The following is a 288,358-nucleotide window of genomic DNA, read 5'->3' as shown; positions in this document are numbered from 1 at the left end:
TGGGGTGTTATCAGGATGGGTAGCACACGACTGGGTGGTGGGAGGGGACTGCAATGCGGTACTAGATATTACACTTGATAGGTCTCACCCCCCACTGCGTCCAACAGAAAGTAGAAGGCAAGCTGAAGCGCAGGCGTCCTGGGCAGACGGTTGGGAACTTGTTGACACGTGGAGGATAATGAACATGGCTAATAGAGAGTACTCGTTCTATTCTCCACCTCACAAATGACACACTAGAATTGACCGTATATTCTGTTCTCACCCGTTGACTGGGTCCATCGCGTCGGTAATGCATATGGGTAAGACACTACCGGACCATAATCCAGTGGAACTAACAATACAGTGGGGGAGGCTCCCTACCCCAATACCAACGTGGCGGCTATCGCCAGGTTTGTTGGAAGACTCGGTCTTTAGATCCGCTTTACTAGATGCCAGCACCAAGTACTTTGACGAAAATGAGAACACAGCCAGTTCCAGACAAATTGAATGGGACGCGTTTAAGGCGACTGTGCGCGGGGTAGCGATGGGCACAAAAGTGGATGTCAAGCATACAGTGTTGGAGAAACTTAAGACAGTGGAGGGTAGCCTGGCGATGCTCGAGAATGAGGCTGCGTGCACGGATGACGCCCCCACCCAACTCCAAGATGCACATATTCAACATGCGGAACTGTTAGAGGAATTACGGGTGATAGATTACAGGGAATATACAAACAGACAACACACACAGGCCGATAGGGCGGGCCCTCTCCTGGCGCGCTTAACACACAATGCTCAAGAGAGCGCTGCCATAAAGGAGGTGAAAGACCAAAGCGGGACGATAATATGAACTCAAATAGATATAAATAATAGGCTCAGAACTTATTACACTGAGCTATACAGCCCACACATCCCGCTCTCGGAACAGGACTTAGAATACTTCCTTTCGGATATACGCATTCCACAATTAACACCTACACAACAGACTGAGCTCTCGAAGCCCATAACGTTGGAGGAAATCAGACAGGCCATCAAAGCGCTCCCACGCAACAAAGCTCCTGGGTCGGACGATCTACCGGCTGAATTTTACCTGAAGTATATTGACACTCTAGCCCCCAGATTACATACACTTTACAGGGAAGCCCTGGAAGGTAATGTCCTGCCAGATACGACGCTGCAGGCACTGATAGTTTCCCTGCTGAAGCCGGGTAGGGACGCCCTGCAGCTGGAGAACTATAGGCCACTGTCCTTATTAAACACGGACTACAAAATCCTCAGTAGACTACTGGCGAGCCGACTCTCCCAATGCGTCGCGGACATAATACACCCAGACCAGTGTGGATTTGTACCGGGTAGGAGCACAGCACTGAATCTAAGGAGACTGAGTCAGTTGATGACACAGGATGGTGGGGATGGCGACACTGAGGGTTGTGTCTCCCTGGACCTCAGACAGGCCTTTGACTCCCTGAGATGGGCTTACATGTTCGCAGTAATGGGCAAATTCGGCATACCGCCAGAATACATTGCATGGGTGAAATTACTATATCACAGACCCACGCGCGTGTCTGAACCAATAAATGTATTTCTGGGCAGTTTGAAATAGCGAAGGGTACTCGGCAAAGCTGCCCACTATCGCCCTTGCTCTTTATAATCGCCTTAGAGCCCCTATTAATAAAGGTACGAACCATGGCAGTTAACACGGGGATAACTAGACTCAACACCCATCATGTCATCTCCGCCTATGCGGATGACATATTGTTGTTTCCTCAAAGATATAACCAGCCCACTAACACCACTGCCTGAGATATTTAATGATTTCCGGGGTCGATCGGGCCTGATGATAAATGAAACCAAATCCTATGGGTACTGTTTTCATAGGTCTCTAGAGGACTCGCACTTACAGTTTATACCGTACAGCTTCCAGGTGGCGCCCGAGACTTTCAAATACTTGGGTATACAGATTTACAGACGACCACAGGATCTACTGGAGGGTAATGTAGGTAAAGCCCTTGGCACCCTGAAGACGCAAGTTCGCTTCTGGAGCACACTACCGCTCTCAGTGGCGGGTAGAGTAACGATCTCGAAAATTGTGGTACTACCAAGACTGATATATTATTTCACAAACATACCGATACTGATACCCATGCCCTTTTTTAAAGCTCTAAACACGGTCCTAACGGAACTGATATGGGGCTCAGGCAGGAGACGCATCAGTCTAGTAAAATTACAACTACCGAAGGACAGGGGCGGTATTGGGGTGCCAGACCTGATTGCATATAGCTATGCGTGCCAGCTCCAGTGGCTGGCCTACTGGCTAGCGGGACGCAACCTCCATGAACTGAATATATCTGAGGCCGACAGGCAAAGGGGAGATATACACCGCTTGCTGCTCCCACACGCTGGGATACCGGACTCCGCCCCACCTTTGCTCCGGCTAGAGATTAAACACTGGAAGGCGGCGGTCAAATACACTAATAAACTTTCAACATATGCGCCCACAATACCATTACTGGAAATCCCCCTAGGGACTGGCACACTCACGGAGCACAGGCTGAGACCATGGCACGACGCAGGAGTTATGCATGTAGGGGATTTTTTCTCTGAGGGAAGCCTTTTGACGTACGAAGACTTTACCAGGTTGCACCAGACCCCGAGGGCGTTGTTCCTCACACACGCGCAGCTAACACATTACATAACCACACACTGGGCACGAGACAGAGCGGAACCGGTTACGAACACGTTGCTCACAATGCAATACCTAATGGGGACGGGTAGTCACCTGACGAAATGGCTGACCAACGGTATCAGAACAGACTGAGCAGTGTCACTGCAGCCCCTCCGGACACGCTGGGAAGTGGACGCAGGCAGAGCTCTCAGGGACAAGGAATGGGAGAAGGTGCTGAAATACCCCAAAAAAGTGGCGCGCAATCCGAAGTTCAGGTTCATCCAGTTAATGATAGTCCATAGGGCCTACCTAACCCCCCACAGACTGCATGCAATGTTCCCAGACGCAGCGGATAAATGCCCCAGATGTAGCGCAGATGACGCAGGCCTATTGAATCTGTTCTGGGATTGCCCCAAGCTTGGGTATTACTGGGTAACGATCCATGAGATTCTAACGGTGGTAGCCCCGGGTAGACCTTATACGTCCCTACTGTACGGCATCCTGGGCCTGGGCCACAAAGAAAAGAAAAGGAGTGTTGCTACTAGATTTGTAGACTTAGCTCTGCTGTTGGCAAAAAGGGCGATAGCGATGAGATGGAAATCAGCCAGACCGCCAGACATCGAGACCTGGTACGGGGAGGTAATGAGGTGGGGGAAGGTGGAAGGACTGGAACTGCAAAGGGAGGAAGGTAGGGGCCTCAGAAAAACGCACATATCGTTGGATTGGAACTCGATACAAGCGGAGTTCAAAACATGCACCAAAGCGCACTTTGGGTGAGTGCCCGCAGTAGAAAACCATACAAAGAGATCTATATCTGGGTTAAATTTCCCATGACACATTTGTTTTGCTCACGGCGCAGCACCTCTAATGCACTTGCAGGCCAGGATGCGGAACCTGCTGTCATGATACGCAACATACACGACGGAGGGGGAGGAGCGACGACAGTTCAGATAATCACAATGTTTTAAGGACATGAGACAATACCAGAAAGTGAACAAATTGTGTGATTTGTAAGTGCTAAGGGAGGGGGCAGGGGGGAGTTAGAATAAGTTATGTTAAAAAAAAGGATGGACGGCTAACAAGAAAATTGCACTGTTTGATATTTATGTACACACCAATGGACAAATACATTGTAATACTAATAATATGCCGAATGCATGTCTGTAATTGGAACATCAATGCAACAATAAAAACTATTTACAAAAAAAAGATATCTCAAGAAATTCTGGCATGTCCTGAGTACAGATGAAACTAAAGGAGATGCCAGTGGCTCTCTGACTGCTAGATACAGTGAACGTTCATTCCAGAACTGAAAGCCCTGTGTTCCTCTAGAAAGTTGAAGACAGGGAAAGGAGCCAACACTCAATGCCTCCTAGAGGTGTTACTGTTAGAAGACCTAAGGAAAGCCAGTGGGTCAGATGAACAGGACAGAGTGGGTGGGCGGGGACAAGAGGATAGGCCAGCAGGGGAAGCCCCCTATGACCTTGAATCTAACCCATACCAGGAGGAGCTTGATTGCTGCCACCTGGAGAACTTAGATCTCCAAGAGGATACAGCAGGTGGCCTTGAGGAAGCCCCCTTTGTCCTTCTTGGGAAAGTGCAGAGCAGACCAAGGAGGTCTAGATCTTCCTCTGTAGATTCCAATGCCTCAGGACAGTCTATAGGGACCTCCATATCTAGGAAGAGGGAGAACTATTTGGATAGGGAATACCAACTTCTTGAACTTGAGAAAGCTAGGCTTAGGCTCAGGCAAGAGCAGTTGGCACTTGACAAAGAGGCCCTAGAAGTCCAGAGAGCTAGGAAGAAATTGAGACTAGAGTCCCATGGTGGCAGCAACAAGGTCCCTAGAGTTCGAGAAACTTCTTTTGACCACAGGAACCTGAGCAAGATAGTCCCTCCCTACCATGTTGGGGATGACATCCACAAATGGATAACAGCTTTGGAACTGCCCGGTAAAGTTCAGAAGGTCCCTCAAGAGCAGTGGGCATCTATCTTGTGACTCTCCTTTGCTGACAAAGGTAGAGATAAGCTCCTCACTGTAAGAGAAGAGCATGCTAATAATTACTCAGTTTTGAATAGTGCTCTCATTGATGGGTGTGCCTTAACCACTGAGCAATACAGGATTAAGATCAGAGACACCCAGAAAGCACACACCCAGGACTGGGTAGATTTTGTGGATAGTGCAACAAAGACTCTTAAAGGCTGGCTACTTGGCAGCAAAGTGCATGACTACCAAGGATTGTATAATTTGATTATGAGGGAGCAGATCCTTAATAATTGTCAAACCCAGCTTTTGCACCAGTATCTGGTGGACTCAGATCTGACTTCTCCGCAAGAACTGAGAAAGAAGGCAGATAAATGGGTCAGCACCAAAGCTAAACAGAAACACCAGGGTGGTGGTGGTGACCAGAAGAAATACACTTCCAAACCCAAAGAGAAAGGTGGGTGTAAATCTAAAGAGACAGGGTTGGGGGGGTGGCCCTAAACTCCTTCTTCCCCTGGAAAGAAACCTTATTGCTTTGTTTGTAAAAAGCAAGGCCACAGGAAAAATGATTCTGATTGCCCCAAGGCCAGCAATAAGGAAAACATTCCTCCTACTACTACAACACCCCCTAGTGCACCAAGTAGTAATCCCCCAGGTGGTAGTAGTGCAACCAACATGTTGTTGGGTTCTCATGGGGAACTGATGTGGATACCAGCTTAGCCAGATCCCCCACACAGGCCCCCTTACCCTTTGATGGTGGCATGGGGTTTGCCACTTTTACTGTGAGTCCCAATACTTTGGACAAGTACAGACAGGAGCCTCTGATAAATGGTCAGAAATCTGTAGCCTATAGGGACACATGGGCTAGTGTCGCCATGGTGACAGGAAATCTAGTGCCCCCCCCCACTTTAGCTTTTACCTGAGTACAAGTACCAGGTGACCAACACTGATGGTGTAAGAACAGATCCATGGCCATAGTTCTCAGCTGGGGAGGGGGTCACTGGTCCCTGAAGAGTTGCAGTGTCCTCAAACTTGCCTGTAGATTGCCTCTTGGGCAATGATTTGGAAACTTCAGCCTGGGCTGAAGTAGAATTGAAGACCCATCTAGAGATGTTAGACCTCTCTTAGACAGTTGGTGTGACCCTTAGGGCCCCAGTCCAGCCACAGGGAAGTTCAGGAGCAGTGGGGGGTGAAATAATGGCCCACTATGCTCCACCAGAGAGTAAAGGGGATGAAGAAAAGTCGTTCTCCCCCACACTATAGGTAAGGGTCAGCTTCCTCGGGGAACTGATCCTACCCCTTGTGAAGGAACTGCCACAGAGGTGGTCAGGCCTGTCCTGGCAGATCCACTGAGGGCAGGGGAACCTTCCAAGGAGGTACCCAGTCTGGAGCAGGTATCCTGCCCCTCTCTACCCAGTCGCAGTCAACCGAGGATGCAGAGGTCAGGTATGTCAGTGGACCCCTAGGGGCCCACTGCCAGGAGGAATACCCTCATCCACAGATTAGGGACCCCCAGCTTAGTAGTACTAGCCAGGTGGATAATCCTCAGCAATCTGAGGGATCCCTCCTACCCTTAGGCAGTGACATCCCCAGATGAACTTGGCGGGGCAAAGGAAAACCTGGGACAAGGCTGTCCCAAATCTTCACTGACCCCCCCATTGTTCCAACCAGAAGGGATCCACCAAAAGCTGTAGGCATCCAGAGGTTGACCCCTAGGGATAGATATAAGTCAGTAATTGAGAGAAAGGCGTGAATGGTGGCCAGTGCTCTGAAGAAGCTGAGACAAACCATGTAAGGGCCTCACTTTCCTAATCAGACACCCCAACAGCCTCTTTCTTGGCTCAAACAGATTACAGGTAGTCACCTCAAATTTCTGAGAGGCTCCAAGACTCTTCAGGGGAGGTACTACTTAGTGGACCATAAGATAGGGGGTATCCATGCAAGTGCAGGACCTTCCTTATTTGGCCACGTAGGACATACAGACTCAACTGGGCAAGGTTAGCCTTATCTCCTTTCATTAGGGAGTGTTATGTAGGAAGGTAGGATCCTTTAGCATGGTTGCCCCAATTATTTTGCCTGGTGCTAAGCTGTTATTAACTAGTCTGACTCGGATCGTGCTAATCAGGACCCCAGTCTATCTGTTTTCTCCCAGATTGGATACTGGAGTACCCTTATAAGTCCCTAGTATATGGTACTGGGGTACCCAGGGCATAGATACCCCAGAGGTCCCCCATGGGCTGAAGCATTCAATATGCCACCCATGGGAGACCAGTCAAAATGGAACTACAGTCCTGCCGTTGCAGCCTGTGTAAGCTGGTGCTAGCACCACTTACTAAAGGTATAGGTTTCCTATATCCAGGTTCACTGCACTTAAAACCCATAGCTGGCCTTTACAATCCTGAAGGTAGGGTGCTTGGTTCTAATTTAGAGGGTTCCCCTGCATGAGCAGGACAGCCCTACAGCCTACGGAGTCCATTCTCCTGGGTTGTCAGTGAAGTAGCCATATACTATATAGAGGGGCACCGCGTAATTACGTGATAACCATCTTGAAACTAGCTGCAAAAAATCCTATCATGTTTGGTGTGGGGGGTATGATTCCAAGCACTGGAAAAGCACTCCGTTAGGCTCTCCACATCCCTGGTACCAGTCTTCCAGACCCAGACAGCGCAAAATGGTTGCTACCGACCAGAGACACGATTCTGCCCTTCTGCTGCTGACAGAGTAGCCTTACTTTGTCGACGAATTTCAAATATTCTGTGAAAATAGCGTCGTCTATTTCACGCGAAAAGAATACTTGAACGACTGGGAAAGCTATCACTTTATTAAGCGAAACAGACAAATGGTTTGTTTATTTGTGGAGTTACTAACTGTATTCAGTTGAAGGATTTGTAAATATGGCGCTTTGAGAAATTTTGTAAAAGGAGGTGTCAGTTTAAGGAGCGGAGCGAGAGACGGAGAAGCTGCAGCGGCAGCATACGTCACAAGAGTCGCGCTGTGATTGGCTAACATACGTCACAGTGTTTGCGCTGATTGGTTCACGTGACTAAGGCAAGGTTACAGCTGATTGGCTCTTCTGAAAAGCAGTAATTCTATTGGTTGAGCAAAATACTGACATAGCTTAACCTGATTGGCTTGTTGGTGTGTTTCGCGCACGGATTGGTTGGTGTTGCGGAATAACACGGAAGTGGTTACGATCTTTTCCGAAGTAAGGGAAATAGTTTTAAAACATGGATTATTATTCCGGAAAGAGAAAAAGAAGCTTCCATGGTTTCAGAAATTGAAAAATAAACTTAAACGTGACAAGAAAATTGTAACGTGAGGTGGAAGATTAATTCATAAGTACAAAACACCTGCAGCGTATATGTTGGGTGAATATGGTTATCCTACTTGTCTTTGGATTGAGAATTGGATGAAATATACCGAAAATGATGGTGTGTTAGCATGGCCAGAAGATGGATCTTTTAATTTGGCAGTTTTGAAAAATTTAAGAGAAAAAATGATTAAACTTGTACCAACGCCTACACCTACTCAATTTGAAGCTCTAGTTGAATGAGAGGATGAGATGTTTGAGTTACAACGAGAAAGTAGAGGAATATCAAGGAGTGGAGGACTAGATCTAAATAGAGAAACACATCAGGATAGAATGCGTCGATGGAGAAGTGCAGATATGTGTGATGGTTTATACCCAGTGAGACTAATTGATGAGGTAACTGGACAAAAGTGTACACAAAAGAAAAATCATATTGGTGAAGAAAATGAGTTAGAAGATGCAGTATTAGAAGAAATTTATACCAGAAAACCGCCACCTTATCAACCGGTTTGTACATGGACTTCTTCTAGTGCCCCTCCAAGAGAAATTATTGATGAGTCGTCTCCTAAAACAAATTCAAATAATGGAAAAACACCTGAAAGAGTAGAAACAAGATGTAGTTCAAATATATCAGGAGAAAATAGAAATTATGCTGAAACCCCAGTCCATAGAAATGAAACACCAGTGCATGAAACCCCAGTCCAGAGAAATGTAACCCTAAATAGAAAAAGAACAGAAAGGTATGAGGAATTACTGAGTACCTCAGAAAACATTCGTTCTACAAATGAATTAATACAGCAGTTAACTAAAAACATGGAAGCAGTAACAGTACCAGTAACGATTGGGCCTGTTCTTCCAGTATTTGATCAAAAAAAAATTAGACATTCAGCTTTGACTGTTCCACTAAATTCAGAAATACAGAAAGTGACTGAAAATTTTTATTCAGATTTGTCTGAAATTCATCAAGAAAAATTAATGATGCCTGATTTAACTTTTAATAAAAGTTTGACAATTAAAACTCCATCTGGTGCAGAATCAGACTCTGGAACTCCGGAAAAGAGTCCGAATAAAATAGATTTGACACAAACCCCAGAATGTAAATTACTTGATTTTGCAAAATTGAAAGCAGATATTGAGGAATTAATAATTGGAACAATAGGAACCAACAGTTTAAAGCTATATCAGGATGATGAATTATTGTTTATTTGCAAAAGCATAACTTGGAAAACGAAAAACAAATATGATCAGCTAGAGGAGATGGCTGCTGAATTAGAAGTAGATTTGAGTAGGCAAAAGATTATGCAAAAACATTACAGGGTGGATTTCTCTGAAAAAGATATTGAAAACATGAATACCACAGGAAGAATGATTCACATAAAAGAGTTAATTGTGGTTTTGAGAAAATTGGGTGATTTAGCTAAATGGAGAGTAAAATGGACAAAGAAAAGAGATGAAGACAGAACAAGCTTAGCTTTTCCGGTCAGAGAAAAGGAAATGGAAGTGGTAAATGAATTACCAATGAGAGAAATACCAGGAGGTGGGTATGTGCATGTCCCATGGACAAGGCAGGACATTTTAATGTTCACAAACGATTTTCCCCGGTTAAGAGAAAAACCTGTAGAATGGTATCGACAAGTAGACAGATTTGTGAAAGTTTCAAAAGTTTTATGGGTTGATCTTGATGGATTCTTTGACATAGTTGTCCCATCAGATCTTTGGGCAGAATGTAAAATCACTATAAATTGGTCTAAAGAAGAATACCCTCGACATTTGGTGACAGGTGCTCCTTCGCCAGAGGTAATGAGAAAGTACAAACAGGTAATTACACTCTTGAAAAATAAGATTCCCCCAAAAGAAATAGATTGGGTTAAAATAGATAGAACAACCCAGGAGCCAAAAGAATCAGTTCATTCATTCTATGAGAGACAACTGCTGGTATTCAAACAATACAGTGGTTATGAGAATTTAAGTGAGAAGGATATGAGCCATTTTATAAACAGATTTGTATATGGCTTGAGACCTGAAATTGGTGAAATGATAAGAACTGGAATAGTTGGTTGGCAATCAAACACAGTAGATGATATCTTGATAAAGGCAAAATACTGTAGTGATGAAATAGATGCTAAACAAAAGAAGTTAAAAGAAAAAGCTATGTGGGCATAGGTAAAAGTGGCTGAACAACATTTGGCAAATTTGGGAAATAAAAATGTTGACCAGAATCAAGGAAAATTTAAGGGTAATTATAATAAGCCAACATTGATTGGTAATATAGAAGAGTAAAAACAGAAACTCCCATGTTTTAATTGTGGCGAAATTGGACACTGGAAGCGTGAGTGTAAGAATCCGCCCAGAAATTTTACAAATGCATCATTAAATCCACAGATGCAGAATGAGATAAATCTGCAGCAACAGCTACAGCGACAGGTAGTGAATCAGCAAAGTCAGATACCACAACCGCAACTTCCAAACTGTGTAAATGTGCAGAGATACAGTGCAGAAACAGGATTCAGCGGAGGTGAACAGGTAAACAGACCACCAAGAGTGAATGTGTTGAATGTGTCACAACAATATTGGTTGAGAGAAGATGGTGGGAGTGAATCTGATGATTACTTCTGACGGTGCCTGAGAGAGGAGGAAGAGTGTGTGCTTGGAGCCACTCTTGAGGTAGATCAGACTGGTCCATTTGTAAATGGTAAAGTAAATGATGTAGAAATTACTTTCCTAGTGGATACATGTGCTACCCATTCTACTGTTAGATCAGTGGAAATAGAAAACCTACCTCTCTCTGGTGAAAAGATCCAAGTAGTTGGTGTAGCTAATCAGCAAATTAAAACAGATCTAACTGAACCAGTTGAAGTTGAAATAGGCAAATTTAAAGACATGCATACATTTATAGTTTGTAATAGCAGTCCTGTAAATCTTTTAGGTATGGATATTCTTTGTAAGATGAACTGTAAAATATTTTTCTCACCGGATGGTATTGAGCTACAAATTCCAGAAGAAGATGGGCTTTACAGATTAACAATGTCAATGGTTGAGGCAAAAGAGAGTAAATTATTTCCTGTATTTGATAAGAATAATCTACCTGAAGAATTAAAAGACACAGTGAATGTTAAAATTTGGGATTTCACTGGAGATGAAATAGGTCTGATGAAAAATGTAGAGCCAGTAAAAATATCAGTAAAACAAGGAGCAGATTATCCAAACATTCCACAGTATAAAATGAAAGCAGAAGTGATTGAAGGAGTAATTCCTGTAATAGATAAATTCATAAAACAAGGTGTTCTAAAAGAAATTGAGAGCAGCCCATGTAATTCACCGATTATGGGAATTAAAAAGCCAAACGGTACTTTCAGGATTGTTCAAGACCTGAGAAAGGTTAACAAAATTGTTGTTCCATGTTGCCCAATTGTACCAAACCCAGCGGTAATTTTATATCAGATTCCGCATGATGCAGAATGGTATACGGTTATAGATTTGTGTAATGCATTCTTTACTGTTCCATTGCATCCACAAAGCCAACAAATGTTTGCGTTCAGGTTCAAAGAGCGTATCTTAGCATGGTGTTGTATCCCTCAAGGATATACCGAGAGTCCATCTATTTTTAATCAGTTGCTAAAGAAATCCTTGGAAAATCTAGATTTACCTGGAAAATCTATGTTGGTGCAATATATTGATGATCTCCTTGTGGCTGCTAAAACAAGAGATAATTGTGTAACAGATACTATTACTCTTTTAAATCATCTGGCAGATGAGGGACATAAAGTATTACCTGCAAAATTACAGTTTTGCAAACAAGAAGTAAAATATCTTGGTCACAGAATTGCAAAAGGAGTCAGACAAGTGACAACAGAGAGAATAAAAATGATTCAAGCAATGCAACCTCCAAAAACACAGAGACAGGTTAGAATGTTTCTGGGAATGGTTGGTTATTGTCGCCTATGGATTAGTGGATTTTCAGTAATTGCAAAACCACTCCAGAGACTGACAAAAGCAGACATAAAAGACCCAATTAGCCTAACAGATACTGAGTTAGAAGCTTTCGAACAGCTAAAAATAAGTTTGTGTGAAGCTCCAGCATTGGGTATGCCGGACTACGAGAAAGAGTTTGATCTGTATTGCAGTGAAAGAGAAGGATGTGCATTATCAGTTCTGATTCAGAGACATGGAAGACTGAGAAAGCCAATAGCATATTTCTCAGCTGTTCTTGACCCAGTTGCAAAAGCATTACCAGGTTGCTTAAAAGCAGTAGCTGCAACCAGTGTGAGTCTGGAACAAAGTGAAGGAATAATAATGGGATTTCCTGTAAAAGTATATGTACCACACTCAGTTGATATTCTCCTCACAAGAAGCAGAACACAACATTTGACAAACAGCAGGTTGACAAAATATGAAAAGGTTATCCTTGGTTCAGATGTCTCAATTGCGAGATGTGTGAATTTGAATCCTTCTACATTATTACCTGACACTTCTGAAACAGAAATCAGAGATGAGGCTGTTGATCATGAAGGCCTGGATGTATTAGAATATTGCACACAACCCAGACAGGACATAAAAGATGTCCCATTAGCTGAATCAGATTTTGTTTATTTTGTTGATGGTTCATGCTTGAGAACAGATGAAGGTGTTTTGAATGCAGCATATTCAGTGTGCACAGTTGCAGATGTAATTGAAGCCTCTTGTCTCAAAGGAATTCGTTCAGCTCAAGTAGCAGAATTGATTGCTTTGATTCGTGCATGTGAATTGGGTAAAGAGCAAAAAATAACTGTAGTGACTGATAGTCAGTATGGATATGGCGTAGTCCATGACTATGGCCAGCTCTGGTCTCAAAGAGGTTATTTAACTTCTGCAGGATCACCAATTAGAAATGCACAGTTGATTAAGAGATTGATCGATGGAATTCAGTTGCCAGAAAAGCTTGCAGTTGTAAAATGCACAGCACATAAAAAAGGAGAGGATTACATAACAAAAGGAAATTCATACGCTGATGAAGTGGCAAATTCTGTGCGAAAAATAATGTGTCAATCAATCGGAAAAAAGCAAATGAACATGTTTTGAACTCACTTGCCAACATCTGTAGTTGAGACTTGGCAGGGAGTGAAACAGTTACAAGATGAGGCAGATGAAGAGGAGAAAAACACATGGCTAAAAGCAGGATGCAGACAGAGAGAAGAAGATGAGGTTTGGGTCTATAAGGATGACAGAGTAGTAATGCCAGACAGCATGATATCTGACATGGCACGCATGTATCATGGAACAGGACATATTGGCAGAGGCTCTATGATCAGAATATTTAGACAAACATGGTACAATCCAAAATTCAGGATAATTGCAGAATCTCTTTGTCAGAGGTGCCGTACCTGTCAGCAGATTAACCCAAACAGAAAAACTGTTGTGAGCATGGGAACCATAGGACGGGGGGGGTCCTTTTACCAGATTACAGATGGACTTCATTGACATGCCACCTCATAACAAACTTAGATATGTTTTGGTGATAGTTTGTTTGTTTTCAAGATGGGTGGAAGCATTTCCAACACGCCGCAATGATTCAATTACTGTGGCAAAATTACTTTTGAGAGAAATCATACCAAGGTACGGATTTCCTGTAACGGTCGAGACAGATCGTGGTACACATTTTGAAAACAGATTGCTACAATTGGTTTATGAAGATCTAGACTTAAAGCAAAAGCTACACTGTGCTTACAGACCAGAAGCATCAGGTGTTGTTGAGCAAGTGAATGGTACAATAAAAAACAAAATAGCAAAAATTTGTTTAGCAACAGGAATGAAGTGGACAGACGCACTTCCACTTGTTTTGATGTCTTTGAAAAGCATTCCAGATAGAAAGACAGGTTTGAGCCCTCATGAAATTTTAATGGGCAGGGTCATGAGGCAAGCATTTGTTCCAGTTGATAAACTGTTGACCATTAATGATAGCATCATAATGGATTACTGTACAAATCTATCTGATGTGGTGACTTCTGTGTTCCATCAGGTGGGAACTGAAGTAATTACAAAAGAGAAAGAACAAGCACATGATCTGTTACCTGGAGACTGGGTGAGGACAAAAGTTCACCGAAGAAGAAACTGCTTAGTACCAAGGTGGCGGAAGGCAAGACAGGTGATATTAGTCACAACAAATGCAGTTAAGTGTAGGGGATTGAAGAGATGGATTCATGCTAGCCATACCATACGAGTCCCTACACCTGAGAATCCTGACGAAGGTGATACAACTGCTGATTCAGATTCAGAAGAAGACCCCGAAAGAAATCAAAATACAGATTCTGAAGATCGACATGAAAGTCGACATCTGGAAGATTCAAATGCGAATGAGGCATTGAATGAAGAGATTTTGATAAAAGATTCTGAAGAAAATGAAAATGATCAAGATCTGCTAGATCAAGTAGCAGAAGAAGAAGCTGAAGAGGTAGTAATTCAAGATCAGGAGAGTATTGAAAAGCAGATTGGAAGCTCTGAAAGCAGGAACGAAAATTCTGAAACTGGGAAGTTGGAAGTAATTGAAGAAGAAGAAGAAGAAGTTCCTAGTACCAGTTATAAGGATGATGTTCCTAACAGAGTGAAGCTGCCGAGTAAAGAAGTTCCTGAAACTGAAAAAGAATATGACAAAGTAAAATTGATTATCGATGAATCAGCCAATAACACAGAAAGTGAAACGGATGAAAGTGAAGATGAATCAAAAGTGAAAAGTTCAAGAAAAAGAACTTGGAGTGGAACAAAATTCAGCGGAACCAAAAAAGAAATTATCAAGAAAGGGAGATAATTGGCCAAATGAAAACAGAGGCCTAAAGTTTAAATTAGCAAAAGAGCAGGTTAACGAGATTTCAAGTTAAAAAGAAGTCTCAAATAAGAAAATTCAAGCAGGCAAAAGAATAGAAGTGATAAAAAGCAGAGTAAAAAGAGTAATAAAGCCAAATCAGAAGTATAAGTCCCCTGAGTGGACTTATATTATCATCCCTCCAGTAGTTGAAGTAAATAGTAGTCAAAGTAATTTTGATATGCAAGTGATAATGATTGATTTCATTTATTAGGTGACACAAGGTTGAAGAAATTGTGTTAGGTGACACAAGGTCGAAGAAATTGTGTTAGCTGGAAAACACATTGATATATGACATAAGGTCGAAGAAAAGCTGTTAGAGAATAAAATTACTTGTTAAAATAAAAAAATTAAAAGAGGGGTGTATATTTAGTAATTATTTTAAAACATTTCTTTTAATTTTATTTTTAGGGTTCTTGCTTGTTAGTGAAAATGCCTTCTTATAATAATAATTTGAGATGCTCTAAATTCAGAAGATGCTGCAAATTGTCTTCAATTTCTGTAATCTTGTTAATTTTAGTTTGGTTAATTCTAGCTGTAATTTTTCCTTTTGGAATTGATAAGGAAATGCATAAAACTAATATGACTAGTAAAGTTGTGGTTGATCATGTTAAAGCTGAAAAATCTGATAAAATCATTGTACACCGTCCAGAAATTCATCAATATAGATCTGTAGGAGATTTTTCTAGTAATACTTTTTCTAGACTTTTATCTGAATATGTTAAGGTGATGGATGCTAAAGATTGCTACATTTGTGTAAAATTACCTACTTCTGTGTCTGAAGGGTGACTTACAATATGCTTCCTCTTACTTATGGCATTACTTGTAGTGTAATAGCTAGCTTGTTTTATCAAACTGGTCGTTTGGAATATTATTATTCAGATTTTGATGACATTTTTGCAAACTTAAAAGTTGTAGATAGCTTGAATAAAGTAAAACATGCTAAACAGATGAGGGAATTTTTCCTAGTAACTAATGAACTCACCTATGAGTATGCTTTTAGAAATAAGTTAACATGTAAATTGAGAGCAGAAGAAAAGTCGTTTTTAAATTTGGTGGAAGAGAGAAGGGCAATTTATAAGCGAAATGAAATGTTGAAACATACTAAGTCTAAATTTTGGCAAATGGAAGATGAAAAACTCAATGGTAGAATTGAGAATGATGCAATTAACATAGATACACCTGTTAGTGGAAAATTCTGTATTAGAAGAGATAATACTTTGTTTGATAATTATTTTGTTGGTGCAAGTCAATGTGAAGACACTTATCGTATAACACGGGGTTGGGGATTCAAAGGGGGCAAAGATCCAATTTTTCCTGGAATATATTTTGTGTGTGGGAACAAAGCTTATTATAATCTTCCTGATCACTGGTATGGCACATGTTATATAGGTTTAGTTTTTCCCAAAATGTTTCATGTAGATAGAAATGCAAAAGTTTCATTTGAAATTGGCAAACATCTGAATAGATTCAAAAGGGAAAGTTTCTCAGAAATATTGGGAGACATATTTGGTGCAGTAATACCTATGGTGGGTATAACCCTGAATGTAGTTAAGATCAGAAAAATGTCTACAATTGTTGATAGATTGTCAACTGATACTGCAAATGGTTTTCAATTAGTGAATACAGAGCTTATTGCCATGAGAACTATGGTAATGCAAAATCGTCATGCTTTAGACATTTTGCTAGCAAAAGAAGGTGGAGTCTGTGGAATTTTGCATGTCCAGCACTGTTGTACATATATCCCAGACAAGAGTCAAAATATAGAAATGTATTTTAGAAATATAACCGAATTACACGAAGAAATAGAGCCTTTATAAGATGATAGTTTTTCAGAACGCTGAAGTAAAAGATTTTCAGGAATAAGATACTGGTTTCAAGAGATTGGTAGTTCAATTATAGGCAAAATAGTTTTTCCTTTAATAGTCATAGCTATAGTGATACTTTTGTTAAAAATTAGTTGTATGATACACAAGAGAAGAAAACATGTAATGGAAAAGAAAAGAATTTACAAACTGAGAAAGGAGAAAGAAAAAGAAATAGAATTAGAAGAGTTTCAGAGAACTCAATATGAAAGTTGCAGAAAAGTAAATGAATCTAAACTTTAGAAATACTAATATTAAGAAAGTCCAAAACATGTTCAGGGGTTGAAAATTCATAAATTTTTGGGTATAGTTTGGTGATTTTAAAATCACCAGATGAGGGAGTTGATAAAGCAAGCTAAAGAATAATATTTTGTTCAAACTTGCGAAGTTAATCTCCCATAATTATAATTAGACTAATATGATTGTGGTGAAAATACTAATCAACATAGTATAAGGTTTTTGCATCAAATACACTTGGGTTAACTAATGTGCTTTTATGTCGCAAATGTGAAGTAGAAATAATAAACTAACCTTGTCTATTGTCTTTGTCAGTATTAAATGCGGCTGTTTAACTAATGGCATGTGCTTATTTTGTGTGCTTATGTTATGTCTTTTCTGTGACAAAAAAACGCATAAAAGAGTTCCTGCAATCCTAAGGATTGGTAGATATAATGCTGCCTATTTGTGCTTCAGCTAGGTAACATAATTAACAGGATTAATAAGTAAAGGGGGTGGGTAACAGAATGGGTTTCAATTCTTTTATTAATTGATGTCTTGTTTTTGTTTAATAATAGTTTCCGAGTGAGGCCTAGAGGTGGTTCTGAAAAATGGTTGCAGACGCTCAGCTTGTCCAGAGTGGAGCCCTGCACATGCGCAGCTGTGAAGATTTTTTACTGCATCGACATTTATTTTGAAAAAGCAGTTCTCCGGCTGTGATGAACGTGCACTCGAAGAAAGGCTCAAGGACAGGAACTTGTTATGTCTGCCAAGGCTAGGAAGCACAAGTTATAATTCATGGAAGAAAGTATCATTTCTGAGGAAGTCGAAGATGTTGTAATGAAAGACAATAAGGCTTATGTATAGGCCCGGGCCTGGTCAAGTAACGGACGTGAATAAACATTTTATCGTGGACTGACATGGCTCAGCCAATGAGAGGATCGGATTTTTATGGAAAAAAATGCAGAAGTTGTTAGTTTAGCTAGAAAGAAAGGTATAAAACCTGACCTTTGGAGTGGAGCAAAAAAACTCTTGCTGTATTTCCATTCCTGATTGACGTGAGATGCTGTCGGACTTTTGGCGCACGTAAGGACAGCAGACTTTAAATGATTTTTCCTTTCTAGGTGAAGTGAGAATCAGACAGGGAAATAGATTTAGGGAATGGAAACTGTTATTTTGCTAATAAGTCATGATTTTGAGCTTGCTTTAAAAATGTCAGTTTATTAATTCATTTCCTTACTAAAATGCTGCTTTCTTGATTGCTTAATAAATAAAGATTCAAAACGTAAATGCTTCTTCCTTATGAAAATAAAGTAAATAAAATTTAGATTTGAAATGACAAGCTGGTCTTGTTTATTCATGATCTAGTTACCATCAGTTGATTCAATCGCCTTAGTGACTTGATTAAAGATATGTGATGTTTAAAACCATGGTGAAAATAGACAAACTGCAGTTGTATATAATTTTGTAGATAATATGTCAATAGATTTAATTAATCAAGCCACTTAATTCATTTGCTCAAAAATTGTCTCATTGGTGTTATGGGCCGTTATTAGTGATTCATGATTAATGGTGAGTATTGAGGTGATAGGTAGCGTTATTAAGACAGTTTTTCAATAGGAGCGCTGGATCAGTAGGAAACTGAGCGTTTGACAGATCGCTTGGTAGTTGTTGATGGTCGGGTGTGTAATTCTTAGTTTGGGTAGGATTTAGGTGGGAGGGAGATATGCTAAGCAGGAGGGGGCAGTGACGTATGATTGGGTGTTCATTGGGAGAATGGGATGTGTATGGGCTTAGAAGTGGAGGTTTGGAAAACTAGAGGAGGAGTGTGTGTGGTAAAGTGCATTTGTGTAGAAGGCTGGTATTAGAAAATGGAAAGAACATGTGATCAGGGACAACTGTACCCAGAAGTGGGTGCAGAAGAGTCATGTTTGTGCCTGGCATCTGGTGCTCCCGTAAATGGTGGAAGCCGCCACAACTTAGAGTGCATGCTGATATATGATCCAGTCAGTAGCATTGGTATGATTTGTTCTCAGTGATTCGTTGATGGGCATGCTTATCGGTTGTAATTGCTTTCAAACTGCTGTGTATGTTATGCATTTGTAAAGTTCCAGTCTCTGTGCTTTGTCTCCATTTGCTTGACGGGTGTCATCACCATTTCTTGGTAGTTCGTTTTGACATTTCCTTGGTTAGTTATCTAGTATAAGAGTGAGCCATTAGCATTCATTTGAATAGAAGAGCATTAATTAAATGATGCTCGTCAGCCAGCATATTTTCTTATGGCAGTAATTTATGAACTTGTCGAAAAACAAGAGTTCACAATTACAACACTGCTTACTCATGGCTGAATGTATTCTCTTCAAGTTGGTGAACAATCACCATTTCTGCGGATGGTAAAGAAACAAGCATTATTTGCAATTTTAGGTTCATACCTTCAGAATTCCTGCTAATGATGACAAGCTCTTGCTATGCTGTGAAGAAATTTGTATTGTGGTATTGCTGACCCGTTGCTGATGGACTGGACTACTGTCTATACTCAGGGAAGCAACGGTGCCCCCTTCCAGTCACAAAATAACCGAAAGGCTCCAACCACATAAGGCCTGGCCCAAGGATTTTGTTTACCTTACCAGCGGCAAGCTAAAGTGAATTTGTAGGAGGCCCTGCCCAAAGCCTGTTCGAGGAAGTAATTTTGCATTTCACTACTGTATCTACTGTACCTTCTGACCAAAATGTAGATACTCCTCACAAGTTTCTCCATCCAAAAAACGACCCAGCCCAACTCAATTAAGGCAGAATGGCAGAAGGCTTTGCATCTGGCCCTAATAATATTTGTGAGGAAAGCTGTCAAAGGTGCCATTCTCGAACTATGTGACTAATGCTGTCGCACATTGCGGAGGCTAATTCTTAACCGTCAATTAGTTAACTGGCTAACAAAGCTGAACTAGCTGATAGGATTTCACCAATGAATAAAGTGCTTTGTTACCATGCGAAACATATGCTTTGGATATATAATTGGAGGAGAAAAAAAAAACCTTCGCTCTTCCATTGAGCAGGGAACATGTGCAGCTGAATAAAAGAGCGTATTATACCTGCAAGGGGTCAAAGTCTATGGATCTGTAGCTTATGGTATTACGACAGATTACAAAATCACTCTAATATGTTAGTCAATCTGTTTCCAAGCAGAAAGTAGCAGGGAGCCCTCTCGACGGAGGCTCACAAAGGAGGCAGCCACTGGCGACCTTCCCGGGGTCTTGTGATAGGTCAGCTGCTCGTGACATCAGCCCTGTCAGATCACATGTCAGCTCGCTCTGGCGGATGACTTCTGCCTTTGTTATTGCAGAGCCTCTTCACCGGCAATCAGCCCCGGCTTTATTCCGCAAAGAGCTCGCAGCCAGAATTGAAACAAATTTGAAATCCATGGGTAGCCATCACTTGTGCTAATGAAAGGGAGAAGCGGAGCACTTATGTTCCATCTGACCTCTCGCTCTCCGGCTCGGTCTGTTTTTTTTTTTCTTCTCTGGCCTGATTTAGGTGAGGAGGCAGGGCAGCTGAGCAGGAACAGCTGGAAAAGAGAGCTTTCAACTCACCACGAGTGTCTCTCGGCTTTGAAGGAAGAGGTAACGGGGGGAGGGCCGTGAGAAGGGTTCAGTCATCGCACAGAGGCCTTTGCGTGATATTTGACTTTGCACGACCTTGCAGAGAGAGAGAAAATCAATGTGGAAAAAAAGCGCGGCTTTTCTTCAAGTGCGCCACAGAACGCAAAACGATGCGCGCGAGAGGTTCTGAGCTGTCCTCGCGCTGTAACAAACAATTAGCCGCAACAATGCGTCGGCGGCATTCACGTGGAAAGGGGACTTTCCATAGCAGCGCGCGGCCACGTTAATTCTCACCGCCCTGTGAGTCCTCCCTTTTCCTCTTCAGAACAGTGACTTTATTGTTCCAATGATGCCTCGCCGGCTGACTTGTCAGCTGCATCGAATTATTTCTGAATGATGGGTTTTCTTATTCAAAATTAATAATCCTAATATCTTAACAACCAGAACGAGAAGGGAAAACGGGTGCCAAGAGCTGTTTGTCAGTTTCTCTGGCCATTTCGAGGCACTCCACTCGCAGATGTTCCAGACACTAGTTAGAGACGAATCTCACTGGGCCCAAGTGTTTTTAAGACGTCTATACATGTCTAAAAATCACATTTCTAGTTATCAGGCTCTAATGGGGGTTATCAGGCTTTTCTGCAAGTCTGCGACAAGTCGGGGCAGTGCTTAATTTGCAAATAAATAATAAAAAATAAAAAAACAATGAATACCGAGGCCCAAACTTTTTTTCTTAGGAGCCCACAGCCGGAGATGCCAAAATTCTAGGGTTACCAATTATTAAGGCAGTCTAGTTTTGAATCCACCGTATGCCACTTTCTTCTACCACCCTACACTTCCTCTCTATCTGAGTTTTGCTGGTTCTTTGTCTTTTTCGGCCCTTTTTTCTTCGTTTGTCAGTATTTTCATAACTTTCTGTTCTTCCTCCTCTCTCGCTTTTTCTACCTTTGCCTCTCTTGCTCTGGATCAGAGTCCCATTGATGAAAAATAAGTCTAGGCCCCCAACAGTGAGTGTCAGTGTCCACTACCTGCAACCACAGGTCACGTCATGGAGCACAATCCTTTATGGATGTTGCCATTTACCCCTAGTGCTCGAGGGCCCTGAGTGCAACAGCATCGAAAGGGTAGCCTAGTGTCCCTTTGAGTATTTGGCCCCAGTGGTAGCTTAGGCGCACAGTAAAAGATTATTTTAGAACAATGGTCATCAAACCTCTTAATGCCATAATCGCCTTGTGTAAGCAAAAGTAATTGGTGTCCCCCTGGAATGGCAAACATGCTTTTTCACGGATATTCTATGGGCTTTGCAGCTATGAACTTATTTAATAAGTCACACATTGGAGTTATGGAAAGTTCACTTATACTTTTTTTTAAATGTAGCCAAATGTATGGTCTCCAAAATTCCCATTGCAGTGAAAGGGCCAGGCCCATAAGTTCTAGATCTGTTCTAGAGTCACAGGTCGATTGTTCTTTTTCTCAGCATGAAACCGTGGAAGGGAGAGAAATCGTTAACAATGTCAATCAATTCAAACGCACTTCCGCTAGACACATAGTAACCACAGACCACTAAGTAACGTTAGTTCAATCAATCAATCAATCAATCATAGCTTTTGTAAAGCGCACTACATACCCGTGAGAGTCTCAAGGCGGGGGGTGGGGGGTGCTGCTACTGTTCGAAGAGCCAGGTCTTGAGGAGTCTCCTGAAGGTTAGAAGGTCTTCGGTCTGCCGTAGGCGGATGGGGAGGGTGTTCCACGACTTGGCGGCGAGGTGGGAGAATGATCTGCCGACGGCGGTCAGTCTTCGGATGTGGGGGACGGTGGCGAGGGCGTGGTGTGCGGAGCGGAGCTGGCGGGCGGGGGTGTAGATGCTGAGTCGTCTGTTGAGGTACGCTGGTCCGGTGTTGTGGAGTGCCTTGTTTGCGTGGGTGAGGAGCTTGAAGGTTATCCTCTTGTTGATGGGGAGCCAGTGCAGGTCTTTCAGGTGGGGTGTGATGTGGATGCGGCGGGAGATGTCGAGGATCAGGCGTGCTGAGGCGTTCTGGATGCGCTGGAGTCGTTTCAGGAGTTTGGCCAGGGCTCCTGCGTAGAGTGCGTTGCCTTAGTCCAGTCTGCTGCTGATGAGGGCCTGGGTGACCGTCCTTCTAGTTTCGTTGGGGATCCACTAGAAGATCCTGCGAAGCATGCGGAGGGTGTTGAAGCAGGAGGAGGAGACTGCGTTGACCTGCTTTGTCATGGAGAGTGTGGAGTCCAGGATGACCCCTAGGTTTCGTGCGTGGTTGGTGGGTGTAGGGGGTGCTCCTAGTGCCGTCTGCCACCATGAGTCGTACCAGGCCGAGGGGGTGGAGCCGAGGATGAGGACCTCTGTCTTGTCCGAGTTCAGCTTCAGTCGGCTGTTCCTCATCCAGTCGGCGATGGCTTCATTCCTTCGTGGAGGTTGGTTTTGGCGGTGTTGGGATCCATGGTGAGCGAGAGGATCAGCTGGGTGTTGTCGGCGTAGGAGATGATGTTTAGGTCGTTCTGTCGGGCGACGTGAGCGAGTCGTGCCATGTAGACGTTGAACAACGTTGGGCTGAGAGATGAGCCTTGGGGTACGCCGCAGATGATCTCGGTGGCTTCGGAGCTGAAGGGGGGAGGCGGACGCTCTGGGTTGTTCCAGAGAGGAAGGAGGTGGTCCAGTCCAGGGCCTTCTCTTGGATTCCGGCATTGTGGAGGCGTGCTCTTAGTGTGCGGTGGCAGACTGTTTCGAAAGTGGCTGACAGGTCCAGGAGGATGAGAGCCGCGGTTTCTCCATTGTCGAGCATGTTCCTGATGTCGTCGGTGGCGGCGATGAGGGCAGTTTCGGTGCTATGGTTGCTGCGGAACCCTGACTGGGATGGGTCCAAGATGTTGTTCTCTTCGAGGAAGCTGGTCAGTTGTATGTTGACAGCCTTTTTGATGACCTTCGTCGGGAACGGGAGCAGGGAGATGGGTCGGAAGTTCTTGAGGTCCTTGGGGTCCGTCTTGGGTTTCTTTAGTAGGGCGTTAATCTCTGCGTGCTTCCAGCTCTCCGGGAAGGTCGCTGTCTCGAAGGAGATGTTGATGGTTTTCCGGAGGTGGGGTGCAATGGTGCTGCTGGCTTTGTTGTAGATGTGGTGTGGGCAGGGGTCTTCCGGGGTTCCGGAGTGGACGGTGTTCATGATCTTGATGGTGTCGTTGTCAATAATGTTGGTCGAGGCACGCAGGCGGTTGGTGCGGGTGGTGGTCGTGGGAGCGGGGGTGTGGGCTGTTGCCGGGGTGGTGACGGCGTCGAAGGTGTCATGGATGTCTGTGATCTTGCGATGGAAGAAGGTGGCCAGCGAGTCACACAGGTCTTGTGACGGTGGGATTTCGTTGGTGTTGGAGCTCGGGTTGGAGAGTTCCTTCACGATGCTGAAGAGCTCTTTGCTGTTGTGTGCGCTGTTGTCTAGGCGGTCACTGAAGGCGGTCCTTTTGGCAGATCTGATGAGTTGGTGGTGTCGACGGGTGGCGTTCCTGTGGGCTGTGTAGCTTTCCGGTGTTCTTTTGCGGGTCCAGTTTTTTCTAGTTTTTGGCAGGTTCGCTTGGAGGCCTGGAGGTCTTTGGTGAACCAGCTGGCTCTCTTGCTGGTGTAGGTGTTCGGGGGTTTCTTGAGCAGGGCGAGGGTGTTTGCGCAGTCGTTGATCCATTGTCTGAGGCTGTGGGCTGCAGCGTCTTGGTCGGTTGGGTCTCTAGGTGTGTTCTGGGGGAGGGTGGCGGTTAGCTGGTCCTTGGTGATCTTGCCCCAGTTGCGGCGAGGCATCTGCTGGGTGCGGTGGTGTGTGCTGGGTTTCCGGAAGGTGAAGTGGATGCAGCGGTGGTCGGTCCAGCTGAGTTTGGTGGTGCGGTCGAAGGAGACGTGGCTGCTCGCTGAGAAGATGGGGTCAAGCGTGTGGCCAGCAGAGTGTGTGGGTGCTGTGACGAGTTGTCTGAGTCCGAGGTTGTCGATCAGGGTGGAGGAGTTGGCGTCGTTGTTGTTCTCGAGGTGGAAGTTCAGGTCCCCGAGGAGGATATAGTCCGTGGAGGCGAGGGCGTGTGTGCTGACGAGGTCGGTGATGGGGTCGCAGAACTGCGGTTGGGTTCCTGGGGGTCTGTAGATAAGGGTGCCTCTGAGAGTAGTGTTGGGGTTGGTGTGGATCTGGAAGTGCAGGTGTTCGGCGGTGCTGAGGGTGTCGTTGGCGTGTGAAGAGATTTTGAGAGCATTCCTGTGGACGATGGCAATTCCTCCTCCTATTCCATTGGTGCGGTCCTTGCGGGTGATCTTATAGCCTTCCGGGATGGCTACGGCGATGTCAGGTGCTGAGGAGGGGGTCAGCCAGGTCTCAGTCAGGAAGGCGACGACTGGGGTGTTGGTGTCGAGTAGATCCCAGAGTTCGACGGCGTGTTTGCGGGCGGAGCAGGTGTTGAACAGGATACATCTGAGGAAGTTGGTTTTGATGTTGGGTGGGTTGGCGGGCCGGATGCTGGTGAAGCTGCAGTTCCGGCAGGAGAAGGGTTCTTGGGTGTGTTTCGGGGCGGCCAGGCAGCAGGTACAAGATCCACCGGCGTTGAGTGCGTGGAGAGTGCTGGAGTCGTAGCGGAGGCGGGTGTCGTGGTGTGTGCGGGGTCCAGGGTTCCTGGCGCTGGGCGCGGTCCAGGCGCAGACGAGCGCAGACGGGCTTGCCTTAGGCGTGTCATCAGCGCGCCCGCTGCGCGTGTCCGCTGCTCGGCCCAGCATATATGGGGAGGTGGGAGGGAGGAGCAGCTGGGAGGCGGGAGAAGCTAATGGGCAGTGGTCAGTCAGAGGGGTGGGGCCGCAGGGGACACAGCGGCGGGGGAGACGAGTGGCACGGAAGGCAAAAATGGGGCACAGGAGGGGGGCAAACAGTGGCACAGAAGGCAAAAATGGGGCACAGGGGGGGAAACAGTGGCACAGAAGGCAAAAAACGGGGCACAAGGAGGGGGGAAACAGTGGCACAGAAGGCAAAAAACGGGACACAAGAGGGGGAAAACATTGGCACAGAAGGCAAAACATGGGGCACAACGAGGGGGTAAACAGTGGCACAGAAGGCAAAAAAACGGGGCACAAGGAGGAGGAAAACAGTGGCACATAAGGCAATAAAAACGGGGCACCAAAACAGAAGAAACACACCAGCGAGACCTCAGCAGCGGCAGGGGCACACAGGCAGTGCTGTGCGGAGGGGGAACGACCTACCTGGAAGAGTCAAAGGTCGCTCTCCTCACCGCACTGCGTCTGGCCTATATGGGGAGGTGGGAGGGAGGAGCAGCTGGGAGGTGGGAGAAGGGAGCACCGGGCAGTCAAGGGGGCGGGGCCGCAGGGGACACAGTGGCTGGGGAAACGAGTGGCACAGAAGGCAAACACTGGGCACAAGGAGGGGGAAAACAGTGGCACAGAAGGCAAAACACGGGGCACAAGAGGGGGCAAAACAGTGGCACAGAAGGCAAAAAACGGGGCACAAGAGGGGGCAAAACAGTGGCACAGAAGGCAAAAAACGGGGCACAAGTGGGGGCAAAACAATGGCACAGAAGGCAAAACACGGGGCACAAGAGGGCAAAACAGTGGCACAGAAGGCAAAAAAACAGGGCACAAGGAGGGAGAAAACAGTGGCACAGAAAGCAATAAAAACGGGGCACCAAAACGGAAGAAACACACTTACCAGCGAGACCTCAGCAGCGGCAGGGGCACACAGGCAGTGCTGTGCGGAGGGGGAGCGACCTACCTGGAAGGGTCAAGGGTCGCTAGTTAATTTATTACAAAGCCAAAAGCAACTGGACATTAAGACACTTTAAGACGAGGGTGTAGAAATACATTGGAATTAACATAAAGCCAAACCTGCGAATTCAGTTGAGTTGGTGAAACATGCACAAGACAATTAACTGAAGAAAGAGAATGCAGAGGATCAAAAAGCATGAGTCCAAATTTCCCTGCATAAAGGGTAGCTGAAAATAAAACATTAATTTCTCCCTACACAAACGCTTACGTGAAATCCCTACTTAAGCATTCTTCGGGCAGGATATAGAAATGTGTCAGCATGTGGAGGCTTACGTCTCTCCACACCAATGGGTCAGGTAGCTTGAAGTTACTGAGACAGAGATCATTCTGAGATGCTCTCTCTCTAAAAAGCAGAGTATAAGTGGGGCTCTTTCCCTATTTGCAACATTCCAATATCACAGGTATCTTCCCAAGATTCTTTTCAGGTCACGCTATCCTCTCGGCCTGCGTTCTCATAGGTACTTTTGCACAGGACAGCGATGTTCCTGACCAGCAACATGATTACCTTGATTCCCAGGCCTTCTCCGGTGTGAAAATACAACAGTCCTCCTTATCGGCCTTAAATCTCAATGTATCCTCTTCTCTCCTTGCCTAACTCCTAAAAAAAAGACATTATTCCAACTAACAAAGGCGCTTCTTCCACCTGCAACAAAAACGTGCGAAAGAACAACATCTACAGCGTACATGAAATTCAAACTGTTAATTCTGAAGTGATAGCTGCCAGGGAAATGCATTTCAGACCTACAAGATTCATCTAACCTAAGAGAAATGGAGCATGACCTTTATAGAATTGCATAGAAAATAAGGCACATTCAGGTAATATTCCTACCTACTTATAAAATGGCACGATTAATAAACACATTTAATAATGAATGGTCATCAACTGCACAATATGAATTCTTCACATTTGTGTTTTCTGCTAGTTACATTTGGTTAACACATTAATTCTTCACGTTTTCTACCCACAACCTAAATACATCACATTTGTGTTATTACATTTGAAAGCCCTAACACCTTATGTTAACATGACAAAAGGGTAAGATGGGGATGCACTCAACACATGTGATTATAATGCACCCCTACAAATGAAAATTAATTTTGTGCTAAATCAGTCTCCAGGACTCATTAAAAGTGTAAAAATACCCAGTGTGATAATTTATAAGAAATATGGGGGGACGGGCAGGTTATTTTGAGGGTTATTTGGAGCCTCCTTCCACCATTTTGACACCTACTTCAATGGACAAGAGTGACAAAATACATTGCTGATGGCCCCTAACAGAGTATCTCCTTCTGTTTTCATTCACTAAACACACAGCACTGTTTACAGCATGGAATTTGTCCCTGTTCCCCTAGAGCCAAATAAATGCTCCTTGGGGCCAGAGCCTGGCGCCTCCCCTGAGGTAAAGTAGATGCTGAGTGGGGCCCACTCTACAGTTTGAAGACCTGTGTTCTAGGAATTGGCATTAGACTGGGTTCAGAAACAGTGTTATATTCCATATAGGTACCCTATATAGGCGCAGGTAACACTGCAACCTTTCACCTATATTCTTCCCTACATTACATACATAACGGTTTTTAGGGACTGACCTTTTACCTAGATACGACACTGCATTCAGAACACAGGTTTTTTCCTAGTTTGAATCTCATACATTATGCATGAGGTTTCTTGGAAGCACAGCAGGACTACCATCTCCTGTATAAAGTTCAGGCCCAATTTCATCCTTTAAGCCGACACAGTAACACAGCAACGTAGGACCCCTGAGGTGACCTATGGGTATATATACACCACAGCTGCTTAGAAGGACAGAAGAGACCAAGACTTCCAGGCTGACACACTAACTAGAGACGCTGAGGTTCCTGCATGCCGACACTCCAGCTCGCAGTGGTCTAATATCCTTTGCGGGGTGTCCAACTCGAGACTAGGACGGGGTCCCATATTCTGTCATTCTCAGGTAATGGGGTTGACTAGATCCTAGAGGGATTCTTGGCATAACACCTACACAGATGCTAGGTACATTTAGGTACATCTAGTTAGGGAGGCATCGTAGGAGTACACACTTTTTATCATGTATTTTATGTACTTGTATGTAATCATGCTTACTGCAAAATGGTAGAACTGTACCATCCTTTTACTTTCATAGTACTTCTAAGCATATATCTCTGCTACTGTCTAATGGTTGTTACAGCTCATCTATTCTACACTAGCATAACAACTGTTCAATACATTCTTATTGAAAACGCTCAGCCTAGTTATTCTGTGTACCTCTGAGACAAACGAAGTGAGCACGAGTGACTGAGCGAAAGGTAGTATATTGTTCCACGATTCTGAGGGATCAGGGTTGTCATGTTCTGAGGTTGCCAATAACTATTCTCTCCCCGATAAGAGGAGATTCTAGTGGCACTGTGAGCTAGCTGATACAGACAAGCTGACATACCCGGTGAGGGTACACAGACTCAGTCTGCCACCAATCCCACAGTTTATGTTTTCCAAACGCGCAGATCCTATATAGGAACTACACGACATGGCGCCGCCAACCTTGGTTGGGTACTTATTCAACAGTAGAATCTGAGTAGTTCAGTCGTGCTATTTCAGAGACCCTTACTCACAAAACCAGAGACGCCTGGAGTGGGTGGGCACAAACTCCGCCACAGCTGAATGGGCATAAAAATTAACCCTGGATGTAGGACTACGCTACGCTCGCGTAGTTTGCGCAACTACGCGTTACACAAATTGCACATAAGCACTGTGCAAAAATGAGTAGCATAGCGTAGCAGGCATTTTTTGCTTGCTCGTGGTCCTCAACGTCAAGTTGGCGACCGCGAGCGAGCAAAATGACATCCCGGCGAGACTTTTTCCTCGTTCGCGATCAGCAACATCAAGTTGCCAATCGCGAGCGTGGAAAATAAACCTCCCGGCGAGATTTTCAACGTGGGGAGGTCAGGTTCTCATTGCGAGTGGTCGCGTATGCTCACGGCCGCTCGCGATGAGAAACTACCAGTCCGCGTGAGGAAACTGCCGCTCGAGTACAAATCTACTAGAGCAGCAAAAAACTACCGCTTGCACTGTGCAAGTTGCCGTTTGCAATGATTGCATAGTGCGGACAAGCATTCGGCACTGTGCAATCAGTGCGAACAGCATTTTCACTACCGCACTACGCAGTTCACGTAGCTTCCATAGTGCAAAGTTCACTTCGCGTAGCTACGCGTAGTGCGACTACAAGAACTACGCCAGGGTTAGAAAAAATCCTATTTATTGGCTGTTGGTTGATCAAGCTTGAAGGACACATTGTTCCTAAATTGTGCATAAATGCCTTATCTTAGTTCCTTTGAAAAGCTCTTCTTTACAAAATGACTGAGGACAGAGATAACGTAATACAAGATCTACACCTCTCAGCCGGAGAAGAAGATGCAGACGCAATACACATTGCAGAACATTTTAGAAATACAGTCACCCTGAAACTGCTAGAGCATGGTTTAACACCTAGGGGTGGTATAGTAGTATTCGTGACCAAGGCACACAAATCATACAGAACTGAGGTATTCTACTTGTGGATTACATTCCCAGCAGCAAATGCAAGGACAAAAACATTTCATTCCTACACAGAAGGATATGCACCAGCAGAATACTGTCCGTTTCAGGACATTGAGGTTCCACGCACATACCATGAACACTTATACTGGTTTAAAGGCGCCCTACCCCACATAAGAAGAAGAGTGAGATCCAGCCTGCTCAGAAGAGAAGGGGCAACATAGCCGATATTAGTGGCCTACACACCACATCCTGACATTGGAACAATGCCACCAGGAGACTTACTCACACAACACAAAGAAGTGATAAAAATATATATAAACTTGACACAATTCGTCATGAGGACACTTGTAGTCCAACCAGCAATAGTTGCAACAAATGGGACTCAAGCTCAGAGTACAGCAACTAAAATCACACCACAAACATTACACGCAGTGATGGGCAAAATGCCCACAAAACGTGAACAAATGCCATTCTGGGTAGCTCAGAAAATAACACAGCTAGAGGCAGTATTCTCAAATACTACCCCGTACGAACAACACAGAATGCTATCAATCTGCTTGCCCATGGGGATAACACAATAAATAGAAGATTGCACCACAAGGGGTACAGTCTTTGCTATTATTTATACCAGAACTAACGTTATTCCATCAATAGCAGTGATACCAGATGTATTGAGACAAATATAAAACGAGTACGGAGCAGAGCCTGCTCTGAACTTAGGGATGAAGTTACTAGGTAACTATGCCCAGGTATCAGCCATATTATTAGCTAGGATTAAAGGGCAAGTAGCTTCAGTGGCTATCCGCCAATGCCTAAGGGAGTTCAGTCCTTTAGAACAAGAACACGAACTACTAAAAATAAATTAAACTGCATATGCAGAATTAGGCAGAGGCAGTTTGGGTGGGAAAGCTTTAAAACCACAACTGATGGGCAGTCCTGAAAAGGACACTTCCAAGCAGATACCTGCTTCAACAAAAAAGAAGTGGGACAATAAAAAACAACAAAACTTTAAAGGAAACAGATCTCAATCCAGAGGTAGATCTCCTCCACAGGAGCCTTCCGAAAAGAGGTATAACCTTAGGAATAGGGATAATATTAGGAAACCTGACTGGTATCAGGATACTGATACACATTCCTCTTGTTACTTCCAGGGTTCATCATACAACTCCAAGATGGAAGGATGGTCAGACAGACAAGAAGAGCGTACAAAGTCCAGAGACAAGCAGCACTCTCAAGATTACACTTCTAAACAAGAAGGGAAACCAAAGCAAAAGTCACAGGTCAAAAAGAAGAAGGTTGCAGGTCTAAAGCTCAGACATGCCCAGAACTCTGAGGACTCGCCTACTGAACTGGGAATGGGCTCTGACGATGCTAGACAGTGCGGCAGATGTAACAATAGCTCGCCTGAACCTGATGGAATTTCTGGTGATAGCGGACTTGAATGATTATATAACAATAGAAACACCCGATACTAGGGTAAGTGTCCCACATAAAGTATATGAATTAACGCTCCAGATGGAGGGGGACAAATGTAGAACAGTGAAAAGTCTCTTTTGGGAGAGCCTGACGTTTGGCTATGACATTTGGTTAGCTAAACAAGATTGTCCGCCAGCATGTGTCATGGATTGCCCTAGAGGGGAAACTGCAATTTTACGGCATTCTCAGGCCGTATTCCCAGGCACTTAAAACACACATATGCGCAGGAGTGGGCAGTAGCCCAAGCACCAGCATTTTACAAAAATCACATTGGATGGGATGAGGATTCAACCCACCACATAATTCCTTTAAAAAATACTCCAAAAAAACAAGAAGCTAAAAAACAGGTCAGGGAGATTTTAGATCAACTTGAATACCAAGGGGTGATTGAAAATTGCACCTCATCGATGAATAATCCTTTATTTCCTGTCATGAAATATGACAATTCATATTGTTTAGTTTTAGATTATAGGCATCTAAACACTTGCACTAAGACATTTGCAGTCCAAAATGGACACAGTACCGCATTAATGAATAACATTATGCGGAAAAAATATAAAAACAACACTTGACATCTCAAATGGATTTTTCTGCCAAAATATTGTGCCTGAAAGCAGGTAACTAACAGCATTTTCAGAGCTAGGGTCACAGTGGCAATTTGGTCAACTCCCCCAAGGGTATAAGAACAGCCCGGGGTTGTTTTCGGCTAGAGTAACTGAGTTACTTCAAAATTTAGATGTAGAAGCATTGTCCTATGTGGATGATATTCTGACGGACGATGACTTAGAGGAGCACTTGAACAGAGTGAACACCATCATTTTGGGATTTGCATTGGAGGGCTACAAATTCAACTTTAAAAAATCTAAAATTGCTCACCTCAGTGTCCTGTTTTTAGGATATGAGCTTTCAAGTGAAAGAAAAAACCTGGGAGCCAATTTTTGGGAAAAATGCACTCTGCTCCAACCTCCAAAATCATTGAAAAATTTACAACCAGTACTGGGATTCTTACATTTTGGTAGAACATATATTCTAGATTACGCAGAAGGAGTAAAACCTTTCAACAATTAAATAAAACCTGATTTTTCAGTAAGACAATGGACACAGGAACACACAGATACACTTCATTCCTTACAAGCTGACATGATAGCTTCCAAACACTTACAGACACGCGTAAACGTATACAACCTGGTGATCCGTATAATTGCGGGTCAATCTGGGTACACCTATCTGACATATAATGAAGGCGAAACAGTACCAATTGCATACAAATCATATTTGTACACAAATGCTGAGATGCGCTTCGCATCTACATAAAAAATTCTAACAGCAGTACAGACTGCTGTACTGAGAAAGAGAGCACTGGATCAGGGGAAACGTATAACAGTAGTGACTCCGGTTCCAGCCTTTGAGCCTGCGACAAAGGCAAGCAATCCTAACGCTAAAGCCCTATATCCGAGTTGGATACAATGGGCTAATTCTCTCACTGCAACAGATATAGAATACATGTACGACCCAAATCTAAAGACACAAGCATTTCTGCAATACGAACAAGAATATCCTCTATCAAACTAAATAAGGCCTCTAGATCAGTATGAATATATAATTTACACTGACGGATCTGCTCAACCAGCCATAGGAAGCAAGCAACGAAAATGTTGCATTTACCAGCCAGGACACATAAACAATTGACTCATTTGACTCATCGTGCGCTGGAAGAAATTCGCCCTTTTTAAAACAAGCTCAAATTTGGAACTCAAAAACAAAATTGACATTCTTTTCATTTATTGGGCATACATGGCTTTCTAAGGCTTAAAGTGATTCAGACTATAACTATGGACACTTTAGAGCTATGGCTTTGAAAACATTTTATTTAAACATTCTTATTTAGAATTATTTTTGAAATGTTAAACATTTCAGCAAAACAAATGTTTTATGAACTTTGTGCGCACCTATATCTAGTTAGGCAAGTAGTACTGTAATAAGTTACATATGTCGTCCAGTTAGAAGAGGAGTGGGTGTTATATTCTATATAGGGACCCCATATAGGCTCAGGTAACACTGCAACCTTTAACCAATATTCTTCCCTACATTACATACATAACGGTTCTTAGGGACTGACCTTTTACCTAGATACAACACTACATTCAGAATGCATGTTTTTTCCTAGTTCGAATCTCATACATTATGCATGAGCTTTCTGGGAAGCACAGCATGACTACCATCTCCTGTATAGGGTCTCTGTATAAAGCTCAGGCCCGAGGTCATCCTTTGGGCCGACACAGTAATACAGCAAGGTAGGGCCCCTGGGGAGACCTATGGGTGTATATATACACCGCATCTTATAAGGACAGAGGAGACCGAGACTTCCCAGCTTACACACTGACCAGAGACGCTTAGGTTCCTGCATGCAGACACTCCAGCTCACAGTGGTCCTGCATGCAGACACTCCAGCTCGCAGTGGTCTAACATCCCTCGCGAGGTGTCCAACTCGAGACCAGGACGGGGTCCCATATTCCCTTATTTTTAGGTAATGGGCTGACTAGATCCTCAAGGGATTCTTGGCATAACACCTACACAGATGCTAGGTACATTTAGGTACATCTAGTTAGCCATACAGACAGGCTAACATACCCGGTGCGGGAGCATGGAATCAGTCTGTCACCAATCCCACAGTTTATGTTATCCAAACTTGCAGATCCTGTATAGGGTATATAGGAACTACACGACTATAGTATTGCGTACTGTTTTGACCCCAGTCAAAACAGTATGCAACCTGGGTGTCCTGGTTGATGAAAATCTTCAAATGTTGTCACAGGCTAACAAAATCAGTGTGTGCTTTGCCTTGCTCCGCCAGATTCTTCCTCTTCTACCTAATGAGGCTAGACCCCTGGTGGTGAGGAGCATAATTCTGTGTAGGCTGGACTACTGCAACTCCCTGTATCTGGGAGCTCAAGAAAACATCTTGCAGGGGTTGAAAAGAGTCCAGTTTATAGCAGCAAAGCTGGCACTTAACAGGCAACGTAGCTCACCTACCACAATGGCTCTGAGAGATCTCCACTGGCTGCCCATTAGAGATAGAGTTAGCTTCAAATCTCTATGCATTGTATAGAGAGCAGTGCACAGTAGTGGCCCTCTATCCATGCAAGAGAGATTTACCTGGTACAGGTCTACCAGACACCTTTGCTCTTCCAGTGCAAATCTGGTAATAACTACCAGATTTAAGAAATCTCGGATGGGAGGCAGGGCCTTTGGCACAGTAGCATCACACCTCTGGAATGAGCTACCTCAGAGCATCAGACAAGCTAACTCTCTGCTATGCTTTAAAAAGAGCCTGAAGACCTGGCTATTTCCCAGCAATTAGAGCAACGCCCCCCACTAACAATCAGGTCCGTCTCTGTTGAATCCATCTGTCTAGGTTACAGCGCCAGGATACACGTAGGGTGACAGTTCGCGCTATATAAGAACGAATTACAATACAATACAATACACTGTGTTCTACCACAGTAAAGGTAAACCCAGTCAGAGCTTCAGATAATGAATAGGTATTTATTTACACATCTTAAATATTTCCAGGTGATGCTTCCTATATATTTTTCTTTCAATTCTTCTATAATCAGGAGACACAAAACAAACTTGGTGGTTCTAGCACCTTCAGAAGCCAGTATGTAACCTCAAATGTGTAAAAGTGCTCACTTGTAATGAATCATTAAGTAAAATATTCAGTCAGTAGACGCAATCTTGTAATATGGGGCAGTCATTCTTTAGACTGAAATCTCCAGAATGCTCTTGGGCACTGAGAAGCCTGTTAAGTTTCAGAGAGTAATGTATCCATCAGTTAATCTAAGCGCCAGATAGGATGACAACAAATGCATGGGCCTGCCTGACCTTTCTCCAAGTTCAGACAATATTTTTGGCCCACGGATAAGATACATCAGTGGGCTCTGTCAAAACTGCCAGAACCAGCTCCAGTCAAATTTGTACATTTTTACATCTGAAGCGATTACTGTCAAAGATGCTTCTGGCTGATGGGGGCTGTGGTAAATGTGCTGGAAAGGTGGATGCCTGGTAGTGTGGAGCCTCCAGATTTCTGGTAGTTGATGAGAGGCATCCAACACAGCTCGAAAAAGACAGATTAGCACTTTGTGATGTGGCATCCCGGGGTGAAGTTCAACTTCAGTAACTAGACTCTCAGTTTGCACCATCACCGTTATGATGTTCCTGTGTGACGGCACTCAGGAGTGTGGGGTATCCAGTGGGATAGAGTGCCCTTTACTGGAGATGAAGGAGACCCTTGTTTAGGGACAGATTGGCACAAAGCCATGTAGTATGATAGTTCGAACATCTAACAGCTCAGCTCGACAAGGACTACATGCAAGATGGCACACTACGTAGTACCAATGGATGACATATAGTGTTCTTAAGGGTGGGAAAAAATAGATAGCGGCAGCAAAGGTTGTGACATAGAACTCACTCAACACAAGGGATGACATGGTGGAGATACATGTTCAGCACATGCTTGATCAGGTAGTGCAGTGTGACGAAGATCAGGCAAATACAACAAAGGTGAACGCGCATGAAAGCAGACTCCCTGCTGCAACACATTTGTGGGCCTTTCGACTTTAGGCATGTAAGTAGTTTTGTGGGTGTGTGTGGCTCCTGGCTGAGTTTCCTCCATGCAGCCAGCATTCTCCGATGTACCTCCAGTCAAAGGCGGCTCCAGTCAGAGCAGACCAACTCCTCTTCTTTCTCGAGGGTGCAGCAGCAACACTTGGTCACTTGGATCCTCAGACTTGGCTTCATCCTTGGGTTTAAGCAATAATCACGAACTTCCCGTTAGGTCTGTTTTGAGGCGGGATAGGAAGGAGACATTATGGCACAGGCCCTGCGCTGTTCAGGGTCCGCCTCTCCTTCATTTTTTGTTGTGGGTACATCTTGCAAGTAGGTTTCCTTTCTCAGAACTGGAGCTGGAATGGGAATCAAAAAATAGGCCTGTTAAAAACAGTCAATCTGGCCTGATTAATTGTGTGGACTGTTACAGATTAAATTTCACTATTATATCAGAACCAGTGAATCGGCCTATAACCAGCAGAAGGCCACTTGCAAAGCTTTTTAGTAAGCGTTACTATAATATTTCAAGCACAAGGTTTAAATAGGTTGGAAGTAGGACTGTCTGTTTCCATCTTTCCTGCACTTTATTCTACACTAAGCTAACTGCTTTACCCTTTATACTCTATTTTGATAGTTTCTCTGTTATTATGAAGACATAAAGTTGATCCACTGTGTAAAAAAAAAAAGTGTTTCTCAGTGTAATTTGCAATTATTGTTTTTAGTTAATTCTGTGGCATTCCCGATGAAGGCGCAAATTGCGCCGAAACGCACGTTGAAGATTTATCCTCTGCCAATCTTTGTTTTAATTGTAATTTATGCATGTTGTTTTTATATATTGAGGAAATGATTTATTGGTGACGTAACTATTGCACTTGGTAACTTCATGAATATTGTCATTAACATGATGTCTTTTTAGGTAGAAATTGTTTTTATTTTGTTATTGAATTGACTGATGGAAATTAAAGATTTATATGTAAAAACATTTTCACAATTGGTCTTTAAACTGAGTTTTTTATTATTATAATTTTTAAGTTACGTTGAAATAATTGAGAAATTGTTTATGGCCTAGGAATTTATTGTCAATTGTGAATTGTATCTGATCTCTACTGATGAAGGATACTATCCAGAAACACGAGCCATGTCTCGTGTCTAGAGACACCTTTTACTAAGCACCTGCTTGCACCAACCTTGGTGTAATACTTACGAACTTTGTCCTGAATCGTGTGAACTGCATTTACCAGAATGTGAAGGGGCGACCCAGCTGAGAGGTCAGGAGTGTGCTCCCTCCCTGTTTCCTGTTTAGGGCTCCCGTGAGCCTCCATAGCTGACGAGCTATAGGTGAAGCACCTCCGCGCCCGAGAGGCAACGAACCCTGGATTGTATGGCAGCCTCTTAGCCACCCCAGATTGACCTCTACTGATGAAGGATACTATCCAGAAACACAAGCCATGTCTCGTGTCTAGAGACACCTTATACTAAGCACCTGCTTGCACCAACCTTGGTGTAATACTTACGAACTTTGTCCTGAATCTTATGAACTGCATTTACCAGAATGCGAAGGGACCACCCTGCTGAGAGGTCAGGAGTGTGCTCCCACCTGTGTCCTGTTTAGGGCTCCCGTGAGCCTCCATAGCTGACGAGCTATAGGTGAAGCACCTCCGCGCCCGAGAGGCAACGAAGCCTGGATTGTATGGCAGCCTCTTAGCCACCCCAGATTGATCTCTACTGATGAAGGATACTATCCAGAAACACGAGCCATGTCTCGTGTCTAGAGACACCTTATACTAAGCACCTGCTTGCACCAACCTTGGTGTAATACTTACAAACTTTGTCCTGAATCCTATGAACTGCATTTACCAGAATGCGAAGGGGTGACCCGGCTGAGAGGTCAGGAGTGTGCTCCCTCCCTGTTTCCTGTTTAGGGCTCCCGTGAGCCTCCGTAGCTGATGAGCTATAGGTGAAGCACCTTCGCGCCCGAGTGGCAACGAAGCCTGGATTGTTTGGCAGCCTCTTAGCCACCCCAGATTGATCTCTACTGATGAAGGATACTATCCAAAAACACGAGCCATGTCTCGTGTTTAGAGACACCTTATACTAAGCACCTGTTTACACCAACCTTGGTGTAATACTTACAAACTTTGTCCTGAATCTTATGAACTGCATTTACCAGAATGCGAAGGGGCGATCCGGCTGAGAGGTCAGGAGTGTGCTCCCTCCCTGTTTCTTGTTTAGGGCTCCCGTGAGCCTCCGTAGCTGACGAGCTATAGGTGAAGCACCTCCGCGCCCTAGAGGCAACGAAGCCTGGATTGTTTGGCAGCCTCTTAGCCACCCCAGATTGATGTCTACTGATGAAGGATACTATCCAGAAACACGAGCCATGTCTCGTGTCTAGAGACACCTTATACTAAGCACCTGCTTGCACCAACCTTGGTGTAATACTTACGAACTTTGTCCTGAATCTTATGAACTGCATTTACCAGAATGCGAAGGGGCGATTCAGCTGAGAGGTCAGGAGTGTTCTCCATCCCTGTTTCCTGTTTAGGGCTCCCGTGAGCCTCCGTAGATGACGAGCTATAGTTGAAGCACCTCTGTGCCCGAGAGGCAACGAAGCCTGGATTGTTTGGCAGCCTCTTAGCCACCCCAGATTGATCTCTACTGATGAAGGATACTATCCAGAAACACGAGCCATGTCTCCTGTCTAGAGACACCTTATACTAAGCACCTGCTTGCACCAACCTTGGTGTAATACTTACGAACTTTGTCCTGAATATTATGAACTGCATTTACCAGAATGCGAAGGGGCGACCCGGCTGAGAGGTCAGGAGTGTGCTCCCTCCCTGTTTCCTGTTTAGGGCTCCCGTGAGCCTCCGTAGCTGACGAGCTATAGGTGAAGCATCTCCGCGCCCGAGAGGCAATGAAGCCTGGATTGTTTGGCAGCCTCGTAGCCACCCCAGATTGATCTCTACTGATAAAGGATACTATCCAGAAACACGATCCATGTCTCGTGTCTAGAGACACCTTATACTAAGCACCTGCTTGCATCAACCTTGGTGTAATACTTACGAACTTTGTCCTGAATCTTATGAACTGTATTTACCAGAATGCGAAGGGGCGACCCGGCTGAGAGGTCAGGAGTGTGCTCCCTCCCTGTTTCCTGTTTCGTGAATTGTATCTTTGGTAAACATTATTTAAAATATCACTCCTCCACCATTTTCCCTAGCTGCTCCAGATACTCCTCCAATTAGATGCCAAAAATTGAAGAAAGTCTTTGAACGGTATGCTAAGGTGTGTGGAGCAACCCATTGCTACTGCATTGTTTTGGGCTGGAAGGGCAAGAAATTCTTGATCATCTACCCTCACTGTTGCAATCTGACTTAGAAGATCTAAATGAATATGAGTTATGTCTTAAAAAACTTGATAATCATTTTCTACCGAAAGTTAGTCTCCTTCTTGAATGTTACCACTTTGCCAGGAGATTCCAAAAGCCTGGGGAATCTGTTGAAGAGTAGGTTACTAATTTACGCAAACTAGCTTCAACTTGCAAATTAGGCGATTTATCTGATGAACGAGTCAGGGATCAGTTTATGGTGGGTTGTGGCATAGAAAAGGTGAGAGAAGAGCTGTGGTTAAAGGATGACCCCATTTTGGATGAGGTACTCGTCGTTGCCAAACGTATTGAACACACCATTGAGTGCATTGGGGTGATAAGGAAAGAAAAAGAAAAGGATCAGTCTGTCAATTTAGTCAAGGGAAAGAAGATTATTGTGAAAACTGATGCAGGGGTATACAAAATCATCACTCCGCCAGGGCGCAAATGTTACCGGTGCAACTCATATAACCATCTCACCAATGACAAAAAGTGTCCTGCACTTAAATTAACTTGCTCTAAATGTAATAAGAAAGGTAATTTAGTGTCTGTTTGTAAAGCGAAGGGGGTAACTATTAAAGAGATATGTGTCAGTGATGATTCTGGGCCAGAGGGCAACAATTTCATGTGTGGTCAAATTGTGCTCCAAGTGGGTGATTATAGCAATTACAAACACAGCCCTGTTGATGCCATTTGTGTAGAAGGGGACACTACTGATTTTTTTCTAACAAGTTGGCTCACAAAGTCAGGTTACTTCAACCTGACATTAGTCCATGTGCTTACGGTGGGGAGTCCATAAAATTATGTGGCTATTTCACTGGGATCATAGATTACGTACAACATCTAACTTGCAGCAAAGTGTATGTTTCTCAAAAGGGTGATAGTATAATCAGTTGCTTGATCCTAGTAGCATCACACCCATTAAGCTTATAGATTATCCCAGCTTGGATGTTAATTCTGTTTCGGAGGCTCTGTTGTTGTCACGGCTCAAAGCAGATTTTCCAAATGTGTTCAAGGATAGCTTAGGATGCTTGAAATCCTATATAATTGGTCGATCAAGCAAGACCTGGGTGTTGTGAGATAAGAAAAATTCATAGTCATTCGTGAGGAAGTGAAGAATGAATTAATGAAACTCAAAGCTGAAGGTATAATTGTGGAAGTTGAGGGTATCCAGTGGCTTGCTCCCAGTCGCTGCAAGGAAGTCCAATGGCAAATTACGCCTCTGTGTGAACCGTAGGCATCTAAACAAGTGCGTTGTGGTGGATAGGTATTACGTCCCTAATATCTCTGAATTGATTATATTGTTGGGTGGTGCCACTGTTTTCATTACCATTGACCTAACTAGTGCATATCATCAGATTGAACTGACGAAATCTTCAAGGGATCTTGTTGCGTTCATAATGCCCTTTGGTACCTTTTGTTTTGTTCACCTGCCTTTTGGACTGTTATCTGCCTCGTCTGTCTTTCAGCGTACCATGGAAAGGGTTCTTGATGGCACTATTGGTGTTTGTGTTTATCAAGACGATATCTTGATTTTTGGGAACGATTCTGTGGAGCATGATTAAGGGAGGTGTTGAGTAGGTTATCTGATTGGAATCTCACTGTGAAAGCTGAAAAATGCTTTGGTACCAAATCCGTAACATATTTTGGTCACATTGTGTCATGTGAGGGCGTTGTTCCCAAAGATGAGTTAGTCAACACTATTGTGCACATGAGTCCTCCCAGTTCCCAAGAGGAGTTAATTAAATGTTTATGAATTATTGAGTTTTATTCAAAAATCATTCAAGTATTTGCTGAACTCAGTGCCAACATGAGATCACACTTGAGGAAGAGTGTTGTGTTTTCATGGCATTCTCTCTGTGAAGAGGAATTCCAGTCCAGTCTCTCAAGCTTCATCTCACAATGGCTCCCAAGCTTAAGAATTTTGATCCTTAGAGGAGAGCAATTGTAACCACTGACGCTAGTCTCAAATGCTTGGGTGCTGTTCTTCAACAGGTAGGACAGTTTGGAAAGGAGACCATCATGTTTCTCTCCATAGCTTTAAAGGACACAGAGGCCAACTACTCTGTTATTGAAAGGGAGGCTGTGAGGAAACTCAAAAAGTTCTTGTGGGGGTCTCCATTTGTCATACGGACTGATCACAAACCCCTTGTGCAGACTTTCACAAATAAGGTTGTGGACTTAATTTTGAGTCATATAACCAAATGGGTCATTGCTTTACAAGAGTATGACTTTGTTGTTGAGAACCTACCTTGTGTTTGTAACACAGTTGCTGATACTCTTTCTAGGTTGGTTCCCAGTGTTGAGTGTGGTCTGATACAGATGAACTTGCAGATGATGACTGTCTGCGTGTGTGCGGTTTGCACGTTTCTGAAGAAAGATGGTGTGAGGAGTTGGCTAAGGATGAGGCACTGGTTGAAGTAATAAGATGCACAACTGAGGGTTGGAGTAAGAAGAAGCAAGCCACTGTCAAAATTACTAGGTTGTGGGTGATGAGTTGTCTATCAATAATGGTCTGTTGTTCAGGGGAACTAAGCTTATTCCTCCATCCAATCTCAGGAGTGAAATATTGGATCTTACTCATGAGACGACTCAAGGCATGACCAAATGTAAAGAGCTTGTGTGAATGTCTTCTTGATGGCCTGGCACGGACAAGTACATCATCGTTAGTGCATGATTGTTCCATATGTTCTTGGAGTGACCAGACTAAGCAACCAAGGGTTCAGCCCTTGGTGCGAGGGATTTGCCTTCCAGTTCTTGGTAGGAGATTCCATTAGATATTGTGGTCCCCATTCATGATCAAGGTAGGCCATCGTACCCGATTGTGGTGCTTGATATATTTTCAAGATGGTCAGACATTTTCTTCACAAACGCCATAGAAAGCAGAGACGTAATGAAAGTTCACAACTGTTTATTTGCTAGAGAAAGATTATCACATTCTGTTCTCACAGACAATGTGGTGCAATTAACATCTAGAGAGATGGTGGATTGTCTTCAAGCAAGGGGAATAACTCCCAAAAAGTGTGCATTGTACCATTCAGAAACTAATGGAATGATTGAATGACTCAACAGAGTCATAAAAGAGACTGTCTCTCTGGCAAAGTCTAATGCTATGGATTGGAGGGCTGAGATTTGCAAAATTATAGAAATGTACAGGGTAACTCCTCATTGTACTACAGGGAAAACCCTGTTTGAGCTGTTTCGAGGAAGGCTTCCCAATACTTTCATTGAACCTTCCTCTGTGAATGTGTATACATTGCAATCTGGTCATTGTGTGGGTGCTCTAGATTGGCACGATCGTGAGTTACGTAAGATTTGTTCAAGAAAGGTTGGTTTTGATTCCAGAAAAGCTGAAAGGTAATAAAGGTGCATGTGGGGGATCTTGTTATGATTAGGAATCCAAAAAAGAGGAGTAGCTCTAAATTTAAAAAAACAATTCATGTCATCTAAACCTTTACAAATGCAGTGAAAACCCAAGACCACGGAATATGGAATCTTATTCATGTGGTGGTTTGTAATGACAACATGGGTGGATGTGACACGGAACAGCTGGCACCCACCATAGCTTCTGGCGACAATGTTGGTGATGAAGGCTGCATCAGTCCTTCTGGTGTATCACGCAGTACGGTTAAAAGACCAACTTACTTGAAGGATTATGCTGAACTTTAGTTGTTTTTTTTGTTTGTTTTATTTTCTGTTAGTATTAACCCCTGGAGTGCTGGCCACGTTCAGCGGACATCACGTGCACTACCTTGGTAGTGCTGTGCACGTCCGTTGAACGTCGCGGCCCCGCGCGTGCAATAGAACGTTCCGCACCAGTGCGGAACGTTCAGTAGAGGGATTCAGGGAGGGAGGTGTGTGGTACCCCCTGCTGTTGTCATTGTTACCTTGCCTGAGCCTGGCAGCCGTGATGTCACGCACCACGGTGAACTAGCTCAGGTGATGGATGTTATGTTTTGAAGGCGGTGGTCACAGTGGCAGCTGTGTCCTGCCTGGATGGGATTCTCTCCTGTGAAGAAAGGATCTTACTTTGACACCTGATTGTCATCATCTCTTCATTTCACTGTATACTTTGAGTGTCACAACTGCCTGCCTGAAGTGCGAGTGATGCAGTTCTCCCTCAAAAAATGTTTTCTTTGTTTTGCAAAACATGGCTCCAAACGGTGTATTTTACTGTACATTGTCTGAAAAGCAATAGGTTTTACAAGCAATTTTTAGGGTGAACTAGTGACATATTCCAAAACTTCACGGTCTGTCATGTTATCATAGCCAATATTTCTCAGAAAGAGGTTAACTTGTTCTTACCCTCTCTTCTATTGTCTTTCTCTCTCTATATGTATTTTCCATCTTCGATGCCTTTGCTTATATTCTCCCCTCCTTGATTCTGATTTTTCTTACTTTCTCCTATCTCCACTTTCCTTCCTTATCTATTTCCCCTTGCCTCTCTCAAAAGTAAGTTTGGGGTTCTCTTGCTCCTTTACTGTGGCCATGTTATGGCTATACATGCATAAATAAAGTTGTTAAAAACAGAGGGGCAGATTTACAAGCCCCTTGCACCTCTTTTACGCCACCGTTGTGTCACTTTTGTGACGCAGTGGCAGCGCAAAAGAGGCGCCATGGTTCTGGGTATTTACAATGTTACGCATCTGGGAGATGCGTTACGTTGTAAAGTCCTTCACCAGAAGTAGGCATTCCAGCTCAGTCACTTTTGAGCCCATGCTGCGTCAAAACCCTGCGCCTGCTTGAAGCAGGCATAAGGATTGACGCAGCATTGCAAATATAGGGCCCCCCAGAGCAATGCTGGAGCTGTGTCGCGCTTGAGACGCAACTCCAGCAATGCGCCGCCTTTACGGGGTCTCACGACGCCAGCTTGCAACTTGGTCCCTACTGCTGGCCCCACTGACCCCCTCCCGAACTATTATTGTTCTTCTCTCCTCCCCACGGACATTCACATTGTATTAAAATTGTTATTGATACTTCTGCTCCCCTCATTCTCTCATGTTATGTCCCCCCCCACCCGGTTATTTGCATGTTTTAATACTATGGTTCGTATTGTACTGCACTACTTCTTTCCTTTACTCTCTCTGTTTAATTGTGTCTCTTACCATTACCCTTGCTTGCACACTGACTCCTCCAGGTTTTTTGCCAGCTCCGATGACTGTTCCCTGTTGAGCCTGCTTGTACCGGCCGGTCCTTACTATGACAGCTGAATCTCTCTCTCCAGGCCACATCTTCCCTTTCCCTCCGCATTCATTTTTCCCAAGGTGCCCACGTTTTCCTTCTCTGCCCACCCTCTTTTTCTGCTAGCCCCTTCATTTTAGACCTTGAGGGTGAACGGATTTTGATCTAATTCCCCTCTACCTTCTAGGTTAGCTGCTCTAGGGATGTAGTCGCCTTATGGCCTGCTTCAATGTGCCCTTTGCCAAAGCGCTCCCTCTCCCCTTGTTGGGGAGGTATCCAGCATTCTTGCCCCGGAGTCTCAGACTCCCCTCTGAGAGAGTCCACAGTGCTTGGGACTCACATATTATTGGAAAAGGCCTTAATTGGCCTCCTTTAAATGTACACCTTGCCAAAGTACTCCTTCTCTCCCTTGTTGGGGAGAGATCCTGCATTTCTGCCCTGGAGTCTCGGGTAACCTTCTGGGAGAGTCCACAGTGTTTAGGGAATCTCACATTATTGGAGGTTCAGGAATGTTCCCATTATCGCTGGGAACCCATTAACCTTGCTACGTGATAGGCAGCCACCCTGTAACTTTTGACGATCCATCTACCTCGGCTGTCACCTACCCAGCCGGACTTTGGGCAGATGTTACTTTGTCTCTCTATCGTACCTAACTCCTACCCCTTCACCCTACCCCTTACCCCCTCTGCGCTCCCTTCTTCTTGCCTTCTATCCCTTTAATGTTTTTCTGTTGAGACCTAGCAATTTGACCGATGCCCGGTGGAGCTACCTGATAGCTGTAGAGGAGATAGGCTACGGATTCCCCCTCGGCCGTCACCTTCCCAGCCGGATCTTGGGCAGACTTTCCCTTTGCTCTCCATTATATCTATACCCTACCCCTCTCTCCTCTCTCCTCTACCCCCTTACCCTTCTCACTCCAGTTTCCTTTTCTTCTATGCTCCTTAAATGTTTTTACTGATATCAGTAACTTGTAACTGATGTAATTTTGCAACCATGTGGAACCTTATATAAAGCGCTCTGATACCTTCGGGTCTAGACAGCGCTATATAAAACTCTTTAAATAAATAAATAAAAATAAATTACTTGCATTGGTAATGCACTATTGACGTCACCTCGACTGCTTTCACAGGAAATGATGTTACAATGGTATCACACATTTTACTTTGATGGGAACGAGCCAATTGACTTTACCGGTCAAAACTGAAAGGTGCTGCATTTATTGGATGGACAGCACTACCAGGTCTGAAAGCATCCTCTGACCACACAGCCTCTACATTTCAGCAAGCCCAGATGGCCACTCTTATCCTGCTTGAAACACACAAATATGAGACTTCTCTGATAAAAGCAGGAGGCAGTGCCATCTCAGAGTGGGACATGGAAGGGAACTACCCATTCCTTCATGGGGGTTTAGAGAAGATGTTTCTTCACACAGAAGAAAAGTAATTTTCATGTAGAAAAGAACATCCTTTGGGCCCAAATTTACTAATTGCACCACTTCAAGGTGACACAAAGGAACTAAAAGCGACATATTGATATTTACTTTCCATGTATTTTGACTGTAAAGGTGCCCTTTTCTCAGTGTGAAAAGCAATTTGCAATAACCAGACCAGGGTGTGAGTGAAAAACGAATGCCCAGCTTAAGCAGGCACTAACAAGGGGACATATTTTCATTGCTCAACGAAAAAAATGCATTGGTGGGTGCTGATACACATCACCACATCTGGCCCAAAACGGCTGCAGCGCATTTTGGCGCCATAAGCGACACCCCAATTACCACTGTGACCTCTATACTAGCTGATATGTGGAAAACTTGCTGTGCGAAGTCACTGAAAAAACGGATTACAGTTTAATTCTCTTCTGCCAGGTAGGCGGCCTTCTTCCCGAAAGGGCCTTCTGAAGAGACTGCGGCATTTATTCTTTCCGATTTCTGCACACAACATTGGTCAAGTGCTGCGCCTCTTGAAACAGAGGGCACATTTCTTCATGGCATCTGTATACACATCCAGCCTCATTGTGTTTGGTTTTCATGGTGTACTTGAGGTTTACCATGGACACACCTAACTGCTTCAAAAGCCCTCACAAATGGAAAAGCTCTGAAGTGCGCCATGCTCCGTGCACGAAGAATGGGACTGAATCACGCAGTTTGGCTACCGAGGCTTAATTGCGTCATTGCTAATGCTGCGGTTTTAGAAGCTAATCTGGTTTGAGCTGAATGGCATGTTCATTATGGCGAAAATCGCTAATGTTTGGGATTAAGAGGCAAGGCATATTAAACCGAAATCATCTCGATTTTTTTTATTGTTTGGAATTTCTCCACAGTCATTTTCTCAGTCACCCTTGTTTGTGGGAAGAGTAATCGGATGGGACTGTTGCCCAGAAAGAGCATTATGAATAACTTGAAGGGCGTATTTAATTGCTGTCATACTTGATACCTAGCGCTGACAATTGTCTGAAGTGTTCGTATTTCAGTTAATATTTTCCCGAGAGCGAAAAGCCGCCTGTAGTCGTAGCTGCCAACTTTTCATTTGGCTGATGTGTGCTATTTTGATATTTTCATTGTGTTTATATGTGACATTGGAATTCTTTATTGTAGGGTTGATGGTTGGAATGTGGAATACACTAGCGTCACAGACCTGTTGCGCTCTTGTATTCTCATTCCGAGTGTCATTAAGAACGTTATTATTATTATTATTATTTTTTAAAAACACTGATTTGAAGTGGCAGTGACGTCGGACTATAGTGGAAGTCTGACGTATGCAGGGTCGAGGAATAAACTTGGTTTGCATACCTTCTTATGTGACGTGACAATTATGTGTGACATTTTGAGTGACACTGTATCATGAGTGGAACACATAGGAGTTGTTTGTGTAATGTAGAGCTTCATTTGGGCCAGTGGTTGTCTGGAGGGGCCATCGTCACTTATTTTTGAGACCTGGCACTTAGTAGCCCTGTTGGTGATAAAATAGTTGCACAGTGACAACTCAGCAGAGCTAGCTTCTGAATGAGTCTGATAGAGCGCGCAGGTCACCCGACTATAAATTTACCAATTACTCACCTAGGCCCATATTCAAATTAACCACAATTTCTTAGATCAGATAACCTGGGCACTAACTATCAGATATTTGTACTTCCTAGGTCCTATACCTGTGACTTACATTCCTGGTCATCGGTATCTGTGAACCTATGGGATCAGGGAGTCTAGCATAATAAATATGGTAGCAAGACAAAAATATGCACTCATATAATAACCACAGTCTCGAGAAGTTTTGAAAACCTTTATCTAATCTTCATCAAAAGTCATAAGCCAAAGATTAACAGCAAGCAAGCTATCAATAATCAGAATCACAAACAGCGTAGAACTACGCAAAAGATATATTATGCCTACCATTTAGAATTCTAAAGGGAAGGTAAGAACAAGGATCATACTGAAAATGAACTTCTATTTTAAATGATATTTTCTAAAGGAGGGGAAAAATAAGGGACATGCTATAAGTCACAGTTTAATCGCTTTAAAGGGGGGGGGGGAAAGGAGAGAACACCAATTGTTATGACAAAACTGAATTGACCATGTAGCTATAGGGAAGGTAAGAAAATGGAACACGCTAATATTTCAGAATAATCACTTCAGCTTCTTTAAAAGGTGGGTAAAGACAGGAAACATCTATACATTCATGGATAGCATTTAACATTCAACTCTAAGGAGGAGGGAAAAAATGGAACATGCTAATAACTGCAAGATTTACGATTTTATTAATTGTCACAAAGGAAGGGTAAGAAAAAGGAACATATGCAATTAAGACTTTAGCAAAATTCAGGGAGGGTAAGAAAAGGATGCAATTGATACTATTTGTTACCCACCCAGATTTAAATTTACCTAAACGGAGTGAAGACCAACCCTGGCCATGGGTCAGTTAAGGACAGAAACCCCAAAGGTTGCAAACGCCAGTAGGCCAGCAAGTGCAGGTCAGAAACAGGACAGGAAAGCCAGATTTGGATCAGAACCGGACCACCGAAAGTTGAGATAAGCACCCGCAGTTCAGTTGCAACGCCTGCACTACTCCGTCTCTGCAGCTATCAGTCAAAACCCCGATTGGGTTATCGAATTTCCCAGCAAAGTGCTTCACCAGCACTTCAGGTCCCAGAACCCCCGATTGGGTCCGCGAGTCTTCTGACAGAGTGCTTCGCAGCACCTCTGTTCTCGATCAGCTATTGAGTGCGTTGGGTCAGTGACAGGTCAGCTATTTGGACAAGTCAGACAACTTCACTATCTAAACCTGGCTAGTTATACTATTTTCCAGGTCAGTGTACAACCCCCCAAACGTTGCAAGTGTAAGGATCCCCGATTTCGATTGGACAAAAGAAGAGGACAGGTCATCACCCCGTCTAATATTTCGAATGTTGCCGCCTCATATTCAAATTTATGTCCACGCCCATTAAATTCAGGTTCTCATGAAGTCTTCCACTCGCAAAACAATGGATGTTCTATTCACAATTACAATGTATTTTTCCAAAGTTCACTAGGTGAGGTTCCCAGGAGCATCTTCTCAGTCAGTCAGCTCCTTGGCCGGAATTCAAAGGTCACTGCTCTGGAGACTCGCGGATCTCGCGCAGACGCAGTTTCAATCAAGATGGAGTACAGCATAATACAACAGGTCAAGTTTTGAAGTATAACATGAAATGGAAAAGAAACAGTTTTAGAACACGGAATAAATGAATACACTGTATACCATGAATCTCTACACTATACCCATTACTTTATAATAAACTATAGCATTAGGATTAAGCTGAACGAACAGCTTAGCTAAAGCAGCAGTTCAAGCTTCTCGCATGTGAGAACATAGAGCAGCCATATTAGCTCTAGTGCGCAGAAGCAACAGATTCCCTCCAAAGCTGGGAGTACGTCATGTTACGTGGGTATGACAGACGCATGCGCAGTAGAAATTCCCACGTCGCAGCAGCCATTTTATTTGCAAGCGTATTAGGATTAGAAAACACATAAGGAAGCTTCTCTTGGATACCCAGTAATGAACAGAAAAGGGCCAATTAGTAAGACAAACATATTGATTAGTTCGTTAAAGTTATTCGAGGTTCTTGAGTACAAGCAAGTCGCCTTTTGTGTGAATCCTTGCTCCATCAATCCCCTCTTTGATGATATTTTATATCATCACAATTAATGGAACCAGATGCCAACTTCTCACATTTCACCCATTTCTCTCAGCATTATTATGAGAATTTTTCATCTTCTTATAGATTTGGCTATTCAGCTCTTCCAATTCGAGCTCTTCAATATTCCTTTTCAATGAGCCATCTCAAGATCTTTGTAACGCGGTAGCAACTTTCTTTTCCACCAAGGTAACTAATATTTACTCATCTTTTTCCTCCCTTAAACGCTCAGAATGCCCTGACCCCCTTCCTTTGTTCTCTTCACCTACATCTACCTTTTCTAACTTTCATATGGTCTCGACTGAACAGATCAGCAAGCTTATTACTTCTATTAAATCCGGGTCTCCTTTAGACCCTTGCCCCCCTTCCATACTGAGTGCTCTCACGGAGGTTATTACGTCCCCGCTCACCGACTTATGTAATTCCATCTTCCAGACAGGCATTTATCCGGAAATGTGGAAAAAGGCAGTTATCAAGCCCCTGTTAAAAAAAAACGTCCCTGGACCCCTCTGACGCAGCTAGCTATAGACCCATTGCCTGCCTCCCATTCCCGGCCAAAATATTTGAAGCAGTCATGAACCAACAGCTTTCGGGGTTCATCGATTACCACCAACTTTTAGATGATACCCAGTTCGGGTTTAGGAAGGGCCATGGCACAGAAACTGCTTTGATAAAGGCCTCTGACGAGATTAGGACTATCATGGACCAGGGTGGAGCGGCGGTCCTTGTACTCCTAGATCTGTCCGCTGCCTTTGACACGGTCAATCACTCCATCTTGATCGACCGTGTCACATCCTGGGGGGTGACCCATCTTGCCAGGGACCTCATTGCTTCGTTTCTGGCCAACCGTACGCAGGCGGTGAAACTGGGCACTTTCTACTCGCCCACCTTCACCCTTCCGTGTGGGGTGCCCCAGGTCTCCTTGCTGCAAGATTCCAGGAGGGGATGTTGGCCATTAGCTCATGGATGTCCAGTAACTGCTTGAAATTAAACTCGGACAAGACCGAGGTGATGACCTTTGGCAACCTTTCGCCGGAATGGTCTTCCACCTGGTGGCCCAGTGAAATGGGCGCACCTCCCACTCCGGTTGCCAAAGTCAGAAACCTCGGTGTCATGTTCGATCACAAGCTGCTATTCAAGCACCATGTGAATGCAGTGGTCGCATCCTCCTTCTATATGCTGAGGAAGATTAAGAAGCTGTTGCCATATCTCCCTCCAGCTGCAGGAAAAACACTGATCACCACCCTAGTTTTTTCTAAGATGGACTATGGCAATGCTCTCTTCCTCAGCACGCAAGAACAGGTTTTAACCAAACTGCAATCAGTTCAAAATGCGGCAGCCAGAATCCTGCTTGGCATCCCCAGTCACCGCCCCACCTCCTCGGCCATATGTCACCTGCATTGGCTAAGAGTCAAGAGTCGGATTAAGTTTAAAGCACTCTGTATCGCCTACAAGGCCATCCATGACTCAGGACCCAGGTTCCTTAAGGATGCTTTTCGGATCTATGCCCCTAAAAGATCACTTCGCTCATCCTGCACCTACCTCCTCCCTGTCCCACGTACCAGAACCACTACCTGGGGAGATAGACGTTTCTTAGTAGCAACCCCCAGGCTGTGGAACTCTCTCCCTTTGTCCGTCAAAACCAGTCCCACTCTCATCATCTTCCGTAAACTTCTGAAAACCTGGTTATTCAATCAATGATTCATTTGGCTGCTCTCTGTCCCAGGAAGTTCAATATGCGCAGAGACACCCCAGGGTAGTTGTGCGCAATAAAAATCCCAAAAACATAAACATAAACTCCTCGCCTATTCATAGAATATTTCTTTTTGTGTTTTCGACATTTGCAACATATTATTATTCCGAATACTAATAAACCTATTCCCGCTATTGGCATCAGTATTTTGCTCACAAGACTTTTACCTAAATTAGAAAACCATCTACCTACAGCAGAGAGACCATCAGTAAGCCTCTTCCATGCACTATCAACCTCCAGTGGTTTAAGCTCTTTTTCCAGATTTGTAATATTTCTCACATACCCTTTAATTTCAACACTGTTGTCTGGTATGTAAGTGCAACAATGTTGCGCTTTCAACATTCTGCAGACTCCGCCCTCTTTTGCCAATAACGTGTCAAGAGCAAGTCGATTTTGTAAAACCATAGATCTGATCGCAACCAATTCTGTATTGACCATTAAGAACCCTCCAGCAGTGTCAGTTGATAACCGATCCACTACTGTTGACAATTTGCAGATTCTGTGTGTATTCAGAGCCACTCCCACTGTAGGTATCAATGCGCTAAAAATATCAGCTACTATTTCACCAACACTTTCTCTTTTACTACGTACTAATTCATTAGTTCTTTCATTGTTTCCAGTGATTTTACCCACATGGTATATCTTTGGGAAAACAATACCAAAATAACAGCTCCCGTACCAATAGTCGGGCAATTTGAAATAAGCATTGTTCCCACATATATAATAAATTGCTGGAAACACGGGTTCTGACCCATCTTTAAAACCAAAACCCCCAATTACCTTGTAATTGTGTTCGCATTCACTGGAACCAATAAATATATTGCTATAATAACTGGTTCTTTCTCTGTGAAGACAAAGTTTCCCCTTCTTTTCGAAATCCAGCAACATAGCAGCATTAGCCCCACCATTTGAGGTGCTCCCTATGCTTTCAGCCCATTTAGGAATTTTCTGATTCTTGTCATTCGCTTTCTTTTGGAAACTCTCTTCTTTTCTCTACCATATTCAAAAATATTTTTTCTTTTTCTTGTAATAAACATGTTAAATTATTCTTGTGTGCGTCATCTATATTTATTTTACCTACAGTTAGAAAATATTCACTCATGTAACGTGCCACATCTCTAGTGGTATGTACAGGGTTTAGGTTTCTACGTACAGGGAGTACAGAAAATATCACATCTAAGTTAGAATAATAATACTACTGTAAAGGTCCTCTTTTGTAAAATAAACTGGTTAAAACACTACAGGAAATTCTATAGGTTAGTGGCAAATGGTGGTACGCCACACCCTCAGCTACCGAGGTAGGTAGCTTCATGCAGACATAGCAGTCTTCTATTTCCATTGCTTCTACATAATGTACTAGCAGGTTTGCAAATACATTTAAATGAGTTCTGTTTTTAATTCTATTATAGTGCAGTCCTTCCTCATCTGGTGTTTGTAAGTCTACTTTTGTTTGTCTAAGGCAGGGGTACTCATAGTACGGCCCGCGGGCCGCTGGCGGCCTTCCAGCCTTAATTGGCGGCCCGCGGACCCTAGTTCCGTACATGTCCTTCATGGGTAAAGTTTAAAGTTAAACAGAGAAGATGGCCGCAGGCGCATACGTTGTGAATACGTATTGAATACGTATTCACAACGTTTGCTCCTGCGGCCATCTTCTTTGCTTATGCTTGCCTTTGATTGGACTGAGCCCCTGTGACGTCACCCCCGGCACCCGGCGCGAAGCACAGGCCCTTTAAAAGTCAGCTGTAACTAGCGCTGTTACAGCTGACTTTTAAAGGACCTGTTAAGGAGCTTCCTGTGTCTGGGGGGGCGACGTCGACGTCCCTCTCTGCAGCAGCCCCGGAGAATCGTCATTGCATTCCTTGCAGCAGCCCAGGAGAATCGTCATCCTTCATCGCATTCCTTGCAGCAGCCCCGGAGAATCTTCACTGACGTCCTCGCAGCCCCCAACCCCAGAGAATCTTCACTGCAGCCGTAAAGCCTTCAACCTCACTAGTTTAGCTGCAGGTAAGACAGTGAACCATGGGCATATGTCACATTTTGCTTTTGTAATGTATCGTTGGCTACATTTGCCTTGCCTTTTGTTATCTACATGCCCTGGTCCTGGCTGGCCTCTGGTGTCAAATGGAGCACCGATCGTACATTCGAGCGCCCAACTCTGAATAATATTTTCCAAGCGCTATAACAGGAAAGATTTGGTTGGGTGGTTCCTGTAATTACATTTTTTGTATTGTTTGCATTGACAGCCAGGCAGTGTGAGGAGTGGGGCTCGGGTGAGGGGCACCTCAAGATGCGAGGCCCGTGCATGAAGGAGTGTGTTGTCGAGGGTGGGGCACTCCTCAGCTTGTCAGTGGGGCTCTGGGGGGAGACGTGCCTTTCACAAGCATCCTTTGTCCTGTGACCTACAGTTTAGCTACTGGGGGGTGGGCGTGGGTTACACCTGAGCTCGGGGGACTGAAAGCAAACAGAGCAGGGCATTAGCATGCGAGGCATTGATGGGGTCAACCCCAGGGTGCGGCCTTAATGGGGAACTCATTTATTAAAAAGAAGTTCAGAGCATGTGGGAATCTGGTTACAAACTCTGACACAAACAGGCAAAAACGGTTGGCTACGAGAGCAGAAGGTAGCAGATATGCCAGCTACAGAGTAGCATAATCATTTTTACCACTCTAAACTTTGGAAAAATAAGAGTGAGTTTGTCCTTAACATAGGTGGAGCGCACAGTGGTAAGAAACTAAAAACACCACTCTAAGGCAGGAGAAGACACTGGGTCCAGTTGAAAAAAATCACATGACTATTTGTCGTCTTCTTTGTGGTGAATGTTATTGCTGCACACAAACATGATTGCACCCACCTCTACATTGACCTCTACACCAGTACGGAGGGGACGGTGCAGCCTCGAATTGGGATGTGAGAGTCACAAATCATGTAGTCAGAAACTGACTTTTATTTGACTGTTGATTGGGGGGGGGATGTTACCTATAAACAGTGGAGACAAAATTGCTGAACTGTTAAGCCAGGGCCCAGCATCATGCACATAGCACCACAATATACAATAGTAGGTCACCATAGTCAAAATAGATGCTGTTTTCCATGGTGACTAAGATATCTACAGAAAGGTGACAAAAAGTAGTAAATGCAGATTTCACATTGTGAAATATGCTATAGCATCTATGTGCCTTTATTGCGCTACTAGACAGATTACTGTGCACATAAATTTGTAATGCAGCAAATTACTTCTGTGGCAAAGGCAGAGTCAATAATGGATGAACAACAAAGGCAGCTGACGTCTAATAAAAGCACACCAGATTTCGGAGGTCAAATACATTGGTAACCTTAATTATTTTTAATAAAAATGTAAAGCATACCTTGAAAACTATCTGCAGAGAATTTTTTTCCATGTATAATTATTTTATCTGTGTAGACTTATGATTTATAATCGAAAGAAAAAGCAAAAAGGAACTAAAATTCAGAATTGATCTTTTCAGTTATCCTGGTACAAATAGTTTAGTTACATTCTATTTGAGGCATCACAAAAAATAGGAAACTACTAACCTTATATTAAAGAGGTGTGAACAATAAATATTCTAAATCAAGCAACCAAGTCTGTCCTAGTGAGGAAGGCTGCTATCCTAGCGTCTCCCAATTCAGATTGCGTAATGCAATTTTATCATCTTGTATGCTAGGCTTTAAAAGTGCTCCAAAGAGATGATTTCTATACGGCACTCCCTCAGAGCACACCCTCGATAGTGTGAGGTTAAATCTGGTAGAGGTATTGCTGTTAACACTGAGCCTCACCTCTCAGTTCTGATCTCTGAGGGAGCAGCAACAGAAGAGTCCTAGGATCAATACTGTCCCCTTTTGAACATCTGTCCAGTGCATTTACAAGTAGCACTTAGGTGGTGACAATGGCCACTCATTGCCCCTATGGTGATATAGTCCCACAGCATTAGTGATGTGAAAATACTATAAACATGTGCTGCATGTAGTTACATCTGCTTTGGAAATACAGCACTGTCTAGTAATGTTTTGAAACGGCAGTGATTTTTTTTACCCCCTCTAGCCCCGCCCTCAAATGACCCCACCCCCAAATGACCCTGCCCCAAATGACCCCGCCCCCACCGGTGCGGCCCTCGGCCACAAACCACACTGTAAATTCGCCCCCGAGAGAAAGTTTGTGAGTACCCATGGTCTAAGGCTAAGTGCCCTCTCTTGTGCATCTACTCTGTGTGGTGTATCTCTAGTTTGTAGCTCTTCAGTGTCTTTTGGCAACTGACTAGTAGGGTACAGGTTTGTGTCTTTACTCATCATGTAAGGAATACCTATTGTTAGTCCTATCCAAAGTATAAGTACTATTGCTACACTCCATAAACATATTCTACAACATGTTTTTAAACAACTTCGTTTCGGTCTTCCATCAACAGAAGGATCAGCCATGTATTTTTATTTTTTTGACTTAAAGGAGATTCAACCCCTCTTTGTAACTTTACACAGCCTTTTTACCCTGTGTGGATTTCATGTCGGTCTCACTTCTTCGTCAGTCTGGTCAGTAATCAGTTCTTCATCACTTTCATCACTTATTTCCAGGTTTTCAAAGTCTTCAAATACAAGATAAGTCCATTTAGGGCTTCGATATTTATTATTCAGTCTTTTTATTCTGGGACTCCTTCTTCTGGTTTGTATCACAGACGGGTCAGCTTGACTTGAGACTTCATTCACCTGCTCAGGTTCTTCGTTGATTGTCTTTAGTCGCAGTCTCAGTCTTTTGACAAATCTAGGCAACCTGTCTCCTTTTCTGAGTCTTTTAACTGGCACTGTGTCTTGGCCCTCTTCGAATGCTCTTTTATTTTCATTCAGTTGTGGCACATTTGTTTCAAGATCTTCTGCTGTGTTTCTCCCTAACTGACTAGGCCCAGGTCTTATGTCAGTTTCTTCCACCTGGTCACTAAACTGGCCTTGTTCAGGTATATGCTGGATTGGGCTTTGCGTTGTTTCGTCTTCCTGAACACAATTGTCTATTCTTGTCTGGTCCTGTTCAAGCTCTTCGAACTTTTGATTTTCTTCCGCTTGAACCTCTGCCCTAATCTCTACCTTTCCCTCTTCAGGAGTTCTTGGAGGAGTGTCGATTACCTGGTCTTTCCCTATCTGGTCCTCCTCAGTATCAGTTTTGATTTGAATTTCGATAATCTGAGTATCTCCCTCTACACCGGTCTCGTCCTCACTTTCCCACTGTCTGTCTAAATAGGTTTGTCTTCTTGTTCTCACAGGGTCTACAGTCAGGTCGATTACTGGGACCCAATCATCTTGACTGGAGCTCGGTTGTTCCTCTTCAGCTACTTCTGGATCAAGTTCTCGAGACCCTTCAGCTGCACAACCTTCAGCCTCAGTTTCATCAGGTTCAGTCACTTTCTTCGTTTGACTGGCATGGATCCAATGTGGCACTCCTGCACATCTCACAGCTGTGGTGGTAACCAGGATTACTTGTTGTGGTTTACCCCACCTTGGTGCAAGGCAAGTTTTCTGAGTATGTTTCTTTATCACTGCCCAATCACCTGGTTTCAGGTCATGTGCTTAAGTTGCTGGTCTGGCGACAGCGTCTTCCCCAACCTGGTGAGAGATAGAACGCACTTGGTCAGCCAGTTCTTTGCAGTATTCTAGTACCAAATCATCAGATATGCTTATCAGTTTGTATCCTGGCACCCATGCTTGCCGCATTGCTCTTCCCATCAGTATCTCATGGGGACTCAAGCCTGTGTTCCGGTCTGGAATACTTCTAAGTCCCATCAGAACAAGGGGCAAAGCATCTGGCCATTCCATTTGAGTTGATTCACACATTTTCCCCAATCTTGCTTTGATAGTGCCATTCGATTGTTCCACCACTCCAGAAGCCTCTGGGCGATATGCACAGTGCAGTTTTTGTGTAATTTTGAATGCTTCGCAAATTTGATTTATTATTTCACTATGGAAATGTTTTCCTCTGTCTGATTCAATTGTAACTGGAAAACCGTAACGAGGTATAAGTTCTCTTAGTAACAATTTAGCTACAGTGATGCTATCATTCCTGCGTGTGGGGTAGGCTTCCACCCATTTTGAAAACAGGCAGACAATGACAAGTATGTACTTCATTCCTCGACAAGGGGGTAACTGAATGAAATCAAGTTGTAATTGTATAAAAGGGCCCTCTGCCTTTCCAATTTTCCCTGGCAACACTACTGTTTTCTCTCCTGGGTTAAATTGTTGACAAACCAGACACCTCTGGCAGAGTGCCTCTGCTATGTTTCTGAATTTCGAGTTGAACCATGCCTGTCTAAATATGCGTATCATAGCATCTCTTCCCAAATGTGTGTCTCCACGTATCAACCTAGCCATAGGAGCAAGCAGACAGTCTGGTAACACAGGCATCAAGGTAAACAACAACACCATCTTCAACCCTTCTCCGACAACCAAATTTCCTCCAATTTTCCTTCTCTATTGGCTCTGCTGCGTCCTGTAAGTCTCTCACTTCTTCCCATGTATTTACTCCTTCTAGCATCATAAGTTGGCAGCGGTTTCCGTTCACCTCAACCTTTTTATTAACAGCCATTTTGTACCTTGCACAATGTTGGGCTAACTGGTCAGCATATCGATTACCCGCTGTCACTTTGTCGTTGCCAGATTTGTGAGCAGCGCACTAGACCACAGCCAATTCTTTTGGTAACTGGATGGCTTCCAGTAAATCTTGTACACATTTTCCATTTCTGATGGGAGTACCCGAAGAAGTCAGAAACTCCCTTTGCATCCACAATTGGCCAAAATCATGCACAACCCCGTAACCATACTGGCTGTCAGTATATATTGTTACTTTCCAGTTCTTTACAAATTTACAGGCTTTTGCCAATGCAACCAATTCAGCTACCTGTGCAGACTTGACTCGAGGTAAATAGGATGCTTCAACTCGACCTCCCAAAGTACACACCGCGTAAGCAGCGCTTAGGCCTCCTTCCTCATGTCTCATACAAGAGCCATCTACAAACAGCTCATATTCTGCATTAGTTAAGGGCTCTTCTCTTATGTCTGGTCGTGGTTTTGTACTATATTCGGTCAGATCAATGCAATCATGTTCAACTTCTCCCTTTACTTCTGCTGAGAGTGAATTTGGTAGTAGTGTAGCTGGATTCAAGATATTACATCTGGCAATGGTTACGTTTCCTGCACCTACATGGATTCTCTCGTACTTAGTCAGCTGACTAGGAGTGAGATACTGGGTTTTTGTTCTTGTTAGCAAAATTACAACTGCATGTGGAACATACACAGTTACAGGATGTCCCATAGTGATGGATTCACTCTGCTCAAGACTCATGCATGTTGAAGCTACTGCTTTCAGGCATCCAGGTAATGCAGCTGCCACTGGGCCCAAGGTGGAAGAAAAATATGCCACCGGACGTGTCTTTAAGCCAAGAATTTGGGTCAGGACTGAAAGTGCACAATTATCTCGTGTGTCACAAAACAGTGCAAACTCTTTTGAATAGTCAGGCATTCCTAATGCAGGAGCTGTACACAAACACTCTCGTAATTTTACAAAAGCAGTCATGCTTTCGTCATCCCACTCCACTGGGTCCTTAGCTCCTTTCTTTGTCATCTTTATCAATGGTCTTGCAAGGACTGCAAATCCCACAATACACTGCCTGCAGTATCCTACAACTCCAAGAAACATTCTGATTTATTTCTGGGTGTTTGGCAGCTCCATGTTTCGAAATATTCTAAGTCTCTCTGTGGTAACTTTTCTGACACCCCTTTCTATCTGGTGCCCCAGATATTTTACTGATGAGGTACAGAACTGTAATTTCTCTGGAGACACTTTATGTCCTCCTTCACCTAAATGGTTCAGTAATGCAATGGTGTCAACATAGTCTTTCCGGCTTTTAGACGCCACCAAGAGGTCGTCTATGTATTGCACCAGAACTGACTTTACAGGCAATATAAGAGATTCAAAGCATTTTTTCAGTATTTGATTAAAAATCGAGGGACTCTCTGTGTACCCCTGAGGAACACGATTCCAGACGTAGACATGACTGTCGAATTCAAATGAGAAAAGAAATTTGCTGTCTGGATGTAATGGAATCGAAAAAAATGCATGACACAGGTCAATGACAGTAAACCATCCAGCATTCCACGGTATTTGGTATAAAATCACTGCAGGATTTGGCACAACTGGACAGCAAGGAACAACAATTTTATTAACCTTGCGGAGGTCTTGTACGACCCTGTACTTACCACTCGGTTTCTTTATGCCAATTATGGGAGAGTTACAAGGACTGCTCAACACTTCCTGCAAAATGCCTGCTTCTAGCAACCGTTTTATTTCCATAGCAACCCCTGCTTTTACTTCTGCATTCATTTTGTACTGTCGAGTATTTGGGTAAACTGCATCTTCTTTTATTGCTATTTTAATTGGGTCAACATTTGCCATTAATCCTACGTCTTTTCCAGTAAAATCCCATACCTCCGGTTTTACTGTATGTTGGAGTTCTTCTGGTAAGTCTTGTATTGTCAGCCTTTTAATATCTGTCTCCTGTTTTGCTAACATTAATTTATACATTCCGTCTTCGTCTGGGGTTTGAATTTCAACGCCATTTGGAGTGCAAAAGATGGTACAATTCATTTTGCACAACAAATCTCGTCCCAACAAGTTCACCGGACTTGAATCACAGACAACAAATCTATGCATTTCCTTAAAATTACCTATTCGGACTTCCATGGGTTCTGTAACTGGGGTACTAATTTATTTCCGGGACTAAGGGCGGGATCAGCAGTTCCCCAAGGTGAGTTAAGATCTAACTTGCTAGTTTTTATTTCAGAGCCTATAGAACAATCTACTGGAGCCACTGCATCATGGATCTATGCTTCCTTTAAAATATATTATTATTATTAACATCAGGACATTTATAAGGAGTTTATCACTAGAATATTTCTACATATCAGTGACTGCACCGTTGCCATAAAAGGAAGCAGCCTAAAACATATATATTTTTATAACTAAAATTTTGGAAATCATTTAAATAGTTGATCGAGAGAAAATATAATTTCCCCTCGAGTCGTATCAGTGTTAGTGACTCTTCCCATTGCATCTCAATAGGTGTGAATCATTAACAATATCCATCATGTGAAAGACATAATGATTCACTATAAATTGAGCAGGCACGATGTTAGGAAGAGTCGAATTTTGCTGTGTTCAGTGGATAAAGCATATCAGAAACATTAACAGACATAACCATGAAATGAAATTTTTATTTATAACATGCACTGATACTCGAAGATATCCTTAGCTTAGATGATAATAATAATAATAATAATAAAAACATTTATTAAGCGCCTGAATACACTAAAACAGTGCGTCTCCGCGCTAGGATGCCCACCCACCTAAAATCAAACAGAGATCACCTCATACTAAAGGGAGAGGACAGGGAGACAGGGCGAAGGAATGAGACTAAACTACGGGAAACAAATAAGTCTTAAGTTTCTGACGGAACCTCGTTTCCGACGGTTCCATACGGAGCTCCACTGGGAGATCGTTCCATTGCTTACTTGCCAAGAACCTAAAAGAACTCCCACCCATCCGTGATTTGTAGATGCGGGGAACCGAGAACTGCATACTACCTATAGATCTCAGAAGGCGTTTGGGACGGTATATGGTTAGTAACCTATGGAGATGTGCAATCCGATGGCTTATGCACATGGTCTTAAACCGGATGCGTTCCCTCATGGGGAGCCAGTGCAAGGTCTGTAACGCACATTTCCCCGAAGACTTCCTAGGCAACTTTAACACCAGCCTAGCCGCCGCGTTCTGAACATATTGCAACTGGTTCAGGCCCTTATTGCTAAGGCCACAAAGCAGGGAATTCCCATAGTCAAGATGGGACGTGACCAAGGCATGTACTAATATTTTCCTAGCTGTAATAGGCAGGAGGTCCAAGATTTTACGCAGGACCTTCAATATGCCATAACACTTCCCTGCTATCTTGGCAATATGTTGGGAGTGTGAAAGATTGGTATCCAAGAGAACACCCAAGTTCTTCACTGTATTTGAGGGGACGGGTGTCGGGCCCAATTCGATGGGCCACCATGCAGATGTCCAAATAGATGGAAACGAACCAATCACCAAGAGTTCGGTCTTATTGCCATTAAGGCGGAGGCAATTGCTCTTCATCCATGCTGCAGATACACCTTTAATAAGTTCATTGGAAGTAGTGTAGGATATAGGATTTTAGACATTTTTAGGGAAGATCGCGAGAACTTACACGTCAGCTATACTCATTCTCAACTGCTGTTTCTTTGCTTTTAGTGACCGAAGCCTCTTCTCTTAGTAGCTTAGAAATAAGTCCAGTCACATACAGGGAAGTTAATTGCCCCGATTTAAATTAACTCCACAGTCACGGGTATAGCTTGGTCATTAAGATATAGGGGTGTTAACTTCAGATTTCACAACAATCACGCTGGCATATCTTGTTAAAATACATTATATGAGAAGCAGGGCATGAGGGTAGCTTAGGGGGCAGTGCGTATGGTTAGCCGTTCTTAATACAATATTTTTCAAACTAACCAATATTTTTTAAGAACTTCAATACAGATATGAGAGAACGAGTGTGTGTGTTTTGTCTGTGTGTATGTACAAATCCAAGGTTAAATCCGACAGACACCTCACCATGTTATACTGAAAGCACTTACACCCAACCGTTTAATGTAGAATACATTTTTTAGGGGGGCGTAACACTCCAAACAACTATGCCTCTGTTCTGCAACATTTGACAAGCTCACGCCCTCTGGCAAAACGGTAACATGCTTGGTGTGCACTGCTATTCCGCCACTGACAGGTGCTTTCAGCGCATCAGAACTTCTAAATATCCTTCCAGCAGGACATGCAAGGAATTCTGCAATAAGGAGGTCCCTCTGGCCTCAGATCCACATTCTACTGAGAAACAAAGAGGACAGGTCCACACTCTCCTGTGGGCACAAGCAGGCATAGGGATTTTTACATGGGCACTCGTTTGGTCATAGTCAGGTTAGAATAATCCCAGCTGCTAAGCATGCTGTCAATGAGTCTGAGTTTTCAAATACCACTAGCAACCAGTAAGAACCGAGGTATTATCCATGAAGAGAACCCCTTGCCTCTATACCGCAATTCCTCGCACAGCAAAGCATGGTCGTCAACAACAATGGAGGGTGCCACTGCCTTGCAGGACTCCTTTGTCAAGTAGACTTAGGACTCAGAAATTCTAAAGATGGCGGCACCTGTGGTGGGCACTTGATAGTTCACTCTTTGAAGATCATGTATATATCATTGGGTATTGCTGTTCCTGCTTACTCCCATGCCACCATTTGAGAACCACAAATCCAACTCTATGTTAAACGCTGAAAATCTTCCAGCCTAGAAAAGAGGCAGACAAAATAGTTTCCTTCTCTAACTTAAAACAACTAATGCAGCTAACCAGGAACATATTTACAGCCGAGTCATTGTATTTCAGTAAAGGAATAACACAGAGACCCTCTTTGTTCAGAATGCTTACGGAGGAATAAAGTAGATTTAATGAGTTGATTTCTAGCTTTTACAGAGAACAATTTACTCATCTTTGTGAATGCTACAATCTCCTAAAATAAATTTTGAATAACACAAGTCAAAACAAATTACCTGTGCCTATAATATTTTAAGAGAAAAATGTATAGTTTAATCGTTTACAGTGCTCTCCAAGTAGATATTTTTTGGATTTCAGAAAGCAGAAACGCACCTCAGAAAGATGCAGTGGCATCCGTGTCTTAGAATGGGGTTCATTAAAATGCACACTAACTATATTCAATTCCATTGAGTGAAACTGTTTAAATTCTGTTCAACTGGTTCAGGTATGTACTGGGGGTATATCCGCTGACAAATGTATATCTACATACGTCACAATGGACAGTGTCCCTCATGCACAGGCTTTAATCTCAATACCCGTTTTCTATACTAATTTGCATTTCTAACAGTAAAACCCATGTTTAATCAAACATCTTAAATCGGGAATGTATCTATTCTGTGTTCACGTAATGTTTATTTGATACGATTGTTAATCCTTTACATGAAAAACACATCTGGATCAATTGTCCAATAATACTTTTCTAGAAACCGTGTGTAATCTCAGACCAATTCTCCGAAACACTGTGCAAGTTACCCCTTATGTGTATGTCATGTACACAGATGGGTGTCAACCCTCGCATTAGCGACGAGAGAGGGGAAAGTCCTCCCAGTACCTCATTACACTCTTCTTGCTGCTTAAGAGCCAGTTCAGGGGCAAGATGTACTCCTTCTAAAGAGATAATTTAACAGCGTTCCGAGTGTACAATACAGTGAAATGTAGAAAAATAAATGATTACTATTGCGTCCCCCCTTGTTGTGTGCAGGGCTTAGGTTAGATGGTATTTGCAGGTGGGCAGAATTTTTGTTCTACTCCTCCAATAAGTGGTGGCAATGCCACAATGGGATTTTCAACAGATACTTTCGATACAGAAGTGAGGAGTGTTGGAGAGATACATTGGAAAAGGCTATTTCCAATTGTTTCCAAAGCAAAAAGAGGGCCCCTGATATTAAAATAGTGAGGTAAGAAACAGGCGTAATAAAGTCAAATTCATACACAAAAAACAACCTGACTGTCATGGATCAATGGTTACGGAATATTATATCCCATGTTTAAAAGCGCTAATAGGTTGCAATCGAGTCTTGAGATTCAATAAAATGAAAATGCAATTCAAAATCATTTATGTCAAGAAAAGTTCCAATTTATTCCAATTGCTCTTTGTTCACATAAACAAACAACATAATAACATATAAAGCCAATTCCAATAGTGCCCTTTGGGATCACTACATTGTACAGGGAAAGCAAACGGAATACCACAGTAAATGTTACCCAATAATAAACGCACCAAATCACTCTGGAAAGCATCTCCACTCACACCCCAAAACCATTCATATCGTCAGTCAGACCCACATTTCACATTCAGACTGCATTTATGCATCATCTCAACAACTAACAAACAACACAGCAATGTAAAATCAACAACACAGCTTTAGACGTAACAGGACCAAAGTCATAATCCAATTTGTCATTCAATGATTTATGAATAGCCAGTTTATGTACAAAAAAATTAAATATTGTGTTTCAATCAATGATTGTCTATTTCGGTGATCACGGCATTCAGTTTTAACAGTCCTTGTATTCAAAAGGAGGTAAGCACCTACCTCCTTTTGAATACAAGGACCGTTAAGACTGAATGCCATGATTATAGACGGAGACCATCATTGATTGAAACGCAGTATTAGAATTACTTGCAAGGCTGTTTATTTCTTTCTCCTCTGGTTTCTCCCCTTTGGGTGATCAACGATACCAAAAGGATGCTTGTATAATTGTCATTTTTTGTATATAAACTGGATATTCATAAATCATTGAATGATAAATGGGATTATGACTTTGGTCCTAATTTCAATTGTTAGTTGGCTATTTTATTACTCTCTGTTTGTTCTACATAGTAGTGGTCCAGCTATATTCCACACACCATTTTCCCCATTGCTGAAGACAGAGATACTGGGCTATTCTGGTGCTTTAAGTTAGTATCCTGGAATGGAAATGGCGTAAACACCAAATTGAACTGAGGGGTTGCGCTAAAATCAAGTAAACGATGGTCTGGATATCTTACTTTTATAGGAGATTAATCTAATGGGCAATAACTGTATTTTTGAGTCAGTATGGCTTTGGCACGGTTTTTGGCAAAGGGCTTAACAGAAGATACAAAGGTAGGCTTTCTCCTAAAAAGAAATCCCCTTACCCAATAAAAAAATGTGGCAGGATGGATTGGCGAAATACTGATGACTGCTGGTAAATGGCATGGCATATCACTCACCATGCTAAATATATGCACACCACCCCCACTTAGTGCTCCTTTATGAAATTGCCTTGATCTGTAATAAACATAAGCACCCTTTGATTGACCATCATAGGCGGCTCTTCTAATGAAGTGGCAGTGGGGCCCCGCCTCAATAGATTTAGCCCTTGACAAAACACAGGATTGATACCGCAAATCTTTTTCCCACTCTTTTGGGCTCTGAAAGTTTTGGTGCGATGGACATCCAACAACACACAGTGTATACATTTTTCTCAAATAATCAATGTGATTAATACATGGGTCTTCCCATTGGGATAATTAGATAATTCACCAGAACTAAGTATAAGGCGTCTAGGTCCATGGTGGCTCACGAAGAGCTGATGCCCTCAAACAAGAAACAGCATTACATCTGACTAAACACAGGATCATTGGACTCTTGCTAGCGTTATGAGCGGCATTTAAGCTGCAGTTAAGGGGCAGAGCAATGGCCCTTCTCGACGAACACCAACTGCTGAACAAGAGGAGGCCTGCTATCGTGAGACCCATATTCTAGAACTTGACTGTGGAGTCCAGGTTGCAGCGAGAACCAAATTCTTCAAGAACTATAACGTGACACGCTAAATCTCTGTCCGATTTCGAAGGAGCACACTATGAGTATCTGATGGGACCTCAATCCGGGGGCTACAAACTCAAAGAAAAGCAGGCAACCTTATACATTAGCTGAGTAGTACGGAAGACGCTAGTAGGCATATAGGTAGGATACGTTATACACGGGGACATTGATTGCTTGCGGTAGCTCTGGGCCGGTACACACCTGGCGCAGGTGAGCACCAAGATAGACTTTGGGGGCTGGGACACTCTGGGGGTTTCTATGTTAGGTGCAGTAATGAGTCAAACACATTTGCACTTTTTCAGGTTGTTACTCTTGGAGGTGGGCGAGCCAACAGAATTACAGAAAGAGCAGGGCCAAGGGTCTGGCTCGGATCTTAGGGCCTGTGCACGTGCCGCGCCCTGAAAATGTTTGCTGTGTAAATCAAACAACAACGATCACGTAAAATGTGATAAAGCAGCTTCAAAATTCAAGAAAGTGTATTTCCTTAACATGTGAAACTTTGACATTAATAAACCACATTACAGCACTGCACTTTTTAAGTACTTGTTAACAGTGACAGTTTTTAAGCAGGAAACATTAGTGCACTAAGAGGCAAATCAGTGGTCATGTAAACACTGTAGGTGACCCAAAAGTATTATAAAGCACCAAATAAAGCCCAATATGTTTTTGAACAACTGGTATTCAGAATTCACATATTTGAAAGGGTTTTCATACAGGATAATGAAGAAAAAAAGTTTTGGTGAAATAAAATATTTGATTAAGATCACACACTTTCAGCAGGGAAGTCGCAATTCATCCAGGTTTTCTGTTTTCAATGTGTACAAATCAGCCAGGAAATGGGTATCTATTGATCTTTCTTTATGTTAAGGCTTTATTTTTACACCTCTGTGCATTTTTCTACATTTGTTATGTAGCGTATCTCGACCGGTAGATATTGGAGCGCTTTACATGAGCGTTAGTTACATTACACTTTCACATTAATTGTTTATAGGCAGGGGGTGGGGGGGGGGGGGGCGAAGGGAGGTGGCTCAATGATTTGCCCATCACCACAGGATGCTGAGCTGACGCCAAGACTCGAACCTGGTCAGCAGCTCTGGCAGTATCGCCACATCCTGAGTTGAGGTAGAGTGGCAGGCAGATGCCACATGACGGCTCGGCTTAGTAGGGCCCCGAGATTCCGACAGGACCTCGAGCTGAGCCACAGGCAGGGTTCAGGCTCGAGCCTGGCTCGAGCTTTCAGTGTCTCGCCCACCTCCGGATACTAGAGCTCATGGATCAATAATAAAGTTTCAAGCATAGTGTGATCACTTTTTTCAGACCCTGTACACTACAACCACCATTGAATTGATATATAGGCCAAAAAATCTCGACAGTTCGTCCCAAAATAAACACATACATTATTAACAATTTGTAACGTTATTTAGACCTTCCAACTCTATTCTGATATATATATCTATAGATCGGATACCAATGTGTTTCTGCTGACAAGGTGGCATCCAATAAAATAAAAATCAGTAATAAATGTACACGTTTTCTTATTGGAATATCTTAGAAACAGACTTAAACATGTCCAGGTAACCAAGGAAAGAAAAAAATACGAGGTTAACTGGGAAACTTGACAACATTGTTATATTTCGACAATCCTCGCACGCATCGGAAAGAACATAAAACATTGGATTGATGTTAAAAACATTTTATTTACACAAAAGCAAAAAACAGACAGTATAGGAAGCAAAAAAGTAGAATATATTTGCTATATTATTCAGTTACATCAACGTAATTGCAAGTAGACGTGCAATTACAGAGAGATTTCAGAGACATATTTTTGGTTTTCATTACTTGTTAGCATGTTAGTAATCAGTGGTCTATCTCTAAACTGTATCACAATATCAAAATAAATAGTTTACAAGGGACAAAATGAAACTATCTTTTTAGAAAATGGGGCGATGTGGTGAAGAAGGAAATAAAGCTAATGGTCCAGTGATATGACATTAATGTAATCTGAAGGATGGGGAAACTGCTCTGTTACTGCTGCTTTTAAACCTTGCCACCGCTGCTGCTTTTCATAAAAAACAAGTCACGAGTACTTATTTTTAGCCGAACAGTCAGCAAAGCACTGAAAGCAGCTTTTTTTCTTTCTAAAGTGCTTAACCACCCTATTCCGGGGTAATGACTTGGAGACCTACTTAACATGAATGTGCTCTGAAAACCACTGATTAGGTATCAAAGCTGTCATTCTCCGAGCCTGCACGTAGAAACGAGAGCTTTATCGGCATAACTGAAAGATTGCTTTAAACACCACTCAATCATATGATTCACTGAATCAAGGTACTGCGTCGGCGGATGAATGAACCCCAACGAGCTGTCGCTGCAGCACAATAGACCTTAAAACAATAACTCGCCAGCCAATATACATCATCTGTCAAACCCTGGGCAGACAGATTAGCTGGTTCCCTAAACCACCCAGCCCCCATATTACAGAAAACAGTGTTTTGTTCTTTTCTCTCAAGTTACACCCAATTTGGAAAGCTCTATAATCAATCCAGATATCTGGTTCTCTACCGACAGAAACTACTACTCATGTAGGCAAGCGCTTCAGCACCCACATAGGGGTAGTACGCGCTATATATAAATGATGCAGTGCACTGCAATACAAAATGTGGCAAAACATCTCTCTGTAGGTGCTGTTTCTTCGCTGTGCCTTATTTTCTTTTATTCTTTGGGGGAGGAACGAAGTAAGTACCAGGCTTGGGAGATGGACTGACCCAGAGGTCAAACGTTCCAACAGTGTGGTGCGCACAACACGTCATTAATGAATTCATGTACAAGCCAGCGTTCAATATATGTTGAAGGTATCCGCCTTTCCAACACCTGCCACATTTACTGAGCATGCAAACTTGTACCAAGTATGCGCACAGACCTGGCTGTATTTTTACTCTCCATGCTAGCCAAAACTACAAGACATCTCAAAATACGTTTTCATCAAATATACTGGAGTCAGAATATTAAATCATCATGTCGGCGAACATTTGGGTGTTTCTAATGTCATTCCTTCGATTTTCAGGGAAAACATAGACTTAGGACTTCTTCTCGGAGTCATGGGTTTCAGGAGGGAATACAACAAGGAGAGTTTAATGGAGGTTTCATTGAGACAAGTCAAACCTCTGACATCATTACAACTCGTCTAAAATAACATTACTCCTTCAAACATCGCACCCTACCAACAATGCATTTCTGTCCTGAAGTCAAGCCTGTTACAGAGTTTAAACGACTGAATGCAGCACTCCAGTGATCTTCCATTTAGTTTCTCGTGATCACGCCTTGCATTTTCCAAGGTCAGTCTGTCAGTTTCCAACTTAGTCACGCTGTCACAACGAATAAGGGAACCGGCACAGACTCGATTCAAGAGGACAGACATTTCTGGGAATCTCGACACTTAACATTTCCAACAAAGTTTCAGAAATGCAGTTTCACTTAATTGTATGCATCTTTTCGGTCAAATTCTAGAATCATTTAAGCTGCCTGTGCCTTGAGTATTAACAATTCTGCGAGATTCAGCCACTCAGATTATTACAGAGAAAATTAAAAAGCTTCAGTCATAGGAAAATACCAGACTAACATGAGATGGAGCAGAGAGTTTAATGTGCTAAGAGCAGGAACACAACTACCATTTGTTACCACTTACCTCTACCCAGCACATAAAGCATCTACAGTGAAATAATGAACCTAAAAACAGGACGCCTGAAAAAGGCATATCAAAGTTATACAACAGATAAATAAATTCACTTCAAAATGTAATTTAGGAATGCTTTAACTTTTTGATACTATCAATGCAAAAAATATATTTACAAGACTGACCGTGAGAAAGCAGAAAAAAAGATGTACAGAAAAAATTACTGTAAACTGTATCAACTGAGCTGGCACTTGTAACCCCCACCATCAGAAAAAACACACACATGCAGATCACATTTTCAATTAGTTTTTCATTTGCTGACACACAGAGAGTGCTAAATAAGCATTCATTTGCTATGCAACACTGCCAAAATTTGCAGATTGTTGGCAAAACCAACTGTGCTGAATTTCAGTCTACCTAAGGCAGGTCGAATTTTCCACTGCACCACAACAAAGTATCTCATTTTCTTACAAGTTAAATCACTTAAATTCCAGAAGGAGATCGATAATTTTGTAAATTCATGTGAACCTAAATTTTATTGGTCGATGATAGCCCCACAAGTGGTCACAACCCTTCTCTGTCTTGTGTTGACTACATTACATGTTTTGTTCAAACAGGAAAACCTACAGGATATACTGGCTCAAAAAGAAGGCAACTCCTCCAATACAGGACCGTCAACTCTGTGCCTAGGACTAGCCGATGCCGCATTTTCAGAAAGTGAACCACAGTGCTCTTCTTCTTGTGCTGAACTTCTCTTCATGAGTAGCTCAAATGCATTTTTCAGGAGCTCTTTCTTCAGTTTTCTTTGTTCCTCAGCTTGATTTATCTTCAAAGTTCAACAAGTTGGTGGCCGATCTCATGCGCTTAGCTAGAGAATGGAATACAAATGTGTTTTATACATTTAGCAGTGGCTCACACCTTCGCATCTGTAGAACATACATGACCAACAGTGAGTGGTTAACATCTAATTGGTAATCAATCATCAAGGGATAAAGAGAAACACAGCAAAAGATGCGCATACGTTCAAGTTAAACACAATGATTTAAGTCCATCAACCACGCGACCTCAGAATAAATACAGCTATGTGCATAAAGGTATTGAGCTTTGCAAGTGCGGCCCAATGTCATTTTGCTTCTGAGATATTACATTAAAAAAATATTTTTTTATTGCTGGTTGGTGTAGACTATTTGCAAGCATTGCTCCCACCACCTTTTCCCTAAGTGGCAAAGCATATGCGAGACGTCGGTCCCTTGCTCGCTCTGTCACGGACTTCAAGGAGGCCTACTAAGGCCGAAACGGGTCTGGGGTTGCTTGTGAACATCGCCTGGCAGTTTGGGATGGACTGTTCCCATAAGAAGCAGGGTCAATACTGATTCGCATAAGGCGAGCCTCGTTCAAGGACCGCACAGTGGAGGAAAAGAAAAGTTTGGAATGCTGTAGGCTAGTTACTAGAAATCCCACCCCATCACCTTTTGTATGTTTGACATTTTTATAAGGAACTTCCTCTCAACTTTATAGCTTGGATACTTTTCCCATGTAAACAAGCTGCTGTTCTCAAATCCCTACTGCTTTGACTGCTCGCTTTACTCATCAACTTACAAATGGACATGAGGGCTACGGAGAGTTATACATCTACTCATTGAAGGCGAAAAAACGTATAGCAAATATGCACAAAACAATATATTACACTACTAAACGGCTGGGTGCGATATGGGGCAAACCTTCAGTGGGAGCAGTTGCGGTCAATGCAATATAATGCCTTTCTGTATTGCATGGTAGATGTTTTCCTACAGTAAAAGAGAAGAGGAGGCAGAAATATGGTATTCAAGAATTAGATGAAGGAAAAAAATTCAATATATGGTTGTATGGTAACATGAACACACTGGAGAGTGTACATGTAATAAGCTTACAGGCATACATTTGTTGCCTAGAAGTTTAATAGTTTGGGCTGGTAGCACTAAAATATGTGTTCTCGACTGCCTTATTTTTTTAGCACTGCATTTAAAACCAGTCACTTAAATAGAACAGATACTTGTATAATTTCATAAAAGTCAGAAATGGCAAGGGCACCCCCCTCGCTCGGATTTCTCTTTCCTTTCTTACACTTCTGCAAAGGGACATTGCCAGTTTTGCAAAACGTGGCACTGCCACTGCATAGGAGTACCACCTTCCCTTGCCATGTGGGATCATTGGAGGCAAAGGTATAAAGGATGCCAGGATTAGGGAGGTGTTGGGCACACAGGTGCTTGTTGTTGAGGGTACAGAGAATCTGAAGAGACCAGATCAGACTGCAGAAACATTGGTTTAATATAGTATGTGGGGAAAATTGGCATGGCATACCCAAGATTTGCTGCCATTCATTAAAACATAGCTAACTAACACACACACACAACACATCGTACACGATATGTAGAGACATAATGTATAATAAATAACCAATAGTAGTAAAATACCATTTGTTGTGTGTGTCTACTGTTTTGGGGATCCAGGGTCGAGCTGTTCTGTATAAATAATTCCTGCAAATAAGAAGTGCTCTGACAGGGTTGTCTGACTACTACCACACTCTGTCTAAAGGAGCATAACTTGTTAGAGAGAATAGCGAGAGGTACCTGCCAGTTCTCCTTTTCTCAGACGAGGGCATGATACTTATATTTCCTTTTGGGGCTGAGGAGACCTACCTGGGTGTGCCTTCATAACAGCAGTGGGTGAGAACAGAAACAATGCATGTGATTTAAATTGCTGGCCTGAAGCATCTGGTTGACCATCTGACAAGAATGTTTCTAATCCTGTATCTACAGAACCTGTTGATGGCTTACTCACCTGGACCTTCACTACACAATCAGACACTCGGTGAGATAGAGGCAGAATTCCACAGAAAAGATGAGCCACTGTCCAAAGCCCCGGAAGACATTGGGAGACTTAGTGCCACAACTGCGCCTCCAGAAGTCCATACACAAAGAGAATCCAGCCATTACTGATGCCGAGATAGCCTCCCAGTAAAGAATAGATCATATTGGGTCTTCATTTGCGTACTTTGAAATAAATCCCAAAGTTTGTTTTCTCAGCAAACACCATCTATGAATTAAAAAAAAACTGTGCAAAAAAAAACCTGCTTTAAAGACCCATTATCTTTTGCAAACGGCATACGTAGAATCTTAAGAAACTAGAACAAAGACAAATGTAATTAGGATCTTAAACACCCACCTAATCTTTTTAGGAGAAAAAAGGGCTTTTACAAGGCATGGAAGGTCAGAAATCTTTGATCCATCCAGCACAGCTTCAATATATGTATTGCCAAACTTGAATTCTTTTGGCCCAACTACTAAGGAGGGTTAGTTTCAGCAGGTTAATATGCCCTTGTAGAAGTTTGCCTTTTCTGCTTGGTCACTCTCATTTTTCAACTTTCTCCGGGCCCTATATTTTTAATGGCTATAGAACTCTGTGAAATTTTCCTCACCTGCGGAAGATTAGAAGAGAATGGACCTGCTATCTGTGACCTTAGAGGAGCCCTGTAGTACTGGACCTGCAAACCTCTTCTTCCCAGGAAAAATAAGTGGGTTTCAAGGGGCAGTCGGCTGACCTCCTGTGTGGCTACAGGGAAACATGTTGCAAGAGGCCTTTTCCTTGAAGTAACCAAGAGAAGAATGCCTGTTCTTCCCCTTTAACCCGTTGTGTGCTGCCGTCGCGAGCACTACTTTCGTAGTGCTGCGCACGTCCAACGGCCGACGCGGCCCTGCCCGTGCAAGAAAACGCCCGCACCGGGGCAGAATTACCGCCACGGTTAATGGGTTAAACATGGTTGAATTTACTTTTTCCTAATTAGCATATTTGACTTGCCTATTAGTCCCTAGTATATGGTGTAGAAAGTGCACCCTGGCCCTGAAAGTTAAATGCCAAAAGTGGACTGCAGCACTAATTGTGCCATCCACTACAGTGCCAGGACAAACATTACTTCAGGCCAACCAAGTGTAGCCTGACTGCTGCAGTGTAATCCCTGCAGAACAAGCGTTCAAAATAACGCTTTTTTAGCAGGGGAAACCCTTCCTTTTAAATACAAAAAAGTCACCCCTATGTACGCCTTTCAACCCACAAGGTAAGTATGTGTGATATTTAAAAGTGGGACATTTAGAAAATTAATGCTACCATGTCACTACAGTGCCAAGCAAAACACGATTTTTACTGTTGCAGGCCTAGCTGTGTTAAGTGAAAAAACAGAGTACAGATTTCATTACTAATACCATAGCTTGAGTATGGGATTATCTCGAACATTAATTTTTTTTAAAAATAGTTATTAAAAATTCAATAGTGAAGACGGATTTTTAACAAACATTAAGGAAAATTAACTTTTAGAGAGTTACTCTTTACCTGCCTGAACTGTCAGAAGTATAATATGCACAAACTTCTGCCACTTCCCAGCCTTTGCTCAGGCTTAAAAAGGTGTGAAACAAGTGTGAAATGCCTACCAGGAGCAAACAATAGGGTGACCTGAATAGGCAGAGATGACTCCTCCGAGCTCAACGGAATATGCAGTGTGGAGGTTGTGTGCCCCCTTCTGACAGCACAGTGTCAAATCCCTTGACAGATCTGTTGAGTCACATGTAAAGCTTGGGGCGCACCTTAAAGGGAGAGAAGGACAATTTTTGTAGATACCTTGTCTGGTTGCTGAAGGATCCCGATTTTGTCCTACCAGACTTCTGTATCTGTGTTTGTTGTGGGTACAGTGCCAGCCTCAAACTGGATTTTAGAGTTAGACCTGGGAGGACACTAGGATTACCTGAGTACACTTTCCTTGTACATCCCCAGCCCTCAGAGCCCAAGTTTTTAAAAAAATCTTTATTTTTCACTTTATTAACACGTAATGGTGTAGGCTTTACCTGTTGGAATATAGCAGAATGATACAGTCTATACATGAGATGGTCAAATAAATGGTATTGGATAACCTGGTACATACAAATCTGTGTCCCTGGGCTCCAGAAGACGGACACAGGGTCTCCCCTTCCTGTTAGAGATGATAACACACAACAGCTATGCAGAATTATTGCTCTCCCCTTCCTCAACATTCCAGTGGTCTGAGTCCCCAGAGTCAGAGCTTGTGCCCTAGAGTCTGGATCTAACAGCTTATCTGTAAGGCCCCCCCCATGTGTGTAGTGCATCTTCAAGTTTATCATCCCTTCTACTATGCCACATTTGTATCTTCTCAGCTCTCAGAGCCCAGGATCAGTGTGGCTGAAGACTTTCACCTTCATAAAAGAACCCGAACACATGGCATTTTGGTCCTGTTTGCAGTAAGGCAAACATGAACTACTGAAAAAGTGGGTAGGGATAGCCCTGGGAACTTTTACACCCTTGTGTATGGTGTGTCCAAGAGTCACCCTCACCCATTAGCTGGTGACAGGCATACATTTGGCACCAACTTCAGAAAATGTTCTGGACCTGTGGAAGATCAGAAGAGGACTGGAAGTGCAGTCTGTGACCTTAGAGGAGCCCTGAAGTACTGGACCTGCTACCTCTTGCACCCAGGACAAATAAGTAGATTGCAAGGGTCAGTCAGCTGACCTCCTGTGTGGTTACTTGGAGACAAGTTGCAAGAGGCCTTTTTCTGGAAGTTCAAAGCTGACAAGTGGCAACTGGCCATGAACTGGATCCTGTTGTTGGCCTCTCCATAACTCCCGGTGCATCTCCAATTGCCTCCCATGAGGTCAGGGAGCCTTAGAAGTGTACTTCTTTGATTGGTTGGGACTTAAGAAACTAAGTCAGAGGGTAACATCTTTCACCAGGATGAACCTAGTTAGTGCATCCAATCTGCATTCAATTGCGGTCGGTCTAAAACTGCATCTAGGACTAAGGCTATTGCAACCACTGACTATCATTGCCACTTTATGCTTTTTGGCGCTATTTCTACTTAAAAGTCTAAAAACTCATATCTCCAGTTATCCTTATGTATTTTTGTCACTTTGGTGTTATTTGTTATTAAATGTTACTCTAGTTTGCTAATTCCGTTTGGGATATTTATTTTTTTGCATTTTGACTCTATTACTGTGCTGATACTGCATTAATACTTTACACACTGCCCTAAGTGAAGCCTTTCTGCTCTGTGTCACAGCTACCATGAGGTTGCGCTCAGGTTCAATTAGTGACTTGGTGTGTGATTATTCCTTGAAGTGGGCACTTGATCACTCCCTCCCTCAAATTATAATACAATTCATTACAGGCCTTTTAGAAGGGCCATTCAACATCATCAAATTAGAATACCATTTTTCCCAATTTAAGTGAGGATGTTTAACTTGCCAATAGGAATTTTGCAATCACACCTTCAACCAGAAGAATGACTTAAGTTACACCAAAAAAAACATATTTTCTTAACTATGCATAGCCATTAATATTAATATTTTTTACCACTTTTAACAATTTCAGAGTCATTGCCATTCACATATAAATCACATCTAAATGAACATACATCTCAGAAGGGTGTCAAACCATTACCAGTAATTTGAGCGCAACTCAATGCCATAAAAGCTTGGACAGCAACTCATTTACTCATTCTAACCAAAACCAAAACTAAACTGACCTAAACTAAAGTACTGATACAGATTTCAGACAGACTAACTGCCTTTTTTACAGAAGGATGGTAACATACTTAGGGTTTTAATACATCCTTCTGAGTAAAGTTGTCAAATCCTGAGGAGATCTTGAGAAATCCCCCCAAAAAGGGCAACTGGCAGGACCAACAAATTAAATGTGTTTCCAACTCAATGTCACTGGAAAAAAAAAAAAGTACTGGTTCTTCGATTTGCCGGTCCGAGAAAATAGAATGTTTGGCATTAAGAAGAACCTCGAGGTTAACATAATCAATGTAATCGACAGCACTGAACATTTTGCTCCTTTTCACATGAAAGCCATGATAGTAAAATCTGAAAGTGGTTTCCAAAGCTTTGCTCTGGTGCCCCAATACAAGTCTTAACACATGAACTGGAATTGATAGGTCTTTGGTATAAAGTACCGGTATGCTCCTGAGAAAGCTCAGAAAGGTAAAATAACAGTCCTCTTACAATAATTCAGCAAGAGCCACTTCTACTTTCAAAGACGATCAACTGAGTTTAAATTTCAAAATGGAAAAATGTTTAGAAATTAACAGAAGAGTCAAAAGACTATAACAATGAAAGTTATGCTGTAGACCTAAAATACTGCTTGAACTATCCCATATTGTCTCCTGGGAGTATTGCAGCAAAGTCCTCTCAAATGAAATTATATTTAGTAGCTGTTTCAGATCCCGAATTTCAAGGCAAATGTGTATTTGTTTTAAAACTTGAGGCACACCAATACGTTACAATATCATAACATGGACAAAATCTTGGAATGAAAAAAATCTGTAATCCGTCTAATGAATTCAAGATATATTAAACATGGTTTTAGTTCGTACAGCCTTAATGTTGTTTAGAAGGTTTCTAAAAGCATTTTTTTTGTTTGAAATCTCTTTTATTAATTTTCAATCAAACAATATTATAGAACGTCTACAATGTTAATATAAGCGTCAAGCAAGGAGACTGCAAACATTTCAGTCTAAGTCGCTTCAGAAATGCTTATCCATCAGCTTTAAGAACCGCTGAGCTCTGTCCAGGCTCGTTGGCTAACAGGTATGGACATTATCTATGAAAAGGGAGCTAAGCTAGTGATGGTGTAGTAACACAGATAATATCACATTTTCTTCTCCTTGTACGGCAGCTCTATAAAAAGAAACGTATAACCACAAAAAGAGGGAAAGAACAAAAGAGAAAAGAATCAAGAACTGAAGAGGAGGGGACATAAAAGGGAAGGGGGAGTCCCGGATGGGAGGGGTGATTGGGAGGGAACAATTCTCACGATGCTGTGTTTGGAGATGTTCCCCAACTCTGGCCCCAGGAGATATCCCACCCCGTATGGATGCAGAGAAGAGGAGGGAGGGTAGCGAAAGTTTATTGAATCTTCTATCTGTTCTTCCTCATTTTGAGAGGCCCTCCCCTCTTGGGAGCAAAGCATCTTAAAACAGCTGAAGAGCCCAAAGACGGGGGGAACAGAGCGAGCGTGTTCTAATTTAGATAGATATTGTACCAGGGGTTGCCAGATACGTGTGAATTTGGCATCCGCATGCACAAGGCAGCAGGAAAGAAGCTCAATCGCCATTACATGCCCGAGGCGGGTGAGCCACACTGAAGACAGGGGTTAAGGCCTTTTTCCAGTGGAGTGCGATTCTCTATTTTGCTGCTCCTAACATGTGAAGTATCAAACGCCATTCTGTGTGAGTCATGGCATTAAGAGACTGAGGTTGAAGTCCCAGACCACCACCCCAGGAGTGCTTGGAATGGGAAACCCCATTACATGCTTGATGTGGCTCAGCACCTCTTTCCAAAAGATCATCAGGAGTCAGCAAGACCACCATATGCAGAGGGCGAGAGCGTTGCAGGACCTTGTAGGTTCGGGAGATCAGGCCCCGCGAACCATCGAATGATCGTACTAACAGTTCAAAAGGCATCAATGGGCGAGTGGCTCCCAGTGTATTTTCAATAGTATGTAACCAGTGTCTAATTTGATAATACTGATAGTGTGCCCCGGGGGAAAGAGGATAGTCCTGTCTACATTGGTCAAATGTTTTAAAATAGCGAAATAGGCACTGCGAGGATGCACTTTTTTTGGTAGCCAGGCCAGATCCCTTAGGGGGCGATAAGTCACCGCCCTGTCCATATGAAACCAATGCTGCTCGCTTTCGCAAACTACCCACTCCGAGATACAGCGCAAGTGCGACGCTCAATAATAGACGAGGAGATTGGGGCATGCAAGACCCCCCCTTGGTCTTTTGGCGACATTATGAGTTTGTTGGAAAATCTCTGTCTTCCAATTGCCCCAAATAAAGGAATTGACTCAGACTGAAGGCTTAGAATGTCCCGTTAGGGGATAGAGGTCGGGAGTGCGTGGAAGAGGTACAATAGTTTGGGCAGAATAGACATCTTCACAACATTAAGACGGGCCAACCACGATATTAGGAGCGATTTCCATCTTGAAAAGTCCTCTCGAACAGAGCGTCTGTACTCTGGCCAGTTAGCCTGAGTCTAAGAGTTCAGCATGGCTGTGAGGTTAAGCCTCAAGTATCAAATAGAATGAGGGGCCCACTGGAATGGGGAGTGCATACTTAACTCGGCAATCTCCTGAGGGAAAGGGTGAGGTTCAATGCCTGCGATTTGTTAATATAAATTTTAAGCCCCAAGACGTTTTCAAATTGAGAAAGTATGAGAAGCAAAGCAGGAAAAGAGCTCTAAGGGTCAGAAGCAGGTCATCCTTGAAGAGAGCAGCCTTCTGTTCAATTCTCGCAAATGGAATGCCCCTAACCGCCACTGACTGGGGTATTGTAATTGCCAGGGGTTCTATGGCCTGGGCAAAGAGCAGGGGCGACAAAGGACACCCCGGCGCCTTTCCCTGTGGATCAGAATCAGAGGGGCGAGTACGTCATTAATTCTAATTTGTACAGAGGGCGGCATATAAGGGGCCATTATACGAGATGTCATGAGTGGTCCCAGTCCTATCCACCGTAGTACTGTTCTGAGAAAGGTCCACTCTACCCTGTCGAAAGCTTTCTCAGCGTCAAGGGAGAGCAAAAATGCAGGAATATTACGCCGATGGGCTTTCTCCACCAGGTGGGCTATCCGCCTGATGTTGTCTGCCCCCTGTCTTTGGTGAATGAAACCTGCCTGGTCCGGATCAACCAAGCCAGGAAGGAATGGTGCCAGACGATGTGCCAACATTTTTGTAAATATTTTGGCATAAACGTTAAGGAGAGAGATGGGGCGGTAGGAGGCACAGGATGCCAGATCTTTCCCTGGTTTAGGGATGAGAGCTATTTCCACCTCGGCCATAGTAGGGGGTCACACTAGCAGTGTTTGCAAAAGAGTTAAATAACTGAAGCATTGGAACCTACAGCTGGTGGAGGAAAAGACGGTAGAAGGAGACCATAAGGCCATCGGGCTCTGGAGATTTCCCCAGCGGCATGCTTTTTAAGGCTGTTAGAAGTTCTTCTGGGTTAATCGGATTCTCTAGTTGCTGAGCATGAGATGGATTTAGCGGTTCCCAAGTGCGCGAGGAATGGCTCAATCTCCTCCTGGGCGAATTCGCCCTGGTCATAAAGGGACAGGATAAAGGTACAGAAAGCCTGTTTATCCGCTTCCGATGTGGCCATTGATTCTTGCCGATCTCAATCTTGGAGATATGGTTCCGAGAGATGTGCATACCGTGCCGATGAGCCAATGAGGAGCCCACCTTGTTCCCACCTTCATAAAACTTTTGTTTCAGCGCGGGGAGCGAGTGTTCCGCTTTATTTACCCGGAGTGCTTTTTTTTGGGAAAAAATATTTTTATTAGAATATGTAGGAGCATACAGTGCACAGGCATTCACAGCTAGAGCAAATTGTCCCACGCAGGGGATTATACAAACATGATGAAAGCTTGGCATACAAAGAAAGTAAAAACAAGAAGAGAAAAACGAGAGGGCAGGGGAGGGAAGCTCCTCTTCAAAGTCCATTAGCTAATTGAGAGTCACCGTTGCTAAAGTATCGGAGCAAGTCCCCCTATCACAATAAAGTTGCCGAGCATCAAAGAGCAGGTGCCTGAATAGACAGTTGACCTCGTATAGCCAGATAAGTGTCCGCATTATCATGTTGTCTAAAACATGCGTCCCTAATGCAGCCGAGTGGCGAAGGAGGCAGCTGTAGCTCAACAAGCCCGCCCCAACATGGGGCAAGCAATAAAACAACTAATAAGAGAACAGGCCCCCCCCCCCACCCTATCCCACCCCCTCCCGCGGTGGCGGCAATATTCCTAAAAGAAAGGATGAAGAAGTGAAAAGAGCACTAGACACCAGTACAGTGGTTAGAATTGAAAGAGGTGTAGAGCCCTGATGGTAGAGGGGCAAACAGCAGAGGGGAGGCCCCGAGAGAGGAAAGCGACCAGCGGTCCCCATTTAAATTCAAAGTAGGAGAGTAGGGTCTGCTATCCTATGGTCACCCCAAATTTTTGCTTTTTGCTTCACTGGTTTTCGACTACTGAGGCTGTGGGCCTGCTAATCAGACCCCCAGCCTGCTGTTCTCTCACTAAATTAATGACACATGTGCTATAGGCACATACCAATTGGAAATGGACTCCTTGTCAGCCCCTGTAGAATGCACTATAGGTGCACAGGGCATAGGAGCCACTAAGGCCTACCAGGGGCTGCAGCATATCTTTTGCCACCCCTGGCTGGTTCTTAAATTGACACAACTGGCTGATCACTCAGCTGGGGTAAGGTGGTGTGCACACCCCTTGCTTAGATATAGTATACCTATGTCTAAACCTATATCTGGACACATGTAAATCTGTGAGCCACTCCTATAGTCAGGCCTCACCAATCCTGGAGGCTGGGTGCGTGGTTTTATGTGAGATGGAGCTCTAGCATGAGCTGAGCCTGTCTGCAGCCGTCGGGAACAAATCCCTAAGCTGTTTCAGGATAATGCCATACCATATACTATTAAGTGCCTTATAATCCTCGCGGTTATTTAGCAACTTTGGTTTGGCTTTATCAAAACATGTCGTGTAAGGTGTCATACGCTTTGGAATACCATCCCCTCGCCAGTTCTGGCGACGGGGATGGCATTCCACCCCTCTAGAGGGGTAAGACATGTTCCTTTACTAAATGCGGTTAATTTCTCCAAAGACCTTAAGATCCACAAAATGGATGCCTCTGCCACAGACAAATGTCTGGACCCCTGCAGTTGACCGAAACTCGACCAAATGGGTCCTGGACAAAGGGTTTCCTGTCACAGGAGGGTGTCACCGCCCTCCAGACAGGAGATAGTGTATTGTAGCAGGGAGGTTTGAAAGAAACCAGACACTGCCTGGGGCGCACAAGGCTGCCCCTTGCATAATCCGGCCAAACCGGTTCTGGGGCACTCCAGCCCTCGTGCCAGGGCGGCCTGGATCAAAGGAAGGGGGTGTATCCACCCACTTCCTGGGTCCCACCCATAGGAGGGGACCTAGCAGGTTATCACGCCCCCCAGATTGGAATAAGAGTGGGAGCAGTGCCAATGCACATCAGATTTCCTGGAAGAAACATTTGAAACGCAATTCTGGACCCTTCGCCCTCCATCTCATCGTGGAAGCCCGAAGAATCTCCCTTGTGGTCAAGGAGTGACCACCCTGCAGCAGCAGGCACCATCCAGCCCTCGACGTCTACTTAGTTGCAGTTCCCGCCGGAACTCGAGCGACTGAGATCGACGAGATCAAGCTTGCCTGCCTTCCAACAGCCCGATCCACAGTCCCTGCAGAGCTGAGACCCGTGGAGGCGACCGGAAGCGTGGGGCACGCCATCTTGAATTGACCACGAGACGCTGACGGTGCAGCCCACGAGTGACCCTCGAAGCTGTGCACCGGGGTTTGAGAAGCCCCCACCCGGAGCTGCTCCTGAGCCGAAGTTCAGCCCTCCACACTCGACGAGTGCTGCGTGGGGCCCTTTGGCTCTATTTGGCTCAACACGTTGGCCCGGTCACTTGCCAGCTGGCTAGTGGTCCCTGTGCCGACGAACTACCTAAGAAGACTCGTGAATCTGGTTGCTCCAGATCCACACCAGCTCCCCTGAAAAGGAGCCCCGACTCTGACCTTCCTGGTCCGAGTGAGAAGCAATCTTCCGATCCCGCGTGGATTGCTCTTACCAAGGCTTGTTTGCTCCAAACTTGAAGCCGACTGCACCGACGGTAAGAGCCTGCGTGGGACAGATCGTGACCTGCTCCTGGACGTCGCAGATGCCCCAGAGCCCACGTGACAGCGGAGAGAAGCTCCTCGACGACCACCTGATTGCGCCCGACATTGCCTGGTTCCGTCCTGGTTCCACCCTGGTCACTGCTGAGTGACCCAGACTCTGTCCCCTCTGCTTTCAGATATTCTACAACTTAAGTCCACCCTTGGACTCCACCGGACACTTCATCTTCAACCTGCCTGCAGCCCTTTCAGCTCCAAGCACCAAGAGCCTGCGTGTCAAAACCCGACGCCACTTCGACCCTGTGCACCCACTTCCTGTGGGTGAGGTAACTTTGCTCCGCCGGTGTTCCCACACTGGTGCACACCTCTAGGGTCTGTGTGTTAAGTTTTGTTCCTCTAGGTTCAGCGGAAGTGTCCTTAAACTTTAACTCTACGACTTTTACGCACCATTGGTTAACATTGGTGCATGCGTGCGCTTTCCGCACATCTCCCGAATCCCGAGGGCCATTCCCGACTTCAGCATTGCTTGTCCTGACTGCTCCCAGCGATTCCCTAGGCCCTAGGCCTAACCACTGTTCGAGTGGCCTCTCTTATACCACTTGTTTAGTATATGGTTTGAGTGGCCACCCGCCCTCATCCATAATTGTGCAACTTGTATGTTTAAACAGTGCTTTTGATTTAACGCTTGTGCCCCTTTATTCATAAAGAATACTGGGGATTGTTTTTAGTAATAAACACATATATTTTTATAATATATACTTGTGTGGTGTCCTTTCATTTGGTATTACAGGATTGTATGTGGTAAAACAGCTCGCTTAACACGACCTCTTAAGTTAAGCCTTTAGGCTGCTTAGTCCATGCTACCCCTAGGATAGCTTGTCTAATAAGGTTGACTTACAACCAGACACCATAAGGGATTGTTTGGTCAGGTAGTAGGTGGTTCCAGAATTGGAAACATCCCCTACCAGGCCAACTTCTCACATTGGTGAGCAGCGGTGCGGATTTGAGCTTGCTGTTGTTTTACCACTGCAATCTTTATATCAAATTGAAAGATCACATCAAGTACCTCTAGGTACATATAAAATCAAAAGCTTAGCATATTAAGTTCTACTGAACTTAGTAGTTGTAGGTTGAAGGGATTAGCACACCCTGACTACAACTAACTAGCAAGGTACAGTAGGAAAACACTTAGTGTAGGTAAGTGCACCACTTACACCTCACTAGTAACCATGTCTGACACAGGAAAAGCCTCAGGGTCTGCTCCTGTGACAGTTGACCCTACCCAGGCAACTTTTGGATATGACAAACTAACCCGCAGAGACTTGATTGCCTTGTGCAAAGCAAGAGGGTTAAAAAGGGGCAGAAGCCCCACCTGCCTAATCCTGGTAGAAATCCTAGAACAGGATGACTTAGAGAAGGCAAAAGCAGCTTCCCTAGACACAGGAAATGGAGGGAACCCCCCTGTAGTTGATCCCCCTGAAGAGGAGGATGATGATGACTTGGATGAGGACTCAGATGTTGAGGACTTAGAAGTACAGGATCAGGGTAGCCAGGTTCCAGTTGGTAGGCTTAGCCAGGCCAACTTGGACCTACTGGGGAATGGAGAGGGCCAGCACCTCCCCAGAACCCAACATGTTATTCTCCCAGGCAACAGAAGAGTGAGATCTCCCTCAGGGGACTCTCATATTTCTAGTGCCTCCAGAGAATCAGAGAGAGGCATGAGTGCTTCTCAGAAAGCTGAGCATAGGGCTAGAATGAGGGCTGTCAGACTCCAGATAGAGAGAGAGGAGGTAGCCCTGAGTCAAGCTAAGCTTACCTTAGCTCAAGCTAAACTTGCCTTGGCAAGAGAGCAGAAATTAAGTGGCTTAGATGTCACTGGTGGCAGCAATTTTCCAAGAGAAAAAGACAGGGCCTATGACAATAGAAACCTGACTAAAATTGTGGCCCCCTTCAAAGAAGGGGATGACATCCACAAATGGATGACTGCTCTTGAGAGAGCCTGCATGGTACAGCAGGTTCCTGAGGAACAGTGGGCTGCAATTTTGTGGTACTCCTTTTCTGAGAAAGGGAGGGACAGGCTCCTCACAGTTAGACCTGAGGATGCCAAAAACTACTCTGTTTTGAAGAGTGCTCTCATTGAAGGGTATGGCCTAACCACTGAGCAATACAGGTTGTTGTTCAGAGACACCCAGAAAGCACAGACTCAAGACTGGACTGATTTCGTTGAGTGTGCCACTAAGGCTTTGGAGGGTTGGTTGCAGGGAAGTAAAGTTTCAGACTATACAGGATTGTACAATCTTATGATGAGAGAACAGATCCTTAATAACTGTACAAACCAGCTGTTGCATCAATACCTTATTGACTCTGATCTGACCTCTCCCCAAGAATTGGGAAAGAAGGCAGACAAATGGGTCAGAACAAGGATTAAGCAGAAACCCCAGAACCAAGGTGGTGACCAGAAGAAAACAGACCAGAAGGGTGGTAATCAGAATCAGAAAGATAAAGAAAAAGACCAGAAGTCTTCAGGCCCCCAAACTAATAGTAAGGAGGGTGGTTCCCAAAATGGTAACAAGAAGAAGAAGAACAAAGGTCCAAAGACACCTTGGTGTAATACCTGCAAATCAGTTTCCCACTGGGGCAGTGAGTGCACCAAGGCAAATCCAGTTCCCACCACTACAGCTCCTAAAGCAACTGCAACCCCAAGTACAGTAAGCAGTGGTGGAACACAGTCCAAGGGTGTAGCTGGGTTGACCCTGGGTATTGAAGTAGGATCTGGCCTAGTCAGAGTCCCTACACAGGCAGTTCTCCTGTATGATGTGGACATTGAGTTGCCCACTGCAGTAAGCCCCACTAACCTGGGCAAATACAGGCAGACTCCCTTAATTAATGAGAAACTGGCTCAAGCATACAGGGACACATGTGCCAGTGTCACCATGGTGACACCTGACTTTGTGGACCCTGGACAGATTGTACTAGGAGAGAGCTACCTAGTAACCAACGCCAGCAACTCCACTACCTCCCATAGTGTGGCAGTTGTGAACTTCTCCTGGGGAGGGGTTGATGGCCTAAAGAAAGTTGTGGTGAGTGCAGACCTACCAGTAGACTGTCTGTTAGGCAATGACCTTGAAAGCTCAGCATGGTCAGAAGTGGAGTACAGGACTCATGCAGAAATGCTAGGGATTTCAGAGCATGTCCTTGCCATGACAAGGGCTCAGGCTAAGAAGTGCCTTCCTGAACCAGTGGTGGATCTTGAAACAATAGACCAGCCACAACCAAAGAGAAGGAGCAAGAGAGGAAAGGCCCGGCCTTCCACCTTGCCCCAGGTTGAGGATCAAGTTTCAGAGGAAACTGATTCTGCAGTCCAAGAGGAGACTGTCTCAGAGGAGCTTGAACCTGACCAGGTTGAGTTTCTGGGGACAGGGGGATCCTCAAGGGCAGACCTGAGGCAGGCTCAATTAGATTGCCCTTCCCTTGAACCCCTCAGACAGCAGGCTGCTGCTGAGGCTGCTGGGGATGCCAAAGGTACCCATACTGTGTATTGGGATGAGGGACTGCTTTACTCAGAGGCTAGAGACCCCAAGCCTGGCATGACCAGGAGGTTGGTCATACCTCTGCAGTTTAGGGGGTTCCTTCTTACCTTGGCCCATGATATTCCCCTTGCAGGACACTTAGGCCAGAACAAGACGTGGGACAGGCTTGTTCCACACTTTCACTGGCCTCACATGTCAGAGGATGTCAAGGAGTTTTGTCGCTCCTGTGTCACTTGCCAAGCCAGTGGTAAGTCAGGTGGCACAACAAAGGCCCCCCTTATACCACTACCTGTGGTGGGGGTCCCCTTTGAGAGAGTTGGAATTGATATTGTGGGTCCAATGGACCCCCAAACAGCATCTGGGAACAGATTCATACTGGTGGTAGTGGATCATGCCACCAGGTATCCAGAGGCTATTCCCCTAAGGACCACCACAGCACCTGTGGTGGCAAAAGCCCTCATTGCAGTTTTCTCAAGAGTGGGCTTTCCTAAGGAGGTACTATCAGATAGAGGGACGAATTTTATGTCCAGCTATCTGAAAGCAATGTGGAAGGAATGTGGAGTAAACTATAAGTTTACCACCCCATATCATCCACAATGCAATGGGCTTGTGGAGAGATTTAACAAGACCCTTAAAGGCATGATAAAAGGATTACCAGAGAAGCTCAGGCGGAAATGGGACATTCTTTTACCCTGCCTGCTCTTTGCTTACAGAGAGGTCCCACAGAAGGGGGTTGGCTACAGCCCTTTTGAACTTTTGTTTGGCCACCCTGTGAGAGGTCCATTGTGTTTGGTGAAGGAAGGATGGGAGTTACCTCTCAAAAAGTCCAAACTAGACATAGTGGACTATGTACTTGGTCTCCGCTCCAGGATGGCTGAGTACATGGAAAGAGCATCCAAAAACCTGGAGGCCAGCCAAGAATTACAGAAAGCTTGGCATGACCAAAAGGCTGTGCTGGTAGAGTTCCAACCAGGACAGAAGGTATGGGTACTGGAGCCAGTAGCTCCAGCAGCACTCCAAGACAAATGGAGTGGACCCTATCCTATTATTGAGAAGAAGGGGGAAGTCACCTACTTGGTAGACTTTGGAACACCCAGGAGCCCTCACAGGGTAATCCATGTGAATCGCTTGAAAGCATTTGTGGACAGGGAGGACATGAGCTTGCTCATGGCCACAGATGGGGAACAGGAGGAAGAGAGTGACCCTCTCCCAGACCTGCTTTCTCAGAACCCTGATAATGGTTCAGTTGATGGAGTAGCCTTGGCAGGCAGCCTCACTGACCAGCAACAGAGGGACTGCAGACAAGTTTTGCAGGCTCACAGGCAAATGTTTTCACTCACACCCAGCCAGACTGACTGGTGTACCCATGTTGTGGACACTGGTGACAGTCTGCCTGTCAAGAATAAGATCTACAGGCAACCTGATCATGTCAGGGATTGCATCAAGGCTGAGGTGCAAAAGATGTTGGAGCTTGGAGTGATTGAGCCATCAGAGAGCCCATGGGCCAGCCCAGTAGTCCTGGTGCCAAAACCTCATACCCAAGATGGAAAGAGAGAAATGAGGTTTTGCGTGGATTACAGGGGTCTCAATGCTGTCACTAGGACAGATGCTCACCCCATTCCAAGAGCAGATGAGCTCATTGACAGATTGGCTTCTGCCAAGTTTCTGAGCACATTTGATCTGACAGCTGGCTACTGGCAAATCAGACTAGCTGAGGAGTCAAAAGCCAAAACAGCATTCTCTACCCCTAGTGGACATTATCAGTTTGTGGTAATGCCCTTTGGTTTGAAGAATGCACCTGCCACTTTCCAAAGGTTGGTGAACCAAGTCCTTACTGGGTTGGATGACTTTTGTGCAGCTTATCTAGATGATATTGCTGTCTTTAGCTCCACCTGGGAGGATCACCTGATCCACCTGAAGAAAGTTTTGGAGGCCCTGCAGAAGGCAGGCCTAACTATCAAGGCCACAAAGTGCCAGATAGGGCAGAGTAAGGTTGTATACCTGGGCCACCTAGTAGGTGGAGGCCAGGTTCAGCCACTGGAAAGCAAAATCCAGGCCATACAGGACTGGGCTCCTCCAGTTACCCAGACACAAGTCAGAGCCTTCTTAGGCCTGACTGGGTATTACAGAAAGTTTGTGAAAAACTATGGGTCTATAGTGACACCATTAAATGACTTGACATCCAAGAAGATGCCAAAAAAGGTTCAGTGGACAGTTAGCTGTCAGAAGGCATTTGAAGACCTGAAGAAGGCCATGTGCTCTGCACCTATCCTAAAGAGTCCTGACTACTCCAAACAGTTCATTGTTCAGACAGATGCTTCTGAGTTGGGGGTGGGAGCTGTGCTCTCACAACTTAATCAAGATGGTCAAGACCAGCCTATTGCTTTCATTAGCAGGAGGCTGACTCCCAGAGAGAAACGTTGGTCAGCCATTGAGAGGGAGGCCTTTGCTGTGGTTTGGGCATTAAAGAAGTTGAGGTCCTACTTGTTTGGAACTCACTTCCTGGTGCAGACAGACCATAAGCCCCTCTTATGGCTTAATCAGATGAAGGGTGAAAATCCCAAACTGCTCAGGTGGTCCATTTCCCTACAGGGGATGGACTTTACAGTGGAGCACCGCCCAGGGACTGACCATGGTAATGCAGATGGTCTCTCCAGGTACTTCCACTTAGAACATGAAGACTTATCTGGTCAAGGTTAGTTTAATGTCCCTGCGTTTGGGGGGGGGTTGTGTAGGAGAGTAGGGTCTGCTATCCTATGGTCACCCCAAATTTTTGCTTTTTGCTTCACTGGTTTTCGACTACTGAGGCTGTGGGCCTGCTAATCAGACCCCCAGCCTGCTGTTCTCTCACTAAATTAATGACACATGTGCTATAGGCACATACCAATTGGAAATGGACTCCTTGTCAGCCCCTGTAGAATGCACTATAGGTGCACATGGCATAGGAGCCACTAAGGCCTACCAGGGGCTGCAGCATATCTTTTGCCACCCCTGGCTGGTTCTTAAATTGACACAACTGGCTGATCACTCAGCTGGGGTAAGGTGGTGTGCACACCCCTTGCTTAGATATAGTATACCTATGTCTAAACCTATATCTGGACACATGTAAACCTGTGAGCCACTCCTATAGTCAGGCCTCACCAATCCTGGAGGCTGGGTGCGTGGTTTTATGTGAGATGGAGCTCTAGCATGAGCTGAGCCTGTCTGCAGCCGTCGGGAACAAATCCCTAAGCTGTTTCAGGATAATGCCATACCATATACTATTAAGTGCCTTATAATCCTCGCGGTTATTTAGCAACTTTGGTTTGGCTTTATCAAAACATGTCGTGTAAGGTGTCATACGCTTTGGAATACCATCCCCTCGCCAGTTCTGGCGACGGGGATGGCATTCCACCCCTCTAGAGGGGTAAGACATGTTCCTTTACTAAATGCGGTTAATTTCTCCAAAGACCTTAAGATCCACAAAATGGATGCCTCTGCCACAGACAAATGTCTGGACCCCTGCAGTTGACCGAAACTCGACCAAATGGGTCCTGGACAAAGGGTTTCCTGTCACAGGAGGGTGTCACCGCCCTCCAGACAGGAGATAGTGTATTGTAGCAGGGAGGTTTGAAAGAAACCAGACACTGCCTGGGGCGCACAAGGCTGCCCCTTGCATAATCCGGCCAAACCGGTTCTGGGGCACTCCAGCCCTCGTGCCAGGGCGGCCTGGATCAAAGGAAGGGGGTGTATCCACCCACTTCCTGGGTCCCACCCATAGGAGGGGACCTAGCAGGTTATCACGCCCCCCAGATTGGAATAAGAGTGGGAGCAGTGCTAATGCACATCAGATTTCCTGGAAGAAACATTTGAAACGCAATTCTGGACCCTTCGCCCTCCATCTCATCGTGGAAGCCCGAAGAATCTCCCTTGTGGTCAAGGAGTGACCACCCTGCAGCAGCAGGCACCATCCAGCCCTCGACGTCTACTTAGTTGCAGTTCCCGCCGGAACTCGAGCGACTGAGATCGACGAGATCAAGCTTGCCTGCCTTCCAACAGCCCGATCCACAGTCCCTGCAGAGCTGAGACCCGTGGAGGCGACCGGAAGCGTGGGGCACGCCATCTTGAATTGACCACGAGACGCTGACCGTGCAGCCCACGAGTGACCCTCGAAGCTGTGCACCGGGGTTTGAGAAGCCCCCACCCTGAGCTGCTCCTGAGCCGAAGTTCAGCCCTCCACACTCGACGAGTGCTGCGTGGGGCCCTTTGGCTCTATTTGGCTCAACGCGTTGGCCCGGTCACTTGCCAGCTGGCTAGTGGTCCCTGTGCCGACGAACTACCTAAGAAGACTCGTGAATCTGGTTGCTCCAGATCCACACCAGCTCCCCTGAAAAGGAGCACCGACTCTGACCTTCCTGGTCCGAGTGAGAAGCAATCTTCCGATCCCGCGTGGATTGCTCTTACCAAGGCTTGTTTGCTCCAAACTTGAAGCCGACTGCACCGACGGTAAGAGCCTGCGTGGGACAGATCGTGACCTGCTCCTGGACGTCGCAGATGCCCCAGAGCCCACGTGACAGCGGAGAGAAGCTCCTCGACGACCACCTGATTGCGCCCGACATTGCCTGGTTCCGTCCTGGTTCCACCCTGGTCACTGCTGAGTGACCCAGACTCTGTCCCCTCTGCTTTCAGGTATTCTACAACTTGAGTCCACCCTTGGACTCCACCGGACACTTCATCTTCAACCTGCCTGCAGCCCTTTCAGCTCCAAGCACCAAGAGCCTGCGTGTCAAAACCCGACGCCACTTCGACCCTGTGCACCCACTTCCTGTGGGTGAGGTAACTTTGCTCCGCCGGTGTTCCCACACTGGTGCACACCTCTAGGGTCTGTGTGTTAAGTTTTGTTCCTCTAGGTTCAGCGGAAGTGTCCTTAAACTTTAACTCTACGACTTTTACGCACCATTGGTTAACATTGGTGCATGCGTGCGCTTTCCGCACATCTCCCGAATCCCGAGGGCCATTCCCGACTTCAGCATTGCTTGTCCTGACTGCTCCCAGCGATTCCCTAGGCCCTAGGCCTAACCACTGTTCGAGTGGCCTCTCTTATACCACTTGTTTAGTATATGGTTTGAGTGGCCACCCGCCCTCATCCATAATTGTGCAACTTGTATGTTTAAACAGTGCTTTTGATTTAACGCTTGTGCCCCTTTATTCATAAAGAATACTGGGGATTGTTTTTAGTAATAAACACATATATTTTTATAATATATACTTGTGTGGTGTCCTTTCATTTGGTATTACAGGATTGTATGTGGTAAAACAGCTCGCTTAACACGACCTCTTAAGTTAAGCCTTTAGGCTGCTTAGTCCATGCTACCCCTAGGATAGCTTGTCTAATAAGGTTGACTTACAACCAGACACCATAAGGGATTGTTTGGTCAGGTAGTAGGTGGTTCCAGAATTGGAAACATCCCCTACCAGGCCAACTTCTCACATTGTAGTCGTCTCTGAAGAGGTCAGCCATACGTTCAAGGCTCAATAGCCTCCAGAGGTGGGCATGCCACTGGGATATATCCGGAGCTTCCTTCTTCTTCCAGGCAGCCGCCAGAGTGACCTTAGCCGCCCCAATGCACAGCCACAAGATCTTTTCCGCACGGGTCTGATGTTCTAGGGAAGGGTCACGCAGCCCCAAGAGAACCCCCGCCATAGTAGTAGGCATAGGGTAGCCCAGCATTTCTTTTATGTGTGCTAAAATTTCATCCCAGAAGGGCCGGATAGACGGGCAATCGCACAATATATGCCGAAAGTCGCCCAGGAGCTCACACCCCCTCCAGCATCTGTCTGAAGTAATAGGAAATATACGCCGGAGCTTGGAGGGATGCAGGTACCAGTACATCATAGTTTTAAGGTGCGCCTCTCTGAGATCTATGGAGTGGTTGAATCAGATAGTATCAGACCAAAGGTGGGCCCATTCCTCATCTAAAATAGAGCGTTGGGTCAGGTCTTCCCACATACTCATGTACCTGGGCCAAGGTGAGGGAGTGGTTTTGAGCAGAAAGGCTTAAATAAAGGAGATCACCCCTTTCATTGAAGATGACTTGGAGAGGAAGGCTTCAAATTTTGTAAGGGGTCGAGTAGCAGCTTTCCTAACCTGAGGATTGCAGGCCCAGTGCATTAGCTGCGTGTAGTGGTAAAATTCTGTACCCTCCAGGTCGAACTCCCGCTTGCACTCCTCAAAGGTTTGAGGCTCACCGTCTCGAAATAGATGGATCAAGGCTAAGCAACCACCCTGCTTCCAGGAATCAAAGGGGCCCTCATGAAGAGCCGGAGGGAAAAGGGAGGTGTGGTGAATCGGGGTAAAGGGTGATGGGAAGAAAGTCTACCTATCGTCACCCAAAACTGTGTCCCATACCCTAAGAGTGGTGTGTGTAGGTGTGCTAAGGTAAGTGTTTGGAGGTCTATCTCTACGAAGGCGCCACACCAGATCCCATATAGTCCGACCCGTCACACTGCGATCCATATGAAGCCAGTGTTTTTCAGAGTCTTTCTGGGACCATTCGACCAGTACCTGCAACTGAGCGGCCTTATAGTACATCTGGATGGATTCACGGCAGGCGGCGAGGCCAATAACTTAGCTCCTGGGCCCCAGGGAGGGCGGATAGGCAGGGCATGTCTGAGGTGTAGACCATATAGAGTGCACGCACCGTATGCCTCAAATATTCCTAAATACATTCACTGACGACTCTAAAAGTTGCGCAGGGCCTAGTTTAACATATCTGAAACCCTGTGCTGCCTTCAATAGCATGCTGAGTTACTGCAAGTGTCTGGGAATGCACCCTGCATTCAGACAACTTGCTCCTCATTCTCGCCCTTCACTTTCATGCTCACCCTGCACTCACAGCGATCACAATTCCCTCTCACTGACCCCCATGCACTCACACCATTCACCCTGGACTCAGTGATCACTCTGATCTCACAATGCACTTGCGCTGTTTTCCCTGAACCTCAACCTGCAACCACACAAGCACACTACCAACCCTGAACTCATGTGACACTTCACTCACCTGTCCCCCTCACTGCTCAATCTGCAATCTCACTTAAACAAGCCCATCACTAACCTTACATTCATCAGTCCCACTCTGCACTAACATGCACACCCAAATTCATATGGTCACCTCACTCTCCCTGAAGTCACTCCACTTACCCTACTCTCACACTGTCGCATACCTCACTGTGCACTCACATGAGCACTCCTGCCACCCTCACAGCACAGAGGGTTAATGTGCCTGCTACAAAGAAGGTGTACCATGCAGATCAAAGAACTGAGGTGATATGTTCAAGGAAGTTGCGGAGTGAGGCGTTAGCAGTCATGGGTTAAGGCCTCTCTCCGCCACTTCAGAAAAAGAAGGCTGCACCATATTTACAACAATATGCTGCAGCCTTGCGTTTCCCCTGCGCTGGCGCTACACTTAGCAGTGTAGTGCCAACGCAGACACCATTGCACCATACTGCAAGGGCATCTGGGTACAGGGAAAAGATTTTTTATGTACAGGAGGGGGACCTTCCTGTACATAAACAATCTTTAAATGTCATTTGTCCCACTTCCATGTGTGCTGCTTAATGCAGCACACACAGAAATCACAAAATTGTTTTTTTTTTAAACATTACAAATACAAGGCATTTTGCTTTTTCCATGTGTGCTGCACAAGGCAGCCAACATGGATAAAGCAAAAATGAGGAGAAATAATGCATTTCTCCTAGTTTCGCCAGCTTTAGACCAGGTTTTCCCTGTTCTTAATTTTAACACTGCCTCACTTTTACGCTGCATTTGTAAATAGGGCGCAACATCAAAATCAGTGCCTGTTGCAGTGGAACGCCCACGGCAACACCCACTGCCCACCGTTTCACGCTAAGCATAGCATGAAAGGGCGCCTTATTTACAAGGCAGCGTTAAGCCAAGTTAAGTGGCTTAACTCTGACTTGTAAATACGGCAATGCCCCTATCGCCACAACAACGTCGTAAAAAGTGACGGTGTTGTGTCTATAGGGGCTTGTACATATGCCCCTAAGTATGATGAAACTATGAGTAGCACTATAAAAAAAATTATATGTTTGCCAGAAAGGTGCTATAGAGAGATGAGGTGCATTGTTGGTGGGTGGTAGTGAGGGTGTTCATGGAGGAGGAAACACTCATTGTTTTGAACATTATTTGCCGGATATGGCCCGGGATATGAGGGTGGCGGTCGATTATGTAGTGTACCAGATTCCAGAAATTTCTGTCAGATGGTGGGGGGGCCCGACATTAAAAAAAATTCAGCTGGGGGGGCTCAACCTTCAAAAGTTTGAAGACCTCTGCTTTAGAGTAATTATCCAATAGTTTGTTTTTTAGAATACCTAAGAGACTGTACCTTTAGTTCCACAATTCACAAGATACTTACGCAAAATGAGTTTACGCTTCTTTTGTTCAGAATGTAAGTAACTGCTTAGGTAGAAGATGACTGGCAGAAAAAGTATAAAGGAAGAAACTGCTACCACCGGTACCACATCATAGAAAGGAATATTGCATTTGAATATCTGACTCCACAAGATACGAGTACTGTTCATCTACAAGTAAAAAGAAAAAGATAAAAAGTGAAATTAATTTAGATTAAGCAAAACTTTTTAACAGAATATCATATTTCCTAGAGTTCGGCAAAGCAATTTTTTTTACAGTTTAAAAAAATGTAATAAATGTTTACTTTACATTGCGCCGAAGATGCCCAGTTAGGCCCAGGAGTCCTTTAAGAAATAAAAAAATGACAACCGAGAAGAGAGGGAAGAAACTTATTAATACATTGCTAACAAGGCTTTGTCAAGGCTGTTGCTTTGCCATCAACGAATGCCAAATGGCTGCGGTTACATCATGCACATGCATCGGGATGCATGAATGTACAAGAAGTCATTTTAAGATGCCTATTGATGCATACACGTGTGTAGGTGTTGTGACACACTGGTGGATATTTTGCCATTTTTAATTGACAATTTTAACACAAAGTTAAAATTTTAAAAAACAGCAACACAAAAATGGAAGCAAGCAGCCCAGTAATAATTTGCTTTTGTAAAATAAATTCATTAAAAAAATTTGAAAGTGGTAAGTGCAGGAATAAATGTAGGGTGTGCAAGGTGAGTGAGAGGGGAAGAAACCAACGGAAGACATGCACTCTCAAGGAGGGCTGAAAGGCAAAGCAAAAAATAAAAGCATTGGCAAATCTAATAGGTCAGGCCTTTCATATAGCTGCAGTACCGCACGTCATTACTAGATGTCCCTCTAGAATCAGAAGCAACTCATTTACAAGTCTATCACAAAGCTGAAGTACTTCAAATGGTTACTAGATGTCTCTCTCGAGTAAGAAGCTCCAAGTAAGGAAGTACGAGCTTCAAATGACCTTCGAAAAGTTGAGTGAGTGTGGTTTCAACATACAATTAATTTTGCATGTACACTTGCTATTTTAAAGATTTGTGCTTATATTTCATAGGAGAAACACATATGCCAAAGTAGTTTATGATAGTAAGCTAATATTATAGATCGCAAAACATTTCTTGGTTTTTATATAAATAAGCGAGGAAACCCTACTAAACATAGGTACAAGCAGTCACTGACAGATACAAGTTCCTTCAAGTGTCTAAGATTGGGGGACTCATTTTAGGTGGCTGTATACATGTGCACAAGCACAAAGCAGTGACTCAAAGTGAAGTTAGCCGATGGCGACGTTGGCTGACCCGGTGCCCTATACAGTATGTGCCGTGGGGGGAGGGAGCATATTTTGATAGACATTTGAGCCGAGCATTGGATAAAGAGAGTTGTGTAAAAGCCCCTAAATGCATGTATTTTTATTATGAGCTTTGTAGAAAACATAAGGCTGGCAAGACGGCTAAATCTCTTTAGACCGGACCTAAATATAATAATATTAATGATTCCCCTCTAGCCAGCAGTGAAGTCAAAAATGCTCCTAGGTGGGACAAAAACAAGAATCTGGAAGAAAGCCTTTGAATTCAGAGCAGAGGCTTGAGATTGCCAAATAAGTCATCAATGGGCTGACCCAAAACTCACTCTATATATGCAATTTAGTAGAAACAGATCTGCAACAGGGTGCTAAAGTTGTCCGCAGGAGAGGTGCAAGAACACAAATACAAGTATATATATGGGTTGGAACATAGGGAACCTGGATCGGTACCTCAGTGCCAGAAAACGTGAATAAAAACCCAATTTGATGAGCTTCTGAAAGCACAAGCTTACAAGTCACCTAGTGTCAATTCCCCCTTCCCTAGTCCACCGCTAAATTAACAAGATGCAAAAAAACAAAACCTTAGCATAAAAAATAAGAAAGAAGTTCCTTACCTGTAAATGCAGTTATCCAGTTTTGGTATCTTTCATAGATCCACATGCTTGAATCATTCTCCGTCGTCGAAGGGAGAGTCCCACGGTAATATAAATAAAGCAGTAATTAAAGAACTTTCATAGGCTATCATTGAGGCAGCCATTCATTTGATAGCCTATCTATTTACCTCATTTTATAAAAAAGGACCAAACGTAAATGCAACTAAACTGTAACCAGCACCCTCTAGAACCTTCCCAAAGAGAGGCTGAGTTCTTCATATTTTCCAGCACAAGTGTGGATAGTAATACTGGATTGTAAGGGGAGCCTGTTCGGGGAGGAGGGTGGGTTGTATGTGAATCTATGAAAGATACCAATACTGGATCACTGCAGTTACAGGTAAGTAACTTATTTCTTACCCAGTACTGTGGTATCTTTCATAGATTCACATGCTTGAATCAGAATAGCAAGCAGTAATGTAAAATAAGTAAGCACCCTTAGTGGATGGTGGGTACTGCCAATAATATTTCAAAATATATTAAGAAAAGGAATGTCTTGTGAACTTGTTGGTGTAAAAATAAATGAAAATGCATATAAAGGCGTTGCCATGTGAAATAAACATCTCCATTATCAACTTTAAAAAGTATACCAACTTTTAAAACCAATAAAGATACATTTTCAAATGCATATCAATATTCACAACAGAAAAGAAATCCTCCAATTAAAGAGACTCCCCTTACTGAAATAAATGATGTAGAACTGCCTGCCCCGCGGCTGAATCAGCACGCTGTGTTGACTCCAGGCGGTAGCGCTACGTGAACATATGCATCGTTGTCCAGGTCACAGCTTTGCAGATTTTTTCCAGTGGACCCCAGTGAACATGGCAGCCGATGTAGAGAGTGCTCTCGTGGAGTGCGCTTTCACTGTTCTTGCCAAAGTTTTGCCTGCTTTATCGTGGCAAAACTGAATTGTGGCTGCTATCCATCTTGCGATGGTAGCTTTAGAAACCGCAGTGCCCTGACGACCTTGTCCATAGGCTACGAACAATTGATCGGTCTTGCGGATAGACTGGGACTTTTGCAGGTAGAATTTAAGACACCTCTTGATGTCTAGAGTGTGTAATGTTCATTCTGCAGGTGTAGAAGGATGCAGGAAGAAAGTCCTGAGAATGACAGGTTTATTTAGATGAAACTGCGAAGGAACCTTAGGGATGAATTTGGGATTTGTCCTGAGGATAACCATTTCATATCTGTAAAACGAAGGAAAGGATGTTTTGTGGTGAAAGCTTGTATTTCGCAACACTTTTAGTTGATGTTAAGGGGAGAAAGAGTTACTTTCCTTGTTAGATACTTAATATCTGCCCTATGAATGGGCTCAAAGGGTTGCTTCATCAATTGTGATAGGACTACGTTTAAGTGCCACTCGGGTTACGAGGCTTGAACAGGTGGATAAGTACGAAATAGGACTTTCATGAACTGCTTTACAACTCTATCAGAGCAGAAAGATAGATGTTTTGGGGAGCGTCTATATCGAGAGATAGCTGGGAAGTGAACCTTAATTGAGGAGTATACCAATCCAGTTTCAGCCAAAGACAGTAAATACGGATGTACTTTGCTTTGCAGACACCAAAGACAGAACCATTTCCATTTCAGTTTGAACGTCTTGTTGGCGCTCTCCACGCGAGATATGGCGAGAAGGTCTTTACACTCTTGTGCAAATGTCAAATCCTTAAATTCAAAGAATTCAGGGGCCACGCATGAAATCAAAGAGATGCTGGCTCCGGGTGACACATCTGACCTTGGTTCTTTGTCAACGTGGTTGGTGTTGATAGCAGAGGGATGGGCTGGGCTTCCGAGAGGAGTAGAAGCTTCGTGAACGAGTGCTGCCTGGGCCATCTGGGGGCTATCAGTAGAAGGTGGCAGTGTTCTATTTTCATTTTCGTCAGGACCTAGGGTATCAGTGGAATGGGAGGAAAGGCGTAAGCATATTTTCTTGACCAACGCATTGACAGGGCATTCCCCCAGGAGTTTGGGAGAGGGAATCTGCTTGAGAAGAACCGTCATTTGAAGTTCGTGTGTGTCGTAAACAGGTCCAGCGCTGGTTTCCCCCAATGTGAAAAAATCCTGTTCAGTAGGTCTTGTTCGAGCTCCCACTTGTGACAGTTGTCTATGGTCCTGGTGAGGGTGTCTGCAAGAGTATTCCGAAGCCCTGGAACATGCTCCACTTTTAGGGATATCCTGTGAAATGCAAACCAGTTCCAGAGCTGCTGGGCGTCCTGAGAGAGAGTCAGAGATTTGGTTCCTCCTCGTTTATTGCTATGAAACATGCTTGTGGTGTTGTCCGTACAGACCAACACCGATGAACCTTTTATCCGAGGGAGGAAAGCTTGCACGGAGAGAAAAACGGCCTTCAACTCTAGCCGGTTGATATGCATTTGACGCTGGGATGAGGACCATTTTCCCTGAATCTGAAGGTCCTGGAGATGACCTCCCCAACCTTCCATGGACACATAAGTGGTTACTATGAATTTCGGGATCAAAGACAGAAAGGAGAGGCCAAGTGAGAGATGAGACTTCAAAGTCAACCTTTCGAACGCCTCTCTCATGCGTAGAGTGATAGTTATCATGTCGAAGGATCCCGTAGTTTGAATCCATTGACATTGGAATTCCACTTGCAAAGGCCTCAAGTGAAGATGAGCCAGTGGCACTAGATTGATTGCTGAGGAGAGCATGCCCAGTAGAGATTTATATGTCCTCACAGAAGTGCACTTTCTTTTTGCAAGTTTGAGAGCCAAGTTTTGCAAGCTTTCCTGCCTTTCTTGCGAATGGAAAGCTTTGTTCTGAATGGTATCCAAGTCGCCCCTAGGAACATCATTGTCTGACTTGGAAAACTGATGATTTCTGTTGGTTTATAGAAAGGTCTAATTTTCGGAACAGATCTATGCAATCTTTTGTAGCTGCAGTCGCTAGACGAGCCGATGGAGCTTTCAGGAGCCAATCATCCAAATATGGAAATACTTGGTGACTCTGGTTTCGCAAGGCGGTGGCTACTGGTGCCAAAAACTTGGTGAAAATCTGCAGAGCAGATTTGATGCCAAAAGGTAGGACTCTGAACTGATAGTGGGTACCAGCCACTGTGAATCAGAGGTTTGGGTTGTATAGGAACATGGAAATAAGCATCTTCTAAATCCAGCGATGTCATGTAATCCAAGCTGTTGAGGCAGCGAAGGATGTCGGAGAGTGTGACCATTATGAAAGGTCTGATTTTTGAGGAATTTGTTCAGCCATCTAAGGTCTAAAATAGGTCTCCACTCTCCCGATTTCTTGCGTATCAGAAAGAAGCTGGAGTAAAAGCCTTTTCCTCTTTGTGCTACTGGAACCCTCTCTATTGCCCCTTTCAGTAGCATAAGCTTCACTTCTTGTTTGAGTAAGTGAAGACGAGGGGGGTGCGATCCTTTGGGCGGAGTGTTGGTGAGCGCAGGATGAATTCTAGAGTGTGTCCATAAGATATGAGATCCAATACCCATCTGTCCATTGTAATATTGCGCCATTGATGGATATGACTGGAAACATTCACAACGGTTGGGAGGGGGGAAGTAGTAACTGGTACCCTGATGTGGTCACTACTTGCGACCCGAGTTGCGTACTTGTGATGTTGGTTTCCTACGTGAGCCTTACCTGGAGAAACCAGCTGTTGGCTGTCGGTAGGATTGCTGCTGGTAACCCTGATGATATTGAGGCTGAAAAGATTGATAGTTTAAGGTATGCTGGAAAGTACCTCTATAGATTCAAAATCCACATCCTTGTGCACCCCGAAAGGGCACTTTGCGATACTGCAGGGTACCTAATGCTTTGGCTGTGTCTGTATCCGTTTTGATGGCTAGTTGAGCCTCGTCTATATGTTTTCCAAATAGACTGTCCCTATTGTACGCTATGTCCAATATTTTTTATTGCACATCTGGACTGAAGAACGTTGCCCTAAGCCATCCTTGGTGTCTTAAAACAGCTGCACCAGCAAGTTGACGAAAACCTGTTATGGCTATGTCCATGGCAGCTGTGCGCTCTACCTCAGCCAGTACCTTGGGAAATACCTGTTTATTTTCCTCCGGTATAAACTCCAGCATGGCTCCGATATCAGACCACATTTGCTGGTTGCAGAGGCCCAGAATGGCTAGTGCATTAGCCGCCCTGACCGAGATCGTGGACATGAACGAAAAGCTCTTCCCAATGGAATCCAAATGGCGCCTTTTCTTGTCCGGTGGAGACGTGATGGAGGTGGAAGAGTTTTTTTATCTTCTCTGAGCCGCTTGGGAAATCACAGATTCTGGTTTGGGATGTCCAGTAAGGTATGCATGGGAATCCTCGGGCCCCTGTATTTTTTATCTAGTCTTAGCAGTACCAGCGCTACAGTGTCAGGTGACTTCATTTCTTTAAGTCCTTCCAGACAGATATGGTCTATAATGGGTATAGATCTTAGTGATTTCCTTGATGGTTCTTTAAAGTCATAAAGGAAACAATCTGATTGCTTGACTATTGTGGGCTTATGAAATCTGGACATAGCAAAATTATGAAAACCTCCAATGTCCTCTGGAGGGGAGTCAGGAGGATGACACGGAGGATGAGATGGTGTAGGTATAATATAGTTCTCCTCTTTCATCTGTGGGTGGAGGAGGGTCGTGTATTTCTCCCTCTTCAGGCGAGGATGGATCCTTTCTAGGATTAACAGGAATGATGGTTTGTGGCGTCATCCTAGGAGCAGCAAGAGGAGGCAGTATTGGTGTAAGCGGTGCTACAGAAAGTGGTAATGGAGGCGGTGGTGGCACAGTCATGTGTTCCTCTTGTGGCGGGAACCTTTATCTGTAGTCCATGAGCATGGCCTGTAAGCCTTGTATTAAAGAAGAGGGTAAATGAGCAGGTTCTTGCCTTGGTGGATCAACATAATATCTAAATTGCTGATACTGTGTAGGAGGAACTGGATAGTGTTGGTAGTACGGTTCCTCGTCATAATAATCCTCATCCTCCTCTTGGCACTTCACATTAAGTTCAGAAGGACTATGAGCAGTCCCAAAGGGACCATCATTATCAATTTCCGCTGTGTCTAGAAGGTGACTTAGAAGTAAAGGCAAAATCTTGCTTGGCAGGTCGCAGCGATGTTCTGGACACTCTGGATGGTGTGGACTGCATTTGAAGTGACTTCGTTGATGGGACCATCGGTGACCCTTATTTTCTTGTTGAAGGCAAAATCGTCGACGGTGGAGCTGTCATCCACGGTGGTGGTGTTATCAACGATAGCAACCCCGACGCGGAGGTCTTCGTCGACGATAAAGATAGAGTTGACGATATCGGGGGTCAATGCTCGCTGTCGCTGTCCTAGGCGCAATCGAGGGTTTTGATGAAGAGAGAGTAGTCATTGTACAAGTTGCTGAAGGGACGGGCATCACAGATCTGTTTCTGGATTTATGCCTGGAAAGTCCTAAAGATTCCAATTTTGCCTTAGAAGTCCCAGAATGATGAGGCAAGACTAGCTACGAGGGGACTTAGATTCTTTCTTCTTTTTCAAGCTTCTTTGGTCAGATGAGAGGTTTTAGGGTGTTTCTTGACCTTGTCCAGCTGATGCTCAGGTGACCTGGGCCTCTCATGGGATTTAGAAGAAGTGTCACTCTCCTCCTCAAAAGATGCTCCTTGTGTCTTCTTTAGCCACAACAAAAGTATGTCTGCCCTCTCTTTCTCGAAGAGTCTTAGATGAAAAGGTGCAGCAGGCTTTACATTGCTTTGCCTCATGATAAGTATAGAGGCAATAGATGCAATCCTTATGGGAATAAATATGAACCCTTTTTATTTTCTCACAGGATTTACAAGGGTGAAATAGTCCTTTCCTGTCAGACATTGTTCAGTAAGAAAAATAAGACTTATCTGAGAGAAATACTGAAGAACTGAGCAGAACTCAGGGAGACTCCCTTCACACACGACGTGCGGTGGAAATCTGAGTGACTCAGCCTCTCTATGGGAAGGTTCTAGAGGGTGCTGGTTACTGATTGGTTGTATTTAAGTTTATTCCTTTTTTAGAAAAGGAGATAGAGAGGCTAATAAATGCATGGTTGCCTCCACAATAGCCTATGAAAGTTATTTAATTACTGCTTTATTTATATTACCCTGGGACTCCCACTTCGACGACGGGGAATGATTCAAGCATGTGAATCTATGAAAGACACCCCAATACTGGATAAGTGGGCAAAAATGCTAGCTTTTAGAAAAATGTGTTATCTGGTTCGAAATTCGACAGGCTAAAGGCGATAAATAAATGCTTTTTAAATTATTTTCTAAACAGACGGATGGTTTGGCAAGCGAAATCAGAAATAAAACAATTTGCTTTTGACACATGAGCTCTGAATGAAGGCTAAGCCACAGATTTTGTGAAAGGAAATACTTACAGCATCTTCTATGTCAATGCACAGGGTGTTTCCCTCTTGCATGTGGGCGTATAATTCAGTCAAATCTTTATACATCTTACTGCAGTTGGTGCACACTTTGGAATAGTTCCCTTCTTGGAAGGGGATATGTGTCACTACCTAAAAATTAAAACAGATCCACTTAAAATGTTAGAAGACAGAGCATGTCACTTTCAACAAGTTCTTTCATTATTTGATAACATTTTCAAACAAACGTTTCACCACCAAAAATCAAACTACCATACCCCCTAAACTATGACACGGGATCCCAACTGAGTCGTATAGAGTACTGTGCGCACTGAAGAGGCTACACTCATACAAATAGTCATTATTTATATAACACAGTGGCATCAAAAAGTCAGACTTCTGGTTTCTTCGGTCATTACGCTGACTAAACAGCTTGGTGGTTTATGCAATTGTCGCGGTGGTCTGTGTTTAATTTGCATGGCGCCTGTCTGTATGCTAGCAAACCCAACTCAGCTTGATGCAGTCTCACCCCTCCCAGTATCATACTGCCTCTACAAACGAGACCTATTGTAATACAATCTTTATTTGGATATAAAAGTAACATCCTTAAAAGAGACACCAACAACGATACACAATGTAAAAAAGAAACTTAAAAACTAGCAGCACATGAGCAGCGACAGGTAGGTACTGGTCAGAAACATTATACAACTCCCCTTTGTAGGCAATCCAAATAGTATTAAACTAACTTTAGTAGGAAAGAAAGTTGTTGTACCCGTAATTGGCAGTAATGAGCTTGTGAACCAACAACTGCTAGCAAATAGTTACAAATATTACAAATAAATACGAATAGAAGTAGCAGCAACATTTCAATAGCAACAGGTTGTAGGAAAGTCCAAAGATAAAAAGGGTTTTTAACAGTTTAAAAATCTTGCAATTTGATTTAGGTTGTTATCGACAGGAGGCGGTATACAAGGCGAATGTAGGTTGTGAGGCCTATGTTTAAGACTGTGTTTTCTGGGCTTAAGGCCGCGATAATTGCTTGCCTGCAAGACCGAATTCCCAGCCTGTTCCACTCCGCTTTCAGTTTGAGTCTGCGCAGTGACGTAAATGCTGGGCAGAGACAGATCACATGCTCCATTGTTTCAACCGTTCTTCCGCACCCTCTGCACCATAGTACGTCGGACGTACGGGGCCAGCCTGGCAGATCTTTTAAAAATTGCAAGTCACAGAGTCTGATGGCCAAAAAACTAAGTTTTAGGTGCAGAGAATACGTGCATGACAGATAGGATGCGGGAGCTATACGCCCGTACGAGTTCATGATAGCCCAGGCGTGTCTACGTTTGGCAAGGAGATTTTTATCAGTAATGAGAGAACTCATTCTAACACTTTTCTTAATAGTGCTTTTAAATACTGACACGCTGGGGTTGAGGTCCCATAGGTCACCCGCAGAGAGTTCTAGAATGGAGTCTTTAAAAAGGCGACCATACGAGCCCCCTGGGTTTTTCTCGATGATGTCCAGCCAAACTAGTGACTCCAGTGAGCCTACATCTGCTTGTCTCAGTTTATGGCAAAAATTTAAAAACGTGCCAGTGCTAGAGACTTCATAGTTTAGTAAGCCAAGTTCTAGCCTAATCTGAGCGGCAGAGGCACTTTTGGGCAAGCGGAGGACCTTTTTATAGATTTTAGTGACATGTTGGTTTAAAATCTTATTTAGTTTGCCCTTAAAGGTTTCAATGCCGTATGCCAGTGTCGGGCCAATTTTTGCTCTCATTACCTCAAGTAAAGGTGTTAGGCTTGGGCCGGCCAATTTTTTTGAGAGCTTTGAGAGGGTCACCTGAAGGGTCACAGCTTTAACTAATATTTCCTTACGTTGTTTAGCAAGGTTGCCCCTTGAGTCGAGGTTAACCCCTAAGTATTTATAAGTGCTTCCTACTGCAATACTCATGTTGTTGTAAATCCATCCTCCCCCTGCTTTTCTTTTTTTACCGAAGGTAACCACTTGTGTTTTCTTTAGGTTAACCTCTAGTTGATTTGCAGTAGTATAATTGTATAATTTTGCTAGAAGCCTTTGTAACCCCACTCGTGTGAGACTAAAAAGCACTAGATCGTCAGCGTAGAGCAGGTTGCTTATGGGAGCTCCACCCATCTTTGGTGGGTGACTGTTGGTTTCTTCCAAGGCTGTCGGCAAATCAGCTATAAACAGATTAAAGAGAAGCGGGGCCAGCACACAACCCTGCTTGACACCCCTGCTTGACACCCCTGGTTGTCATGATTTTCCGGGAGAGATGTGTGCCGGACCCCAGCTTCACCTGAACCCATGTATCAGAGTGTAACTGGATGATTGCCTCCAGGAGTTTTTGTGGGATTCCCCATTTCTTTAACTTTTCCCATAGTGCTGCCCTGGGGACTCGGTCGAAGGCGGCTTTAAAATCAACGAAACAACAAAAAAACGCCCTGGATGTAGCGCAGACTTTATCGACGATTATGGCTAATGTTAATAAGTTGGTCATGGTCCCGGATTTGGCAGTGAAGCCTGTTTGAGTCATTGGGATCAGATTATTCACGTCCACCCATGCTCTCAACTCACTCAGGAGAATGCCGGCGTAGTGCTTGGCCTCAATGTCCAAGAGAGCTATTAGTCTGTAGTTATTTGGGGACGAGTGGGAGCCTGATTTATAAATTGGGTGGATTATTGCCCCACACCAGGAGTCTGGTATAATTGAGGTTCTGAGAGAGTAGTTAAAAAGGTTGGTTAGATGACCCGACCAAAATGGTACATTTGATTTAAATAAATTCTGTAGAAGGCCATTGGGGCCCGGGGCTCCGTCCGATCTTGCTTTCAACAATGCTGTAGTGACTCTTTCTTGGGAGATCTGGAGGACATCGGTGCATGAGTCCCAGCAACCGGTGGACCTACTCCAGCTGTTGCTAAAACCTGTTTGCTTCAGCCTGAGAGCACATGTGTCTATAAGCGCTGTTCCTTCTGGGGACTTAAAGTGCCCTGCCAGAAAAGTAAACCAACTGGCTTCTTGAATGTTAGCTGACCCAAAGCTGCAGTTGCTGGAGTTTTGACGATTAATTAAGGCCCAGAATTTTCTTGCGTTGCAGTTTTTGCTTTCCCAAAGTAATTTGCACCAGAATTCATTTTCTTGAAGTTGCTTTTCTTTCTTTACCGTCTGCCTGAACATTTTTTGTGCAGATTTATATGCCTTAAGGTGCTCGGCATCTCCCGGAGATTTCATTAAAGACCGCAGTGCGCAATTCCTAGCTGTCTTTAGCGCCCTTGTTTCTTCTACAAACGAGACCTACATTATTGACAATCTGTACAATCCCAGGCTTTGGGCCACATGACAAAATAAACAATATTAGTGGCTGCTCCTCCGCTAAGGAGTAGAAGTGCCACCCCACTGCTCTTTGAGCACTAGAAAAAAATAAAATGATAATAACATAACGTTATTATCAATTTATTTTTCAGTGTGGACTCGGAACCAGGTTAGGGCGGGGAGGGTCTGGGCTGGCCAGAACAGAGGGAGGCGTGGTATGTACTCTCTAAGTGCGCATGATAGTTTGGCGACCGTCTTAGGCCGACCAAACCGTCATGCGCACTTCCCATGTCACCGCGCTGAAATGCAGCCTGGGTGGAGAACATGCACAGGCTGCAAGCCCCTGTCTAAGAGCTGAACCACGAAGCTCAGACCAATCATAACGCTGCTGTCATGGTGACAGCAGGGTTGCTATTGGCTGGGAGAGTCAGGGAGCCTGGGTGCTTCCATTCCATGCTGACAGTGCCGAAAGAAGAGGATGGAGGAGAGGCGGTTGCGTTAACAGGTACGTTTTATTATTTTCTTCTTTCACTACCCCGGTTCCAAGGCAGCTGCCACTGACCAATATTAATAATATTTAAAGGATCATCTACACCCTCACAATAAAATCGGTCAAAAAATCTTGGCCACACAGCTGGATCGTGTGCCATGTCCTGGACTAATTTACGCACCCCATTTAGAGCCTGGTGCAAAAAAGGGGGAATGCCTCACGCAAGCGGAATTCACATCTATCCTGCACACATTATGGGTTAATGTTTTGCATTGTTTGCTCGCTTTTAACACCAGTAACCACTCCAGAGGTCCCAAGAGAGGAACCCAGAATCAAAGTCCGGCAACCAAAACACAGAAAAAAACTGGAGCCTAGTACTGCACTGGCACGAGAATAAATTAATGTTGTGAGTTTTTTGCTGACAATTATATTAAAAACTAAATCCAAAATCGAGCTTAACAAAAGAGCAATTCAGCAAGCCAAGACCAGAACAGAGGAACTGTGTTGAATATACTCAGCAGCTGTCCAGGCGCAAGACTTCCCCAGCACTCACAAAAAAGCTAACCGGGCAAGATGGCCACACCAATATGAGGACCTTACATACTGCTTCTGCTTGGGTAGGGCTTTCCCTTATTGGAGCATTCGTTTTACCCCCAATTTCTCCTCGGTGAGCATCCTCTGAGTGGACCGGAGGCCATGGAACTCCTGGGAACATCTAACATGTAATCCCACAAAATTATTTTGCTCATAAAATCTAACTAGAATTAAATCGAAAGACATCATTTCACCTACTATACCATGATCCAGTCTCTGCAGTGTCATTTCTTAACTCAATCTGTGCATTTCATCAAGACTGCATCACCAACAATTTCTACTGAGCTCATCAAAGTTCATGGAACCTACTTTGAGCAATCTGCCAATAGCTCCTGTTCAACTTAACACAGCTACGTTATGTATGCCAAGTCCAAGTTTAAGATTCTGCAGTGCACCAAACTTTCACCATTAATTACCAATATCTCATCAGGGTTTATAATAAACCATTAACATAGGACACTGGACAGCAACATGTTATCATGTTTGCTTGCATTTTCACCCTTGATCTTGAACTTGTTGATACAGGTTTACAGTTTTTTTACATATACTTTTATCTTGACCATAGGATATTTATTTACCTCTTAACGGCTTTGTGCTATGCTTTCATCTCCTAATGTCTCATACAGGTTAACCCTTGAGTTTTGCCAATATACCAGAAGGAGAGCCAGGGCAAGTTTATGGCTATCCTTGGCAAACAGGTGGATGTAGGTGATGTAAGCGAGTGATAGATTGGATTAAGTCTCGAGTTTCTATTCCACATGTGGCTGCATGTGATTTTATCAGAATGTGGATTCATTTTTCAAAAAAACTGGCGAAGTTTCCAAGATATAACAAGGATACTGTCAACGGCTTGATGAAAGGTTCGGCTGTAATACGGTGAACATCTAATAAAATAACTTATTTTGGGGGAGTTATAACTACATTATTCAATTACCAAACCACAGCAAATATGTGGTGTATCCTTAACAAATAGGCATAGAACATGCAAAGATGATATCACACAAGGTTTGGGAAAGCATTTAAATAGTTTTAGAAGAGGATGTCTCCAACCTTTTCTGTAATAAGAGGTACTTATATTCAATTGAAATCCTCTTGAGCTACTAATATTACTAGAGATTTAAGGGTAACTACATAAGACAAGGTTACTTTAGTGGCCGCTGTGAGAAGCTGGTCTGGTATAGGATGTCCACTTATGTAGGTGGGCACCTTGCACCAGTCCAGAAAACCCTTATGGTGATTTAAGAGGTCTTAGACAACCTTCGAAACTCTATGTGGTAGCTGTGGAGAGCAGCCTTCAGGTTTAGTCCAGAAGGAGTGTAAAGCAGCTTGTTTTACCAGATTACAATCATAGTACAGATTAAGTGAAAAAGAACCACACAATTTATTTATTAAAATATGTATTTATTATATAATACTCTCTAACACGTTTAGGTATCTCCTACCCGAATATAAATACAATGAACACAATACATTGCAAAGAAACACAGTAAATAGCACAGAATACACAGTGGATCCCGGGGGGGGGGGGGGAGGGGACGACGACGACCATATATTAATAAAGTGGTATAAGAACCACGACTCAGGTCAAGACAGTGTCAAGAGGATGTAGAAGTGCAGGGGACCCAAGGACACACCCAAGGTGAGGAGATAGGGACCCCACGGAGAGCGTGTGCAGTGTGGGAGCATGACCGGGTGCTCCGTACAACTCTACGGGTAAGTCATGGTTGGATTTTTTCGAGATGAGAGGTACCTGCAAGCAGAGGGGACAGAGCCCATGTCATTCAGGAATGACTAGGAGACTTAAGAAGACGAATGCCCTCTGATGTCGTGTGTTGCAGGATGGATGACGATGACCTCAACTCTGCAGCTGTGAGGACCAGGCAACGCTGAGGAAGACCAGGAGCAGTGTATGAGCTGTCCTACGTCGGCTGTCGATTGCTGAGGGGTCGGTGCCCGGCGGGAGCACCAACAAGCCATGGCAACTCACACTGAAGTCAAAGAAGGTGCAATATCTGGACCAGCAAGGTCCAGGGGACTCACCAAAAGCAGGGGAGTCAGGGCAGGCCCTGAGCAATCTTGTGAGCCCAAAAGAAACAACGGTGACCCTCAAATGGACCCAGGAGTGGTGAGAGGACCTCAAGCAGCTCACCACAAGATGCAGGCCACAATGCACATGGATGCGCAGCATTCTGGTCTCTGGAGATGCTCGAGGTGGGGGCTACTTGGAGCCCAAAGATCTTCTTGGAAAGAAGCCAACAAGCCTTTGCAACTTCAAGTTGATGCGGTGCACAGGGGTTCAGTTCAGTCAACCCCCACGAGGAATACTGGCCTCAAACTTAGTGAGAGGGTAGGGCAGGCCTCTGGAGCTGTGGAAAACCACCACCTGTGTTGCAGAACCTTATGGAGTCTGAAGGAGCTCTGGATCAGCAGACCGGTCGGCTTAGTTGCAATGGCTGTGAATGCAGGGGAGTGACTCCTTCACTCCAAGGGTAATTCCTTCAAGGGGCTTTAATGCCCACAGGCCTTGGGAGGTTGCAGTATGGTGCACGGGCACAGACAATGCAGCAGACTGGAAGGGAGATGAAGTTGAGTCCAAACGAAGTCCAGAGTGCCCAGACGGTAGAAGAAGAAGTGGTGTCTGATCTGAATCTTGTCCCACGATGAATCTAGGGACCCACCCACAGGTAAGCCCTTAAGTACCCCAAGGAAAGGATTCGTGGGACCCTCCTAGGGTCCGGACAGGGGGAGGTTACTCCCATGTTCTTTGTCCAGTTTTGCGCCAGAGGAGGAGCCAACGGCTCCCAGAGCTGGAAATGGGGACACCAAATGTGCCCCTCATGCAGACTGAGTGGCGCTGGCAGGCGCACCCACCCTTACCCAATACACTAAATCCTGTCGAGGAGGGGGTCACACCTCCCTGTGACAGGATGCTATTGTTCTGCCTTCCCCTGCTCGAGCTTGGCTCAGAAGAAGGAGGGCAGAATTGTGTCTCTCGTCAGCAGCAATCATTTTGTGCAGTCCGGGTCAAGAAGGATGGTACCGGGAGCACTGAGAGCCTAACAGAAGGCTCTTACAGTGCTTGGAATCGTATGATTCCAAAATCTTTGACACCAAACATGATACGTTGCTGCTGTTTTCGATAGGATCATCGTGAAAGTACGCAGTGCCCCTCTATATAGTATATGACTGCTTCACGGACAACCCGGGAAAATGGACTACACAGGCTGTAGGGGTGTCCTGCTCATGCAGGGACACCCTCACACCTAGAACCAAGCACCCTGCCTTCAGGATTGCAAAAACCTGCTATAGGGGTGACTTATAGGTTTTAAGTGCAGTGACCCTAGATATAGGAAACCTATATCTTTAGTAAGTGGTGCTAGCACCAGCATACACAAGCTGCAATGGCAGGCCTGTAGTTTCATTTTGAATGGTCTCCCATTGGTGGCATAATGCATGCATGCATAAAGCCTATGGGGGACCTCTGGAGTACCTATGCCCTGGGTACCATATACTAGGGACTTATAAGGGTGCCCCAGTATCCAATCTGGTATGTACCCAAGTACTTGTCATTTAAGGGAGAAAGCAGATAGACTGGGTCCTGATTAGCATGCTCCCAGGCAGACTAGTCAAAAGCAGCTTAGCACCAGGCAAAAAGTGTGGGTAACAATAAAGCAGATCCTACTTTCCTACAGCCACCACAGGCAAGATTATCCAGTAGTGATAACCTCAATGTATTTGGCACGGTTGCCAGCAGTAATGTAAAAAATGATTTGTCATGCTTCTACATGGATATCACATAATAGCCATCGCTGCAATGCCACAAGTTGCAAGTTAATATTAGTTATAAGTGCTCCCCAATACGGTTTGATTTTTATTACTCAAATATAAGCTTTAAATAAATATTGGAAATTCAACCATTTTTCTCCAAGCATCAGCTTACCAGTTCTGAAAATATACACATTTGCATCTCAAATACTCAATTTTCAGTTTTAACATACATATATTAATTCAACCAAGCAAAAGCTTCTAAATTAGTTCAATGTGCTGCACACAGGAGAGCTACTTACAGGTAGCTGGAGAGCTACCGGTAGCTCACAAGCTACTCATGGAGAAGCCTGAATGATCAGCAGAATCAGCAGCCCAGAAAGGATGCTGGCAATATGCGGATTCCAATATGCTTGTGGCATCATGTTAAAGTTGTGCTTGAAATAAGGAACCGGACTGGAAATAACATGAGGAACATGTATGGTGCTCAGTCACCACTTGTAATCATACGTCCTCCAATCCTGACATTATGCGAAAAACGTTTTAACAACTAATGACACTATTCTTTCAAAAGATGAGTGTCCAGATTAAAATTATATAACTAGTTAACTGGCTATATTAAAACAATAAAAGAAACAAAGCCAGGACAATACTTACTAGTTTGTTTTGTTCAAAGCACTGCATAGTTGCATTAAACTTCTCCATGAACTCTATGGAGTCATTTCGTAAACCTTCTCCTTCGTTCCGTAAGCACTCTAGGAGAAAATAAAACTCTTCAAAACAAAGGCAGATGCTGTATACCCAAACCTATTCAATTACGTAGTAAGCAAGCAGATAATCTTGCAACTCATCAACTTTACATGGAGCTGGCATTCAATGCACCCAACACCAAGCACTATGTCAAATTAGTGAACATATGGGAGATCACAGAGAATGGAGAACAAGGATGCACTACTTAATGGCACACTACATAAAATGCACATTGATATTTAAATGGACAAATGTACCTTTTGGGGAAGTAGCTTATCTTAATTAGATTGCCTCTTTCTGAATTACAATTTGATTGTGAGTTGGTGTGTACCACATGTGGGTGGGACTTAAGACTGAGTGCCCAGCACAACAGAGCTCTGAAGTTAGTTGTATAGTTGAAATGCCCAATTTAAATAAAGGAGCATTTGTCATTCAGCTCAGTTTCAAATCTAAAGTTAACCACGAAACACAGTTGTAGAGCATCGCTGAGGAAAGACTGTGCCGAAGGTTTGTGAGTAGAGGCTATTGCATCAATAAAACGTTTATGTCACCAAGAAGTATGAAGATGGTTCTTCTAGACATAAATTTCTAATTCTTAACTTGGTATGATCAGTATACATAGAAAGAAAAGGTTAGAAGGAGCAAACAGTAAATATTTAAAGGGAATCTGGTTATCCTAACCAAAGAGGCACTGGTTTTGAAACCAGAATTCGAATGACCATCAGTAGCAAGTGCTCATTCAAAGTTTCTGCACAGAAACAGGTCTAAGGAAAGTCAGATACCACATTAAGTACAGTGAAAAGTACAGCTGGAAGACATTGGTTTATTAATTGTGGTGGGTGACTACCCACCTCAAAGAATAATCAAAACCCTTGTCAGGATGAACCCTTAAAGTCACTAAATTAACCTGAGCTCAACCTTCTGGTTGCAACTTGCAAAAAGCGGACAGGCTTAACTTAGGGCAATGTGTGTAGTATTCATGCAGTACCAAAACAGTAATAAATGTTGAAATGCAAACCAACAAAAATCCGAAACCGAATTAAAAAAATAGAATACAATTTAAGAAACAAAATGAAAACAATCTAATAAGTGGAACAGGAGATATGATTTTTAAAAAAAGTTTTAAGTAGGAATAACGCCAAGAAGCACAAAGTGACAATGATAGTTAATGTTCACGGGAGACCGCGACTTAGGTGCAATTTGACGCTGACAGCAATGGAGCGCAAGTCAGATACACCAACCAGGTATGTGATGGTTAAAGACTTTACCTCTGACTTAGTCCTTTAAGTCCCAATCCACTACAGGAGTACCCATCTAAAGCACCCCAGGACCACACAGTAGGTAAAAAGAGACCACAGGATGTCAGAGGCCAAAAGCAGGGTCAGGTCCAGGTACCGTTGCCACTGATCAGCTGAGCAGTTGCAGAAAAGGCCTCTTGTAGCTGGTTGTCTCCTTTTAGCCACACAGGGGGTCAGCCAAATGACCTCTGAAATCCACTTTTATCCCTGGGTAAAAAAGGGAGCAGGTGCAGTCCTTCGGGGCTCCTCTCAGGTCACATGCATCTTGTCCAGACCTCTTCGATTCTTCCTCATAACCAGCAGTGTTCTGAAGTTGGTCCCTGACGATACCACATGTAGGTCTGGCACAAGCTAGTTGGTGGGAATGACTTATTAAGTACGCCTAGCCAATGGGGTAAAAGTTCCGGGGCTATCCCTATCCGCTTTGGGCATTTTCAAGATGGTAAAATAATTCAGCCACACTCAACTTGGCCTTTAAGGGCTGAGGGTTTGTGTAGGGAGTGTAACATGATAATACTTGTGGCCTCCCAGTACTAACAAAATGCAATTTGAGGAAGCCACTGTATTCACAAATCAACCCAGAGACAGAAGTCAGGTAGAACAAAAGAAGGGTTTTCCAGCAACTAGACAGTAAATGCACAAGAATTATCCTAGCATCCTGATCTCTGCCTTTCAAGTGTGCCCCAAAGTGTTATATGTAAACCCAGCAGATCTGTGAAGCAGGCTTAGACACTCAACAGGATTTGACACTAATGTCATAAAGGATGCTCACCGACCCCACCCTGCATATACAGTGAGGTTCAGAGGATTCACTTGTGCCCATTCAGGTTAGCCTATTGTTTACAAATAGGAAGCAATTCACACCTTTTGAAATGCTAATCCTTGGCTGGGAAAAGTTTGAGAGCACATGCAAATTAGGTACAGAAACTTCATACAAAGTAAAGGTAACTTTCTCAAAGTTACCTTTCCCTTAATATTTATTAAAAATAAGATTTCATCATTAAATTGGATTATTAATAACTATTAATAATAGTGGTTTAATTATTTTTCTATATAGTCCCACTCTAGAGGTGCAGTATTAGGATTTGAATATGTACTATGGCTTTCTACAAGGGACAGTTAGGCCTGCCACAGTGAAAATAGCTTTTGAGTGCTTGTCACTGTAAGGACATGTAAACATTAAATTCCTACATGTCCTGATTTTAAATAGAATGCACACTGCCTTGTGGGCGGTAAGGCCTTCGTAGGGGTGACATTTTAATACTTAAAAGGGAGGTTTTGACCTGTCAAAAGGGTTTGTTTGGCCAGATCGAAGCGCAGTGTTTAAACTGTCACAGTTAGGCTACAATGATAGACCAGAAGCCAAGTTTTACACTATCACTGTAGTGGATGGCACAGGAGATGACATAGTTCACCTGTGACATTTAACTTACAGGCCCGGGTATATTTTGTACCATATACTAGGGACATGCAAGTTAAATATACCAATTAAGAGTATAACAATTTCATCAAGTTTAAAGATGGAGCACAGGCCCATTACTAATGGCAAGCAGTGGTAAAGTGCACAGAGTTCTACAACCAGCAAACACATAGGGTCCAGCAAAATACAAAAAGTAAGGAGTGACCACGCAGACAAGGCGGAATTCCTACAACAGTAAAATGTTTTTGTTGCAACTCTTAGCAACAAGGGAGGTAAGCATTCAAAGCGTAAGAGCCCGGAACAAAGTCTCCAAAGATGTTGACTTTAAGGAGAATTGCAGATCTAGAAGTTTAGGGTACTCTTCACATGCAGAATACATCACATTCTCGATATAGCTAGTCTGAAACCAAATTAAGAACAAACTCATGAGACTAATGTGGAAATCCATGAAAGTGTAGGCAAAATTACGGAAGCAGTGTTTAACAATAACTTGGCTTTATGTGGATATTATGAAGCAGACATGCTCACTAACTCTGCTGACTGAAGACATACCAAACATCCAGGAGAACCACCAAAAAGCACAAAAAGAAGGCTTCTCCCAAAAGCAACAGTTATAGTGATAATTCGCAAGAATCCAAGGTAATGATTTGATATTTAAATTTGCAAAGTGCATGTATGCCTGGAGGCGTCTTAGCACTTCAACTGTATGAAGGTACAACTGATAGGTTAATGAATGAAGAGCCATGTTTTTAAGTAACTCCTGATGGAGAGGAGGTTTGGACTATCCCTCTGTTTCAGAGGAAGGGAGTTCCACAGTTTAGCAATGCTAGTTATGAAGCTTCTCCTACCCCAAGAGGCTAATTTAAATTTGGGAACAACCATCACTCTGTCTGTGGGTGGAGGAGTGAAGCATTTTGGAAAGAGTGCATCAGACAATTTTTTGGCTCAGATTTTTAGGGCCAGAGTTATATAATGCTTAAAGGACATACAAAGTGCTTTTAATTCAATCTGCTTCTTTATAGGCAGCCAGTAAAGCTTGACTAATGCCTTGGATGCAGACTGGTGTTTAGGGATCCCATGAAGTATCTGTAGTTTGCAGTGGAATGTTGTACATTCAGAAAGAGGGTGTTGCAATAATCCAGTTTGGATACGGCAAGTGCAGTCACTACAGTTTTCTGAAGGCCCCCGGGGATAAAGAGACAGACTTTCCTGATGACCTTTACAGTGAAGATGACTGAGGAAGTTAGGGCATTACCCTGATGTCCAAAAGCCAACTTGTTGTCAAATATTATTACTAGATTTCTGACTGTCTTCACTGGAGTTGGGAGAGGGCCCAATTCTTGAGGCCACCAACTGGGTGTCCAGAAGCAAATATCATTGCCCAGGAGAAGAACCTCAGTTTTTCTGGAGTTCAGTTTGAGACAATTGATTTGTTTAATGCAGCTGTTAAATCGAAATTGCGATGTCTTCTAGGTTGCTGAATAATGATACCACAAGTTGTGTATCGTCGGACAAAGGACATTAGTAAGAAACCTAAGGATTTGTTAAGGTTGGCCAGTGGGGTGACACATAGTTTAAAAATAGTAGTACTCAAGGAAGAACCTGGGGCACCCCATAGGGCAAATGGAAAACACCTGAAACAAATTTGCTCATGGCGACTAATTGTTCCGACTCAGAAAGGAGAGATTTCAGGAGAGCGAGAACGATTCCCCTGATGCCTAGTTTGAAATGACAGTTAATCCATAAATCATGATTGACCTTATTGAAGGCTGCAGAGAGATCTAACAAGGGCAGCATTTCCTCCCTTATCCAGTGAGGCCTTAATTCATCTGAGGCTACATTTAGTGCTGATACGGTGCTAGGAGCACCTCTAAAACCAAATTGTGTGGAGTACAAATTAAGTTAGTTCAAGATATATTGCCTTTTCCATATTTTTGGCTGGAAAGGGCAAACCGGAGATTGGTGTATAACTGCTACGATCTTGTGGATTAAGGCTCGTTTCTTTAAGAGTGGAAGTATGGAAGCTCTTTTTCACCCCAAAGGAAAGTAGCCTGGGTTGATTATCTCATTAAGGATTTCAACAAGCCTATTATCTCCGGGGAGAGATGTATGATCTTTGGTGGACACGGCTCCAGAGGAGAACCTGACTTAGTAGATTTGGTTAGGTTTATTACTTGCTGAATGCGGAGTGTTGGAAAAGGATTTAATATTTCCGGGCTGCAGGGGACACCCTTCTAACCATGAAAAGCCAGCGTTAGATGTTTGTTAGTCGCAAATGTGTAGAAAGCGTCCCTCACTTTAGCCTGGAAGAATCCATCCAGAGTGTTGCAAAAGGCTTGCCTACATTCCTTATTACTTTTCTCAGGCACATTTTTTTTACTGTGCTAAAAAGCTCTTTAGAAGAGTCTTTTGAATTTTGTATTTTATTAGTGAAGTATTGTTTTTTTTCCCTCTAAGATCGGTGCTTTATATTCAGCAATCAGCCGTTTGTAGGTATGTGTTATGTGGTCTAAATTTGTCAGAAAACCAGGGTTTTGATGTTGTGAGTCTCTAAATGCAAGTGAATCTATCCCCGAGCCTACCCATACGGGGGTAGGTCGCACCTTTAAAATGTAAGTGAGGTATCTTGATGTCAAATATAACTGCTTTGTCATCCAACCACGTTAGTGGTAGTGAAATGCAAGAAGGGACTGTCTAACATATGGCTGGCAAAATGGGTAGGCACATTCCCCAGCTGGTGAAGATCTAAGCTGGCCATGGTCTCAACTACGAGATCTGTGTCTTTATCATCCGTGTTTTCAAAATAAAAATTTAAGTCTCCTAGGATGGTGAAGTTTGAAGAAATAGGACTTGAATCAAGCAGTGGACTGAGGGCCTGCACGAAGGCTAACCTAGGGCCTGGAGGATGATATAACAGTAGTCCTTTAGATGTAACATTTTTGTAAGTTCTAATTGAAACAAAAGTACTTTACACTCAGGGTTGGTAGAAACTATTGAAAAAGATGCAGGATGTTGATTTCGATATATAATCGCAAGGCCGCCACGCCACTTGCCAACTCTATCTGCTATAAAGATGGAAAATCTTGGAGGAACAGGCTGAACCATGTTGGGGTCAGAAGTAGAATCAGCCCAGGTTTCTGTCACAAACAATATGTCAGGCTTATGTGTATCTATAAATTTGGCCAATTCAATTTTGTGCTTTGTTAGTGATCTGGCGTTAAGCAGAGTGCAACCATATCTGTCAAAGGAAGACTCTAAATTGCTTGGACCTGGCCAGATTGGACAGTTTGAGTGAATGGTGTGATTTACAAGTGTAGGGTTACATACCATTCATCTTAGAGCGTCAGTAATGACATGTGGCTCAAGAGTATCAATGAAGGATTCTTACCTGTTGAATTATATTTCAAGAGTTCGTCCCCAGTTTATTTGAGCAACAGGCAGGGGTTCCAGCGCTCGGTGTGATCAGTGTGCATGAACTAAGAGTATTGCAAGCTGCAATTTTAAAGAACGTTATTGTGTTGTTAGCTGTGCACAAAGACTTTTTACATTTAAAATACTCACCGTGCAGGCTGGGATATTCATGTACATTACGTTTATTAAGACGGGCCAGTCTGCGAATGAAAGTACGAGGAGTATATCCTTCATGTTGATGGAGGGCCAATTTGCATTAATTAAACAAGCAGCACGTGACTGCAGATTGAAAAAGGCAGAAATTTCTGAAACGCGTCTCTGGTAAAGGCAAGCAGCTCTAACTAAAGTTAAGTAGCACACTCTCCCTGGAGTGAAAGGACTTTTTTGTACCATAAGGAGATAGACAGACAAACAAAAGCACATGTCCATTCTTTGCACAATAACTCCACCACAACAAGCATCTTCTACATGTCTAATTCTTTAGATCTTAAACCACATTAAATTAATACAGTATATGTAACTGATATTGAGAAAAGGAAAAGTAATCTGGTTGGTACAGTCAATAAACTGCGCTTTCAGACTAAAAGTAAAAAGGTAACCACAATTTTTTTTTTTCCACAACAAATTTTATTGATTGATCAGGGCAAGGCATATACGCAGCTCTCCACAGTCAGGAGATCACTGCCAAATATCAACACATGTCTCAGTATTTTTGTAAACCCAAGCTATAAAAAGAACAACCCCCCCCTATTTCCCCCCACCTCCCACAGCCCCCCAACAACCCCTCTACCCACCCCTTATCCCTCCCTAACCCAGTGCACGTTATCACAGTAAGCCTCCAGTAACTGTTTATATCATGCCAGGCACCACGCGCCTCCCTAGGCCTGAAGTCCATCGTCTGGGTCCGGACCATCATCAGGTTCTGCTGGAGACTCCAGAGTTAAATCCCTATAGTCGGCCCACCTTTTCCAAATTTTGTAGTGTTTTCGGTGGCATCCTCTGGCCTCAAACACTGGGCGCTCCAGCCCCATAAAATAGTCTAGTCCAGCCTTCCATGCGCTCAGTGGGGGGGCTCGCTCATTCTTCCATGCTCGTGCCAAGTCCCGCTTGGCTAGTAACCACAAATTTTAATATTATTTTATTACTTCTTACTCCAGCTATGGGAGTTTTCAGCAGGAAAAAAAAATCTGAGTGGGTGCATGAAACAGGGTATTTGTTATGCAAAGGATTGGTGCCTTCACCTAAGCCACCAAAGTGGCGGCTTCACTAAAAGCGCAGGGAAGGCAGGATGTATGTAAAGGAGAGCCTTAATTTTTAGCTTACAGCTTTGGATGCTGTGCCGCTAGGTCACACAACAATGAAAAGTTTTGCATATCAGAGAAACAGTGACGGTTGGTGAAATTTAAAACTGTGGTGGGGTATATTGCCTGCCCTGAATTGCAGCAAGCAACGTGAGAAAGCCATATTTCCTGAATGGGAGTTCTTTGGTTTTCCAACGGTTTTCTTAAATTGGGTCAAATAGTACATTTTACAGTCAACCATGCATCCAGGATACCGCTCCCCCCACCTCCTCCCCATATGTCAATCTGTTATGTGTATTTGTAAAGTACACTATCACTCTCAAGGGTAGCCTGACATTCAGCAAGTGTGTGTGCCTAGCCCTGCCTACGGTAGGCTGGTTAACTGAATAGCAAGGTCTTCTTGCAGAATTCAAGAAGAGAGGAGGAGGCTCTGATGTACAGGGGAAGGCAGTTCCATGCTTGACTGATGTAAGAGAATGTCCGTTCTCCTGATCTGGTACTGTGTATGTGAGGATTGAGTAGGAGCCCTGTGGAGCAGAAGTGTCTGGGTGGCTGGAGATGCAACTGTTCAGGTAGGTGGGGTGTAAGTTATGTACTGCCTTGAACATGTACGTGAGGAGTTTGAAATTAGCACTTTTATGTATCAGGAACCAGTGGAGCTCCCAGAGGAGTGGTGTGATGTGAGTTGAGGCTGAGTCTGCTGCTGGGTTCTAAATGGCTTGTATTCTTCAAGTGAGCATCTTGGTGATCCCAGCGTAGAGGGTGTCCCATAGAACAACTTGCTGGTGACTAACTGAACAATAATTATCAATGAGGAGGCCAGTCTGGAGCTGATGGCATGAGTTGTGCTCAGCGCTAGCTCCAGTGGTGGCAGGCCAACATCCAGCAGAATTCTACAGCTAAACTAAACTCAATAGCCTCTTGCAACAAGAACTACTGCTGCCGGAAATGTGGAAGAGCAGTGGCCGCCATTGAAAGACTGCTGCGGTGCATGGGAGGGTCATGAAAAACAAGATGGTATCCTGCCATGAAAAGCTCCTTATACCAGTACTCAGAGCAGTGTGCAGTGCCCAGAGCAATTTAATACAGGGCATGTGGTCTGCTCATGGAGGACAACATCTTGCTTGGCCCTAGGGCAGAGGTACAATTGTGATGTAAGGAGTCCATCTAGAGGCCTGAGACTGAGCAGAGCACTGACCAAGGGGAAGAGGCTGGGTCGCTGTGCACTACAGATGACCACAGAATCTAAGTTGTTGCTGCTGCCAGAGGGACCCAATTGGCACATGGTTTTTGAGCATTTTTTAAGCTACTACACAATAGTTTTACTGACTGTTGCTTATCTTGAGAACCAGGGTAATGGGTATCAGCTAATCTCCGTAATGAAAAGGGTGTGGAGGGACATTTCAAACCTGATGAACTGATGTGGTAAGGACCCGTCAGAAGCACTACAAGTGGGTATCTTCATATGGAGAGTGGGTAACAGCACATTTACTAGCTACTATCCCATTAAAAGTCCTGGGCAATGGATGCGGTCCAATCTGCAGGCTGTGTTGGATTGACTAAAAGTTTGACGAGATCTCAGAGAAGGCCTGTGACATAAAAACCTGGGAGTGAAGGCCCGGACACGCTGCCATAGGCCATGCCAAGGAGCTGGAGGCAGGAAGAAGCATTGTATAGGGTATCTTTGTGCTGAAGTGGGCTACTCCTGTGGTATGAGGAAGTGATTGGTATAAATGGCAAGGCAGTGGGCAGTGCAGGCCATGGTATAGGTCGAATCGGAAACGTGCATTGTCACTATTTTGTTAGACAAGGAGCGGATGCTGGACTCTAGAGGCGGGTTATCCCTGAGCACCCTACGCAATCAAGGGGAACCAGCACTGCAATGCACTTTATACATTCACTGTACAATAAAACAATTAGCAAATCATGTGGAGGAAAAGGGGGCATCGACCTAACTTAACCAGAGCCCCATACAACACAGCTGCAATGTGGTTCAAATGCTGAGCAGATGGAGACTGCGGCTGGAAAGCCCTACTACTCTAGACTTTATAATAAAGGCCATAATTGAGTTGAAAAGATGGACTGGAAATGAAAATAGGCTTGGTGGTGCTGGGCCTTACTTTGTTGAGAACAGATCAAATTAAACTGGCTGAAAGAATGACCAACATGGAGAACTGTGTAGTGGAACTCACTCCAGAAGTTGCTCAAAGCGAACAAGCAGATATGCTGAATGGTTTGGTTCCTTGAGTACTGGGCTGAAGATGCCCAAGGTAGATGCAGATGCAGCAATCAGACGTTTATGGGTTTCCATGAGGGCAAAGAAGTAAAAGACCCAGAGGCTTTCCTGGAGAAATGGATCAAAAGGACCCTGTACCCAAATGGATTGACCAACTTCTTTACATTTGAGAGAGCACAGAATTTTGACACGGTCTGCCAAACAAGGAGAACAACCTAGAGCAATCACAGCCAAGTTATTATATGTCCGAGACAGGGATGTGATCCCTGAGGAGGGCCATGTCCAAGGACCCATGGTGATGGATAACTCAAAAGTGCTTATCTTCCCAACTACATGTCAGCAACACATCAACAGAGAAACTCCTTTTGCACAGTAAAGGTGAAACTGAGGAAAATGGTGGCTGCAAAATCTGTTCTTTTTCCCCACAAAGTTGAAAATTAAGGTGGATGACCAGACCTTGTTCTTTATGGACCTAAACGAGGTGTGAGCTTGAGGCAAGAGAAGCAGAATCATGATCACCTGGTTGCCTGGACCCGAGACCACAGCGACCCTAGCGACGGAACTGGCAAGCACGAAGAATACAGAGTGTGCCTACTCTTTGCCAGACAGCAACTGAGTGCAAAGAGGTTTTCATAACGGCTGCCGAACGATGAAAACTATCAGTATCATCAAGACCGGAAGACACACAATAAGAGAGGTGGACTTAAGAGGCCCCCACAGCTGTGCCCATAAATATAGTGGTTCACCATGCTTAGGCAGAGGGACTGGCAGAGCTTTGGGGCCCACAGTGCAAAGACATGGGAGTCTACATTGCAACAAATAGTCAATGATAGCGCATGATGCTTAGAGAAGACCAACCTGAAGCATCAGGGGATTAGGTAACCCTACGAACAGACATCAAAAACACTCCTTTTTGAAACATACATAGCAATTCTATAATTAACACATCTCACAGAGCACAAGAGTGCATAGTTAGAGGACAGTTGGAAGGCACAGCTTTATAGTACAGATTTGTCAACATATGCATGTGATGTTCTAATATGGATATGCCTGGGGGTTGCCATATAAGGTGATTGATTGTAAGGTGGACAATGAAGGGCGTGTTGTGTGCATGTATGGTCAGTTAGATGCCACGGCGCTGCATCAATCTGACTTAAAAGAAACCATTGTTTTCAATACCTTTTAGTTGGCCATAGCATGATGTGACAAGCAACACATGTCCAGTCATGCAAGGCAACAGCCATTTTGAAGTGTAGAAAACATTATTTGTTGTACATTCTAGGTGGCCATATCATTGTCTAACGTGATGTAACATGACGTTATGATACAACGCATGTTGTGTCATGCAACGCAACGGCCATCTTGAAAGGATAAAAAACACGGTTTTATTTTCTATACCTTTTAACATGACCTGTCAACTCTATTGGCCTTGCCAATTACAATAGCTTTCAGCATTGGCAAAGTCAACAGTGACAGATTAAGTACCTTGTAGTCACGAAATGACCTAATAGTTACTTGCGACTGTCACTTTTATGAAGTCAAAATGGAGTCAACATTGAAGCTTTACAATTATTTTGTGCGCTTTCTCACAAAACTGAAGAAAAAACCAATACATAAAATCAATGAAGTTAACTTACGTGCACAATTAGAATCCTCCCAAATCTGATTAAAGGAATTATTGAGACGGGCGACTATCTGCATCCGATCACATTGCAGAAGGTTCCTTGCACACCGGGAAATCTCGGTTGTATTCTACAATCCAGAAAAGAAGAAGCATGTAAGAAGCATTGTGTAAGACACTTTCAGAAGTTTCAAATTTGCTCACAAAGGGAAACATTTTAATTCACCGAATTAGACAGATGACTGGCTCACAAACCTAGCTCATGACTAAGACAGCCAGAGTCTTCTGCTTCAATAAGTTTATTAGAATGACACAAGTGATAAACTTTACAGCGTATGCAATGAAGCTGGCAGACCCAGTTTCGGGGGAAGGCGACCACAGGGTTACTAGGCTTTAAATGTGGTGGATGAGGTCGTCTGCCACTGGTGTAGCCGGGTTCCTCCTACTATGGTTCTGCACACTGGGCGAGGTACATCCTTTTCTGCACTTGACTCTCAGGGTACCAATGGCGAGCAGTCACTAGCTTCTCAGGGAGGCACGTAGAGAGGCAAGAGTTCAGAACTCAACAATCAACCACCAAACTCAAAAACGTAATGCCCAACCCTTGGCTTTTCATGTATATATATTTACTATGCTTAAATACTTTCACAGATCAAATGTGCAACTGAGTTCAAAGTATTTTTACCCCTTCAGCAAACAGTATTAAGGTTAGGTGTTGGTCTCATCTGTGTACATTTAGTCTCTTGTCCCCAATGTAGGCTAAGCCCTGCATTTTACTTGCTGGTTATCGTAGCAGTGGAGTTGACGCAATCCAGGTTCCTGACTTCATGGCAGCATCCTGTCTTCGATGGAGGCCACACTGGCAGCCATGCATCGAATTAAGGAAGCTGGGGTGATCGGCCCACTCCAGGCTGGCTGCAGAGAGTTGTTCTGGTGTGGCAGTTGCAGCCTCTGATCCGATCAGGGCTTCACACTTTGGCAGGGGCATGCCTTTCACTCACAGGGTCAGCAGCAACGATACCAGTCTCTGAAGCCCATGGCAAACTGCGAGGGGACGTGATATTTGTTCTAGTACAGTCTTATGAAGCTCCTTGAAAAACTGCATACAGCGTCCAGGGGGATCCCTCCAAAACACAGGAGTCTCCTGCCTTTGATCTTTGGATGGATACGCTTGCTCTGGTACTTGGCATCATGGGATTTTGCTGGGCTTCTCCACCTGGATAGTTTTCCTCCTGCAGGGCCAGACACATTACTTGCCTCTCTCAGGGGGCAGGCAGGCATCTAGTCACTTAAGGCTGACCCTCAGCTCCTCCAGAACAAAGTGCAGACTTCAGGTGATATTTATTTATTTATTTAATTTATTTATGAGATTTATAGAGCGCGCTGTTACCCATGGGTGTCCTGGCGCTATGTGAAATCTCCCCAGAGGAACCGAGCCAGGCAGATACCTGGTTAACTATTCTGAAAACCGCCAGGTTTTTAGGTTCTTTCGAAAGATGAAACGTTTTGAAATAGCTCTGAGCTGAAGGGGAAGCTTGTTCCATGCTTTGGCTGCATTTGCCACAAAGCTTTTACCACCCCAGGTGGCCTTTCTGACAAATGGGACATGCACCAATTTGGCATCTGATGAGTGTAATAATCTGCTTGGCGTGTACCAATAAAGGCGTTCTTTTAGATAAGCCGGCCCTACTCCATAGAGGGCCTTGTGTACTAAACACATCGCCTTGAACATGGTTCGCTTCCTAAGTGGCAGCCAGTGTAATTTTCGAATCTCATCTGCTATTGGAGCATATTTAGGAATGCCCAACAGCAGTCTGGCAGCTGCATTTTGTAAGAGTTGTAACTTCTGCATTGAACCTTCCTGAATGGTAAAATACAGACTGTTGCAGTAATCCAGCCTCGACATGGTGAGAGCTGTAATCACTGTTTTACGACAATCGGACGGGAGCAGAGGCAGAATTTTCTTACAAGACCTCAGGGCATAGGACGTGGCAGAAGCCACAGAATTGACCTGGTCTTTAAAATTGAGCTTCTGATCTATCCAGACCCCTAGATTTTTTACCTTCTTAATAGGTACGGGAAGAGGACCCAGAGTATCAGGCCACCATTCTGGCGTCCAGAAGTTGGCATCATTCCCAAAACATACCACCTCCGTCTTGTTAGACTTTAACTTGAGGCAGTTCTGGGCTATCCAAGTCCCCACTGCGTTTATGCTGTTGTTGAATCGGATTGCTGTGCTTTTATACTCCGCAGGAAGGAGAGACACCACTATTTGGGTATCCTCAGCGTAGCTAGTAAGGCTAAACCTAAAGGACTGAATAAGGGGTGCGAGGGAGGACACATAAATATTGAAAAGTGTCGGACTCAGTGAGGACCCTTGAGGGACCCCACATGGTAATGAAAACGGAGAAGATACAAATTCTTCCATCGCCACCTGCTGGGTCCAATTAGACAGAAATGATTTTAAGAGTCTCCAGGCCGTGCTCTGAACCCCGATCTCCTGCAGCCGATCCATCAACAATACGTGATGGACCGTGTCGAAAGCTGCAGAAAGATCTAACAGGATCAGGGCCGCTTTACCGCCTAGATCCAGAATAGTCCTAATTTCTTCTGTTGATTTCAAGAGGGCAACTTCCGTGCTATGGCCCCCTCGAAAGCCGTATTGTATGTGGTCCAATGCTTGAGAGGGCTCGAGAAATAGGCTCAACTGCATGTTTACATTTTTTTCAATCATTTTCGCAGGAACCGGGAGTCTAGATATAGGTTTGTAATTGTTTGGGTCTTTAGAGTCCAGATTTGGTTTCTTCAGGAGGGGCAGAATAGAAGCTTTTTTCCAATCTAACGGGAAATGTCCCTCTGAATACATTGAATTAAAAATAGGTGCAAGAACTTGTGCTACTGGCTCAGCCGCTAACTTTAATACAGCAATCGGGCAAGGATCCGAGGGGGAGCCGGATTTCACCAGACTAAGAAGGCTGCGAGTTTCAATGGCCGTTGGAGGAGCAAACGTGTCCAGTATCACCTTCAACTCTGTTGATCGATCATCAGTTCGATTTGCAGTGTTCTTAACCGTAGCGTTAGAAAAAGTGGAAAAAATAGCATCCCCTTTATCAAAAAAAGAATGTAGCCAGTTTATCACATAACTCCTGACTAGGCATAGCTGTGAATGTCACTGGATTAGCCAGGCTGGTAACAGAGTTAAACAATTTTCTCTCGCTGAGTTTTTTGATTTATTAATCTTCATAGAGAAGAATTGAATTTTGGCCTGGTTAATCTGCTGTTTGTATGTAAAAAGAGCGCCTTTGTACTTCTTCTTGTGGGACTCCTTATAATCTGTTCTCCATTTTTTCTCCAGGTGTTTACATATCAGTTTTTGTTCCCTGAGTGCTTGTGAGTACCAAGGGGCGGAAGGCAGCATTCTGGTGGGATAAGTCATTTTTATTGGGGCCAACACATTCCCAGCTGTTTTCAACCAGCTGGAGAAGCGGCGAGTGGCATCTTCTAAATTGTGGGGATGCCTTCACCTTCCCAGAGCCAGTCTCCCTGGCTGTTAGGAAGACATCATTCCTGGTTGCATAGGAGCTCTTGAGGTACTCTGTAGAGCACACCCTTCCTTGGTCAAGAAGAACTTGGGACTAGAACAAAGAGGGTTGGTGTGGATTCCACCTGAATATACATCTCACAAGAAAAATAACACTGTAATGGATAACTATTAATCTGCCTTCTGTTATATGGTCTTTTCCTTGAATTGCAAATACTGTCCTACAGCTACTTTGCCTTAAGTGATTAACTTTTTTCATTTTACCTGCTAGCTCTTTAACTGCTCTCATGCCTATCCTTCTCACTCCTCACCTTACTGTGCCTAGAAAATAGATTTGCCTGGTAGAAGTTGCATATAATAAATAAATACAAATGCATTCGCCTGCAGGGATGTGGCTCCACTGACTAATGCTTCAGAACCAGTTTGAATTGGTTTTCTTTCAAATGCAATTTACGGGCTGCTCTCAAAGCACAGCATGTTTGCAAAGTGATAGATCTCGCCACTGGTAGCAATGGGACTGGCTCCAAGCAGGATAATCCTAAACAAGGGCACAGTAAAGAGTGATGTCTCCACACATGGCTGTCACCAGCGTTCTTGAAGCAGTAATCAAAGACAGACAAAAGGGCATACTCTGCCTAAAAACTTCATCACCTTCAAAAACCCGACAGAAACTGCTGTCCCACCTTTAACCTCTACCATCTACCAAATGGTAGTAATCACAAACAACTAATGAGGTGCCCTTTGCTAAAGTGATCTTCATTGAATTGTAACCAACCAGCCCTCCCCACCTCCCCCTCCTCTTCGGTACCTCAGTCTCCACCCTCAGGCTACAGGCATGCAGGCAATACACCTCCATTGTCTGGTAGAAGCTGGCTTCTTTCTCCATTTTGCTACATTCTAAAACCAGGGGCGATTGGACCACGCTTACTTTGGCTTCTGCAACACGCAGAATCCTATTACCACACGTGCTACATACTCACTGCACATACACGCATTCGACATGAACACAGGATGTTAATGCAAGGTTCAGGTTTCACAACACGGTAGAACTTTTCCCGAGAGGAGTCAAAAAACTTGCTTCTCCTTAACACAGAGAAAAAGGTCTGGTCAGACAATGTATTCAAAGAACACAGTATGCTGCCACCACTGCTTCATGTCATCTATGCATTTATACTAAAGGCAATTGTCACTGAGGAAGTTATATTGTTTTTAAAAGTTTTTGTAAAGAAGGAAGTCCGCTGTCAATTAATATTGATTGGTGTACAATTCACAACTAGTAATATACATGAATTTTTGCAATACAGTGTCATTATTCACAAATGTATGCCTTTTAATCCCCTACTAAATTTTGGTTGATAGAAAGGATTACTAGACTTATTGTTGAGGTCATTCAAATGGATGTTGCAAGAGAAATGTCTGCTGTGGTATTTTTGCAAGAAAAAAAATGTGGGGTCATCATGGGATACCTCATTCTCTGGCTAGAATTTCTAGTTTTTATTACTGAGAAATTGTATGCCATAGACAGAGTTACGTCCATGTTGGCTGCCCCTTGCAAATCATCTTCAATGTACTTCTAAAATATTTCATGCTACGAAGAAGAATATATTGGACAAACAAAAAAAATGTAAATACGACATGAGCTGAAAAATTCTGCCAAAGAAATTAAAGCAGTGAACGGGGGGGGGGGGGTTATTAAGTTCAAACAAACCAGACATTCGCAAGATAATTTATGTATGCTGTCAAATTTAGTTATGGTAAATGGTGGAATATTAAGAGAGTGATCAACGTATACAGAAACTGGGGATCCAAGAGGTGCCATCTGCGGTACAAGAAGTAGGGATTTGAGAGTGGCAACAGAATACGGGAGATAAAAATCCCATTTCTTCCTATATCGAACATGATATGAGAAACGAAGTTGCTGTTGACAGGAATGACTTTACTTTGTCCAGTAAAACAAGATTCTGCGCTTCTGCCTTGCGGTGTGCTTTAAACCATGCATGCCCAAAATCTTCAAAGCGGTTTCGTGATTAATGCTTTTATTGCAAGATTGTTTTACTGCAGATTTATTGCGAGGGGAGAGTGGGTAGTAATCCATATATTTTTATTACAAGATTGCTGTGCTGTCATTTCATGGGGGCAATGTGTATTAATCAATATGTTTTTATTCTGTTTATTCCCTTCCCAGAGATTGCGTCCTCTTATGTCACGGGTCCGGTTTGTTTATTTTCTTCCTTCTCCATTTCCTCATGTGGTATTGTGTCTCGAGTTCATCTTACCGTGTGGGATCCCGTGCTGTTTTCCACTTTCCATACTTGCCTTGTGCTGTGATTCTTTTAGACTGTTGAGCAGTCCAGTTTTGTCAGATGGTTGTGAACAGCCCTAGCTTAAGGCCATGTGTCAGGTGCTTTGTGTTAATAAAATTACTTTCAAGTTTCTGTGCCTGCTCTCTTCACTAGAGCTAACATTAATACAACTCCTAAGCCCTGAACTCTATCAGCTTAACAGAAGTCCCTTTTGTGTGTTCTACGTTTTCTGCCAAATTGCATTATTTGCATCTCTATTTAATTCTATTTTCCACTAAATGTACTTCTTCCCATCCTCATCTATCGCCAGTGTACCCAACAAACTCTCAGAATTGCATGCCACACTTGTGAAGTCTCGCCAAATAATAAAATGGCCTTGAAACATTCAAACTATTCAAAATCCTCAGTTCAACTTCCTTTCTATTGCTTTAAACCATAAGTGATCATAAGTTATCATGAACGCTAAACACGTCCTGTTGAGATTGCTAAAAATCTGTCCAGTCACTGTCTCCATTAACAGATTCTTTGTCAAAAAGAATCGTGCCAAAATCATTGGAACATGCAGACCATCACTCCCTCTTACAAAATGCTAAAATCTCCCCTGCAAGATCCTTCCAAAACATTTCCAAACTTGCTTTCCTCGCCAGAATGATGAAAGAAGATGCTGCGAATCAACTATCGCATCTGAGATTCCCCTAACCCCCAGGACTCCAATCAACCCAGTTCCATCCAGGCTGTCAGGCAGATGCAGCGGTTCTCCTACTGAACATCTCAATTGCTTACTATACTACTTTATGTTGAACCAAACATCCATTTGATCTCCATGCAAAATTCCTCTTAGTAGATTATGGGATAATCAATAAAGGGACAGTAACCAAGGTGATAAATACCTCTAAGTCAAACTGAGCTCTGGCCTCAAACGCAGTGTCTTCTGCTCTTTTCAAGAAGAATACTGAACATGCTAATTTCTTTTTTTAACTATTGTATTTAGTTGACATTATCTTCATGTACATCTCAACACCATCAGACAGAGGAAATTATGTTGTGACTTCATCAATACAGCTTGTGGCCACTGAACCAGTTTGACACACTTTTAGATTAAAACCGTAAAATAAGATCACTAGATGTCCATGTAGAATTCTCAAAAACGTTTTTCTTTTTGTAAATCATTCAAAAAAATTAAATTACACAACACCCAGCGTCTTCTATCAGCCAATCACAGTACTCCATGAAAAACAATCAAACAATAATGTCCCCACAAATTTGAAACTTCCTTTGCACTTTTTTGACGCATTTTTAAAAAAATTACCCAAGAGCAAACACTGACAAGTTTAGTCCACAACTGAATTCATAACATGCTTCAATCCTTTAGACTTCTTTTCAGCAATTAGGAACTAAGCCAGTTCTCGAAACACACCCACATAACAAAGTAAGAGGAGAAAAACGTTTGGTTGAATGTGGACTATTACGATATGTCCATACTTTCCTCCTAACAAATTTCTCAACATCATCTCCACACAGGACTGCTGTCTTTATTCTTTCTTTCAAAAGTTTAAATATTCCCTTTCTCCACAGCACCATTACCTTGAGGACTATTAATAGGCAACCTAATATGACTAATACACCAACTCTTAACCCCTTCGACGCTCATGACGAGCTGGGCTCGTCATGAGGTAGCCTCCTCGCACGCTCATGACGAGCCCAGCTCGTCATGTAAAGTGCGAATCCCTAAAACCCAGCGTACGGGCGGAAATCCTACCGCACGCATGCGGTTAAGGAAAGTTTCCATTTAACCAGATAGCAATTGAACTCCGTTATTTGTTCTTATCTCTTTAGGAACACCTTCTAAATCAAATATTTTCCCAAAAATGCAAGATCAACTTCTGTATTGAACGACTACACAAAAGAATAATACATCAATTACAAAACAATATTCAACCAAAACTGAATATCCTAAAGCAAAGCACACAATGAACCTGCAATATCTAAAGCTACTTTATCCCAGGCGTACTCTATAAATGTAATAGAAAATAGAGGAGAATCAATCATCTTCCAATATTAATTGAATTACAAACTCTTCCCTACAAACTTATTCACCATCACCACAACTTGCCTGTCCACTAGATGCACCAAAACGACTCAATTAACCGTTTTTCTTTTTTTTAAGCAATGCAACCCATGATTCCTGTGTGTGCAAAATCAATTAACCTAATGCATAACCCTTCAGGTGGAACAAACTTGCTACATCTCAGTAAACTCCACGATTCAATACTTAAACCTGAAGCATCGTGGCCAAATCTGTGCAGTTGCCCCTGTAAGTGATGTACATTGTGCCAACCATCGACTACATATTCAACAACTTTCTTAAGTGTCATGACACAATCACAAAAGTTTTTCCACTCAACTCCACCGACTATTTCCTGACAAGTAACAATGTCTACCAAAGCCACCAGATATTCTTCGCATCTTTCATCCAATCCTTGATCAGCACACTATACAGGGAAACATGACGTTCAATATGAACTTTTGTGCCACCTGATGTAAGCTGCACTTGAAAACTATATTCATGCAACCCAGAAATACTTATGATAAGCCTAGAGGAGGCATTTTCAGTACCCTTTTACCCCAACAAATACACTAGAGATTTTGTGGTCAGTGCGAAAAGTGAAATGCGTACCCTACACATAGGTTTTAAACTTTTGAATTGCCTATGCACTTAACATACCATCACCAGAACATAACAGATTCACGCTCAATAATACTGCATTTATGTTCAGTGTCTGTGAGTGTGAGAGAAGCAAAAGCAGTTGTGCTCACAATATTTTGAACACTGACATAGGGCTACACCAAGGCCAACTGAACATGCATCAACAGAAATGATGCATTCCTACCGAGACAATGAATGCAACATTAGACAATAATCCTTTGATTTAATCAAAAATAAAAAGTAGTGTGTTGTTATGGGGCGTGGCGTCCACCAGGATCTCCCTTGCAAAGTGCGGACACCCTGTGTTGAGGGTAGGAAAGCTACCCCCGATATGCTCCCATACTACAGAGCAGTGGATCTCCTGGTCTTAAACAATTGGTAGCTTGAAGACCCGGCTTATGTGACAGAGGAATGGGGCATAGGCCGCAGTAGTCTTCCGCATTTGCCTCTGTAGGGGCAACGTGTTGGCTCCTCTGCCTGCCACCACGAAAGTTGTGCTGTCGGTGTGGTCAGACATGCTGAAATCTACAGGTTGAGAGGGTAAGCTTACATTGAAGATGCCACTGTGGAGGGGGAACCGACTCCGACAGGTTATGGCTCTCCATGAATCTTCTGTGTGGGATACTATATTAGTATCCCACACAGAAGATTCATTGCTGGGAGCCATGCTTAGAATTGGGTTACTGAAGTTGTTCCAAGACCTGCAGAAGGAATGCTATCAGTACCTCCAGTTCAAAAATATACTCACCAGTGCTTAATTTGTAAAATAAAACGAAGTGCCAGGGCTCTAGTCAGGAGGCTGCTGCAGCTGGCAACACATATTGTCCCTGCTATGCTATACTAAAATACTTTAACTGAAATTTAGCTACAAGAAGAGGAGATTCTCTTACCGCCTTGACAAGATTGTTCTGTATAATGCCTTCAACAGTTATTCTGTGACCAGGACATTCCACTGAATATAAAACAAAATTACATTTGTCATAACGGACAGTCAAGCTACGCTCCTTTAGAATGAACACAACTTTATCCAAAATCAAATTATGTTCTTGTACATCTTTTGCATTGATCACAATGTCATCCTCAAAGGCCTGTACCCCTTATATGTCTTCTTCGAGCTTCAACAGTCATTTATACCTCTGTGGTAGATTGTCTGCATGAATAAAAATCAATCTTTCCACAAAAATGTTTGGCCCATCAGGAAAGTGTTTTGAAAGTCTACAAATGACCTCTGTATATTCATTCCAATGTCCAAAACCTTGTCTGGTAGGTTCTTCTAGGTGTAAAGGATAAAAAATATTTAGGGCCTGAAAGTCGAGACAATTAAATAGAGGAGCCAAATTCCTTGTTGGTGAACAAACAATAGCTTCTATGGCTACTAAGTAATTTCCAAACACACATAAATAGTGTTGGCACTCTTGATTGGGCATCCCAGAATCTTGCAAAACAATTAAGGAGGTTGCCGTGTGAGTAGATGCCTCTTTTGACATGGTTAGCCCCCACTTTGTGCCTGGTTAATGATGTGGTTTCAATTGTAGTGCACATGGTCCCTGCCTACTAGGTTCCCTGTGCCTAGTAAATGGTGCCCATGGTACCTAGAGCATGGGAACTGAAGAGAGTTCCCTAGGGACCCTTCACCAAGGTCATGTTACTGCAGCTTGCATGCCTTGGTGCGGCGAAAATGACAAAGTGGAGATGGCACACTGCCTGTGTGCCATGCCAACCAGCACAGTCTAAGGTATAGGTAAGTCTCCCCTCCAGCAGGCTTTACAAGCCCTAAGGCAGGGTGCACTATATCTCAGGTGTGGGGAAATCTGCATGAGCAGATATGCCCCTGCAATATTTAAGTCTATTCTTTATTATAGTAAGTGCCAGGGAAACCATAGAGAGTACAGGAGATGGAAACTCGACAACTCAAGATCCCCAGCACCATGATAGCTTCACTGAACCCCGGAGTGTTTGGTACTAAACAACTCCTCTTAATAAACATTAAAACATGTACTCAGAGGGCACCTCAGAGGTGCCCCCTGAAAACGTACCAACCGAGGCGTGGCCTCTGACTGGTTGATAGCAGCCTGGCACAACCAGACATGTTTCTGGACTCCTGGGTCTTGAGCCTCTGCTCTCTGTGGCCAGAAACAAAGCACATCCTGGGCGGAGGTGTCATACCTTCTCCCCCGGATGGGCACAGTGCTTGAAAGGGAAGCTTCAAAGGTCTGCCACCTTTGTAACACAACCCCAGCCTCTGCTGCTAGAAGCAGGTGGCAGCCCCTGGTACAAACCCCCACTTTTGGCTGGAGAACTGGTGGGAAAACGTAGGAAGCAGAAGAGGTGTGCCCCTCTTCGTCAACTCCACCCCGTCAGGTGCTGGAGGTGCACACTATCTTGAAGATGGTGGGACTTATCCAATCCGGGGTAAGGTTATGGCCCCCTCCCACAGGAGAGTGGCATAATAGTGGATGTAGACACCCCAATTAAGGAACACATTGGTCCCTACCTGTCACTACCCTATAAAGCTCCATTAACTAGCATTTAGGTGGCTCACCCAGACGCTGATATCTGATCTATGATGACCTAAGAATTCCGGACACCGAAAAGCCGCACCAGCACAAGAGAAGAAGGACCAGTGATTGACTCTGCATCAGACCTGCTGGCCTGTCTGCTGCCTTTCGCCTCTGCTCCAAAATGACAACTCGTCCTGCAGGCCTGCAACCTCCAAGGCCCTGGGAGGACTGCCTTCCTTTAATAAACACTCCAAATCTCCAGTGGACAGTGGACCTGCCCAGAAGCAACCAGCTACAAAGAAAAGAACTCTGCCCTGAGGAACCATGAACTCATCTAAGGATCAAACTCTGTACCCGACACCGACAGCCCGAGTCCAAGTGGCCCACCGGTCCTGTGAAGGTTCCCCAGCACTTCTAAGCATGAGTCCACTGTGTGCTGACCCCTGCTGGACTCAACTTCCATGCCTGCAGCTTCAACGTGAAGACTCCCCCTCACCGCAACCTGCCCGGTGAGCTGTTTTCTGATGCCTAAGGACACCCCTGCAACCAAAGCCCCTGGGTCTTTGGGATCCTGACTGATGGTGTCTCTACATCTCCTAGCATCTCTACTTACCCGGGCGGCTGTGGGTTTTCTCCGTCCAACCTCCTGGCCTGAGCCTGCGGTCTTTCTTCAAACTCGATCTCCCCCATTGAATTGCACTGGGTGCTTGATGTTGTATTGGCACTCAGCACCAGCACCCAGCTGCCTCTGGGCTCCTGAGGGTGTAAGTTTGGTGCTGCCTTGTGCCCCCACCCGCCTTGTACTTAACTCCAGGAGATCAACCAGACATGCTTCACTCACCTGTGAGCAGTGCATCTTCGAGAACCCCCAGTCTCCATTGGTTAACATTGTGCACCGACCCCGAATCGGACCCCTGCACCCGGCCACCTATGTTGCTGGTGGTGCAGTTTTTGGGTCAATCAGAACCTTGCCTGGTGTTAACCTGAAATCCTGAGGACTGGAACTGCAAGTTGCGTACTTACCTGTAAAACCGCCTTCTTGCTTTCCTCCATGGATTAACATTGCAAAGCTTTAAAATTGCACTGTCCACTTTCGAAAGTATTAAGTATTTTTCCTGAAAATGTTACTTTCCTTTTTGAGAACATCTTGGTCTTTAAATAAACCCTGAAAGCAGCTTCTTTTTCTAAAATTGGTGGGGGATCTCCTTTTTGAGTTGTGTGTTATTTATTAGTCACAGTGTGCAGGACAAATGTCTTACACTCTAACATTTTTGCCAGATAACTGATGCAATTTGACTGAGTGTGCCCTGGGTCCCTGCCAATCGAGTTCCCAGGGCCTGTGTTCTTTCCCTAAACCGAACCATTGTCTCCACAACCCTGGCACACCTATAAGTCCTGTGTAAGAGGTACCTGGTACCAAGGGCATGGTAGTCGGGGAAAGACCTCGGATGGCTGCAGCATGTATTGTGCCACCTTCAAGGCCTCTCACCACAAACATGCACCACTGCCATTGCCATTGCAGCCTACGTGCTTTGGTGCAGCTAAAAGGGAAGAGTCGACATGGCACACATCCCTGTGTGCCATGCCTGCCTAGCAATGCAGGAGGCCTAGGTAAGACACCTTAAGGCGGGGTGCACTATCCCTCTTGTGAGGACTTATCTGCATGGCCAGACAGGCCCCCATAACATCTAAGGCCATTCTTAGATATTTAGAAGTGCTCAGTAAAGCCATCCAGAGTATATGGTGTGCCCACCTCTGTTAACCCCACTCCTCAGGTGGGGGAGGCAAGGTGAAGCCCCCTCTTTAGTGCCCGCCATCTTGCAGATGGCAGGCACTCTCCAATCAGGAATAGGGATGGTGCCCACCCCCCCACGTGGGGTGAGCACCCCAAGGGTGTAATTACCCTAAGGTCAGTAGCCCATTGGCTACTACCTCGAGATCCCTAAAATGTCCCCGAAATACAGTGTTTAGGGGGCAGTACTGAACCGAGAATTCAGATTTGAAGTGCCAAGAAGAAGGACCGAAGAGCCGTGCTGCAGAAGAGGAGGATGACGGCAACTGCTTTGCATGCACTGGATATCCCTCTCGAGAATTAGCCTCCTAACAACCTCAATGGTTGACTCAGTATTCACATTCCTCGCAAATGCCACTTCAAATCAGTGTGAAAAGACATCCACTGCAAACCACTCATGCTCATCTTAGTAATCCATTGGTCTCATGGCACAAGCTACAGCTCTCCGCCCAGTCTTTCACATCTTCATCGAATCCTGGACACCAACTATTTCCTCCAAGTGCCTCTTTGTTAGCATCTGCCCAAAATGTCTTTCATAGGCCAACATTATTGATTTTCTCCTAACACCCTTTTGGAAACAAACCTTTTCACCCTCTTTGTCAACTCTCCTGTCATGTACATGCTCAACTTTCTCAAACTGCTCAAACTAGAAACCAGGTCAACCTCCCCTTTCCACAGAGCCTCTATACACATCACCTCCTCTGGCAACCTCTCCCCATCCTCGTGAACAGCTTTCTACCACTCTTCATGCATTACAACCGCTCTTTCTGCTTTCAATGCATCCTCAACACTTGCTACTATGCCTTTCGTTAAATCACCTTTCATTGAATTCATATCCACTTCTCGCCTCCTCAAGGTCATTCTTGAGAATCATCCTGCATTTTTTTCATTCTATGTAATCTATAATGTATGTGAATTGTTGAAAGCTGGGAGTACAACTTGTGTCCCTGTGTTGCAATGTCAACCATAATATGTCTCAAAACTTTTTTTTAACTTTATTATATACATTCACAGTCGCCACATTGTTGGGACCCACTGCTATTGGAAAGAATTCAAATACATGCTGAGACATGGGGCGTGAACAGCCTAAGATGGCAGATGCATAAATGAAGAGCTCCAAGGCCAAACCACTTAATCCTGACTTATCCTCGAGTACTGGCTGACATCTGCCACTACATAAATGTGCCAGACCCATTACCTGTCTCTGGGAGTGTCGGGCTGGGATTTCAGGTGAGCAGGCTGGAGGGCAGACCTGAGACTGCATGCCCCGACGACCTATGTGGGCGCGGTATGGGCCCTTTGGAACGGTTGCGCTGTGAAAGACGCATTTGCTCCGGAAGTAAGCGGTGCCAGACAGATCTACACATGCTGCTGCAGTGATAAACCTGCTCCTACACTTACTGTCCCAATCGGAGGTGCTGTGCAGAAGACCGGTTGGAGGAGACATTAAAGGAGGGGCTGGCCTGCAACTGGGCCTTCTCTCGGCGCTGCCCAGACCTGTGGCTGCTGGAGGCGACTGGCATCCCCAGAGGTTGAGGCCGCGCGGTAGGGCTCGCTCCAATTTTTAATTTTTTTTTAATTTTATTTTTGTGTTTTGATGCGCTGCTGGGAAGGTCTCTGGGACCAGAGCTACAACTGCCTAGTCCTGAGGGCAGCTGGGCCTGGAGCAGGTGTGGATTGCAGCGTCCCTGGCCCTGTTGAAATGGTGGGTGTTCCTCAGCTAAATGCTGGTGCATTGGCTGAACTGCTTGGTTCAGCGTGGAACAGCCCTGTTCCACGCGGGATTACTAGAAGCGGGCCCCTGCAACCGGATGCTACAGATGCAAATCCTTCCTACTCCTCTGAGCAAAGACTGCCCCTCGCTGCCCTAAAACAACAGAAAAACGGTGGGTGAGGGGGATCCATGTGGAGGGTCTCCTCCTCCTGACCACACCAGCGTATTCATATTAGGAGGCCTGAGGTGACGACACATTACGCCACGGAGCCTCCTCATGCTCATGGTGACTGGCACCACACTGGCTACTTGTGCAGTACATGTGCCCTCCCCTCGCTCTTGACTACCAGTCTGCATGCCCTATTCTTGGGGCTCAACCCCAGGACAACATTGCTACTCTCAGAACATGAGTTCATGAAAAAAGAGATGCGCACCTTGTCATCCATAATTAATCAATATTCTTTGGCCGTAGTGATTTATCGGCGTGCAAAAACCAGCGTCACGCTTCGTCTCAGTGCGCTTTGACGTTAACAATTTTACCACAAGAAACCCCTTTTCTGATTCCACCAGGCTGCACTGCCACACTTATGGTTTGAGTCCATTGTATCAATTTCTTGAAATTTACTCTTAATGTAATCCTTGTTTCATCATGCTTTACATTGGACTCAAACCATGAGTGTGGCAGTGCAGCTTGGTGGAATCAGAAAAGGGGTTCCTTGTAGTAAAATACTCTGAGAACTATACCATTACAGGTAAAGACAAAATTACAATGCGACGGAAAATAGCTACAGCACTGTGATCACCTGTTCCTCCTCCCTGTGACCTGAATTGGGATGCTCAAGGGGACAGACTATCCCAGAGTACCCACGATTGTGCGAGTCCCAGTAACTGATCGGGATTCCCCCCTGGGGATGTGATGAGACACCATGGGCCGCACGAGGGGGAAGGCAATGGACCCAATAGAACACGGTCACCTGCAGACTGAGGAGGCTGACGGCTCCTCCACTGAACACACAGAAGAGTGCATGCCCTCCACAGCTAGGGTGACCAGGCATCCCGGATTTTCCAGGACGGTCCCCGGTTTTCACCAGCTGTCCGGGAAGATTTTGAGAAATTTAGCTTATGTCCCGGTTTTTGGAGAGGGTCGACTAAAAACGGGGGGAGGTGTTTTTTATGTTTTACAAAGCGGGGATAGTTAGCAGTTGTTCCAAGAAAGCAATTTAATTCACATGCAAGGTAGTGGGTTTGAAAATAGCATCTTATATATATGGAAGAGGTGTGCCACTGCGGCCAGGGCGACTGACACCAGACGCTGGGGCTCACGGTTCGATCCCCAGCACCGACGGCAGTACAGCCCAGCACCATGTGACTCTGGGCAATAGCTCGCTTAATCTTCCCGACGGCCCCCAGAGCCGGGATGCTTCCGGGTAGCTGTGCGCTTTACAAATACTGGATTTACATTTGTACATATATATGTTCTTACTGCCTGTTTTGTAATTCTGTGCTGAGGAGCGCTGTCATTCTGTGCGCTCGCTTGACGTAAAATTATAGTCCTTCTTCTATTTTTGTGAAATGTCCCGTTTATTTGCTTTAAAATTCTGGTCACCCTATTCACAGCATTAAATCCACCAGTTGACAAACTAAATGTCATTTTGAAGGAGATCTGAGACTCCAGAATGGCAACTGCACAGCACCTGGGTACGCCGAGTACAGATTTTGGCCTTTTCAAAGCAGATCACAATAAACTTGCAGATACTGTAAAAAATCAAGACAACAGCGATGGCTACGGTGGTCCCACAACAGAAAGAACATGCTAGCAAATCCGCACAACTCCAACGGCAGGTGGCCACACAACAGGGTCATGTGGAGGATGCTGAAGGGCACGCATGTCGCAACAATGTGCAAATTATTGCTCTACCGGAAAATTGTGGGCCCACACCACTCTCTTTATAGGAAAATGATTGTGGGACCGGGCAGCTCCGGGGGGGTTCACAGAGAAATTTTGTGTGGAGAGGGCGCACAGAGTCCCCTCGAGGACGCCGATCCTGTGGGCACCAACTTGCCCCATAGTGGCTCGCGTTCTCCATTACAAAGACCGAGACACTGTCCTCAGATGTGCATGAGAGAAAGCACCCCTACTCTATGATAATGCACGCATCTCTCTGTTCCTGGACTATAAATTGTTGGTTCAACGTCAAGAACTGAAAATGCATCTTGGAACTCTAAACTTCAAGTACGCTTTGCTATACCCGGCCAAGCTGAAGATTCATTATGGTCAGCGGAGTCAATTCTTTGAAACCCCCCAGAGGCTGCCTGGGCATGGATTGAGGATACATTACCGGGACAGACCCCCAATAGGACGCAGGGCAGCTCCTCCTCCCAATCCCAGCAGCCGACTGGGAAGAAAAGACGATTAAAGACACCTCATAAGAAACCAGAAAAGACCCCGTCCCAAGAACAAGTGCTGGAGGGAAGATGGATAGCGATACAGACACTGCGCTTCGAGAAGCTGGGCTGGCGTCTGCTGAGGAGTCACTGGTAGACACCACAGTGTATTCAAACTCTGAGAACCGTCTAATGCTTTTCCCTATTAGAACTCCAGAGATGTTGAATAATCTACTGGGCTGCTGAATTATTTACTGGATTTTATGAGGTGTATGCGGGACGGTAAGATCTACTTTGATTACATGGCCTGTACTTTTATCAATCACACACATGGAACGCAAGTAAGCTAATGAATGTGACTGGACAGGTGATGTCTTGTGCACGGACACTTCCTTCTTTCATTACGACACTGTCGCTGACCACTAAGACTACACTCCTTTAATCATGGCTAATCCCTAGGTTCCAGAAGCTGCTCCGTGGCAGCTACAAGCTCATATAACATAATGACATGGAATATCCGGGGTATGGGCTCTATACATAAGCATCACAGGCTCTATATAAAACTATGCAGACATAACGCACATATAGTATTCCTGCAGGAGACACATATTACTGACTCAGAAGCATCCAAACTTTAAATAAGTGAAGAGGACAGATATTTAACACGGTTGTATGACAATACAACGTGGTGTTTACACCGCACTACCATTACAACGATGGTTTTACAACGCAAGTCGTTACCACGACTTGCGCTATAGGGTGCTGGACTTAGGAATAGTAAGATTTACTATTCCAACACCAGCATACGTACAGTAGGGAAGGTGTTGGAATAGTAAATCTACTATTCCTTAGCCTAGAGCGCCGTCCAGCGCAAGTCCTGGTAACGACTTGCGTTGTAAAACCATCGTTGTAATGGTAGTGCTGTGTAAACACCGCGTCGTAATGGATGTTCCCCATTTAACACATATTACTCGGTGTTTGTGAGGGAGGGGCGGTTTGGATCCAGACAGGGGTACTGTTTGAAGCTCTTGAAGAGCGCATAGAGGATAATGGCCGAACGCTCTTCTTCAGGGTGGACTAAACGGTAGGCCAGTCGTACTGGGCAGCATATATGCCCCAAACACGGAGCAGGAGAAGTTTCATGCATAACACTCGCGGACTGGACCATGTACCCGTGGATACTGGGGGGGGGGGGACTTCAATGCTGTGCTGGATATAGATTTAGACTGCTCACACCCTCTTTTACAGGGCACAGTTTCAATTTCACAGGCAAAGGCACTTCGCATATGGGTCCAAGGGTGGGCTATTGCAGATGCCTGGCGTAGTAAAAATTTTGGCATGCGTGAATTCGCCTTTTACTACCCACCACCCAGACTACATACACGACTAGATCGCATCTTCTGTACCACCACCCTATTATACCAAATAATACACACCCCATATCTTGTGAAAATTATATCAGACCACAACCCCCGGGCCTAGAACATACTTTGTCCTGGAGTCGAATTCCTACACCGGTCCCCACATGGAGGCTCAGCCCCCACTTGTTGGATGATGGGGTGTTCTGTGACACATTATCCACCACTATCAACAGTTTTCTTAGTGAAAACACCAACACAACCTCGTCTCAGTTAACTAAATGGGAAGCATTAAAGGTTGTCGCCAGGGGCAATTCGATAAGTGCAGAGGTGGGGGCACGTCAACCAGTCCATAATGAACTGAAGTCAGTGGAGGCGACATTGGGATAACTGGAATGAGCAGCGGTGCTAGATGCACAAAATGCTGGAAGGCTCCAAGCTGAAAGCATCAACTATGCAGAGCTCTTGGAACGTCTGCGCGTTGTCGATCACCAAGTATACATACAAAAAATACACACAGAGGTTGATAAATCGGGCACATTACTCGCCCAGATGCTTAAGTCCACCTCGCCATCGACCCCATACTAGAAATCAATACTCCAGCAAAGGCCTACGTTACTACGCAGTTAGAGATCAACACTGCATTTCGTGACTATTATGAGTCACTATATGGGGCCCCATCTGCTAAAATACCTCAAGAAATTGATGATTTCCTAGACAGCTCAGTTACTACTAGAGAGATAAAGGAAGCCATCAGAGAACTTCCACGCAATAAAACCAAGGGTCTGGATGGCTTATCAGTAGAGTTTTATGCTACATTCTCTACCCCATTCGTCCCCCAATTAGAATGGCCGTACTAGGCAGTGCTACATAAAGGTGCCTTGCCCCCCTACAATGCAAACCCTGGTGCCCTCACTGCTGAAACCTGGCAAGGAATACACAAACATTACAGCCTATCTGCCCTTATCCATACTAACCACAGAGTATAAAATATTGAGCCAGGTGCTGGCCTGCAGACTTCTTCCACTACTGCCACGAGTTATCCATACGGACCAGTGCGGAGACTTTACCACTTAATGGATGCCACCCCCGATGAGCTCCATGTGGCGGGATGTATTTCACTTGATCTACGCAAGGTGTTTGACTCCTTAAACTGGGAATATATATTGGCTGCCCTGCATAAACACAACATCCCTCCAGCTTTTCTCCACTGGATTACATTGTTATATGCATCTTCAATTGCTCATGCACGTATGGGTACCCATATATCTACTGCTTATTGAAAACACAGGAGCATGAAACAGGAGTGCCCGATAGCCCCCATGTTGTTTGCTCTGGCGTTAAAGCCTCTTTTGCAGCATCTACGCCAGGAGGCCCCCAGTTGGGGTATCCCAATAAGTCCTCTATACACAGTGTCAGCATACGCTGACGGCATAATATTGTATGTCAGAAACCTCACTGTTAACATCCACGCAGTGTCTAATTCCTTTTCCTTCTGCCTTTTCCTCTGGAGTGGCAGTAAATGTGAACAAATCGCACACCTTTTACTAGACCCTTGGAACCCAATCGAATCATTCGGAGAGCGAACACTTATCGTTGTATCTAACACTTTCAAATATCTAGGTATATAAATATACAGGATGGCCCATGACCTTTTAGAGGGGATCCTGCAGATAGCGATCACCTCAATGCGCTCACAGGTGTCCTTCTATACAACCCTCCCCCTCTCAATTGCAGGGCGCCTCGCAATCTTGAAAATGGTCATGCTCCTGTGTGTGTTGTCCTACTTTGCCAACCTACCTACGGTGGTCCCAACGCATTTCTTCACAGTGCTATACACATTATTGATCGAACTCGTCTGGGGAGCTGGTAGGAGGCAGGTGGGACTACCTAAAATGCAGCTAAAACTGGGGAGGGCGGTATGGGAGCGCCGGATTTTAAATCATATTGCATGGCTGCCCAGTTGCAATAATTTGCGTATTGGTTAGCAGGCCATAACCTGCATGAAATTGCTTTTACACCCCAAATGCTAGCTCAGGGTGCCCTACATAAGATGCGGTGCACCAAGGTTCGGGCCCCCACTATGGCACCCCTACTGTTGAAAATTGCCATAGAACACTGGAAACCAGCTCTGAAATATACTGTTCCTTATGCTCTTAACATACCCACTACTGGGACTCCCTGCTCCAACAGGCACGCTGACAGAGCAGACTATGTACTTGGGAACAGGCAGGAGTAAGAACAGTCGGACCGCTGTTTTGGTATGGTATGCTGTTGAATCATGCCGACTTTTTACATGAACAGGACATGCCAGACTCACTGTTTCTTACCCATGCAAATATTATACGTTACTTTAAGTCACACTGGGCCCCGGACGGCACTGAATACACCTCGCACAAATTTGTCCACTCAGTATATTTAATGGGCTATGGAGGGCCCCTCATTAGACGGCTATGCCGCGGCCTATGCACACACTTGAAGGTACCACTGGCACAACTGCAGGAGAGGTGGGGAAGCGATATGGGGAACAGCCTACAGGACAAGGAGTGGCAGGCCATACCTAAATTTCCAAAGTAGGTCTCCCGTAACTCCAGGTTCAAATTCATACAGATTATGCTACTGCACAGGGCCTACCTAGCACTGCATCGATTGCATGCCTTGTTCCGACTGTGCCTGCAACATGTCTCAGAAGCACGAAGCGGACCTCTTACACAGGTTATGTCCTAGCCCCACACTCACTTTTTATTGGTCTCAATGAGGCTCAGCGCTGCATGAAACAGATGGGAGGAGCAGCTGGAGACTGGTAGAAGGATGTCTGTTAGGACTGCACCCCCGACTCAAAAAAGACAGGGCACAGGCGAAATTCGCTGATTTAGCACTTCTCCTAGTGACGCGCCTAATAACTAACACTGGAAATCTGCAACCACCCCGAACAAAACAGCATGGAGGGAGGACGTAATGCAGTGGGGTAGGGCGGAGGGAGGCACACTTCACAAAGATGAATATAGGGGCTTAAGGATAATACCGATTGCAATGGAGTGGGTCACCCTCCTAGAGACCTTTAGAAAACTGGACACCCCAGACACGTCTACACCAATTGCATAAAACCTTGCTTGAGTAAGTCTCGTGGGCTCGAGAGAGCGATTGCTGCTAACTCACTACCGTCCGCATAGGGTGGGCCTAACACTCTTGCATACTCAATTACACCCTGGACATTCCATCATAAAATGATGTATTGTACTTACAATGCGCACAGGCACTTGTAGCATGAGAGTTACCCATGTAATGGTTGTCCTCAAGATTTCAGCACTGTATGTTAATACCTGCCAGAAAGGGGGAGAGGGGAGAAGAACGTTTAGGGGATTGTCCTATGAGACCCCGGATATCACCATGGCACAATCTACTTTGCCATGAATACATAATTGTGTAATGCTTAAATGCCTGGATATTATCGGCCTATATACCCATCATAAGTGTGAGACTTTTATACATACACCTTTCGAAAACCCAATAAAGTTTGTGGAGAAAAAAAAATACATGTTGAGACCTTTTTAGGTTGCCGCCTACCAGACAGTGCAATTGTGTGGTATACAAAAGACATCTTGGGGACTTTCAGAAAGTTGATCTGGGAATGATTTCTACCCGAGGTTTGCGACTGGCTTTGTGGTTTGTAACTCAAACCACAAAGCCAATGCTTGTTCTTGGAGCATTTACCAATAATGCTGTTTTTCTCTTAGACATTAAACCCAACCCATCTAATGCCTCCATATGATTTAAAAAATATATAAATCCATTCTTCCCACTTTTGAGGTGGCAGTCCAAACTGTCCTAGGAAGTACGGTGGAGCTTGACAGATGCATTACCGGAGCTTCCATAGTTTTGGATGCTTGGTTGAGCGATGTAGTAGAGTTCTCTTTAACAGACAAAGGACTGCTGAGGAAATGTCAGTGCACATACACTGTAACATGAGTAGTTCAATCTCTCCTTTTACCTTCTAAGGCTTCCTGAATAAATAAGGGTCATTGAATAGGCAATAGCAGAGTATGAGAGCAGTATTTACAGTTTTTCATTTGCTCATAGTCTCGCTAAGGCAAAGGCTGTTGACTGTCGAATGTGAAACTTTATAACAGACAGTACCTGAAGTTGAGCTTTCATGCTAAAAAGTGTCCTAATAATGTGGTATATAAAGTCTCCTAATAATGTGGTATATAAATAAAGTGTTGGCTAGTTAAAAAAAAAACAGGTTAACTTCCTCTCTGCGGGTACCTCTCCACAAGAAATGCCAGATGCAAGATGTTGACAAACGCACTCGGGTCAAGTAGGAAAAACGCAGTCCTACACAGATGTATTTTTAAAATTATTTTTATTGACGATCCAGCAGTGCTATGGATACCCCAAGATCAATAGATTTAGCACTCCTGGAAGACAATAAGCTCCCACTGCACGTTCTGACATATAACTATGCAATAACTTCGAGGATCCATTCTGGAGGAATGCTCTTTGTCAAAGGAGGCTGTTAATTAGGTGACTGCAGACATGCGATTTTCAAACGCATTTGCTATATTCCTTGGTGGCACATGCACCTTTAAAAACCCAAGTCTTGTATCTGATGGGCTCACATGAAAGATTCAAGATACTTTGAGGATTAGTACCCCCTTGACTGTGGGACCAGTTGCCCATATCAATTGGTGTCTCCTATATATTTGTTGTCCTGATGATGACCCCATTTTGGGCAGACTCAGAAGTGAGAAGCTGTGCAGACACCATTCAGGACTACAACTTGTTGGACCTCACCATCACTGCCCTGCCCCGTAGTCCTACAGAGCATATATTTGCTCACATCCGGCAATAGTGGGAAACAGCGGTCTTTCTGCTTCAGCTCAAGTCTTGGAGCTGTACCCTGTTGGCTTGGCTTGGCTCTTCATGGTTGACACGATTCAGGAACTGTTTCAACCATCTATACAGATTCCTATTCAAGAGCTACAAGACTCTGAATTTGTGACTGGGCTGTAGACCCAGTTCACAGTTCGAATTGGTGAAGCCAGTTGGCCCTAGGTGTTTCTGCCAACTAATATTCTTTAGGATGACTGATCTATTTTCAAGATGTGTGCCACAGAAGTTTGGAACTCTCAGGAGGCTACCGTTGCAGGTGTTAGCACCATACTGCACTTCTTCCCCTCCTTCAACTGTGAGCAGATCAGTTGGGTCCTTAAGTATCCCACCCTTGTATTGTATCCTTCTGGATGGAAACTATAAACCCCGCAGCATGCTTTCTGAATAAAGTCCTTTGTTCATTCCAATTTTGGTGTAAATCAGTTCATCAGTTTTTATTGTAACAGAGCAAACTTTCCAATGAGAACTTGAATGAAATACTGTTCTGTAATTATTTATTCCCATGCATAGACCGGCGTTGAAACCTAGCATGCAGAACATAAGCCAGTGGGGATAGGGATTTTCAAAATGTACGGTAGGTTAGGCAAAGGGTGCTACTGCAAAACTTTCCAATAAAAGCAAATCTCATTTAAGTTCAGAATTCTAAGTTTCATAAAGATCCATCACAGGGTGGAAATATAGGTGAGGGGCGAGGGAGGGCAAAGACTGTGCTTCTTATTTTAACTACCGAAGGAAACTTTGCTCTCTACTATAAAGAAAAAAGGCTCATTAGTTTAATGTAAACATGTTATATGTTTTTTAGAAATTTGTCTTACAAACGTGTCCAGTGGTTCGAAGGGTTAAATCATAAAGGTATATATGTTCCTAGTAGTCTCACTGCCAGTGTTAAGGTAATGTGACATGCATTCTGACCTGTGAGATCGTTTATGACATTTGTAATTGCAACTGTTACATCAAGGGTGAGCACTGCACTTGGTGTGCGAGTCATGGTTCGCATGGCTGTTGTGTGATTTATGGATTGTACAACGAACCGTATCTGGTGCCTTTCATAGTTTTTATTCGTAACTAATAATTGTACTCTAATTGTACTTTTAAGTGAATATGTATTTATTCCATAGCAGTGAAATAAAATGTAGTCCAATGAAGCAATTTATTTTGAGCAACTATAATAAACTCACATTCACATATGTATTACTAGAGTGTTTCTGCCAAATTCTATGTTATTTCCACAGTAGTGCAAAATTGACAAAGTGTTGAGTGCTTCAAAGACTGCATGTTAGGAGGGTTCTAGACAGGGAAAGAACTCCCCTGAGAATCACGACCTTATCGTACAAATTTAACAATATGCTTCCTGGTTTCGTTTAAATGCATTTCTAAAAATAAATAAATGTGAATACCCGTAAAAAATACCATGGCAAAAATCATAACTGCAGATAGAAAGAGTGCAATTTGCAATTTTTAGGTCTCGCCTACACAGCGTGCATGGCTGCATAGGAGGGCCTTTAGCCGTCGCTCTGGTCATTTTCAAGCACACACTCGTGCATGTGGCGGCATCCACCTTGCGGGAGCGAGCAGGGGCGTGCCACGAGTGCAGTGCTTGAAAATGAGCAGACCGCGCACGCACCACTCCCGGGCTTGTTCCTTCCATGCAGTTACTAGTAACACGAGCGCGCGCGCACCACTCCCTGCGGGCTTGTTTCTTTTGACTTGGCTCATGGTGCTGTCTCCATTCACCTCCTGCCCGTCACTGCATTTCCTGTTCATGTCGGCGCCTGTCGCAATTCAGTTAATCTCCCTATCGGCGCTGTGCCCCACCACCTCCTGCCCGTCATACCATTTGGTATTTATATTGTGGCACTGTGATTTACGATTTTGTTTTATTTACTTTAAATGCTTTATATGCTTCTCTCACCTGGACGGGGTTAGCTACACAGATAGAGACCTAGAAAACATGAGAGTGCAGTAATCTGGAGCTTTGCTGTACCCTCCGACACTACATTTTTCTTCATCTGCATTATCCCTTTTCTTTCTCCCCTGTAGTACTTAATTCCTGTGTTTTTTTCTGTAGTTACTTGACAACGCTGATGCACCATCCACTACCATCATTTTTTTTGCCAGCATGGTAGTACTCCCCTCGGGTACTTTCTGCAGGGATATCCCAAACACCCACTTTTCCCTGCAGTAAAAAAAAAACACAGAGAGTCTTCTGTACTACTCGCTGACATTGTAAAGTATTCCGCCAGCAGTACTCACCAACCTGGTAGTATTCTCCTCAGGTACTCAGTGGTACTTTTCATTGAAGTATCCATCACCCCATCAGCATCCACAAACCCTCCAATATTCCCACCCCTTAATGCTCACCTTGCAGTAACAGCCGCACATCCCCCATTGTAGTAGTCTGCCGTCTTAATATAGCCCCCTCATGTGCCCTCACTAGCACCTTCCAGCAGCGCCTAACTCCACACGACATCCTCCTCCATAGTATACCCCAATGTGCCACTCTTCTCTAATAATGCATGCCCAGTAGTAAGCAGCCCATGGAGTGAGTACACCCCCTTCTGTACTCAAACCACTGAAATGAATTCTCTCTGTGGGTTTCTACTTTGCTCCATACAGGAGGAGGCATTATGCAGGCATAACTAGTATACCTTTTGGTGATCTCAGATGACATTTTAATCACTTGTCTAGCATGAAGGTGATTTCCAGAGACCCAGATTCCAGCTGCAATGCATATAAAGACAAAATATTGGATAAATATGCAAAACAACAAAAATTCTCCTATAACATGGTGCTTCATTAGCGGTCTGTTGCCTTTGACACAAGCGAGCTCTCCTCACACCCTGCACACTCGTCGACACTAACAACTTGCAGCTATCTATGCATGTGAATATTGCAACCACTTCACCATTACAATATTTCTGATTTCAGCACAATAAATCAGTAAGTTAGTATATGTGCAAATTAGTTTCACGTTCTAATATGTTGCATGAATTTTGTTTTCATTAATTTCGGTTTACAGTCATTTGCTTACTTTCTTCATTTTTTTTTACAAGACAAGATTCTACAAAGACTAATTTTATCTTCAGAAGTTGCAAGAAAAGGACTCAACACCCTTACTACCTTATTCCATACAAATACACTGTCATGAACGTCTGCGGCAACCAAGTGCGCAATACTCTCCTAAAGCACCAACCAACCTGCACTCCTTAAGGTCTCATGCTCTGCACAGCCCACATATCATATCAGTCTCGCCTTTGAGACCTTATAAGTATTTAGTTATACAGCACAATATCCTTACTGCAACAACATTAACTGTTGCATGGCTAAACACTTATAAGGTCCCAAAGGCGAGACCTATTGGCTATGCCAATGCTTGTTATCATTGCTTAGGGAGGAGAGAGGCCATGACTCCCAAGGCTCCTCTTCGTCACACTGAATAGGAGTGGCAAACACAGTGCTGGTCCCTGTGTGGTTCTGATGAAGAGCTAGGGGTAGGCTTGAAACATGTTGATCTTACACTTAACTCCTACACATTACAGTTAGGTTTTTTCCGTGCAACACCCCCTTTTAGATATACCAACCTATGAGCGATAATAAAGTATTTAAGCCCACTAGCAAGGTATTTTTAATCACTTCCACCCACTCCACTACACTCTGCACTACACAGTCTTCCACTTCAAGTGCTCCTACGTATTTCCGCAAGTCGCAGCACGCCCCAGTTCGTAGAGAACTGGGATGACCCCAATGATGAAGCATGTCACCGTGGGGAAACCCCGGTGAGTGAGGGGACTGCAAAAAGAAATGTTTCTTTCCTGAAGGCTATCCCTGATCATACCGATTAGGAGCCTATTCCTTTGACTAGGTCCCTAAACCAGTGACCTCAAGTTTTCTTGGTCAGTAAATGTATTGACCATAACAGCTTAGTGTAAACAAAGTCATACTTTTCTTAAAAGAAAAGAATTCCTGGACACTACATGTATTGTGAGTGGTCGGTGTGCTATCTGGACTAGACAATGTTACCTGTGGGGGGGTTGATATCACCCAGTGCTGCGACCTCTAGTTTTCCAAAAAGGACAATAAGTCTTACTGTCTAATTTGTTCAGATCCGGTCAGTGTGACAGAATAATTTCCCATGGATGTGGGAAACGAGAGGGCCTTTGACTGGCCAGAAGCGGATTACTATAATCTAGTCTGGGAATGAAGCCATTGCTAGGTACACATTTTCTTCTTGTTGATGAGCACAGCTAGGGAGAGGGGTCGGGGACAGTCACTGTTAAAAGTTACGCAGCCTTGTTTGAATAATTTACTGAATTGGGCAATCAAGGGCATGCTGCACCGGTCTGAATAATATTGTTGTAATTTAATGGATCTATAATGATTTGGCACAAGACAGTATCTAGGCTGTATTAGTGCCTTGATTCAATGAGGCTCTGACGGTGTGCTCCAAGGTTAGTAAATTTCAACCTCTGAGGGTCTCTGCTACAGTTCCAGTGCCATAAACAATCAATTCTCCTATGGCCAAAACTGATTATTGCTAACTGCCAGCATGGTGCACCTTCACGTCCCAACTCAGCCCCTTAGAGTAATCAATGTGTCATGCATACATACCAACATTTCAACACTGGAAAGTGGGAGCTTTAGAAGAAAGAAATAGGGGGAATACATTTTCTCCATTCACTTATACTGAAGCAAAACTAATTTTGGGCCAAAGACAGCTGAAATAAAGCCAATTGTGGATTTTAAAATTGAGTCTCCCATCTGAATCGGGTCTGTTGGAATGCAACGCGGAAGTACCTCTAATAGTTACTAGATGTCCCTCTCGAGTAAGAAGCTCCAAGTAAGTAAGAGCTTCAAATGACATTCTAAAAGCTGAGTGAGTGTTGTTTCAACATACAATTTTGCATGTACACTTTTGCTATTTTACAGATTTGTGCTTATTTTTCATAGGAGAAATAAATATGCCAAAGTAGTTTATGATAATGAGCTAATATTACAGATCGCAAAACACGTCTTTGTTTTTATTTAAATAAGTGAGGAAACCCTACTAAACATAGGTACTAGCAGTCACTGACAGATACAAGTTCCTTCAAGTGTCCAAGATTGGGGAAGTAATTTTAGGTGGCTGTATACATGTGCACACGCACAAAGCAGTGACTCAAAGTGAAGTTAGCCGATGGTGAAGTGGGCTGACTCGGTGCCCTATACTATGTGCTGTGGGGGGGAGGGAGCATATTTTGATAGACATTTGAGCCGAGCATTGGATAAAGAGAGTTGTGTAAAAGCCCCTAAATGCATGTATTTTTATTATGAACTTTGTATAAAACATAAGGCTGGCAAGACAGCTAAATCTCTTTAGACCGGACCTAAAAATAATAATATTAATGATTTCCCTCTAGCCAGCAGTGGAGGCAAAAATGCTGCTAGGTGGAACAAAAACAAGAGTCGGGAGGAAAGACATTGAATTGCAGGGAGCATAGCTTATGAAGGAGAGGGAAGGAAAGGCACAGAGAGTGGTATGAGGACAGGAGTTCATGTTTATTTTATTATTAAATTTGGGATAGGGAGGGGATGCCATGTAAAGTTTGGCTCCCACATTAATCCTCTGTGTAGCAGTTGAAAGGAGGGGCAGATGATTTTGTGGGGGACGGGCTATACATAACAAACATATAGATGGGTAAAAAGCTAATTAGGGGTATGTTTTTCACCTCAGGGTTCTGAGTGACATCATACACATGCACGCTTTACTCTTGATTCACATCACTCAGAACCCCTCGATGAAAAACATCTTGTGTTATTCATGATTACCCATTTATAATTCTATATGCCATGCATGGCTTCGATAGGAAACCTCCATCTTTACACCAGATTCTGAAAATATAGTAACTCACTCATGGCATAACAACAGTTGATAACAAAACGTGTTACCCACTGTTGCTATGTCATAGGATCCTTCTAGGTAAAACTGATAAGAGTTCCCTCAGAGCTGGTCAGTAGTGCTCTGCATATCTGCTTTGAATATAAGCGCACAGTTGCATAAGTGGGAAGAAATGCAGGGAAGGTGTTGGAGTTTGGATGAGAATAGCAGGTACAGTATTTTTTTCACGTTTGGGTCAGACAGGAGAGGCCATGTTATGTATGGCTCTCCAAATTACCAATTACCCATCTTTAATTCTATGTATTATCAAGAACAAAGTTACTCTAGTTGAATAAACAAGGACAATGCTGTTGGCTGGACACACATTTAAAAGGCGGTAAATCATCATAACAAGACGTCAAAGAACTATTCCTCACAGGGTGCAAATTCCACAGCGTCGTTTTGTTTTTTTAAAGTATGGATTACGCAGACAAGATCGGTGGCAGCAAGTGAGGTATCAGAAAATACATTTTGTGATTTCACACATTACTATGTCCATTTAGCGCTATCAGAATAACATCAGGGTCATCTTTGTTAGTCTCGAGGACAAAACCGTTTTTACATCCGTCTGTTGTATTGCTGCAAGACCACCTTGTCAGGCTGGGTTGTATCCTGCACAATCTGTTAAAATTTGTTTACAGCTTTCCTTTTAGGCTGTACATCCATAGCACTCTGTGGCCTGCACAGACTCTTCTGCTTTGCAGTCAGGTAATAGTAGGCACTGGTGTTTTGTTTTGATTCGTGTTCCCTGTTAGATTTTAGTATTCAGGGTTAGCTCTGAAGAGTGTTAACCAATGTTTCATGTCCACGTAAATAGCAATTCCAGTCTTGGATTTATGTTGAATAACCTCCTAATTAACAAACGGGCACGGCTGGATTAAGTATTAGAAGATTATGTACGATGGGTATGTCGATGGACTCTGTCATCATGTGGAAGTTATTGGTGAGATGCATATCTATGTTATGTGCAACAGCTCAGTTACTGCTGTTCAAAAACTGAATAAACAAGCATTTACAATGCAATAGGTTTCTCAGCATTAAAGTTTGAGTTATTGGCATTGTGTATGACAATGCGTTGCATAACATTTTTAGCCAACTTTGAATTGGTGAGCAGTGACAGTGTGTACAAGAGTATGCTGTTCTTGAAAGCAGTGTGGTAGAGAGTGCAGGAATTTGGGTGACATGAGCAATGTGGATGATGCACCTCAAGCACGGGGCTGACGCAGTTATTATTCACACAGCTCTGATGATGCACCTCACGCACGGGCTCACAGTTGTTATTCACACATGTCTGATGATGTACTTCACGCACGGGGCTGACGCAGTTATTATTTACACAGCTCTGATGATGCACCTCAGGCACGGGCTCACAGCTGTTATTCACACAGCTCTGGTGATGCCCCTCGGGCACGGGGCTGACGCAGTTATTATTCAAACAGCTCTGATGATGCACCTCAGGCACGGGCTGAAGCAGTTATTATTCACACAGCTCTGATGATGCACTTCAGGCACGGGCTCACAGCTGTTATTATTCACACAGCTCTGATGATGCACCTAAGGCACGGGCTGACGCAGTTATTCACACAACTCTGATAATGCACCTCACGCACGGCATGGAGCTACACACCTTCCTAGCAAATCCCATCACACACTCTTGATCAAGAACCCTATACTCAATACGTCAAAACATAAATATGGGCAGATGCTAGAGTACAGGACTATATAGATCATATCAAAAGCAAGTTGTTTCTAGGTGTCAATGCCGTGCCGGGAGATCCCCGCCGCTCGACATGCGTGGCCGAGAACACCAGCCAGATGCCAACCCACAGGCACCCCAAGGCTCGGACCTTAAGCCGTCTGGTATGCTCTCCTGCACCTCCACTGGATGTCCCTAGGTGCCGTCTCTATGCCAGTAGAAGTAGAGCCAAACCAGGATGCAGGGTAGTCAACTTGAATACATTTTCTATATTTTGGTGGGCATTAGTGCGTGTAACTTTTATTTCATGCCTTTTCCTGAATTTGAATCATGCTTCCAGGTTAAATTCTTTCAAATCTTTGTGTGCAGGGACAATGAAGTTGTTAACTAAACCCGTACAAAGAAGTTGTAAACTAAACTCGTACACAATACTAATTCATCTACTCACAAATGGTTTATATCTGATTGTTCTCAAGCTAATCGAAGACTTTGCCTTATCCTAGATAAACAACCAAGATGCAAAGCAGAGATCGCTATTGCAGAGTTGCTTATAAACACACTCTTAAGAATAGGAACCACAGGGTCACGTGGGGAACATGGCGGCCAGCTAGGTGCCGGCCGCGAGTCTTGAACTGCATCGCCTTTGCCTTCTGAGATGCCATCCTACCCTCCGCTCACCGTTGCGACCTGTTGAGACCTGTGCTGCCCTGAGTCTGCAGACCGAGGCGCAGATCCTCCTCTTTCCCGGGACCGGGACCGCAGCGGCCGCGAGCTCACGCACGCCGCAACTTGCCGCAGCCTTGGGGGTTTGTCCAGAGCCGCACGGGGGGGGGGGGTGTCCCAGCGGCAGTATTGTTTAGTTTTGCTGTCTGTTTGCCTGCGGGGAAAACCCTCGGAGGGTGTCGAAAGCCGCCCCTGAAGACCGTGAGGTTGGTGGAGGGAACGATGAAAAGGGCTGGACTGACTCTCTGGAAAAAAAAAAGTGAACACTCTGGAAAAAACAAGTACTAATAACAAGCACGGAATCGAAACCTGTGGTGTGCGCGCACCACAGAGGAGTCGACGCGGGAATCGAAACCAGTGGTGCGCGCGCACCAGAGGAGCGGGGGCAAGGGAGCGCGAAGACACGCCGAGACGAGGTAGGGGATGTGTGTGTGTAAGCGCCGGGGGGGGTTCTGTGTGTGTGTGTGTGTGTGTGTGTGTGTGTGTGTGTGCACGGCGGGGGCGGGGGGGAGGTTCTCTGTGTATGTGTGTGTGCATGCGTGTATGCGCGGCGGCAGGGGGGGGCTCTGTATGTATGTGTGTGTGGGTATGCGCCACGGGGGGGGGTTGTATGTGTGTGTGTGCATGCGTGTGTGTCTGCTTCCAAGGAGCCATGGGAGACAGGAAGAGCGCGTGACCTGATCCGTTTACGGCACGCGTGCACATCACTTGTCGCCTGTCTCCCTTGACTCCTTGAAAGCAGAAACGATCACAATAGAGTTTCGCAGCGACTATCGCTTCGCGATCGGTTCGCAGTGCGAAACCTAATAAAGTAATTGTGAAAAAAGTATCAGAATATTAATTTGTTGCTCAGCTACTCAGACTGCTCTCAGCTCCTTATCTTTCTGTGTCGATACTAACTACTGTTTCTCTTCTAAATCATAACCTTTTAAGCCTACATTCCACAAACACTTCATCCTAACTCTTGCCTGACATTACATCAATACATTTCCCCCCTCCTTTTTTTACAGAAAGAAGAAAGATAAAACGAAGAAAAATGAGAGGATAAGTAGAGACTGAAAATAAAAATATAGAGTCTTAAATAATGCTAACAATGTTCAACTGATCATTGTGGTTTATATAAAGCTCTTGCAGATCTTCTGATCAGAATATTACATTCCAATTGGTCATCACTTTTCATGTTTTTCTATTCATTGTCTCCCAATTGATATCTCTTGAAAAATGTTGTATTCCTTATTCTGCTATCATCTTGTACTGTAACTGCTGATCCATGTATTTTCATCACCTTTAATGGAGATGAGTGAAACCTACTTTGAGATTTTCTTGTCTGTCGCTGTTTTACCAACACTAGATCTCTCACTTGAAACCCTTGCTCCTGAATGTTCTTTTTTTCTGATCTGCATAATACTTCATCTTTTCTTTAACGTCTTTAACTCTCTTCACAATTTCATCATGGTTCTTTGGCAGACTTGTCAGGAGGTGTGGTAGACGGATTTGTAGTGACTGCCCAAACATTAATTCAGAAGGACATTTTCCCTGTAGATCCATGAGGTGTTTTTCTACAAACACGACTTAACACAAAGCCTGGTTTATAGAAATTTGAGACAGTTGTGCTCCTTTGATAGCTTTTTAGGGCTCGCGCCTTGCGTTGCACTAGTAGGTGAAAAAACGGGGTTTGTAAGCTGCCCTAGGAATCGCACACGCTGTGGGCAGGTATTGGCCTTTGCGTGCGTCTTTTAATGAAAGACTGCACGCAATAGGCCACAGGGGGGCGCATTGCTCCACCCATGGCCTATTGGGGTCTAGTACGTGCTTGGTGCGTGTAATAGACATCAATAGGCCATGTGGTCATGTGTGTCGCTGTGGCGCGTGCACCACTCGCACTGCTCGCGGGCGTGTTAGCAGCCGAGGCGCTGCAACAGCCACTGGCTGACACAGTCACGCTCGCTCTTTAACCTGTGAGCTTGTTCTTTTGAACACGCTCGTTTTTGGTTTTTTTTTGCCTCCTTGATATCCCTTCTTCAGCTCAAGGATAATGATTTGGAATATGTGACTAAAAAAAAAAAAAAACAGCTTTAAGTTTAAAGGTGTGTTTTCTTTCTGCCTGACATTCTGTCAAGCGACAACCCCTTCCTCCCCCCTCACCCCCCTTCTACCAAGCCTGGCTATGCTCAGCTATTAAATGAAGGGTGCCCAGGTTGTCTGTGGGCCTCCTCCACGTATTATAGGCAAACACCTCTCATTTTCGCTGGCATGACTGTACAGGTCCCTCTTCAATGTGGCGAGCAGCTAATCCTGGCTGATGTAACTGCTTATCAAAGAGGGAGGGGTCTGTTCACCCAGCACAGCAGCCCCAGCGCATATTTTGAATGCCTCTCACAGTTATGATATTTCATATTTTTCCCTTAATCCTTGCAGAGCAAAATCTTCTCTTCCCTTTCCAGACTTGTACAATGTGCCTATTTTAAACACATTACCTTTGAAGCAATATATTAACAAGCATTTGCAATGCAATAGGTCTCGCACTATTAAAGTTTGAGCTATTGGTGTTGCATTCTTTAGCAATGCCAATACCTCTAACTTTAATAATGCGAGACCTATTGCATTGAAAATGCTTGTTTAATAGTGGGCATTGACCTTCCCACCGTTGTATCTGCTTTAGGCCACATTGGAGTTATTTTGGGGTGTGTTTTGCCACATAATTCATGAACTTTTTTAACTCATTACCACTAAAAGGTGGTCTATGATCGTTTTTTTTATTTCAACATCTTTTTATTAAGTCTCAGATTGAGACACACATAAGAAAAGGGTCACATTGACACAGCGATAAGCCTACAACCCTCATGGGGCCGGCCGCGTGAAAGAACTCATGGTGCGAACTCTGCGTGGGCCGGTATCTCCAATCACACCCGTCGATCTGCACATCAAGATCAGTCCAGATCCCATTGAGTCGCTCAAGAAGGGGGTCCAATAGCGCAGTCCAGCACACCCCAGTGATACCCCGCTTTACATAGCGTCCCGCGAGGCGGGCAGGTACAAACAGAACAAACAGAAACAAACAATCGGCCCTAGGGGCCCAACACTCAACCAGAGGCCTAGTAGAAGGCAGCCAAAAGAGTAAAGCAGAGGTTAGAGGGAGCAGAGAGGAAGAGTAGAGGGAGCTAGGGGGGACAGTCACAGCGGCGAGGGCGTCACAGGGCGCGAGGGGTAAAGGGGAGCACCGCATCTTCCACCAATTGCAATGCTCGCAGCGCTGGTGGCATATTCCTAGCATATTCGCTCCTGCGAAGATAAGCCACTAGTGGTCGCCAAACCTTTTCAAAGTGGGTCGTGCGAGACTGCAGCCTAGCCGAGAGCAATTCCATAGTGATGACCTGCCACAATCTGCCGAACCATATAGCTAGAGGGGGGGCCTCCACCTTCTTCCAATACAGAGCGATAAGTTGTCTGGCGGCACCCAACATTTGCATCGCTAAGGTCCAGTCACTGCGGGTCAGGGCCAGCAAGTCAACAGGTTTGAGTCCCAGCAGTATCGTGCTAGCGGCATCAGGCAGAGGAAATCCCAGCACCCCCCGAATGTGGCTCAACACCTCTTTCCAAAAGATAGCGATCACAGGGCAGGTCCACCAGATGTGCATGAAGTCACCAGGCACATGATGGCATCTCCAGCAACCGGGCGGTACAGAGGGGAACATCCTGTGCAGGCGTTGGGGCGTATAGTACCACTGCGTCATTACTTTATACGCGTTTTCTTGTTGCGGCACGCTGCGATACACCCTAGGAACATCCCTCCAGAGGCGGGTCCACTGCGCTTGATCAATATCAGCGCCCAGAGTCTCCTGCCAATGTCGCTGGTACGGGTGAGCAGGGGGAGTAAGAGGATGCTGTAGAATCTGATAAATTTTCGATATAAGGCCCTTCGTGCCCGCACCAGAGCGGGCCAGCCTCTCGAACGGGGTGAAGGCCCGAGTGGCCCCCGGGTACATCGCATCCGATAGGGCCCAGTGACGCAACTGCAGAAACTGCAATTCGGCCTCTGGGGGAAGATGGAACTCCTCCCGACAGTGGGCAAAGGACTTAATGGAGCTTCCGTCAAAGAGATCCGTAAGGACTTTGCAGTCTTCTCGTGTCCACCTGCGAAAGGCGGGAGTGTGGTTAGCCGGTGGGAACCATGGATTATCCTCTATGGGGGTGTGCGGTGAGGGGAAAGTCGTCAAGCCTTTCCGCACCGCCACCTTGTCCCACACGTCCAGGACCGTTCTTGTGGGAACCGCCAAATAGGCACTAGGGGATCGTCCCGCCCTATGGGTCCAAGCGAGGTTCCAGATTGTGCGACCCGTGACCGCCCGATCCAGATGTAGCCACCCCTTCTCACTCCGCCTAATACCCCACTCTATTACAAACCGCAAGTGAGCGGCCCAATAATAGTCCACCAGATTCGGGCACCCTAGTCCTCCACGATCCCGCGGGGCCATAAGGAGTGACTGAGAGAATCGGGGTCTCTTGCCCCCCCCAAATGAATTTAGTACAGTCCCTTTGCAAGGCTCTAATCTTCGGCAGAGGGATAGGTGTAGGAAGGCATTGAAACAGGTAGAGTAGTTTGGGTAGTATAGACATTTTGATCGCGTTCAGTCTACCCAGCCAAGAGGGGATAAGAGGCTTCCACCGTTGTAGATCAGTGAGGACGGATTTGCGACATTCCGCCCAATTGAGCGCCGACCAGTCTCCCAAAGAGGGAGTCAAGGAGAGGCCGAGGTATCGGATATGTTGGTCTGTCCACCGGTAGGGGCACAGCATTTCCAGGGGAGGAACATCGGCCTGAGGGATCGTGAGGTTAAGCACCCACGACTTATCGTGATTAATTTTCAAGCCAGAGGCGCTTTTCGAAGGAGCAGAGCACCTCATGAAGCGCCGGCAAGGACTGTCGCGGTTCCGTCAGAGTGAGAATGAGGTCGTCTGCGTATAACGCCACCTTATGAGTTTGCCCCCCCATCTGAACGCCGCAAATGTCCGGGTTTCGCCTGATCAGGTCCGCCAGTGGTTCAATCGCCAGGGCGAACAGCAATGGCGAAAGAGGGCAGCCCTGCCTTGTCCCTCTGCCAATGGCGAACGGGTCTGTCAACCTCCCATTCACCCTGACCCTCGCTCGAGGCGCCATGTAAGGTGCCATGATCCTGGCAATCATCCTCGGGCCGAGCCCCATCCTACAGAGGCCCGCTCGGAGAAACCCCCAGTCCACGCGATCAAACGCTTTCTCAGCGTCTAACGACAGGAGGCACGCCGGAATGTGCCAGTGGTGTACCTTCCCTACCAAATGTGCCAGTCTCCGCACATTATCTGCCCCTTGACGGCCCCGGATGAAGCCCACCTGGTCAGGGTCAATGAGGTCCGGCATGTGGGGGTCAAGTCTCTTAGCCAGCACCTTCGTGTAAATTTTAAAATCAGTATTAAGCAACGCAATCGGGCGATATGACGAGCAAAGCGCCGGATCTTTCCCAGGCTTAGGGACTAGAGCTATTTCCGCCATTCCCATGTCCGGAGAGGGACCCTGGCCACCGTCGAAGGAGGCAAAGAGTCTAAGAAGATAAGGACCTAGCTGTTCCTGAAATAGGCGGTAAAAGGAAAGCGGTAAGCCGTCAGGGCCCGGCGTCTTCCCCAAGTTCAGATCCTTGATGGCCTCAGTCACCTCGGCAAGCGAGAGTGGCTCTTCTAACCTTTCCGCCACTTCGGAATGCAAGCGCATCCCGCCATAGTGCTCCAGAACCTCCTCCGGCGGGGTAGCGCCCGGCGGAGCCGCCGTATATAAGGAGGCGTAATAGTCTCGGAACGCCTTCATTTTAGCCTCCATTGTCGTTGCTCGAGACCCGTCCGGGAGCGTCACATTCGCTATGTGAGACCTGGCCGCCTTGACCCTCAGTCGTCTCGCCAAAAGCTTCCCCACTTTGTCCCCACCGTCAAAATGCATGCGCTTTAGCGCCAAGAGGGATTTCTCCGCACGATTCGCCCGCAGCATGCGCAATTGCCCCCGCAGATTCGCTAGGTGCCTCCGCGTCTTCAGAGTGGATTCTTCTTGATTCTGCGCCTCTGCCCCCCGCAAATCCGCCACCAGGCCCTCCTCCACTGCCCTCCGTTCACGCGCTCTCGCAATCTCGAGGGAGGTGATGTGACCCCGAATTGTAGCCTTGAAGGCGTCCCATACCACCGGGAACGGCGTTTCCGGCAGATCGTTGAACTCAAAGTATGAGGTAATGGCCGTGCGGATGTCGTCAACCGACGCCGTATCCCTGAGGAGGTGTGGAGGCAGATGCCACTTCCGTTCCCTAGGAGGTCCACTCCGCAGATCTCTAAGGAGCAACTCCACATGCGCATGGTCCGAGATGGATATGTCTGACATCTCCACATCTACCAAATCACCAAGCAGGTCGTGCGATACGAACAGATGATCGATGCGGGAATAAGAGCGGTGAGCACTAGAATAAAAAGAATATTCCCTTTTGTCTGGGGAAAAGTAGCGCCACGCGTCGAAGAGACCCAAATCGCCTATCTGTTTGCGGAGCGCCGAGGACATCGCCCCTGCCCCATGAAAGGAGCCCGCACTCCGGTCCATCGTAGGGCACCATACCAGGTTAAGGTCGCCCCCCAGAACAATCGAGGGCCCACCCCTGAGGACATGAGCACGCAAAAGATCCCGAAGGAAGCGATCTTGCGCCAGGTTGGGCGCATATACATTGCACAACATAAGACGGCGGGAACCCACCTCGACCGATATCTTGAGGAAGCGACCGTCACCAACCCGGAAGAGCTTGTCAGAACCCCGCCTGATGCCAGCTTTGCACAGAACTGCCACCCCTGCCGTTTTCGTATCTGCTGAAGCCCAGAATTGGAGGGGGTATCTAGGGTGCGCCATGCGCTTTGTATCTGCTTGGAGAAGGTGGGTCTCTTGTATGAAAATGATGTCCGGGTCCTGTTGCAAGAAGTAATGCCAGAGCTGTTGGCGCTTATTAGGTGAGTTAAGACCTTTAACATTGAGTGATAAAATCTTAAGGGGTCTGGCTATATCACTCGCCATCTTGGGGGTCCCTAAGGTTAGTACGCAAAGCTACGCGCAGCAGAGCACCCACCAGCTCAGAGCCCCACCCAGAGGGCCCACCCCCGCTCCCCGCACCATCCCCCACCCCCAGCCCCCCATAGCGGACAGAGAAAGGAAGGAAAGACAGAAAAAAGAGAAAAAAGAAAGTCAAATGAGAAAGCCAAACTTTCAGCAGCCTGAAGGGCTGACGGCCTAGGCCGTAAAGACGTGGCCAACTGGGCCAAAGTACACTGTCTCCAGAGTAGGGCATCCTACACCCACGGGTTTGAATGTCCATCGGGATGTCACTCCCCAGGAGACAGTCTCGGTGGGACATGACTGGCCGGGAACACTAGAAGGTCTGGAGCCCCCACCTTCCTAAGCCCAGCACAAGGAGATCAGGAGTCCAAGCAACTTCCCTCCCGCCCCACAACCATCCCCGCCCTCCGGAGGGGTATAAGAGAACAGTACCTCAAGTAGAGTGACATATGTGCGCTGGCCATCTCACGGTGCGGAGGACCGTCCCGCAGGGGAGCGGTTTGCACGGTCGATCTCTGCCTCCTCCAGCGCTCTAATGTGGGCGATGACTTCCTGCTTGGCTTGGCTAGTCGTCGGCGCGTCAACAGGCGTCGCACGCTGTCTCCTCGGCACTGTGGTCCAGTCCGGGGTAAGCGGCGTCCTCTTGCTTGGAGGGTGTCTGGAGGGGCTCCCCGGGGGAGAGCCTGCAATGTTGAGGAGTCGCGCCGCCTCATCGTAGGATCGCAAGGATTTACGCTTACCCTCCCACTGAAAGATAAGTGCAAAGGGATGGCCCCATTGGTATGAGATGTTCAGGGACCGCAGTTTCTCCGTCACTGGGCGGAAAGCGCGTCGCCGCTTCAGGGTGTTGGGCGCCAAATCCTGGAAGAGCTGGATCTTGTGGCCCTTGTACTGCAGGTCCGGCTTGTCCCGAGCACGTTTCCAAATCTCCTCCTTTTCCACAAAAAAGTGCACCCGTGTGATGATGTCCGGGAGAAGCCCCGACCTCCCCGCAGGTGCCGCTACCCGATGAGCCCGGTCCAGCGTGGGAGGCGATACATCCTCGTCGCCCCGCACCTCGTGGAGGAGTTGCGCCACAAAGTCCATTACGTCCTCCCCTTCTTCTCCGAGCGGCACGCCGCGGATGCGGAGGTTGTTCCGCCTTCCCCGATTCTCCAAGTCTTCCTGCTTGATTTGGAGTTCAATGTTCTGTTGTTCCAGGGCCGCTAAGCGCTGCCATAGATGTTCCTGGTCCTCGGTGCGCGTGTCCGCCGTTCTCTCCAGGCTGTCCACACGGTCCCCCAGGTCCGTGACTTCCTTCCGAAGCTCCGTGACACACGAGTGGACCTCCGACCTCAGGGATCCGATCTCAGTCTTAAGGTCGGTCATGAAGGCGGCCATAGACGCTTGTGTGACCGGGGGGGAATCCGCCATCTCCGCAGGTGGGCCACCACTGGCCGCCGGCGCTCCCACTTTGCCCCACATGGCCGTCACCGGGTTCCCCTTGGGGGTCGGTGCTGGTTCCGCCTTACTGTTCCTGTTCGTGCGCGTCATCCTCCGCGCGGCCCACAGGGTGTCGGCTAGGCTGCGTCAGGGTCCTCGCCCGATGTAGGCCGCCTGAGCGATAGCACAAAAAGGGGGGGTGGTGGGGGGCACCGGCGCAAAGTCACAGCGCACTTAGGGGGTCCGGGCCCCGGAACGGCACTCCCCGCAGCAACGAGCTCCCAGCTCACACCCCACGTAGCAGAGCAGGCAGTCCAGGGGTCTCTAGGCCACGGCGCCTCCGTTCTCAATGCACGGCCAGCCAGGCCAATGAGCAGATCCGCTCCAGCGGGGGTCACTAGTCCCCTAGAAGGGGGGTTAGCACCAGAGTGACACACACTATAGTCCCAGGCCTGCACTCACCCCCAGGGAGGAGCCGCTGCGAAGTCGCGCTGTCCCGGCGTGTCCCCGCAGGCTGTAGCGCGGCCGGCGCCGTCTGCTCTCCAAAGTGCCCCAGGGGCACCGTCCGCCCCAGTTCTCCGCTCCGGTCGTCCCCGCTGCTTTCTACCGCGGCTCCGCAGGGCCGCTCTCTCTCAGCAGCCCGCTGGGGAGGTGAGGCTAGCAGTGCTTCCGCCCCTCGTTGGGACCAGATACCGGGTCCTGCCGCCTCCCAGCTTCACCTCACCTCGAAACGCGGGAAACGGAGCGCTCCGGACCCAGAAGCCGCTCAGGGGCCCCCGTCCAGTCACCGCTGCAGCCACAGGTAAGGGCGTCGCAAGTCTTCTGCGTGGGAAGGGCGGGGGTCGCTCTAGCCGATGGTCGCCGACGGCCCCAGGGTCTGCTAGGTCCCGCCGCAGACCGCCTCCTCCGAGGTCTCAAGATGGCGGACGGACCGGGCGGACCCTCTCGTAGCAAGCCGGCCGCTCGTCCCTGCCGTGTATCAGGCAGAGCACGGAGGTTTCGTGTCCAGACACGCTGCCCAGTTGGTATGGGGTATTAGGGAGGTGTGTGGCGGGTCTGGACTCCTGAACCCCGCAGTAATAGCCAATGATGGGCCCAACGGCGGTGGGAGCTCCGCAATCACGCGTCTGCTCACATCGCCGGTCAAGCCACGCCCCCTATGATCGTTTTTTAATACATCTAGTATTCCCCATGTAGAGAAAATGTCATTCAAAACAGGAAGCATTGCCAAAGCTGAAGTTAACACTATCAATTTTACAACTGGAAAGAAAGAATATTTATCAATTATCGCAAAATAAATAATCTCCCAAAAAAAGCTCTATAGAAATCTGCTGCCAAATTAGTCCAAACCACGTCTAGTAATCTGGACATGTGTAACTCTTCCATGTTCCTTTCTTTAGTAGTACAAGGACATAGATTACATGTTTGTACAGACTATTCTACTTGACAATGTAGTCCTAGAAACCACATTTTTTTCTCATAAAAAATTATATATGTCGCTGATACTCCTCTGCGATTTTCATGTGGTAAATCAATTACATGTTTCTGCCAACTAAGAGGAATAAACAATTGGAGCAAAATTGCACAAAGTCCAACAGAACTAGAATCCGCACTCAGTTCGGGGCAAAGTTCTAAACACAATATTTTACGGTTGCTGGGTTCAAGGAGATCACATTATTTTAAGTTTGCTGGGTTCAAGCAAATCACGATATTTTACGTTTGCTGGGTTCAAGCAGATCACAATATTATAAGTTTGCTGGGTTAAAGCAGATTTATTTGCTGCTAGTTGCTCAGCAGCTCACACTGCTCTTCCTCCTTAGCTCTCCATGTTAACACTGACAACTATCTCTCTTCTAAAACATAACATTCTAAGTTTACATTCCACGCACACATCATTTTAATTCTAGCCTGACATTACATCATTACATGTGGTATAACCAGTGAAATTAAACATGTGTTAACCCTATTTCTGTACATATCCCATTTACGCTTGGAATGGCAGAAACCGGTCCCCGGAAGCTTGTCTCCTTTCTGGTGAAGAATTGGCTTGGTAGTTTGGTCTGCCCTGTTCCTATGATGCACTGGGCCAGGGACAGACTAATTTGCATATAGCCAGGTTCTGAGCTGGGATGGGGCAGTGAGCTAAATAACGGTGATGGATCAAGCCCTGATCTTTGGACTGGGTAAGAGTGGTCTGCTTAATTCAGACACTCTGTTCATCACCACCCCCTTTTCTGGCTAATTTAAGTAACATTAATTTCACTTAACAGAGTTCATATAGCATGCACAGCTTGTACTGTGAATATTGTGGTGTACGCCGACAACATCACTGGGAAATTCTCCCTAAGCCACAACGCTAAGAATGAAATGTGGGCGGCCCTTGATGCGCACCTGGAGTCACACAAACCCCCGTAAACCCGTACACACCACCAGCATGCAGCCAGGCGAAGAGCTAAGAGGGCGACGCCCCCCCTTTTTTCTCTTCTTTTCTCTTTTTCTTTCACCTCCTCCGGGGGGCTTACAGACCCCACAACCAAACCAGCCTATACTATGTATGCTCGATGTAACCATGTAACTGTAAAATGCTAAGAACATCCCAGCTGTAACCCCCCCCCCCTGCATTTCTACTGTAGTGGAAAATCTTCTAAATAATTTTTTGGGGGGGGGATAAAAAAAAAAAAAAGCACCCTGTTTGTAATTATAGCTGACATTTTGTAATTCGAACACTTCATTCAGGTCTTCACTTAATCGCTTTCTTTGATAACTTTTATTTCGGTCAAACGACCATAAAAAGTACATATAAAATACATCCGTACAGACAATGCAATAAAACAATAAATAATCATAAAATGTTTAAGAAAGAATTAAACTAGAAGTTATCACAATGCAAGACATTAAAAAACAGTGCATACAGAATCAAGTTAAAAAGGTATATCTCCTACGCCACATATTAAATAAGTAACGACAGACCGCAAATACAATGGGAGGATGGGTATCATGGGTCAATATCCTACAGGCCTGTGTAAAATGCAAAAGTCCCAAGTTTTTGCAGATGGGTATCAACCAGCGTTTTCTAATTGCAGAATAGGCAGGGCAGAAAAACAATACGTGGGTTACATTCTCGGTTTTGTAGCTACATGCTGGGCAAACTTCGTTGTTAGGGTTTGACCATTTAGATGTAAAGGACCTAACAGGAAGAGTGCCATGCCTTAACTGTAGATATAGCTTCCGAGCAACTGGGGGCTCAATTAGGTCCATAAATTCCTCCATTTTGGGTTCTGATTTAACTAAGAGGAACTCGGATGTCAGCCTACCCAGTGATGCAGAGCTCATTAATGTTTGGTAGTTTACCATACGTATCTGAGAAAGGAGTTAATTCTTAGATATCCAGAGGCAGAAAATCTCTGGGGTTTTCCACAGTTCAGGAAAACCTAAACGGGTACTAACGGCACTAATGAGCTGAAGCCAAGGGATCTTTTTGGTTTTAAGAAGAGACCAAATCTCAGAAAATTCTGCTCTATACGCAACCAATTCAGGGACTGACCACAACCTCTTCCAGTACATAATTGGTCTAGCACTAATGATCTCCTCAATTGGCAGCATGCCAAGATCAAACCTGAGAGGGATCAAAGGCGTGCTGGATGGCAACCCAACTACATTTCTAACAAAAGACTGCTCCACCTTTTTAAGATTCGTTGTCTGCTTGTGCCCCCAGAGTTCATCCCCATAGGTTGCTGCCAACCTAGCCTGGTGGCAGTATATCTCTAGGGCTGGGGACACAGGCCTAAAGGTAGACGCCCTAAAGACTTTGCTTATTCCCCCCGCTAGCTGGGATAACTTAAGTGTAGATTTAGCGATCTGCATATTCCAACAAAAATTCTCTGTTAGGGTGATACCCAAATAAACAAATGTTTTAACCCTTTCAAGGGGAAAACCATTTAAAACAGGGTTTGGGCGTACACGCTTTGGGGGGTTGAAAATCATAAACTTTGTTTTTCCTAAATTGATTTCCAACCCCCGAAGATCGCAGAACTCCACAAAACCGTCAAGTATTCTCTGAATGCCCGATGATGTTCTAGACAACAACAAGGTGTCGTCTGCGAACATCAGAGCGGGCACTCTACCTGTAACCAATTTAGGGGCATCACTATTTTCCACACCATTCAAATGTTCCACAAGGCCATTTATATAGAGGCTGAATAGCGTTGGCGCCAGTACGCACCCTTGGCGAACTCCTTTTTGGACAGGAAATTGATCTGTGAGTTCGCCATGCCTACCACACCTCACCTGGGCAAAGTTATTTGTATGGAGCCTAGAAAGAATGGCTAGCAAATAGGGCGGGAGCCCCAGGTCTGCTAGTACTCTCCACAGTTTTTCACGTGGAACTAGATCAAATGCCGCCCGCAGGTCCATGAACACGAGGTAGAGGCTGCCACCCTCCACCATAGCTGTCTTCCAGTACAAGACCTGCAGGCGAAATATTTGATCTAGAGTGGAGGTACGGGACCTAAAGCCTGCCTGGAGTATAGACAGTATCATATTATCCTCAATCCACCCTAAAATCCTATCAAGGATGACCCTCCCCATCAGCTTTTGGGATGTATCAATTAAGCTGATCTGTCTATAGTTAGAAGGTGTTAATGGGCAACACTTTTTTAGAATAGGCACAATTTCAGCTCCTAACCAGGTAGGTGGCAGGTCATCTCCCTGTAGAATGCCGTTAAATAAAGCAGCCAAGTAGGGGGCCCAGATTTTCGGTTGCATCCTAAACAAATCCCCTGGCAATTTATCCAAACCTGGAGCCTTATTAGGAATCAATTTACCTATAGCTGTCTCTACCTCAGCCAAGGTAAAGAGTTCAGCTGGAGCGGGACATATGAGAGCTGTAGTTAACTGTCCCCGCTCTTCAGCCCCGATGGTACTTTGGGACTGCTGAAATTCAAGATTACTAACAGGCTTTTCATCAGGCTCAGATATGCCATAGAGAGCACAAACGTGGCATTCCCAAATTGAAGAGGCAATATTGGGTGCAGGTGTGGGAGTGTGCCCACTTAGTCCAGTTGCAACAATAGACCAAAATGATTTAAAGTCATTGGTACTAAGCGCAAATCCCAATTCCTCCCACATAGAGGCTTCCCATTCCTTCTTGGCATTGCTAATTGCCGTTTTATACATGACGCGATGAGCCCTAATTTCCTGCCTGTTATTTTTTATAGCTGTAAGAAGAGCCTTTTTGGCCTTCCGACAGGAAACGTTAAACCATCTAAATGTTGCAATTCGAGGCTGGTTTAACTTTTTCACAGGATAAAAAAAATCTTTGAGTGCGGCGACCAATTGGATATGTATTTCGGATGCCCTACCTAGGTAGCCAGATTTCCCCATATCCTCAATGAATGGAATGACAGACTCATATAAATCGGCAAGTTTACTAATGGACATCTGGAGGTCTGGCCATTTAACCCTACGCCTACAGTTTGTTATTATTAAAGGCACAATGGCGGAATGTTCAGCCAGGGTTTGGCTTTTCAACCCAAAACTCCCCGGTTTAAGTGACAGGACCAAAGCGTTATGGTCACTGTCAGATCTTTCAATGACCCTGAACTCATGCAACCTGTCCCAATGCCTGGCCTCAATGAAAATATAATCGATTACTGAGGTACTTATTTTTAATCGATTAAACGTGTCTTTCCCTGGTCTATCAGGCTCCACCCTCCCATTACAAGCTTGTAATGATGTTGCTAGAGTAAATGACTGCAATTGCAGAACTAAAGGGGTCCATGCCTTGACCCGTTCAGTCAATGGCTCAGGAATAGCCCACAGCAAATCAACCTCATCTGGATTACTCAAATTCGGGTCCATAAGTGGCTCGAAGTGACAATTAAAATCTCCACCCAGGATTAACACGGTGGAGGAATCAATCGATTGGATAAAGGTTAGCAAGGTCTCGATAGCCTCTGACTCAAGGCCCCGCCTAACTGGCCTTGAGTATACATCGATCAAGGCAATGTCCGGCCCATTTAACGTACTCAACAACACACACTGGACATCCATTGAGTTAGTTGGAATTTGAGATGCCTTAACTCCTAGGTGCGTACTGACCCATATAGACAGGCCACCCGAGGGCCTACTCCTCTCGCCCATACTTGCCAAGACATCGTTGTAGGAGAGTGGGGTCTGCAATCCCATGGCCACCCCAGATTTTTGCTTTTTGCTTCACTGATTTACGACTTTCCCTGGCTGTGGGCCTGCTAATCAGACCCACAGCCTAGCTGTTCTCTCTCTAAATTACAACCATGTACCTTAGGTGCATTTTACCAATTGGTACTGGGCCACCTTATCAGTCCCTGTACAGCATACCTTAGGTATCCAGGGCATAGGTGTACCCAGGGCCTACCAGGGGCTGAAGCATGTATTATGCCACCCCTGGCTGGCCACCCAAACAGACACAACTGGCTGCACGACAGCTGGGGCAAGGTGGTGTAAACACCCTTTGCTTTAGATATAGTATTCCTATATCTAACCCTATAATGGACACATATATTCCTATCAGTCACTCCTATGGCAGGCCTTATCAATCCTGAAGGCAGAGTGCTTGGAATTATGTGAGATGGTGCTCTGGCATGAGCTGAGCCCGTTTGCAGCTTGCGGAACCAAGTCCAAATAGCTGTTCCATGATAACGCTATACCATATACTCTTAAGTGCATTATAATCCTCGCGGTTAAATGCTAACTTTGGTATAGCTTTATCAAAACATGTCGAGTAAGGTGTCATACGAATTGGAATACTAACCCCTCGCCAATTCTGGCGACGGGGTTAGCATTCCACCCTTCTAGAGGGACACGACATGTATGTAACTGTGAACCCCGGTTAAAGTCAGACATAGCCTCAGCTCCACAAAATGGATGCTGCCACCGAGACACAAGTCTGCCCTCCTGCTGCTGTGAGTCCTTCCAGCAACGGAGGCATGGACAAAGGGTTCCTGTCAGGGGCGGTGCCAGCACCATCCCAGACAGGATTTTGTGTATTCCAGGTAGGCAGGGCTGAAAGGAAGGTGACTGCAAGTGGCACCCCGGTGCTCACTGTGCATATGCCGGCTCAAACCAGTTCCTGGGGCACACCAGCCCCTGAGCTGGGGAGAGACCGGACAAAGGAGAGGGGTGTAACCACCCCCCTCCTAGTCCCACCCATAGGGCAGGACTTAGTCGCGTGTCAGCCCCTTTTCTTAGTATAAAGATAGGAGCAGGCCCCCTTCCCAAATTAGATAATTCTGAATCTTGAAACTACTTTCCACGAAAGGAACTCTTGACTCTTCTGAAGACTCTCCCTTGTGGCTAAGGAGTAGCCACCCTGCACCAGCAGGCACCATCGAAGCTCTTGCGGTTTGCTGAAGTCCATCCTCCGGATCAAGACTGCCCAGCTCGACGAGACCCGAATTCCCTGCCATCTCTGACCTCTACCTACATCATCCAGCACAGCTGAGATTCGTGGGTGCGACGAGACCCGTGGGACCGGCCATCTTCAAGACCTGCACGACGCTTCTCCAGCACGGCCCCCGATAGACCCTCGAGTAAGTGCATTGGGGTTTGAGAAGCCCTAACCCTAAGCAGCTCCAGCTCCGAAGTCCAGCCTCCCAGCATCCACGAGATCTGCGTGGGGCCCTTCTGCTTCCTTGCTGCTTGCCACGTTGTCCGGTCACTTGCCCGTTGGCTAGTGACCCTCTTGACGACGTACCACGACGATTTCACCGCTGGTCTGGTTGCTCCAGACTGGCCCTTGCTCCCCTCCAACAGAGGAGCACCCTGGACCCTCCTGGTCCACTCCAGACGCCATCTTGAGTCCACCGCGTGGGCTTGCCTTTGCCAAGGCTTGTTGCTCCAATCCTGGTTTCAGCAGCGCCGACAGCAGACACCCTCGTGGGACAGCTCGCCCCTCCATCCTGGTCGCCGACAACGCCTCCTGGTCCGAGAGACTGCAGAGCCAAGCGTCGCCCACTCACCTGGTCGAGGTGCCCTCATCCGGTGCCATCCTGGTGCCCATCTGATCACTGGCTAGTGATCAAGAACTGAGTCCCCTCTGCTTTCAGGTCATCTTCGACTCCGATCCAGGCTTGGGTCCCATCGAACTTCATCACTGGTCGCCTGCCAGCAACTTCTTCTTTCAGGCTCCATAGACTGTAACGAGGATTCCCGACGTCTTTCGAACCCTATGCATCCGCAGCCCCTGGGCTAGGTAACTCGAGCATTTCGGTGCTCCCACGTAGGTTCACTATCTAAGTGTCCAGATCCTTTTTCGTTTTCAGCCTAACTGCTCGGATTCGTCCGATAACACTAACTTTACGAAATCTAGCATCCATAGACTTCTTCCCGCATCCCGCGTGAGAGTGCACACTCTGCACCCGATCTCCCTAGACCTCCTGCTCGTAATCTTAAGGTTCAGTAGAGTAATGCTAGCGATACTGAAGCCTCTGGATCTTGTTACTTACCTGCTAGTATTTCGCATCCCACTTTTGTAGTATATGGTTTTTCGTGCCCCTCGGGCATTTGTGTAAATTGTGCAACAAAGTATTTTCATAAGAGTTTTGTATTGTGCTTAGCTCCCTGACTCAAAGAGTTCAGGGTAGAACTGTTATTAATAAATATCCTATATTTTTATAACAACTTGTGTGGTGTCCTTTCACTTGGTGTTCAAGGGGTATATGTGATGGTAAAACAGCTGGCTTAACACGCCCTCTAGAGACTAGCCTGAAGACTGCTCGTGTCCATGCTACTAGGATAGCTGGTCTGAAAGGTTGACTTACAACCAATCATCAATAAGGGTTGTTTGGTATGATACAAAGTGATCACTAGAATAGTGAGCACTATATATCAGGTCAACTTCTCACATTGGTGTGCAGCGGGTGGGATTTGAGCTTGCTGTTGTTTTACCTCGCACGTATCCTAAGAATATCGATTGAAAGATCACATAAGTACCCAGGTACATATAACTTAACTTAGAATACTCTGAGTTCTACTGAACCAGCTGTTGTAGTGTAACAAGGCTTAGCACACCTTGACTACAACTCTTAGCAAGGGATCAGTAGGTAAACCCATAGTGTAGGTAGGTGCATCACTTACACCACATTAGAAGCATGTCTACCCATGGAGAGTCTTCAGAGACTCCCCTTGTGGCTGTTGACCCTCCACAGGTCACTTCCAGATATGCAGGCCTTAGCTTCCAGGAGATGAGACAACTGTGTACCTCCAGGAAACTAAAACAGGGTTCTAACCCTACCACTCCTTTTCTGTTAGGTCTCTTAGAGACTTTTGATGCTAGGAAAGCTTCTCAGACAAATGGGAGCATGCCCCCCTTAGAAGGTACCCTTGGTGATCCTGACCTCCCTGAAACAGGAAGTAGAAGAGGAGGTGGAAGAAGAGGAAATCTCTGGGGATGAGGCAGACAATGGTCCTGAGCTAGTCAGACTTACTAGGGCCAACTTAGACCTACATAGGGAAGGATCTGGGGGACCCCCAGTACTGACCCTAAGCAGGCCTAACCTTGGAGTTAGAATAGATAGATCTCATTCTAGGGACTCCAACATCTCTGTGCACTCTCATGCCTCTGCTCAGAGGAGAATGATCTCTCCCCAGAGGAGACGGACTTCCCCTCAGAGAAGAGAACATGAAGCAAGGATGAAGCAGGCTAATCTGAGGATTCAGAGGGAAGAACTTGCCCTTGCCAAGGAGAAGCTTGCCTTTGCTAGAGAGCAACAGTTGAGTGGGGTAGTCCCCACTGGTGGCAGCAATATCCCTAAGGATAAAGACAGGAGTTTTGACACTAGACACCTGAGTAAAATAGTGCCCCCCTTTAAACAAGGGGATGACATCCACAAGTGGATGACTGCTTTGGAGAGGGCCTGCACTGTCCAGTGCATCCCCCAGAGTCAGTGGGCAGCTATTTTGTGGCTCTCCTTTGAAGGCAAAGGTAGAGATAAGCTCCTCACTACTAGAGCTGAGGATGCTAACAATTACCAAGTCTTGAAAAATACACTGATTGATGGGTTTGGCTTAACCACTGAACAGTACAGGTTGCTGTTCAGAGACACCCAGAAAATTCAGTCTCAAGATTGGGCTGACTTTGTAGATTGTGCCACTAAGGCTTTTGAAGGCTGGTTACTGGGAAGTAAAGTTACTGATTACACAGGATTGTATAATCTAATTATGAGAGAGCAAATCTTAAGTAATTGTCAGAATCAGTTGTTGCATCAGCACCTTATTGACTCAGATCTGACCTCTCCCCAAGAATTGGGAAAGAAGGCAGACAGATGGGTCAGGACAAGGGTCAAGCAGCAGAACCAGAACCAGGGTGGTGGCCAGAAGAAAGCAGATCCCAAGGGTAATGAGAACAAGCAAAATGACCAGAAGTCTTCAACAGGGCCCCAACAATCTAAGGAGGGTGGGTCCCAGAATTCCCAGAATTACCAAAAGAAGAAGAATGGTCAGAAGAAACCATGGTGCCAGTACTGCAAAAGTAATACTCACTGGTTTAGTGAGTGCACCAAGAAAGGCCCAACTCCTACCACTACTGCCCCTAAGGCACCTGCACCCCCTAGTACAGTTAGAAGTGGTAGTAATCCTCCCAAGGCTATAGTGGGGTTAACCCTGGGAACTGAGGCGGGCTCTGACTTAGTCAGAACACCTACTCAGGCTGTTATTGTTTGTACTGGGGACATGAATATGACCCCTACAATAAGTCCCAGTACTCTGGGCAAGTACAGGCAGACGCCTTTGATTAATGGAAAAATGGCTCAGGCCTACAGGGACACGAGTGCCAGTGTCACCATGGTGACACTTAACTTTGTGGACCCTGACCAGGTAATACTGGGAGCAGACTACCTGGTGACCAATGCTAGCAATGCCACTACCTCCCATAGTATGGCACTTGTTAACTTCTCCTGGGGAGGGGTAAATGGCCTCAAAAGGGTTGTTGTTAGTTCAGACCTCCCTGTGGACTGTCTTTTGGGCAATGATTTGGAATCCTCCTTATGGTCAGATGTGGAGTATAGGACTCATGTGGAAATGTTAGGTTTGTCAGCACATGTCCTTGCTGTGACTAGGTCACAGGCCAAGAAATGCCCAGCTGAACTAGTGCTGGATCCTGGAACAATGGACCAGACACTAACCAAGAGAAAGAGCAGTAGGGGTAAAGTTGACCCTTCCCCCCTGCCTCAGGAACAGGATCAGCTCTCTCAGGAGACTGACCCCTAGACCCCAGAAGGAACTGTCCTAGAAGAGCTTGAGCCTGAACAGGTTGAGTTTCTAGGGGCAGGGGGCCCTTCCAGGGCAGACTTGAGGCAGGCACAGTTAGACTGTTCCTCTCTTGAACCCCTCAGACAGCAGGCTGCTGCTGAGGCTGCAGGGAATGCCACAGGTGCCCATAAAGTGTACTGGGACGATGGACTCCTTTACTCTGAGGCAAGAGACCCCAAGCCTGGTGCTACCAGGAGGCTGGTCATCCCCTTGACTCTGAGAGGTTTCCTTCTCACCTTGGCACATGAAATTCCCCTTGCAGGTCACTTAGGCCAGAATGAGACTTGGGACAGGCTTGCCCCCACACTTTCACTGGTCCCCTATGTCTGAGGACACTAAGAACTTTTGTCGTTCATGTATCACCTGCCAAGCCAGTGGCAAATCAGGTGGCACAACAAAGGCCCCCCCCCCTTATACCACTACCTGTGGTGGGGGTTCCCTTTGAAAGAGTGGGGATTGACATTGTTGGACCAATGGACCCCCCAACAGCATCTGGGCACAGATTTATACTGGTGGTAGTGGATCATGCCACCAGGTATCCAGAAGCTATTCCCCTTAGAACCACTACAGCTCCTGTTGTGGCAAGGGCCCTGGTTGGAGTTTTCTCCAGAGTGGGGTTCCCTAAGGAGGTGATCTCTGACAGAGGTGCAAACTTTATGTCAGGATACTTGACTGCTATGTGGAAGGAATGTGGTGTCAATTACAAATTCACCACACCCTATCACCCACAATGCAATGGGCTTGTTGAGAGATTCAACAAGACCCTCAAAGGGATGATAAAAGGGTTACCAGAAAAGCTTAGGCGAAGATAGGACATCCTTTTACCCTGCCTTCTGTTTGCTTACAGAGAGGTCCCACAGAAGGGGGTTGGTTACAGCCCTTTTGAGCTTTTGTTTGGACATCCTGTAAGAGGACCCCTATGTCTTGTGAAGGAAGGATGGGAGTTACCTCTCAAAAAGCCTAAGCTTGACATAGTGGACTATGTACTTGGTCTCCGCTCCAGGATGGCAGAGTACACGGAGAAGGCATATAAAAACCTTGAGGCCAGCCAGGAACTTCAAAAAGCTTGGCATGACCAAAAGGCTGTCCTAACTGTATACCATGCAGGACAGAAGGTGTGGGTGTTGGACCCAGTGGCCCCAGCAGCTCTCCAAGACAAATGGTCTGGACCCCACATCATCATTGAACAGAAGGGAGAAGTCACCTACTTGGTTGACATGGGAACTCCCAGGAGCCCTCACAGAGTACTTCATGTGAATAGGCTCAAAGCATTTGTTGACAGGGAGGACATGGGCTTGCTCATGGCCACAGATGAGGGACAGGAGGAAGAGAGTGACCCTCTCCCAGACCTGCTCACTCAGAACCCTGATGATGGGTCAGTAGATGGTGTAGTCTTTTCTGACAGCCTCTCTGAGCCTCAGCAACAGGATTGTAGGCAGGTCCTGCAATCCTTCAGACAAATGTTTTCTCTGACCCCCAGTCAGACAAACTGGTGCACACATGAGGTGGACACTGGAGACAGTCTGCCTATAAATAGTAAAATCTACAGGCAACCTGACCACGTCAGGGACTGCATAAAAACTGAAGTACAAAAGATGTTGGAATTGGGAGTCATTGAACCCTCAGAGAGCCCTTGGGCTAGTCCTGTAGTTCTAGTGCCTAAACCTCACACCCAGGATGGTAAGAGAGAGATGAGGTTTTGTGTAGACTACAGGGGTCTCAATGCTGTCACTAAGACAGATGCCCATCCAATACCCAGGGCAGATGAACTGATAGATAAGTTGGCTTCTGCAACTTTCTTAAGTACATTTGACCTAACAGCTGGTTATTGGCAAATCAGGTTAGCTGAGGATGCCAAGGCCAAGACAGCATTTTCTACCCCAGGAGGTCATTACCAATTTGTGGTGATGCCCTTTGGTTTGAAAAATGCCCCTGCCACTTTTCAAAGGTTGGTGAACCAAGTTCTCACTGGGTTGGATGACTTTTGTGCAGCATATCTAGATGATATTGCTGTCTTTAGCTCCACCTGGGAGGATCACCTGATCCACCTGAGGAAAGTTTTAGAGGCCCTGCAAAAGGCAGGCCTCACTATCAAGGCTACTAAGTGCCAGATAGGGCAGAGTCAAGTTGTATACTTGGGCCACCTTGTAGGTGGAGGCCAAGTTCAACCTATGGAGAGCAAGATACAGGCCATAAAGGACTGGGCTCCTCCAACCACCCAGACACAGGTCAGAGCTTTCTTGGGCCTCTCTGGTTATTACAGGAAATTTGTCAGAAATTATGGGACCATTGTGACCCCACTTAATGACCTGACAAGTAAGAAAATGCCAAAGAAAGTTCAGTGGACAGTTAGCTGTCAGAAGGCATTCGATGACCTAAAGCAGGCCATGTGCACTGCACCTATTCTCAAGAGTCCAGACTACTCCAAGCCATTCATTGTCCAAACAGATGCTTCTGAGTTGGGTGTGGGAGCTGTTCTATCTCAGCTGAATATTGATGGTCATGACCAGCCCATTGCTTTTATAAGCAGAAGGCTGACCCCTAGAGAGAAACGTTGGTCAGCTATTGAGAGGGAGGCCTTTGCTGTGGTTTGGGCCCTGAAGAAGTTGAGGCCATACTTGTTTGGTACTCACTTCAAAGTTCAGACCGACCATAAGCCCCTCTTATGGCTAAATCAAATGAAGGGTGAAAAACCCCAAACTTCTTAGGTGGTCCATTTCCCTACAGGGGATGGACTTTACAGTGGAGCACCGCCCAGGAACTGACCATGGTAATGCAGATGGTCTCTCCAGGTACTTCCACTTAGAGCAAGAAGACTCACCTGGTCAAGGTTAGTTTAATGTCCCTAAGTTGGGGGGGGGGGGGGTTATGTAGGAGAGTGGGGTCTGCAATCCCATGGCCACCCCAGATTTTTGCTTTTTGCTTCACTGATTTACGACTTTCCCTGGCTGTGGGCCTGCTAATCAGACCCACAGCCTAGCTGTTCTCTCTCTAAATTACAACCATGTACCTTAGGTGCATTTTACCAATTGGTACTGGGCCACATTATCAGTCCCTGTACAGCATACCTTAGGTTTCCAGGGCATAGGTGTACCCAGGGCCTACGAGGGGCTGAAGCATGTATTATGCCACCCCTGGCTGGCCACCCAAACAGACACAACTGGCTGCACGACAGCTGGGGCAAGGTGGTGTAAACACCCTTTGCTTTAGATATTGTATTCCTATATCTAACCCTAAAATGGACACATATATTCCTATCAGTCACTCCTATGGCAGGCCTTATCAATCCTGAAGGCAGAGTGCTTGGAATTATGTGAGATGGTGCTCTGGCATGAGCTGAGCCCGTTTGCAGCTTGCGGAACCAAGTCCAAATAGCTGTTCCATGATAACGCTATACCATATACTCTTAAGTGCATTATAATCCTCGCGGTTAAATGCTAACTTTGGTATAGCTTTATCAAAACATGTCGAGTAAGGTGTCATACGAATTGGAATACTAACCCCTCGCCAATTCTGGCGACGGGGTTAGCATTCCACCCTTCTAGAGGGACACGACATGTATGTAACTGTGAACCCCGGTTAAAGTCAGACATAGCCTCAGCTCCACAAAATGGATGCTGCCACCGAGACACAAGTCTGCCTTCCTGCTGCTGGGAGTCCTTCCAGCAACGGAGGCATGGACAAAGGGTTCCTGTCAGGGGCGGTGCCAGCACCATCCCAGACAGGATTTTGTGTATTCCAGGTAGGCAGGGCTGAAAGGAAGGGGACTGCAAGTGGCACCCCGGTGCTCACTGTGCATATGCTGGCTCAAACCAGTTCCTGGGGCACACCAGCCCCTGAGCTGGGGAGAGACCGGACAAAGGAGAGGGGTGTAACCACCCCCCTCCTAGTCCCACCCATAGGGCAGGACTTAGTCGCGTGCCAGCCCCTTTTCTTAGTATAAAGATAGGAGCAGGCCCCCTTCCCAAATTAGATAATTCTGAATCTTGAAACTACTTTCCACGAAAGGAACTCTTGACTCTTCTGAAGACTCTCCCTTGTGGCTAAGGAGTAGCCACCCTGCACCAGCAGGCACCATCGAAGCTCTTGCGGTTTGCTCAAGTCCATCCTCCGGATCAAGACTGCCCAGCTCGACGAGACCCGGATTCCCTGCCATCTCTGACCTCTACCTACATCATCCAGCACAGCTGAGATTCGTGGGTGCGACGAGACCCGTGGGACCGGCCATCTTCAAGACCTGCACGACGCTTCTCCAGCACGACCCCCGAGAGACCCTCGAGTAAGTGCATTGGGGTTTGAGAAGCCCTAACCCTAAGCAGCTCCAGCTCCGAAGTCCAGCCTCCCAGCATCCACGAGATCTGCGTGGGGCCCTTCTGCTTCCTTGCTGCTTGCCACGTTGTCCGGTCACTTGCCCGTTGGCTAGTGACCCTCTTGACGACGTACCACGACGATTTCACCGCTAGTCTGGTTGCTCCAGACTGGCCCTTGCTCCCCTCCAACAGAGGAGCACCCTGGACCCTCCTGGTCCACTCCAGACGCCATCTTGAGTCCACCGCGTGGGCTTGCCTTTGCCAAGGCTTGTTGCTCCAATCCTGGTTTCAGCAGCGCCGACAGCAGACACCCTCGTGGGAGAGCTCGCCCCTCCATCCTGGTCGCCGACAACGCCTCCTGGTCCGAGAGACTGCAGAGCCAAGCGTCGCCCACTCACCTGGTCGAGGTGCCCTCATCCGGTGCCATCCTGGTGCCCATCTGATCACTGGCTAGTGATCAAGAACTGAGTCCCCTCTGCTTTCAGGTCATCTTCGACTCCGATCCAGGCTTGGGTCCCATCGAACTTCATCACTGGTCGCCTGCCAGCAACTTCTTCTTTCAGGCTCCATAGACTGTAACGAGGATTCCCGACGTCTTTCGAACCCTATGCATCTGCAGCCCCTGGGCTAGGTAACTCGAGCATTTCGGTGCTCCCACGTAGGTTCACTATCTAAGTGTCCAGATCCTTTTTCGTTTTCAGCCTAACTGCTCGGATTCGTCCGATAACACTAACTTTACGAAATCTAGCATCCATAGACTTCTTCCCGCATCCCGCGTGAGAGTGCACACTCTGCACCCGATCTCCCTAGACCTCCTGCTCGTAATCTTTTTCAGTAGAGTAATTCTAGCGATCCTGAAGCCTCTGGATCTTGTTACTTACCTGCTAGTATTTCGCATCCCACTTTTGTAGTATATGGTTTTTCGTGCCCCTCGGGCATTTGTGTAAATTGTGCAACTTAAAGTATGTTCATAAGAGTTTTGTATTGTGCTTAGCTCCCTGACTCAAAGAGTTCAGGGTAGAACTGTTATTAATAAATATCCTATATTTTTATAACAACTTGTGTGGTGTCCTTTCACTTGGTGTTCAAGGGGTATATGTGATGGTAAAACAGCTGGCTTAACACGCCCTCTAGAGATTAGCCTGAAGCCTGCTCGTGTCCATGCTACTAGGATAGCTGGTCTGAAAGGTTGACTTACAACCAATCATCAATAAGGGTTGTTTGGTATGATACAAAGTGATAACTAGAATAGTGAGCACTATATATCAGGCCAACTTCTCACAATCGTATGTTGCAAAACCCTGGACCCCACTTCCTTTTAGCGCCCAGGTTTCCTGCAACATACAGATATCATGTGAAGCCATAAAAGAGCCCCACTCTGGGATGGGCAATTTATTCTTAAGACCCGCCACATTCCAAGAGAGGATTTTAACCTGGGCAACCGACGGGTCTTGTTTGGTTGGTTCACAATCCAAGGCACCAGAAGGGTCATTAATAGTAAAAGTGCTAGGAGCTGTGCCCAACTCAGACTCACAATTCAGTAGGGGTTGGTCATCAGGGGAAATGATAATTGCCGGTTGAATAGATTGTTCTGGTATCAGGACTTGCGCTAGGGGGCTAGGCTTAGTATTTGCATCTTGATTCTCATTGGCAAAGCGCATGTTAATAGGGAGTCCCGTTTGTCAATCGCAATCGTCGAAGCCTGAAAGGGCATCGAACCTATTTGCGACTTCCAGCGGGGTAAATGATAACAGGTGGTCCATCCTCCTATTTCCTAGCAAATGGTCCATCCTCCTAGCTCCATTTCTATGGCTCCTGGGTGGTACAGTTTCCCACCCGAATAAATTTTCAGCAGTCATAGAATTTGGTGCCTGCATCATGTACCGGTTATTAAATGGTATAGATGATTGAGTCTGAGGGAATACCATAGCCCCGGGATAGGGTATAGGGTTCACTAGAGATCTTGGATAAAAATAGGTCAGGTCACAAGGAACAATAGAATTACCTATGTTCCCAGGAATCCAATTTAGAATGTATCTAACAGCTCCAGGATCTCTGAAATTGATAACAATTAGATCCCCCTTTATGTTTTTCACTCTGCTTCTCAACCAGGGAAGTCGCCGAACATGCAAAATGTCTCCATTAATGTTAAAAGGAAGTGGTCGATTTTGCCTAAGCCAATGCATGGTTTTGTTTTTTAGCTGAAAAAACCCTTCCCTCCTGCCTTCCTCTAGTTTTGGGACTCCCTTAAGGACAACCACAAAAGGAACCGCTCCAGGGGGTAGTTCAACTTGACGCCCCCTGTATTTCTCTGCCCTAGATGGACTAATAGTTCCCCTCTCCCCTCACATTTTTCCTGTGGAAGATTTATTCCCTGCCTTGGAGACTTCACTAACATCATGTGGTAATGTATGTTGAACCGTTTTAGGGGGTATTGCCTTCTGTTTATTAGAATTCGAAGGCTTACTAGTTTTATTTGTACCCGTCTCAACAACAGCGGTAGGGGATAACAATATAGCTGCGGGGGGTGGGACTGGCTTCGAAGCGCCCTTAAATAATCCAGCATTATTACTGATAACCAGCTCTATGTCCCCCAGCCGTTGTTCCACTCTCTTTAGCCTCTCTATTATGGGTAGGATAAATGACCTAATTAGATGTTCAAAACTTTCAAGGGAGACAGGGCTTCCTTAGGCGGGCAACATAGAGGAGTAACTGAACCTGGTGGAGTCGGTACAGTCATTATTGGGGCATTAGAAATTAGTGCTGTGTCCGTGGGAGCCATTGGTGTTGGAACAGTTGGTACAATGGCCTTTAAGGTAGATGCAGTTATTACATTCGCCTTAATGGTCTTGCCATAGTCAGAGTGGCTAATCTTACTTCTTTGCGGATCACCACCCTTCTTCCTTCTTTTGTTTGGTGGCGGACCATAGGCTTTAGGCGTGACTGATTTCCTAACCTTTTTTTTTCCTTACGATCTCAGCTATAGGTACAGATGGCTCAACTATCACATCTGTTCCTGCAATAGAATCATAACTGCGCAAGGCCTACTGTGTGCATTTATTTTTATTTTTTAATGCTTTCCCCCTAGTAACCACTGCTGGACGTCAACGTAGAAAAAAGGCCACTATAAGCATGTGCGATTATCTGAGACTGAAGAGGTCTGGTATAAACTCAGCACAACTACAAAGTAAATCAATAAACAAAGTATTTAAGAATAAAATATGCACACAAATTCATGTCTTTTCATCTGCTGCATGCATGCATGGCCATCGTTCATTCCCGAATTTATACAATTATTAAACGTGGTTTAAAGAGAAGGAAGGGGTTTCATTTAAAAAGGGGTGGGCTGAGTTTCAGTTTAGGCTCTAAAATTGATACAACAGGCTCTCCATCTGAGATGTTGCCAAGTTTTCTAATAATTGAATGTATTGGTCAGCACCTCAATTATTATTCAAGTAATGAAAGCGATCAAATGATCTTGCAAATCAAATGCTGACAATGCTTTTGCACTGTACACAGTACTTTGTAAATCTCTTTTATTAATGCCTTAACAGCTAATAGATCAATGATAATAATGGTTGTGGATTGATAAAGCTCCAAAAGCTATGTATCAATTCTTAGACCGACACAGACGTAAATAAATATCTGACCGATATGTTAATTAAGCCAATTAAGCAGCTGGATATTAGCCTTTTTAAGTGCAGCACTATGAAAGGATAAACAATACGTCATTAAACTTTCCCTAAATACACAAATTGTTATTTGTGAAAAATAAGCTATCCAGTATTTTGGAGAAAAAAAGTATTCTGTCTCTGAAAAAAAACAGTGGCAAATATAGATCGTAGATGGCCTGACGCATTCTTCCCACACACATGCACCATGTAACCAATTTGTTGCATTTCTGTATCACATCTGTTGGTCACATACACTAGGCTACAACTATAAGGAAGAACAAGATCATCTCTACAAAAGAGTCTTGCTTGAACATCCGGTTCCAGAGGAGGTAATGGCAGATGTCAATAGCCATGCATTGGATGAAAAACAGGGGTAATTATCAATTGATCGAAGGAGTCAATATGGGTATGAAACAGATCCTCCAACTACAGGGATTGGGAAGATGTTCATAGAATACTGAAGAATTTCGCACCTCTGGCTGTGGTGGGGTGAGAGGACACATTTTTAAAGCCTGGCCACACTAGAAAAGCAGACTGCAGAACAAGCAAAGAGCAACCTAGTCTCTTAGAAATCAGACGACATCAGAGCAGCGCATACCACAGCAGCCAAAAATGCAGCGGGATCTTACCAACATCTTAAAATTACTGGCTGTCCAGGGAAGTGATTGAGAAATTTTCAGGAGATTCTGATTCCTAGGTTGGATCTATATGCATTGAAACTGCAAGCTGGAGTTCAACATTTGTCATGGTCCCTGAATCCCAAAGTGTTTATACTGGCTACCCTCTCATGTACCTGGAAGAATGGGCACCTAAATGCATTGATCTGGTACTCCCATTTCGGACCAGATTGTCTTGGTTTCACCTCCTACACTCTTTCAGCTTCCCCCTGCCACTCATGTTGACTTGATTCCAACTTCAGATTATACTGAGGCTTTACCTTTAGTCTGCTGTTTGAGAGGCAGTAAAGAGTAGGGTTCTTGCTGTAAAATAAACCAGATATCCCTCTACGCTTAGCCTGTGTTGATTAACAAGTCCTCTCTCAAGCTCAGTGTTTAAAATAGAGGCTTACATTTAGCCTCCCCTGATCCTTTAATCTCTGTTGGATGAGTACAGAAAAGGTTATGTGATGCTAACTGTAAGGAAAAACAAGCAGTGATTGACACATTCCGATATACCTAGAGCTCCTTGGACGATATTAAGCATTACTGCGTCCTCTTGTATTTCCTTGTCTACCTAATTTCAATGAGATTTTGCTCTCTGGAAACCACCTCGGATGTCGCAGTTACTGTAACAAGCATCATCCTTTTAAAATTTTGAAGAAGTTCCCAGAGATGCTTTCAGTCAGAACGGTCTTTTTAGTGGCAATAACATTGGTCAGATACCTAGGGCAAATAAGAGCCATGTGAAGTAGAGAACCCAACTGAGCTGTTTCCTGAAGCTCTAGCTTTTTGGATTGGTCTCTCTTGTCTGCAAAATGTTTATTTTAGCTTGCACTTAAGTTGGGACTCACCTTTGATTTCCTAACCCTTTGATTTTAAGAGGAGAATCTCCACTGGTAAGAAATCCACAAGGCCGCCTGTTAAAAAAAAAAGTCTGAGTTTGTAAAGAATGGAGCCCTACTAAAAATAGTATCACCTGAATCGATTCTTAGCTGGAGGATAAGTTTGGCGAATTCTATAGCTTGCAAGTTAGCTACAGTTCCATTTCCTCCCCAGCTGCATGGTTGTCCTGTTAGAGTAAAGTAGTTTCTCCATTTACAGTTTTATGACTAATTACTGATTGTAAATTAGCAATTCTCAGGTGTATACATGCCAGTTGTTCAACACCAACTACTTTATCACACTTACTTTGACCTGATGTTACTTCCCACCACTGTTACTTTGACTTGACCTTTACTGTCTAACTATTCCAACTGCAGGCCTAGTTGATGTAAGGGCCTTGTTTATTTAAGGATGTCTGAAAGTAACGGTATGGTGCAGTAATGATAAGGGGATGTAAAGGAGGTGGAATATTTCTTGAGGCCTCTACAGAAGGTTTTTGGGTACTATCCTCGGTTTCATGCTGAGGGTTGGTTAAAATATGGATGTGTACCGAAGGAAGTTACAGTTCTTTATTGGCGTTACATGTCACAACATATTACAGAAGCTCTTATACTTCCTAATTTTCCTAAGAAACGTAAGCCAGGTCCTCCTCAAGTGTTGCAGTAAAAAATGTTATTGTTGAAATTAATTAAATTAGAGGACTTACTGTCGCTGTTTTACCCCTTTGTGGACCGAGTGCTTGACGGGTTTGATTTTTTGTATTCAACACCAGTATCATACTAATCACGGATGTGGGACGTTTATGACTTTCTAAACTTACTGGTTAAGTGGTTAGTGAAGTTAGTAAATAACTTTCACATTTGTTTTGTTTGTAAAACGCACTTTTTGCAAAGTTAAGCACTTCACTGACATCAACTACTAACATCATTTACACGTTAGGTCTATTTTGGCTTCAGTCCATTTTGAAGTTGCTACGTTATGGCTTCAGTCCATTTTGAAGTTGCTACGTTAAGGTGACTAACTTGTGACACATACGCGCACAAGACGGTAATGGATGTTGTAAAACTATTGAAACCCATAAAAACAGGAACTATGCCGTTCAGTGAGACGCGTCTTCCTCTTTCAGTTGGTCACAACCAGTAATCCAATGATGTGACTGCGCAATACAATCATTTACAGAAAGAACATATGCATTAACAAGAAGAAACAAGCATTTACACTGCAATAGGTCTCACAGAAAAAGCGCTTCGACGCCTCGTCAGGTGTAGTAAGCACTATATAAATGCAATTACAATACAATACAATACATTCGCGAGAGTTTAAGCTATTTGCATTGTAAATGACAATGCCTTTCATTTATCCGTTTTGGTAATTAACACATACATAAAAGGCAATGTCATTTACAATGCCCGTAGCTCAAACTCTTGTAAACGTGAGACCTTTTTCATTTAAAAGAAGCAGTCGCTATTGTCCCGGCCTGCTTGGAAAGTGAAAGTGCGCATGGCGCGCTGAATGTTGCAGGAACGCATGTCATGCCTGCAGTAGGAGAAACTCATTAAAGAAAATAGTGCTTACAGACTAAATAAGATCGACTGTGTAATAACCTAAGTGGAGTGGTGTGACTCACTGGTTAAAGGCGGCAGACCCGGAAGCAGAGAACGGCCCGGGACCAGGGTTCAATTCCCGACACGGCAGGGTCGTGGACCAGGGTCAGCGGACTCGACAACTCTCGCCTCGGTGCCTACTCTAACGAGGGATCACACTCGGCAACTCTGGGCATTAAGCTTGCCTCATCTCTACAACGGCCCCCCACAGACGCCGGGGATGCCTGGTTTCACCTTGGAGATACCCAGAAGGGACCATCTCACAGGGAAAGCCAGGACGGGTTCCCCAGCGGTCTCCAGCGCCGGGACGCTTACGGGCAGCTGTGCGCTTTACAAGTCCAACACATTTACATTTACATAACAGAAGTAAAAGGGCCAGTCCTCATGGGAGGTTACAAATTAAGACAAGGGGGTACTAAGGATGGACTGACAAGCCCATTAAAGAATCAGAAGCCAGCATAGACAAAGGACAATGGCACAAGCCAAAGAAAAATATGGGGAGAGTTTCAAGGCCATACTGCAATACAGCATGCCTCGCTGAGCAGCGCATGCGCTACCCAGGCTCAAACAAAAAACTAACAATTTCTGGTCAGCTTAACTCTCCAACCTGTCCATAACCTCCTTAACCCCCCTCATCTACAGTGGTGTAGCGAAGGCTCCTTGATTTAACCGTGAAATAGTCCACCTGTCACTAGTTTAGTGGAAAAATACAGCCTTATTTGAGGTACGGGGGACCCCTCTCAAACCTGGGCCCCGGTGCACTGCACCTGCTGCACTAATGATGGATACGCCTCTGCTCATCCAACGAGCCATGTCCCACCACTTCAAATCTACCATCTGCCTCCTTCAATAGCAATCCTCTAAACTCCCACCAATTACTCATACATTTTAAAGCCAATCTTCAGGTCTACTCTCCTATTCTCATGCAAGCCGTTGAAAGCCATCTCCTGACTTACCTCAAATTAATCCTTCTGACTGTACTAAACTACACCTGCTTGACTTCACCACCCCTAACCAGGCGCGGTGCGTCCATTGGGGCGTAGGGGCGAAGCCCCACTAAGCCCCATGGACCCACCACGTCGTCACTAGAAGCCAAACACAATTATTTTAAAAAATCGCGCTATCTGCCGGCCGGGAAACCGGGAGACACCCGACCTTCCCGGAGTGCGCAAGGGGGGGGGGGGTGGGGGGGGGGGAGGGAGGATCGGGCTGCTGCAGCTGCGCAAGTGTATTTTTGGGCACAATCATGCCCGCGCATGCGCAGATCGTTTTCTTGTGAATTCCCCCTTAGAGAGAGGACCAGGGGGCGGGCCGCAGCCCCCGGGGTTACACAGGGCGATTGGGCGAGGAGTCATGGTGCCCCCCCAGCCAATCCTGGCGCAGGATTGGCTGGTCACTACATAGCCCGGTTACATAACCCCTGACGGATAGCACGGCCGACTTTGGTGCTGGGAAACCAGGTTCGAGCCTCTTATCGAACCATAAAAATGTATACATGACTTACTTTGGTGTTAAATAAATAGATATTATAAAAAACAAATAAAAATGATGTTCCGACTAAGGTGTGAAATTGGTGTTGAATAAATACATGTTTTTAAAAACAATTAATATTAATCATGTATCATTGGTGCTGGAGTACAAGGTTCGAGACTGGTATTAAACACTGACAAGCTGTGTGCTAAGTTATATGGTCATAAAATACATGAATGATGGATGCAGGATGGGTGGATGCATGAATGGATGCAGGATGAATGATGGGTGAATGGATGGGTGGATGCATGAATGAATGATGGATGCAGGATGGATGCAGGATAGGTAGATGAATGAATGATGGATGCAGGGTGGATGGATGGGTGCATGAATGAATGATGGATGCAGGATGGATGGATGATGGATGCAGGATGGATGCAGGGTGGATGGATGGGTGCATGAATGAATGATGGATGGATGGGTGGATGCAGGAATGGATGCAGGGTGGATGGATGCATGAATGAATGAATGATGGATGTTGGATGGGTGGATGGATGGGTGGATGAATGAATGATGGATGCAGGATGGGTGGATGGATGGGTGCATGAATGAATGATGGATGCAGGATGGATGGGTGGATGGATGGGTGCATGAATGAATGATGGATGCAGGATGGGTGGATGGGTGGACACATGAATGGATGTAGGATGAATGATGGGTGGATGAATGGATGGGTGGATGCATGAATGAATGATGGATGGATGCAGGATGGATGGGTGGATAGATGGGTGCATGAATGAATGATGGAGGCAGGATGGGTGGATGGATGGGTGGACACATGAATGGATGCAGGATGAATGATGGGTGGATGGATGGGTGGATGCATGAATGAATGATGGATGCAGGATGGGTGGCTGAATGAATGATGGATGCAGGATGGATGCAGGGTGGATGGATGGGTGCATGAATGAATGATGGATGCAGGATGGATGGATGGGTGGATGCATGAATGGATGCAGGAATGGATGATGGATGGGTGGGTGGATGGATGGGTGGGTGGATGGGTGGATGCATGAATGAATGATGGACGGATGGGTGGATGGATGGGTGGATGAATGAATGATGGATGATGGATGGGTGCATGAATGAATGATTGATGCAGGATGGGTGGACACGAATGGATGCAGGAATGGATGCAGGATGGATGATGGATGGGTGGATGGATGGGTGGATGGATGGGTGGGTGGATGGATGGGTGGGTGGATGGGTGGATGGGTGGGTGGGTGGATGGATGGATGGATGGGTGGGTGGATGGATGGATGGATGGGTGGGTGGGTGGATGGATGGATGGATGGGTGGGTGGATGGATGCATGAATGAATGATGGATGGATGGATGCAGGATGGATGGGTGGATGGATGGATGGGTGGATGGATGGATGGATGGGTGGATGCATGAATGAAAGATGGATGCAGGATGGATGGGTGGATGGATGGATGGATGGATGGGTGGATGCATGAATGAATGATGGATGCAGGATGGATGGATGGGTGAATGCATGAATGAATGATGGATGCTGGATGGATGGGTGGATGCATGAATGAATGATGGATGCAGGATGAATGCAGAATTGGTGGATGGATGGGTGGGTGGGTGGGTGGGTGGATGGGTGGATGCATGAATGATGTATGGATGGATGCAAGGTGGTTCGGGCTCGCTCGCTGCGCTCGCTCGCTGCAATATGCAAATTAGTTTACGGCCCACCACTTTCAAATGTCACCAAACGCCCCTGCCCCTAACCATCTACCGTTCTCACCACCCCTCTCCTGCTTGCCCTGGCCCCACAGCATTATGCTTCCTGCCTTCAGCCGTCCCTGCCTTTGGCCTACTCTAACCACAGCCTTCATCTTTATCTTGCCCACCATCCCTTAGCACTCACTGAATCCCTTAGCGTCCTCCTCCTGCCTGTTCTCTTCTCTCCCTCTACTTGCCCATACTCTCCATGCCTCTCCACCGCACTTACCTCCTGCTCAAGTGCCAAGGAGAGGTTGTTCATCTGCTCCTGCAGCAGGCTGTACTCGGGCTGACAACTTTGGCAGGGGCGCGGGGGCCGGGCGCTGAGCATCAGGCAGGCGGTGAGGGCGGCGCTGCTGTTGGCCAGGGAGCGTAGGAGGTCGCAGCAGGGCTCGGGCTGCAGCATGAACGGACTAGAAGAACTGCACTGCACAAGTGGGCCGTCCCCGGGACCAAGACAGAAAGCGGCGGCGTCAGAGGCGCTCAGCAGGGACAGCGACAACTCCTCTGTTTGAGTCAGCGAGGAGACATACTGGTTCCAGCCAGACGCGGAGCCCAGGAGCGCCTCTACCAGCAGGAGAAGCAGCGGCACCATCCTCGCAGCCCTGGGAATAACTCTTCCGCCCGAGACCCACAGAATACAGCCCGGGACACTCACTTCCCAATCATCTCGTGCTGCTGCTGCTGTCAATACGAGCACGTGACCGCTCAGCTGGCATCGTTACTCACACCATCGACACAAACGAAGGACTAGGAACACTTAAACATGAAGCGGCCATGTCGGAGTGGTGTTACTCTTCCAATTTATTTAGTGCATTTTTATATCGCGCGGACATTACCCGAAGGTGTCAGAGCGCTGTACAATAGGACCAGTTACATTACATGAGAAAAGTGTTACATGTTGTAAATACCTTTTAGATTAACAGGGCATCCTGTGTAGCCCTTCCTTTGTGTTGTATAACTTCCCCCTTCTAGAATGTATGCCTGATTCCAATGTCTGAGCTCAATCTGTTATATTCCAGACTTTACAGTTGAAGTCCGGTCAGCAGGCGAGGTGGACGTGCAGTCTTTGTTGTGAAATGAAATTGAAGAAATTCCAGAAGAAAAAGATTGAATTATAAGGAACTTTATTCTTGAAGTGAAAGAGCTTGTGCGATGAGCGGTGACTGCTCAGAGTCACGGTGAATTCTATGGCAGGACGGAGGCTTCGATTATGCTTTCTCTAATTCCTTTACTGACAGAAACAGCAGCCAATCAGTAAACAGTAAAGAAAAGAACTACAATACCCATGAGTACTCTGGAAGTATATATAGGGTTACAGAGGTCATAACTTTCTCTTTCTTTGCTGCTGCGCAGCCAGTTAAGTACATTTGATATTCTTACATTGTTATTCTTACTCACTGTTTGCTTTGCTTGCATGGTGTGTTTGCCAGCGCTTTCGCGCATACTTGGTTAATTGACAGCTTTGTGCGCTTCTTTGTTTTCTTTGCGCATGCTTGCTTAATTGGTGGCGCGTTCGGCGCTTTGTTCTCCGCGGTCTTCCGCGGCTTGTGTTTTCGGCTTCGGTCGTGGTTTGAGAGCGCGTGTGTTCGCCTCTCTTCTGGACGCGCTGTGTCGCGTCCTTGTTTACAGTGGAGCTGGAGTTGACAGGGGCTGGAGAGACGCGCGTGTGTCGCGCGTCCCTCCTATCGGCTGGCTGCTGTCACGCATGCGCGTCAGCGTCCAAAATAAACGCATTCCTGTGGCGTTTTGCGTCTCCTCAGGCATTCAAGGAATTTGGAGACTCTGGTTTGCCGTGCCCACATTTTTGCCTGCCGCTTGAGCCCTGTGACGCTCCTGTTATTTTCTAAATTGCAGGGGTTGTAAACTACACGCATAGGCTCTGCCTAGAGTGGTTCCATTGCATTTTGGTGCAAGCCCTCCCTCCACTTCGATTTATCCTGCGTGTCAGGTCTGTTGTCTGGCTTGCACTAGGGGTTCCACTCCCCCAAATTTGGCTTTGGCCTCTAAATATTTGGACTTTGTTCATATTTTATTCCAATTGGGCACTACTGTTCCACATTAGGAAATGGCTGGCTATTATCATGAGGAGGAGTACGACTACTTTGATGAAGGGGAACCCTCTGCGTCCATGGATGACTTCATGGGTCAAGCTTTGTTTCAGGCGATTGCGCCTTTGAAGAAACACTTGTCTGACTATGCTGCCCAGCAGGGATGGCTTCCTCCTTCCACTGGTCGCAGTGGGAAGTCGCCCAAAAATCCACATCGCTCAGCCTTTGTTAAGTTGGCGAAGTCTATGTCCTCAGTGTCAGCCGTAGTCTTCCTCGGGATCTGATGTGAAGATATAAGGGCCAACCTCTCGATACCTCCAATTCTGATTGTAATAATTACACAGAATATTGAAGTGATCAAGCGGGGGGAATTAGGGAATTAGGAAAGGAACTGCGGGGAGGAAGATCTGAAAAGGAAAAGTTATCGTTGCGAGTTTTCTTAATGCTTCACTCGACCCTTAGACAATTGTAATAACAAAATAATTTCTGTTGTCTATAAAAAGTTTGTTATCAGCTTTGCACTTTAACTAACAACGTGCTCCCAAAAGGAAATAACACCAAAGAAGCTTGCGACTTATTAATCTTGTAAATAGGCTCTTTACAATCTGTGCAACTTCTTTTGTTGTATTTTAAGCACATCAGCAAATTATCACTTTCAATAAAATCTCAACATAAGCATAAATGGCGAATAACTGTTCAAAATTTGCGACCATACAATTGAGAATTGCGACCAGGCAAATTAACAAGCTTCTCGATTTATCCAAAGAACCATGAACATCTCTTAAACTTTAATCAAGACAAATATTTGCTCTCTTATATTTTTCCATAAAATATCTCAAAGGAACTTTGCGCTAATGTTTTCCAAAATCAGAATAAATATGCTTTTTTTACACTTTTGATGTTTAAATTAACCTTAAATTGAAAGTTTTCACTTTCTCCTACCTGTAGAGTACGACCTACTCTACTTAACTGAAGGGTGTGGCAGCCTCTCTGGATACCCGGAATCAGTCTTCCTCTCACTGCAGCTCTTGTTCGGAAAAAGACTCTCCAAACTGGTTACCTGCTGTCAAAGACACAAACGATCTGCAAAAGACTGCTAACAAACTCCTTCCAGAAGATTCCCCAAGTTGGAGCACCTGGAAACAGCTGCTACACCACCAAAATCCTCAGAATAGTGAGCAAAGGGGATTGGGTGTGGTCGCGTACATCAACGTGACCACGTTCCGTGTTTTCCCGTAAGAAATGCGACGTCTTGCCAAATCTCACGCATCTCGCGGACGCGTTCAGGTTGCCAAACCTCACGCATCTCGCGGACGCGTTCAGGTTGCCGAATCTCACGCATTAGGCGGACAGAGGTACATTAAACTATTGTTCTAGCTACACTTGTGCCACCAACGACCCCCCAAAGGAAAATAGTGCATTTTGCCACACAGGAAGTGCTTGGGACACCTGAGGGCGGGCCCTAGACCGCAAGCCGCCCTAGTAGTCCTGACAGTATTCCCCCCTCCCAAGAGCGGTCTAGGGCCCGGCTTCGAAGGATGAAGGAGATGGAATCGCCGCACAATGCGAGGAGCATGAATGTTCTCAGCTGGTTCCCAAGAGTCATTATCGGATCCATACCCTTTCCAGGACACAAGATACCATAGCTTGGCACCTCTGCGCTTAGAGTCCAGTATAGACTGCACTTCATACTCCCAATTGCCATGAACCAAAATTGGAGCTGGTCTGAGTTTTATATCCTGTCTAGCTGGCTTTAACAAGGACGTGTGAAACACAGGATGAATTCGCAAGGTTTTGGGAAGTTTTAGTTTATATGTTACTGGATTAACTTGACGAAGTACTGGATATGGGCCGATAAATTTGGGATGAAACATGTTTTTGTGTTTAAAATGCAAATTCTTGGTAGACAGCCATACTTTATCTCCAGAAGTATACTCTGGTCCTGAACGATGATGTTTATCATATTGTGCTTTGTATTTATCTTTACTGTGTAATAATCGTTCGTGAATCTTTTGGTGAACCGTCTGCATGAGTTGTACAGTATCTTGTACCGCAGGTGCACTGGTCTCATCTTTGGGCAGGGTCAAAGGAATAGTCTTTGGTAGGTATCCATAAAGAGCTTCAAAAGGAGAAGATCCAGTACAAGAATGAGGTGAAGAATTATAAGCTATCTCAGCAATCCACAGCAAATCCAACCAGGACCGTTTGGAATCTTCAACATAACACCTTAAGTATTGTTTTAGTGTTTGATTTAATCGTTCTGTTTGGCCGTCAGTTTGCGGATGGTAACTGGTGGACATGTTTGATGTGATTTGTAAACTATGACACCATTGCTGCCAAAACTTAGATGAAAACTGAGATCCTCGGTCAGATAATAACACTGAAGGCAAACCATGTAAACGCACTACTTCTTTAAGGAAAATATGTGCTAATTGTCCTGCTGTGGGCAATTTTTTACAAGCTATAAAGTGTGCGTACTTAGTTAGACTATCCACTACTACCAGAATGACTGAATGTTGATTGATCTGTGGAAGATTTGTAATAAAGTCTAACGAAATATAGTCCCATGGTTTGGTTGGTGTTGGTAAAATCTGTAATAAACCCTTTGGTTTACTATGATCTGTCTTAAATCTTGCACAAGTTTCACAATTTTGAGTTCTCTTTGTAACATCTTTCTGTAAATTTGGCCACCAGAACAACTTTTGTATTTTTTCCACAGTCTTTTTGGGACCAGGATGTCCAGCCATAGGATGAGAGTGCAACCAATTGAACACTGTTTCTTGTAATTCTTTGGTTGGAAGATAAACTTGCTTTCCATGGAAAGGTATGCCTTCTTTGATTGTCTGATTTTCTTTTTTATTCTCCCATTTTTCCCATTGCGAGGGAGGAAAATTCTCATGAATATTTTCTAGAAATTGATCTGCAGACAATATACAGATTACTTTGTCGGGATCTATTATAGCTTGTGGTGCACTTTCAATTCTGTGTAAAGAAGAATCCTTTCTGGAAAGAGCATCAGCTTTTTTATTGTCTTGTCCTGGACGATAAGTTACTATGAAATCATACTCTGCAAAGAACATCATCCATCTTAACTGACGAGGTGTCAACATTCTAGCAGAACTCATAAATTGTAAATTTCGATGGTCCGTATAAACTGTTACTGTGAACTTTGCTCTCATAATATAATGTCTCCACTCTTTGAACGCCTCTAATATGGCAAGCAATTCTTTCTCTGCAATAATGTAGGTTTGTTCTGCTGAGTTCAGTTTTCGAGACATATATGCAACTGGATGCATCTGACCAGTTTTGTGATGCCTCTGAGACAAAAGGGCTGCTATTGCTACGTCTGAAGCATCTGCCTCAATTATGAAAGGTTCATCTACATCAGGATGCTGTAGGATTGGTGCAGCTGTGAAAGCCTTTTTCAATTTCTGAAATGCATCGTTGGCTTCAGAAGTCCATTCAAATTTCACCTTTTTCCTTAGTAATCGAGTGATGGGAGCGACCACTGCAGAGAAATGATCAATGAAACGGCGATAAAAATTTGCAAAGCCTAAAAAACATTGTACATCCCGAACTGAAGTTGGAATGGGCCACTCTGCAACTGCCTGGATTTTTCTATCTGTCATTTTCATACCCGTTGGTGTGAGTAACACTCCCAAGAATTCCACTTCAAAAACATGAAACTCGCATTTAGATAATTTGCAATATAGATTGTGTGATTGCAATGTGCTCAAAACCTTTTTGACATGACCTTCATGTTTTTCCACTGAATCTGAATAGATTAAGATATCATCTATGTAGACGATAACGAACAAATCCAAAAATTCTCTCAAGACATCATTTAAGAAAAATTGAAAGGCCGCTGGTGCGTTACATAGGCCAAACGGCATTACCAAATATTCAAACAAGCCATAACGAGTTTTAAATGCAGTTTTCCACTCGTCGCCTTGTCTGATTCGCACTAAATGGTAAGCTCCTCTCAGATCTAGCTTTGTATAGATTACTGCGGTCTTAACTTGATCCAAGAGGACGGGAATGAGTGGCAAAGGATATTTATTTTTGATCGTAATTTTATTCAACGCCCTATAATCGATGCAAGTTCTCAATTCCCCATTTGCTTTCGGGATGAAAAACAAAGGGGAGGCTGCTGGTGACTTAGAAGGGCGGATAAAACCATTCTCCAAGTATTGATCCAGATATTGTCATAATTGCTGATTTTCATTTTCAGACAGAGCATATATTCTACAATTTGGTACACAAGACCCTGGTATAAGATCAATCTGACAATCGTAACTGCGATGAGAAGGAAGAATTGCTGCCTTTTCTTCACTGAAGACTTCTTGATATTTTTTATATACTGTGGGTAGAATTGTTTCTTTTTCTTCTGCCGTTGCGATTTGACTAACAATTGTTTTGAAAGAATTTAAACAGGTAGAATGACAAAATTCGGAATGAAATACAAGTTCTCTTTTTTGCCAATCGATCAAAGGATTATGTAGACATAGCCAAGGCATTCCTAGAATGAACCCATACTGGGGAGCTTGGATGACGTCAAACTGAACCTCCTCCAAATGTCTTTGTCTCTTTGAATCTTCACAAATCATAGTCACTTTTGACGTCTGCATAGTTATTGGCCCTCTGGACAAGATTTTCCCATCTACTGCCTGTACGATTTCAGGTGTTTCTTTTTCTTCACAGATTATGCTTAATCGTAGTGCAGTTTCCAAATATACAAAGTTTCCAGTGGCTCCTGAATCTATTAATACTTCCATTTGCCAGATCTTTTTAGTTACCTGTATTTGGACCGCTAAGCGAAAGTGAGATTTATAATTGGTCACACAAGAGTTTATAGAAGGGTAAGCAATGGTTCCCAAGAGATCCCCCTCTAAACATCTTGGGCATGCTAGTTTTCCGACTGTTGATTTGTTTTTTCAATAGCTGCCACTTTGTTAACATTTGAAAACTTGTTCTTAGGCTTCACCATACAGTCTTTCACAAAATGTCCTTTTCTACCACAGTAGAGACATTGACCATTTTTACGTCTGCTGTCCTTTTCCTCTTTTGACAGTGGTTGTCGAAGGGTTCCTATCTCCATAGGCTCAGGACTTGATTCGGACTGTGCAAACTGTGTTCTTGATCTACTATCAGCTTTCCCAATAGGTTTGTCACCTTTTTTCTTATCAGTTCTTCTTTCTGAAAGTCGGTGATCTAAACGTAAAGTTAAATTTATCAAATCTGAACAAGCTGTAGGTTGCGGGTCAATTTGGGCTAGAACATCCTTTAAATCGTCTTTCAATCCCTGATAGAAAAGAGCGGCTCTCTTTTCCTCCGGCCAAGAAGTTTCTGCTACAAGTCTATTAAAATGTGATAAATAAGTGATGAGGTCTCTGTTTCCTTGTTTTAACTGAAGTAGTTCTCGATCTGCAGATAATGTTACTGTTCGTCTATCAAACACCTTCTCGAATTCTTCTATAAAGCGTTTCCAATTATACAACAATGTGCTGTCTTGTCTAACAAATGGAACAACCCAAATAGCTGCGTCTCCAGACAAGTAAGAGATTAGAAACGCAATTCTAGATTGTGGGGTTGGAAATGCAGTAGGCCTACAAGAAATGTGTAATTCAATTTGTGTTAGAAAGGTTTGTACCTTAGAAGGGTCCCCAGAGAAGCGTTCCGGATTAGCCAAGGGAATCTGAGGTGGAACAGTTACTGATATATTTGTGGAAGCCCTTGCTCCTAAGTCTTGAACATCCTCTGGAAGGGGAGTGTTCTGTAGTTGTATATTATCTACCTTGTTTGCTAATAACGCGGTTGCTTTCATAGTATTTTTTAAATCAGCCTGCATTTTAATAATTACAGCCGTTAAGTCATCGATGGTGGCCATTATGACAACACAATCAGATCAGGAGGAAAATGGTTCGTGGGCTCACTATTCTGTCAGCCGTAGTCTTCCTCGGGATCTGATGTGAAGATATAAGGGCCCACCTCTCGATACCTCCAATTCTGATTGTAATAATTACACAGAATATTGAAGTGATCAAGTGGGGGGAATTAGGGAATTAGGAAAGGAACTGCGGGGAGGGAGATCTGAAAAGGAAAAGTTATTGTTGCGAGTTTTCTTAATGCTTCACTCGACCCTTAGACAATTGTAATAACAAAATAATTTCTGTTGTCTATAAAAAGTTTGTTATCAGCTTTGCACTTTAACTAACAACGTGCTCCCAAAAGGAAATAACACCAAAGAAGCTTGCGACTTATTAATCTTGTAAATAGTCTCTTTACAATCTGTGCAACTTCTTTTGTTGTATTTTAAGCACATCAGCAAATTATCACTTTCAATAAAATCTCAACATAAGCATAAATGGCGAATAACTGTTCAAAATTTGCGACCATACAATTGAGAAATGCGACCAGGCAAATTAACAAGCTTCTCGATTTATCCAAAGAACCATGAACATCTCTTAAACTTTAATCAAGACAAATATTTGCTCTCTTATATTTTTCCATAAAATATCTCAAAGGAACTTTGCGCTAATGTTTTCCAAAATCAGAATAAATATGCTTTTTTTACACTTTTGATGTTTAAATTAACCTTAAATTGAAAGTTTTCACTTTCTCCTACCTGTAGAGTACGACCTACTCTACTTAACTGAAGGGTGTGGCAGCCTCTCTGGATACCCGGAATCAGTCTTCCTCTCACTGCAGCTCTTGTTCGGAAAAAGACTCTCCAAACTGGTTACCTGTTGCCAAAGACACAAACGATCTGCAAAAGACTGCTAACAAACTCCTTCCAGAAGATTCCCCAAGTTGGAGCACCTGGAAACAGCTGCTACACCACCAAAATCCTCAGAATAGTGAGCAAAGGGGATTGGGTGTGGTCGCGTACATCAACGTGACCACGTTCCGTGTTTTCCCATAAGAAATGCGACGTCTTGCCAAATCTCACGCATCTCATGGACGCGTTCAGGTTGCCAAACCTCACGCATCTCGCGGACGCGTTCAGGTTGCCGAATCTCACGCATTAGGCGGACAGAGGTACATTAAACTATTGTTCTAGCTACACTTGTGCCACCAACGACCCCCCAAAGGAAAATAGTGCATTTTGCCACACAGGAAGTGCTTGGGACACCTGAGGGCGGGCCCTAGACCGCAAGCCGCCCTAGTAGTCCTGACACTCAGCGCCGAGAGCTAAGAAGCGCTCTGCTCCTCCTCGTGGCTCTCCATCTTCGACTTCGGATGATGGTTCATCTTCCTCATCCTCTTCTGAACCGGCGAAGCCTCCTCCTTCCAAAAAATCTAGAAAGGAGCATTTCGTGGATGCCCCTGCTGTTCCACAAGTATTGACTTTTGTTCCCACGGATATTGTGCATCCGAATTCTTCATCTTGGTTGCCCTCTCCGGAGGTTGCCAATTATGTTCAGGAACATATCCGCACACCTTTTGAGAAGGAGGTGCGTGCACGTTTACGATCTGAGTGCCCTCGTCCTTATCTATCTAACAAGTTGCCCCTCACTCCTGAGGTGGATCCAACTATGATTACGTACATGAAGAAATATGCCAAGGACCCTACTAAGGGTTTGGATCGTTCTTGGCGCTCGTGCCAGGACAAGCTTTTGGATCTTTTGGGGCCACTCACTAAAATCCTGGATCTTGCCTATCGAGCCAAGGACTCCGGTGCTTTGGTTGACCCGGACGAGTTGGTTGGGTGGTCCCAACGCGCCGTTTGCATGCTTGGCAATGCAAATTGCGCTCTTTCCTCGGAACGACGCCGTTCTATACTCATGAAACTGGACCCCAGGTTGACCGATCTGGCTTCCTCTGAATCAGGCCCACAGGCTCAAGGCTTATTTTTCGGGGCTCCCTTCCTCAAGGAATTGACAAAGTTCGTTTCCACCTTCAGTGGGCTGGACAAGGCCCAAGCCAATCTCCGACGAGCTTTTCGTCCACTTTTTGGAAGGGCCGGACGAAGGGGGCGTTCGTCCGGCCGTGGTGCGGAGCAGGCCTCGCAGCGAGGCAATAAGTCCCAGCATGGAAACCAGACCTATTCCAGCACCAAATCTTCTTTCTATCCTTCCAAAAAGGGTAGAGGCAATTTCGGAAGAGGTGGTTACACCGGTAACCAAGGAGGTCGTCCAGATTCCGCCTCAGGTGAGCTTGATTCTCGCTTCAGATGTGGTTTTGGGGGGCAGACTGCAATTTTTCCTCCACAATTGGCAATTGATCTCCAAAGATGCCTGGGTGCTGGAAACGGTGCAGGGATTCAAGATCGAGTTTTACTCTCGCCCTCTCCAGCATCTTCGTCCACGCCCTCTTGTTTTTTCCCTACAAGATCAGGGGGTTATCTCCGCAGAGATCGCCTCTCTTCTGTCAAAAGGAGCCATTGCGCCCACGACTCCTCATCCCAGGGGTTTCGTCAGCAATGTTTTTCTGGTTCAGAAAAAAGGGGGGGGGGTCTCGTTTGGTCCTCAATTTAAAGGATTTCAACGGCGGGGTAGTCTACCGCCATTTCAAAATGGAGGGCATTCAACTTTTGCCAGACTTGCTGCAAGAAGGCGACTGGATGGTGCGGCTCGATCTCAAAGACGCTTATCTCTCGGTGCCAATCTTTGCCCCTCATCGTCGCTATCTTCGATTTCAATGGCTGGGAACCTGGTACGAGTACAAGGTTCTTCCGTTCGGTCTGTCTTCGGCTCCGTGGTGCTTCACGAAGCTTCTCCGTCCTGTGATGGAGTCTCTGAGGTCTCGCGGGGTTCGTCTGATTGTTCATTTGGACGATGTCCTTCTTTTGGCGCAGTGTCCCATCCTTCTTCGTTCTCACTTGCAATGGTCCGTCGATCTGTTACAATCTTTGGGTTTCCTGGTGAATCCTCAAAAATCCGACTTTATTCCATCTCAATCGATGGATTTCCTGGGCTTTCGGATAGACTCTGTCTCTTGCCAACTCCTTCTTCCCGGGCAGAAAATCAGGGCTATCAAGAGGGATTTGCGTCTCCTTCTTGCCCAACAGACTGTTTCCTTGCGATCGGTGGCCCGCGTTGTGGGTCTCCTATCCTCCTCCATTCAGGCGATCTTTCCGGGTCCTTTGCATTATCGGGCGCTTCAGCGCCTCAAGATCCGGCATCTGCAGAAGGGTCTGCGATATTCAGATCTTGTTACCCTGTCGGAGGAGGCTCGCTCGGAGATGTTGTGGTGGCTGGACCACATGGAATCCTGGAACGGCCGGGCGCTGTTCGGGAGGACTCCCGATGTGGTGATCGAGTCCGATGCCAGCCTTTGGGGTTGGGGAGCCCGTTGCGGTTCCGTGTCGACGGGGGGTCGTTGGTCGCAGGAGGAACTGTCCTTACATATCAATTGTCTGGAACTTCTAGCGGGTTCCTTTGCCATTCGGTGCCTTTCCCCTCAACAGACAAATTGCTGCATTCTTCTCAGGATGGACAACATTTCGGCAGTTCGTTATGTGAACAAACTGGGGGGGACCAAGTCCAAGATTCTTTCGGAGATTGCGAAGGATTTTTGGCATCTGTGTCTGCAACGCAGGATCACAGTTATTGCAGAATACCTGCCGGGTTCTTGCAATCTGATTGCGGACTGGAATTCTCGTCACCTTCGCGACTTCAGCGATTGGAGGCTTCATCCTCGGGTCTTTCGGCACTTGATTCGCATCTGGGGGTCTTGTCAGTTGGACCTGTTTGCGTCGCGTCTGAACGCCCAACTTCCCCACTTCTTCAGTTGGCGCCCGGATCCGGAAGCCCTGGCTACGGATGCTTTTCTCCAGCCTTGGCCTCCGTCTCTGTGCTATGCATTTCCCCCTTTCATGATGATTCCCCGGGTCCTGGCCCGGGTACGTCAATTCTCATCGGAACTCATTCTGATCACCCCTCTTTGGAGGGCCCAAGCGTGGTTTCCAGTTCTTCTGGAGATGAGCTGCTCGACTCTGTTCCTCCTTCCGCACCTGTGGAACCTTTTGTTGGATCCTCTGCTCAATCCTCATCCTCTGGTCTTGTCAGATCACTTGCGGTTGGTAGCTTGGAGGATTTCGGGGGACGCTGGCAAGTCCCAGGGCTATCGGGAGAATCTTCCCGATTTATCAATGAAGCTTGGGCTCCCAACACCCGCAAGCGTTATGCGTCCAGTTGGAAACGCTGGTGTGATTGGTGCGCACAACGGTCGGTGGATCCCGTTTCTGTGGATCTCACTATGATCAGTAATTTTCTGGCTTCTTTAGTCTCTTCGGGGCTGGCTTATAGAACTGTGAACAATTTTCGTTCTGCCATTTCGGCAGGTTATATTCCAATTGATGGCAAACCTGCGGGAGAACATCCCTTGATTTCTAAATTACTTAAAGGCATTAGGATGGTAAAACCTCCTTGTCCTAAGTACGTTGCCTTATGGGATGTGTCTGTGGTTTTGCGGTTTCTGTCGTCTTAGCCTTCCAATTCGCTCTTGTCCCGTAAGCAGCTCTCTGCAAAACTGACTATGCTTTTATGTTTGCTATCTTGCAAATGAGTTTCTGATGTGCGAGCTTTGGATCTTGCCGGTCGCACTTTTTCACCAGAGGGTGTCACTTTTGTTATTTCTAGGCGGACAAAGTGTGATACCTCCTCTGTGTCTTATCCCTCATTTGCCCACAATCCTCAATTGTGTGTAGTCCAGTGTCTCAAGGATTACGAGGTAAGCACTGCATCTTTGCGCCATGATTTACAAGGGCAACTTCTTATTGCTTTACAGAAGCCTTTCAAGCCTGTGACTCCTGCTACTCTGGCACGCTGGGTTCGTTGGCTCATGCAGAAGGCGGGCATCGATGTTCGCCTGTTTGGGGCGCACTCCGCTAGGGGAGCTATGGCTTCGAAGGCTTTTTCATTGGGTGCTAGCCTTCATGACATCATGAAGGCTGCGGATTGGTCTTCTGATTCTGTGTTCAAGACCTTTTATTTTAAACCAATTGTTGATGTTGCTTCTGTTGTGGTGGCTGGGCTTTGAACAAGCATAATCGGAGCCTCCGTCCTGCCATAGAATTAAAAATTTGCTAACTTTCGTGCCAAGAATTTTCAATTCTATTAAGGACAGGAGGCGAGGATTATCCCACCCTTGTTACTCTACTGTATGCATTACTCTATTGTTCTGCTCTGCCTTACATATGTATATTTGAGCTGTTATACAATGTTTCCCGCCCTTTCTTGAATTTGTCTTGTTCAGTTTGGGTGTTGGTATTACGACTTTGTTTCACGTTTCAGGTTCCGACCTCAAGTGAACTTTGGCTCCGGCGTCTGCGACTGCTGCTGTGGCTCGTCCCTCTGGTCCTAGGATTTGCCTGTTTGATTGCCTTTTGGATGTCCTGCGGCCGGATGTTCTTCATGGATCCTTGGTTTTTCCTTCTACGTTTTTGACTTTATGACTTACCTGTATTGCCAAAGAAAGAGGAAGTTATGACCTCTGTAACCCTATATATACTTTCAGAGTACTCATGGGTATTGTAGTTCTTTTCTTTACTGTTTACTGATTGGCTGCTGTTTCTGTCAGTAAAGGAATTAGAGAAAGCATAATCCTCGCCTCCTGTCCTTAATAGAATTGAAAATTCTTGGCACGAAAGTTAGCAAATTTTTAATTGCTCACTCTACCTATGACGTTAGATATATACACGCTGGACACTAACAGCTGTCCGCGCGCCTGGCAACCAATAGGAGTAGACTACCCTATTCAACAACTAGACCTATAACATCTCCCTTTTTATGGGAGGAATAATTAAATAAACTCATACACTTTAATTGTGACAGTTGCATATGATTTATGATGCAATTAGTTAACTCCTTGCACACCTACAAGCACCTAAGACAAATAACATAATTAGAAAAAAGTAAGCGTTAATACAAACTACTTAGATATTTTTAAGCTAGGTTTAGTAATGAGGTTCACCAAGGTATGACCCTAAAACTGTAATACTAACACTGCCTGGTTAGGAAGTTGTTCCCCACCCTATTTGAGAAGATGTGATTCAATCTACAAGTGGAACATGACAGCATCTCCTTCCCTTACATATTAAACATGACACTTGTTTCAAGTATGCTGTCTTTTGAATGGTGGCAAAGCCAAAACTTGTAAAAAAAAATGTCCAAGAAGAGCTCTTTGTTCATCCAATGAGATCTTAGATTTTGGAGGATTTGTGAAGAGGTCTCTATTTTTGGTGCAGCAACTGAGCGTAGGAAGATTTGGTCTAAATCGTAGCTTTTCTTTTGAGCGTTAACTTCTTGGGCTGCATGCAAGATGATATAAGCAGGAGGCATCCCTTGAACTGTAGTCCGTTTTCCATTTCCACAACATTATTTCTTAGCCCAGTGTAGAACCATCTATATTTGAAATGAATACATTAGTCTAATGGACAAATTTATCATGTAAAACCTTTAAAAGATCAACTTCTTATAAGTTCTTCTGAACTGCTGTGCTTAAATTAGCCCGATATGTTGGTATGACTTCTCTATTCTGCGTGAAACCTGTCCTACAATATATCAAATTGAAATTTTACTAGAGCACTTATACGGTAGATAATTCATAACTGGTATTTGATGGAAGGGGATAGAGAAGAAGAGACCCCAATCTAACACCGTGGTATAGATTATATAACAATGTTAGAACACATATTCTCATCGAAATCATCCACTACGTTAATATTTGTTCTTCCGTTTCACCTTTGTTCAAATTTACCACAAACGCTTGTGAAATGCCCTACCTTTAGGCAGCTAGTGCATCTTTTCTTACTTGCTGGACAGCTTATGAAATCAGCTTTATGGTTAAGGGAACCACATCTGAAACATACGATAGGTGAAGAATTAGAATTATAGTTAGAACTGTTGGATTTTCCGTTACTATATTCTCATCGCCTTCTGTCACTTACGTAAGACACACTAGAACAAGATTCTTCATTAACCTTTGCTAATTCTTTTCTGCCTTCTAATGACCTTTCAATGCCCTTGGCAATATCTACCACTTCAGACAACGTATGTTTTTTACAGGCCAGTAATCGTTCCTGAATTTTACGCTCAAAGCAATGAAACACAAATTAGTCGCAAATGTACATATCTGCCATGTCACCAAAATCGCACTTGGTGGCTAACACCCTTAAACTCCCAATATATTCCTCAACATTTTCTGATTCTAATTGTTTCCTTAATGCAAATCGATGTCTGCCCACCATAATGTTCTCTTCTTCGTCGAATTGTTTTTCTAATCTTTTCACTGCCTCCTGAAACTCATCGAGGGGAATGAACTGTCCCGGAACAGGTTCATATTCTGGTAGGCTTTCAAAAATTTCCTGGCCCGCAACTCCTAATAGTCCATAAAGAATAGCTTTTTTACGTTCTGCGTCAAATTTCTTGCCATTAATCGCAACCAAATAATTTTCGAAAGCCTTGTACCATATCTTCCATTTCGTCACCGGCTTACCCGGGATTTCGTGAAAATGTGCTGGAGCATTGAAAATGTTCTCGCTGGACATGACTTGACTTCCTTCTCCTGACTCTCTTTTAAATATGATATCAATTGTGAAGTAGGGTTCTGAATATTAAATGGATATACAAAAATAACAACACTCTCTATACAAAGCAGTATCACGGTACTTGAATATATTTGTTAGAGTTGAATATTGCACACTTAGAATTGTCTGTAAGAAATATTCTATTGATTAGGCAGCATTCTAATAGGGAATACGAAATAAATAAATAAATAAAGAGTACAGATAGTTTAACTTTAAAGCTAAACCAACATAATAGTTTACCTTCTGTTAGCTAATCGCTGAAACTGTGACCCATTCATTTACTTGCTGCTAGAAGACTTAGGTTCTAAATCGACATGGCTTTACTTACAAATGTAGAGAATGTTCAGTGGAAAATTGATTACTGAATCTGTAGTAAAAATATCAGGTTATTACTTGCCTCGGCAGATCTATAGATGGGAAGCTCTAAATGAACAATTCTCTTGTTTATTCTGTTAGATGGGTCCGTTCACAATAATCTTTGAGTATTTAGAACTGCAACAAACATCCATTTTTTATACCCAAATTTTAATTTGACAAACGAATGTAAAGACCTACAATTACTCCTGGGAAGCAACGAATTGACATGGGCGTTTTCTCTTACTGGCAACACCCCTTAAACATTTAACTTACACAAATGAACTCCTAATTTATTTGTCTCCGCGTGAAACTGAAAGTAGAATTCACAATATTTATGCTTAACTTCACAAAATATAGTTTTCTGATAATACCTTGAAAGTCTCGTGATCGTAACGGTGAGGCTGCGAGTTAAACAGTGAATCCAGTACCCAAAATGGCGTCGCGTTACCTACTTAATAGACGCGATGACGTGTGAGGAGAGTAACTGAAAGCCGCTCAGCTGAGGCAGTTGACAGATGACAGTTGTGCTGACGAAACCGTCCCTTGTAACTGAAGTTTCATACACTTCACTTCACCTCATCTACCTTTTACGCTGTGAATACAGAAGTTGAAAAGAAACGTATAATCAAACAGATGATAGCTCTGTTGAAATGTAAAGCGCTCTGAACTTGCCTGAAATATGTCTTGTAGCAGCTCGGCGAGTGCGATCGTTTCCACGCGATGTCCTTAATCAAACACTGCCACCTGCAGGAATACTTTATTCCGCTTCGCGAATGCCAAAAAAACAACGAAGAATGAATTAGCAAAACGAAATCTTTACTCATGAACAGAATGAATCTCGTCACTTGCCTTGAAGAAATGAACGCTGCAGGAAAACGACTCATCCACAAGCTCATTAATATAATCGTATCCAGTCCTCGTCGCCATATGTTGTGAAATGAAATTGAAAAAATTCCAGAAGAAAAAGATTAAATTATAAGGAACTTTATTCTTGAAGTGAAAGAGCTTGTGCGATGAGCGGTGACTGCGCAGAGTCACAGTGAATTGCTCACTCTACCTATGACGTCAGATATATACACGCTGGACACTAACAGCTGTCCGCGCGCCTGGCAACCAATAGGAGTAGACTACCCTATTCAACAACTAGACCTATAACAGTCTTCTTACTCTAATAAACCTGTCACTTGTTACAACTATAATACTGCTTCAGTGATGCATCCGACCTTCTACAACAATTTTGGCGACGGAGTTGTCTGCTGAGTGGACCGCGTAGAAGAAGAAAATAGCTACATTCATTCTAAGGAATACTTCAAAAGGAGAGTGAGTAGCAGTAGAAGACTGACGGCACCTCAACAGAGTCGGAAAAGAATCCACATCGTGCGGTGTGAATGTGAAAGAAAGAAAGATGGTGAATACCGCGAATAAATGAGAAGTATATCGAGGATTTCAAGAGCACCTACGTCATCAGATCAACGGTGAGTGGTCTCGCACTCCTGTGCAGAGAACTCGGTGACGTGACCAGCGCTCCTGTCGTTGCCAAGTAAGTGCATCCTCCTCTGTTTGTGCACGGATGACGACGGACGTCTGTCTCCCAGCAACAGAGTGGTGACGTATTGGGCGACGTAGGTCATAGCGCAGAGTCATCATTGGTTGGAACTGACGTATCCACGCAATACGCAGTGACGTAATTGCGTGGCGGCCATCTTTACTAAAAAAAATACAAGAGAAAACGTTATGCGTGCTCACAGCCCGTTTATGGAACATTAACATATGTGTGAGCGAATCGGACAGCGATATAACTTGGCTACGGTAATATACCGTTGTGGAAGCTTTACCAGGAGAACCATTATGGTGAGCATGAATTTATATTAAAAAGGGTGTCATATGTCGTTAAATGATATATTTACAGAGGCCATCTAAAGCAAACACACTTTAGTGAGACAGTCACAAGCTGGTGTGCTTCAAGAGAATACAGTTAAGTTCAACGTTGAACATTTTATAGCAGTCTATTTATAGTAATCACAGTGCTTGCGTGTTTAGACCTGCGTATTGAGAAGATATATTTGGAGACCTTCAAAAGTAATAGTGCTTGTATACTATTGACTTTAACATGGCTCAGCAAGTCAATGTTACTTTACCTCCACCTTTTTTATGCGAACCTGGTTCACCTCCAATACCGTGGGAAGACTGGATTGTTATGTTCGACAATTATATCGTTGCCTTAGAAGGTCAAAACTTTTCTTCTCAAAGGAAAAAAGCGTTACTTTTAACAGCCTTAGGAAAAGAGGGCCAGCGTGTGTTTAAATACCTCCCACAAGTTCTTCAAGCAAGTGAACAGTCCGAGTTGGATGAATTTAAAGAGCCTGTTTCAAGATTAGGGATAAGGTTTGCAAAAGAAGAACATCTTGTCATGAACAGATATAAGTTTTATAAGAACAAACAACAGCCAGATGACTCAATAGAAGACTTTGTGGCAAGATTGCGTGAACTCTCTGTTAAATGTAAGGGACCAGTTAATTGTTCAGTGTAACAATAGGAAAATTCAGGAGAGGTTATGGGCAGCAAAAACTCCACCATTAAAACTTGCTATAGATTTAGCAAAAGTTGTGGAAGAATCGGAAAAGTGCACGAAAGAGTTAGAATAATGTAGTATACAACATCAGGTTTCTGAGGTATCCGAGAAGGAGTGGCTAGATGATGAAGGTAGCGAGATAGCAGTCGTAAAACCGAAAAGTGGTCATTTTTAAAGGAAAAGTTACCCAAGTAAAACGAGTAATAAAATATGTTCAAAGTGTGGCAGCAACACTCACACTGCTGACGCAAAATTCTGTTTTGCTAATAACAAAGAGTGCTTACAATGTGGGAAGTTGGGGCATTTTTCGAGAATGTGTAAATCTAAAGTAAAAGCAAGAGTAGCGGCGATTGAAAGCAATGACACAGAGATAAGAAGAGATAAGAATAATATTTTAATTGTTGATGATGTAGAAGTTAACAGTTGTGAAGAAAAAAGAGAAAACAGACCTAAAGCAGATTTCAAAATTGATGGTCAACATATTTCACTGATGGTTGATACCGGATCAAGGTGGACCATAATTCCTCAATCTCTGTTCAGAAATGTGTGGGGCAACAAGTCTTTATTAGACAGTGACATATGTCCGTCAGGTTATCAGGGTGAAAAGATAGACATTATTGGATATTTTGAAAGTGAAATATGATTCATGCATAGGTCCACAAGAGGAAAGGTTTATGTGTCATTTGATGGACCAGCCATTTTAGGATGGATTCATCAGTATGACTTACATATAGTGGTGAATCCTAGGGCCTCTGTGCAAGTAATGGTTGTGGATGAATATACCATGAATGATATTTTGAGTAATGCAAAAAATGTATTCAGAGAAGAGTTGGGTGAGCTACAAGGTTATGAACATAAAATTTTTTTTTTTTTAAATGCTACACCTGTACAGCACAAACTAAGAAGAGTGCCACTTGCTATCAGGGAAGAGGTAAAGAATGTAATCAATGAGATGTTGCAAGGAAGCATAATTGAGCCTGTTGAAGCCTCAAATTGGGTTTCTCCGGTAGTTATTACCCAAAAACCTGATAAAAAAATAAGATTCTGTGTCGATTTGCGGTCCTGGAATAAGAGTGTTGTAGCAGATGTATATCCACTTCCCAATATTGGTGAACTTGTTTCAAGTCTTCAAGGTGCAAAGTTTTTCTCAAAACTCGACTTGAAGAGTGCATATCACCAGATACGTCTGCATAGTGAGTCCAAGCAGCTTACAGCATTCATCACTTCTGAGGGCACATTCCAATTTAACAGGTTACCTTTCGGTCTCATATCCGCTGCAAGTGTATTCCAGCGCATGGTAAGTGAAATCTTTACAGGCATTAAAAAGGCTGTATACTTTTAGGATGATTTATTTATTTTTGGAAATACTGTTTCAAAACATAATGAGATCTTGAGAGAAGTACTACAAAGATTAGATGAGGCAGGGCTAACATTACGTAAAGAGAAATGTTCTTTTTTAGTCCAGGAAATAGAATATCTTGGTTATGTTGTGCCAGCTGATGGTGTAAGGCCAAAGAAAAATCTAATTGAGGCTATACAATTAGCTCCCTGTCCTGAAGACAAGGATCAACTTAGATCTTTTATGGGTTTAATAGAATTTTATGCAAAATTTGTGCACCATTTCTCTGAAAAAACAGCGTCTTTCAGGGCCTTACTTAAAAAGGAGCGAAGTTTTGCTGGTCAGAAGAACATACCGATTGCTTTATTAATATAATAAAAGAACTATGTGACGCATAAGTTTTGACACCATTTGACATCAGATTACAATCCATCTTAATGGTAGATGCAAGTAACATTGGCTTAGGTGCAGTACTCTTGCAAAGGCACGAAAGAGGTGAAAAAACCATTGCCTTTGCTTCTCGACCCCTGACCCCTTCAGAATGTCATTACTCGGTGATTGAAAAAGAGGCTTTAGCTGCTGCGTGGGGCACACACTACTTTAGGACATACTTGTGGGGAACGAAGTTCCAGATCAGGTCTGACCACAAACCGTTGGTTAATATTTTAGCTCCAGGTGGATCCGGGGAAGGTTCTCCTAGATTAGCAAGATTAGCCTCGAAGTTACAGGAATATCAGTATGAGTTGTGTTATGTTCAGGTTTGGCGAAATGTGCAGGCAGATTGTCTTTCTCAATTACCAATCAAAGATATCAATCCACATAATGACTGTAGTGGGGATCTAGAAGAAAATGCTGTTGCTTTTATTCAAGATGTTGTAGCCCTGAGTGATGGTACATTTACGAAAGAAGAATGGTGTTCTGCCATGGAAAAAGATCTAGTGCTTAAAAAAGTTATGGATCTAATTAAGATGGGTACTAGACGTGAACGTTTTGTTGAACTTTCAGTTCGTCCTTTTATAAAGGTTCTGGACGACTTGTCTGTTGTAAACAATACAATCTTAATGAAAGGTGACAAATATATTCCACCATTTTCAATAAGGACAACGCTGCTTAAAATTGCACATGAGGGTCATTTAGGACAAACACTTACGCAACGTAGATTAAAAGAAAACTTTTGGTGGCCCTCTATTGATATACAGGCAGCTAATTGGGTTTAAAATTGTGAATTTTGCAAAAACAGTGAGAAAAGGCTTAAGATGGCTTTGAGTTCTAACTCAGGTAGTAGTCTAATCAGTAGTGCAGATCAACCTTGGCATAGCATATGCTTAGACTTTATAGGTCCCATGGATGAATTGCCATTGAGTCATCGGTTCGCAATTGTTGTCATTGATGCATATTCAAAGTGGCTTATTGTAAAATTTGTAAAGGATATAACTACGGATTGCACAATCAATTTTCTTAAGGATGTATTTCAGGAAGAAGGTTTTCCGTCAATTCTAATAACTGATAATGGCACGCAATTAACTTCTATAAAAATGCAGGAGTTTTAGCAAATTATGGCATAAAACATCATCGGACAACACTGTACAACCCTCAAGGAAATGACATTTGTGAAAGGGCTAGTAGGTTAGTGAAAGGTATTATTCAGATGACACAAACAGGCACCAAATCTCCTTTCGAACTTATGCGTGGCAGAAGCCCTGGAACTAAATTGACTCCTTCTTGGCTCAAAAATTATAAATGTGACATTCCTTCTCATATTAGTCAAGACAATTTGTCTGGTTCAATTTCTGTTGGAGATTTGGTGAAGGTTAAACCTGGCAGAGTGTTTAAGGGTCTTTCAAAATTCAGAGGTCCATTTTTAGTCAAATATGTGCATCCACATTATATTGTATTAGAAAATGGTGAAAAACGGAACTATCGCAGAGTTGCTTTGTATAAAAAAAATTACAGAATAGAAAATATATCAAAATGTCTGATCAAACAGAGGATATAAGTGGTTATATGTTATCTGGTCAGGAGATACCGAGGTCATCAACTACATTCAATATCAGAAGGGAAGTAGGTAATGGTGATGCTTCACAACATATGACTTCACATGATTTAACCAATCCAATCAAGGTAATATTCCACATACTCATGATGTTGTTTCTCATGATGTTACAAGTCATGATACGTCAAGAAGTTTAAGATGTCGACGACCTCTTGTTTATTTAAATGATTACATTTGTTAACATGTCTCTATAACTAACTTTGTTGCTTTCTCAAATGAAGGGATGGAGATTTGTTGTAAATACCTTTTAGTTTAACAGGGCATTCTGTGTAGCCCTTCCTTTGTGTTGTATAACTTCCCCCTTCTAGAATGTATGTCTGTTAGATTCCAGACTTTACAGTTGAAGTCCGGTCAGCAGGCGAGGTGGACGTGCTGTCTTCTTACTCTAATAAACCTGTCACTTGTTACAACTACAATACTGCTTCACGGATGCATCCTTCTACAAAATTACACAATAGAACTTTACAAAAATAAACAGGAGACTAAAAAGGTAAGGTACACAAACACAATATCAACACAGCAAGCAAGGGTGAGGAAAGTACAGAATTTTTTTACAATGAAGACAAACTTCCTAGAGGGGCCTGAGAAAGAAAGTATTAGTTCTGAGAATTTCTTTGGAAGAGAAGAGATGTGAGGTCAGTTTTGAAAATCCGGGTGGAGGGGGTGGCAGGGAGCAATGGAGGAAACGAGTTCCAGATTCTCACTGCATTACCTGAGAAGGATTGCGCCATCTATCTTTCCATTTTTAAGGAGGGGGGGTTCAAGCAGAACTTTTCCGCATTGCGAGAAGGTCTAGAGCCTCCAGACAATTTCAATGTATTCGCCAGGTAACGAGGGGAGGACGCGTGCAAGGCTTTGTGGGTGATGCAGACAGTTTTGTAAATAGAACTTGCCTCGATGGGAAGCCATCGAAGAGAAGACAGGATAAGAGTGATGTGGTTGCTTTGTTTAGATCCTGAAATAAAGCGAGCTACTGAATGGAGTATGGAGAGGGGAGAGGTGGGATTTGGGTAGGCCTGTCAGAAGAGAATTGCAATAATCCAGTCTGGAGAGAACCAGCGATTGTACTAAGGTTTTTAGGTGTTTCTCCAGGAAGAACCGACGAATCCCCCACAGAAGGCGCAACTGGTAACATGCGTTCTTAGCAATAGAGTTGATGTGTGAGTTTAGGTTGAGTCTTTTGTCAAGTATGACATCTAGGGATTTGGCGCTGTCGACAATGATGGGTTTGTTGTTGAGTAGGTTCAGCTGATCCATCCATGATTGAACAGGAGGAGGGGAGAGAGAAGTAGATAGGAGGAGGAATTCAGTTTTGGAGGGATTTAGAATGAATTGGTGAGCTAACATCCAGTTGTGAATAGAGTTGAGAGTGGAGTGGAGTAGTGAGAGATCGTGTGCGGAAGACACCTTGAGGCAGATTTGAGTGTCATCCGCATAGAGATGGTAATGGATCCCAGATTTACTTAGGAGGTTCCCTAATGGTTCCAGGTATAGATTAAACAAAGTGGGGGCAAGAATAGAAGCTTGAGGGACGCCTTGACCTACAGCCAGTGGAGACGACAGACTGTTCGCTATCTTGATCATTTGGGATCTGTCGGGGAGAAAAGAGGCAAACCAATTAAGCACTGTGCCTTCCAAGCCCATTCTCTGTTGAAGAGTGTTAAGGAGGGTGTTATGGTTAACAGTGTCAAAGGCTGCAGAGAGGCCTAGAAGAATCAGAAGACACGATTCCCCAGAGTCGAGTATATGCAGCGTATCATCAATCACTTGCAGCAGGGCTCTTTCAGTGCTGCAATTATGAATGAAGCCAGTCTAGAAAACGTCGAAAAGATTATTGTCCATAATGTGTAGGGAAAGTTGATTTACATCACATTTTTCTGTGATTTTCGAAAAAAAAAAGGGAGGTTGGTGATGGGGCGGAAGTTATTGAGATCGTTAGCATCAGTGGAGGTTTTTTTTAGAAGAGGGTAACCTGTCCTGTTTTGAGGGCAACAGGGAGGTAGCCTTGACTGAGGAAGAGATTAACTAGCCTGGCCAAGTAAGAAAGAGTATGGGTGTAGAAATCAATGGTGATGTCACTAGGGATGGGGTCAGAAGAATGGTTGGAGGGTTTGGTTTCGAGGATGCATTTGAGGAGGTCCTCTTCCGAGATGGCATCAAAGTTCTGCCAAGTGATTAAGGATAAATGACAATGATAAATGACAATGATAAATGACAATGAATAGCAAAGACAACATCAACAATTAACCTCTTGACTGCTAGGGCTTCCCATACCAAGTACTGAGTCTTTTTTTGAATCTCGGGGCAGATAGAGTTTAATCCATCATAACTTTTGTTTTCCCCTAAAAGTAGCTATACCAAATTTGCAATCTTTTTGTACAACATCCCAGGGATTCTATATGTACTCGGGGGTTGCACATTGAATGATTCCCACATACCACAAGTCCCGATTGAGGTGGAAGACTCCAGATTTTTAAAGCCCAATATGGGTTTATTTTAGGTGTCTCCTGCCTAAAATCGTGTCCGCTTCAATCATACACATGCATGCCAACATATTAGAGTAGGCAAGTAGGAGATATAAAAAAACATATACAGGAGAATGTATTTTGCCCATTGACTTAGAGTGAAGCAGAAGCAATCTGTCTGAATCGGGTTGTAGCTTCCTCCTCAGCCCTGGAGCATGCAAATAAATATGCCACACTGCACCCTCATTACCAGTTCTGCCAAGTACCACGCATCAGGAGTTAGACTTACGCATTTTAGTGGTGGTGTCCACATCACAGCACTAAAATCCATTATAATGCATTACTGATCCTCCGAGAACGTGGGGTTATAGGCGCCCCAGGATGAATAAAGAAGAGCAGGAGTGCTGTCCGGCGCTTACTGTCTGTTTTGTCTGCCCCAATCAATGCATTTACTTGGCTGATGTCCAACTCATTGCTATGGTGACCACGCTAGCAGTTTGACTAAAGAGAAGTTGTTTCCACGATGGTGCAGGGCTTTAAAACCAATATGCTTGCTCTCTGTGGCAGCCATGGATTGGTTTAATTGAAGTTTTGTTATTGGGTTCTCTGATAACTTCTCACTGCATATAATTGGCCGTTGGAATTTGGATACTCTACAGCCGCTTAAGATTGGCTGAGGGAAAGCTTTCTGGTTGTTTATTGGCTGCTCTGCAATGTTACTGGGATTGCATGTGCCTCAGCAAAGAATGTGCCTGCTGTACCTCTTTCAACAGTGGGCAGAGCTCCCCGGCTACTTTCTGAGTGATGGTGGCTGTCCCACTTCTTAACTGTGCAACCCGAAGACTGTTGTGCTACTCAGCAACCGATTCTTGCCAAGGCAGTATGAGTCTGTAATACTCTGACACCGCCACAACAATATTCCTCAAGCTGAGGCCACAAGGAAGGTAGTGAGTTTGAAATCCTTTGCTGTTCCTCTGCACCTAGCGCTGTGAAATGGGACAACCCCTCTATCGACAAAAACCCCTTCAGAAACCATTACGCAACCACGTTTAATTCATGTCAGTGCTCTTTGTGCAGTCTCCCACCAGATATCAATCCAGAAGAAAATAACCCAATCCGTATTTTACATCTTATTATAATTATGGAGATAGTTTAGCTCCTACTGCTGTTTTAGTCTTCTGTACATACATATTTGAAATGCCAACGTGGGAAGTGTCTTAGGTTTTACCTGAGGCAAGGTATTTAATGTTGATGAAGCAGGTTGCTGGCATATAGCAGGCTCTGGGATATGTACATAGGCTGTGCATTGTGTTGAAGTTCCTCATTGGCACCTAGCTGTACACCCTCAATCACGAGGTTTGCTGTTCCTAACAGAGGGAGCGGGATCAGTTCGGAAGGAGGGGAATAGCTCCAATAAGGAGCAAGGGCCCTCACACACCCCGGGAGGTGTCATGCTTCATCATAGGGCAGCTCCTCATTGGGTCAGCGCTGCAATGCCCAACGGGCCCCACATGGAGGCTCTTTGCCGGAGATCTTTTCCTATGGTTTCTGCTGTAGATGAAGTGGTCTGTGGTGTATGTCAAGAGTGAGTAGAGTGTGGGGTGAATGAAGTTACAAATAACTATAGGAACTTGCTGTATTCACTTTATTTAGCGGGTTCCATGTTTTGATTAAAAGCCTGTGATGCTTACATAAAGAGAATGTTGATGTTCTCGCCAAGCGTTATGAGTAAGGATAGTTGTCAACATGTTTCATGCTTTGTATGTTATTTTTAACTTAATTCACCCCACACTCTAGTTTGGTCTTGTGAAACTAAGACTTTGCTGCATTCAAAGTGAGACCTGCATCTGCATGTAGTTGGCACACTTGTGTAAGAGCCTTGTCATGCTTCTTTTGCGTTGCCCCAAATACAAATATGTCATCCCTGTAGGTAATAGCATGTGCAACAGGTTGAATTATTCGACGTATGACATCCTGAACTATTTCTGCAGCCAAAAGACACTCCAAAACTCAACTTTGTGTATCTGAACAAACCAAAATGATTTAAAAAAGCAGTAATGTGCCTACAGTTTTCTTCCAGCTCGAGTTGATGGCATCCTTTGTTCAGATCAAGACAGGAGAAGACTTTAGCTCTGTCCAACTGTATGATCATGTCCGCTATGTGTGGACCAAGATGTCTTTCTCTCTCAATGGCTTTGTTGTCCTAGCGCATATCAACACAGATGCGCACTGCACCTCCATTGTCCTTTCTTGGCACAACCATTATGAGTAAGACAGAGGGCGTAAGACCGGTGGGGCTCTCAATAATGTGATTCTTCAACAGCATTTCCAGTTCTTTCTCAACGGCTGCATGCAAGTGAAAAGCGACTCTGGGGTGCAGCTGGACAACAGGGTAAATGTCCTCATTAAATATGAAGTTACACTTTCATTTTCTTAAGCCTTCAACAATAACTGGAACTGATTCATAATTTCAGTTTTATTTATGGGATTATATTTGAATTATATAGATTATATCTTTGAGGGATATCAGCCCCATGTAAGCAGCAGTAACAAAACTGACAAGGCATGCACTGGATGAAGTTTCTTGAAGAACGTGAATTGGTTATTTTACTGGAACTGTTTAACTCGCATGGTTGCTATGAATGACCCTTGACTCTGCAATGGTTTGCCTGCCGTGTATACCTTTGTGTTTGATGGGCTGAGATGTGGCACAGGAGACATGCTGTTAAAAGTTTCAACTGCCATGATGTTAATTGACGCTCCACTGTTTATGATAAAGGTTATTGGGCAACCATTGACCTCTATTGTAATCTTGGGGCAGTGTCCAAATTAATTCTGCTGTTTCGTTTGTTAGTTTGTTTTTGTCTGGTTTCTACTTTTCGTAACTGATTTTTCTTCCTGACCTTGTAGGGTGGCGAGAATGCTTCTGGAACTTTCTGTTATCCATTTTCTCTTCTCGCTGTGATGCAGTAGGATTCTCTTTTGCCTTGAAAACTGTTATGAAGTTCTTTTTTTCCCCGCAACCTTTGCACGTCTGTCTTATGGCTGGACATTTTCCTTGGTGCTCCTACGTTATACTCTTGCTTGCTTTTTATGGCCAAAGCTGATTCAATGTTTGTTGTTCCAGCTTTCAAATCAGCAGCTTGTTGATCCGCTCTTTCATTGGCTCTTGCAGCCATTAGGACTTTCACCAAGCTGAGAATCTCTTTCAACATGTCTCTTCTGAATGAGTCTGAAAGACTCTGAGGCGTATGGCGTCTCCGTCATTAAACTTACAGTGTTTGATAAGCATATCAAGTCTCTCAACAAACACCATCTTGTTGTCTCATTAGATTGAAAATTTACCTTTCGTAGTTTACATTCGGCATCGGACTGAACTTGGTTCCCAATGCGTCTTTGATCTGACAGTACTATATTGCATCAGTCTGAGACACTTTCTTCAGCACTTATTTTACTTTGGCAAAATTATTTTAGTATTTAATGATTTCCTTACAATCTACATCTTCCTGAGCATCTATGAAGTCATCAAATGTCTTGATCTATGCAGTCCACCTGGTGCCAATATTCTGCTTATTGGTGGTGTCAAATGACAGTGGTGGTTTCAGGAACGCTGCTGCATTGTACTTTGTGCGTCCTTCTGCATGCAGCCGTTGAAAACTTTCACTATTCCAATGGCTTTTGTTGCATCCACAGGAGCCTGCAGCTGCTGCAAGCACAACACGGTGCTTGCACTTGAGTTGTCTCGCCTGATTTTGAGGTTGTGTGGCACTTTCCTCCCTCTTGCCAGTAAGTATGTCTGTGCTTCTGTATCTGGTTATCGCTGCCTCTAGCATTTGCTTTGCATGGATGATGACTCTGTGTTATGGGCCAGCTCATTATCCCTTCTTTCAGCCTTACCAGGGGTTTCTGGCGAGCTTTCTGACGGTGCTACTCTGCAAGGCCTTCACCATCTTTGAGGGCTGTGTCTGGGCTGAATCTGGGCTACGACTTCACATATGCTAATTTCGAATTGCTTCTCATCGACTTCGGCGCACATGGCATGCATGAGCAGTTAGCTGTACCGTTGCAAATTCTCCGGGAGAGCAGTCTTGTTTCTATGGTGCACGTATCTCCTACTCAACGCCAGTTGTAGTGTCCTTCCAGACCCGGAGCATGCAAATAAATTAATACGCCACACACTGAGCTCTGTAACAGACATCTTTATTCCTCTGCATACAGTCACACACTGCTCTCTCATTATACTATAACCATTAATAACCACACCTTAACACCTCCCAGCCAGTTTCGTAATTCCTCTGTTGAGTCTGCCCAGAACCACAAGGGTCCTAGTGCACGTAGTCTCCCAACACAACACGGGTCAATTGGCATGTATGGTGAAAGACAATCATACATGGCAAGGGGTGAGGATGTAGCATTACGGCTAGAGCGGTTGATCTCCAAGCTGGGGAACCGGGTTTGAGTCTCAGCAACTACACTCAACATCCTGTGATTCTGGGCAAATCACTTAATCTCCCCATGCCTAACAAAAAAATGAATGTGTCCTTCTGTAACGAGACTGGTGCTATGTAAAGCGCTCTGATACCTGATGTCTCGGGTCTAGTTTGCGCTATATAAAACAGTTTTTTTTTTAAATCATCATTTAATTATTGGCAGTTTAATAACATAGCGCAAACAAACATTTCTAAACTCAGTTTTTGTATGCACTATGTAAAACTCCCAAAAATAAAATGTCGAGGCCTGTCATACGCGCTGATTTCCTCCACCAAAAATTTATTACAAAGCGTTAACCTTTGATGTCAGAGGTAATTCTTGTAGGTGGAGATGGCAGCATTTGTGAAAGGCATCATTTCACTTTTGCCTTGTTTCCAGGTGATCATGATTCAGCAATCCGAATCGGGTTTCTGCATGCAGGAATAGGGAGGCAGGGGACTTGCCTTGAAATAAGTAGTCTTCCGCATGAATCTGGAGGGTTGGCATGTGTGCATACATGCCAACGTTTTACAACTGGCAAGTGGAATACTTTGAAATAAAAACTTGGGGAATTTATTTTCCCCATTTGTTTATATTTTTTTCAAAGGCAATTTTAGATGAGAGACAGCTAAAATAAGGCAAATTTCGACTTAATACATTGTGAATTCCTACTGCCTGAATTGGGTATGTAGACAAGTACGGTATCAATGTAAATCAATGGGGAAATACATTTCCCAATTTCATACATGCCAATGGTCCATATTCAGACAGGACACTCCGGATTTATGAAGGCAAAACTAGCTTTGTTTTGACTGTCTCCCTCCTTAAATTGGTTCGTCTTCAATATAGGTCAATGGGAGAAATACATTCTCCTGATGACTTTGTTTTAAATCTCCCACTTTCCTCTTCTAAAATCAAAATCTCCCTCTTACCACTTTGAAAATGTTGGCATGTATGGGTTCCCCTGAATAGAGTCAATATATATAAAATGTTTGGGTTCTTTGGGCAGAAGGGGGAAAAAGTGCTGTGCAACAAAGCACATGCTTTGATTTCTAAAAACAGCAGTAACAACAATATGGCAACATTTTACACAATGTAAATTGGGAGACTTAAAAAACACAATTGGGGGAATGTCCATTGACATATATTAATGGAGAGTAAATTTCAGGTGGGAGACAGGTAAAATAATGCTATTTTTGGCTTAAAAAATTAGGAGTCTTCCACCTGAGTTGGCATGGATGTCGAAAGATGTGCTGTGTTAGGATCACCATCTCCCCAGCTTTCAGGAACAAGTTTTAGCATTTTTTTAAACATAATCTATTTTTCCTAATGTTTTTGGTTTCAGTCTATTTGCAATTTTTGGTCGCAATAGGTGAGAGACCCTTGAGTGATCCCAGAAAGCCATACATTTTTGAAAGGAAGATAAAATTCAGAATTTAGAAAGGGATTGTTTGTTTAGATCCCTCACAGTTTTCCTAAATAAACTAACTGTTGGGAAAAACAATAGCCATTGGTGGCAATGTTTTTATCTCTAGCTTCCTGTCAAAATGTCCAATTCTGTCACGAGGATATGTAGGGTTTGTAGGTTGTCCCAAAACACAGTAACCAGAGGCAACAACTGAGCTGTACTTCAAAATGATTTTTCATTCTGTACCGACTCTACAGCAATTCATATGGTAAAATATATAGAAATAAAAATGGGTATGGAAGAAACCTAAGTATTTCTAAAATGTATGCAAGATACTAAATTTACGAATAGTGTTTTTTTGATAATTTGTACAGTTCTGAATTTTTGATTATCCATACTATCGTGAGATTCAGAGGGCATTTTGTAAAATGTCTTCTTTCTTGCACACTGGCATACATTTGGAAGTTACAAATGCAGAGAAATCCAATTGGTAATAACAAATGTTCTAATAGTCTGTGTTTCAAAACATCTCCCAATAGAAATGACACCCCACTTGTGTGGCTGGGCCTACCACCTGCTGCACATAACACCCCAAAATGAGACGTGGAGACATCCTATTTCACCAATCGAAACCAGCCTTTTTTTTGTAATGTGGGAAGCCGTGAAATTTGGGAAAAGTATTGTCAAAGTAGGTAACATGTGTTAGCTTACCCTTATGTTGATGGTGTCACCATATCTTGAATCCTAATTGCAGTCTTATTGTAAGCATAGACCCTTACATAGCCGGCCTCTGTCAAAATTGTGAATTTTCTCTTGTATTTGCCCAGCCTCGGGGTAAAAAGTACTTAGCAGATAGTAAACATCAAATTATTTTTAAAAAGAAGTGACCAGGACAGCGGATGACGGATATAGCATGTGTAATCTAATTTCCAAATAAGTGATCCTTAAAAGGCTGCCTCTATGCATTACATTCTCCAACCTGTTGACATAGTTGATGTTCCATACTTGTAGGTGATTTTCTTCCTGTTAAATACCCAATAGGTTTTAAGCAAACACTGATACTGTATACTGCCAGTCCTCAGATTACAGAGTCTACAAGTACAACCACATATGTGTGCTTTGGTTGAGTCTCACCACTGCTTCTCTTTTTTGCATTTAAGGAAAATGAATGTAGTCTTTGAACAGGCCACATTCTGTGTCCAATGGACTGCAAATGAAACAATTTTTCCATCTCTATACCAGTGTTGTGATATTAACAATGAATATATTGGTCTATTCTATAGAAACATTTAAAATGTTCTGAGAATAAGCTGCATGAAAGCTTGAGGTTGATGGAGTCAAGCAGCGTGTTTATATCATTGCGCTTCCAAGATCAGAAATGTTTAACTAAATCAATGGGAGTTAAGTACTTTGCATGGCTTGCAAATGGTATATATCATCCAAAGTTATCAGTTATTCTGGCTTTCCCTGTTTTCCACCCTGGGAAACTGACCAATCATGCATGTCCTCTGCAAGTTCTCCATTCCTTTCCTTTTCGGTTTCTTGGGATGCAAAACCCTCTGAGTGAGATTGGCTCCTGGTCCATCGACCCAGGCTATACGATGATAGCTCCTAATAGCAGCAGATTAGTATTGCATGGGTACAAGATTTTTAACTTGTGTTTCTGTGGGAATATTGGCAATTTGCTGTTCAGATCCCCAAATTGGGGTCTCTTGCCTTCGTTATGTATGGAAGATCAGAATGTGTGGTTTACTGATACTGGGTTAATGCTGGAATTCATTTGAACCCAGTGCATACTCCGCTAGGTGGTCCTCCAGCAGTAAAATGTCTTAGTCCATGGTAAACATGTTAGTGTGCACATGGTGCTTCCTACGTCCAGCTCCTTGAAAACCAGATATAGTATGGATGAGTAGAAAGCTGCCAATGTAGACCATTTGTCACATTCCATTTCCTCCTGTTCTGCTGAAACCTACTTAGCCCCCGCTTCCCGTGTGCCATGGTCTCCGAGGTAATGATAACAGATGGACAGGGGTGGAATCAATAAACCAGTCCATCCTGATCTAACCTGTTTTGGTTATAAAATGCAGGAAAAGTTAAGACAAAAAAAGAAACAAGCACTTCTCCAGGATTATGCTAGTTTGCATTGCAAGATTTTTATAGTGCTTATTGCACATGATAAGGCACCAACGCATTTCTGGGTTAGCAGCTAAAAAGCAAGCGTTTTTGATTTGCATTGTTAATGTTGCGTGGCCTATCTGGGAAACATTGGTATCATGCGTGAGGGTCAGAAATGTGCTCCAATCATTTCACAGCAAATCCTGTGGGTGTGCTGAAACATTAAGTGAAGTATACAAAAAAGTGATGCATGAAATGCTTGGATTAATCTCAGCCACTGGTAATTACTCGAGCCACATTTGCTTATACATTCACAGTGGAAAACATTTGACAATTTATTGGTTGTTTTATTAGGCAGTATCAGCTATGCAACACTATTAGTGTTTTATGACATAGATGATTCATTTTATGTGTGAATTCAGAATAATTATCATTACTTTTTTTAATATAGTTTGGTAATAATGAGGGAACTTAGGTTGTGCTTATATGATTTACTGTTTTAAGATGCTGACGGCACCTGTGTTTTTTTTCCTTACAACATGTTTGCATAATCATTTATAGATGTCGTACTCAAGGATGCCGTGCTAAAATAATGAAGTATGACACTAAGAATTCAGACGGCGTATATTTGAGATATGATTTTGGGTATGTTGTGCAATTAAATCCTTATTTAGCACCAAAAAAAATCACTTTTTTAAAACATTTAGAGGGTAGTATTTGGAGATTTTTTCAACGTTGAACTATGATCATTTCACAACGGTAACTTACACTTTTGAGGAAAATATACTTTAGAGTGAGTTTACTACTTTTGGCTAGTCACAAAAATATGAGCTAAATTTGCTACAGAAGTGTAACTCACATGTCTACACCCCTCTTCTGATGGGGTGGAGTTTGAATAGTCATAATTTACAACCATAAAGTTACTACATGTAACTTATGACTGGATTTTGCATCTCGCGGCTGGTTGGTGATCGGGGTGGACACTCCACATGATAGTGAATAGGAGACCTCCACATACGGGACGGATTCTCCACATATAGGGATCTCTGCATTATAGTGAATAGGAGACCTATTCAATGATTAGGAAAATTATATATACCTGAAAGCAATCAGGCACACCTGACACACATTCACTTACAACTAAATGTATACTGCTCACAACCTAGGATCTGTTTGTTTCATCTTTAGCATTTGCCTCCTGCTTGTAAGTGTTGCGCTCAGTTTAGGCCACATACTCCAATAAAGGTACTGCCTGTGCTGAAGACGAAGAGAAATTTCACTGAGGAAGAAACAACCAATGTTGGTTTTTAATGTGGTGAAAACAAATAAACAGCTACATGGGTTGCCCCCATTCTCCCTCGGTTGAAGCCAGAAGGCAGTCTTATTGCAGGAGGTGGCTGACGTGGTAAGCACATTGGGCCAGGAGGTGCCGTCCGCGGGGGACATATGACAAAAATGGCAGGATGAAATGACGTGGGAGAACAAAAAGTTCTTAAGAATGTCACGATGAGGGGCGTGGCTAGCAGCCGACTGCAATGGCCGCTGCTTAGAGGAGCTCCTGCCTTCCTGTGGTCGATCCTGCCCTATCCGCTGCCATCCACCCATGAAAGTAATCTACAGCTGTGGCGATCAATCCCTGAGCCCCTTTGAGAACCTTTGAGGGCAGAAGTGGTGAGCAATCAGAGACATTTTGGCCTCCAACCTCCCGGGCGCGGTGGTAATGGTGACTCCCTCCTGACAGAGCGGACACCCGTGAGCCCTGTGAAGAGCTGGCAACTGTAGCGACGGTGAGGGGGTCCGCGATTCAGGCGTCCCGGTTTTAGTGGCGGCCAAGGAACGAGAGACGGACCAAAAAAGCTGCCTGCTCACTCTCCGCCTGACCCGGGTGCCGTGCGACTACGTGAGGCCCCGGCTTTTGGGCCTGTACGGAAGTCGATGCGGTCGCAGACTAGAGTGACGGACTGCATCTAGAGCGATAACTGTGAGTAGTGAGAGACGACCGATATCATCTATTGGCGCTGCGGCGGAGAGGAGACATCTGTGGCTGAAGTGTGGGACGTATGCCACGGTGGCCCCTGACGGCAAGGCAGACCTCGGTGTCCTGGTGCGCGACCCGACTGCTGTCGGGATCGGACTGTGATATTGCCCCGGAGAGTGACCTGAAGGTGCGCTGCCCCCCCCAACCAGTGAGGTTTCCTGCTAGAGACTGGGAGACGGGCTGCGGCGCGAATACAGATGCACCCTGCTGGAAGTCTGGGTGCCTAAGTGCCTACACAGGGTCCCGTCTCTTGGGCCTGAGCGGAGGGAAGCGCGGCTGCAGCATAGACGGCCCATTGTGTGAGGCCATTGGTAACAAATTGGGCATAGAGAAGCACTGGGATGTACCGTATGCACATTAAAGCGTGTAGATACGGCGGCTGAATCAGACTCGCTAATGAGGGTGCAAAATCTGCCTGACTGAAGAGTCTCGGACCACGTCTTGGCGCTAGAGACCCTTGATTTGTGAAAAAACTCTGGTTGTAGTCCTGTGCCGGGAGTCACAGGACTGCCCCCCACAACCCCCCCCATTGGACATACCAGCTCCATGTGAAAGGAGGAGGTGAATGCATGCAGTGGCGGCTCTGTGGTCCTGTGATCAGGTGATAGCCCCTTCTCTCTGGCCCCCTGGAAATGTCGATCTCCCTATAGAGTCCTGAAGTGCCTGTGGCGGCGATCGGCGGCGGACGCTATTTACCTCGCAGCGAGTTTATATAGAGACCCTCCTGAGACCAATTGAGGCGATCGGTGAGACCTACAGGTGCCGGGTGAGAAGTAAATGTTGAAACGACGACAAGTGTGTTTCCCTGGGTGTCGATTAGAGCTGCCACTAGATACGCTGTACCCCTATGGGACTGTGATTGCGTCCTGAAAGGGGGCTTGGGGCTGGAGTGACTGACTGCGGCACAAAGCGCTGTCATATTCCTGTTTCTTTTTGCCGGACACGCGGAGTCGCACCCATCCTGCGGCCAGAGAGACACTGAGGAGATTACCTTGCAGTGGCTAATCTCATCGTTCTCTGCACCACGTGCCCCACCGAGCGATATTACTGCCACTGTGCCGACATGGCGACGGGAGGGAAAGGTCTCAGGGGGAATCCCCCAAAACAACTAGCAACATTTGCATGGTCAAAAACTGGAGACAAGGGCGATTTCCAGATATCGGAGAAAGGAGGTGACGCGAGGACCCCTGTGCGGACCCCTGAGCCCACCCTCCATGAAGTAATGGCGGCTATAAGCGGAGTGCGAACATCCGTGGACTCGGTTACAGTGGAGGTCTCACTTCTCCGGGCCGACTTTCCCAAAACAGATGAGAAAGTCAAAGAACGTAAAATAGTCACTAATGCCCTGCAGACAGACACCTCGGAATTACGAACGCAGATGCTTGAGCTACAAAGGAGGCAGGACAGAATGTTGCAGCAACTTGACGATTACGAAGGAAGGGCCTGCCGTAATAATATCCGCATTTTGGGAGTTCTGGAGAAAGCAGAGGGGCCGACAGCAGACCTCTATGTAGAGGACCTCATTACGAAACACCTCAAGCCCAAGACTTTGTCCTCCTACTTTTCGATCAAAAGAGCCCATAGGGTACCGGGGGGTAGACCAAGACCCGGAGCACCCCTGACACCCATTATCGCACAGGTGTTCAACTACCGCGATAGGGACATTATCCTGCAAATGGCACGCTCGAATCCCCCTCTGAAGGTGGAGAACTATGAGGTGGCCTTCTATCCTGATTTTACAGCCAAGCCCAAAGACGCAGCTTCCAAGCAGTGAAGAAGGAACTGAGGGACAGAGAGATCAAGTACGCAATGCTATTTCCTGCATGTCTGAGGGTCGAATCTGAGGGTAATTCCTCTTTTTTTGACTCCCCGGAGGCTGTATGGGAATGGATGGAGGGTTGGACCACGGTAGGGAATCAGAGGAGAGATCGACGGAACAAATCCGGCCAGCGCAGAGAGGTTCAGGAAGAACCAATCAACAATGTCCCTGATGATAACTCTAGCCGACTTGAAGAACAGGACTAATGTTCATGAGAAGTAGGACATGGACAGCCCGTACTGGGACAGACAAGAAAGCACAAGTAGTGGGACCAGGGGGTTGGGGATGGGGATACTACCTATTAATGTGTAATTTGTTAATAAGGGATTTCCCCAAGTACTGATACAAACTGTTTGATTGTCGGGATGTGTTGTGGGGGAACTCCGATGTTTACGAAAAGTGGATGGCTATGCTTCCAGTTTTTATGATCTGACTCAGCGGGAGCGGGGAGCTACTATTCCCCGTTTACTAATAACACTCTTGGGATGGAGAGAAGCACTCTGCCAAGTTTGGGGTGGGTAGTTTTTAATCCACGGCCAGGGGGGCAGGGAGGAGGGAGGAGATGGGGGAGGGGGGAAGGGGGAAGGGGGAGAGGGGGTGGTTTCAAAGTTGCCAGGTTTATTGATGATATGATTGAACTGCTGCAATGTTCGAATGCGTCAGAGGAAATAGAACTGCTTACTGTGCTATTGGTTTTCATATATTCAAAATGTAAATGGTCTATACTGATTGTTGAACAACAATTGCCAAATATACAGGTTTATGTATTCTCCTACACAGGCACGATCCGCAGACAGGAACGAGGGATGATGCGCAGACATGGGGCAGGATAGTAGACGTGTGGGAGACAAGATCAAGAGGGGTATAGTGCAACACTACCTAAAGAGGCATTCGCCGGACGTGGCCTTGCTACAGGAAACCCACCAGGTGGGTCAGAAATCCAAAGCCTTCACCAGATGGGGATACAAACTCTTGACACACTCAGACTATACTAGGGGCTCCAGGGGTACAGCTGTGTTAGTGAAAAGGTCCTCACCCCTTATTGTGCACAAGACATGGACGGACAAGATAGGCCGATTTGCGGGGGTGGAGGCCCAGTGGGATGGGAAAAATATCAATCTAATCTCGGTCTACCTGCCGCCCGCAGTAAACAAGACGGCGTTGGAGGACCTAGGCAAATATGTGATGAGACTTCAGGACGGGGTGCTAATCATGGGAGGAGACTACAACATGACTTTAAATGACACAGTATACAGGCACCCACCTGGGTCCCAGGACAAGGCTAACAACCCATTGCCAGATTTCATACAAGCACTGGGTCTCGCTGATGTAGGTCAGGCACTTCATCCCACCGATAAACAGTTTACCTTTTGCTCCAGCGCCCACCGCAGCCTATCACGTATTGACTGCTTCCTTACACACCTGTCATCAGTGGGTAACTTTGCACAATATAAAGTCCTACCTAGAGGGATTTCGGATCACTCCCCGGTTTGGACGGAATATACGCAATGGGAATGCCAACCCCCTGCCACGTTAGTGATTAACCCATGGCTACTACGTATACCGGCCATTAGAGAAGAACTCCGTACACTAACGGGGAATTATTTTACCAAAAACTTGGGTCCTGTAGACTCCGCACAAATAGTTTGGGAAGCCTTCAAAGTGGTTGTCAAGGGCTTAGCCCGGTCGTTAAAGACGGGTTACATTACTAAACAACGAGAACTCTTGGTTAACGTGGAAACTGAACTCCTGGAAAGAGAACGCGAACACTCGCAGAATCCCTCGCCTGACACTAGCCACCGGCTTCTCCTGAAACAGGACAAGTTTCGGATAAAATCTAGGGAGCAGACAGTAGCCCAGCAGTGTGCGATACAGCATAGAATATACGAGCTTGGGGATAGGACAGGTAGGACATTGGCGTGGCGGGAGAGACGAGAGCAGGGCTCCAGATGGGTCCGTGGGCTGACGACCCTGAATGGAGACACGGTAACACACCCAAAGGAAATAGCGGAACAATTTGCTGACCACTTTGAGAGGGTATATTCCCCCTCAACAAGCTATACAGCAGACGACTCTCATCAACTCCTCAAGGACAGCAATGTTCCATGCCTCTTGGAGACAGATAGGGACGCCATGGATGCAGACCTTTCAGCTGAAGAAATTAGCAAGGCCCTGGGACAACTTTAATCGGGAAAAACTATGGGGCCTAATGGAGTGCCGGTGGAGTTTTTGAAGATTCGTACTTTAAAGCGGTCGAGGGTGAGATCACTACACTTCTTTGGGATGAAAGAGCCCCTAGAATTGCTAGGCAGAAACTGACGAAAGGCTGGTACAATGGGGACATAGCCCTTCCGGACCAGCAACTGTACTACTGGGCGTCGCAATTGGTAACTGTTAACCATTGGTTGTATTACCCCCCGGATGACCCAGCATATGCCCTTGATAGATACCAGACTGACCGCTCGGGATATCTGGGGGCTCTCTACACCACGGATAAGAAAAATAAAGAGAAATTCTTTGGACCGAGTAAACATACGTTGGACATTTGGCGCATAGTCAAATCTCGACTGGGTTGGGCTGGCACTCTCTCTCTGGCCGCGCCATTGTGGTTTGCTCAGAAACTGGGAAGATTGGGGTACCAACCTGGATTTGATAAGTGGGACCTCATGGGGATATCCACAGTGGGAGACCTGGTCAAAAAAGGGGCGATATTGACCTTTAGCTAGCTCCAGGAAAAATACCAGCTAGCTCCGGGAGAAATATACAGATACTTACAAATCAGACATGCGTTACAATCAGCTTTTCTGTCCTTTGCTTAAATACCGGAGTCGTCACCTCTGGAGGATCGCCTACTTGATGGACCCCTCAGATCTAAGGCGATATCCCTAATTTATAAGAAATTGAGCAATAACCTTCCGGATACCTTCCCGAAACTCAGGGAACGCTGGCAAGAGGATATGGGCCCTATAGAGGACAAGGATAGGCAGACGGCACTAATGTCCCCACGTGAGGCGGCTTCGCCTGATACAACTCAGAATACTCCACCGATCAAATATTACTGGGATAATTTTGGCCAAAATAGGGTCCAAACCTGATGACAGATGTGTAAAAGGCTGTGGTCAACAGGCCACGTACTACCATACTCTATGGACATGCCCAAAGATACGCCCCCTCTGGGAGGGAGCCACAACTCACATGTTGAAGGCCCTGGAAAAAGAAATAACACTTACTCCACAACTCGGGTTACTGAACATTTGGGGGGCCACTGACTTAACGGAGATCGAACAACAGTTCACAACACTGGGATACACACTGGTGAAGAGGTAGGTGGCTAGGGGCTGGGGAGATAAGAACCTACCTCGTGTTACTCTATGGGTCCGGGAAATGGACAGATGCATGTTGGCAGAGACAGAGGTCTATAAGGCGAGGGGCTGCCCGAAGAAATGGGACAGGAAATGGTCACACTGGAACAAACAAAGAGGAGACGTGTGCATATCACCCACGGTTGCAATGGAGATGTGTAGGCAAGAGAGACTGGTAGGAGACGCATCCTGAATAACCTTGAATGATGTTGAACTGGAATTTCTAATGGTAACATGCAATATGTCGTTCAATCGTGTAATGTAATTCTGTGTTTTCAATCAATAAACAAAGTTTAAAAAAAAAAGAATGTCACGATGAGAGGAGGTGGGTAAAGGAGAAGTTCTTAAGAATTTGACTTGCTAAAGTTCTTCTTGAAGGACCAACTAGAGCCTACCCCCCTCGAGAGGGGCATCTTCTTCACTTTTCACCCCACCTGCTTTATGAGTTGCCTCTTCCAAAGAACACTAATGTGATAAGATTACCCCTCACCCATCCTCCTCCTTACTTCAGTCTTTCTTTGGTTAATGTGTGACCAGTCCATGCTTTATGTTTTGTATAATCTGACCTTTACTACAGATTTTAAGTAAGTTTAAATAACATTACAAGTAAAGGAATACTAAGTAATAAACTGGGCAATGCCTAGCTAGTCATGCATGGACCTTGATAATCTGCCAGCTATGACATATCTTCCAGCTATGACTCAATCTCTCTATAACTAAACCTACAAGCACTCATCCATCTCTGTACTTCACTCAGACATTCATCTGGAGCAGAAGTCTCTGTAACAGCAGCAGGGGCACACAAAGAACAGGTCTTGCACCAGAAAGAAAAAACATAAACCTGTATCTACCTATACAAACAGGATGTGCGCCTGCTAGCCACTGGGAGGATCAATGTTTCCAGCAACAAGCTGAAGTGCTGTAGAACATATATTTTTTTTAATCTTTTTATTCATTTTTCCATACAATATACATGCAGTAGCATGTTATCATGTATCTTCTCGACATTAATGTAAATGTCAAAAATAATTGTGTTGGGGGGTGAGCCTCTTGTTTCCGGGTGGAAACCAGAAAACAAGAGGCTCAGGCCAACATTAGGCAGACACACTCACTCCAGTGATGTAGAAGGATTACTGTGCAGGGGGGAACCATCCATAACTCTTAAGGGGACCCACCAGTGATGGAGAGAGAAGGGGAGTTTGGGAGGATGTTGGGGGTTGCCTGTTCATCCAGATCGGTCTCATTTCTGGACAGTGAAAAGGTATCAGCATTGTCTGTCGCTGGTGCGCCAGAGTCTGAGTCATCACCCAGGTCCGTGCCCCGATTACCCAACCTGTCCAACATTTTCCCCAGACCTCACGGTCACGCCTTGCATTGTCATTAGTGTGTACCTTCCGAAGCCTGCATTGTTCCGCCACCACCCATTCCAGGCAGTCTGCAAGCCATTCAAACACAATCGAAGAGCTCTGGCTAGCCCAAAGTATGGCTATGCGCCGGCTCACCAGCACCGGTCCCAACTGTGCAAATATGTACCCCATTTTTTACCATTCTTGGAAAGAGGCAGCAGTCCTAGCAGGCAGTGGTGTGGTGTTAGCCTTGCAGTCATCTTTGTCACTCTACGCACCTCCTTTAGATCCTCACCCCTGAACTCCTGTATCTGCATGCAGTCCCATGTAACATGTACAGAATCTGCAGGGAGTGTCCCACACCAAATGCGGTCCATCGGACTCATCGTATAGATCATAAGTAGGCACTGCGGCATCAGGTTTGCTCTTTGTATATAATAAACATTTACCAATTTGAATCGAGCATTGCTGGCAACATCACAGACATGTGCCAGGGCCCTGTTCCATTCTCCATCCGTGAGGGGGCTCTGTGACTCCCCATCCCATGCAGCGCACCTGTTTCAACATTTGTCTGCCTATCACTATGATGGCAGCTTTTAGCCAGGAGATAATGCCTTTGGAGGAGCCGCGATCTGGGATCTAGGATCATCTGCAGGACTTGGGACTCACCCGGCTTGTGTTGGAATGATGTCCAGATCTCACAGTGTCATGCGAGATATGCTTGCGTACTGCACAGATTGTTCCCGATCTATGTCGTAGTGAGTTTCAACCTCCTCTGCCGACATAAAGGTGCCATTTAGGAATAGGTTTCCTGCCCTCTGACAACCACCTTCCTTCCATTTAGCAACATCCATGGAATCCCGGATATTCAGGAAGGGGCGCTGCCACTAAATCAGGAGAAGTCTGGCTTAAGGTGCCCATTTCAGAACTAGCTTGACAGTTTTTTCCCATGCCTGAGCCACTTGTATGACAATAAAAGGAGTCCTCACCAAGAGTCGTCGTCTGCACATGAGCAAGTTGGGAAGCTCAGCCAGTACAGCCAAGCCAGATAGTAATTTCTTCTCCCAGTTAGGGCCGTCTTCACACCATAGTGCGATGTACTGCAACATTCCTGCCATGTAATATGGTTTGAGATCCTGGAAACCAGGACCAAGTCCAGTTTCAGGATCTCAAGGTCGACTCTGCACCTTTTGCCTGCTCTTATCAGGGTCAGCATCGGCTCATCAATCTGCGTGAATGAGTTTTGCATCACATAAAGGCAACAGGGTAAGAGGACCATTTTGCTTAGGACCACCCTATCACTGACAGTGGCAGCGTGACCCAGAACTGTACAGAGGCTGTGAGGCCATCCAACACCCTTCCCATATTCAAATCATACTGTAGGCGGGGCAGTGCATTATTTTGCATAACCAGACAACGGAAACTCCCTGTCTTCCAGGCTAAACCCACATCAGGGATATCAAATGCGTCCACATCAGCCAATACCGCCAGGGGGATCAGCACTGTCTTATGCCAACGCAGAGCCCCGATACCGCTCCAAAGCCTGCCATCAGTCGTAAGAGAATAGGCACAGAACACTCAGGGTCCAGCACATAAAGCAGCCTATCATCAGCATACATAGATGCAGCATGTGTCTCATCTCCCACCCCTATACCCTAGTCTCGTAGTTTGGCTCTAAGGCGTATCACCAGTGACTCCATAGGGAGCGCAAATAGTAGTGGCAACAATGGGCAGCCGTGTCACGTATCCCTTACTACACAGAAGGGTTTGGACACCTCACTACCCACGCGCATCCTAGCACTTGGTGCCATATAGAAGAGTTGCACCCACTTCAGGAATTCCTCACAGAGTCCCATCCGGTGGAGGACCTTCCAGAGATACGTTAAGGACAAGGTGTTGAATGCCTTCTCTATGGCTACTGCTTTTAGCACAGCTTGTATGCCTGTGATAACAGCTTTGTGCATCACGTGCCATAGGCCTCTCAGATTCATGTGTGTACCATCATCCAGGCATAAAGCCACATTGATCCTTACAGACTAGATGCATGACCGCCCAGCGCAGGATCAGCGTTAGGGCCGCGTCTGATAATTTGACATTGATGTTAAGCATCGAGAGTGGCCTATATGACCCAGAGTCAGCAGGGTCTTTGCCTGGTATGGGGAGCATAATTAGAAGGGCTTTCCGCACAAGAGCCAGCAATTTGCCTATTTCTTGTGCCATATGTAGAGTTTCAAGAAGTGCAGGGAGCAGAGAGGTGAAGTATGCCAGGAAGTATTCAGCCGGGAGACCGTCGGGTCCTGGGGATTTCTCTCTGGCCATATCCCGAAGGGCCTCACTCAGCTCCTCCAGTGTGACGACTTCTCCGAGTCCATCTGGTTGGGCCTCTGTCACCAGGGAATATCAATCTGAGCTAGAAAACCCTCAACTGTAGAGGCTCCTGCCTGCACTGAGGCCAGGTACACCCCAGCCAGGTGGTCGCGCAGGACCAGGTTAATTGCAACTTGATCCATGGTTAATGCACCATCAGGTCTGCGGAGGGTGAAGATAACGGCAGAGGACGTTCGTGTTTGAGCAGCAAGGCCAACATGCAGTTCGATTTATTGCCTTCTGTATGAAGACGCTGCCTATAGTACTTCAGGACATGAATGTCCAGTCCAGATGGCCGCCACTTTCCTATGCGCCTCCTACACTTCTACATCTCCCTTCTCACGGTACAACGTTCATCTCTATAATCCTTCAAGGTGCTACTCCCTCTCCCACAATTCTTCCTGATCCTATAGATCTTGCAGAGGCTTTCCCCTCGGATGACCACTTTAAGAGCCCCCCACTCTGTGCCGTGTGTCATGACGGTGTTCCAGTTCGCAGCAAAGAAGCCTTGCTGTGCCTCCATCATGTCTTTGTGGTATTCAGGGTCACCCAATGCTTCAGGCCACTGCCTCCATAAGGGGATGCAAGGTCTATGTCTCTGTACACCGCACTCCAATAGTAGAGGGGCATGGTCAGAGAGAAACCGCACCTGATAGCTTACCTTTACAACATTAAGGACACTCTTGTTTGTTAGGAGAAAACAGTCCAGACTATGGGCACTGTGAGTGGGAAGTAACAAGAGAATTCCATACTCGAGGGGTGGAGCTCCCTCCAATTGCAGTCTAGTCAAGGTTTCCCGCAATCCCACTATCATACGAGGCTTTGTGCCCATCCGGGGCGGATGCCGGTCCAGTCTACCATTTAGAATACAATTGAAATCACCCGCCCAAATGATAGACATACCAATGTAGGAGAGTAACTCGGTTTCCAGAGCTCCAAAGAACCCTTCCTAGTCAGCATTAGGTGCATATACATGAAGCAAGCAAAGTTCCCGACTGTCCAGTAACCCATGTAGAACTACATATTGTCCAGCCATGTCAGCTACCTGCCCTCGCAACTAGAATGGGACCACAGGGGCCACCCATATAGACACCTCTCTGGCATATGAGGAATAAGTGGAAGAATATAATTGTCCTCTTCTCTTTTTGTGTAGCTTCTGGGCTGCAGCGTCCTGGAGGTGCGTCTCCTGAAGGAGCGCAATTTGCACTCCCATCCTCCTAAGATGGGTGTGGGTCCTAAATCGCTTTACAAAGGAGTTTAACCCATGCTCATTCCATGTGAGTATACGTACTGAGTCCATTGTGAGAAAGTGTCAAGTCAGCTACAGTCATCATGCGCGGCCTCCCCAACCCCCAACCCCCTCCCCGATTCAGACACACAGTTGCCACTGCAATAACGATATACTGTCCCCGATGAACAACTCCCAATCACCCTCCCTGGGTAAACATGCCAGAATTCACCTAGTGTCTCCCCACGCATTGTAACATACCCTCCCACCCAAACTAGCAGCCCAAATAGAACTTCAGTCTGCTCTAGGGACACCACATTTTGTTGCCCAGGACCAGGAGGGGTTCCTACATCTTCCTCCCTTGGCTACTGGTGCCCACTTCTACTTACTCCCCACGCACTCCAGGAGACTATTCAGCCTCGGTCCATGGTCTCTTGTTGGAAGATCATGTAATTCTCCGGGCTGCTGCACTACCCCTTATGGTGCTACGTTCCTCCTCGCTGGATGCATTAAGGAGAACTGCCTGCCTCTTAGCTGAGAATCTCCCTTCTTGCCTGTGGTCGCGCTCTGTTGTTGGTTGTCCAGAAAAGGAATTAAAAAACAGAAAGCAACTTTGTTAAAACATTGGGTAAATAATGCATATCTCAATAATTGTAACAGACAATGTGGACATTTTACCAAACTGCAAACTATCCTGAGCTTTCGTATGGAAATTATATGAAATAGAAGTCCATTAAATTGCTAATTCACAATAATGCTGACTTTTCAACCATTTAAAATATGTGCCAGGGTAGGTAAGAGTTTTGTTAGGTGAAAACTTATTTCCACCTGTTATTTATTTAGGTTCATTATATGTTAAACTCACTGTTTATCTTCAAGGAATTTACAGTTATCTTAAGTAAGTATAACTCGTGACCTAATATAACTATAACTTGCGCCCTCGCCATGCACTGCTAACTTCCCCACATATTACATCACTCATGACATCTTCTATGACATCATTCATAATATCACTACAACATTTGCAATGAAATTATTGATGCGAAAACTGTGCATGGCAGGGGCATGAATTGTACTTACCTTAAGGAATGAGTTATAGTTACTTGAGATAACTATAAATATAATGGTTGAATTTCTGTGGTTTCTTTAGTTTAAAATATTAACGTTGTTACTGAACATTTCACCTAACTGTAACGTTACTTTAACCTTTTCAAAACTCATGTACACCTATGTACCAAAAATAAATATACATGTACTTATTGTCTCCCTGCTGTTTTCCAGTTGAGCATGGAGGGTTGCCCAGGCAGCTTTCAGGACCCTTTGGTACAGTAGTGTCATGCGGAGGTGCAGTGTTTGTGGCTGGGAGGACAAGCCCATATTGTCCTGGTCCTTAATATAGGCCCAGTGATGCAGGTTCACCCAGCACCTATGGCACAGTTTCCCACACCAGTTGAAGACATCGACTGCACTGCAGCAAAACTAGTGCCAGCCATTAGTTATGGTCAGCTGGCTTTCCCGGGGTCTCAGGACACCCTTCTCATTGCAGCCCAAGCCAAAGTGTATAAATCTGTTTTCTTCATCTCAAGGTCGGCAAGGAAGTCAAGGCTAAGACTGGAGCTAGGCCTGGTAAGGCCAGACCTGATGTGCCAAGGGGAGATTATAAAACTATACTTAAGGATCTTAAGGGCCCCAACAAATTCCTTAAGGCAACAACTAAGAGTCATCTTTGAGGGGCCAAGATCAGCATGGCACTCCAGCCTCGGCAAAGTGCTCAGCACATTAAAGATCGAGAAAAAGAGCATACCATTGCCGGAAATTCCTTTAAACGCCTGGAAAAAAGCCATAAATAGACAAGCCCGCGAAATTTCATTTGATCAGGACCTTAAATCTCCTCGGTCTAGCCCCCACTTAGCCCCGCTGAACAGCTCCTATACGGCAGGCAAAGCACAACCCTACCTAAGCGAGGCACTGACACCACAAGCCCAAACCAAAATTCTCTCTATAAGACTATGGGCCACATGCATGAAGCTTTTTTGCATTCGCAAACGGTGCAAATCGCAAAATTCGGCCGTTTGCGAATGCAAAAACCTCTTTTGGGATGCATCATTTTTTTTCATTTTTCTCAATTTAAGAATTTGCAATATTTTGCGATTTCTCAAATTGCGATAGCATTTAAGAAATCGCAAATTTTGCGATTTCTTAAATGCTATGCAGGTAAAATTACCATGAAGTAAACCTTCATGGTCATTTGCGAAAAGTCCTTGGGACATGTGTGTGAGTAAAATGTACTTACGTGACATATCAGGGGTGCATTTTGCGATTCCTTAATAGCGAAAAATACCGATTCGCTATTAAGGAATAGCAAAATGCTATTCATCAAGAAATCACTTAAGAAATAGCGATTTCTAATAATTCCTTAATTGCGACTCGCAAATTGCGAGTCGCAATTTAGGATTATCTCCCTATTCATTCCTATGGGCCTAGAGGCCCATAGCAATGAATGGGAAGACATTCTCAATTTGCTTATCGCAGTTAGCGATTCGCAAATTGAGTTTGCGATTTCAAGGGTGCAGGGGTGTCCAAAGGACACCCTTTTGCACCCCTGAAATTGATGTGTGCACATATGTTGCGCACACACATGCCCTTAGGGCATGTGTGTGCGCAACATGAAACTTTGAAAAATGCACTTTAGTGCATTTTTCAAAGTTTTTGCTATTTACCACGTAGTTAGACTTTGCGGTAAATAGCGGCCCCAGATTGCGAATTCCCAATTTTAAAATGATTCATGAATTGCATTTAAGGAATCTCAAATTGAGATTCCTTAAATGCAATGAATCGCAATTTAGCGATTTCTATAATTGCGATTTTTGCATTTGGGATGATGAATCCCAAATGCAAAAATAGCGCTCGCAAAGGGCCAGATTCTCAGAATCTGGCCCTTTGCGAGCCAATTTTAGTTTGATGAATCTGGCTGCAAGTGTATTAGGAATCACCGACTTTAACCCCGCATGGGCCCGCAAGGGCAAATCCACAACCTGCAGACTGTGCTCCTACATGAGTGAATCCTGGCTACATCTCCTATGCTGCTGCCCCACCCTTAGGAACGAATGCCAACGACTTCTTCGCCCAGTTTGTATCACTAAAGGAACCAAGACATGTAGCAAAGCGTCAGCCTTGTGCTTCTCTAATACAAACACGTTGACCTTGGCGAGACTGGCGAAATGTATCCATCACATTAGGATTGCATTAAAGGCTGCAAATGAACACACTGAAACCATGGCGTCTAGCACGACAAAATAAGGGGTATGAAGCAGACTACATGCAAACAAGTACAGAACCCTGCACTTACTCACCCATTCTAATGAGACTTCACCATATTTATGTCTCTCAATGGAAGGGCCAAGGAGATCCGGCCTACAGATTGCTGAAGCAGAAACCACCAAGGTTTACATAGGTGCTTCAGAAACTTTGTGCAAGGTCTCACGTCAATGACTACCGGCACTGGCTGAATGAGTGGGCGTCATGGGGAGGGCACTTAAATTAAATTTCATCTGATGCCTTTATACTTCAATTGTGACTATTGTTTTTACCTTCGTGTTTTATACTTTTACTGTAATGATATTAATTCATTGTACAGTTATTAAATAAAATCAAATTCACTGCAGCGCACAGATATGTCACTCCATATTTGGTCTGGTCTGCATTGCTCAACTGGTTATTAGGACCACCATAAAGCGGAGGGCACTGGGCTCCAACTCCATTACTCATAATATTTAATTCTGTCCCGGTTTTTAGAGAGATGTGACTAAATACGTAGGGAGGCAAGTTTTTATGTGTTTTAGTGCAGCATCAGTTAGCAGCCACTTGCAGAAACTAATGTAGTCAACAATGATGATACTATATGTAAAAGTTGCATCTATTTGCCCTTAGTGCAACATTGTCTTCATTCTATGTTGGTGTGCACTGTCAAGCCAGTCAGAAGATTCGGGGTGTGTGAATCTCAAATTTCCTAACTAACAAAGCAGTGGACTGTAGGGTGGAGGAGTAAGATTACAGGGCTCTGGATGGACTGTTTCTATGAGGAACAGGAGAGTACTGATTTTCATTAGGCAGGCCTCTGTCTAAAGTGCCACAGTGGGTGAAAATGATGGGTTTCAATGATACCGCATGCGTTTGCCACTGGTTAGATTTTTTGCAAGCATTCATCCATCATCTTTTCGGTGCTTCATTGCCAGTAGTATTCCTGGAAACTTGAGACTGGTGCAGCTTTCCAAGCTTACTACTGCCAATGTATGTGAATTCCAACAAGGGCATCCATTGAAGGAGAACTTCTACGGGAGCAGATGAATTATTTTTTCAGTAAGCTAGGCACTGTATACATTTAAGTTTTCACTCCAACAAATGAACACGTTAAAAGCTCCTAGTGAAATGAGAGTGGTGAGAAAAACGGACTCAGACATAGCAAACCAGGCTCAGGCCCTCATGTCCAACTAATAAGTGCGGCACTTCCGCAAAAAAGGTGGTGCCGCGTTGGACATTGGCCGACGGCAGCACCAGCGAGGTAGCATTGTCCGACGGCAGCATGGAAGGGGTTAACACTCTTGTTTTATTGACACATAGCAAACATCGCCCAGCCCCTCTTAGATGGCACAGCCCCTCCTAGGTGGAACAGCCTTGCCTCAAAGCTCCTTACCTGCTGCAAAGCCTGATTCCCTCTATCTGGAGGTGGGCAAGCTGTTGAAAGCTTGACCCAGGATGCCTGGCTCTGGCTCAGTTCCAGGTCCTCTTCCACGCTCCAGCCAAAAATTAACTGAACTCTGATGGTGCATCTGCCTGCCAATCAAATTCTAATCTCATGTGCAATGAATAAAGACAAAATTGTGACCTTTATTGTAATACAGGAGAGAAAGAAAGATATAGCCTCCTAGAGGCTGAAATGTACATGGTGAAAGCAGCGATTCTAGGATCAATCCCAGCTTTTTTGTTGTTGTTTTTTTTTTTGCAGAGTTTTATATAGCGCAAACTTGACCCAAATCGGGTATCAGAGCACTTTACATAGCACTAGTTATGTTACATGAGGACACACACTCATTTTTGTTAGGCACAGGGTGGTTAAGTGATTTGCTCAGAATCACAGGATGTTCAGCATCATTGCCGAGACTCAAACCCAGTTCCCCAGATTCGAGGTCGACCGCCCTAGCCGTTAGGCCAACTCCTCTCCCCATCCGTGACCAAATTGTGTGATCATAGACAAATATTTTAACTTACCAACCTAATTTTTGTTTATTAACACATATGATAGTATATTCAAATGCACACGTTTAGGATGTGTGCTGTACAATTACATATTGTGTTAGATTTAATACGCTATAATGTTGCTTCATTCATGAAAAGAAAATAGTCCATATATAATATACACGTGAAAAGTGACTTACTTCCTAGATCACTAATGGCATTGTTGTCACGGTGGGATGCACCAAGGTGAAATGCTTCCACATGACAAAAATACACTTATTTTAATGGCAATGTTTTCAGGGCTCAACTTATGCACCACTCCTATACCCCTCCCAGAGCCCCCTCATTAACCCAAGATAAAACGGGCTCCAAAAAACAAAATACAATCATGTTGAAACACTGTGGAGAAATTAGATCTGTACTGAAAGAAAGAGTGGCTTAGCACTTGCTACAAGCAAACCCTTTCACATGTGCTTCTTGGGCAGAGTGTGCTAATACAGGGCTTGTTGGGCTTGCAACAATTTATCTGCCATGCTGGACATTGCAGGCAATTCTCACTCATGCAAGAGCACGCACAGTGACATTCGTGCACGCACCCAGGGTATTTATTATGTGTTTTAGAAACACTTACATGAGCTGCTGCCCATATTACTAAACCTTGATTCCCATCAGCTGTGCTACAGCACCACTGTCACCACCTTCCTCCTCACTCTGGCTCCAAACAAGTGCTGCTGTACTCTGCTATGCCGGCAGGAAGCCTTCTCCTCGATTACCCGAGAGTCAGGAGATATGCCTGTCAACAGGCCCTTCTCACACACCTACTGTGCACTATTGACTCCACAGAGCCTGAATAGACACTGTGTCAGTAATCACAGTGTGAGTCGGACCCCTCCCAAACCTCCTGCCGGCTCGAATGGATGCCTACGGGCCGCCGCTCCATTAGCACATTGTGCGGGTAAATTAGCACTCGATCATCAGAGTGCTTCACGAAAACTGATGAACTTCGGCTCTGTGCTGCACTCGTTTTTGTACATGTCAATTTTCCTGAGCTTTCCTTGCTGCCTGCCTCATGAGCACCGGTACTCTCTCTGAACAAGGAGAAGTTCCGGTTCTCAAGCCCAGAAAACTTAGAAGTGCAGGAACTTAGTACAGGTCAGTACTGGCTCATTGAAAGCACTTATCTGAAGTGCCTTCTTTTCAGCAGGGATATTTTCACCTCAAAATGCGTCTCACAGTCAATCAGCTTCCGGTGCTGCTAGAATTGCTCATCATGTATGAGGTAAGATCTGCGGGTGGGAGCCTTTCCCCATTTTAAAGAATGGTTATTCCCTAAGTTACAGTAAGAGGGAAAACTGTATGTGAAATTTGTGGTTGCAATTTTTTTTTGTAAAACATTTTTTATTAAGAAGAAACAGACATCAGCAATACAATGACATCACAGAGGGAGCATTACGATAGGCATCGTTGGTACAGTAGGTGAATCACAGAATACAATCATGCATGGTGGAAGGTCTAGGGTGATGGGGGTCATCCACAGTAGAAGCCAAGGGAGGCTGACATATTTCTCCACTGTAGGAGTTCCATAGGCCCCATACACTGCGGTTGCAATTTTTAAAAATGATCACGCGCTAGTACCGTCTGCCAAAAAGGGTTATTTAGCATAGGTGTGCCTTTCACAGGTCTAATGCTTTTTTTTTTTTTGTAGATTTATATAGAGTGCAAACTCCACCCGAAGGTATTGGAGCGCTTTACATGAGCACCAGTTACGTTACACAAGGACACAATGAAGTGATTTGCCCAGAATCACAGGATGCGGAGTCAAACCTTGGTTTCCCAGGTCCAAAGTTGGCAGTCTAGCCACAGAACACAGAATAGTATACACAGAAACCTGATTTCCACACATCATTTGTGTGATATATAGCTTTATCAGTAAGACCACGTCCATACAAATTTAGTGGCCGCTTCAATGGAAAATGTTAAATTACAATGCGCTTCCACACAATGATTGAGTTACATTCAAAAAGTGCTTTGCCTCATGCCCAATAAACGTAGGTCAGTCACGAAAGTTTGGTGTTATAAAATTTGGGTTGTGGTTCGAAAAAGTTTAGGAATAGGGAAATTGGTAGCAGTGATATTGGGCCTATCAATAGCATGTGAATCGGAATTTAAAGCAGCGCTGTTCAAATTGTTTTTTTTTGTCTAGCATTTTATAGAGCATTTAGGGTAGAGGAGTTGGTAACAGGGTCAAAGAATGATTTAGATGGAGGGCTACTGATTAAAAACATCTGTTAGCCAGGTGGCACAGTGTCCAATCCCCTCCCCTTCTCCAAAATGGATCAAGCGGGGAGTCTTGACCACATCGTATTATCTAGGGCTCCAAGAAACCCTTGTTGCCTGATGGTAGTCCTTTCAGGAATATGTTAAGATTTCCCTTAGTACCAGAGGAAGGGCCTTGTTTGTTCATCGCAATTGTGATCCCCTCTCAAAATACCAATTTTCTAGATTGCTCAACAAGGCTTTAGTGAGGGCTAGGATTGACCCCACCAATTTTAATTTGCATTACGTCGGCATTAAGGTATGGCCTTGAGCCAGGATTGATTCAGAAGGTAGGTAGAGAGAAATCAGACTGTTATAAGTGTTATGTACACTTGAATGTGGTCCAGGTCGGTCTATCCTGTGCTCTTTTGTTTGTCTAGCTAAAGTTTATTTTTTCTTCATGTTTTGGATCTGGGTACCATGTCCTTTTCCGAAGTGCTAGTAATCGGACTTTAATTTATGCAGTGCGCTTAGAATGGGTTGTATGACGTTACAACGCATACTTTTACAATGCATACCTATACAACGCATTTTTTACAACGCAACATCCATTACCACGCATTCCATTACAACGCATGCCATTACAACGAATTTTTAAAATCTACCTTTACAACGCATACCATTACAACGCATAACATTACATTGCATGTATGGTAAGTATTGGATAGTGTAGGGGTAAAAATTACTTTTCTAACTCCAGTGGGTGCAATAGTAGGGTAAGTGTTGTATAGTGTAGGGGTGGTAATGGTATGCGTTGTAATGGTATGCGTTGTAATGACATGCATTGTAATGGTATGCGTTGTAGTGTCATGCATTGTAATGGTTGTGTTGTAATGACATGCGATGTAATGGATTTGGTTTGTAAAAGTTTTGTTGTAATGGTAGTGCATTGTAAAAGTTGCGTTGTACACGTTGTTTCCCCTTAGAATGAAGTCTTTGAGGGAGGTTTTGACATGTAGGCATAAAAGGCAGGCTTCGAGAAGAGGTGATTAAGTGTTGGGGGCCTGTGCTTGCAGAAGATGAGACCAGATGTGGAAATGATTGTGGCATTGGGGCTTCCACCCCCTGCGCTGATGTTTTTGTAGTCAGGTATTAATGATTTAGCCCATTATTGTGGTACGGATGTGACTGACTTATTGATTACTGAGTTATCATGTGGAACACAGATGTTTCCTGATGCTGTGGTGGTGTAGTCTCTTGTGATCACCATGAGGGTTTGAGGGGAGGGGCTTCTGCTAAGGTGCTTAATGAATCTGTTAAGGTCCCGAATAGAAGAATGTTGAGACTGCTTAATACTGTTTGCTTGAGGTTCATTAACCATGGACGTCTAAATAGAGAAAGGTTTCTACACACTGACGGGTGCACTTGCCCCACAAAGGCAGTTTCTAATTTGTTGATTCTCTTTTTGTTTTTGAAACTCAATTCTTGGCATCATTTTGAGGGAGGCCGAATGGTAGGTGTGTTATTGTGGCCTGTGGTTGGTTGGCTCATGGTTGGCAGTGAGATTTCAGGTCACCTTGGCCACTCCTATCAAATCATTCACATAATTGGTTAGTTCATCTGGACCTCAAAGTAAGGCTGAGACTTAATTATTTACAGGAGTTTGGGGACAGATGCTTCTGCAGCTGTTTTACCCTCCATTTTAGCTGGGGCTCCATTTTGGTGGCTATTTGGGGTGAAGAGAGATTCAGTCTATGCCAGGGGATCAAGTTATGGCCCGCTTGCCCAGCCCATCTCCCTTTTGGGTGCCAGGGGGCCGTCCATTGGAATGTCTTTGGCATTGTTATTTCAGGTTCACAACTAAAAAGACCTTGCTCGCCCAATTCTTGAGTGAGCTGACTAAACAATTTTAGTAGGGCTGCCACAGAACATGTGGGGACTCGGACTAGCTTATCAGATGCCTAAAGGATCTAGGATGGAGTCAGACCATAAGCTCACAAATGATGTACACATGGAGAGACGGGAATGTTAGAAAAAGATTTCTGTAAAGGGTACCCTGGTTGTGTCTTTAAACACTGTTCATATTTTTTAAATGTTTTGATCAAATATTTACTAAACGTTGAGATTGTGTTTCCTTGTGCATTGCTTTTTCATAATTTAAGACAGCTTGAGCTGTTTTTCGCTAACATTTTCCAATAGAACGAGCTCAGGCTCGTTCTATTGGTCGGTTCCTCCTTCTGGGCCTAGCAGTACTTGCTGGATCCCCTCCTTAATACAAGGAGGCGGTTGTGACTCCGACCAGTAAAGTATTTCCCTTGTCACCTCATGCTATATGCTTTTTGGTGTATCACTGCACTTCCTATGTAGTACTTGCATTATATTGCACGAAGAATTATTTTAATATGAAAATTACATTGAACCATCACACATTAAATACTTTCTTTCATAGATGCACTTCTTAGAGAATTCATTTTTTGTGTCTTATTTTATCCACTGCAGCTCACTTTTTTGTTTTAGTCCGAACTCAAAATGAAAGCCAAACCTATTGTCCCTTCATTTCACTAGTTTTGAGAACAGTTGAAAACTATAATTTCTAACGTGTCCTGTTCCATTTGAAACAGAGTATCATTTTTCTTCTTGTTCACTTTGGAATTTGGAATTTACGATGTGACGAGATTAGCACCCCTGATCAGAAACACCATTGTTCTGCTGGGACAGATCAGATGCTGTGCCTCGTTTGACTCTGGGGAAGTGGAACCTTCCAGAAAGTTCCAAGAACCAAGTTACTGATCGTTTTTATAGCTCTGAGCTGTCTCTAAGACTTTTTAATAATTTTATATATGACCTAAATATTATGCTTTTGAAACAATCATGTTGCTGGAGACAAAGTGAAGTTAATAATGCTGACAGCTGCTGTGCACATCTGGGTGGTCTGAGGCATGAGTGACATATTGGAATTAGGACTGAAAGGAGAATGTTATTATAATACACTGAGGCCTGCAATCCATGTAACAAGAAAATGGCATAGCTACTCTACTGTAATAACCTAACAAAGAGAAGTTGTGACATCGCAGTTCCTGCTGCCAGAGCCGGTAGTAATTGTGAAAGGTAGGTCAAACAGCTGAATTGCGCCTGCTCCTAAACCAAGGGGAAACTAGCTTTCTAGCACTTTCTTCTAAACATCTTTCTTTAGGAACTCGTAGCTACTTGGGAGGAATTTATGAGAGTACATGTAAATGTTGCACTGCTATAGTTCATTACAATGACACGGAATTGTATCCTAAGGTTAGCACACATTTGAAAGTGACGTATTTAAATGTTGATATATTATTGCTAAAGTACAAATTATCTTCTGGCATGTTTATGTTTCCGCTGTGGAGATTTGACATTTATTCTGCATACTTGCAACCCAGGGTATACTTTTCAGTAGAACGAGCTAAAGGTCAAGAATTTTAAAGAGGATTACAGGGAGGGTGATAGTGTGTGTTTGTTACCATGCATTATAAGGGATAAAAATAAAATTTCCCTTAGCATATAAAAATATATGGTATGTAAGTCACCATGGAGTCCTGAGACCTTATAGAGGAGTTCTACCTTGATCTTAACACTCCTCACACACGCCTACAAAGCCCTACATGACACGTGACCTGTGTACCTTGACCACAGCATCTCATTTCACGCACCCCCTGAGACCTCTGCTCCGCCTATCTGGCCTTGGCCACCGTCCCGCGTACCTGCAGGAACACGGCTGGAGGAAGGTCCTTCTCCTACCTCGCAGCAAAGATCTGGAACTCAGGCAATCAGCGTCACTGCCTCAATTCAGAGAGGACCTCAAGACCTGGCTCCTCGACTGAACCACAGTGCCTTCAGTGGATCAGCAGCCCCCCTCACTGCACACCCCCATCGCCTTGAGACCCTTACGGGTGAGTTGTCACGCTTTACAAGTCACCTGATTGATTGATTGATTCCTCTATCTGGTCATGGAACCCCTCTGTAACTAGGGGTTACTATATCACATATTTTCACAACCTGGTTGTTTTCAGCCACAGTGTGCCTTTATCTCCTTGTTCCTTTCAGTAATTTTAAAAATTGACATACAAGTTCACAGTTTTTTCAAAATTTCTCTCTTTGTTGCTTTTATTCTCCATGTTTTCCTCTCACTCTTCCCATTTGGTTCACTACCCTGAGCCCTGTATTTTTTCTGTAATTCTCTCCCTCTTCCTGAAATGCGCCTCTTTATCTGCCCCCATCTTCCCAGTTTGTCGTTTTCCCTTTACTCCTTTTCTAAAGCTGCTGTACCCCTACACTGCACCCTCCCCTGTTCCTTCCCATTTATAGTAACCTCCATCACTTCTCTAATTTCCCACTCTCGTCCTTCCCCCCCCCCCCCCACAATCTCGTTTTCCTCGCTTTCTTCCCCTTTTATTAGTTTTCTTCCCTCACCTTACTGTCTGAAAAGCCTCACCATTTGTTTTGCCTTCTTCCTCTCATTTTGCCTTTCCCACCGTTCATTCCCTTCCTCCCCTCCTTCCTCCGTTGATTCGCTGCCCTTGTACCCCTCCCTTCTCCCTCCCTCTATTCCTCCATCCTCCCCCGTCTTTTTCAATTCCTGTTCAGAGACGGTAAGGTACTTTTCTTATCCCTCTTCAGTAGGGGGCTGGATGTTTTTTAGGCGGTTCAGATTGCAGTTCCTCTATCTTCCACTAGGGGGCGCCTCTGCTCCTTCATACTCTGCTTGATGTCCGCCCTGGCTCGCGATTTCTTGCACAAATGATCCGAGACAGTCGTGAATAAGCTTTCTCAAGCTGTGAAAACATCTTCAATTGCGGTTCCCAGCGGTCCAGTGGAGAAATGCAAGTTCACGGGTAACAGGTGAGTTGTTTCTGTCTGGAAAGGTGTGTGTTTGTTTAACCGGTTGTGCATTCTTTTCGAGTCCATCTCAAACAAATCTGCCGAACCTGAATGTATCCCGAACTGGTCACGGTGCTAAAATCGGAGGAGCGGAATACAAGAGGAAACATTAAACTGCAAACTGTAGCTTGCCAACATTAACAACGAAAAGCCACGAAAACAAAATGCGAACAACGTTCATGTAAAAAAAAGTTTACTTTCATTTTAATGCTTTCTGCAAAAACATATATATAATTTTTGTAGCTAATGTTTGTTGGACAACTGCTCTGCATCTTATTTTTATTTACAGCGCTTATATGAAATGATAATACTCGAATTCACTTTTCCAAGTTGTTTCTTGTGGAGTCTTGTGTTCTAAAAGGTTTGTCATTGCACTTAGCGTCTAGAAGCCTACTTCCCAGAAAAACCTCTACCAGCCTATACACACGCACATATATTCTCACTCTCTTTCTCTACTTATCTTTCTCGACTATTCTCCCTCTCTTTATGTCTCCCTCCCTCTCGTTCCCTGTTTATTTTTTATTTTCATTCTTTATTGGGAGCTTTTCTCTCTCAGGACAATCCAATACATAAAACAATACAGTACACGAAGCTGGCACTCCCAACAGAACACCTGTTCCCTTTCACTATTTTTAACATATTACACTTTTTTAAACAGAGCTCTCACGTTGGCATATGTCACTCAGTAGCGTAACGAAACTTGAGGAGTCCCCCTGCATGGTACATGAAGAGCCCCGCCCCGCCCACCACCCAGTCAGGAGCTCTCAGGCCAGTGGCCTTCCGCCCGTACACTGTGCCAAAGGGGCCCGCAGGAGCTCAGGCCCCTGCACCGCGGGGGCTAATGTTACGCCACTGATGTGACTGCTGAGTAGCTCCCTGAGTTCCTTTCTATCATCATTGAAGCCCCATAAAACCCATAGCCCAAAGCAAAAAAACAGCACTGAGGTAGGCAAATACCGGTCGGTAACGGCCGAAATTCGGTAATTTCGGCCGTTACCGACCGGTATTTGGAAAATGAGATGTAGGTGGACATTGTACTGATTCGGTAATTTAGCGAATCGGTATTTTAAGGAATCGGTAAATTACCGGTTCCTTAAGATACCGAATCGGTAAATTACCGATTTTGCTATGTATGGAGCGCTCAAATGAGTGCTTTTCCCCTTTTAGGATTCGTTATTTACCACCAACTACAAGTTGGTGGTAAATAATGAAAACCTTGGAAAAAGCATTTTTTTTGCTTTTCCAACAGTGCCATGTAGCAGACATACATGCCCTTAGGGCATGTATGTCTGCAACATGTGCACCCATACACAATTGAGGGGTGCAACAGGGTGTCAAAGTGCCACCCTGCCACCCTTCAATGTTTCCCCCTTTTACCGAATCGGTAAATGCTGATTCGGTAATAGGCATTCATTCCTATGGGCCTCCAGGCCCATAGGAATGAATGGCAATTACCGAATCGGTATTTACTGATTCGGTAATTACCGAAACTTACTGATTCGGTAATTTTTTCGGTAAAATTACCTACATCACATTTGCCTGTTCTTAAATACCGAATCGGTATGATTCGGTATTTAAGAATCGGTAATCTGGGATTACCTACATCGGGCCCTGAGTGAGTTACTTGAAGTGGTTCTAGGCTCAGTTATTGATTTCTATGAAATGTGCTTTTATTCTTCTAAGTTTTGACAACACTTAGGGCCTGATTACGAGTTTGGTGGATAGGGTTACTCCCTGAACAAACGTGACGGATAGCCCGTCCACCAAATTGCGATTCCAATATATCCTATGGAACTCGTAATACAGCAGACGGGATATCCTTCACGTTTGAGTATCTCATCCACCAAACTCGTAATCAGGCCCTTAGTTTTAAGAGTTTCTCTCCTTCCCGTCCTACTTTCCTCATGTTTACGGAGGGGCAATAGGTAACAAGCGTTGTCAAAACCAACAGGTCGTGCCTCTCCGAGAGCTATTGCATTAGTAAAGGATTTTTAGTCATACTGTATAGCAGTGAGGCTGCTGTGCAGCATGGCTAAAAGTTTTTTAAAAAGCACTATGATGTGGTGAGCGCTGATCATAAACATCCATTTTTTTTTAGTAAGGAATCATTCTCCACCTTCACAAAAAATATGTTTAGAAAAAAATAACGATAGCACCTTGCTAGCAAACGTAAACCAACAAAAAAATAAAATACACATATATGCATCAATCTGTTTTTAGAGGGGAAGGAAGTCTGAGCCAAAGGCTGAGGCTGCTGGGCAAAACATGAATATAGCCGTAAAAGAAAAAAAAATAGTAACCACTGTTAGACGTGGCATAGCTTGGCGTGATTCCCTTTTTGCCTTTGCCTCCTGTGAAATTAGATACTGTAGGGACTTGTAACTGCTAATCAGTGTGCAAGTACAGATAATCCCTGTATAAATTGTAGTGTTATTTGGTTGTCTCTGATTGGTATGTTTGCCTTACTAGCAATATCCCTAAGTGATGTGCACTGTGTGTGCCAGAGCGAGTACTAAAGAAATGCGCAGAGAGGGAATACATGTCTTCACTGTAGGGCCTGCGCATATTATGCCAAATTAGCATGTTGTCCTGACAAATGCTACCACTTGTCAGGCCTTACTTTCCATTTTACATACACATGGGGCACCCCTGTAGGACGTCCTGGGTAACCCCTAGGCAGGGTGCAGTGTAGGTAAAAGGAAGCACCTGTGCCAGTGTGGGTGCTTGCCCTGACAGTGGAAAATACTCCATTTCATTATCCCTGGTGAAAGGACATTCTGCCCATAAGACAGAATGGGGAGTCTGGGTGTAGCATTGTTAGGCTAGTTTCTCAAGAATTGGAAATAGAACAGTGAAGTTTGGTATGTCTGAACTCACAGCGTCATAATGCATCTTTTTGGGAAGATGGTTTTGTCGCTGTGTGTCCAGAAACTTCTGTTTGAGAAAATGGCTGAGTTTGTGCTTGAACCTTTTTGTGTATCTTAGCAGAATCAACGGCGTAGCTAGAGCTTGTGGCGCCCGGGGCTACCCCTCAGATTGCTGCCCCTTGGGGGTATCTGAGGATATCAGAGCGCTTTACAATTTGAGGCAAAGGTAACAAATCAGAACATTAGTCTAACATGGGGATTCTAATGGGCATTGAGATGTTTACTCCTCTCAAAATCGCAATGGTTGTTTGTTAGAAATGGGGGTCTCTAGTTGGCAATGGCTGGCCACTGTCCAAGTGGGGACCCTTCTTCCTAAGTCAGAGTAAGGGGGCTACACCCTTTGATAACCCCCCCTTGTGCGCCGGACCCGGGGCCTCTCACCATTCTTTCTTTGAATATGTGCAAAACCAGTATAATATAATGTATAACTTTTTTTAGGACTTCACTTTACACCTTTGTGATAGTGCAATTTGTATTTATTCATTTATTTGCACGATCGCATGTTAAGAGCAAAACACCACCGGGTTTTGCGCTGACACTTCCCAGCATTCTTTTTGATCTTATTGCACTAGCAACCAATAATGCCTGAGAATGAGTGATGGTATAACCAACCTAGTTGCTATGCTATTAATTTCTCTTTTTTAGGCTAGCGCAGGTCATGAATGAGCAGATCAATGATATCATCTTATTAACAGCTGCTGTGCCTGCCTGACCTCTGATACGGTAATCACACAGTATGTGTCTGTTTAGTGCCCTTCCATTTCTAGTGTTTTACATAAGTTTTAAGATGATCATAGAGTTTCTCGTTGTTCAAATGGGGATAATTTCTGATATTTAAATGTTTTCCTTGTCTTCATTGCTTGATTTTGCTCGCAATAATGTGTCACTCACAGTCCTCGTAATGTCACTCATAATTGCTCTAAAATTATACCAGTGTCACACATAGCAATCTGAAACCTTGGCAGCTATGCTTGCAAGACAGTGTCACTCATAGTAGTTGAAATGTCACTCATAATTACACTGAAATAATGAAGATGTCACAGTCACACATAGCGATTTGAAACTCAGCTATAAAATCAAGCCCCACCACCCTGGTATGTCTGCCCCCATCTCAACACCCGTGAAAACAAGAAGTCAGTAATGTAATCCATATTGCCTTCTGGTTTCAGGTAGAAAATAAACCACACTGTTAGAAAAGAGTTGGCACGAGCTACAAAAAACAGGCTCTGCCCAACGATGTATCCAGCACTTGATTCATCCTTATGCCCTCACTACTACACGTCGATCTAAGAATTCTTCACCTGGCGTCGCCTTGAGCGTGGAGCAGTTCAGACAAATGGGGACGCTCCTTCGAATATCTGGCCCCAGAACTCTGGAACCGTCACTGCCTACACTTGTCCGAAGCTGTTTTCAGGAAACAATTACAAACCTGGCTGTTCTAAAAAGCTGCCCCAGTTAATGTATATCTTTCAGTACAGTCCCTAGTACTAGGACTCCCAGGTTATGGCAGCTATGTGTTTTGCAAATGCCAAAGTTCAAACGTCATGTAAATGCAGATTCTCGGGGGAAGAAGTCTTGTCATTGTTGATTTCAAGCATGGTGATTTCACAGTTGAGTGTTTGGCGATGCCTCACAAAGATCTTATTCATGTTTGCCAAGTACTGTACACTGCTGTGTTGGCAGAGCTCTTCTTGGGGATGCAAGCCTGACCTTATCTAAGCACCATATTATTCTCAAGCTCGTCCATCGACGGTCTTGCTTCTAATTGTGCTTGAAGTCAGAAAGAAGATATCATGCATTGCCATTGTCATTACGGCTGTGATTTTCGATCCTGGCTGATGGGCACAACTTGTCACAAAAGTATTTCTGGAATAAATAATTACTAAGGCATTCTCTGGACTCGACTCGACTCGACTCCCCGCTCCCCCTCACCCCCCCCCCCCCGGGCCCCGCTGCGACCGACTCTCTCTCTCTCACCTCAATTATTTTGGTGTGTGTCGTCGTGTCGCGCAGAGTGCCGCCCGCAGCCACACAGTGACACAGCCCACAGCACAGGGTGACAGAGTACAGTCAGTGAGTACTGTAAAGCGCTGAACAGGGCAGGGCTGAGGGCAGCAGGGCCCCAGCCAGACCAGGCAAGAACTTGAATGGTGGTGGTGGTGTGGTGGTCTCTCTCCACAGTCCACGCACTCCTCGACACGACGGGTCACGGGAGGGGCTGGGGCAGTGAGCGCGCAGCCGCAGCGCGTAACGCTTCACAGGTCACACTGGCGCGGCGGCGAGAAGGCTGGCCCAAAATGTTACAGGGCCGTCATTGGTTGCGGCTGTGCGCACAGCGCACGCTACCTGATTGACGGCCCTGGCCTCTGTGAGCGAGGCTGGGAGGTGGGGGCCCTGTTGATGACATCGTGATAATCGGAAGTGAAACCAACCGAACCGACAGGTGTACATTAAATGCATCATGGTGTGTGCTACTAACTGTGCTTAGATCGAATGGGAGATGGCCTGATCTCCTGTTGTCACTGGCCGTCCCGTCCGGTCCGACGGGTGTCACCGCACTGTAAAACTCTGATTTTTATGTGTAAAGCAGGCGCTGCCCTGCGCCACGGGCCACCGCGCCGCCCTAGTCACAGCTCACAAGCCTCCGCGGCCGCAACGGGCCTCGGCCGGGCCTCCTCCAGTGCTGGCCTGCCCGTGCGGCCGCGACGGCCGCCTCAGCCGCCTCAAAAGTTGTGCCGCCTGGGGCGGACCGCCCCCCCGCACCCCTAGCTACGCAGGTGAGCAGAATGTGAATTGCCTGCCTGGACCTGGGAGAGGTGAGAAAGCTGAGGGAGGTCGTGCCCCAGGGCAGGGGTGGAAACGGCGCCGGGCTGCCTTGCACCTGGAGCGGGGAGAAGGAGAGACTGTGCAAGGTGAAGAGGCCTGGTTCAGAGCCATAAAACAATAGAGCCATCTCCCTCTGAGTGATTAAAGATCCAGGCCCCAAGTATCAAAGAGAGGACTGTGACACGGGGGTAGGGGGGAGATACGCAACGCTAATTTAGGGAGGGGTTGGGACCCCTGGGCACAAGGAAACTTCAAAGACAATGATGGGTATAACTGGAAGAACTGTAACCCCAAGACTTTGGTTATGCTGATGATGTCGTCGAGAACGGTCTCGGTATCGTTCAGAGAAGTGCTGGGAGCACTTTGAAGACGCCCCGGACTGGTCGAGTCTCTGGCGGCTTTGACCTGTCCGCAATCGGGAAGAAAACCTCTGCCTCAGGAAGAGTTGCTGAATAGGTTGTGGGAGACACTTGACCCTTGCTTCATGATCTGGGGCTTGTGGGCAGTTTGTAGCTCTTGACCGAGGAGAGACTGAAAGGGCATTGCAGTGGGCCATGTCCCCTCTTCTTCCTGAGCAGGACTTTGCTGTGTGCTGCGTCCTGTACCCCAAGGGCCCGAGGTGAGCTGGCTCCCTGTTTGGAAACACAGGAACATAAAAGTTTCCAGGAAGTCTCAAGAGGCGCGGTGGTGGGACCTTGTCGTGGCAGCCTGAGACCTCCGAAGGGGTGCCTTAGGTGATCGTGGGCGACTGGAGCGAATTAAGACTCTCACAGGCAGGGTGCGTGTCTTGGTGCAGCTACAGGTGTTGGAGCGCCTGTGGATTGTGAGCATCGTGGAAGAGAGCCGAGATTCAGGACGCGCAGGGGGTGCGTGTCTCAGTGCAGTCCAGGCACTAGTGAAGAGCGCCGGGACATCGTGGGCACTAAGAAGGAGTAAGTCTCCGACACACGGGTCGGTGTGTGGTGGTGCAGCCTGGGTGTTAGTGGAGAGCGCCTGGTACCTCGTGTGCACCAGGAGGAGAGGTGAGACAGATGCGCAGTGTGCATGTCATGGTGCGACCTGGGCGTTAGTGGAGAGCGCCTGAAGACCGTTTGCACCAGGATACAGAATGAGTCTCGGACGCGCCGGGGGTGCGTGATGAAGGTGCCACCGGAGGTGCTGGTGAGGAGTACCGGGAAGCGGTGAGCACCAGAGAGCGAAGAAGACCTAACAGCGCTGGAGAGGAGGGCCAAGTGATCAGGCCCTCGAAGGCAACGTGAGGTAGCACCAACGTCGTATGGAAGGCTTCATAGAAGGAGTTTGTGCTGAACGTTGGTGGCCCGGATCAACAGCCCCGCAAGAGCTGAACTACCAGCCCAAGCGCACCTTGCCCGTGGTGACAAGGTTCTGGAGTGAGGCCAAGCCACTGCGGCAGGAGAGGAGAGTGGGGTTGCATCCCCCCCAGGTAAAGTGGATCATCGTCTGGGGCGGGGTGCGGGCCCAGAGGGACACTCTCTATGCCTCTCGCTGCCGGCAGCTGTGTGTGCCTGCTGCTTCGGCCCAGATCTCGGTCCATGCTGGTCCCAGACTGGGCAGTACAGGCGCCAGGGCCCAGAGTGGAACTTGGGTGTCATTGTTGATCCGTGTTAGGGGCAACCAGTCGCACAACTTCTAAAAACAGTTGTATAACACTTGGTATATTTTCTGCTAACAAACTATTGAAGTATTTGACAATGTCTGACACTAGAGGTGCTTAACAAACTCAGGGGTTAGTGCGATACGTACTACGTTATGTTTCTCTTGCAGAATACAGGATCATAGCATAGCGCACTGCATTGGTTATTTACTGCGCCGTACTGAAATGCACTGTGAGGCATTACCTTATTCCTTCCTTGCACAGGGCATGTTGGTGGTGATACGCATTGCATTGTCTTCCTATTGCACTGTACGTAATTGCAGCGTGACGCATTGCTGTATTTCTTCCGTGAACAGAAGATGCTGGTAGCGAACCAAGTTGGATTATCTTGTATATGATCTTGAGGCTACGCATTACATTGTTTCACTGTGGCACTGTACAGGAACCCCTCATTAAACAGTGCAGTATTCCGGGTATTTTGCAACGTGTGTGAATCTAGTGATACGACGTACCTAACCTGTTCAGAATGGTTAAAAGTCAGCATAACTGTTGGTTAGAAGCATTGGTTGGGGAATAGAACCGCCCAATCCACTGGAAACAATATTTAACTTGTGTATGTGTGTGAGTTGTATCGTGTGGTCATTTCGTATATCTTTTTATATAAAGTATTCTCGTTTTATACAAACTCGTGTGGAGTCCATTTGTGGTGACATCATTGGGATTTTTGTGGGCGAGAATGCACATACTGAACACTTGTGCCTTGGAGATAAGCCTGGCTGCTCATGTCAAGCTACTAAGGGGGTGGACAGGGCTGTCTCGGACGGTGTCCTTTCTTGCCCTAACATGGGAGCGGGGGGGACCAGGTCACGCACTTGGCAACAACGGTGAGCGCGGGAATGCCGGCTTCTAACAACCACCATCCATAAATGGGTGCAAAGGCTGCAATATATTTAAAGCATCCTGAAGTTGTCAAGAGTGAGAACAGTCATGACATAATATTTAAAACTCTCAAATACATAAAGGCATTGAAGCAAAAAAACTCAATTGTATAATTATCTTACCTCCGAGCTGAAGTTTGCTATTTTTACCCCGCATGAATACAGTGCCAAAAAAGCCATATAGTACAGGGAGCACAACACTATTTGCAACTTTGCAGCATCTTGAAACCCGTTGGTGTAACTTTTGGGCACTTTTTTTCTTGAGGACAGGAGGGGGAAAACAACAAAGGGGGAGAGGACTGGTGGGGGCAATGGAAGGACACTAGGCAAGGTAAGCAGTAATTGGGCCATGCTCCTGTGTAGGGACAAACACACAAAGAGAAAGTGAACCTTGCATTTACTGACCAGAGAAAAACAAGAGAGTGATGATGAAGCGAACCAATTGTAAGCAATGGGTGAGCTATAAGTCCCCTGCAAGTAAACAAAATGCTTCACAAGGGACAGCACATGAACTGTCTCTGGCAAGGCCTGAAGGATAGAGTGTCGGGGGAGGGAGTGGGAAACTGTCAAAGAAGTGTTGATGCCCGCTAAACATACAGAAGGCACAAGACAATAGACAGCACCCCAAAACATTTAGGGGCACAAGGGTGGAGGAATTAGAGTGTTTAAGGAGGAAGTGGGAATGTGACCTGCCTGATGTGAAGCAGCCTTTAACCCCTTCCATGCTGCCGCGATTCTGCTCCTGTGCTGCAGATTTCAGCACGGGTGCGGTCATGAAGGCCCCCAGCCTTCATCAGCACACGAGCACTGCAGTGCATGACGGCTGGGGGCCGTCATCAGCATGCAAGGGGTTAAAATGCAGGACCTTTATCACACAGTCTTAGCCACACAGGTAAATACTACACAGGTGAATAGTTGTATCTTTACCATGCAGTAAATAAAGACACAGATAAGCATTTTTTTATTACATAATGTTTGTGTTATTTTAAAATAGTGATTTTAGGGCTTAGGTATGGGTAGAGGTAAAGGGAGGTAAGGTGATTTTTGGGTGTAGGGGTGGGTAGAGTAAAGGGAGATATGAATGATTTTAAGGTTCAGGGGTGGGTAGAGGTAATTGGAGGTAAGGGTGATATTTGGGTTCAGGAATGGGTAAGGTAAAGAGAGGTACAGGTAATTTTAGGATTCAGGGTGGATAGATGGTATTTTAGGTTTTAAGATGTGTAGACGTAGAGGGAGTTAAGGGTGAGTCTATGGTTCAGGGGTGATTAAAGGTAAAGAGAGGTAAGGGTGATATTATGGTTTAGGGTGGGTAGAGGTATAGGGAGGTAAGGGTGATTTAGGGTTTTGGGGTGGGTAGAAGTAAAGGTAGATGCTGCAAAGTTCTCACTAACCAGTAATCAAGTCGTATTGCAAACAAAACAACAACAAAATAATCAAATTTCTTGGAAGCAAAATAAGCAAACAAAAATACCGAATTAGTAAATTACCGATTCTGCTATGTAGGGAGCACTCAAATGAGTGCTTTTCCCCTTTTAGGATTCGTTATTTACCACCAACTACAAGTTGGTGGTAAATAATGAAAACCTTGTAAAAAGCATTTTTTTTGCTTTTCCAACAGTGCCATGTTGCAGACATACATGCCCTTAGGGCATGTATGTCTGCAACATGGTAATAGGCATTCGGTAATAGGCATTCATTCCTATGGGCCTCCAGGCCCATAGGAATGAATAGCAATTACCGAATCGGTATTTACTGATTCGGTAATTACCGAAACTTACTGATTCGGTAATTTTTTCGGTAAAATTACCTACATCCCATTTGCCTGTTCTTAAATACCGAATCGGTATGATTCGGTATTTAAGAATCGGTAATCTGGGATTACCTGCATCGGGCCCTGAGTGAGTTACTTGAAGTGGTTCTAGGCTCAGTTATTGATTTCTATGAAATGTGCTTTTATTCTTCCAAGTTTTGACAACACTCAGGGCCTGATTACGAGTTTGGTGGATAGGGTTACTCCCTGAACAAACGTGACGAATAGCCCGTCCACCAAATTGCGATTCCAATATATCCTATGGAACTCATAATACAGCAGACGGGATATCCTTCACGTTTGAGTATCTCATCCACCAAACTCGTAATCAGGCCCTTAGTTTTAAGAGTTTCCCTCCTTCCCGTCCTACTTTCCTCATGTTTACAGAGGGGCAATAGGTAACAAGCGTTGTCAAAGCCAATAGGTCTTGCCTCTCCGAGAGCTATTGGATTAGTAAATGATTTTTAGTCATACTGTATAGCAGTGAGGCTGCTGTGCAACATGGCTAAAAGTTTTTTAAAAAGCACTATGATGTGGTGAGCGCTGATCATAAACATCCATTTTTTTAGTAAGGAATCATTCCCCACCTTCACAAAAAATATGTTTAGAAAAAAATAACGATAGCACCTTGCTAGCAAACGTAAACCAACAAAAAAATAAAATACACATACATGCATCAATCTGTTTTTAGAGGGGAAGGAAGTCTGAGCCAAAGGCTGAGGCTGCTGGGCAAAACATGAATATAGCCGTAAAAGAAAAAAAAATAGTAACCACTGTTAGACGTGGCATAGCTTGGCGTGATTTCCCCTGACTTTATGCCTTTGCCTCCTGTGAAGTTAGATACTGTAGGGACCTGCAACTGCTAATCAGTGTGCAAGTACAGATAATCCCTGTATAAATTGTAGTGGTATTTGGTTGTCTCTGATTGGTATGTTTGCCTTACTAGCAATATCCCTAAGTGATGTGCACTGTGTGTGCCAGAGCGAGTACTAAAGAAATGCGCAGAGAGGGAATACAGGTCTTCAGTGTAGGGCCTGCGCACATTATGCCAAATTAGCATGTTGTCCTGACAAATGCTACCACTTGTCAGGCCTTACGTTCCATTTTACATACACATGGGGCACCCCTGTAGGACGTCCTGGGTAACCCCTAGGCAGGGTGCAGTGTTGGTAAAAGGAAGCACCTGTTCCAGTGTGGGTGCTTGCCCTGACAGTGGAAAATACTCCATTTCATTTTCCCTGGTGAAAGGACATCCTGTCCATAAGACAGAATGGGGACGCTGGGTGTAGCATTGTTAGGCTAGTTTTTCAAGAATTGGAAATAGAACAGTGAAGTTTGGTATGTCTGAACTCACAGCGTCATAATGCATCTTTTTGGGAAGATGGTTTTGTCGCTGTGTGTCCAGAAACTTCTGTTTGAGAAAATGGCTGAGTTTGTGCTTTGGACCTTTTTGTGTATCTTAGCAGAATGTGAATTGCCTGCCAGGACCTGGGAGAGGTAAGAAAGGCTGATGGAGGTCGTGCCCCAGGGGAGGGGTGGAGACAGTGCTGGGTTGCCTTGCACCTGGAGCGGGGAGAAGGAGAGGCTGTGCGAGGTGAAGAGGCCTGGTTCAGAGCCATAAAACAATAGACCCATCTCCCTCTGAGAGATTAAAGATCCAGGCCCCAAGTATCAAAGAGAGGACGGTGACACGGTGGCAGAGGGGGGGATACGCAAGACTAATTTAGGGAGGGGTTGGGACCCCTGAGCACAAGGATACTTCAAAGACAATGATGGGTATAACTGGAAGAACTGTAACCCCAAGGCTTTGGTTATGTTGATGATGTCGTCGAGAACGGTCTCGGTATTGTTCAGAGAAGTGCTGGGAGCACTTTGAAGACGCCCTGGACTGGTTGAGTCTCTGGCGGCTTTGACCTGTCCGCGATCGGGAAGAAAACCTCTGCCTCAGGAAGAGTTGCTGAATAGGTTGTGGGAGACACTTGACCCTTGCTTCATGATCTGGGGCTTGTGGGCAGTTTGTAGCTCTTGACCGAGGAGAGACTGAAAGGGCGTTGCAGTGGGCCATGTCCCCTCTTCTTCCTGAGCAGGACTTTGCTGTGTGCTGCATCCTGTACCCCAAGGGCCCAAGGTGAGCTGGCTCCCTGTTTGGAAACACAGGAACATAAAAGTTTCCAGGAAGTCTCAGAGGCGCGGTGGTGGGACCTTGTCGTGGCAGCCTGAGACCTCCGAAGGGGTGCCTTAGGTGATCGTGGGCGACCGCAGCGAATTAAGACTCTCACACGCAGGGTGCGTGTCTTGGTGCAGCTACAGGTGTTGGAGCGCCTGTGGATTGTGAGCATCGTGGAAGAGAGCCGAGATTCAGGACGAGCAGGGGGTGCGTGTCTCAGTGCAGTCCAGGCACGAGTGAAGAGCGCCGGGACATCGTGGGCACTAAGAAGGAGTAAGTCTCCGACACACGGGTCGGTGTGTGGTGGTGCAGCCTGGGTGTTAGTGGAGAGCGCCTGGTACCTCGTGTGCACCAGGAGGAGAGGTGAGACAGATGCGCAGTGTGCATGTCATGGTGCGTCCTGGGCGTTAGTGGAGAGCGCCTGAAGACCGTGTGCACCAGGAGACAGAGTGAGTCTCGGACGCGCCGGGGGTGCGTGTTGAAGGTGCCACCGGAGGTGCTGGTGAGGAGTACCGGGGAGCGGTGAGCACCAGAGAGCGAGGAATTCCTAATAGCGCTGGAGAGGAGGGCCAAGTGATCAGGCCCTCGAAGGCAACGTGAGGTAGCACCAACGTCGTATGGAAGGCTTCATGGAAGGAGTTTGTGCTGAACGTTGGTGGCCCGGATCAACAGCCCCGCAAGAGCTGAACTACCAGCCCGAGCGCGCCTTGCCCGTGGTGACAAGGTTCTGGAGTGAGGCCAAGCCACTGCGGCAGGAGAGGAGAGTGGGGTCGCGTCCCCCCAGGTAAAGTGGATCATCATCTGGGGCGGGGTGCGGGCCCGGAGGGACACTCTCTATGCCTCTCGCTGCCGGCAGCTGTGTGCGCCTGCTGCTTCGGCCCAGATCTCGGTCCATGCTGGTCCCAGACTGGGCAGTACAGGGGCCAGGGCCCAGAGTGGAACTTGGGTGTCATTGTTGATCCGTGTTAGGGGCACCAGTCGCACAACTTCTAAAAACAGTTGTATAACACTTGGTATATTTTCTGCTAACAAACTATTGAACTATTTGACAACGTCTGACACTAGAGGTGCTTAACAAACTCAGGGGTTAGTGCGATACGTACTACGTTATGTTTCTCTTGCAGGATACAGGATCATAGCGTAGCGCACTGCGTTGGTTATTTACTGTGCTGTACTGAAATGCACTCTGAGGCATTACCTTATTCCTTCCTTGAACAGGGCATGTTGGTGGTGATACGCATTGCATTGTCTTCCTATTGCACTGTACGTAATTGCAGCGTGAAGCATTGCTGTATTTCGTCCGTGAACAGAAGATGCTGGTAGCGAACCGAGTTGGATTATCTTGTATATGATCTTGAGGCTACGCATTACATTGTTTCACTGTGGCACTGTACAGGAACCCCTCGTTAAACAGTGCAGTATTCCGGGTATTTTGCAACGTGTGTGAATCTAGTGATACAACGTACCTAACCTGTTGAGAATGGTTAAAAGTCAGCATAACTGTTGGTTAGAAGCATTGGTTGGGGATTAGAACCGCCCAATCCACTGGAAACAATATTACCCAGTGTATGTGTGTGAGTTGTATCGTGTGGTCATTTCGTATATCTTTTTATATAAAGTATTCTCGTTTTATACAAACTTGTGTGGAGTCCATTTGTGGTGACATCATTGGGATTTCTGTGGTCGAGAATGCACATACTGAACACTTGTGCCTTGGAGATAAGCCTGGCTGCTCGTGTCAAGCTACTAAGGGGGTGAGCAGGGCTGTCTCGGACGGTGTCCTTAATGCCCTAACGTGGGAGCGGGGGGGTCCAGGTCACGCACTTGACAACAACGGTGAGCGCGGGAATGCCGGCTTCTAACAACCACCATCCATAAATGGGTGCAAAGGCTGCAATATATTTAAAGCATCCTGAAGTTGTCAAGAGTGAGAACAGTCATGGTATAATATTTAAAACTTTCAAATACATAAAGGCATTGAAGCAAAAAAATTCAATTGTATAATTATCTTACCTCTGAGCTGAAGTTTGCTGTTTTTACCCCGCATGAATACAGTGCCAAAAAAGCCATATAGTACAGGGAGCACAACACTATTTGCAACTTTGCAGCATCTTGAAACCCGTTGGTGTAACTTTTGGGCACTTTTTTTCTTGAGGACAGGAGGGGGCAAACAACAAAGGGGAGAGGACTGGTGGGGGCAATGGAAGGACACTAGGCAAGGTAAGCAGTAATTGGGCCATGCTCCTGTGTAGGGACAAACACACAAAGAGAAAGTGAACCTTGCATTTACTGACCAGAGAAAAACAAGAGAGTGATGATAAAGCGAACCAATTGTAAGCAATGGGTGAGCTATAAGTCCCCTGCAAGTAAACAAAATGCTTCACAAGGGACAGCATACGAACTGTCTCTGGCAAGGCCTGAAGGATAGAGTGTCGGGGGAGGGAGTGGGAAACTGTCAAAGAAGTGTTGATGCCCGCTAAACATACAGAAGGCACAAGACAATAGACAGCACCCCAAAACATTTAGGGGCACAAGGGTGGAGGAATTAGAGTGTTTAAGGAGGAAGTGGGAATGTGACCTGCCTGATGTGAAGCAGCCTTTAAAATGCAGGACCTTTATCACACAGTCTTTGCCACACAGGTAAATACTACACAGGTGAATAGTTGTATCTTTACCATGCAGTAAATAAAGACACAGATAAGCATTTTTTTTATTACATAATTTTTTTGTTATTTTAAAATAATGATTTTAGGGCTTAGGGATGGGTAGAGGTAAAGGGAGGTAAGGTGATTTTTGGGTGTAGGGGTGGGTAGAGTAAAGGGAGATATGAATGATTTTAAGGTTCAGGGGTGGGTAGAGGTAATTGGAGGTAAGGGTGATATTTGGGTTCAGGAATGGGTAAGGTAAAGAGAGGTACGGGTAATTTTAGGATTCAGGGGTGGATAGATGGTATTTTAGGTTTTAAGATGTGTAGAAGTAGAGGGAGTTAAGGGTGAGTCTATGGTTCAGGGGTGATTAAAGGTAAAGAGAGGTAAGGGTGATATTATGGTTTGGGGTGGGTAGAGGTATATGGAGGTAAGGGTGATTTAGGGTTTTGGGGTGGGTAGAAGTAAAGGTAGATGCTGCAAAGTTCTCACTAACCAGTAATCAAGTCGTCTTGCAAACAAAACAACAACAAAATAATCAAATTTCTTGGAAGCAAAATAAGCGAACAAAAATACCGAATTAGTAAATTACCGATTTTGCTATGTAGGGAGCACTCAAATGAGTGCTTTTCCCCTTTTAGGATTCGTTATTTACCACCAACTACAAGTTGGTGGTAAATAATGAAAACCTTGTAAAAAGCATTTTTTTTGCTTTTCCAACAGTGCCATGTTGCAGACATACATGCCCTTAGGGCATGTATGTCTGCAACATGTGCACCCATACACAATTGAGGGGTGCAACAGGGTGTCAAAGTGACACCCTGCCACCCTTCAATATTTCCCCCTTTTACCGAATCGGTAAATACCGATTCGGTAATAGGCATTCATTCCCATGGGCCTCCAGGCCCATAGGAATGAATGGCAATTACCGAATCGGTATTTACCGAAACTTACTGATTCGGTAATTTTTTCGGTAAAATTACCTACATCCCATTTGCCTGTTCTTAAATACCGAATCGGTATGATTCGGTATTTAAGAATCGGTAATCTGGGATTACCTACATCGGGCCCTGAGTGAGTTACTTAAAGTGGTTCTAGGCTCAGTTATTGATTTCTATGAAATGTGCTTTTATTCTTCCAAGTTTTGACAACACTTAGGGCCTGATTACGAGTTTTGTGAATAGGGTTACTCCCTGAACAAACGTGACGGATAGCCCGTCCACCAAATTGCGATTCCAATATATCCTATGGAACTCGTAATACAGCAGACGGGATATCCTTCACGTTTGAGTATCTCATCCACCAAACTCGTAATCAGGCCCTTAGTTTTAAGAGTTTCCCTCCTTCCCGTCCTACTTTCCCCATGTATACAGAGGGGCAATAGGTAACAAGCGTTGTCAATGCCAATAGGTCTTGCCTCTCCGAGAGCTATTGGATTAGTAAATGATTTTTAGTCATACTGTATAGCAGTGAGGCTGCTGTGCAACATGGCTAAAAGTTTTTTAAAAAGCACTATGATGTGGTGAGCGCTGATCATAAACATCCATTTTTTTTAGTAAGGAATCATTCCCCACCTTCACAAAAAATATGTTTAGAAAAAAATAACGATAGCACCTTGCTAGCAAACGTAAACCAACAAAAAAATAAAATACACATACATGCATCAATCTGTTTTTAGAGGGGAAGGAAGTCTGAGCCAAAGGCTGAGGCTGCTGGGCAAAACATGAATATAGCCGTAAAAGAAAAAAAAATAGTAACCACTGTTAGACGTGGCATAGCTTGGCGTGATTTCCCCTGACTTTATGCCTTTGCCTCCTGTGAAGTTAGATACTGTAGGGACCTGCAACTGCTAATCAGTGTGCAAGTACAGATAATCCCTGTATAAATTGTAGTGGTATTTGGTTGTCTCTGATTGGTATGTTTGCCTTACTAGCAATATCCCTAAGTGATGTGCACTGTGTGTGCCAGAGCGAGTACTAAAGAAATGCGCAGAGAGGGAATACAGGTCTTCAGTGTAGGGCCTGCGCACATTATGCCAAATTAGCATGTTGTCCTGACAAATGCTACCATTTGTCAGGCCTTACTTTCCATTTTACATACACATGGGGCACCCCTGTAGGACGTCCTGGGTAACCCCTAGGCAGGGTGCAGTGTAGGTAAAAGGAAGTACCTGTTCCAGTGTGGGTGCTTGCCCTGACAGTGGAAAATACTCCATTTCATTTTCCCTGGTGAAAGGACATCCTGCCCATAAGACAGAATGGGGACGCTGGGTGTAGCATTGTTAGGCTAGTTTCTCAAGAATTGGAAATAGAACAGTGAAGTTTGGTATGTCTGAACTCACAGCGTCATAATGCATCTTTTTGGGAAGATGGTTTTGTCGCTGTGTGTCCAGAAACTTCTGTTTGAGAAAATGGCTGAGTTTGTGCTTTGGACCTTTTTGTGTATCTTAGCAGAATGTGAATTGCCTGCCAGGACCTGGGAGAGGTAAGAAAGGCTGATGGAGGTCGTGCCCCAGGGGAGGGGTGGAGACAGTGCTGGGTTGCCTTGCACCTGGAGCGGGGAGAAGGAGAGGCTGTGCGAGGTGAAGAGGCCTGGTTCAGAGCCATAAAACAATAGACCCATCTCCCTCTGAGTGATTAAAGATCCAGGCCCCAAGTATCAAAGAGAGGACGGTGACACGGTGGCAGGGGGGGAGATACGCAAGACTAATTAAGGGAGGGGTTGGGACCCCTGAGCACAAGGAAACTTCAAAGACAATGATGGGTATAACTGGAAGAACTGTAACCCCAAGGCTTTGGTTATGTTGATGATGTCGTCGAGAACGGTCTCGGTATTGTTCAGAGAAGTGCTGGGAGCACTTTGAAGACGCCCCGGACTGGTCGAGTCTCTGGCGGCTTTGACCTGTCCGCGATCGGGAAGAAAACCTCTGCCACAGGAAGAGTTGCTGAATAGGTTGTGGGAGACACTTGACCCTTGCTTCATGATCTGGGGCTTGTGGGCAGTTTGTAGCTCTTGACCGAGGAGAGACTGAAAGGGCGTTGCAGTGGGCCATGTCCCCTCTTCTTCCTGAGCAGGACTTTGCTGTGTGCTGCATCCTGTACCCCAAGGGCCCAATGTGAGCTGGCTCCCTGTTTGGAAACACAGGAACATAAAAGTTTCCAGGAAGTCTCAAGAGGCGCGGTGGTGGGACCTTGTCGTGGCAGCCTGAGACCTCCGAAGGGGTGCCTTAGGTGTTCGTGGGCGACCGCAGCGAATTAAGACTCTCACACGCAGGGTGCGTGTCTTGGTGCAGCTACAGGTGTTGGAGCGCCTGTGGATTGTGAGCATCGTGGAAGAGAGACGAGATTCAGGACGAGCAGGGGGTGCGTGACTCAGTGCAGTCCAGGCACTAGTGAAGAGCGCCGGGACATCGTGGGCACTAAGAAGGAGTAAGTCTCCGACACACGGGTCGGTGTGTGGTGGTGCAGCCTGGGTGTTAGTGGAGAGCGCCTGGTACCTCGTGTGCACCAGGAGGAGAGGTGAGACAGATGCGCAGTGTGCATGTCATGGTGCGTCCTGGGCGTTAGTGGAGAGCGCCTGAAGACTGTGTGCACCAGGAGACAGAGCGAGTCTCGGACGCGCCGGGGGTGCGTGTTGAAGGTGCCACCGGAGGTGCTGGTGAGGAGTACCGGGGAGCGGTGAGCACCAGAGAGCGAGGAATTCCTAATAGCGCTGGAGAGGAGGGCCAAGTGATCAGGCCCTCGAAGGCAACGTGAGGTAGAACCAACGTCGTATGGAAGGCTTCATGGAAGGAGTTTGTGCTGAACGTTGGTGGCCCGGATCAACAGCCCCGCAAGAGCTGAACTACCAGCCCGAGCGCGCCTTGCCCGTGGTGACAAGGTTCTGGAGTGAGGCCAAGCCACTGCGGCAGGAGAGGAGAGTGGGGTTGCGTCCCCCCAGGTAAAGTGGATCATCATCTGGGGCGGGGTGCGGGCCCGGAGGGACACTCTCTATGCCTCTCGCTGCCGGCAGCTGTGTGCGCTGCTGCTTCGGCCCAGATCTCGGTCCATGCTGGTCCCAGACTGGGCAGTACAGGGGCCAGGGCCCAGAGTGGAACTTGGGTGTCATTGTTGATCCGTGTTAGGGGCACCAGTCGCACAACTTCTAAAAACAGTTGTATAACACTTGGTATATTTTCTGCTAACAAACTATTGAACTATTTGACAACGTCTGACACTAGAGGTGCTTAACAAACTCAGGGGTTAGTGCGATACGTACTACGTTATGTTTCTCTTGTAGGATACAGGATCATAGCGTAGCGCACTGCATTGGTTATTTACTGCGCTGTACTGAAATGCACTGTGAGGCATTACCTTATTCCTTCCTTGAACAGGGCATGTTGGTGGTGATACGCATTGCATTGTCTTCCTATTGCACTGTATGTAATTGCAGCGTGAAGCATTGCTGTATTTCGTCCGTGAACAGAAGATGCTGGTAGTGAACCGAGTTGGATTATCTTGTATATGATCTTGAGGCTACGCATTACATTGTTTCACTGTGGCACTGTACAGGAACCCCTCGTTAAACAGTGCAGTATTCCGGGTATTTTGCAATGTGTGTGAATCTAGTGATACAACGTACCTAACCTGTTGAGAATGGTTAAAAGTCAGCATAACTGTTGGTTAGAAGCATTGGTTGGGGATTAGAACCGCCCAATCCACTGGAAACAATATTACCCAGTGTATGTGTGTGAGTTGTATCGTGTGGTCATTTCGTATATCTTTTTATATAAAGTATTCTCGTTTTATACAAACTTGTGTGGAGTCCATTTGTGGTGACATCATTGGGATTTCTGTGGGCGAGAATGCACATACTGAACACTTGTGCCTTGGAGATAAGCCTGGCTGCTCGTGTCAAGCTACTAAGGGGGTGAGCAGGGCTGTCTTGGACGGTGTCCTTTCTTGCCCTAACGTGGGAGCGGGGGGGTCCAGGTCACGCACTTGACAACAACGGTGAGCGCGGGAATGCCGGCTTCTAACAACCACCATCCATAAATGGGTGCAAAGGCTGCAATATATTTAAAGCATCCTGAAGTTGTCAAGAGTGAGAACAGTCATGGCATAATATTTAAAACTTTCAAATACATAAAGGCATTGAAGCAAAAAAACTCAATTGTATAATTATCTTACCTCCGAGCTGAAGTTTGCTGTTTTTACCCCGCATGAATACAGTGCCAAAAAAGCCATATAGTACAGGGAGCACAACACTATTTGCAACTTTGCAGCATCTTGAAACCCGTTGGTGTAACTTTTGGGCACTTTTTTCTTGAGGACAGGAGGGGGCAAACAACAAAGGGGGAGAGGACTGGTGGGGGCAATGGAAGGACACTAGGCAAGGTAAGCAGTAATTGGGCCATGCTCCTGTGTAGGGACAAACACACAAAGAGAAAGTGAACCTTGCATTTACTGACCAGAGAAAAACAAGAGAGTGATGATGAAGCGAACCAATTGTAAGCAATGGGTGAGCTATAAGTCCCCTGCAAGTAAACAAAATGCTTCACAAGGGACAGCATATGAACTGTCTCTGGCAAGGCCTGAAGGATAGAGTGTCGGGGGAGGGAGTGGGAAACTGTCAAAGAAGTGTTGATGCCCGCTAAACATACAGAAGGCACAAGACAATAGACAGCACCCCAAAACATTTAGGGGCACAAGGGTGGAGGAATTAGAGTGTTTAAGGAGGAAGTGGGAATGTGACCTGCCTGATGTGAAGCAGCCTTTAAAATGCAGGACCTTTTTCACACAGTCTTTGCCACACAGGTAAATACTACACAGGTGAATAGTTGTATCTTTACCATGCAGTAAATAAAGACACAGATAAGCATTTTTTTATTACATAATTTTTTTGTTATTTTAAAATAATGATTTTAGGGCTTAGGGATGGGTAGAGGTAAAGGGAGGTAAGGTGATTTTTGGGTGTAGGGGTGGGTAGAGTAAAGGGAGATATGAATGATTTTAAGGTTCAGGGGTGGGTAGAGGTAATTGGAGGTAAGGGTGATATTTGTGTTCAGGAATGGGTAAGGTAAAGAGAGGTACGGGTAATTTTAGGATTCAGGGGTGGATAGATGGTATTTTAGGTTTTAAGATGTGTAGAAGTAGAGGGAGTTAAGGGTGAGTCTATGGTTCAGGGGTGATTAAAGGTAAAGAGAGGTAAGGGTGATATTATGGTTTGGGGTGGGTAGAGGTATATGGAGGTAAGGGTGATTTAGGGTTTTGGGGTGGGTAGAAGTAAAGGTAGATGCTGCAAAGTTCTCACTAACCAGTAATCAAGTCGTCTTGCAAACAAAACAACAACAAAATAATCAAATTTCTTGGAAGCAAAATAAGCAAACAAAAATGGACCACAATCTGAGTGCAACCAGCAGGGAAGAACACTAATCTAGAAAGCAATCAATACTTGGTCTATGCTCAAGGGACGAAACAAACACACAAAACAAACTGAAAACCAACATGCGCTCGCATGCACTCACCATGAAATGGAGAAAATAAGAGCAGCAAGGTCAACCAATGGTAAGAAATGGGCAGACACTAAGGGGCCTATTAGGATGTAGGGCAGATCGCCACCGCCCACATGGCGGTGGCGATCCGCCCTACATTCTTCCCCGCCATATTAGTATGGCGGGAGGTAGCGGCGGACGGGAAGACTGTCCGTCGCTTTTCCGCCCAGTCGACAAGTCGACCTGGCGGAAAAGGGTTTAATATGGTGGCGGTGTCTGCTAGACACCGCTATCCATATCAGGATGAAGGCGGGAGGCAGTCTTTCCCTGGCGGCATTGCCGCCACCAAAAGGCATGTGGATTTTGAAGTTGGGTGCCCCCAGGATGTTGGGGTGTGGGGGGGCACATGGAGGGTGCCTATGGGACCCCCCCTGCATGTGCATGCACAACATGGCAGGCACTGCGCGGTGCCTGCCACTTTGTGCATGCATATGCACAACATGCATTTTTGGCATTGCGGCGGGCGGTGCTGAAAGCACCACCTGCCGCAATGTTGAAAATGCAGGATGCGCCCGCCACTGTGGCGGGCGCGTCGTAATCACCCCCCAGGGAACTGCCGCACTTATGGCGGGCGGTCTCTTTTTACATCGGGACTAAGTCCGCCCGCCATCCTAATGACGCCCTAAGCCTTTTTTTTCTTTTTAAAGCAAAAAAAGATTTTTGCAAGTGACAGCGCATGCTTTGTCTCAGGCAAGACCTAAAAAGCTGTGGATATACAAAGGCAAAAGGACATACATGGGAAAAGATCAACAGGGTGCGTATAAAGTGTAGGAGTTGATGTAATCAGATGTATGTATTAGTTTGATGTGCCATTTAAGGGAATTACACTTTAAAACGACTTTTTACAATGGATTGCTACGTTTGTTTGCAGGTTGTCATCCAACGCAACAGGACGTCCGCTATTTTAGAGAATAAATTAAAACAAAATACATGGCTGCCATGTTTGCTGCATGCGTGGTTATACTAGGGCCACTGTAGCATCAAGAAGCATATGTGCACGTTTGATGACGAAAGCATGTAAATGCATATTTGAACTTTTCTTTTGTTTGTCGATGCTGTTCGGTATCGGCAATAAACTTGTTTTTTTCTTTTTACATTCCTAAAATGCATTAGCAGCGCCGTTGTCTTTTCATTGGCAAACCCAAGATGCGAGACCTGCTGCCTTTGCAATCCTTGTTAACTTCAGCATTAATTTTGTTTTTGACAATGTTGACGAAAATTGAGACTTCTTTTTTGGAGGGTTGAGGGCGTTTCTTTCAAAGCCACCTCCATGCTACAGTCTCTTTGGACAGACATGCATTTTCCCTTTTTCCTGTTCTGCTCCCAGAGAAGAAATTAATTAAAAGAAATAGATGATTAAAAAGTAATGAGTTGAATAAAAAATTATCTGTGCTCATTTTCTGATTATGTTAATTGTTAAAAACCCTTCAATCACGCAGCCGCAGTCAATGGGCTGTAATGTGAAATTAGTGGGCTCTTGATAACTTGCAGTCCGGAATAATTCTGCCGCTTCAGTCATCACTCCTAATAACAAGGCTGAGACCGAGCACTGATATTTTACATGATTTTGCCGCAGCCCTTCCCCCATAATAAATGGGGGGCTATCTCCTTTGTCATTTCGCTGCTTAAGTATTGAAACCACCTCCAGTCGGTGCTTTTTGCGCGCACATATACACACACACAGTCATGCAAGCCCGTGAAAAATGCATTTTGCCTAAAAAACGTATATGGACGGAATAATGTGGGAAAATACTGACTATTGTCTTACAGACTGCATGTTACAATGCTTTTACACCAAAAAGAGCTACTCCAATAAACAAAAGACACACCTTTGTTTTTAACTACTACACAATATAATAAAGCCACAACAAAAATCTTACATGCAGATCTGCTGAGAGAAGTTTGCTGGTTATTAGCTTGCTGAGCAATTGGAAGCGCATCCTCATGACCCACTTCAGGGTTTGACTCCCCTGAGGCATGGCCTGTTACCAGAGCTCTATACTGGGGGTGCATGTTTGACATTGTTCTGCATTCTGTCCATCAATTGTTCTTTTTGCATCTGTCACTCGAGTGGGATGGGTATGCCCAGTTGTGGGTCCCGTGCTCTCCATGCCACTGGAGTCAACCTATCCTGGCTGATGAGGGCTGAAACCCCGATACCGGTCCCAGGAGGCTTGTTTCCAGTCCAGGGAGGGCCTGGCCTGGCAGTTCGGGCTGGACTGTTCCCATCGGGCGCAGGGTCAGGGCTGATTTGCAAATGGCTGGGTCCAAACTGGAATGGCATGGGGAGCAAAAACACAATCGATTTAGGCCCAGGGTACTGGGGTGAATGTATTACATTGTTCTGCATTCTGTCCATCAATTGTTTTTTTTTTGCATCTGTTATTACACTCTACAGCAGGAGAGGTGTGGCACAGCGGCTAGAGCAGCTGACTCCAGAGTTCCGGCTCATGGTTCGATCACCGGTGGTAGCTCAACTCAGCATCATGTGACTCTGGGCAATAGCTCACTTAATCTCCCTGGTGGCCCCCCAGAGCCTGGATACCTTTAGGGGTGATAAGTCGCGCTTTACAAATGAGGAAAACTGTTGGATAAATAACATTACAATCTGCACACATATCCATATATATTACTCAGCCAGCATGAGTTCCTGGAGGGCGTTTCAGGATTAAGAACTGGACATACAACAGACCCACAGCTTCAATGCTATTGTCCTCATCCGAATAAACGGAGTCTGATCTTCCTGAAATAAGTTTTACACTCTGTGCCTTTCTGCTTTTTTCCTGCCTACCTTAGCATAATGTCCCACAACCCCGCAGAACAAACACTTTGGCCTGAGTGCAGGGCAACTTTTATCCTTACCAAGGTGATCTTTGCTTCCACCCCTAAAACTACTTACATTTTTGTCATGAAAAGCTCCTTTTACCTTCTTATTAGCATTTTCAACTTCCTTCCCTTTATTAACTCGTGTACTGGATAATTTACACACTGACACACTCTCTTTATCTTTGGACTCAGATGCCAACGATGAATTGGTGGCCTTTAGCACTTCTCTTTGAAAGCTCATTTGTTTTTTGCTAGAGCAATTATGTCTTTCAACAACGAATCACCATTCACCCATAATCTTTCCTGTAAATTAGAATCACTGGGGTGCATGATGATCTGGTCATGGACCAACTTATCACGCAGCGTGCCAAACCTACAAGAAATTGCCAACTTTTTAAGTGCTGACACATAGTCTTCGATTGGTTACGATTTGCCTTGCTTCCTCTGAAAAAATTGAAACATATCTATCTATCACAGCACAAACAGCAGGTTGATAATAGTTATCAAGGTCTTCTAACACATTCAAGAATACATCTTGACCACTGCCGGGCCTGGTTTTCTTTTCCATTTGGCTGAACACTCGAACCCTTCTGGTCCCAAACTGTGTAAGAGAATCTTCTTCTTCCTAGCCGCAGGAAAATCTTCTGAACCTTCATCCTCAATTGCCGAAGTGTAGTTTAGGAAATACTCTTTCCACTCTGGCCATTTCATCCGGGGTTCACCCGGACAAGGAAGAAATGTAGGGGGACAGAGAACGTTTGGGCACACGTAGTTACTTTAAAAACCTGCAATAATAATAACCAATGAGAGCTGCAGCAAAAGGGAATAAGTATGCAAGTATATAGGTGCATGTCACATTGGGTACAGAAATGCCTGCCTATTAATTCACCATGGGCTATTACACGTGTTGAAGAAAAAGAAAAAACACACATGTCCCAGGCGTGCGTGTCACCGTAATGCAACAGAACCAAGAGCGCTACTAGTCTCTGGCTGTGACACGCCTGTACAATGTTATATGTTCAACATGTGCTTGTCACCATGATAGGATCAGTGTGGACACCCTCAACAGTCAACACACATGGGTTACAAGGTAAGATCTAAATAGGTTTGTGCCTAATTGAACAAGCCTCTCAAGTAACATAAACCAGGTGTGCGTATCACCATTAAAACACAGTACCTTCAAGTGATACGCGTTGTGTGTGTATTTCCGATTGTGCTGTACCGCTAGTGCGAAAGTCATTCTGTCACCATGATAGCATCAGTGTAGACACCCTCAATACACATGTGTTACAAGGTAAGATCTAAATAGGTTTGTGCCTAATTGAACAAGCCTCTCAAGTAACATAAACCAGGTGTGCGTATCACCATTAAAACACAGTACCTTCAAGTGATACGCGTTGTGTGTGTATTTCCGATTGTGCTGTACCGCTAGTGCGAAAGTCATTCTGTCACCATGATAGCATCAGTGTAGACACCCTCAATACACATGTGTTACAAGGTAAGATCTAAATAGGTTTGTGCCTAATTGAACAAGCCTCTCAAGTAACATAAACCAGGTGTGCGTATCACCATTAAAACACAGTACCTTCAAGTGATACGCGTTGTGTGTGTATTTCCGATTGTGCTGTACCGCTAGTGCGAAAGTCATTCTGTCACCATGATAGCATCAGTGTAGACACCCTCAATACACATGTGTTACAAGGTAAGATCTAAATAGGTTTGTGCTTAATTGAACAAGCCTCTCAAGTAACATAAACCAGGTGTGCGTATCGCCATTAAAACACAGTACCTTCAAGTGATACGCGTGGTTTGTGTATTACCGATTGTGCTGTACCGCTAGTGCGAAAGTCATTCTGTCGGTGCAGAACATAAAGAATGAAGCCAAGTGATATTGATGAGTGCTCCAGGTCCGATATGGCTTCCCCACGTAAAGGTGACTCCACCTAAGATCGGCACCATAGTGCTATGTCATGTGTCCAAGATTCTGCAGTTTACATGGCCGCCAGCATGTTGCATCACTTTCAGCGTGCCACGTCATGTATCCAAAGATCCTGCTGTTGGGTAACCACCGAAGAGCAGCATCACCCATCTACGCCTGCATAGCACACCGTTGTATATCCAGTCATCGTTGTTAAGCGAATACATTACTTTGCAATCTATTGGTTGGCTCACACTTATGTCATGTGGAACCACACCCCTATTTAACTGACGTCACTGTTGGTGTCAGTCACTCTCTTCCCACCAGCTGTTCCTCCACGGCTATTTTCCCCCAGCTGATCGCGGGCCTTAATTCTTATAATAAATACTTAATATATGTATATTATTCATTTTCGTGTAATGGTGTTTTGTTCCTGGCACCTTGACACTTCACACACCATTAGCAATGATGTATCTCGCCTGCCTGAAGTTGCTTTCTCTGGTATAACTGTACAATCACGTGCCTGCCTGAAGGTGCTTGCACCGGTCTAACTGTTCAATGGTGTGTGCTTGTCAACGTGCTCTATCTCTGCACCTACCGGCCACATACCTGTAAAAGGGTTGGAACGGGTCTTAGCTGGACTACAGGTTGTTGCATACCCACAGAAGACTTCCACATTCCAGAGGCTTCCGAACTACTGCAGTCCCAGCGTCACTCATGGACACGAAACTCGTCTGAAATGAGATGAGGAACAGTGTATCTTGAAGAAGAAGCGTTTATTTCAGATAAGTACTCCACTCACAACACGGAGCGTCCTCCCAGTCAGATGATCGAACGGCAACTGACTGATGCCATTCGAACCCCTTCCAGTGGACACTCCATGCGTGAGCCACATTCAAATAAATACAACAATGCACATCTAAAGCACTGCGCACTGGCCGCGCGATGTATAAGCATTAAACATAGCATTAGACAATATACCAACATTACAACACCTTCCCCTTACAGAAAACAAAAAGGAAAGTTACATAGTAAAGAACTTGAATAAGCAAAATGACATAAACAAAATGTGAATGTTAATAACTAATAAAATCCTCAAACCTTTTTGGTGTCTTAAAGACAGGTCCCCTGGACGAGCTACTAATGCTTGTATTAACGTCAGCGTGGATTGGGAAGCTCGCATCAATCTGCGGTGGAGAAACTTCTTGAGGTGGAGTAGGTTGAAGAAGTGATCTCGCCGATCTGACTGGATCTAACCAAAGCCCCCAATCAAGATCGTCCTCAATACTTTTCCGTCTATGATACATTATCTTAGCTTGATCAGGGGATACTTTAGCAAGTAGTCTTTTGTTCCACCACCCCTTGTTTACTATGAAAGCAGCTCCTTTACTGACCTTGTATACCTGTTCGGGCACCAGAAAGTTTGACTCTCCCTTCTTAACTTTTACCGGTTTCTTAATCAGAACCCAGTCTCCAACCACGACTTCCTCACCATTCAAGCGGCATTTCTTATCAAAATTTTCCTTCATATGAGTCTGCTTGATGTACACTCTATCAGACACATCCTTAAAGTTAATTTTGTCCCCGCCAGACATCTCCTTCAACCATGTTGGGAACAAAAGAGTATGTGCTTCTCTGCCCCTCAGCAAAGTAAAATGGGATATTCCCATAGTACAGTGGGGAGATGTGTTATAATTCTACATTTTTGGATTGATAAACTCTCTCACATCCAACCCGGATGTTAATGCTGTCTGGATCCCTTCCTTCACCACTTTATTCCCTCTCTCTACTAGGCCGTTTCATATGAAAGAGTATAATGCCACTTTTAGATATTTTATATCTAATTTACTTATGAATTTACAAATCTTCTCGGAAACAAAATGTGTGCTGTTACCTGTAACGATAACCTTTGGGGCCCCTTCCAATGAAAATATCTTGTTCAAAAATGATTGGTGGACTCAGTATCAGGGGACTCAACAAAACTGTGATACATCCATTTAGGAAAGCAATCGACAGCTAGGATGACATATTTCATATCTTGGTTGAGTGTAGAATATGGTCCCGAAAAATCGAAACCTATTTTTTCCCATGGGGCATTAGGGAACTCTGCTGGGTGTAAAGGGGTCTTTAATGTCCGCCAATGTTTGTCGGAAAGAAGACATTCAGGACACTTGTCAATTGTATTTGTAACTTGGGAATCCAGGGAAGGCCAATAGTAATGTTGTTTAATCTTCATCCCAGTCTTAGTAGATCCCAGAAGCGCAAGATGTACTTTGTTAATGATTGAAGACAGTAACCCAGCGGGAGGCATAAATCTGTCATACGATATTGTTTTCAATAAACAATTCGTCCGACACCTGTGCAAAAACACGCAAATCACCATTCAAACATCTAGATTCAGGCCAGCTGTGGGTCGTATACTCAATTACCTTCTGTAAGTCCTAATCACTCTCCAAGCTGTCTGCCAAACTTCCTCGGACAACACAGAATCATACTCTTGAACCGCGCCAACCACAGCTACGCATTAGATGTCCTCCATTAGGGTTTCTTCCTCATCGTCTTTGTGCATTACCAATCTGGACAAATAGTCGGCATGGAAATATTTCCCTCCCTGTATGTGATTAACCACAAAATTATATTCTTGGAATTTTTACACCAGTCTTATAAGTCTGGCAGACATGTTGTTGTTGTTTACCTTAATAAAAAATATAAACCAAAGGTTTATGATCTGTTACTAATTCAAACTTGCACCTCCAGATGTACATTCTAAACTTATGAACAGCCCAAACGCACACCAAAGCTGCTCGCTCTATCATGCTGTACTGCCGTTCAAACTGTTTAAGTGATCTAGATGCGACCGCTTCAGTGTGTACACGTCCATCCACTCTCTGACTTAGTACTGCTCCAAGTCCAGAAACACTGGCATCCACGGTTATGAGGGAAATACAGTCATCCCTAAATGCATGTAATGCTTGAGCAGAAATGATCAATTTTTTCACATTCCCAAATGCTACATCCAAATCATCTGTGCATTTAAAACTCTGACCCATCCTAAGTAACACTCCTTAGGGTTGTACTGCTTGGGCATAACAGGGTACGAATCTTGCATAATATTCGGCTAAGCCGAGAAACAAACGTAATGCGTCTTTATCCGTGGGAGGTTTTGCTTCTTCAATTGCTCTAACTACAGAAAATGTTGGTTTAATCCAATGACTAGACAGTGTGACCTAAATATTCCAACTATTGTACCGCAAATTTACATTTTTCTGACCTCACTGTCATCTCATTGGATCTCAAGATAGATATTACACGTTTTAAAATGGCATTGTGTTCTTTGAACGATTTAGCATATATTAAAATATCGTCCAAGTACGCTTGGACTCCCTTGATGTCATGAAATAATGTGTCCATCAGTTTCTGGAACACACTACCAGCCGATGCTAGGCCAAAAGGTAGGCATAAGAATTTGTATGCCCCGAAAGGGGTCACAAATGTAGTCAAATCTTGTGAGTCCACTGACAATGCCACTTGGTGATATGCTGATCTTAAGTCTATCAATGAGAACCACTTTGCACCTCCTAGATTCGCCAGTAATTCATGGATTCTAGGCAGTGGTTGGCAATCCACGATTATAATTTTATTGAGTGCGCGCAAGTCCGCGCAAAGTCTGATCTCGCCAGTTTTCTTACTTGCAACTACGACGGGTGCCACCCACTGTGATGAATCAGTAGCTTTGATGATGCCCTGTTCAATTAAACTTTACAAAGTCAGTTTCAGTTCCTCTCTGACACTCATTGAAACGGAGCGCACTTTGGGTGCCACTTGTTGGGCACCAGGTACCAACTTAATATGGTGGTCTATTCCTTTAACTAGACCAATCTGTTCACTAATTACAGGTTTGAACTCCGAAATTATGTCTTTCAACATGTCTACACCCACATTAGGTTTAGCACATTCAACATTGCATACAGGTAACTCCCCCACTTAAACTGGATTTTTATCGCCTGGAACTAAATATAGTCCCATGCGTGCTAGATCTTTCCACCCAATGATGTTTTTCCCTTTTTCCACTTTTCCTAGACATTGTACCACTCCTAAAAAATAACCCATCCTTTTGATGTCCTTCTCTCAGAAGGCTTTCGAGTTAACATCAGATTGTAACAATTCGACTTTATCTTTCCATAAATCATTAAATGTGGTGTCCCTTAAAATGGTAATTGGCAAACCAGAGTCGGCCATGACTTGAAGTGGAACGTTATCAATCAAAGCGGAACACAAAGGGCCCTTTATGGAACTTGATTCTCCCCATAGCCTAGAGATTTGATCACATTACTGAGTGAATTAGTACATGAGTCTACATCAGTCTCAATACAGCTTACATTAACAGATTTCCTGGCGTTTCTACACACCCCCCGAAAAGGCCCTATTTTTTTACATATGACACAACGTTTGTTAATAGAGGGACAGCCAGGGAAATTCCCGATGTGGTTTTTAGATACGCACCTGTAACAGAAAAATAAGTTGTTTTATTTGAGGGGATTAAACAGGTTTATTTTTAACATTCACAGCACATAAGAAACTATCTTGCTCAAGATTTGGAGAAGTTACCAAATTGACCCTGGGTTTGATGTCATCCTGCATAGCTTTGGTAGATATTACTGAACGTTCAATACTCAAAGCTAATTCAATTACTTCGGTCAAAGGTGGAATTTTGCAACCCAGAAATCTTTCCTTAATCCTCTGGGATGCACAATTGAATACAAACCGATCTCTGATAGTTGTCCGCTAAAGGACAGAAGCCACATGTGGTTTCTAACACTCTGAGAGCCGAGATATATTCCTCTACTTACTCGTCTTCCTTTTGTTTCCTTTTGTAAAAGTTATGTCTTTCTGGCATGATATTGGGTTCATCAGAAAATTGTTTCTAAAGGCGCGCAACAGCCTCTAAGTAAACGTTCCATTGGCCGTCGCCAGAATGAGATCCAGGAGGTGGAATGGGTACAATACTGTCAAAAATCCTCTGAACTACTTGACCAAGGCATCCAAATAGTAAGGCAAATTTTCGTGCAGGGGAATAGCCAGCTGCATTAATAGCTACTTAGTGGTTTTCGAAGAGTCTGTACCACTCTGAACAAATAATTGGTGGGCTCCCTAGTTTGCTTAAGAAAGGTGGAGGTTGTCTTATTTGTTGTACATTAGCCATTACAAATTGTGTATTTTACTAATAACCACAATGTGTTTAGAATAGAAAGCAGGAGAAGGTGTGCATGTCACCGGAGTTCAACACGCTGAAGTTGTAATCTCTGTTTAATAAGTTGCCTGTGTGAAGAAAGTGTGCATTAAAATTGCTGATATGCAAAATGATGGGCGTGCATGTCGCCAGAATACGAGGAAGTAAACACGCTGACTGAATCAGAAATTGCAGACGTGCAAATTAATAAGCCGGCGTATCGCCGAAAACACGTTGGTTAAATTTGTTAAACAGCTGATAATTATGTCTGGGAAATGGTGTGCGTGTCGCCGGGATGCGATACTGGCAACACGCTGACAGAGTTAATGTAAGTTTACAGCTTACCGAGTTACGTACTAAAATGAGCCCAAATAAAGATGGCGCCACATAGCGTGATGACACAAACGCTGGCTTGTAATGAGTTGACCATCAAGTCTTTGAAGCGCTAATTCTCGAGACCAGTAGGTTCACGAGGCAGAAGCACGTGAGCGTGCTGGAGTCTCCGTGAAGTAAAGGGAAAAATACATGTACCTTTAGGTGTGTTCTTATGGACAGCCAAATGTGCAGTGGTCTTAAAGGTGACAAAATTGATGAAGAGCAGCTGAGAATTTGCCAAATTTGACTCCGTACTACAAGTTGGAAGCCACCGCAAACAGCCACCAGGTAATCCAAGGCGTGGATATGTGGGTGGAGTCGTTCTCGCTCGTCGCCAGATGAAATGAGATGCGGAACAGCATATCTTGAAGAAGAAGCATTTATTTCCGATAAGTACTCAACCCACAACACAGAGTGTCCTCCCAGTCAGATGATAGAACGGCAACTGACTGATGCCATTCGAACCCCTTCCAGTGGACACTCCATGCGTGAGCCACATTCAAATGAATACAACAATTCACATCTAAAGTATCGCGCACTGGTCACGCGATGTATAAGCATCAAACATAGCATTAGACATTATACCAACATTACATTGTCCCATCACAATACCAACGGAACCCTGGTGGGTGTACGTCCAACTTCAGCTCATCGCCAAATTGTAGGAACGAAGACTCTGGTAAGAGTTTCAGCATAGTTTATTGGTAGTGAGAGCAAGTACAGGTCGTTACAGCTCGGAATTTCCCCATCAACTGTTCCCACAGAGTTCCAAGGTGGAACTCTTACCATGTCAACCCATTTCACAATGTATTACTGTAACCATGGGATACCACAGCATCCTGTTTTAAAATTAAGGCTGGTGGACATAGACTTGAAGAGGATCTGGAAGATGATTCAGGAGATGAAAACGCCAAAGAAAGCCTGGAGGAAACCGGAGATGCTCCAGGAGCACTGGATGAGGAAAGCCTCATGTCTGAGGCCACATTACAGCTGAGAGGCTGTGAAGCAGCCCAATCAAGTGGCCGAGAAACACTATCGGAGGAAGGGAGAGGACTCAGAAGACCCAACTTTCCTCATTCCGGACCTGTACTGTCCCAGGAGGGATTATAACTTGCCAGGTGGGTAGCTGAAGTAGATAACGCTTACAGCATAAGTGTTTAAATTCCAGTCTTTATTGCAGCATCCACATACAAGTTAGATGGTCTCCAACTGAATAAGAACCCCCAGCCTAGAACCTGGAATGCCAACAGCATGATACAGCTCAGCCAATAATTACAAAGGAAAACAACAATAAGGTAAGGAATGCCTATGGTAAAGAAGCTTGATTAAAGAACTTGGAATTAAGAATACATTTAATGTATAAAGAAGCTGCTATCACGGTGTAGGGTTTTTAGTAAGGACAGGAAGATTGGCGCTCAAGCTAGTTTGCGTTGTATCTATAATGCTAAAGTATGTACGGTGCTGCCAGGTCGGGGGAAATACCCTGTAACCCCCGTAAATGTGTGAGTCAAAGAACCCACACCAATAAAGAGAACACTGTCCCGGACACACGTAATTTGGGATAAAACAATGGTTGAAAAGTCTTGTATTGTACCAATATCTATGGTCGACACCAGAGTGTTATTCAAATGTATTTAATGATGCAACAACGAAAAACAACCAGCCAACACATGTTTCGTCCCATGAGGGAACTATCCCTTGACTTCTTTAGGGCAGAAGGCCGGTGAAAGAATCCAACCCGGCAAGGGGTCGGCCAGGACCAATGGGTCGACCTAGCAGGACTTGTTATGAGGGGTTCCCAAGGTACTGAGACCCCTGTGGGACAGGGCTGTGCAAGGGCGGTGTGGCCAACAAAATGGATGCGGACCTCTGTCTTGAGTATGACATGTCTGCAATTTGACGTGTTGGTGCGCCGGAGTAAAAAGGCTAAATGTGAGTTGCCATGAGGAATATACTGAAAATCCGTCCAGTGTCTCACGGAAGGAAGGGGGAAGGGCGGGTGAGCCATTCTAATGGGACTGATCTCGAATATCAGTGCTGTGGGTAGGAAGACACTGGTTCTGGGTTGGTTTCCACATCCGCATGAACCAGTATCTTCCTACCCACAGCACTGATACTCGAGATCAGCTCCATTAGATCGGCGTACCCGCCCTTCCCCCTTCCTTCCGTGAGACACTGGACGGTTTCTCAGCATATTCCTCACAGCGACTCACATTTCGCCTCTTTTTACTCCAGCGCACCCACACGTCAAATTCCAGACGTGTCATACTCAACCCAGAGGTCCGCGTCCATTTTGTTGGCTACACCGCCCTTGCACAGCCCTGTCCCACAGGGGTCTCACTACCTTGGGATCCCCTCATAGCAAGTCCTGCTACGTCGACCCATTGGTCCTCGCCGTCCCTCCGGCCGGGTTGGATTCTTTCGCCAGCCTTCTGCCCTGAAGAAGTCACGGGATAGTTCCCTCATGTGACGAAACACGTGTTGGCTGGTTGTTTTTCATTGTTGCATCATTAAAAACATTTGAATAACACTCTGGTGTCGACCATAGATATTGGCACAATACGAGACTTTTGAACTACTGTTTTATCCCTTATCAGAAGGACTAGGAGCTAATTGAATCGCTTCCAAAAGATTTCTTTTGGGTTGTATGCCTAAAGCCAAGATCTCATACCCAAGGTGCTCAATTTGTTCGACAAGAAAAGAAAATTGTCCTTGCAAAGGGTAAGACCCACTTCGGTAATCTTCTGCAGAACAGATTTGAGTACTTGGTTATGATCAGTGATGGAATCTCTGAAAACAAGGATGTCGTCCTAGAAAAACACTGCTCTGTCGATGCCTTTAAAAATTTCAGTAACCTCGTGCTGAAAAACGCTGGCTGCTGAAATTAGATCAAAAGGCAAATGTGTGAATTGAAATGTTCCTTCTGTCGTTATGAAAGGTGTAAGATGTTTTGAGTTGTCATGCAATTTTATCTGATGATATGCGCTCTTGAGGTCCAGTTTTGAAAAGAACTTAGCACCCTTCAATGTGGACACCACTTCTCCGAAATTGGGTAAAGGGAAGGTGTCTGCGACCACACACTTATTTAAAGATCTCAAGTCCACACAGAACCTAATCTTCCGGTCCGCTTTTTTCATGATTATGACTGGAGAGACCCAACTAGATGCCTCAACTGGTTCCATCACACCACCTTGTAACATCTCATTAATAAGGGACTTGACTTCATCCCTAACCACTAAGGGAACTCTTTTAAGATTGTGTTGGACAGGTAATGTGTGTTTTTTTTCAAGAGGATTTTGAGTACATAACCTTTAAGTTCACCTAACTCGTTCCTGAATACCGTACTAGCCTCTTGGAGTATATCATCAACAGTGACATAATCTACAACCTTGATGTGGAGATTGTATTGATGGATCCTACCTAAAATAGGGGGTCCATCAACAGCAACATAGATCTTGCCTTTGGTAGACCTGTTAGCAAAGACAGTATCTGCTTCAAAATAACCTAACAAGACTATGGCATCTCCTTGGTACCCTGCAGGTGAGATGTCACTGTGCTGTAAGATTTTTCCACTCCAGACCTTTTCTAACATTGATCTCGGAATTATAGTGTACCTGGACCCCGTGTCAACCATGAGGGACACTTGCTGTCCATGTCTATTAAGAATAAAGCTTTGGGTCTATTATCTCGCATTTGATTTTCCGTGGTAACATTGCTATCATCAACTGCCAATAATCTTTCTTTCTCTCTCTTAGTATCTGTGGGAGATTTTTGTATTACTGCTACTTTGGAACGAGTTTTTGTTTAACACATTCTTGAGAAGTGGCCAAGGCGGCCACACTTCAAACATTTTTTATTAGAGGCAAAACTGAATTTTGACTCAGACGTGTGCCCATTGCTGCCACATCTTGAGCAAAATCTGTTCGGTGTTCTTACAAAAGTAGTTTTTCTGTTAAAAAACCTATTCTTGTCTTAACTAACGCTACAGAATCGTCATCACCTAGGTCACTCTCTTCACCCACACTTTTTTCAGAGACTTCAGACACATCTTAGTGAACGCTACTTTTCTGTACCTCCTTAATGCAACTCTCTCATTGTTCAATAACGTTTGCTAGGTCAATAACTACTTTTAACATGGGGTTCTTTGCTGCCCACAGTCTCTCTTGGATTTTGCAGTTATTACACTGCACAATTAACTGGTCTCTTATTAGTTCATCAGACATCGCTCCAAATTTTGCATTTGACAGAGAGTTCTCGCAACAAACTCGTCTATGGTCTCTTCGCTAAGTTGTCGGTGGGTATAGAATTTACAGTGATTCCTCACTAAGTTCTCTTCCTTTGCTTAATCTTGGCTCTAATCTACATCTCGCCTCTTTATATTCATCAGGCATCAGTTGTCTGTTTCCTTGCAACGCTTGTGGAAGAAACCTGAACACTCGTTGACCTTCTTTTCCCAATGCGCTCAGAAGCAATGCTTTCTTGCACTTTTCTGAAAATTCTTGGCCATCCAAAGCATCCAGATAGTTGTCGAAAATCACTATCCAGTCTTCCCAAGGTATGGAAGGGGTACCAGGTTCATTTAAAAATTGGGGCAGTTAGAGCAACAGCAATTTGCTGTGAAGACCTGCTAAAAATTATGCTAGGAAAAAAAAACTACACAGAATGGATGATTAAATTAAGATGTTGATAATGTTATTTTGACTCAAAGGTATGCACATGCACATGCACATGATGAGATATTAAAGTATCTGTGAAGCAAGTTTTGTCTGGTTGCAGCGTCATGTCAGTTGTTGTCGCTCAGAGACTGCTGTTGGAGTGCAAACCAATTGAAGTGAAGATAAATACTTATGGGGACATCGATGGACAAGCTAGAGGTGTGCGTGCCACGAAGTGTTAGCGATGTGCGTGTCATCGAAGCACTAACGAGGTAACAATTGGATGTGATGCAAGGAATTCTTGCACTGCGTCGAGAACTGCAGCAAGAACTTTTTGACACATAAAATGGCCGAAGGACGTTCCGTGCTGACGTAGGTTGTTAAAAGCTAGAACGCTTGTTTTAATAAGGAATATGAGCACTTAAGATGGCTGACAGACGTTGCGTGATGACGCAATGTCCTCCCACTGTAACGCTGACTTGGGATGCAGATTTGAACAATGGTTGCTGTGCACAACGTAATGACGTATGCCACACAGCCTTGGGCAGGCAAGCAACTGGCTCACGTTAATTTTTTTGAAGTGACATCACGGGAACTTGCGAGTCGCTTTCTCCCAAAATCCAGGAACTCTGTGGCACTATGACATCTATTTTGTGGACCACCGTAGGTACTCGGTCCAAAGTGTTTGTCTCTCAGCTGTACTCTTGTTCATGACAAGCTGGAATCAGGATCGTCCTCGGGATCTCTGTAGGCACCTGGTCTACTGTGGTCTGGTCAGCACTGCTTCCCATCGTTGCCAAAATTGTCTTACATAAAGAATGTAGCTGGATAACTTCTTGAGGTAAAGCACGTAGGTGTATTTGGAGAAACAGCTGAGCGAACACTTTACCAGCTGACCAGATAAGCAACTAACATCTGTAGAATCTCTATATCAAGATGCTAGAATACTCACAGGTATTCTAGAAGGGGAAAGGAAAAGGAACATAGAGAAAAGGCTTTACAATGGCTGAGCCATGTTGAGAAGGGTGAAGATGTACAACCAATACATAATAAAATCATTACATTTTTTAGATAACCTCGTATTTCTCTTCCTTTTCTCCAACATTTCAGGCAACACTTCAGCAGTAGTTTTTTTCTAGAATGTCACCTGAAACTTTTCTTGCAACTGACTCACTTCCAAAGTCAGGTTCATCAGTTACACTGACACATTTTTGCAAAGGAGAATTCATTTTCGCTAACCTAGAAATATTCAACCATGTACCAATATCAATTAAAGCTGATCATTTTTCCCAGCTTGACAATTTCCCTGGTAGTTTGATTTGAAGTTTTAACTTAATTTTTTCGTATGCTGTTGTTTTAAACCTTTAATCCCTTTCATTTCACATTGGATTTGACCGCATCATAAATCTGGTTGAGATTACAAGTATCCACGTTGGGGAATAACCAACAAGAACTCAATTGTTGTCTGGGACTCCTACTTTTACACAAAATAAAAGGTGAAAACTTAGTGGTACAGTGGTACAATAAGGAGTACAGTGATATGATCACAAAAGATCAGCAAAATGTTGCTTAACATCAATTCTGGACCTAAGAGCTAGCTGGATACCTTCTACCAAAGTGCTGTTACATCTCTCCACCAAACTGTTCATGTTTGGAGAATATAAAGCTGTCTTAAGATGATGAATGCCTACACTCTTAAAATAGTCACTCATGGCAGAAGAAGTGAATTGAGTACCACTGTCAGATACGATAAAATCTGGAAACCCATATTTTCTGAAAACATCCTGCAACACATCAACAACAGAAACAGTATTAGGTTGAGAAATCCACTTTAACCCCACCCATTTCGAAAAATAGTCATAGTCAATAAGAATTCAAATGTAAGATTTTCCAAATTCAATTCCTTTGTAGAGTCCGAATAGATCCATAGCCAATTTAGTCCAAGGTTTTTTCAGCAAAGTGGTTTAAACATGATCAATTTGTTGTGTCTTCAAAACATTGTCAGATTGAAGGCATAAAGGACAGTTTTCCACAAGCCTAACAATGTCACTATCCATGTAGGGTAACCGAAAAAACTCTCTGACCTTTTTAGTGGTACTAGATTGACCCATGTGACCTAAATGGGCTATTGAAATTAGCTTGTCCCTATGGCCTTGAGGTGGAACAAAATCCCCCTTTTACAATCACATCATTTTCAACCAGTAAGTAATCTCTAACCTTCCAGAAAACTTGAAATTCTTTTGACAAATGTATTTCTACCAGCAAACCTTCAAAACTATAGCCTTTGGGCGTCTCAAATGTGTCATGGTTTGACATGGCTAACAACCATTCTTCTTTAGGTAGAGCTTCCCCCACTGAAAGTCCAACATCCTCCAAGGATGCTACAACACATTCTTCTTGAGTAAGTAAACTAGGGGATGACAAAACATCTCCTAAAATACAAGACAAGCAATTAGCTTGAACATTTTGTGTTCCAGGTATGTATATCACAGTGAAATTATATTCATAGAGTTCGGATAACATTCTAACCAACCTGGATGAAGCTTTACCCATTTCATGTTTAGAAGGTAAAGGAATAAGTTGCTTATGGTCAGTTTTAAGATGAAAATGTTTCCCCCATAAGTATATTTTGAAATGTTCCACAGACCAATGCCTCACATTCAATGGTGGAATGTCTAAACTCAGCTGTAGTAAGTGGTCTGGAAGCAAATGCAATGGTGCTTTCAACACCTTCCTTAATTTGACTCAGAACAGCTCCAAGACCAGTAGCACTTGCATCCACAGTAACCACATTGGTAGCATCGTGAGCAAAAGAAAACAATGTTTCAGAATTGATAATCGCTTCCTTGAGACCATTGAACCTAGGGAATGTTCCTCCAACCACTCAAATTTGATTCCTTTCTTAAGTAAAGATCTTAATGGAAGAACAACATCTGCAAATGTTTGTACAAATCTTGCAGTTGAGCCTTACATTTGAGAATCAGTACATGCTGAATAGAATTTAACAAATCTCTCTTAGGATAAATGCCAGACTTAGATATTATGTGACCTAGGTACTCTACCATTTGAGTGAAAAATGTGCATTTATCAAGACGAATAGTCAACACTCTACTTGGAATGTTGGAATGCTGGTCATCTGTTTTAGACTAAACCAAGATATCATCACGGAATGCGACCACTCCGTTGACATCTTTAAAAACCCAAATTACTATTTTTGAAATACCTATGATGCGGACGCTAGTACAAAAGGCATCCTGACATATCCAAATGTCCCATTAGGTGTTATGAATGCACATATATATCTTGATTCAGGTGTAAATGCAACCTGATGATAGGCTGCCTTATGGTCAATTGTAGAAAAAACATTTGCACCATCATATTTTGCCAATAACTCCTGAACCTTAGGCAAAGAATGGCAATCCACCAAAATGTGTTTGTTTACAAACATCAAACCCGAACAGAGCATAAGTTCTCAATCTATTTAACCCAATCAATCGGAGAAACCCACTTTGATTAATTATTTAATTATTCCTTCTTCCCACATGTTTATTAACCTTTGAGACAAATACGCTCAAAGTGATAATAGAAAATGTCTCAGTGCATGATTTACAGGCACAGCATCCATTTTTAATTGAATATGTTGCAAAAAATCATTAACTTTACCAAGTTCTTTGCGGAAAAGATTCTTATGTTCTTCAAGAATACTTTCTAATTCGTTAACTTTGTCCGATACACTTTGCACTGACCTTTTGTCTTCAGCAAAACACACTTGACTTGTACTTTCGCATTAGGATGAAGAGTGATATTAAACTCCCTTGGTGTCTCCACCCCAACACTTGTAATCCATCCACAGCGACATACACCTTTCCAAAAATAGTTTTATGTCTGAAGGGTATCTTGGATACAAAATACCCTTCTTAATAATTTCTTTGCCTCCAAACCCAAACACTTTAACATCTGTTGGTTCCAGATTCCTATCTTGCCAATTCTTGTAGAAAAAATAATCTGTAATAATTGTATATGGAGATCCAGATTCCGCCATAACTTGTAATGATCTGCCATCAATGATAATTTCACACATAGTTGGTGCGTAAGGTTCCAAATCCACTTCACTATGAGAAACACCAGAAATCATCTGAACTTCTTGAGCATCCTTACTGGAAACTGAGGCACACACCTGTGGTGAAATCATGCAAGCATAATTCCTCTGATCAGGTTTGCCCACAGTCACACCTCTCTAACACACAACACAACTTCCTGTTCACACTCATCTTCAGTACCAAGTTCATGAACAATCGAAACTCTTTTAGACTTGCTTAGACAAACATTTCCTAAATGCCCAATCTTGTCACATTTAAAACATTCTTTACCCTTGGCTGGGCAGTGTTTATGCAGAGCAGACTGCATTTTTAAACCACAACTAATGCAAGATAACTTAATGCGCAAATTACTAAAATATGTAAATGGTTTTGAAAATTTAGTTTTGGAAATTCCTGATTAACTATTATCTTTAACAGATAACGCCGCTACCCCAACTGAAGTGATGTTAACATTAATAGTTTGAAAAGAATTGATAGAACGTTCAACACTTTTAACAATGTCTATTGTCTCGTGTAATGGTTGATTGCTTTGACACAAAAGCTGTTCCTGAATCTTTTAGTTGGAGCATCAAATGATCAACTGATCTCTAATATAAGTGTGTACTTCAACACCAAAACATGCAGTCTGCAACAAGAACCCTCAAGGATAAAACATAAGCATCCACAGACTCCTTCAGTAATTGGTAGCATGTATAGAAATGAAACCTTTGTAAAACTATATGTGGTTCTTCAATAAATCTTTTTTTAATCTGTCTACTGCTTTTGAATTACAGTCATAGTCACCCGCTTCAACTCCATCTGGTGGTGCCATTGCAGGTACATGTTCGAAAATATCTTCAGAATCAGTGCATTAATTTAATAGTAAAGCTTTTTTTTCTTTGGGGTGAACATTTTCCACCATTAATTGCCAAAAGATCATTATTAAAATGTCTGCTCCATTTGTTCCATTTCATGCTAGGTTGATTTGGACCTTTGAAAATGCAGGTGGAGGATTTCCGCAATTGTTATTGGCCACAATAGGCTGAATAGACAGCAAACGCTACAAAAATGGTGATAAAACAAAATTAAATAAATATATAAATATTCTCAAACCTGAGTGAGTGGCCAAAAATGTGGTGATAGTAATGCCGGTTTGCTAAGTAGAAAACAAAATCTCCACCGTGTAACACAAAAAGTGTTAAACGCGAAGGAGTTAATCAGGGTTTCAAACACGAAAACTCCCAAAATATGGACGCCAATACGTGTTGACGTACACATGAACAGAAAATAAATGTTGGCTGCTAAGGTTCCTGGGCGCATGAAATTCCAATGTGCGTGTGACGTGATACTGAGAGACAGATGCAAAGCACAAGCAGAATTTAAATGAGAGTGCTCGTGCAAAGTCACTGCCTCGATGTAAAATATAATCCTTCATAAGGGTGTCAGCGAGCAAGATCGGGCTGGAGAATCTCTGGTCTAATCCTGAGGTCTTTTGCCAAACTATCTCTAAGCCTACTTTGGCCGAGACTATAAAACACTATAATCTACAGGAATTACTCCACTCAGTCAGGCCCTCAAGCTTGACCGATGTTTTTTTAGACCACAAAATGGACTACAGCTTTGAGCCGGAACTGGACGTTATACAACCAGTTCTAGCAAAGAAGCTGTATCTACAGTTTAGATATGGTACTTTGCCCTTATACACATACACTGATGGGTGGAAGGGGGGACCTGCTCGCCCCTGTCCGGGCTGCAAAACCGAAGATGAGACCCCGATGCACGTCATTCTCTTTTGTCCCACCTATTGCAACAGTAGAAGAAAGTGGATTATACAGCTGTGCAAAAATCTAGGAATCAGAAACTATCTGGCATTTTTTCAGAATTTTAAAAACAGATACAAATGCACTGATAGTCACTGCTGTAACTAAGTTTTTATTCTCTATGTGGCTAACGAGAGGAATCTGCTTAGTCAATGATGGACTTTTTATTTTGTGTGTTAAGTATGAGCCCCACTGAGTAAATGGGTCCATATTGTTATTTTATATTTTAACGTAGTACTGTTTAACTTATTGTTTTAAGTGTTTAAAATGCTTTCTCTTATCAGATGAAATTATGTGAAAGACAGTATACGAATTGCCTATGTATCTAGGGTGAATGACAAATGTATAAATATGTTTGACTATACTTTTATGGTTTATAAACAAACCGAAATAAAGTTTTGAATGGAATATAAAATTACAATCGTGCAACGAAACAATGGCTACATGACAAGGGTGTAGAATTTAATAAAATATCTACTTGTCATGGGACAGGTTGCTTCATAAATCTACTTGTCCTGTAACAAAATCCACTTGAGCCTTTGGTACCATGTAGTGCGGCAACATATGGCAGCAATCTCATTATATAAGAGCTCTGATATAGCC

At 44.7% G+C, this 288,358-nt stretch overlaps 1 protein-coding gene across 1 annotated transcript; it reads right to left on the bottom strand.

The window, feature by feature from the left end:
- Positions 1-67,501: 67,501 nt before the first annotated feature.
- On the bottom strand, positions 67,502-189,190 carry OSTM1 (osteoclastogenesis associated transmembrane protein 1). The gene is made up of 6 exons (XM_078648412.1): positions 188,699-189,190; positions 122,751-122,865; positions 111,355-111,452; positions 102,541-102,678; positions 94,194-94,359; positions 67,502-70,365 (listed from the first exon to the last, which is right to left on the bottom strand). Exons 1-6 carry the CDS (start codon positions 189,062-189,064, stop codon positions 70,310-70,312), a joined length of 939 nt encoding a protein of 312 aa, XP_078504538.1. The 5' UTR covers positions 189,065-189,190; the 3' UTR covers positions 67,502-70,309.
- Positions 189,191-288,358: the final 99,168 nt, after the last annotated feature.

This window comes from Lissotriton helveticus, chromosome 6 (assembly GCF_964261635.1).
Source record: "Lissotriton helveticus chromosome 6, aLisHel1.1, whole genome shotgun sequence".
Taxonomy (NCBI): domain Eukaryota; kingdom Metazoa; phylum Chordata; class Amphibia; order Caudata; family Salamandridae; genus Lissotriton; species Lissotriton helveticus.
Note: the sequence above shows the minus strand (reverse complement) of the source record. Positions and strands in the feature narration are given on the sequence as shown.

Excerpts from the sequence above, each read along its gene's own strand:
- OSTM1 (XM_078648412.1), bottom strand. The coding sequence starts at position 189,064 with ATGGTGCCGCTGCTTCTCCTGCTGGTAGAGGCGCTCCTGGGCTCCGCG. Across the intron at positions 122,866-188,698 it reads CCTTGGCACTTGAGCAGGAG|AATACAACCGAGATTTCCCG; the intron begins GTAAGTGCGGTG and ends TCTGGATTGTAG. Across the intron at positions 70,366-94,193 it reads GAAGCGTAAACTCATTTTGC|CTAAGCGCATGAGATCGGCC; the intron begins GTAAGTATCTTG and ends TCCATTCTCTAG.